The 288,358-nt window shown below is 42.2% G+C and overlaps 3 protein-coding genes across 3 annotated transcripts; 1 reads left to right on the forward strand and 2 right to left on the reverse strand.

Moving 5' to 3' along the window:
* The first annotated feature begins 4,003 nt into the window (after nt 1-4,003).
* Nucleotides 4,004-178,282, forward strand: LOC132393865 (gonadotropin-releasing hormone II receptor-like). Its single transcript, XM_059969259.1, has 3 exons — nt 4,004-4,111; nt 20,013-20,441; nt 177,651-178,282. Exons 1-3 carry the CDS (start codon nt 4,004-4,006, stop codon nt 177,879-177,881), a joined length of 768 nt encoding a protein of 255 aa, XP_059825242.1. The 3' UTR covers nt 177,882-178,282.
* On the reverse strand, nt 99,638-159,650 carry LOC132393634 (gonadotropin-releasing hormone receptor-like). The gene is made up of 3 exons (XM_059969053.1): nt 159,120-159,650; nt 109,139-109,346; nt 99,638-99,879 (listed from the first exon to the last, which is right to left on the reverse strand). Exons 1-3 carry the CDS (start codon nt 159,648-159,650, stop codon nt 99,638-99,640), a joined length of 981 nt encoding a protein of 326 aa, XP_059825036.1.
* Nucleotides 178,283-197,492: 19,210 nt separating the features above from the next.
* Nucleotides 197,493-228,166, reverse strand: LOC132393877 (uncharacterized). The gene is made up of 2 exons (XM_059969281.1): nt 228,061-228,166; nt 197,493-199,296 (listed from the first exon to the last, which is right to left on the reverse strand). The coding sequence occupies exon 2, from the start codon at nt 198,906-198,908 to the stop codon at nt 198,186-198,188; it is 723 nt and encodes a 240-aa protein (XP_059825264.1). The 5' UTR covers nt 198,909-199,296; nt 228,061-228,166; the 3' UTR covers nt 197,493-198,185.
* Between the last annotated feature and the right edge of the window lie 60,192 nt (nt 228,167-288,358).

Genomic DNA, 288,358 nt, shown 5'->3' on the forward strand with positions numbered 1-288,358 from the left:
CTCCCTGATTAACCCTTGCTAAACCCCCACAAACCGGATATCCTATGTCGAGACGGGCAAGATTCAACAAAGGCAAGTGTGGGACCTGGTTAATGAAGGCGTGGGCCAGATGAAAGTGGCAGGGTCACGTGAAACGGAATCTCAAGTGAGGAGATCAAAAATCACAAGAGGGCTTTTTAGCCCACTGCCCGCATAATCTCAACATAACCCTAACCCTAATGCGAAAGGCCAGTAATAAAGCCCAGATACACACAAGGCGAGAGAGAACCAGTAAATTAAACCCCGGATGGGGACGACAGACAAGTCAGTGCTAAATTCATGAACAGCTCTGCTGAATGCCCAGTAAACACTCTCAATTTAACCCATGCAATCCCAGGAATACAGGTGCCAGGTAGTGATATTTAAAAATATCATTACCCTCAGAATCACATGCCTCTCATTATTGGTCCCTGGGATAAATACAGGCAGTGTCTGAGTCGGACACTGTTGGGCCGCTTCTGTAGGCTGTCTAGTGATTAAAGGCCCGAAACAGCTGAGGATCCGAATGTTCACTACTGACGATGTGCCCCAGTGCACACCCGATTCACTGAACCAAATGGTGTCGGACCACGATAATGAAAGGCATGGGCCAGATTAACCTGACTTCCCTGTACAAGCCTAGCCAGCATAGCCGCTCACACTTCAAATTCTGCAGCTTAACCTCTGCCAGCCAAACATGTATATCCACCAGCCCTACACTCAAACCTAATCCTAAAGTCCAAAAGTGGCACACACCCCCACAAACCCTAAGCACACCCCGATTAACCCTGGCTTCAGCCCCACAAACCCTAAGCACACTGTGATTATCCCTTGCTAAACCCCCACAAACCCGATGTCCTATGTCAGGAGGGGCAAGATTCAACAAAGGCAAGTGTTGGACCTGGTTAATGAAGGCGTGGGCCAGATCAAAGTGGCAGGGTCGCGTGAAACTGAATTTCAAGTGACGAGCACGAGATCAAAAAGCACTAGAGGGCTGATTCGCCCACTGCCTGCATAATCTCAGCCTAACCTAATAGTGACATGCTCTTCATTCTCCCGGCCCACAAAGTGCCAATAAGAAAGCCCAGATCCACACAAGGCGAGAGAGAACCAGTAAATTAAACCCTGGATGGGGCGACAGACAGTAAGTCAGTGCTAAACTCTGGTGCATTTTTGCTGAATGCCCAGTAAACACTGTCAAGTTAACCCATGCAATCCCAGGCATACAGATGCCAGGTAATGATGTTTAAAAATATCATTACCCTCAGAATTACATGCTTCTCATTTTTCTGGTCCATGGGAAAAACACAAGCCAAGTCTGATCAACTTTGGCTGGGCCACCTTGGAGAGAGTGTCTAATGATGAAAGGCCCAAAACACCTGACGATGTGTCCCAGTGTACACCCGGTTCGTTGAACCAAGTGGTGTTGGACCACGATAATGAAAGGCATGGGACAGATTAACCTGGCTTCACCATATAAGCATATCCACCATAGCAGTTCATACATCACCACTCAAAACTCTGCAGTGCAGCCTAACCTCTCCCAGCCAAACATATACATCCAACAGCCCAACACTTAAACCTAATCCTTAAGGTCCAAAAAGGGCACACACCCCCACAAACCCTAGGTACATCCCGATTAACCCTGGCTTCAGCCCCACAAACCCTAAGCACACCCTGATTATTCCTTGCTAAACCCCCACAAACCCGATGTCCTATGTCAGGAAGGGCAGGAATCAACAAAGGCATGTGCTGGACCTAGTCAATGAAGGCGTGGGCCAGATCAAAGTGGCAGGGTTGCGTGAAACTGAATCTCAAGTGACGAGATCAAAAAGCACAAGAGGGCTGATTCACCCACTGCCCGCATAATCTCCACCTAAACCTAATGCGTGAAACTGAGACCCAAGTGACGAGATCAAAAAGCACAAGAGGGCTGACTTGCCCACTGCCCGCATAATCTCAACCTAACCCACAAACCCTAGGCACATCCTGATTATTCCTGGACACAGCCCCATTAACCCTAAGCACACCCCGATTAACCCTGGCCAAACCCCCACAAACCCGAAGTCCTGTGTCAGGAGGGGCAAGATCCAATAAAGGCAAATGTTGGACCTGGTTAATGAAGGCGTGGGCCAGATCAAAGTGGCAGGGTTGCGTGAAACTGAATCTCGAGTAATGAGATCAAAAAGCACAAGGGGGCTGATTCGCCCACTGCCTGAATACTCTCAACCTAACCTTACAGTGACACGTTCTTCATTCTCCCGGTCCACGAAATGCCAATAAATAAGCCCAGATACCCAAAAGTCGAGAGAGAACCAGTAAGCTGTGTCCACAGAAAACAACTCACTACTAAACTCAGGTGCAGTTCTGCTGAATGCCCAGTAAACACTGTCAATTTAACCCATGCAATCCCACGCATACAGATGCCAGGTAATGATGGAATTTAATATAGACAAGTGTGAGGTGTTGCATTTTGGAAGGACAAATCAAGGTAGGACATACAGAAGAACTTGTAGGGCATTGAGGAGTGTGGAGGAAAAAAGGAATCTGGGAGTTCAGGTAGATAATCATCTGAAGATGGTGTCACCGGTAGACAGGGTTGTAAAGAAGGCTTTTGGCACCCTGGCATTCATAAATTAAAGCTTTGAGTATAGGAGTTGGGATGTTATGGTGAGGTTGTATAAGACATTAGTGTTGGCGCATGGCCTAGTGATCTGAAAGTCACTGGTTCGAGCCTCAGCTGAGGCAGTGTATTTGTGTCCTTGAGAAAGGTACTTAACAACACATTGCTCTGCAACGACACTGGTGCCAAGCTGCTTGGGTCCTTGTGCCCTTCCCTTGGACAACATTGGTGGCGTGGAGAGGGGAAGGCTTGCAGCTTGGGCAACTGCTGGTCTCCCATACAATCCTGCCCGGGCCTGCGCCCTGGAAAAACCTTCCAAGGCGCAAATCCACGGTCTCACGAGACTAATTGATGCCTATTTATTTATAAGACATTGGTGAAGTGAAATTTGGAGTATTGTGTGCAGTTCTGGTCACCTAACTATAGGAAGGATATCAGTAAGATTGAAAGAATGCAGAGAAGATTTACTAGGATGTTGTTATGTCTTCAGGATCTGAGTTCCAGGGAAAGATTGAATAGGTTAGGACTTTATTACTTGGAGCATAGAAGAATGAGGGGAGATATGATAGAGGTTTACAAAATTATGAGGGGTATAGACAGAGCAAATGTGAATAGGCTCTTTCCACTTAGATTAGAAGAGATAAATATATGGCTTTAGGGTGAAAGGAGAAAGGTTTAGGGGGAATATTAGGGGGAACGTCTTCACTCAGAGAGTGGTGGGAGTGTGAAATGAGCTGCCATCTGACAAGGTAAATGCAAGTTCACCCTTAAGTTTTAAAAATAGATTGAATATATACATGGATGGGAGCGGTCTGGAGGGTTATGGACTGGGTGCAGGTCAATGGGACTAGTGGAATAAAGTTTTGGCACAGAATTGAGGGGCTGAATGGCCTGTTGTTTGTGCTGTAGTGTTCTATGGTTCTATGTTTAAAAATATCATTACCCTCAGAATTACATGCCTCTTATTATTTTGGTCCATGGGATAAACACAAGTCAGGCCTGATTAACCCTGGCTGGGCCACCTCAGGGAGGATGTCTAATGATTAAAGACCCGAAACAGCCTATGATCGGAGGATTCATTACTGATAATGTGTCACAGTGCACACCTGGTTCATTAAACAAACTGGTGTTGGACCACGATATGGAAAAGCACGGGCCAGATTAAACTGGCTCCACCACACTATCCTATCTGCCATAGCACCTCATAGCTCACCACACAGATCTCCACAACCTTACCTCTCCCAGCCCCATACATACATCAGCCATTCCTACCCTCAAACCTAAACCTGTTCCAATGGTGCACACCCCCCCAATAACCTGAAGAAAACCCCGATTAACCCTGGCCACACCCCCATAAACCCAATGACCTGTGTCAGGAGGCATAAGCTCCAAGAAAGGCAACTGTTGGACCTGGTTAATGAAGGTGTGGGCCAGATCAAAGTTGCAGGGTTGCGTGACATTGAATCTCAAGTAACGAAATTAAAAAGCACAAGAGGGCTGATTCGCCTACTGCCCGCATAATCTCAACCTAACCTTACAGTGACACGCTCTTCAATCTCCCGGTCCACGAGATGCCAATAAAAAGGCCCAGATACTCACTACTAAACTCAGGTGCAGTGATACTGAATGCCCAGTAAACACTGTCAATTTAACCCATGCAATCCCAGGCATACAGATGCCAGGTAATGATGTTTAAAAATATCATTAACCTCAGAATTACATGCCTCTCATTATCCTGGTCCATGGGATAAACACAAGGTGGGCCTGATCAACCCTGGCTGGGTTGTCCAATGATTAAAGACCTGAAACAGCCAATGATCCGAGGATGTATTACTGATGATGTGTCCCAGTGCACACCTGGTTTATTAAATGAACTGGTGTCAGACCATGATAATGAAAGGCATGGGCCAGATTAAACTGGTTCAACTAAACTGCTCCATCTGCTAGAGGATTGTTGCGTGGAGTTTGAGGGCTGGAGACTAATGGGTGGCAACTGACAGGTGGCATTTGAGGGTGGCCATTCATTGGTGGAGTTGGAGGCGTGGAGTTTGAGGGGTTGAGTTTGAGGGATGACGGTTGAGGGGTTGAGATTGAGGGGTGGAGATTGATGGGTGCAGAGTCAGGTGTGGTGATTAACAGGTGGCGATTCATTGGTGGAGTTTGAGGGTGGAGATTGACAGGTGGAGATTGAGGGGGGGGCGATTCATTGGTGGAGTTTACGGCATGGTGTTTGAAGGCTGGTGGTTGAGTGATGGAGTTTGAAACGGTGTTTAAATGATGGAGTTTGAGGAGTAGATTTGGGGTGTGGAGTTCAAGGGGTGTACGTTGAGGTGTGGATTTTGAGGGGTGGTGTCCAGTGGTGGAATTAGAGGGCTGGCGACTGAGGGCTGGAGTTTGAGCTGTGGCAATTCATTGGTGGAGATTGAAGGGTGGAATTTGAAATGTGGTGTTTAAATGATGGACATTGGCATTTGCAGGGTGGCATTTGTGGGGTGGCATTTGAGGGGTGGTGATTTATTGTTGGAGTTTGAGGCATGGAGTTTGAAACATGGTATTTAAATGATGGAGTTTGGGGTGTGGTGGTCATTGCCTAACCCTAACCCTTTCCAATTTGCACTCTCCTCTAGTCAATCTGACTACATGTTGGGTCAGAAAAATGGTCCTGGAGACACCTAACAAATTCCTCCCCATCTACAACTTTTGCACTGTCAATCAATATTTCGGAAGTTGTCGTCCCCTATGACAGCATACCTTTTAGTTTTACACCTTTCCAAAATCTGCCCCCTGTTGTGTTACTCAGTGCCTTTATTGCTATTGAAGGGTCTACAGAATACTCCCAATAGAGTGATTGCTCCTTCCTGTTTCTGAGTTCCACCCATTTGAGTCAGAGCTTCAACCCATCCCATTGACTTCAATTTTGTTCTATCAACTGTCTGTCTTTCCTCATAGACTCTCTGAAGGCTGCAACTACTGTCTTGATTGCTAGGATTATACATGTTGGTTGCTGCATGTGCTCCTGCATGACTTTGCTCTCTCAAGTCCCACCCACTGCTAGTAACAGTTCAAACCCTCTGTTGTGGCAAAGCAAATTTTCCCACTAGGATATTGGTTGAAGTGCAACCTGTTTGTCATGTACAGATCGCCTCTATCCCAGAAGAGATTTGAAATCCTTGAGCCCTGCACTAGTTCTTCAGCCAAATGACCATGATACCATCAGACATAGGAGTAGAAATAGGCCATCTGCCCCATTGAGTCTGCGCCACTACTCCATCATGGCTGATTTATTATCCCTCTCAACTGCATTCTCCTGTCTTCTCCCCATAATCTCTCACACCTTTACTAATCAAGAACCCATCAGCAACCTTTGCTTTAAATATATCCAATAATTTAACCTCCACAGCCAACTGTGACAATGTATTCCACTGATTCATCACCCTCTGGCTAAAGAAATCCCTTCAATGTCCCTCTATTCTGAGGCTATACCCTTTCATTCTAGACTCACCCACAACAGAAAACATCCTCTTCACATCACATCCACTATCTAAGCTTTTCAATATTCAATAAAATGCAAAGAGATCCACCCTCATTATTCTAAACTCCAGCGAATACAGTCCCTGAGCCATCAAAAGTTCCTCATACCTTAACTCTTTCATTTCCATAATAATTCTTGTGAACCTCCCTAAACTCTCTCTCATGTCAGCAAGTCCCTTCTTAGATAAGGGACCCAAAACTGCTCATAGTACTCCAAATGTGGTCCAAACAATGCCTTATAAAGTCTCATCCTTGCTTTAGTCTTGAAATGACAGTGATCATACCCTGAACTTCATAAGAGCATAAGACATAAGACAAAGGGGCAAAATTAGGCCATTTGGCCCATTGAGCCTGCTTTGCCATTCCATCATGGGTGATCCTGGATCCCATTCAACCCCATACACCTGCCTTCTTGCCACTTCCTTTGATGCCCTGATTGATCAGGAAACAACGAAATTCTGCCTGAAATGTATGAATGGACTTGGATTCCACCACAGTTTGCAGCAGAGCATTCCACAGATTTTCTACTCTCTGGCTAAACACTCCTCACCACTGTTCTAAAGGGTTGCTCCTCAATTCTGAGACTGTTCCCTTTAGTTCTGGTTACCCCTACATAAGAAACATCCTCTCTACATCCGCCTTATCTAGTCCTTTCAACATTCGATAGGTTTCAATGAGATCCTCCCACATTCTTCTAAATTCCAGTGAGTACAGGCCCAAAGCTGCCAAACACTCCTATGTTAGCCCCTTCATTCCTGAAATCATCCTCACGAACCTACTTTGGACTCTCCAATGACAACACATCCTTTCTGAGATAAGGGGCCCAAAACTGTTGACAATACTCCTAGTGTGGCCTAACCAATGTCTTATAAAGGCTCAGCATTATCTCATTGCTTTTATATTCTATTCCCCTTGAAATAAATCCAGCATTGCATTTGCCCTCTTTACCACAGACTCAACCTGTAAATTCAGCTTCTGGGAGTCTTGCACAAGGTCTCCTAAATCCCTCTCTCTGCACCTCTAATGTTTGAACCTCCTTCCCATTTAAGTCTGCACTATTGTTCCTTTTACCAAAATGCATTATCATGCATTTCCCAACACTATATTCCATTTGCCACTTTTTTGCCCAGTTTTCCAATTTGTCTAAGTCCTGTTGCAATCGAATAGCTTCCTCAGCACTGCCTATTCATCTACCTATCTTTGTATCATCCACAAATTTTGCCAAAAAGCCATCAATTCCATTATCTAAATTATTGACAAACAATGCAGTCCTAACACTGACTCCTGAGGAACACTACTAGCCACCGGCAGCCAACCAGAAAAGGCCCCTTTTATTCCCACTCACTGCACCTGTCTGTCAACCATTCTGCTATCCATGCTAATATCTTTTTTGTAATGCCATAGGATTTCATCCTGTTAAACAGCCTCATGGGTGGCACCTTTTCAACCACCTTCTGAAGATCCAAGTAAATAACATCCATGTCTCTCCTTTGTCCATCTTGCTTGTTACTTCCTCAAAGAACTCTAACAGATTTGTCAGGCAAGATTTCCCTTTACAGAAACCATGCTGACTTTGACTTATTTTATCATTAGTCTCCAAGTACCTTGAAACCTCATCCTTAATACTTCCCTAACCACTGTGGTTAGGCTAATTGGCCTACAATTTCCTTTATTTTGCTCTCTTCCCTTCTCAAAGAGTGAAGTGACATGCCAGAATCAAGTGATTCTTGAAAGATAATGACCAATGCATCTGTTATCTCTTCAGCAACCTCCTTCAGGACACTAAAAGGTAGCCTATCTGGCTCAGGTTACATAACCACCTCAAGACCTTTGAATTTGCCTGGCAGATTTTTCTTTGTAATAGCAATGGCACTCACTCCTGCTCCCTGACACTCACAGACCACTGGTACACTGCTGGTATCTTCCAGTGAAGACTGATACAAAGTACTCATCAAGTTCATTTAACATTTCTTTGTCCCCCATTACTACCTCACCAGCATCATTTTCCAGTGGTCCAATATCAACTCTCACCTCACTTTTACTCTTAGCACATGAGTGATCCAGAGATGACCACTATCCTGGTACTGCATTTTAATTTCTTGCATAGCTCCCTATGCTTATTCTATAGGACTTCATCCTTTGTTCTGCCTATGTTGCTTCTACCAATATTAGCAATGACCTCTAGCTGTTTGCCCTCCCCCTTGAGAATTTTCTGTAGCCACTCAGAGTCACCCTTGACTCTAGACCTAGGAGGCAACACACTGTTCTGGCATCTCTTCTGTAGTCACAGAATCACCTGTCTTAACTCCTAACTTTTGAGTCTTTAATCACTAGTGCCCAGTCTGACTGTACCGGTATCATTCTGCCTGGCTTGACTCTTCCCCACTGAGCCTCAGAGCCAACCACAGTGCCACTGACCTGATTGCTGCTGTTGCACCCCTCAAACTTATCAAAGGGGCAAATTTGTAGTTGAGAGGAACTCTGCATTGACTGCCAATGGGTTTTACCTCTGCTGGTGGACATCTGAAGCCTGTGAACCTTACCCATGCCTTATGAAGATGCACTATCCCTGATCCTATTGCTTTTGAGGAGAGCGTTTTTACAGGAATTGGCTGTGGTTATAAAACAAGCAAGTTCTGTCTTTTTTTTTCTTACTTTGACTAGGTATTTTCCCGTTTGTTAAAATTAAACGGTATCCCACTGTGATTTTCCAGTTAATAAATTTAATTATCCGTAAAGATTTAGTGCTGCATATGGAATGCACCGACCATTCAGTGCTACAGCTAAATAGCTGAATTCTGCTCCTATGTGTCAATTAAGAAAGAACCGAAGAGGGCTGTTTCTTTTAGATTTATATTTGTTTATTTACTTTCTCACCCATTAGAACTTTTTAAACAATTCTATTTATCAATATTTGGTAGCAATTTGTGAATTCCATAAAAACAGATTTGTTACTTTGTTACATGTAACGAGACTGAACTTGTTACTTCATTAAGTCTTTCTGTAATACCATTCTCTTATCAAAACCTAGCTTTACTGTTAATCAAATTTCTGTATAATCTCGTCAGCCAAGAATGTAAAAGCTGTACCAAATTCGCAATCAGATAAATCCGCTTTGACTAGTTTTCTGATGCATACCAATTTTCAAAAAGCACTCACTATATTGAACACATAGCAACATACATAAAATTCAGGAGAGACTCTGGAAGTAAGGCAGCATATTCGGAGGGGAATAAGTAGTTGACATTTTGGGCCAAAACCTTTCATCAGGACTCATAATAAGAAATCTGCATGGCCTTTCCACTTCCTCCTAAACAGGATAGATAGAAGTAACCTGGCAGAGTGCAGAAATAATTTTCAATGATGTTAAGACCATAACCATAAAACTTAGGAGTAGAATTAGGCCATTTGGACCATCGAGTCTGCTCCGGCATTCAATCATGGCCGATCATTTCATCCCTCTTCAACTCCACTTTGTGGCCTTCTCTCCAGAACCTTTGATGCCATGCCCAATCAAAAACCTATCAACCTCTGCCTTAAATACACCCAACGACCTGGCCTTCACATCTGCCTGTGGTAATACATTCCACAAATTTATCACCCTCTGGTTAAAGAAATTTCTCTGCATTTCTGTTTTAAATAGACGCCCCTCTATGCCCTCTTGTTCTAGACGCCCCTCTAGACGCCCCTCTATGCCCTCTTGTTCTAGACTCCCACTATGGGAAGCATCCTTTCCACATCTACTCTGTCTAGGCCTCTCAACATACGAAAGGTTTCAATTAAATCCCTCCTCATCCTTCTGAATTCCAGCGAGAAGAGACCCACAGCAATCAAACATTCCTCATATGATAACCCTTTTACTCCTGGAATCACCTTTGTGAACCTCCTCTGGACCCTCTCCTATGCCAGCACATCTTTTCTAAGATGAGGAGCCCAAAACTATTCAGAATACTCAAGACAATGTCTAACCATTGGTTTATAAAGTCTCAGCATCATATCCTTGCTCTTGTATTCTAGACAATCAATCCAGTACAGCTGATCCCCTAGTAGGCTCAACAACAAACTGCTCTAAAAAGCCATCTCTTGGGCATTCAACAAACTCACTCTCTTGAGGTCCATTACCAACTTGGTTTTCCCAATCAATCTCCCATGAGTACCATAACCTTGCCACTGTATATAACTCCCATCAGGCTCTTTTTACCCTGTGCAGTTTCTTGACTCAACCCACAAAGATTCAACATCACCTGATCCTATGTCATGTCTTTCTACTGATCTGTTGCCCTTCTTTACTCCTAAGCCACTCCTCTGCCTCTCTTCCTATCCCTCCGATACAATGTGTAACCTTCAATGTTCAGCTCCCAACTATAACCATCCTTTAGTTACGATTCAGTGATGGCCACAACATCATATCTGTCAAATTGAAAGTGTATCACCCACCTTATTTCTTATACTCCATGCATCGAGATATAACACTTTCAGTACTGTATTTGCTACCCTTTTTGATTCTGCATCCCTAATTCACTGATTCTCACACTTTCCACTTCTGATCCCTCTATGAGGACTGATGTGTGTTTCCTTGTCTTACCCTTTCTGAAGTAGAGTCAGTTCTTTGTTCTTACTGACATTGAGTGTAAGGTTTTTGCTGCAACGCCACTCATAGAAACATAGAAAACCTACAGCACAATACAGGCCTTTCAGTCCATAATGCTGTACTGAACATGTACTTACTTCAGAAATTACCTAGGATTACCCATAGCCCTCTATTTTTCTAAGCTCCAATCCAAGAGTCTCTTAAAAGACCTTATCGTAACTGCCTCCACCACAGTCGCTGGCAGCTCATTCTATGCACTCACCACTCTCTGCATTAAAAATTTACCCCTGACATCTCCTCTATATCTACTTCCAAGCACCTTAAAACTGTGCCCTCTTGTGTTAGTCATTGCAGCCCTGGGAAAAAAGCGTCTGAATATCCACATGATCAATGTCTCTCATCATCTTATACACCTCTATCAGGTCACCTCTCATCCCCCGTTGTTCCAAAGAGAAAAGGCCAAGTTCATTCAACTATCTGAAGTATCTCACTCCTGTATGCCTTCTTGTCACCAACTGAAATTCTACCAACAATAGCTGTGTTGTCAGCAAATTTATAGATGGCACTTGAGCTCTACACTCACACAGTCATGGGTTTAGACAGAATAGAGCAGTGGGCTAAGCAAACATCCTTGAAGTACAACAGTGTTGATTTTCAGTGAGGTGGAGACATTATTTTCAATCCTCACAGATGTTATTTTACAGTGAGGAAGTTGAGGATATAAAGAAAAGGGTGAGAGATTGCATAGGAAACTTCTACATATTTTGTAGCCTGGGGAAAAGTACAACTCAGGACAACAAATACTTTTTTGGGTTTTAATTCCTTTATCTGTTTTAGATGTTTAAGTGCCAGAAGAGGGTCTTAAAACAAAATGAACGACTTTACAATCAGGTCCTGCCATTACAATTCCCGTTTAACCTTCGATCCACATACTTGAGTGTTGATGAATTGCGTATGCAGTATAAAAATACATAAAGAAAACCGCACAAAACTAATACAGTACTAATATGGTCAAGGCAGTTCTGAAGGAACACAATACACACAGCATTAGAATCTCCCCAACCCGGTATCTTAAACATAGCAGCAAAAAATGTAAATGAATACATCTCATCTAAGACGTCTACTACTTTTTAGTACACAAGTGCAGAACTCCCGAACTGAGACTAACCATTCATGTTACGCTGTTACATGCACAATCAGTCATGATACAATAAAGTTAGACCAAAGGTACACTTTGGCACAACTTTTATAAGATATTGCCTGGTTGTTAAATTACAGGAAGACTGACCTACTTGGCTGGTAAGGAACTTTGCACAAGCCATGCTATCCAGCATTGAGTCCTTTACTCGTGAAAATCTAAAGCATCCACATGTAAAACATTATATTACTGATATTCTCAATTCGCCAACAAGCATAAACGAATTCACATGGATATTGTCAATTAATGTTCACCGTTCCTCACCATGCCCCGTATTTCTGGGAGGAACTCAATTCCAAAGCCTCACCAGCTTCTTCAGCAGAAAACAAAATGTACTCCTCACTATCCCGCGACTGGAAAGGGTTAGAGTCATAGAAAAGTACAGGACAGGAAAAGGTCCTTTGGCCTATCTAGACCAGTGGTCCCCAAACACTGGGCCACAAAGCATGTGCTACCGGGCTGCAAGGAAATTATATGATTTGGTGATATGAAACAATATGAGTTAGCTGCACCTTTTCTCATTCCCTGTCACGCCCACTGTTGAACTTGAACACACGCGAGGTCATCAGTCACCTAAATACAGTGATACCCTCATACCAGGCATCACTGGTTGGCCTCGCGCAGCCAGCAGGAAGTGCCGATGCCACCAGCCTGGAGCGCAGACGGATGGGCGCTGCCTCTAAACCTGTTTAGCAGACCGAATGTTTGTGGGGAACCCGGTGCTAAAATATTCGCAGATGACCTAATTGAGTGAGTGGGTCAGTGAAGGAGTGGAGATGTGAGGCTTTGACTCGAGAGGCTTCGATGAGAAGAGGCTGAGGACGAGCTTCACTCCAAGTGAAGTAAGGCCGGGTAAGTTCCTTTCAAAGGAGAAAGTTTCAAAAGTTGAGGCAAGTATTGGGTAGGTCATGGCAGCTGAGATCGGCCCCGTGGTTTGTTCATCCTGCAACATATGGGAAATCAGGGATGCTTCCAGTGTCCCTGACGACTATGTGTGCAGGAAGTGTGTCCAACTGCAGCTTCTGGCAGACTGCATTGAGTGCCTGGAGCTGCGATTGGATTCATACTGGAGCATCCGCGATGCTGAGAAAGTCGTGAATAGCATGTTCAGTGAGTTGGCCACACCGCAGGTAAAGGCTACACAGGCAGAAAGGGAAGGGGTGGCCACTAGACAGCGTAGCAGTAGGCAGGTAGTGCAGGAGTCCCCTGAGGTCATCTCCCTCCTAAACAGATATATTGTTCTGGATACTGTTGGGGGAGATGTCTCATCAGGGGAAGGCAGCAGCAGCCAAGTTCATTGCACCATGTGTGGCTCTGCGGCACAGGAGGTAAGGAAAAGGAGTGGGAGAGCTATAGTGATAGGGGATTCGATTGTAAGGTGAATAGATAGGAGTTTCTGCGGCCGCAAACGAGACTCCAGGATGGTATGTTGCCTCCCTGGTGCAAGGGTCAAGGATGTCTCTGAGCGACTGCAGGACATTCTGGAATGGGAGGGTGAACAGCCAGTGGTTGTGGTGCACATAGGTACCAACGATATAGGTAAAAAAACGGGATGAGGTCCTAAAAGGTGAATTTAGGGAGTTAGGAGATAAAGTAAAAAGTAGGACCACAAAGGTAATGATCTCTGGATTACTACCAGTACCACGTGCTAGTCAGAGTAGAAACAGGAGGATATTTCAGTTGAATACGTGGCTTGAAAAATGGTACAAGGGGGAGGGATTCAAACTTCTGGGGCATTGGAACCAGTTCTGGGGGAGGTGGGACCAGTATGAACAGGACATTCTGCACCTGGGCTGGACTGGAACCAATGTCCTAGGGGGAGCGTTTGCTACTGCTGTTCAGGAGGCTTTAAACTAATGTGGCAGGGGGATGGGAACAAGTGCAGAGAGACAAAGGGGTGTAAAGTGAGGGTAGAAGCAAAAGTAGTGAGGTGAAAAGTAAAAGTGGCAGGCAGGCAAATCCAGGGCAATAAGCAAAAAGAGCCACTTTTTAACATAATTGTATAAGGGCTAAGAGTGCTGTAAAAACAAGCCTGAAGGCTTTATGTGTCAATGCGAGGAGCATTCGTAACAAAGTGGATGAATTGAATGTGCAGATAGTTATTAATGAATATGATATAGTTGGGATCACAGAGATATGGCTCCAGGGTGACCAAGGATGGGAGCTCAACATTCAGGGATATTCAATATTCAGGAGGGATAGACAGGAAAGAAAAGGAGGTGGGGTAGCATTCCTGGTGAGAGGGGAGATTAACGCAATAGAAAGGAAGGATATTAGCCTGGAGGATGTGGAATCGATATGGGTAGAGCTGCATAACACTAAGGGGCAGAAAACGCTGGTGGGAGTTGTGTACGGGCCACCTAACAGTAGTAGTGAGGTTGGGGATGGTATTAAACAGGAAATTAGAAATGCGTGCAATAAAGGAACAGTAGTTATAATGGGTGACTTCAATCTACATATAGATTGGGTGAACCAAATTGGTAAGGGTGCTGAGGAAGAGGATTTCTTGGAATGTATGTGGGATGGTTTTCTGAACCAACATGTCAAGGAATCAACTAGAGAGCAGGCCATCCTAGATTGGGTATTGAGCAATGAGGAAGGGTTAGTTAGCAATCTTGTCGTGCAAGGCCCCTTGGGTAAGAGTGACCATAATATGGTGGAATTCTTCATTAAGATGCAGCAGCATCTCCAAGTTTCTGGATGACACAAAGCTGGGTGGCAGTGTTAGCTGTGAGGAGGATGCTAAAAGGACGCAGGGTGACTTGGATAGGTTAGGTGAGTGGGCAAATTCATGGCAGATGCAATTTAATGTGGATAAATGTGAGGTTATCCACTTTGGTTGCCAGAACAGGAAAACAGATTATTATCTGAACGGTGGCCGATTAGGAAAAGGGGAGATGCAACAAGACCTGGGTGTCATTGTACACCAGTCATTGAAGGTGGGCATGCAGGTACAGCAGGTGGTGAAAAGGGCAAATGGTATGTTGGCATTCATAGCAAAAGGATTCGAGTACAGGAGCAGGAAGGTTCTACTGCAGTTGTACAAGACCTTGGTGAGACTGCACCTAGAGTATTGTGTGCAGTTTTGGTCCTCTAATCTGAGGAAAGACATTCTTGCCATAGAGGGAGTATAGAGAAGGTTCACCAGATTGATTCCTGGGATGGCAGGGCTTTCATATGAAGAAAGACTGGATCGACTAGGCTTATACTCACTGGAATTTAGAAGATTGAGGGGGGATCTTATTGAAAAGTATAAAATTCTAAAGGGATTGGACAGGCTAGATGCAGGAAGATTGTTTCCGATGTTGGGGAAGTCCAGAATGAGGGGTCACAGTTTAAGGATGAAGGGGAAGCCTTTTAGTACCGAGATGAGGAAAAACTTCTTCACACAGAGAGTGGTGAATCTGTGGAATTCTCTGCCACAGGAAACAGTTGAGGCCGGTTCATTGGCTATATTTAAGAGGAAGTTAGATATGGCCCTTGTGGCTAAAGGGATCAGGGGGTATGGAAAGAAAGCAGGTACAGGGTTCTGAGTTGGATGATCAGCCATGATCATACTGAATGGCAGTGCAGGCTTGAAGGGCCAAATGGCCTACTCCTGCACCTATTTTCTATGTTCCCATGTTTCTATGTTAATTCAGGCTCAGGGTTTTGTAAGTAATAGAGCAGCTACCTTGCTGTGATCTACTGAAAATCATCCCTCGGTAAATAGATCCTACCTACCTACGAGGAGGATGGGCACGTGTCCTGTTGCACTCCTCACTCGGTCGGTCACTCTACCCGGACTACGACCACGGTGGCCCTGGCATGGGGACCTCCGGACCTTTTCTTGTCCTCTCACCCCACCCACGAACAGCTACACCTGGCCAAGGCGTCTGGTGGCTGGTGGGCGGGCGGGTGGCTGGAGTTTGGGCCCAGAGGCTGTCTAATGAGGCAATGAAGCCCTCAAAACTACTTTGGTACCTTGAGTCCAAGCACCCTGCACTTAAAGACAGACCCGTTGAATATCTTCGAGTGAAAAAAACGTGAGCAAGCGGGACAGAATCAAGTGCTGAGAGCCACGAAAACTAAATTTTGGAATAGACTGGACATAAGGAAGTATCGCTGTCTCTCATCGCCCCTCGATGGGACCGTCTTGTTGCAGGGAAACAAGCCTAAGGCTCCAGTGATTCAGCAATATTGGTGTGTTGCAATGATTTTATATGTACATACGAGGAAAATATGTGCTGTGTTTAATATTAAATTCATTAGATAAACCCTTTTAGAAACAAAATTGAGTGTATTAGCCACTTATAAGTGACTTATAGTTGACTTATCATCTATATTCCGGTCGTGATTAACACACCCACCCACGGTCGGCCGGTCCGTAAGAATACTGTCAACATTAAACCGGTCCGCGGTGAAAAAAAGGTTGGTGACCCCCTGACCTATGCAGCAGCTTTGAGTGTCCTATCAACACAGACCGCAAGATCTCTCAGATCCTCTGCACTGCCAAGAATCTTACCATTCATATTATATTCTGTCTTTAAATTGGACCTACCAAAATGAACCACTTCACACTTAACTGAGTTGAAGTCCATCTGCCACTTCTCAGTGCAGTTCTGCATCCTATTGATTGTCTGCTGAAACTTCTGACAACCTTCCAGTCTATCCACTATAAATTCAACCTTTGTGTCATCAGCAAACTTACTAACCCTTCCTTCTACTTCTTCATCCAGGTCATTTATAAAAATCACAAAGAGGAGGGATCCCAGAACAGATCACTGCAACACACCACTGGTCACCGACCTCCATGTAGAATGCAAAACATCGACAACCACTCTTTGTCTTCTGTGGACAAGTCAGCTCTGGATCCACAAAGCAAGGTCTCCTTGTATCCGATGCATCCTTACTTTCTGAAGGAGCCTTGCATGGGGAACCTTATCAAATGTCTTACTGAAAGTCATACACAGTACATCTACTGCTTTACCTTCATCAATGTGTTTTGTTACATCTTCAAAGAATTCAATCAAGCTTGTAAGGCACGGCCTGCCCTTGACAAAGCCATGCTGACTATCCCTTATATCAGATTATGTCTCTCCAAATGCTCATAAATCCTGCCTCTTAGGATCTTCTCCAACAACTTGCCCACCACTGAAGTCAGACTCACTGGAGTATAATTTCCTGGGTTATGTCTACTCCCTTTCTTGAACAAGGGAACATTTGCAACCCTCCAATCCTCTGGCACTTCTCCCGTCCTCATTGATGATGCAAAGATCATCACAAGAGGCTCAGCAATCTCATCCCTCACATTCCACAGTATCCTGGGGTAAATCTCATCCAGTCCCCAGAGACATCCAATTTGATGCTTCTCAAAAGCTCCAGCACACCTCTTTGTTAATGTTGAAATGCTCAAGTGTTTCAGTCTACTGTAAGTTACCCCCACAAATGCCAAGGTCTTTTTCCCTGGTGAATACTTTGCTTCAGTATTCAGTAAGTACCTCTGCTACCCCCTCCGACTCCATGCACATATTTCCACTATAACACCTAATTGGTCCTAATCTCACACGGTTTATCCTCTTGCTCTTCACATACTTGTAGAATGCATGGGGTTTTCCTTAATCCTGCTCACCAAGGCCTTCTCATGACCCCTTCTGGCTCTCCTAATTTTATTCTTAAGCTCCTTCCTGGCAACCTTGTAATTTTCTAGAACTCTAACAGTACCTAGTTTCTTGAACCTTTTGTAAGTTTTTCTTTTTTTCTTAATTGGCTTTTCTACATACTTTGTACACCATGGTTCTTTAACTGTACCATCCTTTCCCTGCTTCAATGAAACATACCTTTGCAGAACTCCATGCAAATGTAACCTGAAAAATGCCACATTTCTGCTGTGCATTTCCCTCAGAACATCTGCTTGGAATTTATGCACCCAAATTCCTGCCTATGCCCTTTAAATGTTTCCCCAGATTGTCTGCTCCTATCCCTCTCCAGCACTATGGTGATGGGATAGAGTTGTGATTATTACCTCCAAAATGCTCTCCCACTGAGAGATCTGACACTTAACCAGGTTCATTTCCCAATACTAGATCAAGCACAGCCTCTCCTAGAGTCGGTTTATCTAGATATTGCATCAGGAAAACTTCCTGAACACACCTAACAAACTCCACCACATTTAAACCCGTTGTGCTAGGGAGATGCCAATCACTATTAGGAAAGTTAAAATCTCCCATCATAACAACCCTATTATTACTGCACCATTCCAGAGTCTGCCTCCCTATCTGCTTCTCGATATCCCTGTTATTATTGGGGGTCTATAAAAAACATTCAGAAGAGTTATTGCTCCTTTCCTGTTTCTGACTTCCAGCCACACTGACTCAGTAGACCATCCCTCCATGACTTCCTCCTATTCTGCGGCTGTGACACTATCCCTAATTAGCAATGCCACACCTCCACCTCTTTTGCCTCCCTCTCTGTTCTTCTTGAAACATAAGGACTTATCAGGACTATCCTGATAATTGATCTTAGTCCTATAGGTTCATTAGGGTTAGGGTTAGGGTTGATGCTTTCTGACCTGCTGAATTCTTCCAGCATTTTCTAGAAATTGTACATAGTATAATAGTACATAGAATTCTTCAACTACTGCACAGAGTTTTGCCATCTTAAGAAGTTCCTTGATGACTCTGCCATAGTTGGATACATCAGCAAGGGAGATGAGGCAGAGTACAAGGCTACGGTGGGAATCTTTGTCACTTGGTGTGAGCAGAATAATCTGCAGCTTAATGTGAAAAAGACTAGGGAGCTGGTGGTGGACCTGAGGAGAGCTAAGGCACCGGTGACCCTTGTTTCCATCTAAGGGGTCAGTGTGGACATGGTAGAGGATTACAGATACCTGGGGATATGAATTGACAATAAACTGGACTGGTCAAAGAACACTGAGGCTGTCTACCAGAAGGGTCAGAGCCGTCTCTACTTCCTGAGGAGACTGAGGTCCTTTAACATCTGCCGGACGATGCTGAGGATGTTCTACAAATATGTGGTGGCCAGTGCTATCATGTTTGCTGTTGTGTTCTGGGGCAGCAGGCTGAGGGTAGCAGACACCAACAGAATCAACAAATTCATTTGTAATGCTAGTGATGTTGTGGGGGTGGAACTGGATTCTCTGATGGTGATGTCTGAAAAGAGGACGCTGTCCAAGTTGTATGCCATCTTGGACAATGTCTCCCATCCACTCCATAATGTACTGGTTAGGCACAGGAGTACTTTCAGCCGGAGACTCATTCCACCGAGATGCAACACTGAGCATCATTCCTGCCTGTGGCCATCAAACTTTACAACTCCTCCCTCAGAGACTCAGACACCATGAGCCAATAGGCTGGTCCTGGACTTATTTCCACTTGGAATAATTTACTTATTATTATTTAATTATTTATGGTTTTATATTGCTATAGTTCTACACTATTTTTGGTTGGTGCGACTGTAATGAAACCCAATTTCCCTCCAGATCAATAAAGTATGTCTGTCCGTCTGTCTGTAGTGGTACAGAATCCTGTGTATATGGTCTGGTACATCACTGTTTATTTTGACATAATTTCAAGTTTCATGTTGCTGCTTTGGAAAATCAAAAAGAAGCACAAAATAGCAGTGATTGCAGATTTAACTGTTCTTTGATTTAATTATCGATCATTGCTTGCAGTGTTGGCACGAGAAGCCAAAAGCATTTGTGGGAATTCTCGTTCATCTGGCTTTTGGAAAATAATTATATTAGTCAATTACACCAGGTTTCGCAGAGGGGGGAGGGGCAGGTATGGGCACGAAATGAGTCGCACAAAACTTTGGATCATCAGCCTAACGTCACCGGAAGTTAATCTTGTGCACCAGAAAAGTTCGCCCCTTGGCCCTTCAATTTGAACCTTCAAGCCGATATAATTCAGCGAGCACTGCATTACTTAGCCGGAGCTAGACTCGGACAGGATGAAACTTATGCCTCGGTCTCTCGGAAACCGCAGCACAGACAACTGCAGCCTTAATATCCTTGGGACCTCCAGCGCCGTGGACAGCAGCAAAGGTGATAGCGACGAGCTACTACTGCTACCTTCTCAACGGCCTCCAAGGTCAGGGTGGTCATCGCCTTGGCCATCATCTTGTTCTCCTCTTACCTCAACCTGAGCGTGCTTTGCGATACCCTAAAGAGAAAGGGTAACGGGAGGTCCCACATCAGAACGCTGATCGTCAATTTGTCCTGCGCTGACCTGCTGGTCACTTTTATCGTGATGCCGCTGGACGCTTCCTGGAACATCACGGTGCAGTGGTTGGCCGGTAGTCCGGCCTGCAAACTCCTCATGTTCCTCAAACTGTTTTCCATGTACTCGTGTGCCGTTGTCATTAGCCTCGATTGCTACTGTGCTATTCTGCGGCCACTGGACATTAGCAGAGCTAACGAGAGGAACCACACCATGCTGATCGGGGCTTGGCTTCTGAGCGGCGCACTAGCAACACCACAGGTAATGCATAATTTCCTCTGCATAAACACAAGAGATTCCGCTAATGCAGGAAATCCAGATTAACATACACAAAATGTTGGAGGAACTCCACAGGTCAGGGATCCTCTATGAAGAGGAATAAAGAGTCGATATTTAGGGCTCAGATGAAGGGTCTCGGCCTCTTATTCTTCTCCACAGATTGCTGCTTGATCTGTTGCTCCAGCACTTTGCGTATGTTAATACCCACTGCACGTTTAACATGCAGATGGGACTAGTTTAGATTGCATGGACCAGAGGGACTGAAGGGCATGTTTCCGAACATGCAGCTAAAAACCATTAAAATGTAATATTGGAGATAGGCAAATGGACTTAAGCAAAGATCTGTATGGTCATCTCTGCATGGAGCCAAAAGAAATGGGAGTGATCTTACATGAATTTTTTTGCTCCTGTACTTAAGAAGGAAATGGACACAGAGATTATAGAACTATAGAGTATAGATTATAGAGTAATTAATAGACTATAGAGAACTATAGATTATAGAGTAATTAAGTCTGGAGTATGGAAAAGGAGGTGTTTGCTCTCTTGCAGTAAATTGGGGTGGGTAAATTCCCAGGGCTTGATAAGGTGTTCCTTTGGACTCTGTGGGAGGCTAGTGCAGAAACTGCAAGAGCTTGGCAGAGGTATTTATACAGTGCTTAGCCACAGGTCAGGTTCCAGAGGACTGGACCATCGCCAATGTTGTTTAAGAAAAGCTGTAAAAGTATGACAATAAATTATAGACTGGTGAGCCTGACACCTGTCTTTGTTAAATTGTTGGAAGGTGGTAAAGGGAACAAGATATGTAAGTATTTGGATCGACAGGGCCTGATTAGGGATAGTTAGCATGGCTTTGTGAGTGGCAGGTAATGAAGGATGATGAAGGAAAGGCAGTGTATATTGTCTACATGGATTTAGCAAGGCTTTTGACAAAGCCCAGCATGTGACACTGGTCCAGAAGCTAATCAATTGGGATTCAGGATGAACCAGTCATATGGATTCACCATTGGCATAGTAGGAAAAGCCAGATGATTGTCCCTCTGCCTAGAGGTATGTGACTGATAGTATGCCACAGGGGTTGGTGTTGGGTCCATTTTTGTTTATCATCTATATTAGTGATTTAGATGATAATGTGGTAAACTGCATCAGTAAATTTGCTGAATAAAGATGTAGTGGACAATGAGAAAAACTATCAAAGCTTGTAGAATGATCTACAGTATTTGAAAAATGGGTTGAAAAATGACAAATGGATTTTATTATTTAGAGATACAGTGTGGAAAAGTCCCTTCAACCAATGAGCAGTGCTAATTAGCAGCCCACCTATTTAACATTAGCTTAATCACAGGACAATTAATGTATTAACCGGTAGTCTTTGGACTGTAGGAGGAAACATGCAGTCACAGGGAGAAGGTTGAAATTCCATACAGACAGCACCGAATTGAACTCCGAAGCCTGGATGCCCCAAGCTGTAATAGCATTGCAGTAACCACCATGCTACTGTGGTGCTGAAATTTAATGCAGACAAGTGTGAGGTATTGCACTTTGGCAGGACGATACAGGGTAGAACTAATGCAGTGAATGGCAAGGCACTGACGTGTGTGATAGAATAAAGGGATCAGGGAATACAAATCCATAATTCCTTTAAAGTGATGTCACAAGGAGATAGGGTTGTAGAGAGAGCTTTTGGTACACTGGCCTTCATAAATGAGACCAGTGAACACAGGAGTTGGGTTGTTATGATGCAATTGTATAAGATGTTTCTGAGATCAAATCTGGAGTATTGTGTTAGGTTCTTGTCACCTCTCTGCAGGAAAGAAATCAACAGTGGAGTGGAAAATTTACAAGAATGTTGCAGGTCTTGAGGATCTGAGTTACAGGGAAAGATTGAGTAGGTTAGGACTTCATTCTCTGAAGGGTAGGAGAATGAGGAAAGATTTGATACATATACAAAATTATGAAGGGTATTGATGGGGTAAATGCGGGCTTTTTACCTTGAGGTTGGGTGAGATTACTGTAGAACTAGATGTTATGGATTAAACATAGAAAACCTACAGCACAATACAGGCCCTTCAGCCCACAAAGCTGTGCCAAACATGTCCTTAGCTTAGAAATTACCTAGGGTTACCTATAGCCCTCTGTTTTTCTGAGCACCATGTACCTGTCCAGGAGTCTCTTAAAAGACCCTATCATATCCGCCTCCACCATCGTCGCCGGTAGCCCATTCCACACACTCACCACTCTGTAAAAAAACTTAACCCCTGATATCTCTTCTGTACCTACTTCTGAGCACCTTAAAACTGTGCCCTCTCGTGCTAGCCATTTCAGCCCTGGGAAAAAGCCTCTGACTATCCACATGATCAATGGGTGTCATCATCTTATACACCTCTATCAGGTCACCTCTCATCCTCCGTTGCTCCAAGGAGAAAAGGACGAGTTCACTCAACCTATTCTCATAAGGCATGCTCCCCAATCCAGACAACATCCTTGTAAATCTCCTCTGCACCCTTTCTATGGTTTCCACATTCTTCCTGTAGTGAGGTGACCAGAACTGAGCACAGTACTCCAAGTGGGGTCTGACCAGGGTCCTATATAGCTGCAACATTACCTCTTGGCTCTTAAACTCAAACTTCAGCTTTATGCTTGGAGTCATTGTCTTGCTGGAAAACAAATCTTCTCCCAAGTCGCAGTTCTCTTGCAGACTGCAACAGGTTTTCTTCCAGCATTTCCCTGTATTTTGCTGCATTCACTTTATGCTCTACCTTCACAAGCCTTCCAAGGCCCGCTGCAGTGAAGTGTCCCCACAGCATGATGCAACCACCACCGTGCTTTACAGTAGGAATGTGTTTTTCATGATGTGAAGTGTTTGGCTTACCTAGAACATAGCGTTTAGTCTGATGGCCAAAAAGCTCAATTTTGGTTTCATCAGACCATAGATCCTTCTTCCAGCTGACTTCAGAGTCTCCCACATGCTTTTTGGCAAACTCTAGCCGAGATTTCATGTGAGTTGCTTTCAACAGTGGCTTTCTCTTTGCCACTCTCCCACAAAGCTTGTGAAGTACCTGGGCAACAGTTGTTATGCATGCAGTCTCTCCCATCTCAGCGACTGAAGCCTCCAGAGTTATCATAGGTCTCTTGATGGCCTCCCTCACTAAAACCCTTCTTGCACGGTCACTCAGTTTTTAAGGACAGTCTATTCTGGGCAGATTTAGAGCTGTGCCATATTCTTTCCATGTCTTGCTGATTGACTTAACTGTACTCCAAACAATATTCAGTAACTTGGAAATTTTCTTGTATCCATCTCCTGACTTGTGCTTTTCAAAAACCTTTTCACAGAGATGCTTGAAGTGTTCTTTTGTCTTTATTATGTAGTCTTTGCCAGGATACGGACTTAACAGCAGTTGTGCCTTCCATATACAGGTGAATTATTGAAACACTTTGACCGCACACAGGTGATCTCCATTTAACTAATTATTTGACTACTAAATCCAATTGGCTGCACCAAGTGATGATTTGGAGTGTCATATTAAAGGGACTGAATAGTTATGCAATCAATTATTTTGAATTTATATTTGTGATTAATTTAGATCAACTTTGCAGAGATCTGTTTTCACATTGACATGAATATGAAACAGTCTTTTTCTGCTGATCTGTGTCAAAAAAGCCAAATTAAGTCCACTGTGATTCAATGTTTTAAAACAATAAAACATGAAAACTTCCCGGGGGCTGAATACTTTTTACAGGCACTGTATGTAGCTAGGGCGCCTCAGATGTTTGCACTGTACTGTATTTGTTAACATGGAGCAGAGAGCCAGTTTGTAAATCTGGCAGGAGCAAAGGATATTGGTAATGTCAAGGGTGGAGCAACACAGAATTGGTGTGGGACAAATGGCAGAGAAGGGGTGGGGTGTGGTGCACTCCCAGCCCTGAGACACCGGGCAAGGTCATTATTGATCCCTACAGAATGGCTCCCTGTTGTTTCCTGCTCCTTCCTCTCTCCCTTCTCCTGTGCAAAAGTCTTAGGCACCCTAGCTCTACATACAGAACGTGCCTCAGACTTCTACATAGTACTATACATTATAGTTATCTCCCAGTACTTTCAGAGTACCTGACCAGAAGGACTGCAGTGGTTCAAAGAAGTGCCTCGTATAACCAGTGCTGGGCTCCGTGGTTGTTAGAGCAGCTCAACTGGTTAATTGTTGTTTAACAAGAGTCTTTAATCTTTTAGAGTCCCTTTTGCTTTTCTCGTGAGACTTGCTCTTCATAATGTGGTTTTCTGGTGCTTTCTGTTTAAACTTCTTAACTTAATTTTGATTGGCTTGGGGATTCCATGTAACTTGCAGTATTTAAGCAGACATCTGATTTGCGCTAGTCACGGGGTCCTCATTTTGAGAATGTTAATTCTCACAGCGCTGCTCGGCCGAACCACTGATGTGTTTTTGGAATTAATATGAACAAACTCTCATCATTGTCTCTACGTCGGAGTCTGTCTTTCCTCTGCACTTGGGTTCCGTTATTGCCAGCGCACATTGTGACGACCATTTCTTGCTATTTAATTTAATTCCATTTACATGACTTCACATTGGGTAGATTTTCTCTTTGCTATCGGTACACTAGAGTTGTTCTCATACTGTTTTGGAGTCAGTAAGGATCAAAGGGATCTGCATAACCTGACAAACTTCTGCTCTGGATGCCATTACATTAACTTTCCCAGTGCTGGAGAGTTTAAAGAATAACATGTTGAATTGAGGAGCAGTGATATTAGAAGGAAGTTTGGGAGAAATATTACTGTAATGTATTATTAATGATAATATTCTTCCAAAATGCCAGTCTATTATAATTAGAATTTTCTGTTGAAATATTGATAGAAAAAAATCTGCACGTATGTATGGCATTTCAGATGTAGACCATCAGAACAAATATGATTTTAACCCCAAGATGTCCTAGTAGAGTTATAGAGTCATATGCCAGCAAATGTGGTAACGTAGGTTTGACTTCAACATTTAAGAGAGACTTAGATAGATTCGTGAATGTGAGTGGTATAGAGAGCTATAGTCAATGGGACTAGACAGATTAATAGCTGAGCATGGACTACATGGACTAAAGGTCATCTTTCTGTGCTGTAGTGTTCTTTGACTCTATAACTCATTTAACATGGGACTATGACCTTCAACCCATGGAGAGTTTGCCAACTAACAACAATGAATTTATGCTTATCAGACACTGAACTATTTTATTCTCCCCATGTTCTCAGCAATTTCTCCCCAATTCTCCCACTCACCTTCACATTAGGAACATATTACAGTGGCTAATTAATCTACAAACACTCAGACCTTTGGGCTGTAGGAGGAAACCCAGGCAGCCACAGAGAAAACATGAGAACTCCACACAGACAGCAGCAAGTACAGGATTGAACCCAAGTCATTGGAGCAGTAAGAAAGCTGCCTCACTGTACCCCCTCCATCCCCTCCTACCATATGCATAGCATTGCATAACACGTTTCAAAGTTCAAAGTAAGTTTGTAATCAAAATACATACGTGTCACCATACACCATCCCAAGATTAATTTTCTCATGGGCATTCACAGGAGAACAAAGAAACACAATAGAATCAAGGAAAACTATACACAAAGACTAACAAACAACCCAAATGCAGAAAACTTCCATGATGGTGCTGGCGATACATGCCGACATTTTGTGAGCAGTTCAGACCAATACTTCTTTTGAGCTACGTTTCTATTAGACACCTGGTAAGCATTGCTTTGTAAAATAGAACCTGTGCACTTAGTTCCTGGAGGGCAAATAGTTCCTCTGATGTCCACACATGTAGCTTAATATAGGCCGAGTACCCCTTATCCAAAATTCCAAAATACTAAACCCTCTGAAATCTGACATTTTTTGAACACTGACATGATATCACAAATGGAAACTTCCACAAGATGTTGGGAAGGTCCAAGGTGACACACAACTCTCTACTCACCACAGACAGTTCTGAGATGTGACCTTACACATGTAATGAACAGAAGTTAATGAAAAATAGAAAAACACTACGTAAAACAAAAATTGAAAATCTCGATGTGTATTGAAAGAGTGGATTCATCAACATCAGAGCAGACATATGCCACTTAACTACATACTGATCATGAAGCAAGCAAAGATTTATCATAACAAACTGGAAATTGAGGGAAATTGTGAATATTCAGCAGACTGGTTGTAGAAATTTAAGAAAAAGTATGGTATTAAATTTTTAAAGGTTTGTGGTGATAACGCATCTGCAAATCATGAAGCAGCAGAGATATTCATTGATGAGTTTGCCAAGATCATCAGTGATGACAATCTAACATGCTGAATGGTTACATCAGTACATACTGTACATGTGATGAACCAGTGCAAGACAAAGACTGTTTACCAGTAGCACATCAATTCTGTATCAGGAATGAGGGCAATCCCAAGCTATCCCATTATATCTTCAAAAAGCTGAAATCCCAAAGCATTTTCTGGCCCAAAGCATTTAAGATAAGGGATACTCAACTCTTCTGGTCATTAATTCCCCATATTGTGTGAATGAAACTATATTAATCAGCTCATCCTACACTATGGTCTAAGATCCTTTGTGTGTAAAATTAGATTAGGTTTGAAAATATCCCTTGCTGGAAGTAATTCAAGGCAAATGGATTCAACATATCCTGAGCTATTTCACTCTAATAGATTCACTTGCGTATTATCTTCACAAAACATTGTTGTTAGAACATAGACGATAGATCGGTACATTGAACAGAGAATGTACATTGTACATTGGCCCCACAATGCTGAGCCAACCTTTTAACCTACTCCATGATCAACCTAACCCTTCTCTACCACATTGCCCTCCATTGTTCTTTTCATCCATGTTCCTATCTAAGAATCTCTTGAGTGTCCCTAATAAGTCTGCTTCCACCACCACCCCCATCAGTCTATTCCCCACACTTACTACTCTTTGTGTAAAAACCTACCTCTAATATCCCCCTATACTTTCCTCCAATCATCTTAAAATTATGCCCTCTCGTATTAGCCATTGCTGCCCTGCTGGCTGTCCACTTATCACTGCTTCTTATCACCTGTATGCAATGATAATAAACTTGAAACCTGAATGTTCTGATCCCAGTGGGCCTGTGCACCTGTATTTGTTCATTGCTGTCTTATCCAGAGTCGTTAAGCCCTTGAGCTTTCTGTTTAATCTTGTCAAGTTTGTTTTGACTGGTACATGTTTTCCCCGTACTGTGATTATTTAAAGTGGACTCCCGATTAATGCTTATTTTGGGATCCTTGTGTTTCAAGAATGATTCGTCTCACAGTGTCGCTCAGTTGAGCCACCGATGTTCTGTTGGAATTCTGTTGGAGTTGTCGTGATGGGAGATTTTAATTTCCCACATATCGAGGTTACAACGGGATATCATTAGGATGCAAAACTGGGTTGAGAAATGGCAGATGGAGTTCAACTCAGATAAGTGTGAAGTGGTTCATTTTGGTAGGTCAAATATGATGGCAGAATGTAGTATTAATGGTAAGACATTTGGCAGTGTGGAGGATCAGAGGGATCTTGGGGTCCGAGTCCACAGGACACTCAAAGCAGCTGCGCAGGTTGACTTTGTGGTTAAGAAGGCGTACAGTGTATTTGCCTTCAACAATCATGGAATTGAATTTAGGAGCTGAGAGGGAACATTGCAGCTATATAGGACCGTGGTCAGACCCCACTTGGAGTACTGTGCTCAGTTCTGGTCGTCTCACTGTAGGAAGGATGTGGAAGCCATAGAAAGGGTGCAGAGGAGATTTACAAGGATGTTGCCTGGATTGGGGAGCATGTCTAATGAGAATAGGTTGAGTGAACTTGGCCTTTCCTCCCTGGAACGACGGAGGATGAGAGGTGACTTGATAGAGGTGTACAAGATGATGAGAGGCATTGATTGTGTGGATAGTCAGAGGCTTTTTCCCAGGGCTGAATTGGTTGCCTCAAGATGACACAGGTTTAAGGTGCTGGGGAGTAAGTACAGAGGAGATGTCAGGGGTAAGTTTTTAACTCAGAGAGTGGTGAGTGCGTGGAATGGGCTGCCGGCAACGGTGGTGGAGGCAGACACTATCTCTGATCAACAATGTCACGCTCCCACCTCTTTTGCCTCCCTCTCTGTCCTTTCTAAAACATCTAAAACCGGCACTTGAAGTAACCATTCCTGTCCCTGAGCCATCCAAGGACTGTGCTGGTCATTGGGGCAAATGACACATTTCACTGTGTGTTTAGATGTTTATGTGACATATAAAGCTGATAGTTAAATCCTTTTATCTTCTCTTTCTTGAGGAGTAGATATTTTACTTACCACTTCCAGCTGGAAAACTGTGCAGCAGACCAACCATAATGTTAACGCTTTCCAGAATGGGTTAATGTACTGTAGAACCCACAGTGACAGAAACCAAGTCCAGAACGGTGCCAGAGTATAGTGACACTCTGCAAGCCGCTTTCCACAGATCTTTAACACCCTGAATAACCTCTCCCTCAGTGTCCAAAAACAAAAGAGCTGATCATGGATTACAGGACGAAAGAGATAGGCTCAGCCTGCTCAACAGCAGCGGCATTGTAGTTGAGAGGGTGAGTAGTTTCAAGTTCCTCGGTACCCACATTACGGAAGATCTCACCTGGGCTGTGTACACTGGCTGCATGGCAAAAAAAAAGCACAACAGCATCTTTTCTACCTCAGGAACTGAACAAGTTCAGCAGGGGCCCCCAAATCCTCAAGACCTCCTACAGGGGCACCACTGAAAACATAATGACTGGCTGTATCACCACCTGGTATGGGAACTGCAGCAGCCTTGATCACTGGGCACTGCAGAGAGTGGTACGGACACTCCAGCACATCTGTGGAAGTGAACTGCCCTCCACTGAGGACGTTTACAGCAGCAAGTGCAGAAAGAAGTCCTGGAAGTTCATCGGGGACACCAATCACCCCAAACATAAACTGTGTCAACTGCTTCTGTCTGGCAAACTCTACCATAGCATTAAAGCCGGGACCAACAGGCTATGGAACAGTTCCTTTCTACAAGCCATTAGACTTTTAAATTCACATGTCCGTACATTGCAACAAAGTCATAACACAAAGATTTTTACTCCCTCATGTTTGGGAAGGATGTGAGATTTTAAATAAATTCAAATTTGAATACATTTATTATACCATTGCTCTCCCCATTTTTCTAACTCAATGTACTTATATTTTAAAATTATCTACATGGACAGCCTGCAAAACAAAGATTTCACTGTACCTCAGTACATGTGACAATAATCAGTTACCAAGTGGGATATCTACCTGTGGGGACAGGATTGGTGGTAAATTGGCAAATTGGTTTATTATTGTCATATGTACCAAGGTATAATGAGGACCTTTGCTTTGCCTGCCATCTATACAGATCAGTTTGTCACAACAGTACATTGAGGTAGTTCAGAGGAAAAACATGTAACATCATGAAGAAGGTACTGCAATATTTACAAAGTAAGTTCAGTACATGCAGGCAAGAAGGTGTAAGGCCTTGAGGTATATTGTGAGGTCTGGAGTCCTTCTTATCATAGAAGAGGTCCATTCAAGAGTCTGATAGTAGCTGTCACTGAGCCTAGTGAAATGTGTTTTCAAACTTTTGTGTCTTCTGCCTAATGGAAGGGAGAAGAATAGAAAATGTTTTAGGGTCAGAGGAGGAGGGCAGGTCATTGCTCATGTTGTCTGCTTTACCGAAGCAACGAGAAATCCCTGGAGAGTGTACTTTGAAAGCTGGCAGAAGTTCAATGGGCTGAATAGCCTCCTTGCCTGATATACAGAAATAATATCTAATTGTATTCAGACATTAACCCAAAACATTTATCACTAATGGTATATTTATGGTGGTTTCATTGTGAGGAAGCGCCAGGAGAGAGCTGATCATGAACTAGGCTCTTTGTCAAGAGGGATATGAATCCTGCTCTCCATGCTGGTATAAAAATGTTTTACCCCCCACTTAATTCACTCATATTAAGCTCCTCTCTCTGTTGTTTTAATGAAGATAGATTTGACATTTCCATTAAATACTGGTGAGAAAGGAATTAGATGCAAGTGTTTTAAGCATTTAGATGATAACCTCATAGCCACTCATTTCTCATTACTACTGCTCATTTCCCCGAGTTTCTCTGAAATTCAGTAACTCCCAGTCAGTCGTGAGGCATAAATTAGTCTCAGGCAGTAAAGGACAGTGGCCAATGGTAAATCTGTAGCTTGATACACTCTTACAATGAAGTCAGTCTATCCCCACCTATATCCTTTGTGGTAATCTGTATCAAGGAGCATCTGGATTGCTGTTCCTTTGCTTTTTGTGGTACCACTGATCTTGTATCTGAAATTCAATGAAATATGAAGGACTGAAGTAAAATGTACAGCTTGAGAGACTTGAGGTGAGATACAATTTGAAATAGAACAACATTATTCAACGGTTGGTAGGTCATGTCAATAAAAGGCTAAGCCTCAAGTCTCAGATTTTTTTTCTTTATTTACTCAATTTTTTTTCATCATCTGCCAGACTTTAACCATTTCTGCACTGCCCTGATTTTCAATTCAAGAAATCTGAGCCCTAATTTCCTCTCACTAATTGTTTTGTTAAACAATACACACAGTGGCCACTTTTTTTTAAGGTACTTCCTGTACCTATTATGGTCATGGTCTTCTGCTGCTGTAGCCCATCCACTTCAAGGTCCAAAGTATTGTGTGTTCAGAGGTGCTCTTCTGCACACTGCTGTTGTAATGCGACTTTATCTGAGTTACTGTCATCTTCCTGTCATCCTGAATCAGTCTAGCCATTCTCCTCTAACCTCGCTCATTAACAAGATATTTTTGCCTAACAAACTGTAGCTCACTGGGTATTTTTTGTTTCCCATACCTTTTTCTGTAAACTCTGGAGACTGTTGTGGACGGAAGTCCCAGGATATCATCAGTTCCTGAGATACTCAAACCACCCCATCTGGCACCAATAATCATTCCACATCAAAGTCGCTTAGGTCACATTCCTTCTCCATTCTGATGTTTGGCCTGAAACACTACTAGTCACTGGCAGCCAACCCGAAAAGGTTTCTTTTATTCCCACTCACTGCCTCCTACCAATCAGCCAATGCTCTAACCATGCCAGTAACTTTCCTGTGATACCATGCACTCTTAACTTGGTAAGCAGCCTTATGTGTGGCATCTGATCAAAGGCCTTCAGAAAGTCCAAATGTACAACATCCATCACATCTGTGCGCAATCATAATCGGATGAAAAATGGACGTGGGAGCACGGAGGAGTATCTGGAAATCTCCAGGAAGACCTTCTTCCTGCTGCTGCTGTTGTGAGGTCTGGGCCTCTGCTGGGAAGAACAGGCCCCCAGTCCTTGGGGTTGCGTTGCCAATGGCTGTTGGCGGGTGCGTCTTAATATGCTCAGCAGAGGATGGTGCTCAGAGAAGCTGTGCTGGAGGGGATGGTCGGAGGCTCAGAGGCTCGACGGACTCGGAGTCCGCTGCGGCCGGAGTGCTTTCACTGTGTGCTGTGACTGTGAGGCTGGGTTTGACGGAGCTTTCACTGTGTGCTGTGACTGCGAGGCTGGGTTTGACGGAGCTTTCATTGTGTGCTGCATCTGTGAGGCTGGGTTTGACGGAGCTTTCACTGTGTGCTGTGACTGCGAGGCTGGGTTTGACAGAGCTTTCACTGTGTGCTGTGACTGCGAGGCTGGGTTTGACGGAGCTTTCATTGTGTGCTGTGTCTGTGAGGCTGAGTTGGGTGGCGCTATGGAAGTCCATAGCAGGGGTATTCTCTTCTGCTGCCTGCGTGGGATGATGAGTCTATCGGGACCCTGAGGACCTGTGGAAACTGTGTGGTGGTTTCTTTTGAACTTATAGTCTTTTAACATCTTTGCACTATTTTTACTGTGCCCATGGTCTGTTTTTTTTATCAATTATGCTATTGTTTGCACTGTTGTAACTATATGTTGTAACTATGTGGTCTTGTGCAGGTCTTGTAGCTTTAGTTTTTAGTCTTGTTTTGTCTGGTGGAATTGGAGCTCCTTTCTGAGGAACGTGCTAAGATGGTAGTGTGATATTAATACGCAGCAGCCTCTCCAGACTCTGGATTGGGGATTGCTAAACGTTATGTGGATTTTCTGGTGTAGTCTGTTTTATTACGTGCTTTTGTGATATCATTCTGGAGGAACATTGTCTCATTTTTTAACTGCATTGCATTTGTGGTTTCTAAATGACAATAAACTGAACCTGAATCTGAATTTAACCTACATGTAATCTCCTCAAAGAATTCCAATAGGATCATCAGGCAAGATTTTCCCTTAACCAAAACAATGCTGACTTTGTCCTGTCTTGTCCATAGTCACCAAGTACTCCATAATCCCATCCTTAACAATTGACTCAACACCTTCCCAACCACTGAGATCAGGCTAACTGGTCTATAATTTTCTTTATGCTGCCTTCCTCCATTCTTAAAGAGTAGAGTGAGATATGCAATGTTCCAGTCCTCTGGCACCATGCCAGAGTCCAATGATTTTTGAAAGATCATTGCTAATGCCTCCACTACTAGTGTCCACAGTGAAGACTGATGCAAAATATTCACTTAGTTCATCTGCCATCTCTTTGTTCCTTGTTTGTATTTCCCTAGCCTCATTCTCTAGTGGTGAATGAGTGGAATTCTCTACCCAGTGAAGCAGTGGAAGCTACCTCAGTAAATATATTTAAGACAAGGTTGGATAGTTTTTTGCATAGTAAGGGAATTAAGGGTTATAGAAACATAGAAAATAGGTGCAGGAGTAGGCCATTCGGGCCTTCGAGCTTGCACCGCCATTCAGTATGATCACGGCTGATCATCCAACTCAGAACCCTGTACCTGCTTTCTCTCCATACCTCCTGATCCCTTTAGCCACAAGGGCCATATCTAACTTTCTCTTAAATATAGCCAATGAACCGGCCTCAACTGTTTCCTGTGGCAGAGAATTCCACAGATTCACCACTCTCTGTGTGAAGAAGTTTTTCCTCATCTCAGTCCTAAAAGGCTTCCCCTTTATCCTTAAACTGTGACCCCTTGTTCTGGACTTCCCCAATATTGGAAACAATCTTCCTGCATCTAGCCTGTCCAATCCCTTTAGAATTTTATGCGTTTCGATAAGATCCCCCCTCAATCTTCTAAATTCCAGTGAGTATAAGCCTAATTGATCCAGTCTTTCTTCATATGAAAGTCCTGACATCCCAGGAATCAATCTGGTGAACCTTCTCTGTACTCCCTCTATGGCAAGAATGTCTTTCCTCAGATTAGGGGACCAAAACTGCACACAATACTCTAGGTGCGGTCTCACCAAGGCCTTGTACAACTGCAGTAGAACCTCCCTGCTCCTGTACTCAAATCTTTTTGCTATGAATGCCAATATACCATTTGCCTTTTTCACCGCCTGCTGTACCTGCATGCCCACCTTCAATGACTGGTGTACAATGACACCCAGGTCTCGTTGCACCTCCCCTTTTCCTAATCGGCCATCATTCAGATAATAATCTGTTTTCCTGTTCTTGCAACCAAAGTGGATAACCTCACATTTATCCACGTTAAATTGCATCTGCCATGAATTTGCCCACTCACCTAACCTATCCAAGTGACCCTGTATCCTCCTCACAGCTAACACCGCCACCCAGCTTTGTGTCATCCGCAAACTTGGAGATGCTGCATTTAATTCCCTCGTCTAAATCATTAATTTATATTGTAAATAACTGGGGTACCAGCACTGAGCCTTGCGGTACCCCACTAGACACTGTCTGCCATTCTGAAAAGGTCCTGTTTACTCCCACTCTTTGCTTCCTGTCTGCCAACCAATTCTCTATCCACATCAATACCATACTCAAAATACTGTGTGCTTTAAGTTTGCACACTAATCTCCTGTGTGGGACCTTGTCAAAAGCCTTTTGAAAATATAAATATACCACATCCACTGGCTCTCCCCTATCCACTCTACTAGTTACATCTTCAAAAAATTCTATAAGATTCGTCAGACATGATTTTCCTTTCACAAATCCATGCTGACTTTGTCCGATGATTTCACCTCTTTCCAAATGTGCTGTTATCACATCTTTGATAACCGACTCTAGCACTTTCACCACCACCGATGTCAGACTAACCGGTCTATAATTCCCCGGTTTTTCTCTCCCTCCTTTTTTAAAAAGTGGGGTTACATTAGCCACCCTCCAATCCTCAAGAACTAATCCAGAATCTAAGGAGTTTTGAAAAATTATCACTAATGCATCCACTGTTTCTTTGGCTACTTCCTTAAGCACTCTGGGATGCAGACCATCAGGCCCTGGGGATTTACCTGCCTTTAATCCCTTCAATTTACCTAACATCACTTCCCTACTAACATGTATTTCCCTCAGTTCCTCCATCTCACTAAACCCTCGGTCTCCTACTATTCCAGAAGATTATTTATGTCTTCCTTAGTGAAGACAGAACCAAAGTAGTTATTCAATTGGTCTGCCATGTCTTTGTTCCTTGTGATCAATTCACCTGTTTCTGTCTGTAAGGGACCTACATTTGTCTTGACCAATCTTTTTCTTTTCACATATCTATAAAAGCTTTTACAGTCAGTTTTTATGTTCCCTGCCAGCTTTCTCTCATAATCTTTTTTCCCTTTCCTAATTAAGCCCTTTGCCCTCCTCTGCTTGTCTCTGAATTTCTCCCAGTCCTCAGGTGTGCCACTTTTTTTTGCTAATTTATATGTTTCTTCTTTGGACTTGATACCATCCCTAATTTCCCTTGTCAGCCGAGGGTGCACTACCTTCCCTGGTTTATTCTTTTGCCAAACTGGGATGAACAGTTGTTGTAGTTCATCCATGTGTTCCTTAAATGCTTGCCATTGCATATCCACCATCAACCCTTTAAGTATCATTTGCCAGTCTATCTTAGCTAATTCACGTCTCATACCTTCAAAGTTACCCTTCTTTAAGTTCAGAACCTTTGTTTCTGAAATAACTATGTCACTCTCCATCTTAATGAAAAATTCCACCATATAATGGAGAAAAGGAAGGTAGGTGGAGACAAGTCCATGGCCAGATCATCCATGATCTTATTGAATGGCGGAGCAGTCTTGACAGGCCAGGTGGCCTACTCTTACTCCTACTTCTTACGCTTATGCTTAATGACAAACTGCTCTTCAAAGCCGTCTCGTAAGTATTCAACAAACTCACTCTCTTAAGAAACATTTCCAACCTGATTTTTCCCAATTAACCTGCAGGTTGAAGCTAATGAAGAAATGCAAGAGAACACTTAAGAAAGAAATCAGGCTAAAAGAAGACTTAAAGTTGCTATAGCAGATAAGGTGAAGGAGAATCCTTAGGGATTCTACAGATATGTAAGAGCAAAAGAATTGCAAGGGACATAATTGATCCCCTGAAGATCAAGCTGGTAATCCATGTGTAGAGCCAAAACAGATAGGGGAGATCTTAAATAAATTATTTGCATCTGTATTTGCTTAAAAGATTGAGAGTGTCTATAGAAGTGAGGCAAACCGGCATCAAGTTAATGCACACTGTATAGAACACAGAGTAGGAGGTGTTTGCTAACCTGAGGCAAACTAAGGTGGATAAATCCCCAGGGCCTGACAAGGTGTTTCCCTCAGACCCTATAGGAGGCAAGTGCAGAAATTGCCTGGGTAGTAGCAGAGCTACATGAATCATTCCTAGAAACAGGAGAAGTACCAGAGGGTTGGAAGATAGTCACTGTTGTTCTGCTGTTTGAATAATGCTCTAAACATAAACCAGGAAATCATAGGCCGGTGAGTCTGACCTCAGTTGTGGGAAAGTTATTGGAAGGTATCCGAAGGGACCAGGTATTTATAAGTGTCAGGAAAGTGAAGTATGTGCTGTGAAAATTATGACTGAGAAGGTGCTCAGGAAGCTTAATGGTCTGAGGGTGGATAGATCTCCTGAACCTGATGGATTGCATCCTCAGTTTCTGAAGGAAGTAGCTGAAGAGATTGCAGAGGCATTAACAATGATCTTTCAAGAAACAATAGATTCTGGCATTGTACTGGATGAATGGAAAATTGCAAATGTTATTCCGCTATTTAAGAAGGGTGGGAGGCAGCAGAAAGGAAACTATAGGCCTGACATTAGTGGTTGGGAAGTTGCTGGAATATATTGTTAGGGATGAGATTACTGAGTACTGGAGGCACATGACAAATTAAGCCAAAGCCAGAATGGTTTCCTGAAAGGAAAACCCTGCCTGACTAACCTACTGCAATTTTTTGAGGAAATTACAAGAAGGGTAGACAAAAGAGATGCAGCAGATGTACTGTATTTGGATTTTCAGAAGGCCTTTGACAAGGTGCTGCACATGAGGCTGCTTAGCAAGATAAGAGGCCATGAGATTGCAGGGGAGTTACTAGAATGGAAGGAGCATTGGCTGGTTGGCAGAAAACAGAGAGTGGGAATAAAGGGATCCTATTCTGGCTGGCTGCTGATTACCAGTGGAGTTCCACAGGGGTCCGTGTTGGGACTGCTGCTTTTTATGATGAATGTCAATGATTTGCACTATGGGATTAATGGATTTGTGGCTAAAATTGCCAATGATTCAAAGATAGGTAGAGGAGTGGGTAGTGGAGAGCTTGAAGAGAGACTTAGATTGTTTAGGAGAATGGGCAAAGAAGTGGCAAATGAATACAATGTTGGAAAATGTATGGTCATGCACTTTGGTGGAAGAAATAAAAAGGCAGATTATTATTTAGATGGGGAGATAATTCAAAATGCAGCGATGCAAAGGGACTTGGGGCTCTTTGTGCAGGTTACCCTAAAGGTTAACCTCCAGGTGGAGTCGCTGGTGAAGAAGGCAAATAAAAAATTGGCATTCATTTCCAGAGTTATAGATTACAAGAGCAGGGATCTGATGTTGAGGCTCTATAAGGCACTCGTAAGACCACACTTGGAGTATTGTTTGCATTTTGGGCAGTTTTTGACATTGGAGAGGGTTCAGAGAAGATTCACGAGAATGAATCCAGGAATGAAAGGGGTCCGTATGAGGAACGTCTGGCAGCTCTTGGGCAGTATTCCCTGGAGTTCAGGAGAATGAGGGAGATCTCATAGTAAAATTTGGAATGTTAAAAGGCCTCAACAAATTAGATATGGCAAAGTTATTTCCCATGGTAGGGGAGTCTAGAACAAGAGGACACAACTTCAGAATTGAATTATATCCATTTAGAACAGAAATAGTGATAGGGTGGTAAATTTGCCGAATTTGTTGCCATGAGTGGCTGTGGAGGCCAAGTCATTGGATGCATTGAAGGTAGAGGTAGATAGGTTTTTGATTAGCTAGGGCATCAAAGAGGATGGGGAGAAGGCAGGGGAGTGGAGATAACTGGTAGAATTGGATCAGCCCATGATTGAATGGTGGAGCAGACTCAATGGGCCAATTGGCCTACTTCTGCTCCTAATGGTCTTATTTAGATAGACATAGACTGATTAAGGAGAGTCAGCATTAGTCATCCTTAGAAACATAGAAAGCCTACAGCATAATAAAGGCCCTTCAGCCCACAAAGCTGTGCCCAATATGTCCTTACTTTAGAAATTACCTAGTGTATACATGGCCCTCTATTTTTCTAAGTTCCATGTATCTATCCAGGATTCTCTTAAAAGACCCTATCGTATCCACCTCCACCACTGTCATTGGCAGTCCATTCCATGCACTCAACACTCTCTGAGTAAAAAACTTGCCCCCTGACGTCTCCTGTGTACTTACTTCCAAGCACCTTAAAGCTGTGCCCTGTCAAGTTTGCCATTTCAGCCCTGGGAAAAAGCCTCTGACTATCCACGCAATCAATGCTTCTTATCATCTTATATACCTCTATCAGGTCACCTCTCATCCTCCGTTACTCCAAGGAGAAAAGGCCAAGTTCACTCAACTTATTTTCATAAGGCATGCTCCCCAATCCAGGCAATATCCTTGTAAATCTCCTCTGCACCCTTTCTATGGTTTCCACATCCTTCCTGTAGTGAGGCGATCAGAACTGAGTACAGTTCTCCAAGTGAGGTCTGCAACATTATCTCTTGTAGAATGCCTTTGGGTTTTTCTTAATCCTGTCCATCAAGTCCTTCTCTTGGCCCCTTCTGGCACTCCTAATTTCATTCTTAAGCTCCTTCCTGCAAGACTTATAATCTTCCTCTCTATCGTTACCTATTTTTTTGAACCTCTCATAAGCTCTTCTTTTCTTTTTGACTAGATTTACAACAGCCTTTGTACATCACTGTTCCTATACCCTACCATCCTTTTATGTCTCATTGGAATATACCTATGGAGAACTCCAAGTTCCTACCTGATAGGCTCATATTTCCCCTTACTCCAATTAAACATTTTCATAACTTGTCTGTTCCTATCCCTTTTTAATGCTATGGTAAAGGAGATAGAATTGTGATCACTATCACCAGAATGCTCTCCCACGGAGAGACCTGACACCTGACCAGGTTCATTTCCCAAAACCAGAACAAGTACAGCCTCCCATTTTGAAGGCTTATATGTATATTGTGTCAGGAACACACCTGCCCATCATTTCCTTCTATAATTGAAAGTGGTTCATAGAGCCCATATGTCTAAAGATAAGCTGTCTCATTTTTATTCAGATATATCTCCCTATTGTGAAAGGTGTAATAATGGAGAAGCTTCACTTATATGTTTTGGACTTGTCTGAGTCTTGAAAAATATTGGAAGCAAGTATTTCAAACTTTTTCAGTGCTTTTTAAGGTAAATTTTAAACTAATCCTTTGACTGCCTTATTTGGTATTGTTGGAGGAAATTATATTATTTTGGAGACACACGATTTGCATATTTTGGCCTTCATTTCTCTTATAGCCAGAGGGCATTGTCACTTAAGTGGAAGGATGCCACTTCGCCTACTCATACTCATTGGTTGCATGATGTTATGTCTTGCTTAAATTTAGAGAAACTTTGCTGTTCAATTTCTGAACCTAGACAAGATTTTTTAACATAGTGGGGACATTTTTGAATTACTTTCGAAATCTTTGATTTGCTATTAAACACAGATGTTGGCTAATAATATGTTTTACTATATGTTAATGATTTTTTCCTTTTTTTAACCAAACAGCTGTTTATTTTCTGGTAGTGGGTCTAGATTTTTTTGTATAATAGAATTTTTTCTTTTCAATTTTATTTTTAAATTTAATCTATATGGATATGGGGTAATTACACTTCATCTGTGATATCAATATGTTGTAATTGATATATATTTATCTTATATATTATATATCTTACTGTACCCTGTATTTTTTTATTTAAGAAATTTAGAAAAATATTGAAAAAGAAAAGGAGCACACCTAACAAACTCCACCTCATCTAAACTCTGCTTGACTTCCTCCTTTTCTGCAGCCATGACATTATCTCTGTTCAGCAGTACCACACACCCTGCTTCTTTTGCCTCTCTCCCTGTCCTTTCTGAAACATCTAAAGCCTGGCACTCTAAGTAAACATGCCTGCCCCGAGCCATCCAAGTCTCTGTAATGGCCACAACGTCATAGCTCCAAGTACTGATCCACACTCTAAGCTCATCTGCTTTGTTCACGATGCTTCTTGCATTAAAATAAACACATCTCAAACCATCAGTCTGAGCACGTCCCTTCTCTATCACCTGCCTGTCCTCCTTCTTGCACTGTCTCCAAGCTTTCTCCATTTGTGAGCCAATAGCTTCTTCCTCCATCTCTTCAGTTCAGTTTCCACCCCCCAACAATCCCACCTTAAACTCTTCCCCAATAGCCTTAGCAAACCTCCCTGCCAGGATTGGTCGGATTCAAGTGCAGCCCATCATTTTTGTATGGGTCACACCTGCCCCAAAAAAGGGTCCCAATGATCCAGAAATCTGAATCTCTGCCCCCTGCTCCAATCCCTCAGCAATGCATTTATCCTCCATGCACTTAGCCACAGGAGAGGTACTGGAGGACTGGAGGATAGCCACTGTTGTTCTGCTGTTTAAAAAAAAAGGCTCTAAACATAAACCAGGAAGTCATAGGCCAGTGAGTCTGACCTCAGTTGTGGGAAAGTTATTGAAAGGTATCCTAAGGGACTGGACATATAAGTATTTGGATATAAATACTCTGATTAAGGACAATCAGCATGACTTTGTGCATGTTAAGTCATATCTAACCAATCTTGTAGAGTTTTTTTGAGGAAGTCACCAGGAAAGTAGATGAAGGTAAGACAGTGGATGTTGTCTACATGGACTTTAGCAAGGCTTTTGAAAAAGTTCTGCATGGGAGACTGGTCAAGATGTTTTAGTTGCTTGGCATTCAAGATGAGGTAGCAAATTGGATTTGGCATTGGCTTTGTGAGAGAAGCCAGAGAGTGGTAATAGAGAATTGCCTCTCTGACTGGAGGTCTGTGACTAGTGATGTACTACAGAGATTGGTGCTGTGCCCTTTGTTGCTTGTCATCTAGACCATTGATCTGTAACAATTGGAAAACTGGGCTGAAAAGTGACAAATAGAATTCAATTCATACAAGTGTGGCGTTTTTCGCTTTGGTAGGAATGGTTGCTTGCACAGTGAATGGTTGGACACTGAGAGGTGTGTTAGAACAAAGGGATCTGGGAATACAGGTCCATAATTAATTGAAAGTGGCGTCACAGGTAGATAGGGTTTTAAAAAAAGCTTTTGGCACATTGGCCTTCATAAATCAATGTATTGAGTATAGGAGATGGGAGTTGTAGTTGTATAAGACATTTGTGAGGCCTAATTTGGAGTATTGTGTGCAGTTTTGGTCACCTACCTACAGGAAAGATGTAGACAAGTTGAAAGAGTACAGAGAAAATTTACAAGAATGTACTGATAAAGGGTCTTGGCCCGAAACATCAACTGTTTACCGTTTTCCATAGATGCTGCCTGGCCTGGTGAGTTCCTCCAGCACTTTGTATGTGCGACAAGGATATTGTCGGGTCTGGAGGATCTGTGTTAAAAGGAAAGATTAAAAGGTTCTGACAGTATTCCTTAGAATGTAGAAGATTGAGACGATATTTGATAGAGGTAAACAAAATGATAATGGGTGTTGATAGGGTAAATGCAAGCAGGCTTTTTCTGCTGAGGCTGGGTGGGATTAAAACCAGAGGTCATGGGTTCAGGGTAAAAGGTGAAAAGTTCTTCACTCAGAGTCTTGTGAGAGTGTGGAATGAGCTGTAGTGCAAGTGGTGCATGCGAGCTCCATTTCAAAATTTAAGAGAAGTTTTGGTAGGCAAATTGATTGTAGGAGTATGGAAGGCTATGGTCCTGGTGCAGGTCGACGGGGATAGCTAGTTTAAATGGTTTCTGCATGGATTAGATGGGCCAAAGAGCCTGTTTCTGTACTGTACTTCTCTATGACTCTAGTTTGCAATTAACCTCACTGTTGCAATGCAGATGGCAGCGGAACCACAGGATCTGCCATCTGAAATGGACTTCAAGAAAGCTTTTGCTGACAGATTGCAGGTGCTTAACAGAATTGTCTCATAAACATGTCATCTTGCTGATGTAAAGGAGACTCATCAAGAGCACGGAATGCAGTGGATAAAATTGTAGAAAAAAATGAGAGCTGAGATTTTCATAAATGAGCCGCAAATGGTTATTATTAGAAATATTCTGCTGAAGGATTAGAAGAATATTGTAATGGACAAAAATAAAGAACAACATATTTGGTGAAATGAAATAGGGTTTTTAAGAAGTTGGAAAAGGTACAATGAACATGAGTGGCCTATTTCTGCACTGTTAGATTTTAGGATTCAATTGCTTTACGGACTAATTTTGTACCAAGTGATTTTAATGTGATATGTAAAAGTATAACAATAATGTTTCTTTATTCTTGTTGCAACTGTTCCTTTTCCATACAGTTTCCATTTCTATACCTGCTCCATTCACTCAGTGTGTGACTCATGGCAGTTTTAAGGAGCCTTGGCAGGAAAAGCTTTACTTTTTCTTCACCTTCCTTTGGCTCTTTCTTCTGCCACGCATAATCATGGTGTTTTGTTATGGAAGTATATTAATTACTATCACAAGGAAAATGACATTAAATGGAGATTGTAAGTACTTTTTCCTATTGCCCTATGAACATCAGTCATATATAGTGATGTAATCTTAAGATTTAATTTTAAGAATGATACAGATGTTCTTGTACGTTCTCATGAAGTAAATTTGGTACCTATTAGTTCCAAATTGTAAGGACTCAAGTATTCCTTTGAACATGGAAGTTTAAAGTATTTTAAGTTGTGAAGAAATTTGAAGGTGCAGAGAAGAATTATTTTATCTTATAGACAATAGGTGCAGAAGTAGACCATTCGGCCCCTCGAGTCTGCACCGCCATTCTGAGATCATGGCTGATCATTCACTATCAATACCCAGTCCCTGCCTTGTCCCCATATCCCTTGATTCCCCTATCCATCAGATATCTATCTAGCTCCTTCTTTTCTTTTTCAATCTTTTTATTGAATTTCATATATAAAAAAACATAATATAATAATAAATAGGGTATAAATGCATAAGACTTGAAATTGAATTAATAGTAGGATAACAATATCCTATTAAAATATCAACAGAAAAACATAGTACATTATCAATCAAGTCTATAATAGTTATATGAAAAAAATAAAAATAATCATCAAAAGAAAAAGAAAAAATTATAAAAATACAGGCAAAAAATATAAAAAAAATACTAAACTAAATTAACATGGGCAATACTAACAGTTTATTTGTATATGATAGTGCCAAAAACTCCGGAACTCCATACCTGAACAAGAATAAGTAAAGAGAAGGTCTGGAAGAGGCCAAAGTAATTCATATGAAAATGTCGAATGAACGGTCCCCAAGTTTCTTCAAATTTAATTGATGTCAAAAATAGTGCTTCTAATTTTTTCCAAGCTCAGAAAAGAAATAGTTTGAGAGAACCACTGGAACGTGGTAGGAGGATTTACATATTTCCAATTTTGTAATATAGACCTTCTGGCCATTAATGTTACAAAAGCAATCATTCGTCTAATTGAAGGGGAAAACTGATTATCATCCTCATTTGGTATACCAAAAATTGCAGTAATAAAATGAGGTTGTAAATCGATATTCCAAATTGAGGAAATGGTAGCAAATATGTCCTTCCAATAGTTATGTAAAGTGGGACATGACCAAAACATGTGGGTCAATGAAGCCACATCTGAATGACATTTGTCACATTGAGGGTTAATATGAGAATAGAATCGAGCAAGCTTATCTTTAGACATATGAGCTCTATGTACAATTTTAAATTGTATTAAAGCATGTTTAGCACATATAGAAGAAGAATTAACCATTTGTAAATTTTTTTCCCATTTTTCTATTGATATATTATATTGAAGTTCTTTTTCCCATTCTTGTTTAATTCTACCTGATATTTCTGGTTGTATCTTCATAATCATATTATAAATAAAAGCCACTAATCCCTTCTGATAGGGATTTAAGGTAAAAATCATACCTAAAAAGTCCATTGAAGTTGAATTGGGGGAGGATGGTAGAATTTTATGTAAAAAATTTCTAATTTGTAAATATCTAAAAAAGTTAGATTTAGGTAACTCAAGTTTGTTGGAAAGTTGGTTGAAAGACATTAAACTACCTTCAAAGAAGAGATCACGAAAACATTTTATACCTTTCCTTTTCCGTATGCTAAAGGCTTGATCTGTCAAAGAAGGTTTGAAAAAAAAATTAAGTAAAATAGGGCTATCAAGAACAAAGTTTTTCAGAGTAAAAAATTTACGAAATTGAAACCAAATTCGTAATGTATGTTTGACAACAGGGTTGGATATCTGTTTATTGAATTTAACTAAATCGGCAGAAAGAGAGGAACCCAGAACGGAGAATAGAGAATATCCCTGTGCCTCATTGCATTCTAAATTTACCCACTGTGGGCACAATGGTGAATCCAAATCTGATTTCCAATAAATTAAGTTACGAATATTATTCGCCCAATAGTAAAATCTAAAGTTAGGTAGAGCTAAACCACCATCTTTTTTAGATATTTGTAATTGCCTTTTACTTAACCTAGGATTTTTATTTTGCCACACAAATGAAGAAATTTTTGATCAATGTTATCAAAAAAAGATTTAGGAATAAAAATTGGTAAAGCTTGAAATAAATATAAAAATTTCGGTAAAATCATCATTTTAATAGCATTAATCCGACCAACTAATGATAAGGATAAGGGAGACCATCTTGTAGTAAGTTGTTGAATTTGATAAAGCATAGGTAGAAAATTCAATGTAAATAAATCTTTATATTTCTTAGTAATTTTTATACCTAAATAAATAAAGTTATCATGAACAACTTTAAATGGTGTCCTTTCATTCAATAAAGTTTGCGCATTTAAAGGGAATAAATCACTCTTATCCAAGTTTAGTTTGTAACCAGAAAAACTACCAAATTGAGCCAACAAGGATAAAATAGCGGGAATAGACCTGTCAGGATCAGAAATATATAACAACAAGTCATCAGCATAAAGCGATAACTTGTATAATTTCTCATTACAGGTAATACCAAAAATATTAGGAGATTCATGAATAGCAATGGCTAAAGGTTCTAATGCAATATTAAACAATAAAGGACTTAAGGGACAACCTTGTCTCGTACCACGAGATAATTGAAAAAAAGAAGATCTGTAATTATTTGTAAGAACAGAAGCAACAGGTTTATGATATATTAATTTGATCCATGATCTAAAATTAGGACTAAAATTAAAATATCTCAAAGTGTTAAATAAGTATACCCATTCAACTCTATCAAAGGCTTTTTCAGCATCTAGTGAAATAACACATTCTGGAATTGTGGGTGATGAAGTATAAATTATATTAATCAATTTTCTAATATTAAAAAAGGAATACCGATTCCTAATAAAACCAGTTTGGTCTTCTGAAATAATCTGTGATAATACCTTTTCTAACCTAATAGCTAAAATTTTTGTAAGAATCTTAGAATCTACATTTAATAGTGATATAGGGCGATAAGATGCATATAAAGTGGGATCCTTATCTTTTTTATGAATTAGAGAGATAGTAGCTTCATAAAAAGACTGAGGTAATCTCTTCTTAACAAATGCATCATTAAAAATTTCACATAGCCAAGGGGAAAGCAAAGAAGAAAAAGTTTTAAAAAATTCTATAATATAACCATCAGGACCAGGAGCTTTCCCCGAGTTCATTGATGAGATGGCCTCTCCTATTTCGGCCAGAGAGATAGGAGCATCAAACAAGCTACGATCTTCATCTGTCAGTTTGGGAATATTCAAATTGTTAAAAAAGTTATCCATCATGGACAGATCGCCATCAAATTCTGATTGATATAAAGATTTATAAAAATCTTGATAAGTGTTATTGATTTCTTTATGATCAGTAGTCAGATTGCTGTATTGTTTATGAATTTTAATAATTTGTCGCTTAGTCGAAGTAGCTTTTAATTGGTTAGCTAATAATTTACCAGTTCGATCACTATGGATATAAAACTGGGCCCTGGTCCTAATTAATTGATTCTCAATTGAAGAAGATAATAATAAGCTATGCTCCATTTGAAGCTCAACTCTTTTCTTATAAAGTTCTTTGGTAGGAGTCACGGAATAAATCTTATCAATTTCTTTAATTTTATCCACTAATAAAGCAATATCTAAATATCTTTGTTTTCCTTTACCGACAGAATATGAGATAATTTGTCCACGGATAAAAGCCTTAAAAGAATCCCAAAGTATTCCTCTGTCAATCTCTTCTGTATAGTTTGTTGAGAAAAACAAGTCAATTTGCTGTTTTATGTAGGTGATGAATTCTGGATCTTGAAGCAAAGTAGTGTTAAGTCTCCAAGATCTAGTATTATTAGAAAAGTCCGAAATCTTGATAGATAACTTCAGAGGTGCATGATCCGAAATAGCAATAGAATCATATTTACAATCAATAACATCTGTTAATAAACGATGATCAATAAGAAAATAATCAATTCTAGAATAACTGTGATATACATGTGAAAAAAATGAAAATTCTTTATCTTTAGGGTTCAAAAACCGCCATATTTCAGTAATTCCCGAATCAACCATAAAAGAATTAATAAGTGAGGCTGATCTATTCGGAAGAATTCGAATAGGTTTAGATCTATCCATTGAAGGATTCAAACAACATTTGAAATCTCCACCCATTATCAACATATATTCATTTAGATTAGGAAGGGAAGTAAATAAACGTTTAAAAAATTCAGGGCAGTCAAAGTTTGGAGCATAACTATTAACTAGAACCACTTTTCGATTAAAAAGTGAACCAGTTATCAACAAAAATCTGCCCTGTGGATCAGAAATAATTTCATGATGTGTAAACGAAATTGAAGGGTCTATAAAAATAGACACACCCCTAATTTTGGCGGTAGAATTCGAGTGGAATTGTTGATCTTTCCAGAACCTAAAAAAGCATTGATTATCCTCCCTCCTAATATGGGTCTCCTTTGCAAAAATAATATTAGCATTTAGTCTATGGAATACTTCAAATTTTTTTTACGTTTAATCGGATGATTTAAACCATTAGTATTCCAAGAGATAAAGTTAACAGACTTATCCATCATGCCAATATTAATTGTGTATATCATAAAAGGTTAAAAAGACACATAACCCATAAATCAGGAAGAAGGAAAAATGATTCAGGAGCAACCAGAGAACATGACACCTCAACAATATTAATAATTTAAAGTCGGCCCATAAACTAAAAGCAAAAAAATAAAAAGCAAAAGCGTGAAAGAAGATCCCTACCCCCTCCCCCAACTCCACGGAAAAAAGCCAAGCGGCAGGCGCACAAACTAACACTAATATTAGCCCCATTTTCAAGATGGTGACTTCATGAAAGGAGAAACTATATAACACCCAGATATAAATACAGGGTTGTAAACAAAAAGAATATATATCAATCAAAATGAAAAAATAATATAAAAAAGCAAAAAATCATTAATTAAAAAAAAGGATAACCATTGAAGTTTAAAATAGTGTAATATGCCTTTTAAAAAAATTCCATATTCAAATATAAGGAAATGACGTTTCAAAAACAAAGACATGGGAAGAAGAAACAACATTTTGAAAGGACCATATTACAAAATATAGATGTAAATTCACCAATCTTTTTTTTAAAAAAGGTTATCAAAATAGAATTTAAAAAGGGTTCAATAATCACTACAATATATATATATAAAAAAAAGGTTCAAAAATTCAAAACATTCGTCCCATTCTCAAATACAGGCAAATAAATGCTTACGGAAAGCAAAGTCTTATGGGAAGAAGAAACGACATCTTAAATAATAAATCATTATTACAAAGTCTTAACATGTATATCTAATCCAGAGGGAAAAAAAATTAATTAAGAAAAAAGACATTATAGTAAAGTTAAAAAAGCATCTGTAAATCATGATAATAATAAAAAAATCAGGTCTATAGACCAAAATAAAAAGCTATACCGCAGCTTCATAAGTTAAAGCCTAAAACGGAATGGCGTCTTCTCTCCAAAAGTTCTTCCACATAGTTCAAGTTGTACTAGACGAGCGATATTCTTCAACGAATTTCTTCGCTTCTTCCAGAGTATTAAAGAAACGCTGACTGTTGTTGCTCAACGTAATTCTGAGATTCGCTGGATGTCTTAAAGCTTGTTTAAGTCCAATCGAATGAACCTCCACCATCACCGGTTTAAAAGCAATTCTCGCCCTCATTACCTCGAATGAATAGTCCTCCACAATACGAAAGTTGTTGCTTCTGTGAGAAATCATACCTTTCTGACGAGCTAATCGAATTAAAAGCTCTTTCTCCCGAGGATAATGGAGACGGACAATCACAGCTCGTGGCTTGTCTTTCGCAGCCAAAAATCTCGAAACTCTGTGGGCACGATCAATAGTAGGTTTAACCCGCAAAGCGTCCTCGCCAAAAATTTCCCACAATAAATTAGAGAAATATTCAGTTAAGTCACCAGACTCGAGATTTTCGGGAAATCCAATAATACGCAAATTCTGTCTGCGAGACCGGTTTTCAAGATCGGTGATTTTAAACTTATACTGTTCCACTATTTTAGCGGTTGATCGTACCTTCTCCTCCAAAGTTTCGATTGTACGTATTTTTTCACAAATTATCTTGTCAAGAGCCGCAAACTTTTCTTCATGGCGTTCAATAACTGCTGCCTGCGATTGAAGCTTGATATCAAATGATTTAACGACTTCTTCAAGCTCCGATATTTTCGCAGTAAGTTTGTTTTCCAGACTTGCAAGTTTAGTATCCAGTTTAGTATCCAGAAGATTGGAGATTGCATCGAGAGTTATAGGGTCTTTAGATGATTTCTTAGGTACAGACATTTTAAGTTTGAAAAAATTAAATCCAGTGTTATTTTTAAAAAGAAAAATAAATCATAAATATCAACCCATATGATTAAGTACAAAAAGGTTTGATTAAAGGGTGATTATAGCTTAAAAAACGAAGAGCGCCTAAAAGGCAGATGTCTACGTTGCCATCTTGAAACTCCACCCCTAGCTCCTTCTTGAAAATCTTATAGGAAACCAGGACCCAACAAGTCTAAACTGTAAGATATAGAAGAAGAATTCGGCCTTTTGAGCCATCAAGTCTGGTCTGCCATTCTATCATGATGATTTTTCTTTTTCAGCCACAATGACTTGTCCCCATAACCATAAATATAATAACCTAATACATCCAATGACTTGGCAGTCACAGCCCCCTGTGGTAATGAATTCCACAAGTTCTTCATCCTTTGGCTAAAGGAATTCCTCCCCATTAATAAACAAGAGAAAATCTCCAGATTCTGGTAATCCAAGCAATACGCACACAATGCTGGAGGAACTCAGCAGACCAGGCAGCATCTATAGAAAAGAGTACAGTCGATGTTTTGGGCCGAGACTCTTCCTGAAGGGAAGATTTTACCAAAGTGGCTGATGACCTAGACAGAGGATGGACTACATTGAGCTTGCTTCTGTGCCCCACATCAGGAGAAGAAACATAATCAGGGCTATAGAATGCCACAGAGTGCAAAGCGAAAAAAAACTATGCAAATGATTGTCCTTTCATCAACTTTTCAATCTGACTGATATATCTCAGTGAAACAAATATTTCTTTCTAAGAAAGAATGTGCTGGCATTGGAGAGGGTCCTGAGGAGGTTCATGAGAATGATACCAGGAATGAAAGGGTTAACCTATGAGGCGTATTGGTGGCTCTGGGTCTGTACTCAATGGAGTCTGGAAGAGTGAGTGGGGATTCTCATTGAATCCTACCAAATATTGAAAGGCTTCAAGTGGATGTAGATGGCATGTTTCCAATAGTGGGCATCTGTGGAATTCATTGAGACAGGCAGCTATGGAGACCGAGTCATTGGGTATATTTAAAGTAGAGCTTGATAAGATTTTGATTAGCAGGAGTACCAAAGGTTACAGGGAGAAGACAGGAGAATGAGGTTGTGAGAGAAAATAAATCAGCCATGACAGAATGGTGGAGCAGACTCGATGGGCCAAATGGCCTAATTCCATTTTTATGTTTTATAGTTTTATAATCCTATGGAAGGCAGTAAATAAAATTAAGCAACAGTGAGATCATATAAGTAGCCTACTGGACAATGAGAAAGAAAATGGCAAGAGAGAGATTAAGTTCCCTTTAAGATCAGCATTGGTGTCTTTACAGGAGATCGGTCAGATTTGAAATGAATGTTTCTCAGTAATATTTACTGTGCAGAATATCATAGATTCTAAGGAAATTAATCAGAATCAGTTTTATGATCATTTGCATACTGTATGTCATGAAATGTGTATTTTGTGACAAGACACAAAATTACTATGTTACAAAAGAAAAGGAAGCAAATGAGTTGTGATGTATTAATGAGTAGATATTGACAGACCTAAAGCACAATAAGGCGGATAAGTATCCAGGAACTGACTGAGTGTATCCTCACACCTTGTGGGAAGCTAGGGAAGAAATTGTAGGCATATAGATATTTGTTTCACCTTTAGCCACAGGTGAAGTTCTGGAGTGTGGCTAATATTGTACAGCTATTTAAGATGAGCAGAGACAAGCCAGATAATCACAGGCTGGTGGGTATGACATTAGTGTAGGTCAACAGCATTTTGCACACTGGTCTTCGTTAGCCTAGGTGCAGAGCATAGGAGTTGGGAAATTATATTGCACAAAATGTTAGTGAGCCCAATTTTGGACTATTGTGTACAATTTTGATTACCCTGTTATTGGAAATAGATAATGTAGCTGTAAAGATGGTAAGGGTTTATGAGATTGCAGCCAGGACTTGAGGATTGCAAGGAGAGAATGGTCAGTCGAGGACAAATTGCATGGAAAGTAGGAGACTGAGGGGTGAACCTTACAGCGGTGTTTAAAATCATGAGAGACACAAGGTGAATAAATACTATCTTTTTCCCAGGAAAAGGCAACCAAGAACTAGAGGGCATAGGTTTAAGGTTAGAGGAGTACAATTTTAAAGAGACTTGATGGACAGCTTCTTCATTGGACTCAAGCTGTAAAGCAGGACCTCCAGGGAAGCAATCTCAGGTTTGCTGCCTGTGCCACATTGCTAAGAGTACAAGAATAGCATGATCAGGCATATTAATGTGCGGCTGAGAAACTGGTATAGGGGCCAGGCCTTTGGGTTCCTGCATCATTGGGGCATCTTCTGGGGGAGGTACAACCTGTACAAAAAGGATGGGTACACCTGAACCCAAAGGAGTCAATATTGTAGCAGGCAGGATTGATAAAGATGTAAGGGAGTGTTTAAACTAATTTGGCAGGGGGATGGGAACTGGAGTGATAGGGCTGAGGAAGGGGAAAACAGAAATAAGTCAAAAATAGCATGCAACAGAGGTGAGAGAAAGGACAGTCAGGAGATGAGGCATAATCACAGCCAGTGGGATGAGATACAGAGCAATAGAGGCATGGTGTAGTTAAAACAGAAAGCAACAAATACTGGACTGAAAGTGTTGCATTTGAATGCACACAGAGTAAGAAATAAAATGGACGATCTTGAAATTCAGCTACAGATTGGCAAGTATGATATTGTGGCCATCTCTGACACTTGGCAAAAAGATGGCTGCCATTGGGAGTTCAATGTCCAAGGATATACGATGTATCAGAAAGATAGGTTAGTAGGCTTCTGATGTTTCATTCTGTTGCTCATAATCAGCTAACATGATTGCTTTCTCCTTGGCATTTGTACGAATCTTCTTAGCAGGCACTTGCTGAAACAAATAACAATGAAATCCAAATGAGAATATTACCTTTTCTATGGCCCTGTTTATAATAAATAATATTAAATCATTAGAAAGGATTGGAAGGTGTAGAGTCTCTATGAGTTGAGTTAAGAAATGGCAAGGGTAAAAGGACTCTAATGGCAGTGAAAATTAAAGAAGGTGCTCAGGAAGCTTAATGGTCTGAGGGTGGATAAATCTCTTGGACCTGATGTATTAGACCCTTGGGTTCTGAAGGAAGTAGCTGGAGAGATTGCGGAGGCATTAACAATGATCTTTCAAGAATCGATAGATTCTGGCATTGTACCGGATGACTGGAAAATTGCAAATGTTACTCCGCTATTTAAGAAGGGTGGGAGGCAGCAGAAAGGAAACTATAGACTTGTTAGCCTGACATCAGTGGTTGGGAAGTTGTTGGAATCAATGGGATGAGATTATGGAATAACTGGAGGCACATGACAAGATAGGCCAAAACCAGCATGATTTCCTGAAAGGAAAATCCTGCCTGACTAACCTACTGCAATTTTTTGAGAAAATTACAAGCAAGGTAGACAAAGGAGGTGCAGTAGATGTGCTGTACTTGGATCTTCAGAAAGCCTTTGACAAGGTGCTGCACATGAGGCTGCTTAGCAAGAAAAGAGGCCATGAGATTACAGGGGAGTTACTAGAATGGGTGGAGCATTGGCTGGTCGGCAGAAAACAGAGAGTGAGAATAAAGGGATCCTATTCTGGCTGGCTGCCTATTACTAGTGCAGTTCCACAGGGGTTGGTGTTGGGATGGCTGCTTTTTACGATGTATGTCAATGATTTGGACTATGGGATTAATGGATTTGTGGTTAAACTTGCCAATGATACAAAGATAGTTAGAGGAGTGGGTAGTGGAGAGCCTGCAGAGAGACTTAGATTGTTTAGGAGAATGGGCAAAGAAGTGGCAAATGAAATATAATGTTGGCAAGTGTATGGTCATGTACTTTGGTGGAAGAAATAAAAGGGCAGACTATTATTTAGATGGGGAGAGAATTCAAAATGCAGAGATGCAAAGGGACTTGGGAGTCCTTGTACAGGATACCCTAAAGATTAACCTCCAAGTTGAGTCACTGGTGAAGAAGGGAAATGCAATCTTGGCATTCATTTCTAGAGGTGTAGAATATAAGAGCAGGGATGTGACGTTGAGGCTCTATAAGGTACTTGTAAGGCCACACTTAGAGTACTGTTTGCAGTTTTAGGCATATATTGACATTGGAGTGTCATGGTCCTGTCTGGCAATTCCCCATTACTTCTTTAATTGGGCCCTAACCCCCTTTGCCTGATTTCCAGTCGTTCCCAATTCAGCAAATTACACACACTTGCTTCCCATCAGTAACTGCAGGATAAAAACCCTGGAAGCACAACAAGGAACTGCCAGTTTGTTGGTCAACTCTTGTATGAGTAACCTTGTTTCATGGTTGTTTAGTACTGTCAGTCCCAAGTTCTGTACCATCTCCTGTATTCTCCATGTGAACCTTGTCTCTGTATAAAGACTCTCCGAGATACCAACTCTCCATTCGCAGAGGTGCTAATGCCTAACGACTCTGCGTCAGTGCCTGTGTCCTGCACCTGGGTTCATCCCCAGCCATGTTCCTGTGACAAGGAGAGGATTCAGAATAGATTCTCAAGAATGATTCCAGGAATGAAAGGGTTACCATGTGAGGAACTCTGGCAGCTCTTGGGCTGTATTCCCTGGAGCTCAGGAGAATGAGGAGAGATGGTGAGGGTTCTCATAGAAACATTCCAAATGTTAACAGGCCTGAACAGATTAGATATGGCAAAGTTATTTCCCATGGTAGGGGAGTCTAGGACAAGAGGGCATGACTTCGGGACTGAAGGATGTCCATTTAAGGATATGGAGAGATATGGAGAAATTATTTTAGTCAGAGGGTGGCAAATCTGTAGAATTTTTTGCCATGAGTGGCTGTGGACGCCAAGTCATTGGGTGCATTTAAGGCAGAGATAGATTAGCCAGGGCATCAAAGGGTATGGGGAGAAGTCAGGAAGTGGTGATGACTGGAAGAATTGGATCAGACCATGATTGAATGGCCTTATGGTCTTATGGACTCAGGATAGGATGGATGATGAAAAAGCAAAGATAGCATTCAGTCAGGCTATCAGGAAAGGCAGGCAGATGATGGGACAAAATTACAGCCAGCAGGGTGAATATTAGTGCATTAGGGATGTAGAATCATGGGTAGCAAATACAGTACTCAAAGTGTTATATCTCACTGCATGGAGTATAAGAAGTAAGATGGATGATCTTGTGGCACTATTACAGATTGTCAGGTATGATGTTGTGAATCATTGAATCACGGCTGAAGGATGGTTGTAGTTGGGAGCTGAATGTTGAGGTTACACATTGTATCAGAAGGATAGGAAAGTAAGCAGAGGAGATGGTGTGGCTCCATTGGTAAAAAGCATCAAATCAGTAGAAATATTGACTCCGGATCAGAAGATGTTGAATCCTTGTGGGTTGAGTGAAGAAACTGCAAGGGTAAAAGGACTCTGCTGGCAGTTATATGTAAGCCTCTCAACAATAGCTGGGATGTGGTAAATATCTTCTGCACCCTTTCTATGGTTTCCACGTCCTTCCTGCAATGAGGTGACAAGAATTGAGCACAGTACTTCAAGTAGGGTCTGACCAGGGTCCTATAGCTGCAGCATTACCTCTCAGCTCTTAAACTCAATCCCACGATTGATGATGGCCAACACACCGTAAGCCTTCTTAACCACAGAGTCAAAGATCCCGCTGATCCTCTACACTGCCAAGTGTCTTACTGTGGTGACCCCTTTACTGGCACATCCGAACTGGCTCACAATTAGATAGCCTACGGGGGTTTGCGTGCACAGAGCTTTGGAGCCTCTGCGCCACGGGGGGCAGGTTGAGGGAGGCTTAAAAGTGAGGCTGAGGATTTCGAATAAAGTTTTTTCCTTCGACTGCAGTTACCGACTCCGTGTCGTAATTTTAGCGCTGCGTGTAGCACACCGCTACAATTGGTGACCCCGACGGTCCAAACGATTTTTGGACCAGAAATGACCGACGCCGCCTCTGTTCATGCGGTTTCATTGAAACTGCCGGGTTTCTGGACACAACGACCGAACCTATGGTTCCAGCAAGCCGAAGCCCAATTCCACGTTCGCCAGATCACCTCAGAAGACACCCGCTACTACTACGTGGTGAGCTCCCTCGACCAGGACACAGCGACCCAGGTTGCAGAGTTCGTACAGTCGCCCCCGGTAGACGGCAAGTACACAGAATTCAAAGCCCTGCTCCTCAGGACTTTCGGACTCTCATGGCGCGAGCGGGCTGCCCGTTTACTGCACCTGGATGGCTTGGGCGACAGACCTCCTTCGGCTTTAATGAATGAGATGTTGTCTCTGGCCGACGGACACACACCCTGCCTCATGTTTGAGCAGGCATTCCTGGAGCAGCTGCCCGAGGACATACGCCTGCTGCTGTCCGACGCGGATTTCAGTGACCCCCGGAAGGTGGCAGCCCGGGCGGACTTGCTGTGGAACGCCAAAAAGGTGAGCAGGGCGTCCATCGCACAGATCTCCCAGCCACGCTCCCGGCAGCAAACCAGTCCAGGCCCGGCCGCAGAGCCCGCCAACCCCCGGCCCAATGAACACTGGTGCTTCTACCACCAGCGGTGGGGCGCAGAAGCCCGCCGTTGTCGCCCGCCCTGCAAGTTCCCGGGAAACGCCAGGGCCAGCCGCCGCTGATGGCTACGGCGGCTGGCCATCGGGATAGCCTCCTGTATGTGTGGGACAGAAGGTCGGGACGCTGGTTTTTGGTCGACACTGGTGCCAAGATCAGCGTTTTACCTCCGACGAGTTACGACACCTGCAGCAGGGCACCAGGGCCCCCCCTGTGGCCCATGAACGGCAGCACAGTAAGGACCTATGGCACCCATCAGGTGCAGCTACAGTTCGGCTCCAGCCAGTTCACGTGGGACTTTACACTGGCCGCCGTAGCCCAACCGCTTTTGGGTGCGGATTTTTTGCGGGCTCACAGCCTACTGGTCGACCTGCCCAGGAAGAGACTGGTCCACGCCGAGACCTTTCAGACGTTCTCCCTGGGTGCAGCCCAGTTGCCAGCCCCTCACCTCAGCTCCATCACGCTGTCTGACAACAACTTCACCAGGGTCCTGGCGGATTTCCCATCGGTTCTGGCACCGCAGTTCACAGCGGCCATGCCCCGACACGGCGTACAGCACCACATCCTGACCCAGGGACCACCCCTCCATGCCCGTGCTCGGCGGCTTCCCCCGGACAAGCTCCGACTGGCAAAGGAGGAGTTCCAGAGGATGGAGGAATTGGGGATCATCCGGCGGTCCGACAGCCTATGGGCCTCCCCCCTGCACATGGTGCCCAAAGCGACGGGGGGCTGGAGACCGTGCGGCGACTACCGCAGGCTGAACGAGGCTACCACACCGGACCGCTACCCTGTGCTGCACATTCAGGACTTTGCAGCAAACCTGCACGGCGCACGGATCTTCTCCAAGGTAGACCTCGTCCGAGGGTACCATCAAATCCCGATGCATCCTGACGACGTCCCCAAAACGGCTCTCATCACCCCGTTTGGCCTTTTCGAGTTCCTCCGCATGCCGTTCGGCCTGAAGAATGCCGCACAGACATTCCAGCGGTTAATGGACGCGGTGGGACGGGACCTGGACTTCACGTTCATCTATTTGGACGACATCCTCATAGCCAGCAGCAGTCGTCAGGAGCAACTGTCCCACCTCCGTCAACTCTGCGCCCGAATGAGTGAGTACGGTCTTACAATCAACCCCGCCAAATGCCAGTTTGGACTCAATACCATTGACTTCCTGGGCCACAGGATTACTAAAGACGGATTACAAAAGACAGGATTACTAAAGATTACAACCCCTCTGCCCGCTAAGGTAGATGCGGTCCGCCACTTCCCCCGACCCACCACGATCAAAGGCCTTCAGGAATTCGTAGGTATGGTCAATTTCTACCATCGCTTCCTCCCCTCAGCTGCCCGGATCATGCGCCCCCTGTTCGCCCTGATGTCGGGTCCGAGCAAGGACATTACCTGGGACGAGGAGTCCGCCGCCGCTTTCGTTCAAACGAAGGAAGCTTTGGCGAGCGCCGCAATGTTAGTACATCCCAGAATGGACGCCCCTACCGCCCTCACAGTGGACGCATCAAACACGGCAGTCGGTGGGGTGCTGGAGCAACTCATCGCAGGTCGCTGGCAACCCCTGGCGTTTTTCAGCAAACACCTGCGGCCACCCAAGCTCAAGTACAGTGCTTTCGACTGGGAACTGTCAATCCGGCTGTCAATCTACCTGGCAATCCGGCATTTCAGGTACTTCCTAGAAGGTCGGCCCTTCACCTCGTTCACGGACCACAAACCGCTTACCTTTGCGTTTACGAAAGCATCCGACCCCTGGTCGTCCCGCCAGCAACGCCACCTGTCCTACATCTCTGAATACACGACGGATGTCCGGCATGTCTCGGGTAAGGACAATGTCGTGGCGGATGCGCTCTCTCGCCCTACCGTTCATGCCCTTTCCCAAGGGGTAGACTTTGAGGCACTGGCAGAGGCACAGCAGGCAGATGAGGAGATTCCGAGTTACAGAACCGCAGTCTCCGGTTTGCAGCTCCAGGAACTCCCCGTAGGCCCGGGTTAGAGGCCTGGCGGCGCCGTGTTTTTGACTCCATTCATAACTTGGCGCATCCCTCCATCCGGACGACTGTCCGGAAGGTTTCCAGCAGGTTTGTTTGGCACGGACTCCACAAACAGGTCAGTGAATGGGCCAAAACGTGCATGCACTGCCAGACGGCCAAGGTGCAGCGGCACACCAAAGCCCCACCGCAGCAGTTCCATCCCACCCACCGGAGTTTCGACCACATTCATGTGGATATCGTGGGCCCCCTGCCAGTGTCGCGCGGGGTGCGGCACCTCCTGACTATCGTGGACCGGTTCACAAGATGGCCAGAGGTGGTCCCGCTCACCGACACCACCTCCGAATCTTGCGTCCAAGCCCTGGTCACCGCCTGGATATCTCGCTTTGGTGTACCGGCCCACATTACCTCTGACAGAGGCGCCCAGTTCACCTCCAGCCTGTGGTCAGCTATGGCCATCCTTGTGGGGACTCAGCTGCACCACACAACTGCCTACCACCCACAGTCGAACGGGCTAGTGGAGCGTTTCCACCGTCACCTGAAGTCGGCCCTCATGGCCCGCCTGCGAGGAGCCAACTGGGCGGATGAGCTTCCCTGGGTCCTACTCGGCATCCGCACAGAGCCCAAGGATGACCTGCACGCCTCGTCGGCCGAGTTGGTATACGGCGCGCCCCTGGTCGTCCCCGGGGAGTTCCGACCAGCCCCACGGGGGCAAGAGGAAGATCCCGCAGCAGTCCTGGGCAGACTACGCGAGAAGCTCGGTAACCTGGCCCCCATTCCCACTTCACAGCACGGGCGGAACCCGACCTGCGTACCCAAAGACCTGCAGAACTCTAAGTTTGTGTTTGTACGAAGGGGCGGGCATTGGCCACCGCTACAGTGGCCATACAAGGGGCCGTTTATGGTGCTCCGGAACAACGGGTCCACGTTCGTGCTGGACGTTGGGGGGAAAGAGGAGGTTTTCACGGTGGACCGCCTCAAACCGGCCCATGTGGACCTGGCGCAACAGGCCGACCTCCCAAGCAGGTTCCGGCCCAGACTGTGGACATTGGGGGGTGTATCGCTGGTTCTGGGGTGGGGGGGTTATGTGGCGACCCATTTCCTGGCACATCCGAACCGGCTCACAATTAGATAGCCTACGGGGGTTTGCGTGCACAGAGCTTTGGAGCCTCTGCGCCACGGGGGGCAGGTTGAGGGAGGCTTAAAAGTGAGGCTGAGGATTTCGAATAAAGTTTTTTCCTTCGACTGCAGTTACCGACTCCGTGTCATAATTTTAGCACTGCATGTAGCACACCGCTACATTACCATCAATACTATATTCTGTCATCATATTTGACCTACCAAAATGAACCACTTCACACTTATCTGGGTTGAACTCCATCTGCCACTTCTCAGCCCAGTTTTGCATCCTCTGTAATCTCTGACAGCCGTCCACACTATCCACAACACCTCCAACCTTTGTATTATCAGCAAACTTATTAACCCATCCCTCCACTTCCTCATCCAGGTCATTTATAAAAATCACCAAGAGTAAGGGTCCCAGAACAGGCACTCCACTGGTGACCCACCTCCATGTAGAATATGACCTGTCTACAACCACACTTTGCGTTCTGTGGGCAAGCCAGTTCTGGATCCACAAAGCAAAGTCCCCTTGGATCCCATGCCTACTTACTTTCTCAATAAGCCTTGCATGGGTACCTTATCAAATGCCTTGCTGAAATCCGTATACATTACACCTACTGCTCTTCCTTCATCAATGTGTTTAGTCACATCCTCAAGAAATTCAATCAGGCTCATAAGGCATGACCTGCCCTTGACAAAGCCATGCTGACTATTCCCAATCATATTATACGTCTCCAAATGTTCATAAATCCTGCATCTTAGGATCTTCTCCATCAACTTAGGTAAGACTCACTGGATCTGTTTCCCTATCTTTCTAGGATCTGTTTCCCTACCTGCTCCTCAATATCCCTGTTACTATTGGGTGGCCTATAAAATACACCCAGAAATGTTATTGACCCTTTCCTGTTACTAACTTCCACCCACAGAGACTCCATAGATAATCCATCCATGGCGTCCACCTTTTCTGCAGCTGTGACACTATCTCTGTTCAACAGTGCCACACCCCCACTCTTTTGCCTGTCTCCCTGTCCTTTCTGAAACATCTAAAACTCTGCACTTGAACTAACCAATCCTGTCCCTAAGCCATCCAAGTTTCTGTTATGGCCACCATATCATATCTCCAAGTACTGATCCATGCTCTAAGCTCATCTGCTTTGTTCACAACACTCCTTGCGTTAAAAATAGATGCATCTCAAATCTTTGGTCTGAGCACGTCCCTTCTCTATCACCTGCCTATCCTCCCTCTTGCACTGTCTACAAGCTTTCTCTATTTGTGAGCCAATCTCCTCTTCCCCAGTCTCTTCAGTTCGGTTCCCACCCCCAACAATTCTAGTTTAAACTCTCCCCAGTAGCCTTAGCAAACCTCCCCGCCAGGATATTGGTCCCCCTGTGATTCAAGTGCAACCCGTCCTTTTTGTACAGGTCATACCCATGCCAAAAGAGTCCCAATGATCCAGAAATCAGAATCCCTGCCCCCTGCTCCAATCCCTCAGCCAGGCATTTATTCTTCACCTCATCCTATTCCTATTCTCAGTGTTGCGTGGCACAGACAGTAATCCCCAAGATTACTACCTTTGCAGTCCTGCTTCTCAATTTCCTTCCTAACCCCCTGTACTCTTTTTTCAGGACCTCTTCCCTTTTCCTACATATGACCTTTGACTGTTCTCCCTTCCACTGCAGGATATCTTGGATGCAATCTGAAACATCCTGGACCCTGGCACCTGGGAGGCAAACTACCATTTGAGTTTCTTTCCTGCATCCACAGAAATGCCTGTCTGACCCCCTAACTATACAGTCCCCTATAACTACTGCCTTCCCCTTCCTTTCCCTACCCTTCTGGGCCACAGGGCCAGACTCTGTGCCAGAGGCATGGCCACTGTTTCTTCCCCCAGGTAGGCTGTTACCCCTCTCCCCAACAGTACTCAAACAGGAGTACTTATTGTCAAGGGGTATAACCACAGGGGTCACTATTCATTGGAGCGTAGAAGGTTGAGGGGGGATTTGATCGAGGTATTTAAAATTTTGAGAGGGATAGATAGAGTTGACGCGAATAGGCTGTTTCCATTGAGAGTAGGGGAGATTCAAACGAGAGGACATGATTTGAGAGTTAGGGGGCAGAAGTTTAAGGGAAACACGAGGGGGTATTTCTTTACTCAGAGAGTGATAGCTGTGTGGAATGAGCTTCCTGTAGAAGTAGTAGAGGCCAGTTCAGTTGTGTCATTTAAGGTAAAATTGGATAGGTATATGGACAGGAAAGGAGTGGAGGGTTATGGGCTGAGTGCGGGTAGGTGGGACTAGGTGAGATTCAGGGTTCGGCACGGACTAGGAGGGCCAAGATGGCCTGTTTCTGTGCTATGATTGTTATATGGTTATATGGTACTCTCTAGTACCTGATGCTTCCCCTTCCTCCTGACTCCTTTCTTAATAGCCTGCTGCATCTGCAAATCTGCCTTTTGTGATTCACGCACAAGCATTCCCAAGTCCCTCTGCATAGCAACATGCTGCATTTTTTACAATTTTAATAATAATCTGCTCTTTCATGTTTCCTTCCAAATTGAATTACCTCACATTTACCAAAATTGTACTCCATCGGCCAGACCCTTGCCCACTCACTTAACCTAGCTATATCTCTCTATAGGCTCTCCGTATGTTCTGTACTATTTGCTCTTCCACTCTATTCAGTATCATCAACAAACTTAGATACACTACACTCAGTCTCCTCTTCTAGAATATTAATGTATATCATGAAAAGTTGCAGGCCCAGCACCAACCCCTGTGGCACACCACTCACCCCTGATTGCCAACCAGAGTAACATCCATGTATCCCAACTCTCTGCTTTCTATTAGTTAACCGATCCTCTATCCTTGCTAATACATCACCCCCAACTCTATGCATCCTTATCGTATGGATAAGTCTTTTATATGGCACCGTATCAAATGCCTTCTGGAAATCCAAGAAAATAATGTCCATCTGTTCCCCTTTATCCACTCTGCTCATTATGTCCTGAAAGAACTCCAGTAATTTTGTCAAACAGGACCTGCCTTTGCTGAATCTGCCTGATGAATCCACTTCTTTCTATATGCCTCACTATTTCTTCTTTAATGATAGCTTCAAGCTTTTTCCCAACTACAGATGTTAAACTCACTGGCCTATAGTTACCTGACTTTTGCCTACATCCTTTTTTGAACAGAGGTGTGTCATTCACCATTTTCCAATCTGATGGGATCTGACGGGACCTGCCCAGAGTCCAGGAAATTTTGGTAACTTAGTAGAAAAATAAAAAGCCTCTACTGTAGCTTCTGCCATTTCTTTCAGAACCCTGAGATTCATTCCATCAGAACCAGGGGACTGAATTTCTTCAGGCCCACAAGTTTGCTCATCACTACTTCATTATCAGAATCAGAATCAGGTTTATTATCACCAACGTGTGTTGTGAAAAATATTAACTCTTTAGTTCTCTTTGGTGATGGCTTTTGTATTGAGGTCCTCACCTCCCACTGCATACGTAACATCTCTCTTTGGCAAGTTAGTTGTGTCGTCCACTGTGAAGACTGACACAATATAGTCATTCAAAGCATCGGCCATTTCCTAGTTACTCAATATCAATTCCCCCTTCTCATCTCCAAGGGACCTATGCTCACTTTAGCCACCCTTTTCTGCTTTATATAATTATAACAACTTTAACTATCCATTTTTATATTTTGTGCTTGTTTATTTTCATAATCTAGCTTCCCTTTCTTTGCTTGCTTAGTGGTTCTTTGATGCTTTTTAAAGTTTTCCCAATTTTCCAGTTCCCTACTGCTCTTGGCAAATTTGTATTCACAAGCTTTTAGTTTGATGCCTTCTTTTGTTTCCTTAGTTATCCAAGACTGGCTCTCCCCACTGTTACTGTCTTTGCTTTTAACTGGAATATACCTTTGTTGAGCACCATGAAAAATGTCTTTGAAAGTCTTTCACTGTTCCTCAACCATCCCACCACACAGCCTGTGTTCCCAGTCTACACTGACCAAATCCTCCCTCATCCCACTGTAGTCTCCATTCTTTAGGCATAATACGAACTATCGAACTATTGCACCCTCCATTTGTATGAGATACTCAGTCATACTATGATCACTCTTACCAAGAGGAACCCTAACTACAAGATCACTAATTTTAAATGTTTCATTGTATAGGACCAGATCTAAGATAACACGTTCCTTGTAGGTTCAGTAACATGCTGTTCAAGAAAGCCATCGCGGATGCATTCTATGAAGTCCTCCTCAAGGGGTTATCATATGAGGAGCATTTTCTGGCTTAGTGTCTGTACTCGCTGGTATTTCAAAGGATGATGAGGGAATCTCATTGAAACTTATTGAGGCTTATTGAGAAAGTAAGGAGGCATGGGATCCAAGGGGACATTGAATACAGAACTGGCTTGCCCTGAGAAGGCAAAGAGTGGTTGTAGACGGGTCATATTCTGCATGGAGAGCAGTGACCAGCAGTGTATCTCAGGGATCTGTTCTGGGAACCCTACACCGTGATTCTTATAAATGACCTGGATGAGGAAGTAGAGGGATGGATTAGTAAATTTGCTGATGACGCAAAGGTTGGGGGCATTGTGGATAGTGTGAAGGGCTGTCAGAGGTTACAACAGGACATGGATAGGATGCAAAACTGGGCTGAGAAGTGGCAGATGGAGTTCAACCCAGATAAGTGTGAGGTGGTTTATTTTGGTAGGTCAAATATGATGGCAGCATATAGCATTAATGGTAAGACTCTTGGCAGAGTGGAGGATCAGAGGGATCTTGGAGTCTGAGTCTGAGTCAATAGGACACTCAAAGCTGCTACGCAGGTTGACTCTGTGGTTAAGAAGGCAACGGTGCATTGGCCTTCATCAATGCTCAATTGATGAGCATTGATCAATGCTCATTGATCATTGCATTGATCATGCGAATTCACTATGTGAACCTGAGATCACATGCTCAATTTGCTCCAAGAAGGATGTGGAAACTATAGAAAGGGTGCAGAGTAATTTACAAGGATGTTTCCTGGATTGGGGAGCATGCTGTGTGAGAATAGGTTGTGTGAACTCGGCCTTTTCTCTTTGGAGTGACAGAGGATAAGCGGTGACCTGATAGAGGTGTACAGGATAATGAGAGGCATTGATCGTGTGGATAGTCAGAGGTTTTCCCCAGACCTGAAATTTCTAGCATGAGAGGGCATAGTAGGTACAGAGGAGATGTCAGAGGTATGGTTCAGTGGGGTTTAAACTAGTTTGCAAGGGGATGGGACCCAGAGTGATAGAGCAGTGAAAGAAGTTCATGGAGTAAAGCCAGATCTAACATTTAGAGAGGCTTTGAGGAAAGAGAAGCAGAATAAAGGGTGTAAAGGTAGTAAGGTAGAAGGGCTAAAGTGTGTGTACTTCAATGCAAGAAGCATCAGGAACAAAAATGATGAACTGAAAGCTTGAATACATACATGGAATTATGATGTAGTGGCCATTACAATTAGGGATAAATTTGTCCCAGTGAGGAAGATAAAGAATAGTAGGGTGAAGGAACCATGGGTGACAAGTGAGGTGGAAAATCTAGTCAGGTGGAAGAAGGCAGCATACATGAGGTTTAGGAAGCAAGGATCAGATGGGTCTATTGAGGAATACAGGAGAAAGGAGCTTAAGAAGGAGCTGAGAAGAGCAAGAAGGGGGCATGAGAAGGCCTTGGCGAGTAGGGTAAAGGAAAACCCCAAAAGCATTCTTCAATTATGTGAAGAACAAAAGGATGACAGGAGTGAAGGTAGGACCGATTAGAGATAAAGGTGGGAAGATGTGCCTGGAGGCTGAAGCTGAAGCCTGGAGGCTGGAGGCTGATGTGCCTGAAGCGAGTGAGGTCCTCAATGAATACTTCTCTTTGGTATTCACCAACGAGAGGGAACTTGATGACGGTGAGGACAATATGTGTGAGGTTGATGTTCTGAAGCATGTTGATATTAAGGGAGAGGAGGTGTTGGAGTTGTTAAAATACATTAGGACGGATAAGTTCCCAGGGCCTGATGGAATATTCCCCAGGCTGCTCCACGAGGCAAGGGAAGAGATTGCTGAGCCTCTGGCTGAGATCTTTATGTCCTCGTTGTCCATGGGAATGGTACCGGAGGATTGAAGGGAGGCGAATGTTGTCCCCTTGTTCAAAAAAGGTAGTAGGGGTAGTCCGGGTAATTATAGACCAGTGAGCCTTGCATCTGTGGTGGGAAAGCTGTTGGAAAAGACTCTTAGAGATAGGATCTATGGGCATTTAGAGAATCATGGTCTGATCAGGGACAGTCAGCATGGCTTTGTGAAGGGCAGATCATGTCTAACAAGCCTGATAGAGTTCTTTGAGGAGGTGACCAGGCATAAAGATGAGGGTAGTGCAGTGGATGTGATCTACATGGAATTTCGTAAGGCATTTGACAAGATTCCACATGGTAGGCTTATTCAGAAAGTCAGAAGGCATGGGATCCAGGGAAGTTTGGCAAGGAGGATTCAGAATTGGCTTGCCTGCAGAAGGCAGAGGGTCATGGTGGAGGGAGTACATTCAGATTGGAGGGTTGTGACTAGTGGTGTCCCACAAGGATCTGTTCTGGGACCTCTACTTTTCGTGATTTTTATTAACAACCTGGATGTGGGGGTAGAAGGGTGGGTTGGCAAGTTTGCAGATGACACAAAGGTTGGTGGTGGTGTAGATAGTGTAGAGGAATGTCAAAGATTGCAGAGAGACATTGATAGGATGCAGACGTGGGCTGAGAAGTGGCAGATGGAGTTCAACCCAGAGAAGTGTGAGGTGGTACACTTTGGAAGGACAAACTCCAAGGCAGAGTACAAAGTAAATGGGAGGATACTTTGTAGTGTGGAGGAGCAGAGGGATCTGGGGATACATGTCCACAGATCCCTGAAAGTTGTCTCTCAGGTAAATAGGGTAGTTAAGAAAGCTTATGGGGTTTTAGCTTTCATAAGTCGAGGGATAGAGTTTAAGAGATGCGATGTAATGATGCAGCTCTATAAAACTCTAGTTAGGCCACACTTGGAGTACTGTGTCCAGTTCTGGTCACCTCACTATAAGAAGGATGTGGAAGCATTGGAAAGGGGACAGAGGAGATTTACCAGGATGCTGCCTGGTTTAGAGAGTATGGATTATGATCAGAGATTAAGGGAGCTCGGGCTTTACTCTTTGGAGAGAAGGAGGATGAGAGGAGACATGATAGAGGTGTACAATATATTAAGAGGAATAGACAGAGTGGACAGCCAGCGCCTCTTCCCCAGGGCACCACTGCTCAGTACAAGAGGTCATGGCTTTAAGGTAAGGGGAGGGAAGTTCAAGGGGGATATTAGAGGAAGGTTTTTCACTCACAGAGTGATTGGTGCTTGGAATGCACTGCCTCAGTCAGTGGTGGAGGCAGATACACTAGTGAAGTTTAAAAGACTACTAGACAGGTATATGGAGGAATTTAAGGTGGGGGGTTATATGGGAGGCAGGGTTTGAGGGTCAGCACAACATTATGGGCTGAAGGGCCTGTAATGTGCTGTGCTATTTTATGTTCTATGTAAGTTTTTTACACAGAGAGTGGTGAGTGCGTGGAATGGGCTGCTGGCGGTGGCAGTGGAGGCGGGAACGATCAGGTCATTTAAGAGACACCTGGATGGCTACATGGAGCTTAGAAAAATAAAGGGCTATGGGTAAAGCAGCATGACTTCTGAGAGCTTGGAAGAAGGCTGAAAAGCAGGACCTCCAGGGTGGTTATCTCCATTTTGCTTTTAGTTCCTCGTGCTGGTGAGGGCAGGAACAAGGAGATATGGGATCTCAATATGTGGCTGAGAAGCTGGTTTGGCAAGCAGGGTTTTAGATTCTTAGACTACTGGGATCTGTTTTGGGGTAAGGATGAATTGTACAAAGGAGATGGATTTCACCTTGACAGGCAGGGGACCAGCATTCTGTCAGGCAGGTTTGCCACTGCTACACAGGTGTGTTTAAACTAATAAATGGGGGGGAGGGAGGAGACGAACTGGAAATATAAGGATGGAGTTAAGGGGAAAGAGAGAATAAGAAAAGTGAAGAAAGATCAGGAAGGGATCGAAGAGTACGGCCAAGTGCAATAGGGATTGATGTGAGAAGCGAGGGGAGTATTGTATTAAGAGTATTATATATGAATGCATAAAGTATAAGAAATAAAGTGGATAAACTTGAGGCTCAGTTGGAAATTGGCAAATATGATGTTATAGGAGTAACAGAGACATGGATGCAGGAGGACCAGGGCTGGGAAATGAATATCCAAGGGTATACGTCCTATCGAAAGGACAGACAGGTGGGCAGAGGGGATGGGGTGGCTCTGCTGATGAGGAATGAGGGGTGACATAAAATCAGGAGACGTAGAGTCAGTGTGGATAGAACTGAGAAATTGTAAGGGCAAAAGGACCCTAATGGGAGTTATCTACAGGCCCCCAAGTGGTAGCCTGGATATAGGGTGCAAGTTGAATCAAGAGCTAAAATTAGCATGTCGCAAAGGTAATGCTACGGTTGTAATGGGGGATTTCAACATGCAGGTAGACTAGGAAAATTGGGCTGGTACTGGACCCCAAGAAAGGGAGTTTGTGGAGTGCCTCTGAGATGGATTCTTAGAGCAGCTTGTGCTGGAGCCTACCAGGGAGAAGGCAATTCTGGATCTAGTGTTGTGTAATGAACCGGATTTGATAAGGGAACTCGAGGTAAAAGAGCCATTAGGAGGTAGTGACCATAATATGATAAGTTTTAATCTATGATTTGAGAGGGAGAAGGGAAAGTCAGAAGTGTAAGTATTACAGTTGAACAAAGTGGACTATGGATCCATGAGGAAGGAGCTGGCCAAAGTTGACTGGAAGGATACCCTCACAGGGATGACAATGGAACAACAATGGCAGGTATTTCTGGGAATAATACAGAAGGTGCAGGATCAGTTTATTCCAAAGAGGAAGAAAGATTCTGAGGGGAGTAGGGGGTGACCATGGTTGACAAGGGAAGTCAAGGACAGTATAAAAATAAAAGAGAAGAAGTATAGCTTAGCAAAAATGAGCAGGAAGCCAGAGGATTGGGAAACCTTTAAAGAGCAACAGAAGATAACTAAAAAGGCAATATGGGGAGAAAAGATGAGGTACAAAGGTAAGCCAGCCAAGAACATAAAGGAGGATAGTAAAAGCTATTTTAGGTATGTGAAGAGGAAAAAATTAGTTAAGACCAAAGTTGGGCCCTTGAAGGCAGAAACGGGTGAATTTATTATGGGGATCAAGGAAATGGCAGACGAGTTGAACAGGTACTTTGGATCTGTCTTCACTAGGGAAGACACAGACAATCTCCCAGATGTAGTTGTGGCCAGAGGACCTAGGGTAATGGAGGAACTGAAGGAAATTCACATTAGGCAGAAAATGATGTTGGTTAGACTGATGGGACTGAAGGCTGATAAATCTCCAGGGCCTGATGGTCTGCATCCCAGGGTACTTAAGGAGGTAGCTCTAGAAATTGTAGATGCATTGGTAATCATTTTCCAATGTTCTGTAGATTCAGGATCAGTTCCTGAGGATTGGAAGGTAGCTATTGTTATCCCACTTTTTAAGAAAGGAGGGAGAGAGAAAACAGGGAACTATAGACCAGTTAGCCTGACATCAGTGGTGGGGAAGATTCTGGAGTCAATTATAAAAGATGAAATAGCGGCACATTTGGTGAGCAGTAATAGGATCGGTCCGAGTCAGCATGAATTTACGAAGGGGAGATCATGCTTGACTAATCTTCTGGTATTTTTTGAGGATGTAACTATGAAAATGGACAAGGCAGAGCCAGTGGATGTAGTGTACCTGGACTTTCAGAAAGCCTTTGATAAGGTCTCACATAGGAGATTAGTGGGCAAAATTAGAGCACATGGTATTGGGGGTAAGGTACTAAAATGGATAGAAAATTGGTTGGCAGACAGGAAACAAAGAGTAGGGATTAATGGGTCATTTTCAAAATGGCAGGTAGTGACTAGTGGGGTACCGCAAGGCTCAGTGCTGGGACCGCAGCTATTTACAATATACATTAATGATTTAGATGAAGGGATTAAAAGTAACATTAGCAAATTTGCAGATGACTCAAAGCTGGGTGGCAGTGTGAAATATGAGGAGGATGTTAGGAGAATGCAGGGTGACTTGGACAGGTTGGGTGAGTGGGTAGATGCATGGCAGATGCAGTTTAATGTGGATAAATGTGAGGTTATCCACTTTGGTGGCAAGAACAGGAAGCAGATTACTATCTGAATTGTGTCAAGTTAGGAAAAGGGGATGTACAATGAAATTAGGTGTTCTTGTTCACCAGTCACTGAAAGTAAGCATGCAGGTACAGCAGGCAGTGAAGAAAGCTAGTGGCATGTTGGCCTTCATAACAAGGGGAGTTAAGTATAGGAGCAAAGAGGTCCTTCTGCAGCTGTACAGGGCCCTGGTGAGACCACAGCTGGAGTATTGTGTGCAGTTTTGGTCTCCAAATTTGAGGAAAGACATTCTTGCTATTGATGGAATGCAGCGTAGGTTCACAAGGTTGATTCCCAGGATGACAGGACTGTCATATGTTGAAAGATTGGAGCGACTGGGCTTGTATACCCTGGAATTTAGAAGGATGAGAGGGGATCTGATTGAAACATATAAGATTATTAAGGGGTTGGACATGCTAGAGGCAGTAAACATGTTCCCAATGTTGGGGGAATCCAGAACCAAAGGCCATAGTTTAAGAATAAGGGGTAGGCCATTTAGAACAAAGTGCAGGAAAAACTTTTTCACCCAGAGAATTGTGGATCTATGGAATGCTCTGCCTCAGAAGGCAGTGGAGGCCAATTCTCTGGATGCTTTCAAGAAAGAGTTAGATAGAATGCTTAAAGATAGTGGAGTCAAGGGATATGGGGAGAAGGTAGGAATGGGGTACTGATTGTGGATGATCAGCCAAGATCACATTGAATGGCGATGCTGGTTCAAGGGGACGAATGGCCTAGTCCTGCACCTATTGTCTATAAGCCTAGAGAGTTCTAAGGTAGGGACATGTTCGGCAGAGCTTTGTGAGCCTAAGGGCCTATATTGTGCTGTCTGTTTTCTATGTTTTTATGTTTTTTTTCTATGAATGTTGAAAGGCTTTGACAGAGCAGATATGGTAAGGATGTTTTCCTGGTGGAGGAGTCTAGGACAAGAGAGCACAACCTCAGGGTAGAGGGGTGTCCATTTAAAACAGCGATGTTGAGAGGTTCTTTAGCAAAAGGGTGGTAAATTTGTGAAATTTGTTACCACAGGCAGCTATAGATGGGTGTACTTAAGGCAGAGATTCATAGGTTCTTGATTGGTCATGGCAATAAAGATTACGGGGGAAAGGCTAAGAAATGGGGTTGAGGAAGGAAAAAGTGCTCAGCCATGATTGAATGGCAGAGCAGACTCGATGGCCTAATGGCCTAATTCTGCTCCTATGTCTTATAGTCTTATTATGGTCATGATTAGAGAACATAAGGTAAAAGAATGCTTAGGAGGCAGTGATCACAATATGATTGAGTTCAACTTGAAATTTGACAGTGAGAAAGTAAAGTCTAACATAGCAGTGTTTCAGTGGAGTAAAAGAAATTACACTGGAATGAGAGAGGAGTTGGACAAAGTAAATTGGAAGGAGATGCTGGCAGGGATGACAGCAGAGCAGCAATGGCGTGAATGTCTGGAAAATTGAGGAAGGTGCAGGATAGATGTATTCCAAAAACAAGGAAATAGTCAAATGGCAAAATATTACAACCATGGCTGACAAGGGAAGTCAAAGTTAATGTAAAAACAAAAGAGAGGACATACAACAAAGCAAAAATTATTGGGAAGATAGAGGATTGGGAAGTTCTCAAAGACCTACAGAAAGTAACTAAAAGAATTATTAAGAGGGAATAGATGAAATATAAAAGCAAGCTAGCAAACAATATCAAAGTGGATAGTTGAAGCTTTTTCAAGATAGCAAAAAATAAAAGAGAGATGAGAGTGAATATAGGACAACTAGAAAATGGAAGCAGGAGAAATAGTAATGGGGGACAAGGAGATGGCAGAAGAACTAAATGAGTATTGTGCATCCGTCTTCACTGTGGAAGACACAAGCAGTGTGACAGATGTTGAAGGGTGTGAGGGAAGAGAAATAGGTGCATTACTATTACAAAGGAGAAGGGGCTCATAAAGCTGAAAGACCTAAGGCATAAGTCACCTAGACCAAATGAACTGCACCCTAGGTTTCTGAAAGAGGTAGCAGTAGAGATTGTGGAGGCTTTAGTAATGAGCTTTCAAAAATCATTGGACTCCGGCATGGTGCCAGAGGACTGGAAAATTGCACATTTGTGTCACTCCACTCTTAAAGGAAGGAGGAATGCAGCAGAAAGGAAATTATAGGCCAGTTAGCCTGAATGTGGTTGGAAAGATTTTGGAGTCAATTGTTAATGATGAGGTGATGTAGTACTTGGTGACACAGGACAAGATAGTACAAAGTCAGTATGGTTTCCTTCATGGAAAATCCAGACTGATGAACCTGTTAGAATTCTTTGAGAAGATTACAAGTTGGATAGATTAAGAGAATGCAGTGGATATTGTATATTTGGACTTTCAGAAGCCTTTTGACAAGGTACCACACATGAGGCTGCTTACCAAGAGTCCATGGTATCACAGGACAGTTACTAACATGGTTAGAGCATTGGCTGATTAGAAGAAGGCATCAAGTGAGAATATAAGGATCCTTTTCTGGTTGGCTGCCAGTAACTAGTGGTGCTCTGTGGGGGTCGTTCTTGGGACCATTTCTTTATATGCTGTATATAAATGGTTTAGATGATGTAATAGATGGCTTTGTTGCCAAGTTTGCAGATGATTTGAAGATTGGTGGAGGGGCAGGTAGTGTTGAGGAAACAGGTAGGATGCAGGAGGACTTAGACAGATTAGAAGAATGGGCAAGAGAATGGAAAATAAATTACAATTTTGGAACATGCATGGTCATGCACTTGGTAGTAGAAATAAATGTGCAGAGCATTTTCTAAATGGGGAGAAATCCAAAAATCTGAGCTGCAAAGGGACTGAGGAGTCCTTGTGCAGAACATGCTGAAGGATTACTTGAAGGTAGAGTAGCTGCTGAGGAAGGCTAATGCCATGTTAGCATTAATTTCAAGAGGTCTAGAATATAAAAGCTGGTATGTGATGCTGAGGCTTTATAAGGCACTGGTGAGGCCTCACCTTGAGTATTGTGAACAGTTTTGGCTCCTCATCTAAGAAAAGGTGTGCATGCATTGGAGAGTGTTCAGAGGAGGTTTACAAGGATGATTCTGGGAATGAAAGGGTTATCGTACCAGGAACATTTGATTCAGAAGGTGGTGAATTTGTGGATTAGTACAGGCAGCTGTGGAGGCCATTTTGATGTGTGTGCTTAAGGCAGAGCTCGATAAGTTCTTAATTAGCCGCGGCATCAGAGGTTATGCAGAGAATGTCATGGAGTGGAGCTAAGGAGGCTCAGCCATGATTGAATGGAGGTGCACATAGGCTCGAAAGGCTAAATGGCCGAACTCTGCTCCTATATCTTATGGTCTGATGGATTTATGTTGAGGGTAATGTTTGCAAGAAACAAGTTGCCAGAGAAAGTTGTTGAGGCAGGTACAATAACAACACTTAAAAGAAACGAGGCAGCTCATGACCTTCATCTGGTCAGGGAATGTGGGGAGTTGATAGAGAGGAGCTACAGGCAAGTAGTCACATCGGGGCCTCAGAAGGCAGATGTGGGCAACAGTCAATAGAGGGAAGGGAAAGGGTCAGATACTAGAGAGTACCCCTGTGGCTGTTCCCCTTAACAATAAGTACTCCTGTTTGAGTACTGTTCGGGGGGAGGGGAATGACCTACCTCAGGGAAGCAACAGTGGCTGTGCCTCTGGCAGAGAGGGTAGAAGGAAGACGATGGCAGCAATGATAGGGGACTCTGTAGTTCAGGGGTCAGACAGGCGATTCTGTGGATGCAAGAAAGAAACACAGATGGTAGTTTGCTTCTCAGTTGCCACGGTCTGGGATGTTTCTGATCACGTCCATGATATCCTGAAGTGGGAAGGTGAACAGCCAGAGGTGATGGTACATATTGATATCAATGACTTAGGCAACAAAAAGGTGGAGGTCCTGAAAACAGACTACAGGGAGTTAGGAATGAAGTTGAGAAGCAGGACCTCAAAGGTAGTAATCTCGGGATTACTGCCTGTGCCACACAACAGTGAGTATAGGAATAGAGTGAGGTGGAGGATAAATGTGTGGCTGAGGGATTGGAGCAGGAGTTCAGATTTCTGGATCTTTGGGACCTCTTTTGGGCAGACATGACTTGTACAATAAGGAAGGGTTGCACTTAAATCCGAGGGGGACCAATATCCTGGCAGGGAGTTTTGCCAAGGCTATTGGGGAGAGTTTAAACTAGAATTGATGGGGGTTGGGAAGTGAACAGAAGAGACGGAAGAAGGGGTGGTTGGCTCACAAATAGAGAAAGCTTGGAGACAGTGTGAGCGGGAGGATAGGCAGGTGATAGAGAAGGGATATGCTCTGACTGATGGTTCGAGATGTGTCTATTTTAATGCAAGAAGCATCGTGAACAAAGTGGATGAGCTTTGAGCTTGGAACAGTACTTGGAGCTATTACAGAGACTTGGATGGCTCAGGACAGGAATGATTACTTAGAGTGCCAGACTTTAAATCTTTCAGAAAGGATAGGGAGGGAGGCACTGCAATTAGAGATAGTGTCATGGCTGCAGAAAAGGAGGAAGTCATGGAGGTATTGTCTACTGAGTCTCTGTGGGTGGAAGTTGGAAACAGAAGGAGTCAATAGCTCTACTGGATGTTTTTTTATAGACCATCCAATAGTAACAGGGAAATCAAGAAGCAGATAGGGAGACAGATTCTGGAATGGTGCGAGAATAACAAGGTTGTTGTGATGGGAGATCTTAATTAATATTGATTGGCATCTCCCTAGAGCATGATGATTTAGATGGGGAGGAGTTTGTTAGGTGTGTTCAGGAAGGTTTTCTGACACAATATGTAGATAAAGCCTGCAAAAGGAGAGGCTGTACTTGATCTGGTATTGGGAAATGAACCTGGTCAGGTGTCAGATCTCCCAGTGGGAGAGCATTCTGGAGATAGTGATCACAATTCTATCTCCTTTACCATAGCGTTGGAGAGGGATAGGAGCAGACAAAATCAGGAAAACGTTTAATTGGAGTAAGGGGAAATATGAAGCTATAAGGCAGGAAGTGTGTTTGGAACTGGAGGAGGTAGGATACTTTTCTTCAGAATTCACTGCAGAAAAGGACCTTGGGGATTGTAGGGATGACTTACAGTGGACTGAAAAGATTGAGCATACAGACATTAAGAAAGAGGATGTGCTGGAGCTTTTGGAAAGCATCAGGCTGGATAAGTCACCGGAGATTGCTGAGCCTCTAGCAATGATCTTTGCATCATCAATGGGGATGGGAGCGGTTCTGGAGGGTTGGAGGTTTGCAGATATTGTTCTCTTACTCAAGAAAGGGTGTAGAGATTGCCCTGGAAGTTATAGACCAGTGAGTCTTACTTCAGTGGTTGATAAGTTGATGGAGAAGAGGCAGGATTAATGAACATGTGGAGAGGCATAATATGAATAGGAATAGTCAGCATGGCTTTATCAAAAGCAGGTCATGCCTTACCAGCCCGATTGAATTTTTTTGAGGATGTGATTAAACACATTGGTGAAGGTAGAGCAGCAGATGTAACATATATGGATTTCAGCAAGGCATTTGATAAGGTACCCCATGCCAGGCTTATTGAGAAAGTAAGGAGGCATGGGATCCATGGGGAGCTTGCTTTGCAGATCTAGAATTGGCTTGCTCACAGAAGGCAAAGCGTGGTCAAAGATGGGTCATATTCTGCATGGAGGTTGATGACCAGTTGTGTGCCTTGGGGATTTGTTCTGGGACCCCTTCTCTTTGTGATTTTTTATAAATGATCTGGATGAGGAAGTGGAGGGATGGGTTAGTAAATTTGCTGATGATATAGAGTTTGGGGGGTGGTGTGGATAATGTGGAGGGCTGTCAGAGTTTACAGCGGGACATCGATAGGATGCAAAACAGGGCTGTGAAGCGGCAGATGGAGTTCAACCCAGATAAGTGTGAGGTAGGTCAAATGTGATGGCAGAATATAGCATTCTAAGACTCTTGGCAGTGTGGAGGATCAGAGGGACCTTGCGGTCTGAGTCCATAGGACACTCAAAGCTGCTGCGCAGGTTGATTCTGTGGTTAAGAAGGCGTATGGTGCACTGGCTTTCATAAATCATGGGACTGAATTCAAGAGCTGAGAGGTAATGTTACAGCTATATAGGACCCTGGTGAGACCCCACTTGGAGTACTGTGCTCAGTTCTGGTCACCTCACTTCAGGAAGGATGTGCAAACTATAGAAAGGGTGCAGAGGAGATTTACAAGGATGTTTCCTGGTTTGGGCAGTATGCCTTATAAGAATAGTCTGAGTGAACTTGGCCTTTTCTCCTTGGAGCGATGGAGGATGAGAGGTGACCTGATAGAGGTGTATAAGATGATAAGAGGCATTGATCATCAGAGGTTTTCTCCCAGGGCTGAAGTGGCTAACACGAGAGTGCACAGTTTTAAGGTGCTTGGAAGCAGCTACAGAGGGGATATCAGGGTTAAGTTTTTTACGCAGAGTGGTGAGTGCGTGGAATGGCTGCCAGTGACTGTGGTGGCAGCAGTCATGATAGGGTCTTTTCAGAGGGTCGGTACATGGTGCTTAGAAAAGCAGAGGGCTGTGGGTAACTTTAGGTAATTTCTAAAGTACATGTTCGACACAACAATGTGGGCTGAAGGGGCTATATTGTGCTGTAGGTTTTCTGTGTTTCTAAATTTGGATATGTACATGGCTAGGAAGGGAGGGATATGGGTCAAACACCAGAAAATGGGTCTTTGTTGGGCAATTTGTCAACATAAATGAGATTTTCCAACTTTTACATAATTACTGTACTCTATTCTAATTAATTGTTGTTCTGTCTAATGCTTGAACATTTATAATGGACATAATGGTTATATTTTATTTTCTAGTATTCTTGAAAGATGCAGATTCAAGATGTAGTAAGAACTACATTCCCAAAGTGCGAATGAAAACCTTAAAGCTGTCTGTTGTTCTTGTGTGCACCTTTATCATTTGCTGGACCTCATATTACATCCTCGGATTTTGGTACAACTTTTTCCCTGCCATGATAAACAAGAAGGAACTTCCAGAATCAATCAACCATGCTCTTTTTATGATTGAGTTGCTGAACATTTTATGGACCCATTGATTAGCCGCATCGGTTATTTCAGGTTCAGCAATAATTGATACAGTCCTGCAAGTGTAAACAAATGAATTTGTCCAGCAATGCCCTGAAATCTTGTTAACAAATATATTGTAAACTTAAACATCTAACTTTATTCTCCACTACTGTTGAGATGCAAAGCTAAAAAATGGGTCAGTAATTGGGCTTGAGACTAATGTGTAGTTTTTGACAGCATTTAGAAAAAAGTAACTTGACAATTTTCAGCAAATTTGCTTAATCATCTGGGGCAATGCATGACATTTTAAAGTTTTTAACTAACTGGTCTTCAGTGATGCTGATGGGAGAACCACACTACTACTAGAAGGTTAACTTATTACTTATTGCTATGCATACAGTGAGAAGAAGCATCCTCCATTTTTGGTACCTCTAAGCCAACATCCAAACCAACCCAATGTGCTACTTGTATGTTTACATTGGTGTCAAAAAAGAGCTATGTAAACAAATCATTAGACTGAATCCTCAAGCAGATAAAAAATTAAATAAATTTTGGTGGAAATCCAAGATGGATGCACGACGCAGCTTGCAGTGGCCATTCCGGAGCTGATTATCTGTTATTTGTGAAGTGGGGTGCCGTGCGCAAACATAATCAATTGAAAGCAGATGTGGGAGCACGGAGGAACATCGGGAAATCTCCAGGAAGACCCTCTTCATTGCTGCTGCTGCTGTGAGGTCCGGGACTCTGCTGGGAAGAACAGATCCCCAGTCCTCAGGGTCGCGTTGCCGATGGCCGTTGGCAGGGCCATCTTTTCTTTTCTTTTTAAATCTTTTTATTAATTTTAAACAAACATAAATGAAACATGAATACAAAGTGTCTGAGAGTACATAATTAATAGTTTAAATAGACATTCATATAGTAATAAAAATATATAACCTCCCAAACTCATAACATTGATGAACAAAGAAATAAAAGGAAAAAAAAAGACCCCAGAAAAAAAAGAGAAGAAAAAAAAAACACTAACCAACATGGGCCATTGAGTAATGTTAAGTACATATATAGTAGTGCCAAAAACTCTGCACCTCCATCCAAATAATTGATAAGTAAGGTTTAGGAAAAGACAATTCAACTCATATGAAAATGTTGAATAAATGGTCTCCAAGTTTCTTCAAATTTAACTGAAGAGTCAAAAACAACACTTCTAATTTTTTCTAAGCTCAAACAAGAAATGGTTTGAGAAAACCACTGAAATATAGTTGGAGGATTAATTTCTTTCCAATTCAATAGAATAGATCTTCCAGCCATTAGTGTAACAAATGCCATCATTCGTCGAGATGAAGCGGATAGACAACTATTATTCACCATTGGTAAGGGGCTGTCTTAATACGCTTGGCAGAAGATGGTGCTCGGAGAAGCTGTGCTGGAGGGGATGGTTGTCGGCTCGGAGGTTCGACGGACTCGGAGTCCGCTGCGGTCAGGTCGCTTTCGGTGTGTGCTGCGTCTGTGAGGCTGGGTTTGACAGAGCTTTCATTGTGTGCTGTGTTTGCGAGGCTGAGTTGGGCGGTGCTGTGAAAGTCCATAACAGTAGTATTCCCTTCTGCCACCAGCGTGGGGTGGCGAATCTGTTGGGACCCTGGGGATGTGGAAACTGTGTGGTGATTTCTTTTGAACTTATAGTCTTTTAACATCTTTGGACTATTTTTGCTGTGCCCATGGTCTGTTTTTTTTTTTATCAATTATGCTGTTGTTTGCACTGTTGTAACTATATGTTGTAACTATGTGGTTTTGTGCAGGTCTTGTAGCTTTAGTTTTTGGTCTTGTTTTGTCTGGAGCTCCTTTATAGGGAATGCGATATTAATATGCAGCTGCCTCTCCGGACTCTGGATTGGGGATTGCCAAATGTTATGTGAATTTTCTGGTGTCGTCTGTTTTGTCATATGCTTTTGTGCTATCATTCTGGAGGAACGTTGTCTCATTTTTTAACTGTATTGCATTTGTGGTTTCTAAATGACAAACTGAATCTGAATCTGAAAAGAAGATTAGTTGCTGAACTGAAGATATTTCTCATGTGGTGACCCATGAAAGGTAATTTTTAATGTAACACATTCAGGTTTTGCTTGCTTTAAATAAATTCTTGAAGTTTTTAGTAATTGTTACATCTAGATATGTAAATTGACTTGTAACAACTTGGAACGGAAATTTGGCAAGTCAATTTACATATCTAGGTGTAACAATTACTAAAAACTTCAAGAATTTATTTAAAGAAAACTTAAACCCCTTATTGAATTATGTGAAAAAGACGCTTTCTAAATGGTCTCCTCTTTCTTTATCCCTAACTGGCTGAATTAATTAAATTAAAATGAAGATTCTTCCTAAATTTTTATATCTTTTTCAGGCCTTACCTATTTTTAATCCTAAGACCTACTTTGATTCTTTAGATTCAATTTTAACATCTTATATTTGGAATAATAAGCAAGCTCATTTAAATAAAGTTTACCTACAAAGAAATAGAGATGGGTGGATTAGCCCTACCCAATTTTAGGTTTTACTATTGGGCTGCTAATATAAGGAATATTACTTTCTGGTCTTACTATATTTATCATAAAGATTGCCCATCATGTGTCTCCTTAGAAGTTAATTCTGTAAAAAATTCCTCTATTGTCTCTCTTCTTGGATCATACTCTTCTTTTTCAGCAAATAAAATAACAGATAACATAATTGTTAAGTAAACTTTAAGGATCTGCTCTCAATTTAGGAAAATTTTGGTTTAGTGAATTTTTCATTATCATCTCCCATTCTCCTTAATTATTTTTTTATCCCTTCCATGACTGACAAAGTCTTTAAGGATTGGGATGAACTAGGTATTAAGTGTTTTTGGGACCTATTTATCTCACTATCTCTTGCTTCATTTGACCAATTGTCAACTAAATTTGCACTTCCAAAAAACACATTTTTACAAATAACTTCAAATTAGAGATTTCTTACGTTTCCAATTAACTACTTTACCTATAGGTCCTAATAAAAATTTACTGGACGATCTTTTAAATTTAAAACCTTTTGTTAATGGTTCTATTACCAGTATCTATAACTTGTTGATTGAATCTAGACAAGACTTTTTAGATAAAATAAAAAAAGCTTGGGAGGATGACCTAAATTGTCAGATTTCTGATGATAGATGGAATAAAATTCTTAAACGGGTTAATAAATCATCTTTCTGTGCTCGTCATTCTCTTCTACAATTTAAAGTGGTTCATAGAGCTTACATTTCTAAACAGAAGCTGTCCAGTTTTGATTCGAATGTTTCTCCACTTTGTAATAAATGCAACTCTGCTGATGCCTCTTTAATTCATATGTTTTGGTTTTGCCCTAAAATTGAAAAGTTTTGGTGGGAAGTATTCCATACTTTCTCACAACTTCTTAGGGTCCAATTTGACCCAAATCCCCTTACTGCCTTGTTTGGTATTATTGCAGATGAAGATATAACTTTAAATAGTTCTAACCTACAGGTTTTAGTTTTTACCTCTCTTTTAGCAAGGAGAGCAATCTTGCTTAAATGGAAGGAGTCTACCCCTCCTACACATCTTCAATGGCTACGTGATATTATGTCTTATTTAAATTTAGAAAAGATCCGCTGCTCAGTTTTAAATTCAAAACAATCTTTTTATGATATCTGGGGACCTTTCCTAAATTACTTTTCCAATTTATAAAGATTAACAGTGCACAGACTTTATGTATATTTTTATCTTCTCTTCTTAAGCAAATATGTTTTCTTTTCTAATTTATCCATTATCATCCATCAGCTTTTTTCTTTGGTAGTTGGTAGGGGGTTGACTTTTTTTTATATAAAAATTTTCTTTTATGATGTATGACCTACCTTTAAATTTTTGATTACAGAGTGGTATACCTTTATGTGTCAAGCTATAACATTTTGATCAATTTTATCACACCATATGAATGTACACAAGTTATGTTGAGATGTATCTATGTGTTGCACTCTGTAAATCTTGTTTTTTTTTCTGAATAAAAATATTGTAAAAAGAAAGGTTTTGCTTGCGATTAATTTCAATCTATCAATAACAAGCGACTATTTTAAGGTTTGTATTTTGATGCAAAAAGCAAAATATGGAAAAATATGTGTGGTAATTATAGTGAATTTTGTTCCTAAATAAAACATGAAATTAATATAAAGCTGGTGCCACCAGTAAATAACAGAGAAAGAAGTGTAAAAATGACAACTTAGACCATAAAATAGAGGAGCAGAATTAGTCCATTTGGCTCATTAAGTCTGTTACACAATTCTATCATTACTGATTCATTTTCCCTCCCAGCCCCAATCTTCTGCCTTCTCCCCTAACTCTTCATGCCCTGATGAATCAAGAATCTATCAACCTCTGCCTTAAATATACATAAAGACTTGGCCTCCACAACAACCTGTAGCAACAAATTCCAAAGATTCTCCACTCTGGCTAAAGAAATTCCTCTACATCTCCATTCTAAATGGAAGAACCTCTAATCTGAGGCTATGTGCTCTGGTCTTAGACTCTCTCACCAAAATAAACATTGTCTCCATAGAGAGGATAGACTCAGAATGATGATCTTGAGGATTTAGCTCTTCGAGGCTTCAGTAAAATAAAGAAAACTCTAAGGGTAATTTTTTTTTTCCTTTCCTTTCTTTATTTCTGCTCAGCTAGGACATTAGAGACATTAGACTCCAGAACAAGGGGTCACAGTTTAAGGATATCCAGAACGAGGGGTCACAGTTTAAGGATATCCAGAACGAAGGGTCACAGTTTAAGGATAAAGGGGAAACCTTTTAGGACCGAGATGAGGAAAAACTTCTTCGCACAGAGAGTGGTGAATCTGTGGAATTCTCTGCCACAGGAAACAGTTGAGGCCGGTTCATTGGCTATATTTAAGAGGAAGTTAGATATGGCCCTTGTGGCTAAAGGGATCAAGGTGTATGGAGAGAAAGCAGGTACGGGGTTCTGAGTTGGATGATCAGCCATGATCATACTGAATGGCGGTGCAGGCTTGAAGGGCTGAATGGCCTAATCCTGCACCTATTTTCTTTGTTTCTATGTTTCTAGGGATGCCTGGCAGGATAGTTGAAGGCTCGCCTTGCAGAATGTGGGAAGGCAGGGAGACATCCAGTAATCCTGACAACTACAAATGCATGAAATGCATACAGCTCCAGCTTCTTACAATTCACACTAAGGAGTTGGAGCTGTGTGATGGCCTACCTGGGGAAGCAGCAGTGGCCGTGCCTCTAGCAAAGGGTCTGGCCCTGTGGCTCAGAAGGGTAGGGAGAGGAAGAAGGCAGCAGTAATAGGGGACTCTATAGTTAGGGGGTCAGACAGGTGATTCTGTACATACAGGAAAGAAACACGGATGGTAGATTGCCTCCCAGGTGCCAGGGTCCACGATATCCTGAAGTGGGAAGGTGAATAGCAGGACCCCAAAGGTAGTAATCTCGGGATTACAGCCTGTGCCATGCGACAGTGAGTATAGGAACAGAGTGTGGTGGAGGACAAATGCATGGTTGACGGATTAGAGCAAGGGGCAGGGATTCAGATTTCTGGATTATTGGGACCTATTTTGGGACATGCATAACCTGTACAAATAGGATTGGTTGCACTTGAATCCAAGGGGGACCAATATCCTGACAGGGAGGTTTGCTAAGGCTATTGGGGAGAGTTTAAACTAGAATTGCCCTCCACTCTCTCCGCACTAATCCTAACCTCACCATCAAACCTGCAGACAAAGGTGATGCCGTAGTAGTCTGGCGGACGGACCTCTCTCTCACTGAGACCAAATGGTAGCTCTCTGACACCTCCTCGTACTTACCCCTGAAATAGGACCTCACCAAAAAACATCAATGTCTTCTGTACCATCGCCACCCTTATCAACTCCGGTGACCTTACATCCTCAGCCAAAAAGCTCATAATTCCCACACCCCACACTGCTCAGTTTTACCTCCACCCCAAGATCCACAAGCCTGACTGTCCCGGAAGACCCACAGTTTCAGCCTGCTCCTGCCCCACTGAACTTGTATCTGCCTACCTGGACTCCCATTTTGTCACCCATAGTTCAGTCCCTCCCCACCTACATCTGGGATACATCCCATGCCCTCCACCTCTTTAATAACTTCCAGTTCCCTGGTCCTGACTGCTTCATTTTCACTATGGAGGTCCAATCCTTATACATTTCCATTTCCCATCAAGAAGGCCTCAAAGCTCTCCACTACTTTCTTGGCAATAGACCTCACCAGTTCCCCACCACCACCACGTTCTTCTGGTTGGCAGAACTGGTACTCATACTTAATGGCTTCTCTTTTGGCTCTTCCCACTTTCTTCAGACCAAGGATGTAGCTATGGACACTCGCATGGGCCCCAGCTATGCCTGCTGGGGTTGGTTATGTGGAACAGTCTATCCTCAAACTTATTTGTGGTAAGTACAGGGTTGTGATTGTGGGAGATTTTAATTTTCCACACATAAACTGGGAAGCCCATACTGTAAAAGGGATGGATGGTTTGGAGTTTGTAAAATGTGTGCAGGATAGTTTTTTGCAGCAATACATAGAGGAACCAACTAGAAAAGGGACATTGTTGGATCTTTTGTTAGGGAATGAAATAGGTCATGTTGGGGAGCACTTCAGGTCCAGTGATCACAATGCCATTAGTTTCAATATAATTATGGAGAGGGATAGGAGTGGACCCAGGGTAGAGATTTTTGATTGAGGAAAGGCTAAATTTGAGGAGATGCGAAAGGATTTAGAAGGAGCGGATTGGGACAATTTGTTTTATGGTAAGGATGTAATAGAGAAATGGCAGTCATTTAAAGGTGAAATTTTGAGGGTACGGAATCTTTATGTTCTTGTTAGGTTGAAAGGAAAGGTTACAAGTTTGAGAGAGCCATGGTTTTCAAGGGATATTGGAAACTTGGTTAGGAAAAAGAGAGATAGCTACAATAAATATAGGCAGCATGTAGTAAATGAGGTGCTCGAGGAATATAAAGAATGTAAGAAGAATCTTAAAGAAATGAGAAAAGCTAAAAGCAAATATGAAGTTGTTTTGGCAAGTAAGGTGAAATAAATCCGAAGGGCTTCTACAGTTATATTAATACCAAAAGGAAAGTGAGGGATAAAATTGGTCCCTTAGAGAATCAGAGTGGACAGCTATGTGTGGAATCGAAAGAGATGGGGGAGATTTTGAACAATTTCTTTTCTTCGGTATTCACTAAGGAGAAGGATATTGAATTGTGTAAGGTAAGGGAAACGAGTAGGGAAGTTATGGAAACTATGATGATTAAAGAGGAGGAAGTACTGGTGCTTTTAAGAGATATAAAAGTGGATCAATCTCCGGATCCTGACAGGATATTCCATAGGACCTTGAGGGAGGTTAGTGTAGAAATAGCAGGGGCTCTGACAGAAATATTTCAAATGTCATTAGAAATGGGGATGGTGTTGGAGGACTGGCGTATTGCTCATGTGGTTTCATTGTTTAAAAAGGGTTCTAAGAGTAAACCCTGGCAATTATAGGCCTGTCAGTTTGATGTCAGTGATGGGTAAATTAATGGAAAGTATTCTTAGAGATGGTATATATAATTATCTGGATAGATGGGGTCTGATTAGGAACAGTCAACATGGATTTGTGTGTGGAAGGTCAAGTTTGACAAATCTTATTGAGTTTTTTGAAGAGGTTACGAAGAAAATTGATGAGGTTAAAGCAGTGGATGTTGTCTATATGGACTTTGGTAAGGCCTTTGACAAGGTTCCGCACAGAAGGTTAGTTAGGAAGGTTCAGTTGTTAGGTATTAATATTGAAGTAGTAAAATGGATTCAACAGTTTCTGGATGGGAGATGCCAGAGAGTAGTGGTGGATAAGTAGTTTGTCAAGTTGGAGGCCAGTGACTAGTGGTGTGCCTCAGGGATTTGTACTGGTTCCAATGTTGTTTGTCATATACATTAATGATCTGGATGATGGGGTGGTAAATTGAATTAGTAAGTATGCAGATGATACTAAGGTAGATGGCATTGTGGATAATGAAGTAGGTTTTCAAAGTTTGCAGAGAGATTTAGGCCAGTTAGAAGAGTGGGCTGAACGATGGCATTTGGAGTTTAATGCTGATAATTGTGAGGTGCTACATTTTGGTAGGAATAATCCAAACAGGATATACTTGGTAAATGGTAGGGCATTGAAGAATGCAGTAGAACAGAGTGGTCTAGGAATAATGGTGCATAGTTCCCTGAAGGTGGAATCTCATGTGGATAGGGTGGTGAAGAAAGCTTGTTGGCCTTTAGGATTAGGGCTTTTATGTTGTTGGCCTTTATAAATCAGAGCATTGAGTATAGGAGTTGGGATGTAATGTTAAAATTGTACAAGGCATCGGTAAAGCTGAATTTGGAGCATTGTGTACAGTTCTGGTCACCGAATTATAGGAAAGATGTCAACAAAATAGAGAGAGTACAGAGGAGATTTACCAGAATGTTACATGGGTTTCAGCACCTAAGTTACAGAGAAAGGTCAAACAAGTTAGGTCTTTATTCTTTGGAGTGTAGAAGGTTGAGGGGGGACTTGATAGAGGTATTTAAAATTATGAGGAGGATAGATAGAGTTGACGTGGATAGGCTTTTTCCATTGAGAGTAGGGGAGATTCAAACAAGAGGACATGAGTTGAGAGTGGGCAAAAGTTTAAGGGTAACACAAGGGGGTATTTCTTTACTCAGAGATTGGTAGCTTTATGGAATGAGCTTCAGGTATAAGTGGTAGAGGCAGGTTCAGTATTGTCATTTAAAGTAAAGTTAAATAGGTACATGGACAAGAAGGGAATGGAGAGTTATGGGCTGAGTGCGAGTCAGTGGGATTAGGTGAGAATAAGCATTCAGCATGGACTAGAAGGGCCAAGATGGCCTTTTTCCATGTTGTAATTGTTATATGGTTATACAGGCAGACGGACAGACATACTTTATTGATCCCGATGGAAATTGGGTTTCGTCTCAGTCGCACCAACCAAGAATAGGTAGAAATATAGCAATATAAAACCATAAATAATTAACTAATAATAAGTAAATTATGCCAAGTGGAAATTAGTCCAGGACCAGCCTGTTAGCTCAGGGTGTCTGACACTCAGAGGGAGGAGTTGTAAAGTTTGATGACCTCAGGCAGGAATGACTTTCTATGACTTTCAGTGCTGCATCTCAGTGGAATGAGTCTCTGGCTGAATATACCTCTGTGCCTAACCAGGACATTATGGAGTGGGTGGGAGACATTGTCCAAGATGGCATGCAACTTGGACAGCATCCTCTTTTCAGACACCACCGTCAGAGAGTCCATTTCCACCCCTACAACGTCACTGGCCTTATGAATGAGTTTATTGATTCTGTTGGTGTCTGCTACCCTCAACCTGCTGCCCCAGCCCACAACAGCAAAGATGATAGCACTGGCCACCACAGACTTGTAGAACATCTTCAGCATTGTCAGGCAGATGTTAAAGGACCTCAGTCTCCTCAAGAAATAGAGATGGCTCTGACCCTTTTTGTAGACAGCCTCAGTGTTCTTTGACCAGTCCAGTTTATTGTCGATTCGTATCCCTAGGTATCTGTAATCCTCTACCATGTCCACACTGACCCCTTGGATGGAAACAGGGGTCACCGTTGCCTTAGCCCTCCTCAGGTTCACCACCAGCTCCTTAGTCTTTTCCACATTAAGCTGCAGATGATTCTGCTCACACCATGTGACAAAGTTTCCCTCTGTAGCCCTGTATTCTGCCTCATCTCCCTTGCTGATGCATCCAACTATGGCAGAGTCATCAGAAAACTTCTGAAGATGGCAAGACTCCATGCAGTAGTTGAAGTCTGAGGTGTAGATGGTGAAGAGAAAGGGAGATAGGACAGTTCCCTGTGGAGCCCCAGTGTTGCTGACCATTCTGTCTGACACACAGTGTTGCAAGTGCACATACTGTGGTCTGCCAGTCAGGTAATCAATAATCCATGACACCAGGGAAGCATCCACCTGCATCACTGTCAGCTTCTCACCCAGCAGAGCAGGGTGGGCGGTGTTGAACGCACTGGAGAAGTCAAAAAACATGACCCTCACAGTGCTTCCCGGCTTGTCCAGGTGGGTGTTGATACGGTTCCAGCAGATAGACAATGGCATCCTCAACTCCTAGTGGGGGCTGGTAGGCGAACTGGAAGGGGTCTAAGTGTGGCCTAACCATAGGCCGGAGCTGCTCTGGAACAAGTCTCTCCAGGGTCTTCATGATGTGGGAGGTCAATGCCACTGGTCTGTAGTCATTGGAGCCACGGGGGCACGGTGTCTTTGGTACAGGGACGAGGCAGGACATCTTCCACAGCACAGGAACCCTCTGGAGACTCAGGCTCAGGTTAAAGACATGGTGAAGTACTCCACATAGCTGGGGGGCACAGGGTTTGAGCACCCTGGGGCTGACCCCATCCGGTCCTGCAGCCTTGCTTGGGTGGAGACATTTCAGCTGTCTTCTCACCTGTTCAGCTGTGAAGTCCACCATGGTGGTTTCAGATGGGGGAGGGGTGTAGTCATGAGAACAGGGTGGGGGGCTGTGAGGAGGGGTAGGAAGGGAGAGTGGAGTATGTGTTGGTTGGGGGCCGACAACAGATGAATCATGTGGGGGATGGGGAGGGGCCACAGTGTCAAATCTGTTGAAGAACAGGTTAAGTTCGTTGGCCCTGTCCACACTGCCTTCAGCTCCTCTGTTGCTAGTTTGCTGGAACCTAGTGATGGTTCTCATCCCACTCCAGACCTCTCTCATGTTGTTCTGCTGGAGTTTCCACTCAAGCTTCCTCCTATACCTGTCTTTAGCCTCCCTGATCTTGGCTTTCAGGTCCCTCTGTATTGTACTCAGCTCCTCCCTATTTCCATCTCTAAACACCCTCTTTTTAGCGTTCAGGATGTCCTTAATGTCCTTTGTTACCCATGGCTTGTTATTTGAATAACACAGATCTTGCCGGAACATTGCAGTCCACACAGATGTTGATGTAACCAGTGATGCACTCTGTGAGTCCATCAATGTCCTCTCCATGTGGCTCACAGAGTGCCTGCCAGTCTGTCACCTCAAAACAACCCTGGAGTGCCTCATAAGCCTCACCCGACCATTTCCTCGCTTGTCCTTGAGGTTGCAGGTTTACTCTTCACCAGATGCACGTAGCAGGGTTTGAGATGCACCAGGTTGTGATCTGACTTTCTCAGTGGGGGGGAGGGGAGAGGAGCTGTATGCATCCTTAATGTTAGCATACATCAAGTCCAGGGTCCTCTCCCCTCTGGTTGTACAGCTCACATACTGCGTGAAGTTGGGCATATGGTTATATGGTTTCCTGACACAATATGTAGATAATTCTTCAAGAGGAGAAGATCTGGTATTGAGAAATGAACCTGGTCAGATGTCAGGTCTCTCAGTGGGAGAGCATTTTGGAGACAATGATCACAATTCTATCTCTTTTACCATAGCAATGGAGAGGGATAGGAACAGATGAGTTAGAAAAGCCTTTATTTGGAGTAAGGGATAATATGAAGCTATCAGGCAGGAACATGGAAGCATAAATTGGAAACAGAAGTTACCATAGAAACATAGGAAACCGACAGCACAATACAGGCCCTTTGGCTCACATAGATGTGCAGAACATGTCCTTACCTTTGAACTACCAAGGCTTACCCATAGCCCTCTATTTTTCTAAGGTCCAGAATTCTTTTAAAATACCCTATCGATTCTGCCCCACCACTGCCGCTGGCAGCCCATTCCACACACTCACCACTCTCTGTGTAAAAAACTTACCCCTGATATCTTTTGGAAGAAGACAGCGAGGCTTTGAGAAGAAGTGCGGCGGCGGCCATTTTCAAATTGCTTCTCAGATCGGAGTTCTGAGAGGCGGGACTGCGCAGGCACGCGAAGGAGGCCTGGGAAGGAGGGAAGACATAAGAAGAACGCAGCCTTAAGCAGCGGGCAGCGGAGTGAGCCGAGAGCAGAGTGTAGGGCTTGGACTCAGAGGGCTTAGGCGGAAGAGGGCACAGTCGGCTTATCTTTTAGTTCTCCTTGTTATTTTCAGTTATTCGGGAAGTATGAGTGTGAGGGCAGCTTGTTGTTCTCGGTGTCGGATGTGGGAGATCCTGGAGTCTCCGAGCCTCCCGGACGTCCACATCTGCGCCAGGTGTGCTGAACTGCAGCTCCTGAGGGACTGAGTTAGCGAACTGGAGCTGCAGCTCGATGACCTTCGCCTGGTCAAGGAGAGTGAGGAGGTGAGAGAGAGGAGTTCCAGGCGGGTGGTGACTCTGGGGCCAAGGGAGGCAGTTAGGTGGGTCACAGTCAGGAATGGGAAGAGGCAGGTACTAGAGAGTACCCCAGTGGCTGTACCCCTTGACAATAAGTACTCATGTTTGAGTACTGTTGGGGGGGACAGCCTACCTGGTGGAAGTGACAGTGGCCGGGCCTCCGGCACAGAGGACGGCCCTGTAGCTCAGAAGGGTAGGGATAGAAGAAAGAGGACCATAGTAATAGGGGATTCGATAGTCAGGGGTTCAGACAGGCAGTTCTGTGGAGGTGATCGGGAGTCCCGGATGGTAGTTTGCCTTCCTGGTGCCAGGGTTCGGGACGTTTCTGATCGCGTCCAAGATATCCTGAAGTGGGAGGGTGAGGAGCCAGAGGTCATGGTACATGTAGGTACCAATGACATAGGTCGGAAAGGGGAAGAGGTCCTGAAACGAGAGTACAGGGTGTTAGGAAGGCAGTTAAGAAGAAGGACTGCAAAGGTAGTAATCTCGGGATTACTGCCTGTGCCACGTGACAGTGAGAGTAGGAATGGAATTAGGTGGAGGATGAATGCGTGACTGAGGGATTGGAGCAGGGGGCAGGGATTCAAGTTTCTGGGTCATTGGGACCTCTTCTGGGGCAGGCGTGACCTGTTCAAGAAGGACGGGTTACACTTGAATCCTGGGGGGACCAATATCCTAGTGGGGAGGTTTGCTAGGGCTACAGGGCAGACTTTAAACTAGTAAGATGGGGGGGCAGGAATCAATTTGAGGAAACTATGGGAGAGGAGGTTAGTTCACCAGTAGAGCAAGTAAGTAGACTGTGTGTGAGGGAGGAAAGGCAGGTGATGGAGAAGGGATGCGCTCAGGCCGAAGATGTAGGGGAGAAGAAAGAAAAGGATAATAAATTTGAATGCATTGTTAGGAATGAAAAGAGAGGAGGAGGTGGAGAGTATCTTAAATGTATCTATTTTAGTGCTAGGAGTATTGTAAGAAAGGTGGATGAGCTTAAAGTGTGGATTGCTACCTGGAATTATGATGTTGTAGCTATTAGTGAAACATGGTTGCAGGAAGGGTGTGATTGGCAACTAAATATTCCTGGATTTAGTTGCTTCAGGTGTGATAGAGTAGGAGGGGCCAGAGGAGGAGGTGTTGCATTGCTTGTCTGAGAAAAACTTATGGCGGTGCTTTGGAAGGATAGATTAGAGAGCTCCTCTAGGGAGACTATTCGGGTGGAATTGAGGAATGGGAAAGGTGTAGTAACACTGATAGGAGTGTACTATAGGCCACCTAATGGGGAGCGTGAGTTGGAAGAGCAAATGTGTAAGGAGATAGCAGATATTTGTAGTAAACACAAGGTGGTGATTGTGGGAGATTTTAATTTTCCACACGTAGACTGGGAAGCTCATTCTGTAAAAGGGCTGGATAGTTTAGAGTTTGTGAAATGTGTGCAGGAAAGTTATTTGCAACAATACATAGAAGTACCGACTAGAGATGGGACAGTGTTGGATCTCCTGTTAGGGAATGCGATAGGTCAGCTGACAGATGTATGTGTTGGGGAGCACTTCGGGTCCAGTGATCACAATAGCATTAGCTTCAATATAATTATGGAGAAGGACTGGACCTAGAGTTGAGATTTTTGATTGGAGAAAGGCTAACTTTGAGGAAATGCGAAGGGATTTAGAGAGAGTGGATTGGGTCAAGTTGTTTTATGGGAAGGATGTAATAGAGAAATGGAGGTGATTTAAGGGTGAAATTATGAGGGTACAGAATCTTTATATTCCTGTTAGGTTGAAAGGAAAGGTTAAAGGTTTGAAAGCACCATGGTTTTCAAGGGGTATTAGAAACTTGGTTTGGAAAAAGAGGGATGTCTGCAATAGATGTAGGCAGCATGGAGTAAATGAATTGCTCGAGGAGTATAAAGAATGTAAAAGGAATCTTAAGAAAGAGATTAGAAAAGCTAAAAGAAGATACGAGGTTGGTTTGGCAAATAAGGTGAAAGTAAATCCGAAAGGTTTCTACAATTATATTAAAAGCAAGAGGATAGTGAGGGATAAAATTGGTCCCTTAGAGAATCAAGGTGGTCAGCTATGTGTGGAGCCGAGGGAGATGGGAGAGATTTTGAATGATTTCTTCTCTTCGGTATTCACTAAGGAGAAGGATATTGAATTGTCTAAGGTGTGGGAAACAAGTAAGGAAGTTATGGAACCTATGACAATTAAAGAGGTGGAAGTACTGGCGCTTTTAAGAAATTTAAAAGTGGATAAATTTCCGGGTCCTGACAGGATATTCCCCAGGACCTTGAGGGAAGTTTGAGTAGAGATAGCTGGAGCTCTGACGGAGATCTTTCAGATGTCATTAGAAACGGAGATTGTGCCAGAGGATTGGCGTATTGCTCATGTGGTTCCATTGTTTAAAAAGGGTTCTAGAAGTAAGCCTAGCAATTATAGACCTGTCAGTTTGACATCAGTGGTGGGTAAATTAATGGAAAGTATTCTTGAGATAGTATTTATAATTATCTGGATAGACAGGATCTGATTAGGAGTAGCCAGCATGGATTTGTGCATGGAAGGTCATGTTTGACAAACCTTATTGAATTTTTTGAAGAAGTTACGAGGAATGTTGACGAGGGTAAGGCAGTGGATGTAGTCTATATGGACTTCAGCAAGTTCTTTGGCAAAGTTCCACATGGAAGGTTAGTTAAGAAGGTTCAGTCGTTAGGTATTAATGCTGGAGTAATAAAATGGATTCAACAGTGGCTAGATGGGAGATGCCAGAGAGTAGTGGTGGATAATTGTTTATCGGGATGGAGGCCAGTGACTAGCGGGGTGCCTCAGGGATCTGTTTTGGGCCCAATGTTGTTTGTAATATACATAAATGATCTGGATGATGCAGTGGTAAATTGGATTAGTAAGTATGCCGATGATACTAAGGTAGGAGGTGTTGTGGATAATGAGGTGGGTTTTCAAAGCTTGCAGGGAGATTTATGCCGGTTAGAAGAATGGGCTGAACGTTGGCAGATGGAGTTTAATGCTGAGAAGTGTGAGGTTCTACATTTTGGCAGGAATAATCCAAATAGAACATACAGAGTAAATGGTAGGGCATTGAGGAATGCAGTGGAACAGAGAGATCTAGGAATAACAGTGCATAGTTCCCTGAAGGTGGAGTCTCATGTAGATAGGGTGGTGAAGAAGGCTTTTGGAACGCTGGCCTTTATAAATTAGAGCATTGAGTACAGAAGTTGGGATGTAATGTTAAAATTGTACAAGGCATTGGTAAGGCCAAATTTGGAATATTGTGTACAGTTCTGGTCACCGAATTATAGGAAAGATATAAATAAATTAGAGAGAGTGCAGAGACGATTTGCTAGGATGTTACCTGGGTTTCAGCACTTAAGTTACAGAGAAAGGTTGAACAAGTTAGGTCTCTATTCATTGGAGCGTAGAAGGTTGAGGGGGGATTTGATCGAGGTATTTAAAATTTTGAGAGGGATAGGTAGAGTTGACGTGAATAGGCTGTTTCCGTTGAAAGTAGGGGAGATTCAAACGAGAGGACATGATTTGAGAGTTAGGGGGCAGAAGTTTAAGGGAAACACGAGGGGGTATTTCTTTACTCAGAGAGTGATAGCTGTGTGGAATGAGCTTCCTGTAGAAGTAGTAGAGGCCAGTTCAGTTGTGTCACTTAAGGTAAAATTGGATAGGTATATGGACAGGAAAGGAGTGGAGGGTTATGGGCTGAGTGCGGGTAGGTGGGACTAGGTGAGATTAAGAGTTCGGCACGGACTAGGAGGGCTGAGTTGGCCTGTTTCCGTGCTGTGATTGTTATATGGTTATATGGTTATATCTCCTCTGTACCTGCTTCCAAGCACCTTAAAACTAACCCCTTTCATGCTAGCCATTTCAGCCCTGGGAAAAAGCCTCTGACTATCCACATGATCAATGCCTCTCATTATCTTGTACACCTCTATTAGGTCACCCCTCATCCTCTGCTGCTCCAAGGAGAAAAGGTCGAGTTCATAAGACATGCTCCCCAATCCAGGCAACATCCTTGTAAGTCTCCTCTGTACCCTTTCTATGGTTTCCACATCCTTCCTGTAGTGAGGCGACCAGAACTGAGCGCAGTACTCCAAGTGGGGTCTGACCATGGGCCTATATAGCTGCAACATTACCTCTCAGCTCTTAAACTCAATCCCACAATTGATGAAGGCCAATGCATCATATGCCTTCTTAACCACAGTCAACCTGTGCAGCAGCTTTGAGTGTCCTATGGATTCAAACCCCAAGATCCCTATGATCCTCCATACTGCCAAGGGTCTAGCCATCAATGCTACATCTGCCATCATATTTGACCTACCAAAATGAAGCACCTCACACTTACCTGGGTTGAACTGCATCTGCCACTTCTTATGGCAAACACGAGGAAATCTGCAGATGCTGTAAATTCAAGCAACACACACAAAATGCTGGTGGAACGCAGCAGGCCAGGCAGCATCTATAGGGAGAAGTGCTGTCAATGTTTTGGGCCAAGACCCTTTGTCAGAATGCATTAGGGTTAGGGTTAGGGTCAGGATGAAGGGTCTCGGCCCAAAATGTCGACAGCGCTTCTCCCTATAGATGCTGCCTGGCCTGCTGCATTCCACCAGCATTTTGTGTCTGCCACTTCTTAGCCCAGTTTTGCATCCTATCAATGTCCCGCTTTAACCTCTGACAGCCCTCCACACTATCCACAACACCCCCAAACTTTGTGTCATCAGCAAATTTACTAACCCATGACACCAATTCCTCAACCAGGAAACTGCCTTCCTTCAGAATTTAGCTCTCACGTCGCCCTTCTTGTCCCAATCCAAAAAAACAACTGTTGGAAGTCACCTTCCTTTTTAAACTCTCCACACTGTCCTGTCTACGTCACGCGCCTGTGCAGTCTCGCCCTTCTTGTATTCGAAGAAGTTTTTTAAAAAACTGCCTTCCTTCAGAATTTAGCTCTCACGCTGCCCTTCTTGTCCTGATCCAAAAGTCATTCCTACAATCACCGATCCGTAGTGAATTCTGCAGCAAAGTATTCATTAAGTATCTCTGCTATCTCCTGCGGTTCCATACACACTTTTCCACTGTTACACTTGATCGGTCCTATTCTCTCACATCTTATCCTCTTGCTCTTCACATACTTGTAGAATGCCTTGGGGTTTTCCTTAATCCTGTCCACCAAGGCCTTCTCATGGCCCCTTCTGGCTCTGCTAATTTCATTCTTACATTCCTTCCATCTCATTGGTAGGCATCTACGCAGAACCTCATGCAAATATCTGCTGAACATTTGCCACATTTCTCTCATACGTTTCCCTGAGAACACCTTTTCCATTTTATGCTTCCAAGTTCCTGCCTGATAGTCTTATATTTCCCCTTACTCCAATTAAACGTTTCCCTAACTTGTCTGTTCTTTTCCCTCAGCAATGCTATGGTAGAGGAGATAGAATTGTGATCACTATCTCCAAAATACTCTCCCACTGAGAGACCTGACACCTGACCAGGTTTATTTCCCAATACCAAATCAAGTACAGCCTCTCCTCTTGCAGGCTTATCTACAGATTGTGTCAAGAAACCTTCCTGAACACACCAAACAAGCTCCACCCCATTGAAGCCTCTCACTCTAGGGACATGCCAATCAATATTTGGGAAATTAAAATCTCCCACCACAACAACCCTGTTATTAGAACCATTACAGCACAGAAACAGTCCTTTTGGCCATTCTTGGCTGTGCTGAACCATTTTTCTGCCTAGTCCCACTGACCTGCACCTGGCCCATATCCCTCCATACACCTCTCATCCATGTACCTGTCCAAGTTTTTCTTAAATGTTAAAAGTGAGCCCACATTTACCATTTCATCTGGCAGCTCATTCCACACTCCCACCACTCTCTGTGTGAAAAAGTCCCCCCTAAAGCTCCCTTTAAACTTTTCCCCCTTCACCCTTAACCCATGTCCTCAGGCTTTTTTCTCCCGTAGCCTCAGTGGAAAAAGCCTGCTTGCATTCACTCGATCTATACCCATCATAATTTTATGTACCTCTATCAAATCTCCCCTCATTCTTCTACGCTTCAAGGAATAAAGCCCTAACCTAGTCAACCTTTCTCTGTAACTCAGTTTCTCAAGTCCTGGCAACATCCTTGTAAACCTTCTCTGCACTCTTTCAACCTTATTAATATCCTTCCTGTAATTTGGTGACCAAAACTGCACACAATACTCCAAATTCAGCCTCACCAATGCTTTATACAACCTCACCATTACATTCCAACTCTTATACTCAATACTTTGATTTATAAAGGCCAATGTACCAAAAGCTCTCTTTACAACCCTATCTACCTGTGACGCCACTTTTAGGGAATTTTGTATCCATATTCCTAGATTCCTCTGTTCTACTGCACTCCTCAGTGTCCTACCATTTACCTTGTATGTTCTACCTTGGTTTGTCCTTCCAAAGTGCAATACCTCACACTTGTCTGTATTAAACTCCATCTGCCAATTTTCAGCCCATTTTTCCAGCTGGTCCAGATCCCTCTGCAAGCTTTGAAAACCTTCCTCACTGTCCTCTACACATCCAATCTTTGTATCGTAAGCAAACTTGCTGATCCAATTTTACCACATTATCATCCAGATCATTGATACAGATGACAAATAACAATGGACCCAGCACTGATCCCTGTGGCACACCACTAATCACAGGCCTCCACTCAAAGAAGCAATTCTCCACTACCACTCTCTGACTTCTCCCATTGAGCCAATGTCTAATCCAATTTACTACCTGTCCTAATTCATTTCCTAATAGAAGATCTAATATTGCATCCTCTGTAGTTGGTACCTCTATATATTATAATCATATAACCATAAAACAATTACAGCACAGAAACAGGCCATCTCGGCCCTTCTAGTCCGTGCCGAACACTTACTCTCACCTAGTCCCACTGACCTGCACTCAGCCCACAACCCTCCATTCCTTTCCTGTCCATATACCTATCCAGTTTTACTTTAAATGACAATACCAAACCTGCCTCTATCACTTCTACTGGAAGCTCATTCCACACAGCTACCACTCTCTGAGTAAAGAAATTCCCCTTCGTGTTACCCTTAAACTTCTGCCCCCTAACTCTCAACTCATGTCCTCTTGTTTGAATCTCCCCTACTCTCAATGGAAAAAGCTTATCCACGTCAACTCGATATATCCCCCTCATAATTTTAAATACCTCTATCAAGTCCCCCCTCAACCTTCTATGCTCCAAAGAATAAAGACCTAACTTGTTCAATCTTTCCCTGTAACTTAGGTGCTGAAACCCAGGTAACATTCTAGTAAATCTTCTCTGTACTCTCTGTTTTGTTGACATCTTTCCTATAATTCGGTGACCAAAACTGTACACAATACTCCAAGCAACACACACAAAATGCTGGTGGAACACAGCAGGCCAGGCAGCATCTATAGGGAGAAGCGCTGTCGACTTTTCGGGCCGAGACCCTTCGTCAGGACTAACTGAAAGGAAAGATAGTAAGAGATTTGAAAGTAGGAGTGGGAGGGGAAAACGTGAAATGATAGGAGAAGACCAGAGGGGGTGGGGTGAAGCTGAGAGCCAGAAAGGTGATTGGCACAAGGGATACAGAGCTAGAGAAGGGAAAATATCATGGGACGGGAGGCCTAGGGAGAAAGAAAGGGGGAGAGGAGCACCAGAGGGAGATGGAATGAGTACTTTGCTTCAGTATTTACCAAGGAAAAAGATATGGAAGACCAGAAGATCAGTGCTGAATGTATAAATAGGTTAGGGTGTTTAGAGAACAAGTGGGAGAAAGTGGCCTTCTAATGAGTATTGAGGTGGCTAGGTTCCTAGGGCCTAATGGGATTTACCCCAGGTTATTGAAGGAGACAATAGATGAGATTGCTGGGGCCTTGACTGGTTTCATCATGTCCTCTCTAGGGACAGGTGAGGTCCAGGAGGACTGGTGATTGGCTAATGTTGTACTTCTATTTAAGAAGGGAACAAGGGAAAATTCTGGGAACTATAGACTGGTGGGTCTCACATCAGTTGAAGGCAAATTGCTATCAAAAGCTCTTAGGGAGAAGATATATGAGCATTTGGAGACCCATGGTCTAATTAGGGAGAGCCAGCATGGCTTGTTGTGCCTTACAAACTTGACTGAGTTTTTTGATAAGATGATGAGAGACATTGATGAGTGCATGTTATCCACATGGATTTGAGTAAGGCATCTGTCAAAGTCAAAGGGTAATGGTTGAAGGGACTAATTCGAACTGGAAGTCGGTAATTAGTGATGCTCCACAGAGATCTGTGCTGAGACTTCTGCTGTTTGTGATGTATATAAATGACCTGGATGAGAATGTAGAATGGGTGGGTTTGTAACTTTGTGGATGATGCCAAGATTGGTGGAGTTGTGGATAGTGCAGAAGACTGGCAAAAAAATAGCACAATGAAGATCAGTTGCAGATATGGGCTGAAAAATGACAGACTGCGTTTAACCCAGATAAATGTGAGGTGTTGCACCTTGGTAGGGCAAACGCAAGGAGACAGTGTACTGTTAGGGGCAAGGTCCTTACCAGTGTTGCTGAGCAGAGAGATCTTGGGATCCAAGTTCATAGTTCCTTGAAAGTGGCTACACAGGCCAATAAGGTGGTTAAGAAGGCTTATGGAATGTTTGCTTTTGTTAGTTGTAGCATTGAGTTTAAATGTCAAGAAGTTTTTTTTGCAACTTTATATAACTCTGGTTAGACCACATCTGGATAGTCACCCCATGATAGGAAGGCTTTAGAGAGGGTGCAGAAGAGGTTTAGGCTGCTGCCTGGTTTAGAGGACATGTGCTATTATGAGAGGCTGGATAAAGTGGCTTGTTTTCTCTGGAGGGGCGAAGGCTGGGGGAAGATCTGATAGAGGTTTATAAGATTATGAGATTAGATAGGGAGTATTTGTTTCCCAGTGTTGAAATATCTAATACCAGAGCACAGCTTTGAAAGTGAGAGGGGGTAGGTTCAAAGGTTATGTGAGGGGTAGGTTTTTTACCCAGAGAGTGGTGAATGCTTGGAATCTGCTGCCTGATATGGTGGTAGAGGCAAATATGTTCGAGGCTTTTAAGAGATGTTTGGATTGGTACATGGATGTAAGAAAGATGAAGGGAATCAACATGATGTATGAGGGAGGAATTAGTGTTTAAGCGTTTTTAATTTGCTTTTTAGCTGGTTCAGCACAACATTGTGGGCCAAAGATCTTCTGGTAAGATGGTGGCACTTTCAGTCATTGTGGCTTCTACAGGGTCATCAAAAGGTACTACTGTTCTATTTAAATGTACTTCTAATGATCACAAGATCCTGCTATACATTAGGAAGTTGAAGTTCTGCATATCTACACCATTAGTGAGTTGCTCGCTGGTGGAGAAAATGAAGGCTGCTGCCTGAGTCGAAGGAGGCTTTAGTCTAATAGAAAATGACCATTTTTGTTGTTTTTCTTGTGATTGAAAGGTCCTTTTGGACAATTGTTTATCTGGTATGCTGCAAGTTTGATTCACTGACTTATTGACTGAGAGCAGGGGCAGATGGTGGGAGAGTTGTGTGACCTCGTTGTAGCAAGGACTAGGCCTCAAGCCACAACTGTAGCTGCCAGGAGAGGGCTGTTGAAGTTGGTATGCTTCATCAGGGACGGTGTGGTGTGACATCCAGGACACAGTCAGTGCTGCCCTTCCAGTGCTTCGCTCAACAGGAGACAAGCTCTGTCATGGTCAACTGCAGATTTTGGTAGCACTCAATGGACTCAGGGCCTCAAGCCACAAGATCATCTGTTTTACAGCCACCAGGAGAGAGGCATTGAGCTAGTGCGAGGGCTCAATTTGGTGCTGCCCCCTGTTTTACACTTGGCTCAATTATGGTTGGCTGAAGATTTCAATGGACTGAAGGGTCTGCACTGTATACATATATTGTCAGGGCCAGCACATTCGACCAGAAGTGGGATGTGGCGCGGCATCCAGGCTGGAGTCGGTGCTGCCATCTCCCCACCCCCCCCCACCCACTGGTGTTCGCTTGGCGGGAGACGGACTCTATTTCATTACTGTGGTCAACTGTGGATTGATGGTGCAAGTTTTGTATCTTGACTCCGGAGTTACGCTGTCACATTTGGCTGCATTCTTGAGTGTTCATACTTGATGGAATTACAATTAATCAAATTGAAGGGCTTATTCCTGTGCTGTTCAGTTCTATGTTCTATAAACTCTATGAGTTGAGTTGTGTTGTGGAGGCCTCAGATTCTTTCTCCCAAGGAACAGCGCTGATCATGCACTGGGACATTCCAGATTTATTTAGTGAGACTGCATCAGAGGATTAAGTACAGCATAACTTCACACAGAGCATATTGAAAAACACAGAATGTATAGTGAATGTATCATGATTGTGCTGCTCCAATTTCTCAAAACAGCCCCCCATGACAAATGTGAAAATATTGAAAATCTTCTGGTTTTGGATGGGCTTGCTGTTCAAAATAGCATCTGTTGTACTTTTGTACTGATGGAGTAACCAAGCTCTGAGATGTTTTAACACATCCTTTATGCCTTTAACCGATGTTGCATTAAGAACATTGTAATTTGCCCACAGAAACGTTGCACATAAACTGATTAACTGCATTAATTATAAAGGCATGTGCTGCATTTAAGGGCAAAGGTTTCCATAAAATGGTCTGCACTATTGTTGAAAATGGCACACCATGAAAATGGCAAAACCTGGTCTGTTGGACTGTGAGAAGACATGTGTTTTTTGCACAACACATACTCCAGTCCTAAGAGGGGATCAACAGTGGAAAGGTTGAGCAGCTTCAGGTTCCTGGGCATTAGCATCTCAGTGGATTTGTCTTGGGTCCAACACATTGATGTAATTATAAACAAGACACACCAGCAGCTCAATTTCATTCAGAGTGTGAGGGGATTGGATATGACATGATGAAAGACTCTTATTAATTTCTACTGATGTATGGTGAAGAACATTCTGGCTAGTTACATCACAGCCCAGAATGGAGCCTGCAATGCACAGGATTGCAAGAAACTGGGAGGGCTGTAGTCAGTTCCATCCAGGCACAGGCTTTTACATCATTGAGAACATCTTCAAGAGGTGGGATCTCAAGCCAGTATCCATTATTTAGGACGACACTTCCAGGACATTCTCTCTTCATCTGACAATGATCTTATTCCTCTTTTGCACTATTTCTTCATTTTTGAAACTCATTGTAGTTTGTACAGTATGTCTTCCACTGTACTGCTGCCACAAAACAACACATTTCACAAATATATCAGTAAGAATAAACCTGATTCTGAGCATTTGTTTGATCTGTCTGTAAATTAACTTGGTCCAAGCATTGTCTTTCAAAACATAGTCCTGGGTGTGCCAATGATACTGTAGCATTCTTAAGGTGACAGTAACAGCAGCAAGATATCTGAGCACTGGACAATAAACAACGAAAAGATAAGCATCACAATTGAGATAAACTAAGAAAAATACCAGTAAATAAGTGGATCAAGGCAAGGATTCAGTAATCCAAACACAAATAGAAAGTGGTTGATTGCTTCAGGCAATTTATATTCCAGATCAGGATCAAACCAATACCAGATTCCCATCAGGTAGTATGGGGTCCAGCAGATGATGAAAGATGTGACAAAAGCAATGGTCATTTTCATTGTTTTCATACGAGCTTTTGGTATGCCGTTCCTTGACTGGTTCAGATCCATCTCTGCAAAATAAATAAGTCCAACAATTCCTAGAGTTATACTGATATCAGTAGAGAATACCAAAAAGAACAATACTTTCAGTAAAGCACAGAATTTCTTTGTTCTCAGAAAGAGCATCAAGCGGACGTGTGCACTGGACACCAAGAAAATTAGAAACATAGAAACATAGAAAACCCACAGCACAATACAGGTCTTTTGGCCCACAACGGTGAGTCATACATGTACTTACTTTAGAAATTACCTAGGGTTACACATAGCTCTCTATTTTTCTAATGTACCTATCCAGGAATCTCTTAAAAGACCCTATCGTATCTGCCTCCATCATCATCACCGGCAGCCCGTTCCATGCACTCACTACTCTCTGCATAAAAAACTTATAGAACATAGAACATAGAATAGTACAGCACATTACAGGCCCTTCAGCCCACAATGTTGTGCCGACCCTCAAACCCTGCCTCCCATATAACCCCCTTCTTTAAATTCCTCTGTATACCTGTCTAGTAGTCTCTTAAACTTCACTAAGTGTATCTGCCTCCACCACTGACTCAGGCAGAGCATTCCACGCACCAACCACTCTATGAGTGAAGAACCTTCCTCTAATATCCCCCTTGAACTTCCCTCCCCTTACCTTAAAGCCATGTCCTCTTGTACTGAGCAGTGGTGCCCCGGGGAAGAGGCGCTAGCTGTCCACTCTGTCTATTCCTCTTAATATCTTGTACACCTCTATCATGTCTCCTCTCATCCTCCTTCTCTCCAAAGAGTAAAGCCCTAGCTCCCTTAATCTCTGATCATAATCCATACTCTCTAAACCAGGCAGCATCCTGGTAAATCTCCTCTGTACCCTTTCCAATGTTTCCACATCCTTCCTATAGTGAAGCAACTGGAACTGGATACAGTACTCCAAGTGTGGCCTAACCAGAGTTTTATAGAGCTGCATCATTACATCGCGTCTCTTAAACTACCCCTCGACTTATGAAAGCTAACACCCCATAAGCTTTCTTAACTACCCTATCTACCTGTGAGACAACTTTCAGGGATCTGTGGACATGTACCCCCAGATCCCTCTGCTCCTCCACACTCCCAAGTATCCTGCCATTTACTTTGTACTCTGCCTTGGAGTTTGTCCTTCCAAAGTGTACCACCTCACACTTCTCCTGGTTGAACTCCATCTGCCACTTCTCAGCCCACTTCTGCATCCTATCAACATCTCTCTGCAATCTTCAACAATCCTCAACACTATCCACAGCACCACCAACCTTTGTGTTGTCTGCAAAATTGCCAACCCACCCTTCTACCCCCACATCAAGGTCATTAATACAAATCACAAAAAGTAGAGGTTCCAGAACCAATCCTTCTGGGACACTACTGGTCACAACCCTCCAATCTGAATGTACTCCCTCCACCACAACCCTCTGCTTTCTGCAGGCAAGCTAATTCTGAATCTACTTGGCCAAATTTCCCTGGATCCCATGCCTTCTGACTTTCTGAATAAGCGTATCATGTTGTACCTAGTCAAAAGCCTTACTAAAATCCATGTAGATCACATCCACTGCACTACCCTCATCTATATGCCTGGTCACCTCCTCAAAGAACTCTATCAGGCTTGTTAGGCATGATCTGCCCTTCACAAAGCCATGCTGATTGCCCCTGATCAGACCATGATTCTCTAAATGCCTGTAGATCCTATCTCTAAGAATCTTTTCCAACAGCTTTCCCACCATAGACGTAAGGCTCACTGGTCTATAATTACCTGGACTATCTCCACTACCTTTTTTGAACAAGGGGACAACATTCGCTTCCCTCCAATCCTCCGGTACCATTCCAGTGGACAACGAGGACATAAAGATCCTAGCCAGAGGTTCAGCAATCTCTTCCCTTGCCTCGTGGAGCAGCCTGGGGAATATTCTGTCAGGTTCCGGGGACTTTTCCATCCTAATGTATTTTAACAACTCCAATACCTCCTCTCCCTTAATATCAACATGGTCCAGAACATCAATCTCACTCATATTGTCCTCACCGTCATCAAGTTCCCTCTCAATGGTGAATACCAAAGAGGAGTATTCATTGAGGACCTCGCTCACTTCCACAGCCTCCAGGCACATCTTCCCACTTTTATCTCTAATCGGTCCTACCTTCACTCCTGTCATCCTTTTGTTCTTCACATAATTGAAGAATGCCTTGTGTTTTCCTTTACCCTACTCACCAAGGCCTTCTCATGCCCCCTTCTTGCTCTTCTCAGCCCCTTCTTAAGCTCTTTCTTGCTACCCTGTATTCCTCAATAGACCCATCTGATCCTTGCTTCCTAAACCTCATGTATGCTGCCTTCTTGCACCTGACTAGATTTTCCACTTCACTTGTCACCCATGGTTCCTTCACCCTACCATTCTTTATCTTCCTCACTGGGACAAATTTATCCCTAACATCCTGCAAGAGATCCTTAAACATCAACCTCATGTCCATAGTACATTTTCCTCCAAAAACATCATCCCAATTCACACCCGCAAGTTCTATCCTTTTAGCCTCATAATTTGCCCTTCCCCAATTAAAAATTTTCCTGTCCTCTCTGATTCTATCCTTTTCCATGATAATGCTAAAAGTCAGGGAGTGGTGATCACTGTCCCCCAGATGCTCACCCACTGACAGATCTGTGACCTGACCCGGTTTGTTTCCTAATACTAGATCTAGTATGGCGTTTCCCCTAGTCGGCCTGTCACATACTATGACAGGAATCCATCCTGGACACACTTAACAAACTCTGCCCCATCTAAACCCTTGGAACTAATCAAGTGCCAATCAATATTAGGGAAGTTAAAGTCACCCATGATAACAACCCTGTTATTTTTGCACCTTTCCAAAATCTGCCTCCCAATCTGATCCTCGGTATCTCTGCTGCTACCAGGGGGCCTATAGAATACCCCCAGTAGAGTAACTGCTCCCTTCCTGTTCCTGATTTCCACCCTAACTGACTCAAAAGAGGATCCTGCTACATTGCCCATCCTTTCTGCAGCTGTAATTGTATCCCTGACCAGTAATGCCACCCCTCCTCCCCTTTCCCCCCTCTTTTTCCCTTTTAAAGCACTGAAATCCAGGAATATTGAGAATCCACTCCTGTCCTGGTGCCAGCCAAGTCTCCGTAATGGCCACTACATCATAATTCCATGTTTGAAATTCCATGCTTGACATCTCCTCTGTACCTACTTCCAATCACCTTAAAACAGTGCTCTCTCATGATAACCATTTTAGCTCTGCAAAAAGGCCTCTGATTATCCACCTGATCAATACCTTCCACCATCTTATACACCTCTATCAGATCACTTCTCATCCTCTGACACTCCAAGAAAAAAGTCCAAGTTCACTCAACCTATTCTCATAAGGCATGCTCCCCAATCCAGGCAATATCCTTGTAGATCTCCTCTGCATCCTTTCTATAGTTTCCACATCCTTCCTGTAGTGAGGTGACCAGAACTGAGCACAGTACTCCAAGTGGGGTCTGACCAGGGTCCTATATAGCTGTAATATTGCCTCTCGGCTCTTAAACTCGCCTACTCCCCAGCACCTTAAACCTGTGTCCTATTGTGACAACCATTTCATCCCTTGGAAAAAGCCTCTGACTAACCACATGATAAATGCCTCTCATCATCTTATAAACCTCTATCAGGTCACCTCTCATCCTCTGACACTCCAAGAAAAAAGTCCAAGTTCACTCAACCTATTCTCATAAGGCATGCTCCCCAATCCAGGCAACATCCTTGTAAATCTCCTCTGCACCCTTTTTATGGTTTCCACATCCTTCCTGTAGTGAGGCAACCAGAACTGAGCAAAGTACTCCAAGTGGGGTCTGACCAGGGTCCTATATAGCTGTAACATTACATCTCGGCTATTAAACTCAATAGCAAGGTTGATGAAGGCGAATGCACTGTGTGCCTTCTCAACCACAGAGTAAACTTGCGCAGCAGCTATGAGTGTCCTATGGACTCGGACCCCAAAATCCCTCTGATCCTCCACAATGCCAAGCGTCTTACTACTAATACTATATTTTGCTATCATGTTTGACATGCCAAATGTACCATCTCACACTCATCTGGGTTGAACTCCATTTGCTACTCCTCAGCCCAGTTTTACATTCTATCAATGTCTCGCTGTAACCTCTGACAGCCCTTCACACTATCCACAGCACATCCATCCTTTGTGTCAGTCAGAAATTTACTAACCCATCCCTCCACTTCCTCATCCAGGTCATTTATAAAAATCACAAAGAGAAGGGTTCCAGAACTGATCCCTGAGGCACACCACCTTCATGTAGAATATGGCCTGTCTACAACCATTCTTTGCCTTCTGTGGGCAAGCTAATTCTGGATCGACAAAGCAAGGTCCCCTTAGAACCCATGCCTCTTTACTTTCTCAAAAAGCCTTGCATGGGGTACCTTATCAAATGCATTGCTGAAGTCCATATACACAATATCTTTTTTTTGGTAATTTTTTTTTATTGAAGTTCATCATCAAACAAACATTTCCATAAGATGTATTTCAGACATTGTACATATCCTTTATCAATATGCTTAGTCACATCCACAAAAATTTCAATCAGGCTCATAAGGCATTACCTGCCTTTGACAAAACCATGCTGACTATCCCTAAACATACCTCTCCAAATGTTCATCAATGCTGCCTCTCAGGATCTTTTCCAACAATTTACCAACCACTGAAGTAAGACTCCCTGGTCTATAATTTCCTAGACTATCTCTACTCCCTTTCTTGAATAAGGGAACAACATCTGCAACCCTCCAATCCTCTGGAATCTTTCCCACCCCTATTGATGATGCAAAGCTCATTGCCAGAAGCTCAGGAATCTCCTCCCTCACCTCCCTTAGTGACCTGGGGTGAATCTTGTCCAGTCCTGGAGACTTATCCAACTTGATGCTTTCCAAAACCTCCAGCACATCCTCATTCTTAATGTCTGTATGCTCAAGGTTTTCAATCCACTGTAAGTCATCTCTACAATTGCCAAGATCCTTTTCCATAGTGAATACTGAAGCAAAGTATTCATTAAGTATATCTGCTATCTCCTCCGGTTCCATACACACGTTTCTACTGTCACTCTTGATTGGTCCTATTCTCTCACATCCTAACCTATTGCTCTTAACATACTTGTAGAATATCTAGGGGTTTTCTTTAATCCTGCTCGCCAAGGCCTTCTCATGGCCCTTCTGGCTCTCCTAAAACTCCTTCCTGCTAACCTCATAATCTTCTAGATTCATATCATTACCTGGTTTTTTGAACCTTTTGTAAGCTTTTCTTTTCTTCCTGACTAGATTTTCAACAGCCCCTTTGTACCGGATGATGATGAGGATGTTCTATGAGTCTGTGGTGGCCAGTGCTATCAATTTTGCTGTTGTGTGCTGGGGCAGCAGGCTGAGCGTCGCAGACACCAACAAAATCAACAAACTCATTTGTAAGGCCAGTGATGTTGTGGGGGTGGAACTGGACTCTTTGACAGTGGTGTCTGAAAATAGGATGCTGTCCAAGTTGCATGCCATCTTGGACAATGTTTCCCATCCATTTCATAATGTACTGGTTAGGCACAGGAGTACGTTCAGCCAGAGACTCATTCCACCGAGATGCAACACTGAGCATCATAGGAAGTAATTCCTACCTGTGGCCACCAAACTTTACAACTCCTCCCTCAGAGTGTCAGACACCCTGAGCCAATAGGCTGGTCCTGGACTTATTTCCACTTGGAATAATTTACATTATTTACTTATTATTATTTAATTATTTATGGTTTTATATTGCTATATTTCTACATATTCTTGCTATTCTTGGTTGGTGTGACTGTAACGAAACACAATTTCCCTTGGGATCAATAAAGTATGTCTGTCTGTCTGTACACCATGGTTTCTGTTCCCTACCAACCTTTTCTTGTCTCATTGGAAAATACCTATGTAGAACGCCACACAAATATTCCCTGAACATTTGCCACATTTCTGCTGTACATTTCCCTGAGAATAACTGTTCCCAATTTATGCTTCCATGTTTCTACCTGATAGCTTCATATTTTTCCTTACTCCAGTTAAACACTTTCCTAACTTGTCTGTTCCTATCCCTCTCCAATGCTTTGGTGAAGGAAATAGAATTGTGATCATTATCTCCAAAATGTTCTTCCACTGAAAGACCTGACACCTGACCAGGTTCATTTCCCAATACCAGATCAAATACGGCCTCTCCTCTTGTAGGCTTACCTACATAGTGTGTCCAGAAACCTTCCTGAACACATCTAACAAACTCCACCCCATCTAAACCCCTTGGTCTACCAAGATGCCAATCAATATTTGGGAAATTAAAATCTCCCACCAGGAGAATCCTGTTATTATTACATTTTTCTAGAATCTGTTTCCCTATCTTCTTCTCAATGTCCATGTTACTATTGGGTGTAAAAACACCCAGTAGAGTTATTGACCCCCTTCCTGGTTCTAACTTCCACCCACAGAGACTCAATGGACAATCCCTCCGTGACTTGCTCCTTTTTCCACAGCCGTGACACTATCTCTGATAAGCAGTGCCATTTCCTTTCTGAAACATCTAAAGCTTGGCACTCTAAGTAACCATTCCTGCCCCTGAGTCATCTAAGTCTCTGTAATGGCCACAGCATCATAGCTCCAAGTACTGATCCACTCTCTAATCTCATCCACTTTGTTCATGATGCTTCTTGCGTTAAAATAGACACATCTCAAATCATCGGTCTGAGCATATCCCTTCTCTATCACCTGCCTATCTACCCTTTCACACTGTCTCCAAGGTCTCTCTATTTGTGAGCCAACAGCTCCTTCCTCCGTCTCTTCAGTTCCAACTCCTCAGCAATTCTAGTCTAAACTCTCCCCAATAGTCTTAGCAAGCCTCCCTGTCAGGATATTGGTCCCCCTCAGATTCAAATGCAACCTATCCTTTTTGTACAGATCAGGACTGCCCCAAAAGAGGACCCAATGATCCAGAAATCTGAATCCCCGGCCCCTGCTCCAATCCTTCAGACATGCATTTATCCTCCACCTCACTCTATTCCTATACTCACTGTCATGTGGCACATGCAGTAATCACGAGATTACTACCTTTGAAGTCCTACTTCTCAACTTCCTTTCTAACTCCCTGTAGTCTGTTTTCAGGACCTCCTCACTTTTCCTGCCTATGTCATTGGTACCAATATGGACCATGATCTTTGGCTGTTCACCTTCCCACTTCAGGATATCGTGGAATTGATCAGAAACCTCCTGAACCCTGGTACCTGGGAGACAAACTATCATTTGTGTTTCTTTCCAGCACCACAGAATCAACTGTCTGACCCCTAAATTATAGAGTCCCCTATTATTGCTGCCTTCTTTCTTTCCCTACCCTTCTGAGCCACAGGGCCAGACTCTGTGCCAGAGGTGCAGCCGCTGTTGCTTCCCCCTAGAAGGCCCTCCCCCCAACAGTACTCATACAGGAGTACTTATTGTTAAGGAGGACAGCCACAGGAGTACTCTCCAGTATCTGACTCTAGTATTCCCTCTCCTGACTGTTACCCACTTATCTGTCTCCCCAGGTCCCAGGTCCTATAGCTCCTCTCTATCACCTCCTCACTTTCCCTAACCAGACAAAGGTCATTGAGCTGCAGCCCGTTATTGCCGAAGCCCAAATGAGCCAAAGCCCTGCCACTCCGCCTCAGATCACTCCATCGATGACCACTCCACTAGACAGTATGTCCCTTTTATGCCTGAACCTTCCCTGCTATTTAGCTCACGATTGGTGCTCCATTTATAGCTGCTGATAGGCCACGTACAATGGAGAAATGCTCTCAAAGCTCCCTTTTTAAATAACTGTTGCCGACCTGTGAGAAATCCCTTTTTGTTAAATTCTGTTGACACTGCTGATAGGCCATATACAATGGTCTTTCAGAAACTATTGGACTCTGGCATGTTGCCAGAGGACTGGAAAATTGCAAATGTCACTCCACTGTTTAAGAAACGAGGATTGCAGCAGAAAGGAAAATATAGACCAGTTAGTCTGACTATCAATGGGAATTCAATTGTTAAGGATGAGGTTATGGAAAACTTGGTGACACAGGACAAGATAGGACAAAGTCTGTATCATTTCAGTCAGGGAAAATCTTGCCTGACAAACCTGCTGGAATTATTTAAGGAGATTAGATGTAGGATAGAAAAAGGGATGCTTTGGATGTTGTATATTTAGACTTTCAGAAGACCTTCAACAAGGTGCCACACATGAGGCTGCTTACCAAGTTAAGAGCCCATGGTATTGCAGGAAAGTTTTTGGCATGATTAGAGCATTGGCTAATTGGTATGAGGCAGCAAGTGAGAATAGAAGGATCCTTTTCTGGTTAGCTGGCAATGATTAGTGGTGTTCTGCAGGGGTCAATGTTGGAACAGCTTCTTTTTATGCTGTATACCAATGATTTAGATGATGGAATGGATGGATTTGTTGCCAAGTTAGCAGATGATGTGAAGACTGGTGGAAGGGCTGTTAGTCTTGAGGGAACAGGTGGACTGCAGGTTAGATTAGGAGAATGGGCAAGAGTGGCAAATTAAATACAATGTTGCAAAATGCATTGGCATGCACTTTGGTAGTGGAAATAAATGTGCAGACTCTTCAAAGGAGGTTCACAAAAATTATTCCAATATTGAATGGCTTGTCATATGAAGAGCATTAGATGTCTCTGAGCCTGTTTTGACTAGAATTCAGAAGACTGAGAGTTGACAGCATTGAAACCTTTTGAATGGTGAAAAGCCTTGATAGAGTGGATGTGGAGAGGATGTTTCCTATGGAGAGTTTAAGACCAGATGATGCAGCCTAAGAATAGAAGGGTGTTCTTTTGGTATGGAGATGAGGAGAAATTTCCTTAGACAGAGAGTGGTGAATCTGTGGATTTCTTTGCCACAGGCAGCTGTGGATGTCAAGTCCTTATGCATATTTAAGGCAGAGGAAATGAATCAGTCATGATGAAATTGTGGAGAAACCCAATCGGCCAAATGGCTTAAAAGGGCCAAAATGGCTTAGAAACTTCTCTAATCAGAACAGTTTATCAGATTACTTTTTACCCAAGTCTCATTAAAGAACTCTTATCTCTAGTTACCTGTAGTATTTAAATTTTCTCTTAATTTTGATGAATTAAGATTTTAAACCGAAAGACTAATTTGTCAATAATTAAATTATACCTTTTTAAAAATGAAACCCTACCCTATAAGTAGACAATGAGAAAGTTTGAGGACATACGATTGAAGTTTGGACGCAGATTATTTGTCATCTTGATGATTATTTTGAAGTTGCAGATCAGCATGATAATTAGCGGGATAACAAAGAGGAATCCAAAGGTGAAGAAGTTGTAGAAGGCCTTGTCCCATTGACCCTGAAAGCCTCCTAGAGTTGCACACTGTGAGAAGAAGCATGGTTCTGTGTAGTGGGTCATTCTGAAGAGCCATAGCTGCAAAAGTGAAAGAGAAAGAGAATCAAAATATGTTTACATCAAAGGTGGGCAAACAAATAGAGAAGATTCTTATGGGCAAGATTTATAAACAGTTGGGGAAACATATTCTTATTAGGGACAGTCAGCAAGCCTTTATGAAGGGCAATCCACGATTTATGAGTTTGATCAAATGCTTTGACAAAGTGACAAAACTGATTGATGTGGATAGAGCAGTGGATGTGGCATATATAGATTTTATTAGGTACTTGACAAAATTTCCCCATGGAAAACTCATTCATAAAGTCACAGGGCATAAGAGTCATGGAAACTTGGCAACATAGATCAGAATTAGCTTGCCCACAGAAGACAGAAGACAGAGGATGGTAGTATTTGGAGTGTTTTATGCTTGGAGGTGCTAACCAGTGGTGTTTTGCAGGGATATGTTCTGAGAACTATGCTCTATGTGATGTTTATAAATAACAGATGAGGAAGTGGAAGAATGGATGAGTAAGTTTGCAGATGACACAAAGGTTTTTGGCATTATGGATAATTTAGAAGGTAACAATACGATATAGAGAGGATGCAGAGGTGCTGAGAATTGGCAGATTGGCAGAAAAGCATGAAGTGATATACTTTGATAGGTTTAACTGGAAGGCATAATAGGGTTATGCCTTATGCCCTACAAAGTTAATGTTAAGATTCTTAGCAGTGTGCAGAAACAGAGGGATTTTGGGGAAGTCTATAAATCCCTTAAAGCTGTTGCACAAGTTGAGAAGGAGGTTAAGTTCAATGGTGTGTTGGCCTTCATTAGGTGGGGGGATTAGACCACACTTAGAGTATTGTGTTTAGGTCTATTTGCCTCATTATAGGAAGGATGTGGACACTTTAGTGAGCGTGCAGAGATTTACCAGGATGCTGCCAGTATTAGAGAGCATACCTTATGAGGATAGGTTGAGAAAGCTATGCAGATGAAAGATGACTTGATAGAGCTCATAGTCTTGGACCATGTTACAGCTCACTATCAGGTGTGGGTAAGTGTGCCTGTTGAGTGTCTTCAGTTGAAAAATACAGATGGTAAGCCACAGCAGCACATTAATGCAAGGGCTAAACACAAAATCTGCCCAAAAATTGTGAAAAAATAGTATTTACAAGTAGACAAATGAAATAGACAAATAAAATAGACAAATAGGAGATTTTAACTTTCCTAATATTGATTGACATCTCCTTAATGCAAGGGGTTTGGATGGGGAGGAGTTTGTTAGATGTGTTCAGGAAGGTTTCCTGACACAACTTGTAGATAAGTCAACTAGAGGAGAGGCTGTACTTGATCTGGCATTAGGAAATGAACTTGGTCAGGTGTCAGATCTCTCGGTGGGAGAGCATTTTGGAGGTAGTAACCACAATTCTATCTCTTTCACCATAACACTGGAGAAGGATAGGAGCAGACAATTTGAGAAAACTGTTAATTGTGGTAGGGGGAAATATGATACTATTAGGCAGGAACATGGGAGCATAAATTGGGAACAGATGCTCTCAGGGAAATGCATGGCAGAAATGTGGCAAATGTTCAGGGGATATTTACATGGAGTTCGGCATAGGTATGCTCCATTGAGGCAAGGAAAGTATGGTAGAGTTAAAGAACCATGGTGTACAAAGTATGTAAAAAATCAAGTTAAGAAGAAAAGAAACCTTTACGAAAGGTTCAAGAAACTAGATACTGTTAGAGCTCTATAAAATTACAAGGCTGCTAGGTAGGAGCTTAAGAATGGAATTAGGAGAGCCGGAAGGGGACTTCAGAAGGCCTTGGTGAGCAGAATTAACATAGAAACATAGAAAACCTGCAGCACAATACTGTGCCAACAAAGGTCCACAAAGCTGTGCCGAACAGGTCCTTACCTTAGAACTACCTAGGCTTACACATAGCTCTCTATTTTTCTAAGCTCCATGTACCTATCCAGGAGTCTCTTAAAAGACCCTATTGTTTCCGCTTCCACTGCCGCCACTGGCAGCCCATTCCACACACTCACCACTCTCTGTGTAAAAAAAATTACCCTTGACATCTCCTCTGTACCTACTTCCAAGCACCTTAAAACTATGCCCTCTCATGCTAGCCATTTCAGCCCTGGGAAAAAGCCTCTGACTGTCAAACAATCAATACCTCTCATTATCTTGTACACCTCTGTCAGGTCACCTCTCATCCTCTGTCAAGGAAAAAAGGCTGAGTTCACGCAACCTATTCTCATTAGGCACGTTGCCCAATTCAGGCAACATTCTTATAAATCTCCTCTGCATCCTTTCTATGATTTTCATGTTCTTCCTCTAGTGAGGCAACCAGTATTGAGCACAGTACTCCAAGTGGGGTCTGACCAGGGTCCTATATAGCTGCAACATTACCTCTCAGCTCCTAAATTCAATTCCATGATGGGGTATGCATGGGGTACCTTATCAAATGCTTTGCTAAAATCTATATGCACAACATCTATGGCTCTACCTTCATCAATGTGTTTAGTTGCAGCCTCAAAAAATTCAATCAGACTTGTAAGGCAACACCTGCCTTTGTCAAAGCCATGCTAACGATGACGAATCATATTATACCTCTCCAAATGTTCATAAATCCTGCTTCTCAGGATCTTTTTCCATCAACTTAACAACCACTAAAGTAAGACTCACTGGCCTATAAATTCCTGGGCTAACTCTACTCCCTTTCTTGAATAAAGGAACAACATCTGCAACCCTCCAACCCTCTGGAACCTCTCCCGTCCTCATTGATGATGCAAAGATCATCGCCAGAGGCTCAGCAATCTCCTCCCTCGCCTCCCATGTACTCCCCTGGAGTACATCCCATCCAATTAAGGAAAAGCCCAAGGAACTCTACAAGTATGTCAAGAGCAAGAGGATGAGCCGTGTGAGAATGGGACCAATCAGGTGTGGTCATGAAGATGTATGCCCGGAGTCCTAGGAGGTACTTAATGAATACTTTTCTCCAGGAGAAAAGACCTTGGCAATTGTGGGGATAGAAACATAGAAAACCTACAGCACAATACAGGCCCTTTGGCCCACAAGGTTGTGCCAAACATGTCCCCACCCTAGAAATTACTAAGCTTACCTACAGTCCTCTATTTTTCTAAGCTCCATGCACCTATCCAAAAGTCTCTTAAAATACCCTATTGTATCCGCTTCCATCACCTTTGCCGGCAGCCCATTCCATGCACTCACCACTCTCTGAGTAAAAAACTTACCCCTGACATCTCCTCTGTACCTACTCCCCAGCACCTTAAACCTGTGTCCTATTGTGGCAACCATTTAAGCCCTGGGAAAAAGCCTCTGACTATCCACATGATAAATGCCTCTCATAATCTTAAAAGCCTCTATCAGGTCACCTCTCATCCTCTGTCACTCCGAGGAGAAAAGGCCAAGTTCACTCAACCTATTCTCATAAGGCATACTCCCCGTTCCAGGCAACATCCTTGTAAATCTCCTTTGCGCCCTTTTTATGGTTTCCACATCCTTCCTGTAGTGAGGCGACCAGAACTGAGCACAATACTCCAAGTGGGGTCTCACCAGGGTCCTATATAGCTGCAACATTACCTCTCGGCTCCTAAATTCAATTCCACAACTGATGAAGGCCAATACACCGTATTCTTAACTGCAGAGTCAACCTCCGCAGCTGCTTTGAGCATCCTATTGACTCGTACCCAAAGATTACTCTGATCTTCCACACTGCCAAGAGTCTTACCATTAATACTATGTCCTGCCATCATATTTGACCTACCAAAATGAACCACCTCATACTTATCTGGGTTGAACTCCATTTGCCATTTCTCAGCCCAGTTTTGCATCCTATCAATGTCCTGCTGTAACCTCTGACAGTTCGCCACACTATCCACAACACCCCCAACCTTAGTGTCTTCAGCAAACTTACTAACCCATCCCTCCACTTCCTCATCCAGGTCATTTATAAAAATCAGTAAGAGTAAGGGTCTCAGAACAGATCCCTGAGGCACTCCACTGGTGACCGACCTCCATGCAGAATATGACCCGCCTACAACCACTCTTTGCGTTCTGTGGACAAGCCTGTTCTGGATCCACAAAGCCATGTCCCCTTGGATCCCATGCCTCCTTACTTTCTCAATAAGCCTTGCATGGGGTACCTTATCAAATACCTTGCTTAAATCCATATACACTACATCTACTGCTCTTTCTTCATCAATATGTTTAGTCACATACTCAAACAATTCAATCAGGCTCATAAGGCATGACTTGCCCTTGACAAAGCCATGCTCAGCAATCTCCTCCCTCACCTCTCACAATAGCCTGGGGTGCATCTCATCCAGTCCCGGTGACTTATCCAACTTGATGCTTTCCAAAAGCTCCAGCACATCCTCTTTCTTAATATCTATATGCTCAAGGTTTTCAATCTGTTGCAAGTCATCACTATTATCACCACAAGCCTTTTCTATAGTGAATTCTGAAGTAAAGTATTGATTAAGTACCTCTGCTATTTCCTTCGGTTTCATACACACTTTCCAATGTCACATTTGATAGGTCCTATTCTTTCACGTCTTATCCTCCTGCTCTTCACATACTTGTAGTATGCCTTGGGGTTTTCCTTAATCCTGCCCACCAAGGCCTCCTTATGGCCCCTTCTGGCTCTCCTAATTTCCTTCTTAAGCTCCTTCCTGTTAGCCTTATAATCTTCTGGATCTCCAACATTACCTAGCTCTCTGTAAGCCATTCTTTTCTTCTTGACCAGATTTATTACAGCCTTTGTACACCAAATGGAAATGTATTTATGTATGGAGATGCCAATCTATGTTTGGGAAATTAAAATCTCCCATCACGACAACTCTGTTATTATTACACCTTTCCAGGATCTGTTTCCCTATCTGGCCAACTAGGGGGAATGCCATACTAGATGTAGTAATTAGGTAATGAACCGGGTCAGATCACAGATCTCTCAGTGGGTGAGCATCTGGGGAACAGTGACCACCACTCCCTGGCCTTTAACATTATCATGGAAAAGGATAGAATCAGAGAGGCCAGGAAAATTTTTAATTGGGGAAGGGCAAATTATGAGACTGTAAGGCTAGAACTTGTGGGTGTGAATTGGGATGATGTTTTTGCAGAGAAATGTACTATGGACATGTGGTTGATATTTAGGGATCTCTTGCAGGATATTAGGGATAAATTTGTCCTGGTGAGGAAGATAAAGAATGGTAGGGTGAAGGAACCATGGATGACAAGTGAGGTGGAGAATCTAGTCAGATGGAAGAAGACAGCATATGTGAGGTTTAGGAAGCAAGGATCAGATGAGTCTATTGAGGAATATAGGGTAGCAAGAAAGGAGCTCAAGAAGGGGCTGAGGAGAGCAAGAAGGGGGCATGAGAAGGCCTTGGTGAGTAGGGCAAAGGAAAACCCCAAGGCATTCTTCAATTATGTGAAGAACGAAAGGATGACAGGAGTGAAGATAGGACCGATTAGAGATAAAGGTGGGAAGATGTGCCTGGAGGCTGTGGAAGTGAGCGAGGACCTCAATGAATACTTCTCTCTGGTATTCACCAATGAGAGGGATCTTGAAGATGGTGAGGACAATATGAGTGAGGTTCTGGAGCATGCTGATATTAAGGGAGAAGAGGTGTAAGAGTTGTTAAAATATATAGGATGGATAAGTCCCCGGGGCCTGACGGAATATTCCCCAGGCTGCTCCATGAGCCGAGGGAAGAGATTGCTGAGCCTCTGGCTGAGATCTTTATGTCCTCGTTGTCCACGGGAATAGTACTGGAGGATTGGAGGGAGGTGAATGTTGTCCCCTTATTCAAAAAAGGTAGTAAGGATAGTCCAGGTAATTATAGACCAGTGGGCTTTACTTCTGTGGTGGGAAAGCTGTTGGAAAAGATTCTTAGAGATAGGATCTATGGGCATTTAGAGAATCATGGTCTGATCAGGGACAGTCAGTATGACTTTGTGAAGGGCAGATCATGTCTAACAAACCTGACAGAGTTCTTTGAGGAGGTCATCAGGCATATAGATGAGGGTAGTGCAGTGGATGTGATCCACATGGATTTTAGTAAGGTTTTTGACTAGGTACAACATGATATGCTTATTCAGAAAGTCAGAAGGCATGGGATCCAGGGAAGTCTGGCCAGGTAGATTCAGAATTGGCTTGCCTGCAGAAAGCAGAGGGTCATGGTGGAGGAAGTACATTCAGATTGGAGGGTTGTGACTAGTGGTGTCCCAGAAGGATTGGTTCTGGGACCTCTAATTTTTGTGATTTGTATTGTTACGCCTGTACCCAACTCTGAGGGTGCAGAGTGGCCCCCTCCATTTTGAGAATCACAAGATAATTACTAGTTCAGGTCAGGAGACCCAGGAAATGAGAGAGAGATGTTTGGAATGTCCTGGCTCTCAGCGATACAAAGCCACGGAAAAGGCCAATGTCTCTCTGAGACGGAATTGTGTATTGAGTACTGTGCTTTGTGGAAGCCCTCAGGCAACGTGGGCTGGTTGGGGGATGGCATCATTCCACCCTGATTGACATCTGAGAACCTGTGAGTCAGGATAAATGAGGGTCTGGGGAACAGCCCCTTGACACGCATCAGGAGAAATGCTGGAAGTCCTGTGACAGTGTTTAATAGCGACAGCCAGTGGAGGGCCCACATGTGTCCTTTCCCGTTGCCCTGGGATTGAGGCCCTACCACGGAAGGCGGCTTAGCTAAGGAAGAGATCACCACCGATGCCATTTCAAAGGATCAACATCATAAAATGGAAAACGGGCAAGTTCTAAACCTCTGTCTCTCTCTCCAACCAAAAGCTGCAGCCTGAATGAGCTAATGACTTTTATATTTCCATCAGACAATACATTATCCCCAGACAACGATAGAACTTATTTCTTATTATTATCATACCTGCACTGTTAGAGTTAGTATTGATGACGTATATTATCTGTATGTTTGCATTGATATTATCTTAGTGTATTTTTACCAATAAATACTGTTAAAAGTAATACCACCAGACTTCAACGGACCTCTCTATCTTTGCTGGTAAGTGATCCAGTTATGGGGTATGTAACAATTGGGGTTCTTGTCTCGGGATTTGACACCAAATTGGGAGGCCAGTGAATTGGGCTTGTAAGTCCAAACTTGGGTTTGGTACGCGGGTAGCCAGACGGGAAACCAGCAAAGATGGATGTGGATTAATTTATAGAAAATCTGACTCTGGAGGCGCTAGAGGCGGCCACCAAATCGGACTTGATAAGTATGGTGAAAGGGCTAAACCTTGCAGAGGTGAGGTCGTCAATGAAAACGCGGGAGGTGCGAAGGGCCATAACTCAGTATTATATTGAGAAGAATGTGTTCGCAGCTGAGGTATTAGAAAATATCCCTGAAGAGGTACCAGCTAGTGGGAGGGCTCAGTTAGAGTTGGAGAAATTAAGGTTGGAACATGCAATTCAGTTAAAACAGCTGGAAGCAGCTGAAAAGGAGAGAGAGAGGGCCGAGAAAGAAAAGGAAAGAGCCGAGAAGGAGAGGGAGGCAGAGAAACAGAGGAAACATGACTTGGAGATGGAGGAGTTAAGGCAAGAGTGAAGAGATCAAGGGTCAGACTGAGAGGAGTGGTTTAATGTTAGTCGGGAGTTGAGGTTAGTACCTCCGTTTGAGGAGACGGATGTTGATAGTTATTTCTTGCTTTTTGAAAAGGTGGCAGTGAATCAGAAGTGGCCCAAAGAGCAGTGGGTGGCATTGTTACAAAGTGTGTTAAAAGGGAAGGCACAATGAGCATATACGGCGTTGTCCATGGAGGAGGAAGAGGCGGAGATTTATGACAAAGTAAAAGCGGCCATTCTCTGGACTTATGAATTGGTACCTGAAGTGTATAGACAAAAGTTCAGAAATCTAAAGAAAGGGTGGAATCAGACGTATACCGAGTTTGCCTATGAGAAGGGTGTGCTCTTGGACCATTGGTGTATAGCAGAAATAGTAGAAGAGGATTTTTGGTGTCTCAAGGAGTTAATTCTGATTGAGGAATTTAAAGGTTGTGTTTCGGAGGATATCCGGATGTATTTGAATGAGAAGCCGAATAAGTCCATCTCCGAATTTGCTAGGTTCGCAGATGAATATGCCCTAACCCACAAAGCAAAGTTTTCTTCGAATAAAGGTTCCCAGAGAGACCATGGGAATGATAGAGAATGCCCGCCGGCTAAGGCAGAGGTCCCACCGGGAGCTAGTGGTAAGATTGAGGAGGAGAGGCAAGATGGCCAGAGATTTCTAGGCTTGACCTGTTTTAATTGTGGAAAGGGGCGACATATTGCATCTAGGTGCTTTGCTCTGAGGAAGGAGACAGGAAAAGGGAAAGCAGCAGTCCCTATCGGATGTGCCGTGGTAATCAGTAAATCGACAAGAGATCCCCGGGTAGACAGAGTACGAGAAGGGTCTGAGACTTGTATGTCAAACGGAACCGTGTCTGTGAGGGAGGGAGACCCACCAGTTCCCGTGTGGATCTGGAGAGACACGGGCGCTGAACTGTCATTGATTAGCAGTAAGGTACTGGAGTTTGGTCACAAGACGGGAATGGTAGCTGTGAAAGGAATAGGAAAAGGGACAGAAATGGTGTTCTTGCATAGGATCATTATGAATTGTGAGCTGGTATCTGGACCAGTTGAAATGGGGGTGCTATCAGAATCCCCGAGAACTGACGCGGACATCCTTCTAGGTAATGATTTAGCCGGTGGTAAGGTTTGGTCAGCAATGACACTGACGAGACAGCCGGTGGAGGTCCCACCCCTAGATTCCAAGATCTATCCCGCATGCGTGATCACTCGCAACATGTCGAGAAAGGCAGCTGAGAACGAGAGCAGTTTAAATCTGGCCAGTATCGATTTGGCCGAGATGGGAACCCTAACCCTAACCCTAACCCTGTACCACGAGGGTTTAGAGGGTGGTAAAACGAAGAGTAGTAAAGTGAAAGAGAGTAAGGGAGAAGAGGTAGACCCACCCTTAGCGAGGGGAAAAGTTCTAGAGGCATGAAATAAAGATGAGAAACAGATAGAGCTGTTTAAAAGGTCCAGAGATGGACTTGGATAATCTGTCAGGTTTGGCAGAACTGTTAGAAGAAGTTGAAAATTCTAAAAGTGTTCCCGATAATGAAATGAGGGCAGTCCAAATGAAAAGGATGCCATTACCTTGAAGAAATCTGCTGGGTTGGCAGATGAGGTTGTTTCAGCCCGCGAGGTTGAGTTTACTTCGGAAGGGAGTTGCCCAGAGAGTAGCTGGGAGGATCAGGGGAGTTTTGAATTTGAAAAGGGTACAGGTATTGAAAGCCTGGAAAAGGCAAATGTCCCGTTTGAGTGTGTCCAAGATGTGGATGCATGTGGATGAACCTAGTAATGGAGCTCAGAAAAAATCTGAGGTATTTGATTCAGTTGAAAAGGAATGCAGTCCTTGTGGGTCAGATGGACTTGGTTCAGTGAAGAAAGGGTTAACCTTGGTAATAATGGGAAGTGAGAGTTCCCAGGTGTTTGTGCTCGAAGGTGTGTTAAAAGGTGGTGAGCTGAATATTATTATTGAAGGAAAAGGGAAATGTGTAGTTCCCAAATTGAATGAAGAAAATTTAAAGGCTGGGCTGATATCAGAAGCAGCAACCAGGCTACAGCGACAATGGCTTGGTACCACAAAGCCTGTGACTCAATTACTGTGTTGCCTTTATGGCAGTTATTTAGTTTATAATATTTTTGCTTAGTAATTCATTTGTTAGTATTTTCTAGTTAGAATTAGAATTGTTTAAAGTATATTCATTGCCTGTAAAATATATCAGCATGCAATGACGTCACATCCGGTTTCGCTGCGTCTTGTGGGAAAATACCGGTTTGGGATCAACACAAGGGCGGGGGCTCGCACGAGGCAGACCCGCGCAAGAAGTTGTTTGTAAGCATTAGAAATCACAGTGAGAGAAACGCTGTAAGTTAATAGATAAGCAATATGTTGAATTAAAATGTTAATGCCGATCCTGTTAAAAGTAACGATGGTTGATAATGTTTATGTTTTCGTTAGTTAAAGAGTTGCGGATAGTTTGCATTGAAGTGTATTTAAAGCAGTCAATGGCGTAGGTAAATTCTATATGCTGCACTTTAATGCAATGTAGTTGTAGTTTACTTTTACAAGTATTTACAATTAAAATGTGATATCAAGAAGGGAACAAATACTGTATCAATCTTGTATTGTTTTATCAACATTTTTCACCATACATTAATGTGAAGAGTGAACAGTAAATGGTTAATCTTACTGCGACCTTGTTTCATTGACTGTGGTTTATCTCGGCGTTTAATTTGGCGTTTCATTACACCCGAGCGAGAACGCTACAATTACAGATTGAGTTGGAAGGTAAAGGGGCCCCACACGCTATTGTTATTCCAGAATGTGGTGTGAAAAGGCAGAATTTGATATGCTGTTTGAACAAAGAGTTTAAACTGAAAACTAATGGCCTGAAGGGTCCTGAAGAGAAAACTAGCAACTTGCGTAAAATTAAAGAATTGGGTGGAAATTCAGAAGAGGGTCTAGGTTTGGAACACATTGTTGAAAAAATAACTCCTATGGAAGGAGCGGACGAAAGCCTATTTTGCCAGGGTGCACAAGCTCCCCACGTGGGAATTAACCGGAAAAGAGGTGAGGGTTAATGGGGACGCCATTTTTAAATAGCAGAAGTCGGTTTTAAGGGATTTTGACAAAGCATGTGGATAATAAAAGACAACCCCCATGGAAGCCTGCCTGTTAAGTTTGAAAGCAACATAAAGATTAGTATTTGCATGAACTTTTGTAGTATACCCGTAAGCTAAGATCACAACTCTTTAGTTTTTGTTTGCTAAAGAAAAATAAGACCTAAAAATAGGTGGTTATTAAATTGGAGTCTGATGCTACAAGACTTTAGTAAGGTACAAGATGTTAAGATATTAAAGGAAGTGACAATGTAATCGGTAACCATCTAGATGCTGAATTGAATGTATAACTGTATTACTCTGTAGTGAAAAAAAACTTTTGTATTGTGTTAGATTCTAAAATCCTGTAAGACTCTGTATTACTTTGTTTTTACCGATGGTAAAAACGCGTTGAAGAAAGGTGGTGTTACGCCTGTATCCAACTCTGAGGGGTGCAGAGTGGCCCCCTCCTTTTTGAGAATTGCAAGATTATTACTAATTCAGGTCAGGAGACCCAGGAAATGAGAGAGAGATGTTTGGAATGTCCTGGCTCTCAGCGATACAAAGCCACGGAAAAGATTATTATCATACCCGCACTGTTAGACTTAGTATTGATGACGTATATTATCTGTATGTTTGCATTGATATTATCTTTGTGTATTTTTACCAATAAATACTGTTAAAAATAGTACCATCAGACTTCAACGGACCTCTCTATCTTTGCTGGTAAGTGACCCAGTTACGGGGTACATAGCAGTATTAATGACCTTGATGTGGGGGTAGAAGGGTGGGTTGGCAATTTTGCAGACAACACAAAGGTTGGTGGTGTTGTGGATAGTGTTGAGGATTGTTGAAGATTGCAGAGAAATGTTGATAGGATGCAGAAGTGGGCTGTGAAGTGGCAGATGGAGTTCAACCGGGAGAAGTGTGAGGTGGTACACTTTGGAAGGACAAACTCCAAGGCAGAGTACAAAGTAAATGGCAGGATACTTGGGAGTGTGGAGGAGCAGAGGGATCTGGCGGTACATGTCCACAGATCCCTGGAAGTTGCCTCACAGGTAAATAGGGCAGTTAAGAAAGCTTATGGTGTGTTAGCTTTCATAAGTTGAGGGATAGAATTTATGAGTCACTGGGTAATGATGCAGTTCTATAAAACTCTGGTTAGGCCACGCTTGGAGTATTGTGTCCAGTTCTGGTGGCCTCACTATAGGAAGGATGTGGAAACATTGGAAAGGGTTCAGAGGAGATTTACCAAGATTTTGCCTAGTTTAGAGAGTATGCATTATGATCAGAGATTAAGGGAGTGATGCACCATCAATAACTCACTCTGAGACGTAAGGCGAGATATCGGCTTTTATTGACTGAAGAAGGAACCAGCAGTGAGTGACCATCATATTACATCCTGGAGAATGAGGCAGAGGATCAGACCTCGATCGCCTTTATACAGGGGCCTGTGGGAGGAGCCACAGGAGCAGTCAGAAGGGGGAGTGTCCAGACAGGCACATAGTTCACCACAGGGAGCTTGGGCTTTACTCTCTGGAGAGAAGGAGGATGAGAGGAGACATGATAGAGGTATACAAGATATTAAGAGGAATAGATAGAGTGGACAGCCAGCGCCTCTTCCCCAGGGCACTACTGCTCAATACAAGAGGACATGGCTTTAAGGTAAGGGGAGGAAAGTTCAAGGGGGATATTAGAGGAAGGTTTTTTACTCAGAGAGTGGTTGGTGCAAGGAATGCACTGCCTGAGTCAGTGGTGGAGACAGATACACAAGTGAAATTTAAGGGACTACTAGACAGGTATATGGAGGAATTTAAGGTGGAGGGTTATATGGGAGGCAGTGTTTAAGGGTCGGCACAACACTGTGTGCTGAATGGCCTGTACTGTGCTGTATTGTTCTATATTCTATGTTCTACCTGCTCCTCGGTATCCCTGTCACTATTGGGCAACCTATTAAAAACACCCAGTAAAGTTATTGACCCCTTTCTGTTCCTAATCTCCACCCACAGAGACTCGTAGACAATCCCTCCATGGCGTACTCCTTTTCTGCAGCCGCGACAATATCTCTGATCATCAGTGACACCCCCCCACCTGTTTTGCCTCCCTCCCTGTCCTTTCTGAAACACTTAAAACCTGGCACTTGAAGTAACCATTATTGTCCCTGAGCCATCCAAGTCTCTGTAATGCCCATCACATCATATCCACGCTCTAAGCTCATCTGCTTTGTTCACAATACTCCTTGTGTTAAAATAGACATATCTCAAACCTTCGGTCTGAGCGCGTCCCTTCTCTAACACCTCCCTCACATGCTGTCTCCTACCTTTCTCTATTTGAGAGCCAGACGCCTCTTCACCAGTCTCTTCAGTTTGGCACCTGAGAACATTCCTATCACATACAAACCTTTGATTTCTGTCCACACAAGCAGTCCTTGCATGACCTTTATCCTCCTCCACCTCACCATCTGCTCTAACACTCTGGTTCCCCTCCCCCTGCAAATTTAATTTAAATCCCCTGGAGCAGCACTAGCTAACCTACCCACAAGGATGTTAATCCCCTTCCAGTTCAGGTGCAATCCGTCCCGTCGGAACAGGTCCCACCTTCCCTGGAACAAAGCCCAATTATCCAGAAACATAAAACCCTCCCTCCTGCACCATCTCCTTAGCTATGTATTTAGCTGCATTATCTTCCTATTTCTAGTCTAACTGGCACATGGCACGGGGAGCAGCCCTGAGATTGTAACCCTGCAGGTCCTGTCCTTCAACTTTGAACCTAACTCCCTAAACTCTCTTTGCAGGACCTCCTCCTTCTTCCTGTCCATGTCACTGGTCCCTACATGGACCACGACAGCTGGCTGCTCACCTTCTGTCCTGAGAATACCAAGAACTTGATCCGAGATATCGCGGACCTTGGCACCAGGGAGGCAACAGACCATTCGAGATTCTCAATCTCTTCCTTAGAACCTCTTGTCTGTCCCCCAACTATCAAATCCCCTATCACTACTACTCTCTTCTTTTCCATTTTCAGTCTCGGTGCCAGAGACGCAACCACTGCGATTTGCCCCTGGTAGGTCGTCCCCACCAACAGTATCCAAAATGGTATACTTATTGTTGATTAGAACGGCCACAGGTGTGCTCTGCTCTTCCTGTCTATTCCCCTTTCCTCTCCTGACAGTCCCCCAGGTACCTACAGCAGACTGAAACAACATTACGAAAGAGGATGTGTTGGACCTTTTGAAAAGAATTAAATTAGACAAGACACCAGGGCCGAAGGAGCTATATCCCAGGATACTATGGGAAGAGAGGGAGGAGGTGATGATCTTTGTGTCATCAATAAGGATGGAAGAAGTACTGGAGGACTGAGGGTTGCAAATGTTGTTGCCTTGTTAAAGAAAGAGAGTAGAGATAACCCATGAAATTATAAACCAGTGAGTCTGACTTCAGTGGTGGGCAAGATGTTGGAGAAGATCCTGAGATGCAGGATTTTTGTGGATTTGGAGAGACATAATCTGATTAAGGATATTCAGTATAGCTTTGTCAAGGGCAGGCCATGCCTTATGAGCCTCATTGAATTCTTTGAGGAAGTAACAAAATACATTGATGAAGTTAGATCAGTAGATGTACTTATATGGATTTCAGTAAGGCATTTGATAAAGCTCCCCATGCAAGGTTCCTTCAGAAAGTAAGGAGGCATTCGATCTAAGAAGACCTTGCTTCATGGATCCAGAATTCGCTTGCCTACAGAAGGCAAAGAGTGGTTGTAGCTGGTTCATATTCTGTATGGAGTTCATATTCTGTATGGAGTTTGATGACCAGTGGTGTTCCACAAGGATCTTTTCTGGGGCCTTTCCTCTTTGTGATTTTTATAAATTATCTGGATGAAGCAGTAGAAGGGTGAGTTAGTAAGTTTGCTGATGACACAAAGGCTGGGGCTGTTGTGGATAGTCTGGAGGGTTGTCAGAGGTTAGGGACATTGATAGGATGCAGCACTAGGCTGAAAAGTGGCACATAGAGTTCAACCCAAATAAGTGTGAAGTGGTTCATTTTGGTAAGTCCAGTTTGAAGACAGAATATGATATAAATGGTAAGACTTTTGGCAGTGTGAAGGATCTTACAGATCTCAGGGTCTATGTCGATAGGACTCTCAAAGCTGCTGTGCAGGTTGACAGTGTTGTTAAGAAGGTGTATGGTGTGTTGGCATTCATCAACTGTGGGACTGAATTCAAGAGCCATGAGGTAATATTACAACTGTATAAGACCTTGGTCAGACCACTTGAAGTACTGTGTTCAGTTTACTACAGGAAGTATGTGGATACCATAGAGAGAATGCAGAGGAGATTTACATGGATGTTGCCTAGATTGGAGGGTGTACTTTATGAGTATAGGTTGAGTGAACTTAGCCTTTTCTCCTTGGAGCAATGGAATATGAGAGGTGAACTAATAGAGGTGTATAAGATGATGAGGGGTATTGATCATATGGATAGCCAGAGGTCATTCCCCAGGGCTGAAATAGCTAACATGAGGGGGCATAGTTTTAATGTGCTTGGAAGTAGGTACCGAGAAGATGTCAGGGGTAAGTTTTTCACACAGAGATTGGTGGGTGCGTGGAATGCTCTGTTGGCAGCAGTGGTGGAAGCGAATACAATAGGGTCTTTTAAGAGTCTCTTCGATAGACACATAGAAAACCTACAGCACAATACAGGCCCTTTGGCCCACAAAGCCATGCTGAACATGTCCTTACCTTAGAAAATACCATAGAACCATAGAACACTACAGCACAGAAAACAGTCCATTCGGCCCTTCTAGTCTGTGCCGAAGCTTTGTTCCGCTAGTCCCATTGACCTGCACCCAGTCCATAACCCTCCAGACCTCTCCCATCCATGCAGCTATCCAATTTATTCTTAAAACTTAAGAGTGAGCCCGCATTTACCACATCAGATGACAGCTCGTTCCACACTCCCATCACTCTCTGAGTGAAGAAGTTCCCCCTAATATTCCCCCTAAACCTTTCCCCTTTCACCCTAAAGCTGGCGAGCACTGTGAGGGTCATGTTTTTTGACTTCTCCAGTGCGTTCAACACCATCCGCCCTGCTCTGCTGGGTGAGAAGCTGACAGTGATGCAGGTGGATGCTTCCCTGGTGTCATGGATTATTGATTACCTGACTGGCAGACCACAGTACGAACACTTGCAACACTGTGTGTCAGACAGAGTGGTCAGCCAGCACTGGGGCTCCACAGGGAACTGTCCTATCTCCCTTTCTCTTCACCATCTACACCTCAGACTTCAACAACTACACAGAGGCTTGCCATCTTCAGAAGTTTTCTGATGACTCTGCCATAGTTGGATGCATTAGCAAGGGAGATGAGGCTGAGTACAGGGCTATGGTGGGAAACTTTGTCACATGGTGTGAGCAGAATCATCTGCAGCTTAATGTGGAAAAGACTAAGGAACTGGTGGTGGACCTGAGGAGGGCTAAGGCACCGGTGACCCTTGTTTCCGTCCAAGGGGTCAGTGTGGACATGGTAGAGGATTACAGATACCTGGGGATATGAATTGACAATAAACTGGACTGGTCAAAGAACACTGAGGCTGTCTACCAGAAGGGTCAGAGCCATCTCTATTTCCTGAGGAGACTGAGGTCCTTTAACATCTGCCGGACAATGCTGAGGATATTCTACGAGTCTGTGGTGGCCAGTGCTATCATCTTTGCTGTTGTGTGCTGAGACAGCAGGCTGAGGGTAGCAGACAACAACAGAGTCAGCAAACTCATTCGTAAGGCCAGTGATGTTGTTGGGGTGGAACTGGACTCTGACGGTGGTGTCTGAAAAGGGGATGCTGTCCAAGTTGCATGTCATTTTGGACAATGACTCCCACCCACTCCATAATGTACTGGTTAGGCACAGGAATACATTCAGCCAGAGACTCATTCCACTGAGATGTAACACTGAGCGACATAGGAAGTCATTCCTGCCTGTGACCATCAAACTTTACAACTCCTCCTTCAGAGTGTGAGACACCCTAAGCCAATAGGCTGGTCCTGGACTTATTTCCACTTGGTATGATTAACTTATTATTATTTAATTATTTATGGTTTTATATTGCTATATTTCTACACTATTCCTGGTTGGTGCGGCTGTAACGAAACCCGATTTCCCTCGGGATCAATAAAGTATGTCTGTCTGTCTGTCCTCTTGTATTTATCTCCCCAATCTAAGTTGAAAGAGCCTACTCGCATTTACTCTGTCTATACCCCTCATAATTTTGTATCAAATCTCCCCTCATTCTTCTACACTCCAAGGAATAAAGTCCTAACCTGTTCCATCTTTCCCCGTAACTCAACTCCTGAAGACCTGGCACCATCCTTGTAAATCTTCTCTGCACTCTTTCAATCTTACTGATATCCTTCCTATACTTAGGTGACCAGAACTGCACGCAATATTCCAAATTTGGCCTCAACAATGTCTTATATAATCTCACCATAACATCCTAACTCCTATACTCAATACTTTGATTTATGAATGCCAGGATGCCAAAAGCCTTCTTTACAACCCTGTATACCTGTGGCGCCACTTTCAGACAATTATGTATCTGAACTCCCAGATCCCTTTATTCCTCCGCACTCCTCAGTGCCCTACCATTTATGTGTATGCCCTACCTTGATTTGTCCTTCCAAAATGCAACACCTCACACTTGTCTGCATTAAATTCCATCTGCCATTTCCTGGCCCATTTTTCCAGTTGATCCAGATCCCTCTGCAAGCTTTGAAAACGTTCCTCACTGCCCCTAACACCTCCAATCTTAGTGCCATCAGCAAACTTGCTGATCCAATTTACCACATTATCATCTAGATCATTGATATAGGCAACAAACAACAATGGACCCAGCACAGATCCCTGAGGCACACCACTAGTCACAGGCCTCCAGTCTGAGAAGCAATCATCCAATACCACTCTCTGTCTTCTCCCACACACCAATTTTGAATCCAGCTTACAACCTCTCCATGGATACCTAGTGTCTGAACCTTCTGAACTAACCTCCCATGTGGGACCTTGCCTTACTAAAGTCCATGTAGACTACATCCACAGCCTTTCCTTCATCTACTTTCTTGGTAACCACTTCGAAAAACTCTACAAGATTCTATGATGCACAAGGCCATGCAGACTATCCTTAAACAGCCCTTGGCTGTTCAAATATTTGTATATCTGATCTCTCAGAACATTTTCCAATAATTTACCTACTACTGATGTCAGGCTCACTGGCCTGCAATTACCTGGTTTACTTTTGGAGCCTTTTTTAAACAATGGAGTAACATGAGTTATCCTTCAATCTTACGGCACCACACTCGTGGCTAAGGACATTTTAAATATTTTTGCCAGGGCCTCTGCAATTTTTACACTAGTCTCTCTCGAAGTCTGAAGAAATATCATGCCAGGCCTGGGGGGTTACTTTTATTCGCTGTAATCCACGGCCACTTCCAGGACAGCGGCGAAATACGGCATATGTGGAAGGGCATCCAGGACATCACCAATTACAGGACAACATCATTTGACTGTGTGGGTGATGCCTCCCTCCCAGATGTGCTGAATAACTTCTACACCCGTTTTGAGGTGGAAAATGATGTGGTGGCAAGGAAATCCACCCCCCACTACAAGTGACCAGGTGCTTTGTCTCACCGTGGCCGATGTGAAAAGAATCCTATGCAGGGTCAACCCACGGAAGGCTGCTGGACCAGACAACATCCCTGGTAGAGTGCTCAGAGGATGTGCAGACCAGCTAGCAGATGTTCTCACTGACATCTTCAACATCTCCCTGAGCAGCGCCACCGTTCCGACATGCTTCAAGGCCGTCACCGTCGTCCCCATGCCAAAGAAGTCTTCAGTGTCCTGCCTAAATGACTACCATTCCGTTGCACTCACATCCATCATCGTGAAGTGTTTTGAGAGGCTCGTCATGACGCTTATCAAGACCCTGCTGACCCCCCTTACTGGACCCCCTGCAGTTTGTGTACTGTCCCAACCGCTCAACAGACGACACCATTGCCATCACCCTCCACCTGGCCCTAACCCACCTGGACAAAAAAGACACGTACGTTCGAATGCTGTTAACAGACTTCAGTTCAGCTTCAACACATCATTCCTCAGAAACTGATTGGAAAGCTGAGCCTACTGAGCCTGAACACCTCCCTCTGCAACTGGATCCTAGACTTCCTGACTGGGAGATCTCAGTCAGTCTGGATCGGGAGCAGCATCTCCAACACCATCCCACTGAGCATGGGGGCTCCCCAGGGTTGCGTGCTCAGTCCACTGCTGTTCACTCTGCTGACCCACAACTGTGCTGCAACACACAGTTTGAACCACATCATCAAGTTCACCGCTGACATGACTGTGGTGGGTCTCATCAGCAAGAAAGACAAGTCAGCTTACAGAGAGGAGGTGCAGCGGCTAATGGACTGGTGCAGAGCCAACAACCTGTCTCTGAATGTGAACAAAACAAAAGAGATGGTTGCCAACTTCAGGAGGGCACGGAACGACCACTCCCCACTGAGCATTGACGGCTCCTTGGTAGAGATCGTTAAGAGCACCAGATTTCTTGGTGTTCACCTGGCAGAGAATCTCACCTGGTCCCTCAACACCAGTTCCATAGCAAAGAAAGCCTAACAGCGTCTCTACTTTCTGCAAAGGCTGAGGAAAGCCCATCTCTCACACCCCATCTTCATTGCATTCTAATGGGGTTGTATTGAGAGCATCCTGAGCAGCAGCATCACTGCCTGGTTTGGAAATTGCACCATCTCAGATTGCCAGACCCTGCAGTGGATAGTGAGGTCAGCTGAGAAGATCATCGAGGACTCTCTTCCTGCTATTACAGACATTTACACCACACGCTACATCCGCAAAACTAACAGCATTGTGAAGGACCCTTCATACAAACTCTTTACCCTCCTGACATCTGGGAAAAGGCACCAAAGCATTTGGGCTCTCACGACCAGACTATGTAACAGTTTCTTCCCCCAAGCTACCCAGAGCCTGGACTGACACCTTACTGCCTTGTTGTCCTATTTATTATTTATTGTAATGCCTGCACTGTTTTGTGCACTTTATGCAGTCCTGGGTAGGTCTGTAGTCCAGTGTAGTTGTTTTTTTCTCTCTGTGTTGTTTTTTACGTAGTTCAGTCTCGTTTTTGTATTCTGTCATGTAACACCATGGTCCTGAAAAACGTTGTCTCATTTTTACTATGTACTGTACATAGCAGTTATGGTTGAAATGACAATAAAAGTAACTTGACTTGACTTGACTTGTAAGGCAGCAAGCATCTCTTCCTCTTTAATCTCTATGTGTTCCATGACACTACTGCTTGTTTCCCTTCCTTCCAGTTTCCTGAGTAAATACTAATGCAAAATAACTGTTTAAGATCTCCCCATCTCATGATGCTCCACACATAGATGACCACTCTGATCTTCTAGAGGACCAATTTTGTCCCTTACTATCTTTCACTCTTAATATACTTGTAGAAGCCCTTCGGGTTTACCTTCACATTATCTGCCAAAGCAATCGTATGTCTTCATTACTTAGGCTTACCCATAGTCCTCTATTTTTCTAAGCTCCATGTACCTATCCAAAAGTGTCTTAAAAGACCCTATTGTATCTGCCTCCACCACCGTCGCTGGCCACCCATTCCATGCACTCAGCACACACTGCGTAAAAAACTTACCCTTGACATCTCCTCTGTACCTACTTCCAAGCACCTTAAAACTGTGCCCTCTTGTACTAGCCATTTCAGCCCTGGGAAAAAGCCTCTGACTATCCATGTGATCAATGCCTGTCATCATTTTATACACCTCTATCAGGTCACATCTCATCCTCCATCGCTCCAAGGAAAAAAGGCCGAGTTTACTCAACCTATCCTCATAAGGCATGTTCCCCAATCCAGGCAACTTCCTTGTAAATCTCCTCTGCACCCTTTCTATGGTTTCCACATCCTTCTTGTAGTGAGGCGACCAGAATTGAGCACAGTAGCTTTGGTACATGTAGCTTAGGGAAATAGGGGGCTATGCGCTAGAGAAATTCTAGGCAATTTCTAGAGTAGGTTACGTGGTCTGCACAGCATTGTGGGCCGAAGGGCCTGTAATGTGCTGTAAATTTCTATGTTCTGTGTTCTATGAAATCAAACATGTATGTACAAAAAATTACAAATATACAGAGGCTTTCTCTACGACACACTTTGACATTAACTTTCCAATGTAACTATTCACCAACCATCAAATCCAACTTCCACATCTCTCTAGCAAAGCCAGACTGAGCAGTTAAATTTTCCTCCCCCTGGTCTAGAAGGAACAGGAAATTGTACTGTTGATTTGGGGGAGATGGGGTGGGGATCAAGTGACCAACAGAGCTGCCTCACCACTGCCTACCTTCCTGTTCTTTCGATGGGAAGATGATTGGAAAACATACTTAGAGACGGGATTTATGAGTACTTGGTGAAGCATAGTCTGATGAGCTATGTTCCCTTTAAACTGTGCGTGTGTGCGTGCGCACACGTTTTTCAACCAGCGCACAAAGGAAAGTAATGTGTGCACAAAAAGTTATTTACCTAAAATAATGTAGTAATTAATAATTGTACTTATTGAAAATAATCTTTTAGCTAACTGTTTCTGTTAACTAGTTAGTCGGTTTTTCAAATATCACAATGCATGCCACTAATTTACGTCACCTTACCTTTCCTGTTCCGGTTTGTACAGCTGCATCACGGTGGCAGCCACCTTTGGCGGACAGTGTTCATATCATAAAGTTTACAAAGATCTGTTTCAAATCTTGTAGAAAGCTTACTAAGTTTTTATTGAAAAAAATATTGATTCACTATGTTGAAGCAAAGGGCGTGAAGCGCAAAAGAACTGCAAATTTGGCAAGTAAATTGCATTTGGAAGGTGTACAAAAGCTCAGGCAGCAGAACCTGTCATTACCCATTACAGGAGTGCTACACATGTTATGGTTGAGTGCAGATGAGCGAGATTGAAAATGATCAAACCCAGAGGAGATCAAAGTTTTTATCAACAGTGTGTTGTTAGCTGTTAAAATGAATAACTCTTTTACATTCAGTTCAACACATTAATGAACATATGGAAAAGTATGTTCAACTCCCAGACAGCTGGCAAAGCAAAAATTATGTATTCCAATTTTTGGAGACTATCAAACTATATTGTTTAGAAAGACATGTTTGAAAAAATAGCATCAGCAGATTCTCACACGTTAGCAGTTGATGAAACCACAGACATATCTGTCAACAAATGTCTCATTCTGTACTTCAAATTCAATTCTAAAGATTGTACTGTTTATAAAATATTTTTTGGTGGAATAGTTCAGCAGCAGGCGTGTGATATTGTTTCTGCGATCAAGCAGTTTTATGAAGAGAGGAAACATGACCTCCATAAAATGATGTTTACGTCTAATGGAGCGTCAGTAATGTTGGGCAGAGTCAATGGTGTTGAGGCAAGACTTAAACAGGACATTCCGCACTTAGTTTAGCAACACTGTGTAGCACGCCTTGAAGATCTGGGGATATGTGATGCATGGAAAGAAGTCAAGTTAATCAGAGACATTGAAACTTTGTTGAGAATAATTTATACAATGTTTTCTCAATCTGCAGCTTAAAGATGCAAACTTAAAGAAATTGCAGAGGCTTCTGAAAATGAAGCTGTTGCTTTCAGACCACTTAATGAAGTCAGATGGTTATCTAGACACTTTGCATTGCAGGCGATAATAAAAAATTATGAGGCACTGATCACACATTTTGAAGAAGATCAGTCAAATGACCATGTGGCTAAATACTGTCACAAGAAATTGATAAACATCACATACAAAGTAGCGTTACAGGTTTTAAGTGATGTCTTTGGTAAACTGGCTGCACTATGCAAGATTCTGCAAAAGAGTGGCTTGACACCGACTGATTCACTTAATTTTGCATGAGGCAAAATTAACAAGATAAGAAAGCAGTATCTGGGAGACAATGTTTCGTGGAGTGACAAAGTTAGTTTTGCTAAGCCAACAATGTGAAGAAAAAGTCACAGTAGATACAAGTTTGTTGTTGACTTTTATAAATAGACTTTGTGTTCATTTAGAAGAAAGGTTTCCTGAAAATGAGGTACAAGAATGGTCAGCTTTTGATTTCTCCACAATCGCAGATTATGACTTCACATTTGGCGATGAACTAGTTAATGCCTTATGTCTAAAGTATCATGATTTTCTAGCTGAAAATACTGTAATAGTTAGTTTAATGATTTCAAATTTTCCATGCAAGAAAAAATTAAATCCAAACAGATTTCAAACTTTGCTCAAATGCTGGCATTTGAACTTCAAGATGAACAGTTTTGTGACCTTGCACAGTTGATGGACATTGGAGGAACCTTTCTTGCATCTAGTGCGGACTGTGAGTGAGGTTTTAGCCTAAAGAATCAACTCAAAAACAAGCTGAGAAACCGTTCAGGTGAATGTCATTTGGATATGTTAATGAGAATCAAAAGCTATCAATTGGATGGAAGTTCTATTAGTCTAGATAGAGCTTATAAAGAATGGGTAAATGCCAAAGACAGGAGAGAGAAAAAATAACTGAGTGACTTAAAATATGTACACAACAACACACACAAAATGCTGGTGGAGCACAGCAGGCCAGGCAGCATCTATAGGGAGAAGCACTGTCGACGTTTTGGGCCAAGACCCTTCGTCCTGACCTGCTGTGTTCCACCAGCATTTTGTGTGTGTTGTTATTTGAATTTCCAGCATCTGCAGATTTCCTCGTGTTTGCGACTTAAATACGTATTTGCGCGTGAAGGAGGTGCGTGAAGGAGGCCCGGGAAGGAGGGAAGATATATAAAGGAGATACTGAGTGAGGTAGTTCTCTTTTGGAAGAGGACAGCGAGGCTTGAGAGGAAGTGCGGCGGCGGCCATTTTCAAATTGTCCAATTGCTTCTCAGATCGGAGTTCTGAGAGGCGGGACTGCGCAGGCGCGTGAAGGAGGCCCGGGAAGGAGGGAAGATATATAAAGGAGATACTGAGTGAGGTAGTTCTCTTTTGGAAGAGGACAGCGAGGCTTGAGAGGAAGTGCGGCGGCGGCCATTTTCAAATTGTCCACTTGCTTCTCAGATCGGAGTTCTGAGAGGCGGGACTGCGCAGGCGCGTGAAGGAGGCCCAGGAAGGAGGGAAGATATATAAAGAACACCGCCTTAAGAAGCGGGCAGCTTCGTTTGCGGGCAGCGGAGTGAGCCGGGCGCAGAGTGTAGGGCTTGGGCCCAGAGAGCTTAGGCGGAAGAGGGCACAGTAGGCTTATCTTTTAGTTCTTGTATTTTCAGTTATTTGGGAGGTATGAGTGTAAGGGCAGCTTGTTGTTCTCGGTGTCGGATGTGGGAGATCCTGGAGTCTCCAAGCCTCCCGGACGTCCACATCTGCACCAGCTGCGCCGAACTGCAGCTCCTGAGGGATCGAGTTAGGGAACTGGAGCTGCAGCTCGATGACCTTCGCCTGGTCAGGGAGAGTGAGGAGGTGATAGAGAGGAGTTACAGGCAGGTGGTCACTCCAGGACCACGGGAGGCAGATAGGTGGGTTACAGTCAGGAATGGGAAGAGGCAGGTACTAGAGAGTACCCCAGTGGCTGTACCCCTTGACAATAAGTACTCATGTTTGAGTACTGTTGGGGGGGACAGCCTACCTGGTGGGAGTGACAGTGGCCGAGCCTCCGGCACAGAGGACGGCCCTGTAGCTCAGAAGGGTAGGGTTAGAAGAAAGAGGTCGATAGTTATAGGGGACTCAATAGTCAGGGGCTCAGACAGGCGTTTCTGTGGAGGTGACCGGGAGTCCCGGATGGTAATTTGCCTCCCTGGTGCCAGGGTTTGGGACGTTTCTGATCGCGTCCAAGATATCCTGAAGTGGAAGGGTGAGGAGCCAGAGGTCGTGGTACATGTAGGTACCAAGGACATAGGTAGGAAAGGGGAAGAGGTCCTGAAACGAGAGTATAGGGAGTTAGGAAGGCAGTTAAGAAGAAGGACCGCAAAGGTAGTAATCTCGGGATTACTGCCTGTGCCACGCGACAGTGAGAGTAGGAATAGAATTAGGTGGAGGATGAATGCGTGGATGTGGGATTGGAGCAGGGGGCAGGGATTCAAGTTTCTGGATCATTGGGACCTCTTCTGGGGCAGGAGTGACCTGTTCAAGAAGGACGGGTTACACTTGAATCGTGGGGGGACCAATATCCTAGCGGGGAGGTTTGCTCGGGCTACAGGGCGAACTTTAAACTAGTAAGATGGGGGGGGGGGGTGGCGGGAGACTATTTGAGGAGACTATGGGAGAGGAGGTTAGTTCACCAGTGGAGCAAGTAAATAGACAGTGTGTGAGGGAGGAAAGGCAGGTGATGGAGAAGGGATGCGCTCAGCCCGAAGATGTAGGGGAGAAGAAAGAAAAGGATAATAAATTTGAATGCATTGTTAGGGATGGAAAGAGAGGAGGAGATGGAGAGTATCTTAAATGTATCTATTTTAATGCTAGGAGCATTGTAAGAAAGGTGGATGAGCTTAAAGCGTGGATTGCTACCTGGAATTATGATGTTGTAGCTATTAGTGAAACATGGTTGCAGGAAGGGTGTGATTGGCAACTAAATATTCCTGGATTTAGTTGCTTCAGGTGTGATAGAGTAGGAGGGGCCAGAGGAGGAGGTGTTGCATTGCTTGTCCGAGAAAATCTTATGGCGGTGCTTTGGAAGGATAGATTAGAGAGCTCCTCTAGGGAGACCATTTGGGTGGAATTGAAGAATGGGAAAGGTGCAGTAACACTGATAGGAGTGTATTATAGGCCACCTAATGGGGCGCGTGAGTTGGAAGAGCAAATGTGTAAGGAGATAGCAGATATTTGTAGTAAACACAAGGTGGTGATTGTGGGAGAATTTAATTTTCCACACGTAGACTGGGAAGCTCATTCTGTAAAAGGGCTGGATGGTTTAGAGTTTGTGAAATGTGTGCAGGTTAGTTTTTTGCAACAATACATAGAAGTACCGACTAGAGATGGGGCAGTATTGGATCTCCTGTTAGGGAATGCGATAGGTCAGCTGACAGATGTATGTGTTGGGGAGCACTTCGGGTCCAGTGATCACAATAGCATTAGCTTCAATATAATTATGGAGAAGGACAGGACAGGACCTAGAGTTGAGATTTTTGATTGGAGAAAGGCTAACTTTGAGGAGATGTGAAGGGATTTAGAGAGAGTGGATTGGGTCAAGTTGTTTTATGGGAAGGATGTAATAGAGAAATGGAGGTGATTTAAGGGTGAAATTATGAGGGTACAGAATCTTTATGTTCCTGTTAGGTTGAAAGGAAAGGTTAAAGGTTTGAAAGCACCATGGCTTTCAAGGGATATTAGAAACTTGGTTCGGAAAAAGAGGGATGTCTACAATAGATATAGGCAGCATGGAGTAAAGGAATTGCTCGAGGAATATAAAGAATGTAAAAGGAATCTTAAGAAAGGGATTAGAAAAGCTAAAAGAAGATACGAGGTTGGTTTGGCAAATAAGGTGAAAGTAAATCCGAAAGGTTTCTACAGTTATATTAAAAGCAAGAGGATAGTGAGGGATAAAATTGGCCCCTTAGAGAATCAGAGTGGTCAGCTATGTGTGGAACCGAAGGAGATGGGAGAGATTTTGAATGATTTCTTCTCTTCGGTATTCACTAAGGAGAAGGATATTGAATTGTCTAAGGTGTGAGAAACAAGTAAGGAAGTTATGGAACCTATGACAATTAAAGAGGTGGAGGTACTAGCGCTTTTAAGAAATTTAAAAATGGATAAATCTCCAGGTCCTGACAGGATATTCCCCAGGACCTTGAGGGAAGTTTGTGTAGAAATAGCAGGAGCTCTGACGGAGATCTTTAAGATGTCATTAGAAACGGGGATTGTGCCGGAGGATTGGCGTATTGCTCATGTGGTTCCATTGTTTAAAAAAGGGTTCTAGAAGTAAGCCTAGCAATTATAGACCTGTCAGTTTGACATCAGTGGTGGGTAAATTATTGGAAAGTATTCTTAGAGATAGTATTAATAATTATCTGGATAGACAGGATCTGATTAGGAGTAGCCAGCATGGATTTGTGCGTGGAAGGTCATGTTTGACAAACCTTATTGAATTTTTTGAAGAAGTTACGAGGAATGTTGACGAGGGTAAGGCAGTGGATGTAGTCTATATGGACTTCAGCAAAGCCTTTGTCAAAGTTCCACATGGAAGGTTAGTTAAGAAGGTTCAGTCGTTAGGTATTAATGCTGGAGTAATAAAATGGATTCAACAGTGGCTAGATGGGAGATGCCAGAGAGTAGTGGTGGATAATTGTTTATTGGGATGGAGGCCAGTGACTAGCGGGGTGCCTCAGGGATCTGTTTTGGGCCCAATGTTGTTTGTAATATACATAAATGATCTGGATGATGCGGTGGTAAATTGGATTAGTAAGTATGCCGATGATACTAAGGTAGGAGGTGTTGTGGATAATGAGGTGGATTTTCAAAGCTTGCAGGGAGATTTATGCCGGTTAGAAGAATGGGATGAACGTTGGCAGATGGAGTTTAATGCTGAGAAGTGTGAGGTTCTACATTTTGGCAGGAATAATCCAAATAGAACATACAGGGTAAATGATAGGGCTTTGAGGAATGCAGAGGAGCAGAGAGATCTAGGAATAACAGTGCATAGTTCCCTGAAGGTGGAGTCTCATGTAGATAGGGTGGTGAAGAAGGCTTTTGGAACGCTGGCCTTTATAAATCAAAGCATTGAGTACAGAAGTTGGGATGTAATGTTAAAATTGTACAAGGCATTGGTAAGGCCAAATTTGGAATATTGTGTGCAGTTCTGGTCACCGAATTATAGGAAAGATATCAATAAATTAGAGAGAGTGCAGAGACGATTTACTAGGATGTTACCTGGGTTTCAGCACTTAAGTTACAGAGAAAGGTTGAACAAGTTAGGTCTCTATTCATTGGAGCGTAGAAGGTTGAGGGGGGGATTTGATCGAGGTATTTAAAATTTTGAGAGGGATAGATAGAGTTGACATGAATAGGCTGTTTCCATTGAGAGCAGGGGAGATTCAAATGAGAGGACATGATTTGAGAGTTAGGGGGCAGAAGTTTAAGGGAAACACGAGGGGGTATTTCCTTACTCAGAGAGTGATAGCTGTGTGGAATGAGCTTCCTGTAGAAATAGTAGAGGCCAGTTCAGTTGTGTCATTTAAGGTAAAATTGGATAGGTATATGGACAGGAAAGGAGTGGAGGTTTATGGGCTGAGTGCGGGTAGGTGGGACTAGGTGAGATTAAGAGTTTGGCACGGACTAGGAGGGCCGAGATGGCCTGTTTCCATGCTGTGATTGTTATATGGTTATATGTTATATGGTTATTGCAGCAGGTGCAGAAAGAAGGTCTGGAAGATCATCGAGACACCAGTCACCCGAACTATAAACTGCTTCAACTGCTTCTGTCTGGTAAATGCTACCACAGCATTAAAGCCAGGACCAACAGGCTACCAAACAGCTTCTTTCTACAAGCCATAGACTTATAAATTCACATGTCTGTACATTGTGACTGAGTCATAACACAAAGATTTTCACTCCCTCATGTTGTGGCATGGATGTAAGATTTAAATAAGTTCGTTGATTCATTGTAAAGAACGCCCAATGGTTTCTTTATTGCATTAGGGTTGGAAAAAAAAACAATTCTGCCTAAATTCTATCAACATGTTGATTTTACTACCAGAAGTCAAAAACACATTAAACCCGATTTATATAAATAATCCCTGCTGTGTACTAAACTGCTCCATGCCCCCACTTTGGTACTCCATCCATTTATTTTTTATGCTAATTCATGCATGCAGACCACTGATCAAACAGAATAAACCAGTTGGAAGGGAGATAAGGCCCTGTCCTGAAGAAGAGTCTTTGCCTAAAATATAGAAATGTAGAAAAACTACAGCACATTACAGCCCATTCAGCCCACAATGTTGTGCCAACCATGTAACCTACTCTAGAAACAGCCTAGAATTTCCCTCCCATATAGCCCTCTGTTTTTGTAATGTTGACTATTATTCATTTCCATGGATGCTCTTGACCTACTGAATTTTGAGTGTGATGCAAGGAAGATAAAGACCTGATCAGAAGTTGTAGAAGGCATTGGTAAGGCCAAATTTGGAATATTGTGTCCAGTTCTGGTCACCGAATTATAGGAAAGATATCAATAAATTAGAGAGTGTGCAGAGACGATTTACTAGGATGTTACCTGGGTTTCAGCACTTAAGTTACAGAGAAAGGTTGAACAAGTTAGGTCTCTATTCATTGGAGCGTAGAAGGTTGAGGGGGGATTTGATCGAGGTATTTAAAATTTTGAGAGGGATAGACAGAGTTGACGTGAATAGGCTGTTTCCATTGAGAGCGGGGAGATTCAAATGAGAGGACGTGATTTGAGAGTTAGGGGGCAAAAGTTTAAGGGAAACACGAGGGGGTATTTATTTACTCAGAGGGTGATAGCTGTGTGGAATGAGCTTCCTGTAGAAGTAGTAGAGGCCAGTTCAGTTGTGTCATTTAAGGTAAAATTGGATAGGTATGTGGACAGGAAAGGAGTGGAGGGTTATGGGCTGAGTGTGGGTAGGTGGGACTAGGTGAGATTAAGAGTTTGGCACGGACTAGGAGGGCCGAGATGGCCTGTTTCCATGCTGTGATTGTTATCTGGTTATATGGTTATATAAGTAGCAACCTGAACATTGCAGAACTGTTTTGAAAACATCAACTGGAACATGTTCAGAAAGGTGGCTCATGCGAGATCTGTGACTAGCTATATAGAGAAGTGTATTGAGGACATCAGCATTATAAAACTCATCTATGAGAGAGCAAAGCAGAAGCCATGGCTGACAGCAGAGGTCCAAGCAGTACTGGGAGATCAGAATGCTGCCTTAGATTGGGGTATAAGACAGCTCTCAGGGCAGCAAGAGCTGTGTGTTCCCACAGCAGCAGGAGGGCAAAATGAAATTATTCACAGAGAATATCCCCGCTGACAGTCAACACTGGCACACCTCAGGGGTGTGTACTTACACCACTGCTCTACTCTCTCAATAGCCATGACCATGGAACTAGGTATAGCTCAAACACCATCTATAAATTTACTGATGATACAACCATTGTTGGCATAATCTCAGATGGATGTGAGAGGCTGTACTGGAGTGAGATATACCAGGTATTTGAGTGGTGTAGCAGCAACAACCTTGCATTTGATTCAATGATATCCCCATCCATTCTTCCAAATTCCAGTGAGTACAGTCCCAAAGCTGCCAAATGCTCCTCACATGTTAACCCCATTCATTCCTGGAATCAGCCTTGTGAACCTCCTCTGGACTCCATCCAATGACAACACATCCTTTCTGAGATAGGGAGCCCAAAACTGTTGACAATACACCAAGTGTGGCCTGACAAGTGTCTTTTAAAGCTTCAGCATTTTCCCCTTGTTTTTATATTCTTTTCCTCTTGAAATAAATGCCAATATCGCATTTGCCTTCGCCTTCTTTACCATAGACTCAATCTGTGAATTAACATTCTGGGAGTCTTACACGAGGACTACTAAGACCTTTTGCACCTCTGATGTTTGAACTTTCTCCCCATTTAGATAATAGCTTGCACTATTATTCCTTTTACCAAAATTCATTATCATACATTTCTAAACACTGTATTCCATTTGCCACTTTTTTGGCCAGTCTGCCAATTTGTCTAAGTCCTGCTGCAATTGCATTGGACTACCTCAGCACTGCCTACCCCTCAACCTACCTTCCTATCATCCGCAAACTTTGCCACAAAGCCATCAATTTCACTATTTAAATCATTGACAATGTAAAAGGTAGTGGTTCTATAACTGAACCCTAAGGAACACCACTAGTCACTGGCAGCCAACCAGAAAAGGTTCTCTTTATTCTTACTCAATGCTTTTTGCTCGTCAGCCATTCCTCTAGCCATGCTAATATATTTCCTGTAACACCAGAGGGTTTTATCTTGTTAAGCACCCTCATGCGAGGCACCTTATCAAATGCCTTCTGAAGATCTAAATAAATGACATCCACTGACTCTCCATCTCCACCTTGCTTGTTACTTCTTTGAAGAATTCCTCAGCTATGTCAGGCAAGATTTCCCATTACAGAAACCATGCTGATGCTATAACCAAGTGATTCTTGAAAGATCATGACCAATGCATCCGTTATCTTGAATTTTGAATCGGGAGCAAGTTACAGCTTGTGATTCAGCTGGGAGCTCAGAGAATTCGACTATGTAGGTAGGATTTAAGCCTACCTGGTCAATACCTGTGGAGGAGGGGGAACTGCGCAGGTGCGAGTGATGTCAGCGTCGAGCGCGCACTTTAAAAGGCAGGACTTCTTTTCAGAGCGGGCAGCGGAGTCCGTGGAAGCAGAGTCCTGGGGTTTGGCTAAGTGGGCTTCGGCGTAAGGGGACTTCAGTAAGCTTGTGTGATTGCTCGCTGAAGGGAAGAAGGTAAGGTCACTAGGTGCTTTTTAGACTTATTCTATTAATCCAGTTCAGGTATGGGGGAGACAGTCAGAGCAGTGGTGTGCTCCATATGCAGTATGTGGGAGGTCAGGGTCAACACAGTTGTCCCTGATGACCACACCTGCAAAAGGTGCGTCCAGCTGCAGCTCCTATCAGACCGAGTTAGGGAGTTGGAGCAGGAGCTGGATGAACTACGGATCATTCGGGAGGTGGAGGCAGAGATAGATAGGAGTTATCAGGAGGTAGTCACACCAAAAAACCAAGAAGTAGGCAGATGGGTGATGGTCCAGAGAGGCAGGGGGAGCAGGCAGAGAGAGCAGAGCACCCCTGCGGCTATTCCCATTAACAATAAGTATACCGTACTGGATACTGTAGATGGGGATGACCTACCAGGAATGAGTTGTAGTGGTCCTGCCTCTGGCACAGAGGTTGAACCCTCAACTGGAAAGGGGAGGAGGGAAGAGAAGAGAGTGATAGTTTTAGGGGACTCTATAGTTAGGGGGGCAGATAGGAGATTTTGTGGGGCAGATCGGGAGTCTCGGATGGTATGTTGCCTCCCTGGTGCCAGGGTCCGGGACATCTCAGATCGGGTGCAGGCTATTCTTGAGAGTGAGGGCATGAACCCAGATGTAGTGTCCATGTAGGGACCAATGATGTAGGTAAGGTGAGTGAGGGGGTCCTGCTTAGAGAGTTCAGGGAGTTAGGAGTGAAGCTGAAAGGCAGGACCTCCAGGGTGACAATCTCGGGATTGCTACCTGTGCCACGTGCGAGTGAGGCGAAGAATAGAATGATTATGCACATTAATACGAGGCTGAGAGCATGGTGCAGGAAGGAAGGGTTCAGGTTTTTGGATAATTGGTCTTTGTTCCAGGGACATTGGGATCTGTTTCGAAGGGATGGTCTACATCTGAACCGGAGGGGTGCTAACATTCTTGCAGGAGTATTTGCCAGTGCTGCTCGGGGGGGTTTAAACTAGATGTGCAGGGGGCAGGGATCCAGATCCAGAGGGTTGGTCAGAAGGTGCATGGGGTTAAATGTGTACAAGGTTTGGGTGATCTTGAGAAGGTCATCAAAATTCAGGGTGCAATTTGCCCGATGGAAGTTCAAGGAGCTGGGTTAGGCACAGTAGACAGTGTTTTAAGCAAAGAGAAGAGGAATGGGCTAAGAATTCTATACTTGAATGCGCGTAGTGTCAGAAATAAGACAGATGAGCTTGAAGCTCAGATGAAAATGGGGAACTACGATATTGTTGGGATAATGGAGACATGGCTGCAAGGGGATCAGGCCTGGGAATTGAGTGTACCAGGGTATACGTGCTATCGTAGAGACAGAAATATGGGAAGAGTGGGTGGGGTGGCCCTGTTGGTGAGGAATGAGATTCAGTCCTTAGCAAGAGGTGACTTGGGAACAGGGGAAGTAGAGTCTGTGTGGATTGAGCTGAGGAACAGTAAGGGTAAAAAGACCCTAATGGGTGTTGTGTACAGGCCCCCAAACAGTAGCGTGGATATTGGGTACAAGTTGATTAGGGAGTTAACATTGGCATGTGCTAAAGGTAATGCAGTCGTTATGGGAGATTTCAACATGCAGTTGGACTGGGAGAATCAGGTAGGTGCTGGACCCCAGGATAGGGAGTTTGTGGAGTGTCTAAGGGATGTATTTTTGGAACAGCTTGTGCTTGAGCCAACCAGGAACGAGGCTATTTTGGACTTGGTGATGTGTAATGAACAGGAATTGATAAGTGATCTTGAAGTAAAGGAGCCATTAGGAAGTAGTGATCATAACATGATAAGTTTTTATCTACAATTTGAGAGGGATAGGGGCAGATCAGAGGTGTCAGTGTTGCAATTAAATAAAGGAGACTACGGAGCCATGAGGGATGAGCTGGCCAAAGTTAAATGGGCGGATGCCCTGGCAGGAAAGACAGTGGATCAGCAGTGGCAGATATTCTTGGGCATAATACAAAAGATGCAAATGCAGTTCATTCCAATGAGAAGGAAGGATTCAAAGAGGGGGAAGGGGCCACAGTGGATGACAAAGGAAGTCAGAGATTGTATAGCATTAAAGAAAAAGAAGTATGACAGGGCTAAGATAACTGGGAATACAGATGATTGGGAAAGTTTTAAGGAACAGCAGATCTTAACTAAAAAAGCAATACGGAGAGAAAAAATCAGGTATGAGCTCAGTCTAGCCAGGAATATAAAAGGGGATAGCAAAAGCTTTTTTAGCTATGTGAAGAGAAAGAAGATAGTTAAGAACAATGTTGGCCCCTTGAAGAATGAATTGGGAGAAATTGTTATGGGAAACAGGGAAATGGCAACAGAATTTAATGCATATTTTAGATCTGTCTTCACCAGGGAGGACACAAGCAATCTCCCAGATATATGGATGGGCCAGGGTCATAAGATATCAGAGGAATTGAGACAGATTGACATTAGGAAAGAAACTGTGAAGAGTAGACTGGTAGGACTGAAGGCTAATAAATCCCTGGGTCCAGATGGTCTGCATCCGAGGGTTCTAAAAGAGGTGGCTCAGGAAATTGCGGAAGCATTGGTAATCATTTTCCAAAGTTCCTTAGATTCAGGATCAGTTCCTGAAGATTGGAGAGTGGCTAATGTTGTCCCACTTTTCAAGAAGGGAGGGAAGGAGAAAACGGAGAACTATCGCCCTGTTAGCCTAACGTCAGTCGTGGGGAAGATGCTTGAGTCCATTATTAAGGACGAAATAGTGGCACATCTAGATGGCAGAAATAGGATTAGGCCGAGCCAGCATGAAATTACCAAGGGCAAATCATGCTTGACTAATCTGTTGGAGTCTTTTGAGGGTGTAACAAGGATGTTAGACGAGGGTAAGCCAGTAGATGTTGTGTACCTAGATTTTCAGAAGGCATTCGATAAGGTGCCACATAGGAGATTGGTGAGTAAAATCAGAGCTCATGGCATTGGGGGCAGGGTTTCAACATGGATAGAAAACTGGTTGGCAGATAGAAAGCAAAGGGTAGCAGTGAATGGGTGTTTCTCAGACTGGCTGGAGGTGACTAGTGGGGTACCACAGGGCTCTGTATTGGGACCACAGCTCTTTACGATTTATGTCAATGATTTAGATGAGGGCATTGAAAACTATATCAGCAAGTTTGCTGACGATACTAAACTGGGTGGCAGTGTGACATGCGAAGAGGACGTTAGGGGAATACAGGGAGACTTGGATAGGCTGAGTGAGTGGGCAGATACTTGGCAGATGTCATTCAATGTGAATAAATGTGAAGTTATCCACTTTGGAAGCTGGAACAAGAGGGCAGAGTATTGTCTGAACGGTGTCGAGTTAGGTAAGGGAGAAATGCAAAGAGACCTAGGAGTCCTAGTTCACCAGTCAATGAAGGTGAACGAGCAAGTGCAACAGGCAGTGAAGAGGGCAAATGGAATGTTGGCCTTTGTTACAAGGGGAATTGAATACAAGAGCAAGGATGTTCTTTTGCATTTGTACAGGGCCCTGGTGAGACCACACCTGGAATATTGTGTACAGTTTTGGTCTCCAGGTTTAATGAAGGACATTCTGGCAATTGAGGAAGTGCAGCGTAGATTCACTAGGTTGATTCCTGGGATGGCAGGGCTGTCTTACGCAGAGAGATTGGAGAGATTGGGCTTGTACACGCTGGAATTGAGGAGATTGAGAGGGGATCTGATTGAAACGTTTCAGATAATTAAAGAATTTGATAGGATTGAGGCAGGAAATATGTTCCAGATGTTGGGAGAGTCCAATACCAGAGGGCATGGATTGAGAATAAGAGGTCAGTTATTTAAAACAGAGTTGAGGAAGAGCTTCTTCTCCCAGAGAGTTGTGGAGGTGTGGAATGCACTGCCTCGGAAGACGGTGGAGGCCAATTCTCTGGATGCTTTCAAGAAGGAGCTGGATAGATATCTGATGGATAGGGGAATCAAGGGATATGGGGACAAGGCAGGGACTGGGTATTGATAGTGAATGATCAGCCATGATCTCAGAATGGCAGTGCAGACTCGAGGGGCCGAATGGTCTACTTCTGCACCTATTGTCTATTGTCTATTGTCTATTTTCTATTCAGCAACCTCTTTCAGGACTTTGGGTTGTAGTCCATCTGGTCTTAGTGACTTATCCTCCTGAAGACCTTTCAGTTTTCCTGCCGCTATTTCCTTTGTAATAGCAATGACACTCAATCCCGCTTCCTGACACTCATGGACCTCTGGCATATAGCTTGTGAAGACTGATGCAAAGTACTTATTGTTCATCTGCCATTTCTTTGTCCCCCATTACTAACATAAATAGGTTTTAGTGTTCTGTTTTATATTATTGGCTAGTTTGCCCTCATATTTTATTTTTTCCCTTCTTACATTTTTTTCAGTTACCTTATTTTAATTTTAAAAGCCCCACAATTATCCAACTTCCTTCTCACTTTTGCTACCTAACGTGCCTTTTCCTTGGCTTTGATGCAGTCCTTAACTACCCTTATCAGCCACAGTTGCCTTGACCTGCTATTTGAGAACTTCTTCTGTGGGACATATCTATCCAGTGTCTTGTGAACTATTCCCAGAAATTTCAGCCACCTCTTTCCTGCCGTCATCCCTGCCGATACTCCCTCCTATCCACCTGGGCAAGCTCCCCTCTCAGGCCTATGTAATTCCCTTTATTCCATTGCGATACTGATGCATGTAACTTAAAGTGGTGCTAGAAAGTTTGTAAACCCAGTAGATTTTTTTCTATTTCTGCACAAGCATGACCTAAAATGTGATCAGATCTTCACATATGTCTTAAAACTAGATAAAGAGAACCCAATGAAATAAATAACATAAAAATCATTATACTTGTTCATTCATTTATTGAGAAAAATGATACAATGTTACATGTATATGTTGGAAAAGGTATGTGGATCTTTGCTCTTAGTAACTGGTGTGACCCTTTTGTACATCAATAACCTCAGTCAATAATTTCCAGCAACTGTTGATGAGTTTTGCGCATCAGCTTGGAGGAATTTTAGGCCATTCCTCCTCATAAAACTGCTTCAGCTCTTGGATGTTGGTGGATGTCATTGCATGAACTGCTTCCTTCAAGTCCTTCCACAACATTTCAATAGAATTAAGGTCAAGACTTCAACTTGTGGATTTGGGTGAGTCCAGAACTAGAGGCCACAGTTTAAGAATAAGGAGTAGGCCATTTAGAAGAGAGATGCGTAAAATCTTTTTCACCCAGAGAGTGGTGGATATATGGAATGCTCTGCCCCAGAAGACAGTGGAGGCCAAGTCTCTGGATGCACTCAAGAGAGAGTTAGATAGAGCTTTTATAGATAGCGGGGTCAAGGGACATGGGGAGAGGGCAGGAATGGGGTACTGATTGTGTATGATCAGCCATGATCACAGGTTTGTCCTTCCAAAATGCATCACCTCACACTTGTCTGGATTGAACTCCATCTACCATTTTTCTGCCCAACTCTGCAGCCTGTCTATATCCCTCTTGTAACCTTTGACAACCTGCAGCTCCATCCACAACTCCTCCAATCTTCGTGTCATCCGCAAACTTACTCACCCATCCTTCTGCCTCTACATCCAGGTTATTTATAAAATTCAGGAGTCCCAGGACAGATCCCAGTGGCACTCCACTGGTCATCGACCTCCAGGCAGATACTTTCCTTCTACAACTACCCTCTGCTTTCTTCCTTGAAGCCAATTTTTTATCCAAACAACCAAAGTTCCACTTATCCCATACCTCATGACTTTCTGGATGAGTCTCTCATGAGGGACCTTGTCAAATGCTTTGCTAATGTCCATGGAGACCACATCCATGGCTCTACCCTCATCAATTTCTTTTGCTACCTCTTCAAAAAACTCAATCAGGCTTGTGTGGCACAATCTTCCCTTCACAAAGTCATATTGACTATCCATGAGTAGACTGTACTTCTCCAAATGCTCGTAGATCCTATCCTTAAGAATCCTTTTCAGTAGTTTGCATACCACCGATGTAAGACTCACCGGTCTATAGTTCCCAGGTTTCTCTCTATTACCTTTTTTAAACAAGGGAACTACATTTGCCATTCTCCAGTCCTCCGGCACTTCCCCTACAGCCAAAGAGGATTCAAAGATCATAGCTAATGCTCCTGCAATCTCTTCTCTCAATTCCCACAACAACCTGGGGTGTATCATATCTGGCCCTGGGGATTTATCAGTCTTAATGTTTTTAAGAAGATCCAGCACTTCTTCTTCCTTAATCTCCACGTTGTCCAGCACACAGGCCCACTCTATTTCGACCTCATCCTGATCAAGATCCTTTACACTTGCGGATACTGAAGCAAAGTATTCATTTAAGACTTCCCCAACCTCCTCCGCCTCCAGGCACATGGTGCCCTCTTTATCCTTTAGCAGTTGCACCTTCATTCTCGTCATCCTCCTATTCTTCACATATGCATAGAACGCCTTGGGGTTCTCCACTAGTCACTGCCTGCCATTCTGAAAAGGACCCGTTAATCCCGACTCTTTGTTTCCTGTCTGCCAACCAATTTTCAATCCATGTCAGTACTCTGCCCCCAGTACCATGTGCCCTAATTTTGCCCACTAATCTCCTATGTGGGACTTTATCAAAAGCTTTCTGGAAGTCCAGGTACACTACATCCACTGGCTCTCCCTTGTCCATTTTCATAGTTACATCCTCAAAAAACTCCAGAAGATTAGTCAAGCATGATTTTCCCTTCATAAATCCATGCTGACTTGGACTGATCCTTCTACTACTATCCAAATATGTCATAATTTCCGCTTTTGTAATTGACTCCAGCATCTGTTTTCTCTCCCTCCTTCCTTGAAAAAGTGGGACAATATTAGCCACCCTCCAATCAGCAGGAACTGTTCTTGAATCTATAGAACATTGGAAAATGATTACCAATGCATCCACAATTTCTAGAGCCACCTCTTTAAGTACCCTGAGATGCAGACCATCAGGTCCCGGGGACTTATCAGCCTTCAGACTCTGGGAGATTGTTTGTGTCTTCCCTAGTGAAGACAGATCCAAAGTACCTGTTCAACTCATAGGCCATTTCCTTGTTCCCCATAATAAATTCACCCGTTTCTGTCCTCAATGGCCCAATTTTGGTCTTAACTATTTTTTTGCTATTCACATACCTAAAGAAGCTTTTACTATCCTCCTTTATATTCTTGGCTAGTTTACCTTTGTACCTCATTTTTTCTTGGTGTATTGCCTTTTTTGTTATCTTCTGTTGCTCTTTAAAAGCTTCCCAGTCCTCCGGTTTCCCCCTCTGCCAGTCCTTTTTGTAAAGGTCACACCTGCCCCAAAAGAGGTCCCAATGATACAGAAATCTGAATCCCTGCCCCCTGCTCCAATCCCTCAGCCACACATTTATCCTCCACCTCATTCTATTCCTATTCTCACTGTCGCGTGGCACAGGCAATAATCCTGAGATTACTACCTTTAAGGTCCTGCTTTTCAACTTCCTTCCTAACTCCCTTGGTCTTCTTTCAGGACCTCTTCCCTTTTCCTACCTATATCATTGGTACCAATATGTACCACAACCTCTGGCTGTTCTCCCTCCCACTGCAGGATATCTTGGACGCGATCAGAAACATCCTGGACCCTGGCACCTGGGAGGCAAACTACCATCCGAGTTTCTTTCCTGCGTTCACAGAATCGCCTGTCTGAACCCTTATCTATAGAGTCCCCTATCACTACTGCCTTCCTCTTCCTTTCCCTACTCTTCTGAGAGGCCAGACTCTGTGCCAGAGGCACGGCCACTGTCGCTTCCCCCAGGTAGGCTGTCCCCTCCAACAGTACTCAAACAGGAGCACTTATTGTCAAGGGGCACAGCCACAGGGGTACTCTCTAGTAGCTGACTCTTCCCCTTCCCTATCCTGACTGTGACCCATTTCTCTGTCCCCCATGGCCCTGGAGTGACCATCCATCTGTAACTCCTCTCTATCACCTCCTCACTCTCCCTGACCAGACAAAGGTCATGAAGCTGCAGCTCCAGTTCTCTAACAGGGTTCCTTAGGAGTTACATCTCGATGCACTGGGTGCATATGTTGCTGTCCGGGATGCTGGTTGACTCCAGGACCTCCCACATCTGACACCGACCACAGAAAACCGGCCTCACACACATACTACCTCCTTTTGCAATCAACAACTGCTTCACCTCGTCCCATTACTGCCGAAGCCCGTGGAGCCAAAGCCCTTTCACTCTGCTGCCCGCTGGATATGGCTGCCTTCTTTTTAAACTGTTCACGCTCAACTGGCTGATGTCACGCGCCTGCGCAGTCTGGCCTCCCTCTTCCCCCGAGAACTCAAAATGTCTTCCTGTTGGAAATCCTTAGGTGCTCTCCCGCTGCCTTCTTGTTCCAAATAATTTTTTTAATATTACTGTAAAGTATTATTATATATTATTATATTACTATGACTACCAAAGCAGCTTTGGAAGCTATTATGGGCTCAATTAAAAAGCTTACTGAAGAGTTTCAACAGTTCAGAAAAGAACCGTTGGCTGATTCGCAACAAATCAGTGCTGAAGTTAAACAAATAGGTACGAAATTAGAAGACATTCAAGCAACTCTAACCGAGCATGTTAAGAAGATAAAGGAACATGAAGAAGTTATTACTATACTGGACGAGAGAATGGATGATTTGCAAAAGCTGTATGAAGAACAATCTAAGTCCAACGAAATACTGAGATAGAAGATTATTGATTTGGAAAACAGAAATAGGGTAAACAACTTATGAATCTTAGGACTTAAAGAGCAAATGGAAGGAGATAATCCTAAAGAATTCTTTGATGGAAATATTTCCTGATATTATAAAGTCTCTGCCTTTGATTGACTGTGCTCAACGATCGCCTATCTACGGATGGACTTCAAAATCAAAACCAAGATCAGTCATTGTATGTTTCCTTGAATTTCAAATAAAGGACCATCCAATTCGTGGTGCCTGTGGAAAAGATATGATTAACTACCAAGGTCAGAAGATTAGTATTGTTGAAGATTTTTCATCAGAAATTATGGCAGAACGTGTTAAGTTTAAATAAGTTATGGCAGAGTTATACAGCCAAAATTTTAAGCCTTCTCTTCATTTTCCGGCTCAACTGAAAATCACAATGGAAGATGGATCATTTAAATGGTTTTGTATGAAGGAGCAGGTGCAAGAATTTTTAGACTCAAAAAATGACTGTATACATATATTGAATATATTGAATATATATTGAAATACTATATATTTAAAAAAATGACTGTTTAATATTTTTCATTATGAATAATTGCTCTTTCTGTTTGATAAACCTGTCAAAGCTTGTTTTAACCATATAACCATATAACAATTACAGCATGGAAACAGGCCATCTTGGCCCTTCTAGTCTGTGCCAAACGCTTACTTTCACCTAGTCCCACCTACCTGCACTTAGCCCATAACCCTCCATTCCTTTCCTGTCCATATACCTATCCAATTTTTTTTTAAATGACAAAATCAAACCTGCCTCTACTACTTCTACTGGAAGCTTGTTCCACACAACTACCACTCTCTGAGTAAAGAAGTTCCCCCTTGTGTTACCCCTAAACTTTTACCCCTTAACTCTCAACTCATTTCCTCTTGTTTGAATCTCCCCCTACTGTCAATGGAAAAAGCCTATCCACGTCAACTCTATCTATCCCCTCATAATTTTAAATACCTCTATCAAGTCCCCACTCAACCTTCTATGCTCCAAAGAATAAAGACCTAACTTGTTCAACCTTTCTCTGTAACTTAGGTGCTGAAACCCAGGTAACATTCTAGTAAATCTCCTCTATACTCCCTCTATTTTGTTAACCCTTACTGTGTTTTACTGTATATTATTTAGTCTTGGTTGCAACAGTAAATAACCTTGAATTCTTTGGAGCAGTTCCAACAGGCTTGCTGAGGGGATGTTTTCAGTGGGGGTAGATAGTGGTTGTTCTTTGACCAATGTTCTCTCTTTGGGGGGTGGGGTGGGGATTTCTATTTTCTTGAAGCTGATTTGGGAATCTAGTCAATTCTGTTGCTTAGCTAATATATCTCAAGGTTTATTATTTTGGTTTAATATACATTTCTCTAATTGCTACTTTAACCTTTCTTATAAATAGTTTTAAAATGGGTCAAAGTGTTAATTTACTTAGTTTTAACATGAAAGGGCTAAATCAACCCATGAAAAGAAATAAGATTTTTGCCTATATTAAAAAAAACTTAAGGTACCAATTGTTTTTCTTCAAGAAACCTATGTATGTAAGAGTGACAATTCACACCTTTTTAATTGATGGAGAGAGTCTCATTTCCATTCCTTGTTTTAGGCCAAAGCCAGAGGAGTTTCGATCCTTATAGATAATAAAGTTCCCTTTGTTCAACACAAAGTAAATACTGATACTAATGGGCATTTTGTTATAGTATCAGAGAAACTAAATAACAAACTAATGGTATTTGCCAATGTGTATGCTCCGAAAATAGATGACCCAGGTTTCTTTGAGCATTTTTTTTTTCATTTTCGCCAGATCTAAGTTTGTACTTATTGGTGATGGGTGAAGACTTTAATTGTTGCTTAGATCCAGCTTTAGATCATTCATCTTCTAAACTAATGATACCAAATAAATCAGCTGTGTTCATTAAATCTTTTTTAATGAAATGTGGTATTGTTGATGCATGGCATTTTGTTTCATCCAGTAGACAAGGAATATTCGTTTTTCTCTCATGTCCATCATACGTATTATGGATTGATTATTTTTTATTGATAGCCAAATAATTCCATCAGTTTGATCCTATGAATATAAAGAGATTGTTGTCTCATATCATGCTCCTTTACTCCTATCTTTAAATCTCCCTGGTCTTCTTCAAACAAATAGGTTTCGGTGATATAATCTAACTTTGTTATCTGATAAAGATTTTTTTAAAGTTTATGGAGAGACAAATTACTTTTTTGAAGAGAATACATTAGAGGAGACTTCTAGACTTATCAGGTGGGATGCCTTTAAAGTGTATATTAGAGGACAAATTATTTCTTATGTTACAAGTATTAAGAAAAAAGCTAATAAAGAGAGAAGTGATTTAACTAATCAGCTGGAACAGTTAGACCAAGAGTATGCCTTGTCTCCAGAACCTGCCTTATATAAAAGAGGTGTTGAAACTAAAACTAAATATGATCTCCTTTTAACCTATCCAATTGAAACCTAACTCCTAAAAGATAAAAGTCAATTTTATATTCATGGAGATAAAACAGGTAAATTATTGACTGATCAAATTGAAACCTTTATAGCTAAACAGCAGATTAAAGAAATATACAAAGCTAATGGTGATAGGACAACTGATTATTTAGAAATAAATGATACTTTTAGAGAATTTTATTCTAAACTCTACAGTTCTGAATCTTCTAAGGATAACCCTGTAATGAACAATTTTTTTGACCAACTAAACATTCCTACAATTTCTGCCGACAACAGGAAGTTGTTGGAACAACCGATTTCTTTTGAGGAAATTGTTGAGGCTGTGCGCTCATCACATTTGAGAAAAGCTCTGGGTCCAGATGATTTTCTGGAGAGTTTTACAAGATCTTTCTCTCACTGTTTATACCTCATTTATGTTCAGTTTTTCTGGATTCAGTCAAGTCGGGCAGACTCCCTCAATCTTTTTATGAGGTTTCCATTTCACTTATCCTTAAAAAGAATAAGGATCCAACTAAATGCTTTTCTTATAAACTAATTTCTTTACTTAATGTTGATACTAAGATCCTATCTAAAGTTTTGGCCTACAGGATTGAAAATATTTTACCATCTGTCATTTCCAATAACCAAACTGGATTTATCAAAAATTGATATTCTCACTTTAATATTTGTCAGTTATTAAATGTTACTTATTCTCCTTCTAACATGATATCAGAATGTGTGGTATCCCTAGATGCTGAGAAAGCTTTCAATAGAGTTGAATGGAATTGTTTATTTAAAACTTCAGAAAAATTCAATTTTGGACCTGTTTTCACTCCTTCCGCTAGGGTTATCACTAATTCTCATAATTCCAAACCATTTAAGCTTCAACATGGCACTAGACAAGGTTGTCCATTGATCCATTTGCTTTTCAATCTGGCCTTAGAACCTTTAGCCGTTGCCTTTCGAAAATCTAATGATATCACCGGTATTTTAAGGATAGACACTATTCACAAAGTCTCGCTGTATGCTGATGATCTGCTGCTATTTATTTCTAATGTTGAGACTTTATTACCCCAAGCACTTTCTTTACTCTCTTGTTTTAGCCAGTTCTCAGGTTATAAATTAAACCTACATAAAAGTGAACTTTTCCCTTTGAATAATTTGATACCAACAAATTCTAACCTTTCTTTTAAAATTGTAAGAAACCAATTTACCTACTTAGGTGTAACAATCTCTAAAATCTATAAGAGTCTATTTAAAGAAAATTTTCTTACCCTATTGAATCATGTAAAAAAGATACTATCAAATTGGTTGTCTCTTTTACTATTGCTGATTGGCTGAATTAACTCTATCAAAATGAATATATTACCTAAATTTATATATCTTTTTCAGGCATTGCCTGTTTGTATTCCTAAATCTTTTTTTGATTCTCTTGACTCTATTTTATCTTCCTATATATTCTAGCATTCTAAATTAAATAAAATTAATCTTCAGAAAGTTAAAAAGAATGGAGGATTAGCCTTACTAAATTTTAGATTTTATTATTGGGCAATTAAAATAAGAAATCTTATATTTTGGTTATATTACATTAATCAAGAGGATTGCCAGATGTGGGGTTTTTTTAGAAGCTAACTCTGTTAATAAATTTTCTATTATTTCTCTTCTTGGATCCTCACTTCCTTTGTCTCTGAGTAAGTAAAATGATAATCTGGTAGTTAAACACACTATGAGAATTTGGATACAGTTCTGAAAAATACTTTGGCTTATTGAGATTTTCTCTTTCCAGTCCTATTATTTCTAATTATTTTTTAAACCCTCTATGATTGATGTGGCTTTTAAAGAATGGGATAGATTAGGTATTAAATGCCTTGAGAATGTGTTTGTAGAGGAATTCTCTTTTGTTTGAACAATTGTCAACTAAATATAGTTTACCCAAAATTCATTTTTTCAATACATAAAAATAAGAGATTTTTTATGGTCTCAAATAAGTACATTTCCTAAAAGTCCTGATAAGAATCTACTAGATGTAATTTTAAATTTGAAACCTTTTTTATAACAGATCTATATCTAATATTTATAATATGCTGCTGGGAATGAGAAGTGTTCCTTTAGATAAAATTAAAGATCTTTGGGAACAAGATTTACAGACCTCAATTTCTGAGGAAACTTGGAATCAAATTTTTAAATTGGTTAACACTTCATCGTTATGTGCCCGCCACTCTCTCCTACAATTTAAAGTGGTCCATAGGGTCCATATGACCAAGGAAAAGTTGTCCCATTTTTATTTAGATATATCTCTGTATTGTGATAAATGTAATAATGGAGAAGCTTCACTCATTCATATGTTTTGGACATGTCCGAGTCTTGGAAAATATTGGAAAGAAGTATTTCAAACTTTCTCGATACTTTTCAAAGTAAACTTTAAGTCTAAACCTTTTTATCACTTTATTTGGTATTGTTGGAGGAAAGAATATTATTTTGGAGTCATCTGACTTGCATATTTTGTCTTTTATTTCTCTTATGGCCAGAAGGAATTGCTTAAATGGAAAGATGCTATTTATGCTCCATGGTTTTGTGATGTCATGTCATGTTTAAATTTAGAAAAGATTTGATGTTCAATCTCTGAAACAAGCCAAGACTTTTGAACATTGTGGGGGCCTTTTTTGAATTATTTTCAAAACCTTTGATTTGCTGTTAAAGCACAGATGATGACTAATAATAGTTTTCCTTTTTTTCTTCACTAATCAGCTTTGGTCTTGGTAGTGGGTTAGATTTTTTAATATAATAAAATTACTATGTTTCAATGTTGTGAATTAATTAATCTGTGCGAATATTGGGTAAGGAGTCTTTATAAGCGATTTAGTATAATGTATTGATATATATTTTTTTCTTGTACTCCATACTCTTATATGTAAATTAATAAAAATATTGGAAAGAGGAACAATTCAATGAAAACTCTCCTGTGGTGTCATTTGCTGTCTATGAATAAAATTGTTGTTAAAAATCTGAAAAAAAGGACTTCAACTTGGCCATTCCAAAACACAAATATTCTCCTTTTTAACATAAGAACATAAGAAACAGAAGAAGGAGTAAGCTATATGGCCATTTGAGCCTGCTCCACCATTCAATAAGATCATGACTGATCTGGCCGTAGACTCATTTCCACCTACCTGTCTTTTCCCCATAACCCTTAATTAGCAAGTTTAGAGCTTTCTGGAGGTCTTTTGCTAATACCTTTGTTTTTTGTCACCTCCTTCAGCATTGGACATTGTGCTTAGTATGATTTTTGCAGGATCCCCACTCCTTGGGGGAGTAGCAACAGTACTGTTTCCTCCATTTGCAGATAATTTCTCCTACTGCGGACTGATAAATTGGCTGGTCTTGAGAAATGCTGTTGTAGCCCTTACCAGCTTGATGCATTTCTGCAATTCTTCTTCTAAGGGCCTCTGAAAGTTGTTTTGATCAAGGTATGGTGCACATAAATAGATCTTTCTTGTGTGTCTTTTTTAAAGGGCAGCCCTCAGCCCTCTACAGCCCTCACCCCCAATCTCATCTCAATGACCGGAACACCTGACTCCAAGTAGCTTTTGTAGAAGGCATTACCTCAGAGGTTCACATACCTTTTCCAATAAAAACCAGGAATACTGGATATTTTTTTCTCAATAAATAAATGAACAAGCAGAATGTTTTTGTGTTATTTATTTAATTGGGTTCTCTTTATCTAGTTTTAGGATGCATGAAGATCTGATCACATTTTAGGTCATATTTATGAAGTAATAGGGAAAATTTTACAGGGTTCACAAACTTTCTAGTATTGTTGTATGCTTCTCTCTCTCAAATTGCAGTATGAATTCAATCATATTATGATCTCTGCCTCTCAAGGGTTCCTTTACATTAAGCTGACTAATAAAATCGGGGTTATTACACAACACCCAATGTTAGATAGCCTTGTCACCTACCACCTCACCAGCCTCCACATCCAGTGTATAATTCTTTGGAACTTCTGTCATCTCCAATGGGATCCCAGCACCAAGCACACCTTTCTCTCCCACACCCCACTTTTTGCTTTCGGCAGGGATTGATCCCTAAGTGACTCCCTGGTCCATTCACTGATTTCCCTCCTGGCACTTAACCTTGCAAGCAGATCAAGTGCTGCACCTTCCCCTACACCTCCTCCCTCACTACCATTTAGTACAAACAGTCCTTCGAGGTGAGGCAACACTTCATCTGTGAGTCTGTTGGGTTCGTATACTGTGTCTGGTGCTCTCAGTGAGGCCTCCTCTATATCAGTGAGACCCGACCTAGATTGGAAGACTGCTTCATGGAGCACTTGTGCTCCATCTGCCAGAAAAGGCAGGATCTCTCAGTGGCCACCCATTCTAATTCCATTTCTATTCCCATTCCAATACGTCATTCCATGGCCTCCTCTACTGTTGTAATGAGGCCACACTCAGGTTGGAGGAATAACACCCTATATTCCATCTGGAAGGTCTCCAACCTGATGGCATGAACATTGATTTCTTGAACTTCGGGTAATACCCCCCCCCAACCTTCGCCATTTCCCATCCCGTTTTCCCTCTCTCATCTTGTCTCCTTGTCTGCCCATCGCCTCCCTCTGGTGCTCTTCCCCCTTTTTCTTTCTTCTGTGGCCTTCTGTTCTCTCCGATTGGACTCTCCCTTCTCCAGACCTGTATTCCTTTCACCAATCAACTTTTCAGCTCTTTACTTCATTCCTCCCCTTTCCAATTTCACCTGTCACCTGGTGTTTTTCCCAATAGGCTGAATATCTTTTATGCATGGAATGATGCGCTAGCGAGGACGGCTTCCACCTCCCCCTGAGAAGCAGGCACTCTGACTGGCTGCACTGATGTGAGGCAGACCTGAGTCAGTGTCAACCCATTTAAAGTTGCAAGACCTGATAACATACTGGGTCAGGTCCTGAGAGACTGTGCAGCCAGTTAACAGAGGTTTTAACAGACATCTTCAACAGCTCCCTGGAGCAGCCCACTGTCCTCACAAGCTTCAAGGCCCTTCAAGCAACACACACAAAATGCTGGTGGAATGCAGCAGGCCAGGCAGCATCTATAGGGAGAAGTACTGTCGATGTTTTGGGCCAGGACTTACTGAAAGGAAAGATAGTAAGAGATTTGAAGGTAGGAGGGGGAGGGGAAAATGCAAGATAGAAGAAGACCAGAGGGGGTGGGGTGAAGCTGAGAGCCGGAAAGGTGATTGGCAAAAGGGATACAGAGCTGGAGAAGGGAAAGGATCATGGGACGGGAGGCCTAGGAAGAAAGAAAGAGGGAGGGGAGCACCAGAGGGAGATGGAGAACTGGCAGAGTGATGGGCAGAAAGAGAGAAAAAAAGGAGGGGGAAAAAAAAAACTAAATATATCAGGGATGGGGTAAGAAGGGGAGGAGGGGCATTAACGGAAGTTAGAGAAGTCAATGTTCATGCCATCAGGTTGGAGGCTACCCAGCCGGTATATAAGGTGTTGTTCCTCCAACCTGAGTGTGGCTTCATTTTGATTGTAGAGGAGACCATGGATAGACATATCAGAATGGGAATGGGATGTGGAATTAAAATGTGTGGCCACTGGGGGATCCTGATTTCTCTGGCGGACCGAATGTAGGTGTTCAGCAAAACGGTCTCTCGGTCTCCCCAATATATAAAGGGCTGCACTGGGAGCACTGGACGCAGTATACCACATCAGCCAACTCACAGGTGAAGTGTCACCTCACCTGGAAGGACTGTCTGGGGCCCTGAATGGTGGTGATGGAGGAAGTGTAAGGGCAGGTGCAGCACTTGTTCCGCTTACAAGGATAAGTGCCAGGAGGGAGATTGATGGGAAGGGATTGGGGGGGGGGAACGAATGGACAAGGGAGTTGCGTAAGAAGCAATCCCTGCAGAAAGCAGAAAGAGGGGGGAGGCACTCTGCTTGGTAGTGGGATCCCATTGGAGGTGGTGGAAGTTACGGAGAATTATATGCTGGACCCGGAGGTTGGTGGGGTGGTAGGTGAGGACCTGATGCACCATCAATAACTCACTCTGAGATGTAAAGGCAAGATATCGGCTTTTATTGACTGGAAGAAGGAACAAGCAGTGAGTGACCACCATGCTACATCCTGGAGACTGAGAGGCCGGGCTCAGGCCTCAATCGCCTTTATACAGGGGTCTGTGGGAGGAGCCACAGGAGCAATCAGCAGGGGGCATGTCCAGACAGGTATATGTAGTTCACCACAGGACCCTTGCTTGGCAAGTTTCCTAACATCATTGTTCCATCTAACTGCACTCTTTTCCATTGAACCTTAAGCTGATCACAGTGTCACAGACCTAATAGCTGCTGGTTCCCCCTGAAGGTCATCCTGGCAATGGTATCCAAAGATATTTACCTGTAGTGAAGGGAATAGGCACAGAGGAATCCTATAGGGGAACTCTTCGGCTAACCCCCCTGCTTTTCTTGGTGATCATGCAGCTACCTGCACCTCAGGAGTGGCCACCTCACTGGCATTCACTGTGTGTCTTCTCCCTTCCTTTCCAGTCCTGAAAAAGGGTCTTGGCCCAAAATGTCGACTGTTTATTTATTTCCATAGATGTTGCCTGACTTGCTGAGTTGAACCCACATTTTGTGTGTTGCTTTGGAAAATGAAGAACGTTAAAAGATGTTCCACCATTCTGGCTATCGGCTGTGGAAGAGAACACACATTCCACGTTGGAAAGTGTGGCTTTTTAGCCTCATGTCAAACTTATGTAATATTCCATCATGTGCCTTGACACTAAGTACAGACCAAGCATTTGGGTCTACTATCTGACAGTTCTTAACTGTTCCTTCAGCAAGCAGACAAATTTGAGCCCTTACAATCTAGCATGATACAGTTTTCCATGCAGTTGAATAATTAGCCCCCTATCCACACCCTAAACATTCACTCAGCCACTAATAGACCATTGCTGCTATAGTTGCCCCCCCCAAGCTACTCAGACAGCACCTCCCAGGCCCACACACCCCAAAAAAAAAAGAAGTGCAATAGGCACATGGATACGTCACCATTAGAAGGTTCCTCCCTAGGTCATACAACACCCAGAGCTGAAAATACACCAGTCCTTAATTGATATTGAATCTACTTCTTAAAAGTCCTCACCTATAGCTAAACAGGAGTATCTTCTTCTAGAAGAGCTGCACTGGATCAAGAATATGGCTCATCAGCATCTTCTAGAGGGTAAAATGATTAGGTGATAATGCTGGTCTAGCCCACATCCTCCTTCAGAAAATGAAACACAGATGTTGATTGCCTCTTGATACCAAATATAAATGAATGCTTCTATATAAAAAATCTTTTTCTCTATCAGCTGAGTTTGAAATGATTATCACCCCAAACAATAATGATATTGAAAGTCATGCACATTAACATAGAGTGATTACCTGAGGCAAAGCCAAGATCAGACTAAAGAGCCAAACTGCAGCAATCATGTATCTTCCAGTGTGGACTCCAGAAGTTATGCTTTTCAAGGGTTTTGTAATCACCAAGTAGCGATCCAAGCTGATCACTACCACCATAAAAGCAGGACAATACATGGAGAAGAGCTTGAGGAAGTTTTGGACTTTGCAGAGGAACTCTCCACCGTGCCACTGCACTGTGATTATCCAGGTGCCATCCATTGGCATGATAATCACAGTCTCCACTAGGTTGGCTGCTGTCAGGCTGTTGAGCAGTGTTTTGAGTCGTGATGCTTTCTTTTTGTTCTGTTTCACCAGAAATGTTATATTCATACCAACAGAAAAGATGAAAAGGATGAAGGTGATGACCACTCTGATGATACCGAAGGTGTTGAGAGTTGGCAGAGACATGGAACAATTGGATGCAGAGGCAAACAGACTCTCGTTGAGGTTGAAGGATTTCTTTCTCAAATCAATGTACTCCAATGTATCATTCAGTTGCAATCTTAAAGCCATGCTGTTGGATGCTTGTTAACCTGACAGTGCATTCAGCAGTATGGAAAACAGTGCTTTAGTGTTTCTGCAGCTATCTGGCAAGGTCAAATGCAAACACAGGTATACATGAGGAGATGTGAAATAGGATCCCTCACCCAGATTTATGAAACCCTGGTAATGAAAAGTACCTGTAATCCCTCTGCAATACACACGGTTTTATTTGCTAGCACTTTAAACTTGGTCCTTGAAAGTACTGTTTTCATTTCATCCCATTATCTTAAATTTACCGTACTTAGCAATAGCCTTTTTGAAAAATGTCATACTTCTTTTAATCTAATTTCCTATCATTTAAATCATAAACTGTGCCTTTCCAAATTACAAAAGCTGGAGACCTGAGCTGATGTAGTGCAGTGAAAAATAGACAGAATATTGCATACTTTATGTTTAAAAGACTCTGGCTATGAAACATAAATTCACAAAGTGATCAGTTCTCCATTCATTAGGCTCCAGAATTTTCAGGATGTGACAGTGATTTCAAATCAATTCTAACTTTTTTATGATGTGCTTTTACAGAGAAAATAACTCTCTTCACTATTGATTAAATTAAGTTTTGAATATATCTCACAGCTGGTGAATTACTTGCAAAATCATTGGTTGTTTATGCAACAACCTGTAATTACTCAGAAAATCATTTGAGAAAGGATAGAATATCTTAGACTCTTATAGCAAAGACTATACCTTTGGGACACTGGAACAGCAGTGGGCATTCAGCACATCAACCTGTTCCATGATAAAATGAGCTTTAACATCAATTCTATCAATCTCAGATTTAAAATTTATCATCAATGACCATTTGTTGAAGAGTTCCAAAATTCTAACATCCACTGAGCATTCAGGTGTTCTAAACTTCATGACTAAAAGGCTTAGCTGTAGTTTTTCAAACTAAACCTGCATGATTCTAGACCTCAGTAATGACAATTATTTTGCTCTATCAACCCCATTAGCTCCTCTTGATAATTTCTATCAAATCATCTATTAATTTCCAAAATTTTAGAAAATTCATCCTTCTTTAATGCAAGCTCTCAGCCTCATTCTTGTTCAGATGTCTTCCTGGCAATTCTCCCTTGGACACCCTCGAGGGTAATATTTTCTTCCAAAGGTGTGATGCACGGGACTAACTTAGGATAAATATAGCTGAAGTTTTATACCACATAATCTAATGCACTTGATGTAAACGCCAGCACTTTTGGTAAATTTCCTTTCTAATCTCTTATTTTATTCAAGTTGCTCCATTGGGCAGGTTTCATCATTCAGGCACACCCCCTCCCCCTGACACAGATGCACTATTCCAAGCTGCACCATTGAAAGAATAGTGGGAAAGATTTAAAGAAGACATCAAAACCTAATAAAGAAGAATTTCTTCTTAGGTACCTCTTCACCCTTCAATGTGGGGAAGTATCATTCTTAAGCACATTGAAAAGCACAAGGCCATAGGCTGGAAGCATACAGAAGGATTACACCACCCCACAAACTATCCACTCAGTTGTCTCATGAGGCACATTGTGCCTCAATTTATTTTGCTCTAGGGAAGAGAGACCCAGCCTACACAATCTCTCCTTACCTGTATATCTTAAGTAGGATAATATTAAGAGGGATAATAAATCAGCATTAATGAAATTGTGGAGCAGACTTGATGGGCCTCATTCTGCTCCTATGTCTCATGGATTAAGTCTTCCAGTCTGAAGCTTTACCACACTCTTTCCAGCTTAATGATATTCTTCCTATATGACATCCTTAATGACATTCTATCCATCTGTTCCTTACAACTCAAACCTTCTACTCCTGGTAATAATCTTGTGAATCTTTTCTGTACCCTTTCTTTCACTGGGTGACCAAAACAGCACACAATACTCCATGAAAAGGCTCATCAATGAGTTGTAGAGTTATCTGAGTCTAAGGGAGGGAGGGGGAAGTGTACATTTGACCGTTTGCATTCATACCAGCCAAAAGTGAAAAATATAGGTTAATCTCACTTACCTGTCCTTGGTTCATAGCTTAGCAGGCCATTAAAATCTTTAAATTGTCCACAGCTGATGCCATCTCATTGACTCTTCACTCAATCTTGGAACATCTGCCCAGCGAAGATGCATACATCACGGTATACTTTATTAACTACAGCTTAGCATTCAATACCATCATTCCCTAAAAGATAATCAATGAGCTTAATAACTCCTTTGTGCAAGATCTTCACCAACACAGGTGCACACAGGCCTGTGTGCTTAGTCCCCATACCACTTACTTTATACCAGTGACGGCGTGGCTAAATAGAGCTCCAATGTGATATTCAAGTTTTCTGATGATGTTACTGTTGTGGACCAAATCAAAAGTGGTGATGAACGAACATTCAGGAGGTAGATTGGAAATTTGTCTGAGTGGTGGCATAGAGCAACCTTTCACTAATTGTGAGCAAGAACAGGGAACTGATTATAGACTTCAGGAGAGGGAAACCAGAGGTCCATGAGCCAGTCCTCATTGGAGGATCAGAATCAGAGAGACCATAAGAACATAAACTATAGGAGCAGAAGTGGGCTATTCGGACCATTGAGTCTGCTCCGCCATTTAATCATAGGCTGATGCAATTCTTCCAGTCATTCCCACTACTACAAACATACTACATATGTTTGACAAACCTTATTGAATTTTTTGAAGAAGTTACGAGGAATGTTGACGAGGGTAAGGCAGTGGATGTAGTCTATATGGACTTCAGCAAAGCCTTTGACAAAGTTCCACATGGAAGGTTAGTTAAGAAGGTTCAGTCGTTAGGCTGGAGTAATAAAATGGATTCAACAGTGGCTAGATGGGAGATGCCAGAGAGTAGTGGTGGATAATTGTTTATCGGGATGGAGGCCGGTGACTAGCGGGGTGCCTCAGGGATCTGTTTTGGGCCCAATGTTGTTTGTAATATACATAAATGATCTGGATGATGGGGTGGTAAATTGGATTAGTAAGTATGCCGATGATACTAAGGTAGGAGGTGTTGTGGATAATGAGGTGGATTTTCAAAGCTTGCAGGGAGATTTATGCCGGTTAGAAGAATGGGCTGAACGTTGGCAGATGGAGTTTAATGCTGAGAAGTTTGAGGTTCTACATTTTGGCAGGAATAATCCAAATAGAACATACAGAGTAAATGGTAGGGCACTGAGGAATGCAGAGGAACAGAGAGATCTCGGAATAACTGTGCATAGTTGCCTGAAAGTGGAATCTCATGTAGATAGGGTGGTGAAGAAGGCTTTTGGAACGCTGGCCTTTATAAATCAAAGCATTGAGTACAGAAGTTGGGATGTAATGCTAAAGTTGTACAGGGCATTGGTAAGGCCAAATTTGGAATATTGTGTGCAGTTCTGGTCACCGAATTATAGGAAAGATATCAATAGAGAGAGTGCAGGGACGATTTACTAGGATGTTACCTGGGTTTCAGCAATTAAGTTACAGAGAAAGGTTGAACAAGTTAGATCTCTATTCATTGGAGCGTAGAAGGTTGAGGGGGGATTTGATCGAGGTATTTAAAATTTTGAGAGGGATAGATAGAGTTGACGTGAACAGGCTGTTTCCATTGAGAGTAGGGGAGATTCAAACTAGAGGACATGATTTGAGAGTTAGGGGGCAGAAGTTTAAGGGAAACACGAGGGGGTATTTCTTTACTCAAAGAGTGATAGCTGTGTGGAATGAGCTTCCTGTAGAAGTAGTAGAGGCCGGTTCAGTTGTGTCATTTAAGGTAAAATTGGATAGGTATCTGGACAGGAAAGGAGTGGAGGTTTATGGGCTGAGTGCGGGTAGGTGGGACTAGGTGAGATTCAGGGTTCGGCACGGACTAGGAGGGCCAAGATGGCCTGTTTCCGTGCTGTGATTGTTATATGGTTATATGGTTACCCTGCCTTCTCCCTATACCCCTTGATGCCCTGGCCAGTCAAGAACCTATCTATCTCTGTCTTACATGCACCCAATGACTTGGCCTCCACAGCCGCTCATGGCAACAAATTTCACAGATTTACCACCCTATCAGTAAAGTAATTTCTCCGCATCTCTGTTCTAAATGGTCATCCTTCAATCCTTAATTTGTGCTCCCTTGCCTAGACTCCCCTACCATGGGAAATAATTTTGCCATATCTAATCTGTTCAGCAACTTTGAATTCCTGAGAGGCAGTACATATATATCATTTACTTAGATTCTTAGATGGCATTTGCTAAAGTGCCACACTTAAGGCTGTTAGAAACATAGAAAACCTACAGCACAATACAGGCCCTTCGGCCCACAAAGTTGTGCTGAACATGTCCCTACCTTAGAAATTGCTAGGCTTACCTATAACCCTCCATTTTCCTAAGCTCCATGTACCTATCCAAAAGTCTCTTAAAATGCCTAATGTATCTGCCTCCTCCCCTGTTGCCGGCGGCCCATTCCAAGCACTTACCACTCTCTGAGTAAAAAATTTACCCCTGACATCTCCTCTGTACCTACTCCCCAGCACCTTAAACCTGCGTCCTCTTGTAGCAACCATCTCAGCCCTGGAAAAAAGCCTCTGACTATCCACATGATCAATGCCTCTCATCATCTTATACACCTCTATCAGGTCACCTCTCATACTCTGTTGCTCCAAGGAGAAAAGGCCGAGTTCACTCAACCTATTCTCGTAAGGCATGCTCCCCAATCCAGGCAACATTCTTGTAAATCTCCTCTGCACCCTTTCTATGGCTTCCACATCCTTCCTGTAGTGAGGTGACCAGAACTGAGCACAGTACTCCAAGTGGGGTCTGACCAGGGTCCTATATAGCTGCAACATTACCTCTCAGCTCCTAAATTCAATTCAATGATTGATGAAGGCCAGTACATCATACGCCTTCTTAACCACAGAGTTAACCTGTGCAGATGCTTTGAGTATCAGATGGACTTGGACCCCAAGATCCCTCTGATCCTCCACACTGCCAAGAGTCTTATCATTAATACTATACTCTGCCATCGTATTTGATTTATAAAAATGAACCACTTCACACTTATGTGGGTTGAACTCCATCTGCCATTCTCAGCCCAGTTTTGCATCCTATCAATGTCCCACTATAACCTCTAACAGCCCTCCACACTATCCACAACACCTTCAACCTTTATGTCTTCAGCAAACTTACTAACCCATCCCTCCACTTCCTCATCCAGGCCATTTATAAAAATAACAAAGAGTAAGGGTCCCAGAACAGATCCCTGAGGAACTCCACTGATATGGTAAAATCTATCCTGGTTTACCAAGATAATATCCCATGATGTTATAGAAAAGATACTGGCATAGATAGAAGAATGATTGACAGGCAGGAGGCAGCAAGTAGGAATAAATGGGGCCATTTCTGGTTGGCTGCCAGTGACTAGTGGTGTTCCTCAGGGTTTGGTATTGGGACCGCTATTTTTCACATTGTTTGTCAGTGATTTAGATCATGGAATTGTGGTAAAATTTGCAGATGATATGAAGATAGGCAGAGGGGTTAGTAGTGCTAAGAATGCAATGCAATTGCAGAAGAACTTAGACAAATTGGAAGAATGGGTAAAAAAGTGGCAGATGGAATACAGTGTTGGGAAATGTTTGATAACACATTTTTGTAAAAAGAACAAAAGCGCCCACTGTTATCTAAATAGGAGAAAATTCAAACATCAGAGACGTATAGGGACTTAGGAGTCTTCGTGCAAGACTCCCATAAGGTTAATTTACAGGTTAAGTCTGTGGCAAAGAAGGCAAATGCAATGTTGGCATTCATTTCAAGGGGAATAGAATATAAGAACAAGGAGGTAATGCTATGACTTTATAAAGACACAGGTCAGGCCACTCTTGAAGTGTTGTCAACAGTTTTGGGCAACATAGCTCAGAAAGGATGTGTTGTTGTTAGGGCGAGTCCAGAGAAGGTTCACAAGGATGATTCCAGGAATGAAGGGGTTAACACATGGGGAGCATTTGGCAGCTTTAGGCATGTAATCACTGGAATTTAGAAGAATGTGGAAGGGGGGGCGGGGATCTCATTGAAACCTACCAAATGTTGAAAGGACTAAATAGGGTGGATGTGGAGGGATGTTTTCTATGGTGGGGGTATCCAAAACTAGACAGCACAGCCTCAAAATTGAGAGCAACTCTTCAGAACAGAGGTAAGAAGGATTTTTTTTTAGCCAGAGAGTAGTGAATCTATAGAATGTTCTGCCACAGACATCTGTAGAAGCCAAAACCTTTAGTATATTTAAAGATAAATTGATAGTTTCCTGATTGGGCAGAGCATCAAAGGTTATAGTGAGAAGGCAGGTATAGGGTTCAGTGGGATCTGGGATCAGCCATGATGGAATGGCGGAGCAGACTTGTTTTGGTGGACCCAGCATTTAAGTGCAATTCCAAAGGAAGCATGACAGCACCACTACTTCCTTAGGAGTCTAAGGAATACTTGGCATGACATCTAAAATTTTGACAAAGTTCTATAGAACTGTAGTGGAGAATATATTGATTGGCTACATCACAACTTGGTATCGAACCAGCAGTGCCTTGGAATGGAATGTCCTACAAAAAATAATGGATTTGGCCCAGTGCATCATTCCCAAGCAGCGAGCACACCTACATGAAATGATGTTCATAGGAAAGCAGCATTTATCATCAGAGATACCCGCCACCCTGGTCATGTTCTCTTCTCACCACTGCCTTCAGGTAAAGGATATAAGAGCCTCATGACTCTTGTAACTTCCACCTGATAAAAGGTAAAATGTAAAGTGTAAGGAACCTTGGTTTTCAAAAGATATTGAGGCCCTGATTAAGAGGAAAAAATGGAGGTGCATAGCAGCTATAGGCAAGTAGGAACAAATGAGGTACTTGTGGAGTGTTGGTTGTTCATAATTTCTGATGATGACGTAAACTGTGTGGGAGGAGTTTTATGGTGAAAAAGCCGCTGCACTGTGGCAGTTCCATTCTATCAGCCTCAAAAATCTTAGTCCAATGGTATGAGAAATCGCCATGACTGGAGGCTTCCTCAGCAGTAGAGGATTGCCTTGATACCTTCTGTGCCTTGTCATGACATAAGACTGTAAGACCATAAGATATAAGAGCAGAATTAGGCCATTTGGCTTATCGAGTCTGCTCTGCCATTCCATCATGGCTGATCCATTTTCCTCTCAGCCCCAATCTCCTGCCTTCTCCCTGTATCTCTTCATGCTCTGACCAATCAAGTAGATTCAACTTCTACCTTCAATATACATAAAGACTTGGCCTCCACAGCTGCCTGAGGCAAAGAATTCCATAGATGCACCCCTCTTTAGCTAAAGAAATTTCTCCTTATCTCCATTCTAAAAGTATACTCCTCTATTCTGAGGCTGTTTCTCTAATCTTAGACTCTCCCACAATTGGAACCATCCTCTCCACATCAAGTCTATCAAGGCCTTTCACCATTAGATAGGTTTCAAAGAGGTCACCCCTCATTCTTCTGAATCCTAGTGCATCCAGGCCCAGAGCCATCAAGTACTCTTCATATAATGAGCCATACAATCAATAAACATTTTTATGAACCTCCTTTGAACCCTGTCCAGTTCCAGCACATCCTTTCTAAGACAAATGGCCCAAATCTGCTCACAATACTCCAAGTGAGGCCTCACTAGTGCTTTATAAAGTTTGAACATTACATCCTTGCTTGCTAGTTAAAAAGAAAAGAAAGGCTTATGAAAGGTTCAAGAACCTAGATACTGTTAGAGCTCTAGAAAATTACAAGGGTGCCAGGAAGGAGCTCAAGAATGAAATTAGGAGAGCTAGAAGGGGCCATGAGAAGGCCTTGGTGAGCAGGATTAAGGAAAATCTGAGGGCATTCTACAAGTGTGTGAAAGGCAAGAGGAAGAGCTGTGTGAGAATAGGACCAATCAGGTGTGAGAGTGGAAACGTGTGCATGGAGCTGGAGGAGGTAGCGGAGATACTTCATGAATACCTTGCTTCTGTATTCACCAGTGAAAAGGACCTTGGCAATTGTGGGGATGATTTACAGTGGAAGGAAATGCTTGAGTGTATAGACATTAAGAAAGAGAATGTGCTGGAGCTGTTGAAAGGTATTAAATAGGTATGTCACTAGGAAGAGATGAGATATACCACAGACTACTGTGGGAAGCGAAGGAGGAGATCGCTGAGCCTCTGGCGATGATCTTTGCATCATTAATAGGGACGGGAGAGGTACCAGAGGATTGGAAGGTTGCAATTGTTGTTCCCTTGTTCAAGAAAGGGAGCAGAGATAACCCAGGAAATTATAGACCAGTGAGTCTTACTTCAGTGGTTGGTAAGTTGATGCCTTTTTGAAGGATAATGAGCATTTGGAGAGACATAATCTGATCAGGGATCATCAGCATGACCTTGTCAAGAGCAGCTTGTGCCTCACGAACCCGAATGAATTCTTTGAGAATGTAACAAAACACATTGATGAAGGCAGAGCAATGAACGCAGTGTGTATATGGATTTCAGTAAGGCATTTGATAAGGTTCCCCATGCAAGGTTCATTCAGAAAGTAATGAGGCACGGGATCCATGAGATCTTGCTTTGTGGATCCACAGAAGGCAAAGGGTGGTTTTAGATGGTTCATATTCTGCATGGAGGACAGTGACCAGTGGTGTTCCACAGTGATCTATGCTGTGACCCCCCCCTCCTCTTTGTGATTTTTATAAATGTCCTGGATGAGGAAGTAGAAGAGTAGGTTGGTAAGTTTGCTGATGACAAAAAATTGGAGGTGTTGTGGATAGTCTGGAGGGTTGTCAGAGGTTACAGCAGGACTTCAATAGGATGCAAAACTGGGCTGAGAAGTGGCAGATGGAGTTCAACACAGATAAGTATGAAGTGGTCCAATTTGGTAGGTCATATTTGAAGATAGAATGCAATATTACGGGTAACACTCTTGGCAGTGTGGAGGATCAGCAAGATCTTAGGATCTGTGTCCATAGGACACTAAAAGCTGCTGCGCAGATTGTCAGTGTTGTTAAGAAGGTGTATGGTGTGCTGGCCTTCATCAACCATAGAATTGAGTTCAAGAGCCAGGAGGTAATGTTACAGTCATATAAGACCTTAGTTAGACCCCACTTGGAGTACCATGTTCAGTTCTAGTCAATTCATTACAGGAAGGATGTGGAGAGAGTGCAGAGGAGATTCAGTCTAGTCATGACCACTCCCTCAAAGCATTTCTTCATTGTCGATGTGAGTGCTACTGAGCGATAGTCATTAAGACAGCTCACTTTATTCTTAGACAATTCTATAATTGTTGCCTTTTTGAAGCAAGTGGGAACTTCTGACTGTAGCAGTGAGAGGTTGAAAGTATCCTTGAGTACTCCCACCAGTTAGTTGGCACAGGTTTTCAGAACCTTACCAGGTACTCCATCAGGACCTTCCACCTTGCGAGAGTTCACTCTCTTTAAAGACTACCTAACATCGGCCTCTGAGACAGAGATCACAGGATCATCAGGTGCGGCAGAGATCTTCACAGCTGTTGTTGTGTTCTCCCTTTCAAAGGGGGCATAGAAGGTGTTGAGTTCATCTGGCAGTGAAGCATCTCTGCCATTCATACTATTGGGTTTCGCTTTGTAGGAAGTAATGTCTTGCAGATCCTGACAGACTTGTTGTACATCTGATGTTGCCTCCAACCTCATTCAAAATTGTTTGTCTCTTCACCCTTGAAATAGCCCTCCACAAATCATACCTGGTTTTCTGGCAGAAGTAGGCCATTTGGCCCATCGAGTCTTCTCCACCACTCCACCATGAGCTAAACTATTCTCCTGTCTAGTTCCAGTTCCGGCTTTTTTCCCGTATCCCTTGATACCCTGACTAATTAGATACCTGTCAATCTCCTCCTTAAATACCCTCAATGATTGGGCCTCCACAGCTATATGTGGCAACGAATTCCATAAATCCACGACCCTCTGGCTAAAAAAAATTCTCCACATCTTTGTTTTAAATAGGTACCCTCTAATTCTAAGACTGTGACCTCTTGTCCTGGTCTCACCCATCAAGGGAAACAGCCTTTCCACATCTACTCTGTCCAATCCTTTCAACATTCGAAATGTTTCTTTGAGATCCCCTCTCATTCTTCTATACTCTAATGAATACAATCCAAGAGCCAACAATCACTCCTCAATTGTTAGTCCCTGCATTCCAGGAATCATCCTCATGAATCTTCTCTGAACTCTCTCCAACATCAGCACAGCCTTTCTAAGATAGGGGGCCCAAAACTGCACACAGTATTCCAAATAGGGTCTCACCAGTGCCCCATAGAGCCTCATCAACACCTCCTTACTCTTATACACTATTCCTCTTGAAATGAATGCCAACATAGCATTCGCTTTCCTTTCTGCCGATCCAACCTGGTGATTAACCTTTAGGGTATCCTGCACTATGACCCCCAAGTCCCTTTGCATTTCTGATTTTTGAATTTTCTCCCCATCTAAATAATAATCTGCCGGATTGTTTCTTCTTCCAAAATGTACAACTGTACATTTCTCAACATTGTATCTCATCTGCCATTTCTTTGCTCACTCTCCTAAACTGACCAAGTCTCTCTGCAACCTTTCCATTTCTTCAACACTTCCTGCTCCTCTACCGATCTTGGTGTCATCTGCAAACTTAGCCACAAAACCATTTAATCCATAATCTAAATCATTGATATACAGTGTAAAAAGAAGAGACACCAACACCGACCCCTGCGGAACACCACTAGTAATTGGCAACAAACCAGAATAGGATCCCTGTATTCCCACTGTTTGTTTTCTGCCTGTCAGCCAATGCTCCACCCATTCCAATATCCTTCCTGTAATTCCATGGGCCACTTTTTAAAAAAGGATGTCGGCGAAAGACAGGCAACTATAGGACAGTTAGCTTAACATCTGTAGTCAGGAAAATGCTTGAAGCTGTCATAAGGAAGAAACAGTGAAACATTTAGAAAGGAGTGGTTCCATTAGACAGACACAGCATGGATTCAGAAAGGGCAGGTCCTATTTGACAAACTTACTGGAGTTCTTTGAGGACATAATGAGTGCAGTGGATAGACGGAAACAGGTGGATGTTGTATACTTGGATTTCCAGAAGGCGTTCGATAAGGTGCTGCACAAGAGACTTATAAATAAGATATGGATGCATGGAGTTGGAGGAAGTGTATTGGCATGGATAGTGGATTGGTTAACCGAAAGAAGGCAGAGAGTTGGTATAAATGAGTGTTTCTCCAGTTGGCAATCAGTGGTGAGTGGGGTGTCACAGGTGTCGGTACTGGGCCTGTAGCTGTTTACCACTTACATTGATGATTTGGAAGAGGGGACTGAGTGTAGTGTAGCAAAATTTGCTGAAGACACTAAACTGAATGGAAAACCAAATTGTACAGAGGATGTGGAGAGTCTGCAGATGGATATAGATAGTTTAAGTGAGTGGGCCAAGGTCTGGCAGATGGAATACAATGTTGGTAAATGCAAGATCATCCACTTTGAAAGGAATAATAGAAGAGCAGATTATTATTTAAATGGTGAAAGATTGCAGCGTGCTGTTGTGCAGAGGGACTTGGGAATACTTGTTCATGAATCGCAAAAAGTTGGCTTGCAGGTACAACAGGTTATTAAGAAGGCAAATGGAATGTTGGCCTTCATTGCTAGAGGGATTGAATTCAAGAGCAGGGAGATCATGCTGCAACTATCTAGGGTACTGGTGAGGCTGCACCTGGAGTATTGTGTGCAGCTTTGGTCTCCATACTTGTGGAAGGATATACTGGCTTTGGAGGCAGTGCAGAGGAGGTTCAGCAGGTTGATTCCAGGGATGAAGGGGTTAACTAATGAAGAGAGATTGAGTCGCCTGGGACTATACTCTCTGGAGTTCAAAAGAATGAGAGGGGATCTTAAAGAAACATACAAAATTTTGAAAGAGATAGATAAGATAAAAGTAGGAAGGCTGTTTCCATTGGTAGGTGAGACTAGAACTAAGGGACATTGTCTCAAGATTCAGGGGAGAAGATTTAGGACGGAGATGAGGAGAAACTGTTTTTACCAGGGAGTGGTGAATCTGTGGAATCCTCTGCCCAGGGAGGCAGTTGAGGCTCCCTCACTAAATATATTTAAGAAACAGTTAGATAGGTTTCTACATAGTAGGGAAATTAAGGGTTATGGGGAAAAGGCAGGTAGATAGAGCTGAGTTTACGGACAGATCAGCCATGATCTTATTTAATGGCAGGGCAGGCTCAATGGGCCAGATGGCAAAAATCATTGCCAGAGGCTCAGCAATCTTCTCTCTCACCTCCCACAGTAGCCTGGGGTACATTTCGTCTGGTCCCAGTGACTTATCATACTTGATGCTTTCCAAAAGCTCCAGCACATCTTTTTCTTAATATCTGCATGTTCAAGCTTTTCAGTCCACTCATCCCTACGATTGCCAAGATCCTTCTCTGTAGTGAATACTGATGCAAAGTACTTATTAAGCACCTCAGCTATCTCCTCCACTTCCATACACACTTTTCCACTGTCACACTTGATTGGTCGTATTCTCTCACCTCTTATCCTCTTGCTCTTAACGTACTTGTTGAATGTCTTGGAGTTTTCCTTAATCCTGTTCATCAAGGTCTTCTCCTGGCCCCTCCTGGCTCTCCTAATTTCTTTCTTGAGCTCCTTCCTGCTAGCCTTATAATCTTCTAGCTCTCTATCGCTCTAGGGACCCCTCACTCTAGGGACATGTCAATCGATATTTGGGAAATTAAAATCTCCCACCATAACCTTGTTATTATTACACCTTTCTAGAATCTGTCTCCTATCTGCTCCTCTATGTCCTTTTTACTATTGGGTGGTCTATAAAAAACACCCAATAGAGTTATTGACCCCTTCCTGTTCCTAACTTCCACCCACAGAGACTCAGTAGACAATCCCTCCATGTCTTCCTCCTTTTCTGCAGCTGTGACACTATCTCTGATCAGCAGTGCCACACCCTCACTTCTTTTGCCTCCCTCCCTGTCCTTTCTGAAACATCTAAAGACTGGCACTCGAAGTAACCATTCCTGCCCCTGAGCCATCCAAGTCTCTGTAATGCCCACAACATCATAGCTCCAAGTAGTGATCAACACTCTCAGCTCATCCACTTTGTTCATAAAGCTCCTTGCATTAAAATAGACCCATCTGAAACCGTCGGTCTGAGCGTGTCCCTTCTCTATCACCTGCCTATCCTCCCTCCCGCACTGTCTCCAAGCTTACTGTATTTGTGAGCCAACTGCCTCTTCCTCCGTCTCTTCGGTTTGGTTCCCATCCCCCAGCAATCCTAGTTTAAACTCTCCCCACTAGCCTTAGCAAACCTCCCTGCCAGGATATTGGTCTCCCTGGGATTCAAGAGCAACCCATCCTTTTTGTACAGGTCACACCTGCCCCAGAAGAAGCCCAATGATCCAGAAATCTGAATCCCTGCCCCTGCTCCAATCCCTCAGCCACGCTTTTATCTGCCACCTCACTCTATTCCTATTCTCACTGTTGCGTGGCACAGGCAGTAATCTCGAGATGACTACCTTTGCAGTCCTGCTTCTCAGCTTCCTTCCTAACTCCCTGTAGTCTGCTTTCAAGGCCTCCTCCCTTTTCCTGCCTATGTTGTTGGTACCAATATATACCATGACCTCTGGCTGTTCTCCTTCCCAATTCAGAATATCTTGGATGTGATCAGAAACATCCCGGACCCTGGCACCTGGGAGGCAAACTACCATCCGAGTTTCTTTCCTGCTCTGAACCCCTATCTATAGAGTCCCCTATCACTACTGCCTTCCTCTTCCTTTCCCTACCCTTCTGAGCCACAAGGTCAGACTCTGTGCCAGAGGCATGGCCACTGTCACTTCCCCCAGGTAGGCTGTCCTCTCCAACATTACTCAAGCAGGAGTGCTTATTTTCAAGGGGTACAGCCACAGGGGTGCTCTCTAGCTTCTGACTCCTGACCTTCCCTCTCCTGACTGTTACCCAAGCCCCAGTCTGACTACCTGCCTATAGCTCCTTTCTATCACCTCCTCACTCTCCCTGACCAGCTGAAGGTCATCGAGCTGCATCTCCAGTTCCCTAACATGGTCCCTAAGGAACTGCAACTCAACACATCTGGCGCAGATGTGGCCATCCACGAGGCTGGGAGTCTCCCAGACCTCCCACAGCTGACAGCGAGCACAGAAAACCAGCCTTACACACATACTTCCTGTCTGTTAACACCAAAGCCCTGTTGAGCCAAAGCCTTCCTACTCAGCTAGCTCTACTCCAACACCCGCTCCTTTGATGCCTGCTCTATAAAGTGTCTTTTAAACTCTTCTCGTTGTTCTCACTGGCTGATGTCGACACGCTTGCACAGTCGTGCCCCGATCAAACCTCTGAATAAATGTCTCCCATTAAACTTTTCTCACTTTTAAATTCTTCCTCACTGTTCTTACTGGCTGATGTCCACGAGCTTACGCAGCTTTCCCCGATCAAACCGCTGAAGAAATAACCAAAGGAATTGATTGCTTTTTTCTGCGAGGTAGCAGGTGGAGGGTTTTGGGGTTTGCAAGATTTGTTTCTTTTTCTTTTTCATGTCGGGTGGAGGAGAGATAGCTTTTCTTTTCAAAAACTCCCACAGTTTTTCTGTATTTCATGGCTATCTGGAGAAGAAGAATATCACTGTAGATCCATACATTGACAATAAAATGAGCTTATGAACCTTGGAAACTTTTTTGAATCTTTGCCTATCCTTTAGACCTCTGGTACCTCTCCTGTTGCTGAGGTTGATTCAAATATCTCTGCTACGGTCACAATTTCTGCAATATCCAAGGGAATACCTTGTCAGGCCCTGAGGATTTATCCACCCTGATTTGAGGAAAAACTTCTTCACACAGGGAGTGGTGAATCTGTGGAATTCTCTGCCACAGGAAACTGTTGAGGCTGGTTCATTGGCTATGTTTAAGAGGAAGTTAGATATGGCCCTTGTGGCTAAAGGGATCAGGGGGTATGGAGAGAAAGCAGGTACAGGATTCTGAGTTGGATGATCAGCCATGATCATACTGAATGGCGGTGCAGGCTCGAAGGGCTGAATGGCCTACTCCTGCACCTATTTTCTATGTTTCTATGTTTCTATGATTTCCCTCAGAGCAGCAGACACCTCCTGCAGTGTAATCTGTACAGGATTCATGAAGTTTGTGCCATTTTACCTCAATTCTATGGACCCATCTCTAGGGTCAGTACAGATGCAAAGAATGCATTTAAGGCTCTGCACATAGATTAACATTCTGGGGCACCTAGGTGCAGCAGGCGCAGCACGAGTAGCAGCAGTACTCTCAATGGATACGATTAAATATTCCCATTTCAGCCTGTTACAGCCAAAAAGCACAATTGCTTCCAAGGTCAGTACAGTCAACAAAGATGTCTCAGTGCGTTTAAATGAACTATCACTGCTAAAAACCAACGGAAACAACACAGTCTGTGATCAGAAGAGCCCATGGAGGATACCTTGGAGGAAGCACGGGCGTAGATCAGGATTACAAGTGCATTTAAGGAAACGAGGTTTTAAACTCCCTAAACTGACTATGCGAACATGCAGTCTCTGGTGAATAAAATCGATGATCTTGGAGCTTATAGTTTCTATTGAATTTTAATGCATGCATTGTGAATGGCAATTTATCTTGCAAGTAAGGAATTCAAACATACACAGTTTACAGAATGGTTCATGTCTGTAAATGCTGTATAAAAATAATATTTCTCTGTTCAGAATTCAGAACATTGTAGTGTCATTTCTTGTACACAAGTATAATAAAGTATGTTTGAGAAATGATGTGAGATTTCAGAGTCAGCTGATCAGCAACAACTTTGGAAGCTGGAGAAATGATCTATCTGGTTGACTAACTCAATGGGAAGAGCAGCATGTGATGACGTGATGATAAGAATTATCAACACGTTTGGTGAAAACTTTGTATTAAGACTAAGAGCGGAAACGGAAGGTAGCCAGTAAGAAGAGGTAAGGGAGTGGTAAAAGAGGAGCCAGTGTGTGATTGGTAGAGCAAGAAAGGGTGAAGGGTGATGGACAGATTGATCCAGGTAGGGTTGGGTGGAAATGAAAGATGAGGTACTGAGCCAAGTGGGTGAGAAGCTAAAGATAAAGACCAGTATAAGAGGGTAATGTGCAGGAACACAAAAGTCACCAGCAATGGAATCTGAAAAGTAAGGAAGTTGATAATGGGAGTCATAAGATCATATGACATAGGAGCAGAATTAAGCCATTTGGTCCATTGAGTCTGCTTCACCATTTCATCATGGCTAATTTTTTGTCCCTCTCAACCCCATTCTCCTTCCTTCTGTCTGTCACCTTTGACACTGACTAATCAAGGAAAATCAGATTCATAATCAGCTTTGATATCACTAGCATATATTGTGGTTTATTGTTTTGTAGCAGCCGTACATTGCAATACATAGTAACAAAAACCATAAATGACATTAAGAAATATATATATATATATATATATATATATATATATATAAATATAAATAAATAAAATATGTAGTGTTAAAAGAGAGAGAAAAATAGTGAGATTGTGTCTGTAGGCTTTTTGTCCATTCAGAAATCAGATGGCAGAGGGGAAGAAGCTGTTCCTGAAATGTGGAGTGTGTCTCTTTAGGTTTCTGTACCTCCTTCTTGTTGGTAGCAATGAGAACAGGGTATGTCCTGGGTGATAGGGGTCCTTAATGATGTGGATACCACCTTTCTGAGGTGTTGCCTTTAGGAAGTGTTCTTGCTGCTGGGAAGGCTAGTGCCCATGATGGAGCTTGCTGAGTATAAAACTTTCTGCAGCTTTTTCTGATCCTCCATATCAGACAATGATGCAATCAGTTAGAACAATCTCTATGGTATATTTATGGAAATTTGACAGTGTCTTTTGTGACATACCAGTTCTCCTCAGATTCCCAATGAAATATACTACTGCCATGCCTTCTTTGTAATTGCATCAATTTGTTGGACCCAGGGTAGATCCTCAGAGATGTTAACACCCAGGAACCTGAAATAGCTGACCTATTCCACTTACAATCCCTCAGTGAGGACTGGTGTAATATCCTTCAACCTACCCTTCCTCCAGCATTGTGTATGTGTTGCTATTGTCCAGGAGATTCAAGGCTGAGTAGATGGTCAGTGAGATTGCACCTGCTGTAGACCTATAGTGGTGATAGGAAGATTGCAGTGGGCAATGGTCATTGAGGCAGCTCACCCTGCTTTTCTTGGGCATGATTGTTGCCCTTTTGAAGTAGGTGGGAACATCTGACTGCAGCAGTGAGAGACTGAAAATATCCTTAAACTCCTGCCAGTTGGTTCGCACAGATTTTCAGAGCCCTGCCAGGTACACCATCAGGACCTAATATCTTGTGAGGCTTCACCACCTTGAAAGATGTTCTGACTTCAGCCTCTAAGGCAGGTATCAGATGGTTACTGGATGTTGCAGGGACTCGCAGAGAGGTAGTTTCTTCTCCCTTTCATAGCATGCATAAAAAAAAGTATTGATCTCATCTGGGAGTGAAACATCACTGCCATTCATGAATATTAGGTTTTGTTCTGTAAGACATAATGGCCTGAAAACCTGATTTGACCACATTGCAGACTATTGCAAGAAACGTAAGGTTGTTATGGTAGGGGATTTTAACTTTCCATGTACTGTCAAAGAGCTAAAAAGGATAGACTTTGCCAGATGTGCTCAGTACAGTTTCCTTAATCAGTATGTAGAAGTCCCAACAATTGTGCAATACAGGATCTGTTAATAGGGAATGAGACAAGGCAGGTGACAGAAATTTATGTTGGAGTACATTTTGCATCTGTTGATCACAGTGCCATTAGCTTTAAAGTAAATATGCAATAAGATAGGTCTGGTCTGCAGGTTGAGATTCTAAATGGAGAATTAAGAAATTAGAATTTGGAGATTCTAAATTAATGTTTTTTTCTTTGTTAAATGTGTTTCTATACATAGTAAGACTATTCTTGATACCAATAACTACAGGTCCCCACATCAGTGAGCTGCTCATGGTTTGAAGTAACCAGCTGGGATATCATAAAAGCTGGCCAACAGTTCAGAGAAGGCGAGTTGGCCAGCTGGGCTGAGAAAGTCAAGTCGGTCCATCAGGCTGAGGAAGGCAAGATGGACTGTCTGATCAAGGATTCGAGCTGGGCCCATGGACCGCAGGAGGAGACGGATTGGTTTGGAATAGCTAACCGGGTGGCATGCTGCTAACTGAGACTCGGATGCACTGGGTTTGGTGCCATCATGTTGGTGCAAAGGCGACGTGTAGTGAAACGATAAGTGACTGTCTTGGATCTTTCATTTGTGATCGCAAGGGCCTGTTGGACATTGCTTCCCCTGTCTGGCAGTGAGACAGGTCAAAAGGTTGCAGTGTTGCTTCAGCTCTAGCAAGGACTGGGCTTCATCCTCGGGCTTGCATTGTAGCATGGCATCTGGGCTCAGTTGGGGGTGGACTCTCCCTTCAGTGCTGTCCCCCATTGTTGGATCGGTGGAATTACAGGCTGGACTGCTGGGATCCATCAATTTGCAGGAACTATTGCTCAGGATCTTGAACAAAAAATGTGTTTTCTTTCAAAACTCTGTTCCTTTTTTTCTTTCTTGTTATTTTGAACATGTGTGTGTGTTTTTGCACCTTGGCCCTAGAGAAACGTTGTCTCATTTGACTGTATCCATGTATGGTTTGAATGACAATTAAACTTGATTTGATTTGATTGATTGGAAAGGCCAAACTTGATGTGGCAAGTGTGGATTAGACCATAAGACCAAAAGACAAAGGAACAGAAGTCAGTCATTCAGCCCATTGAGTCTGCTCTGCCATTTTATCATGAGCTGATCCACTCTCCCATTTAGTCCCATTCCCCCGCCTCATCATAACCTTTGATGCCCTGGCTACTCAGATACCTATCAATCTCTGCCTTAAATACACCCAATGACTTGGCCTCCACTGCCACCTGTGGCAACAAATTCCACAGATTTCCCACCCACTGGCTAAAAAATTTCTCTCTTCTGAATGGGCGCCCTTCAATCCTCAAGTCATGCCCTCTCATACTAGACTCCCCCACCATGGGAAACAACTTTGCCACATCCACTCTGTCTATGCCTTTTAACATTGAAATGTTTCTAAGAGGTCCACCTTCATTCTTCTAAACTCCACGGAGTACAGTCCAAGAGTGGTCAAGCATTCCTCATATGTTAACCCTCTCATTCCTGGAATCATTCTAGTGAATTTTCTCTGAACCCTCTCCAATGTCAGCACCTCCTTTCTTAAATAAGGATCCCAAAATTGCACACAGTACTCCAAGTGAGGTCTTACCAGTGCCTTAAAGAGCCTCAACATCATATCCCTGCTCTTATATTCAATTCCTCTAGAAATGAATGCCAACATTGCATTTGCCTTCTTCACCACCAACTCAACCTGGATGTTAACCTTAAGGGTATCCTGCACGAGGACTCCCAAGTGCTGTTGCATCTCAGAACTTTGAATTCTCTACCCATTTAAATAATAGTCTGCCCATTTATTTCTTCTGCCAAAGTGCATGACAATACACTATCCAACATTGTATTTCATTTGTCACTTCTTTGCCCATTCTCCCAATCTATCCAAGTCTCTCTGCAAACTCTGTTTCCTCAGCACAACCAGCCCCTCCACCTATCTTTGTATCATCAGCAAATTTAGCCACAAAGCCATCTATTCCATAATCCAAATCGTTGATATACAACGTAAACAGAAGCGGCCCTAACACAGACCCCTGTGGAAAATTACTGGTGACTGGCAGCCAACCAGAATGGGATCCCTTTATTCCCACTCTCTGTTTCCTGCCAATCAGCCAATGCTCTATCCATATGTAACTTTCCCGTAATTCCATGGGCTTTTATCTTGTTTAGCAGCCTCATGTGCGGCACTTTGTCAAAGGCCTTCTGAAAATCCAAATACACAACATCCACTGCATCTCCCTTGTCTAGCCTACTTGTAATTTCCTCAAAAAATTGCAATAGGTTTGTAAGGCAGGATTTTCCTTAAAGGAAACCATGCTGAGCTCTGCCTATCTTGTCATATGCCTCCAGGTACTCTGTAACCTCATCCTTGACAGTAGACTCCAACAACTTCCCAACCACCGATGTCAAGCTAACAGGTCTATAATTTCATTTTTGCTTCCTTGCCCCCTTCTTAAGTAGTAGAGTAACATTTGCAATCTTCCAGTCCTTTGGAACCATGCCAGAATCTATTGACTTTTGAAAGATCATTGCTAAAGCCTCTGCGATCTCCACACCTACTTCCTTCAGAAGACGAGGGTGCATTCCATCTGGTCCAGAAGATTTATCTACCCTTAGACTATTCAGCTTCCACAGTACTTTTTTCTGTCATAATTGTGACTGCGCACACTACTCTTTCCTGACACCCTTGAGTGTCCGGTATACTGCTGATATCTTCCTCAGTGAAGACTGATGCAAAATACTTGTTCATTTCCTCTGCCATCTCCTTATCTCCCATTACAATTTCTCCAGCATCATTTTCAATTGGTCCTATATCTACTCTCACCTGTCTTTTACTCTTTATATACTTGAAAAAGCTTTTGGTATGGTAGGTCGTATTAATGTTGTTAAAATATATGTTCTCCCTAAATTTTTATACTTATTTCAATCAATCCCAATTTTTATTCCTAAATCTTTTTTTGATTCCTTAGACTCTATTATTTTGTCATATCTGTGGAAGAATAAGCGCTCTAGAATTAATAAAATCCATCTCCAAAAACCTAAAAAAGAGGGTGGCATGGCTTTACCTAACTTTCGTTTATATTATTGGGCAGCCAATATACGTTGTGCTACCTTTGGTCTTTCTTTCATGGCCAACCCGAGTGCCCTAATTGGGTGGCAATGGAGTTGAGCTCCACTAAAGAATTATCTATCTCTGCACTTCTTGGGTCTGCACTACCTAGTAGTTTGTCCAGATTAATAGCTAATCCTCTTGTTAGACACACTTTGCGTATATGGGCTCAGTTTAGGAAATTCTATGGTTTCCATGGTTTTTCCATTTCCAGCCCTGTCGTACATAATCACCTTTTTATACCTACTATGTATGATTCAGCATTCCATGTTTGGAAGGGCATTAGACATTTTGAAGATCTTTTCATTGATAAACGCTTCGCTTCTTTTCAACAGCTCTCTGTTAAGTTCAATCTGCCCAATGCTCACTTCTTTAGATATCTCCAAATTATTTATTAGCACTTTATTGCTCCTTTAATTCCTAACTTTCCTGAAATGCCTGCGAAAAATGCTATGGACTTATTTCTTTCCACTAATCCACTAGGTAAAGGTTTAATATCAATTATTCGAGATAAATTAGCAGCCTTATGACGGGCCCCTGTGGATAAAATTAAAATAAAATTAAAATGGCATGGGAGCAGAATTTAAATACCTCCTTATCTGATGAGATTTGGGACTCGATTCTCAAGTTGGTTAATTCAACCTCTCTTTGTGCTCACCATTGCCTTTTACAGTTTAAGATTGTTCATAGAGCCCATATGTCTAAATCTAAACTATCTCGATTCTACCCTAACATTAGTCCGCTTTGTGATAAATGCAAGAGGGGCGAGGCCTCTCTCATTCATATGTACTGGTTATGTCCTAGCTTGGAGAAATTTTGGAAAGATGTCTTCACTACGTTATCTGAATATATCTGTTTTGCACCTTCCTCTCTTCTTGCATAAACTCCAGCCACTGCTGCTCTGCCATCCTTCCTGCTAATGTCCCTCTCCAGTCAACTTTGACCAGTTCCTCTCTCATGCCACTGTAATTTCCTTTACTCCACTGAAATACTGACACATTGGATTTGAGCTTCTGTTTCTCAAATTTCACAGTGAATGCAATCATGTTATGATCACTGCCTCCTAAGGGTTCCTTCACCTCAATCTCTCTAATCACCTCTGGTTCATTACACAATACATAATCCAGTACAGCCAAGCCTCTAGTGAGCTCAGCAACAAGCTGTTCAAAAAAACCATCTCGTAGACATTTTACAAATTCTCTCTCATGAAATCCAGTGCTGACCTGATTTTCCCAATCCATTTGCATGTTAAAATCCCCCACAATTATCATAACATTGCCCTTCTGGCAAGCCTTTTCAATTTCTTGTTGTAATTTGTAATCCACATCACTGCAGCTTTTGGGAGGTCTGTATATAACTGCCATCAGGGTCCTTTTACCCCTGCGATTTCTTAGCTCAACCCATAAAGATTCTGCACCTTCTGATCCTATGTCACCATTTCTTACCAATAAAGCCACGCCACCCCCTCTGCCTGCTTGCCTATCCTTCCGATACACCATGTATCCTTGGACATTCAGCTCCCAGAGACGTGCATCCTTTAGCCACATCTCAGTGATGGCCACAACATCATATCTGCCAATCTGTAGCTGTACAAGATCATTCACCTTATTCCTTATGCTGCGTGCATTTAAGTATAACACCTTAAGACCAGTATTTGGTACTTTTTGCTTTGATTGCACTGTAACTTTATTGCACTGCAACTCATCCCAATGGCTACAAATTTGCCCCATCACCTGCCTGTCCTTCCTGACATCTTTACTGCTCACTATCTTAGGTTTATTTCTGGTTTCCCCCTCCTCCGCTCTATCATTCCGATTCCCATCCCCTTGCCAAATTAGTTTAAACCCTTCCTAAAAGCTGTATTAAACCTTCCTGCCAGGACATTGGTCCCCTTCGGGTTCAGGTGTAACCCGTCCATTTTGAACAGGTCATACTTCCCCCAGAAGAGATCCCAATGATCCAAGAATCTGAAGCTCTGCCCCCTGCACCAGTCTCTCAGCCACGCATTCATCTGCCTGATCCTACTATTCTTGTCCTCGCTAGCACGTGGCATAGGTAGCAATCCTGAGATTACTACCCTGGAGGTCTTGCTTCTCAGCTTCCTTCCTAACTCCCGGAATTCTCTCTTCAGGACCTCCTCCCTTTTCCTATCTATGTCATTGATGTCAACATGTACCAAGACAACTGGCTGCTCACTCTCTCCCTTCAGAATATTCTGGACCGATCTGAGACATCCCGTACCCTAGCACCTGGGAGGCAACACACCATGCAGGTATCTTTATCATGCTCAAAGAATCTCCTGTCTGTTCCCCTGACTATGGAATCCCCTATGACTACTGCATTCCTCTTCTCTCTCCTTCCCTCCTGCACAACAACACCAGGCTGTGCCAGAGACCTGGTCACCGTGGCCATCCCCTGTCAGGTCATTCCCCCTCAACAGCATCCAAAACGATATACTTGTTGCTGAGGGGGCAGCCACAGGGGTGCTCTCCACTATCCAGGCATTTCCCTTCCCTCTCCTAACAGTCACCCCAGTTTTCTGACCCCTATAGCCTAGAATGACTACCTCCCTGTAGCTCCTGTCTACCACCTCTTCACTTTCCCTAATAAGCAATAGGTCATCAAGCTGCAGCTCCAGATCCCTAACATGGTCTCTGAGGAGCTGAATCTCCTTGATTGGGACAGGCTATTTTCTGGAAAAGACGTACTTGGATGCGGGAGGCATTCAAAAGCCAAATTTTAAGATACTAAGCTTGAATGTGCCTGCCAGAATAAAGGTAAAGACAGCACGTGTAGGGAACCCTGGTTTTTAAGAGTTAAGGCTGTGATTAAGACAAAAAAGGAAGTGTATGGCAAGTACAGGCAGGAAGGAGCAAATGAGGTGCTTTTGGAGTATAAGAAATGCAAGAGAACACTTAAGATGGAAATCAGGAAGGCTAAAAGAAGGCACGAAGTTGCTCCAGCAAACAAGGTGAAGGAGAATACTAAAGGATTCTACAGATATATTAAGAACAAAAGGATTGCAAGGGACAAAATTGGTTATCTGGAAAACCAGAATGGTAATTCAGGTGTGGAGCCAAAACAGATGGGAAAGATCTTAATTTTTTTTTGTACTTATGCAGCAGGTGGACACAGAGTCTATAGAAATGAGGCAAAGTGGCATCAACTTCATGGACCCTGTACTGATTACAAAGGAGAAGGTAATTGCTACCCTGAGGCAAATCAGGATGGATAAAGCCCCAGGGCCTGACAATGTGTTCCCTTGAACTCTACGGGAGGCAAGTACAGAATTTGCCAGGGCCCTAGCAAAGATATTTAAAACATCCTTGGCGACAGGAAGGGTACCAGAGGATTGGAGGATACCCAATATTATTCAGTTGTTTAAGGAAGACTCTAAACAAAATCCAGATAAACCAGGTAAGTTTTTGGATAGACATGGACCTATTAAGAATAGTTAGCATGGCTTCATATGTGGTAGGTCATGTCTAAATAATTTTATAGAGACTTTCAAGGAAGGTACCAGGAAAATGGATAAAGGCAAGGCATTGAATGCTGTCTACATGGACTTTAGCAAGGCATTTTACAAGGTCCCACGTGGGAGGTTGGAGTAGAAAGTTCAGTTGCTCAGCATTCAAGATGAGGTAGCAAATTGGATTTGACATTGGCTTTGTGGGAGAAGCCAGAGAGTGTTGATTACCTCTCTGACTGGAGGCCTGAGGCTAGTGGTGTTTGTCTTCTATATCAATTATCTAGATGATCATGTGGTTAACTGTATCAGCAAATTTGCTGCTGCCATGAAGATTGAGGGTATAGTGGACAGTGAAGAAGACTTATCATGGCTTGCAGAGGGATCTGCATCAGCTGGAAAATGGGCTGCAAAATGGCAGATGGAATTTAATACAGATATGTGAGAAGTTTTGCACTTTGGTAGGACCAGTCAGGGAAGGACTTGCACTGTGAATGGTAGAGCACTGAGGAATGCGGTAGAACAAAGGGACCAGGGAATACAGGTACACAATTTATTGAAAATGGTGTCACAGGTAGATAGGGTTGTAAGAAAGCTTTTGGTACTTTGGCCTTCATCGATTACTGTATTGAGTACAGGAGATGGGATTTATGTTGAAGTTGTATAAGACATTGGTGAGGCCTAATTCGGAGTATTGTGTGCAGGTTTGGTCAGCTAACTACAGGAAAGATGTAAATAAGTTTGAAAGAGTACAGAGAAAATTTACAAGGATATTGCTGAGTCTGGAGGACCTGAGTTACATGAAAAGATTGTATAGGTTAGGACTGTATTCCTTACAATGTAGAAAATTGAGAGGAGGCTTGATAGAAATGTACAAAATTAAAGGGGGTATAGATAGGATAAATGCAAGCAGGCTTTTTCCACCGAGGTTGAGTGGGACTGCATCCAGAGGTCATGGGTTAAGGGTGTAAAACACACTGGTTTCCTCGGCTGTGTAAGACAATCTCCAGCCCTGCCAAACATGTGAGATTGAGGCAGGAGCCCACCCCAAACCCTCTGTTTGTGTGGATGCTGTGTAATTCGTTACCCTGTTACAAATGAATGGCACGAAAGAACAGAGAGTGCGCCACGTACAATGAAAAGATTTAGCTTTATCATTCTTAATTTGCCTCACGGGTTAGTAATGAAAAGAACAATAAAAGAAAAGGGACCATTTTAATGAAATAGACTAATGTGCACAAATTGATGCTCACAGTTTCCTCAGGTCACTGATCCTCATTCGATCTTACCCTGAGCTTTGTTGAATTGCAGTCCCACTCCGGATCGAATCCTACAGTGTCTTCTCTCTGGCGTCTTCTCTCTTCATCTCTCTCAAACTGAAAAAAAATCCCAAGCCCAGCCTTAGTGTCCCTCACCAGAGAAACCTCCCATTCAATTCGACCATCCTAATTGGATGGCAGGCATTTCTCCTCATCTCTTATCTTCAACAGTAGCCCAAACATAAGCTGAAAACAAGCAGCTCACACAGAGCAGCATGAATTAAAATACAGTGTTACGTGACCATGGTTTCGTTTACTGTGGGTGTCACTTTAAAACGCCCGGATGAGGCAGGGCTACCGCAAGCTTGCTGCGACAATGGGTAAAGTCTGATACTTTCCCATGCCCAAAGGATTGGGTTGATTAATAGCACACAGTGTATACTGGATGTGTGACAGTCATCTTGTGATATTTCTATGTGGATTTTGGGATGGCTCAACGGATAAGATCTTCGACGATTGTTACTTTGTTTTCCTAGCGAGGAACCAGTGGAATTCTTCGTAATTGCCTCCTCTCTACATTTTAACGGGGATTTACCAGTCCCTCCCCTCACTTATTCTGTGGATTACTGGAACTTTCTAGTTTGCCATCTTTTTTGTAATTTATTTTTTTACTGAAGTTCATCATCAAACAAACATTTCCATAAAATGTATTTCAGATGTTGTACATATATATCATATAATTGTATATATCACAAATCTCCACGTAGTATTTATCTGAGGTATACACATAGAAAGGAGCAGAAAGAAAAAACAAGCAGAAGGAAAAAACTATGTACAAGTAGGGAGTGATCTTTTTTTTTACAACATATTCATTGATTTGTGGGAATAAAATCAGGCCTATGAGGCATTATGCAGTTAAACTATTTTTCCCAGTATGAATCAAATTGTTCCAGCTTATGATTAACAGATGCTGTTATCTTCTCCATTTTGTAAATGTCCATTGTAATTTCCATCCATACATTTAAAGTTGGACTCCCCTGTGATAACCATTTCCTAGTAAGAGTCTTTTTACCAGCCACCAACAGTATATTCATTAAATATTTATCTCTTTTCAACCATTCTTGAGGTATATGTCCAAAATATATGGTCTTACTCTCTAAGGGTATTTCACATTTAAAGATGTCTTGTAGGGCATTGTGTAACCCCCTCCAATAGTTTTTGATAACAGGGCAGTCCCAAAAAATATGATAACGGTTTGTGTTTTGATTTCCACAATTTCTCCAGCAAACAGGGAGGTTACTATCATAATGGGATTTCTGAGAGGGTGTAATAAAATATCTTATCAAGTTTTTCCATCCAAACTCCCTCCATTTCTGTGAACTGGTACACTTCCATTGATACCTTCATATAATTGTCCATTCTTTCTCAGATATAATTATCCCTCTTTCCTTCTCCCATTTTGTTTTAATGTATGAAGTCGAATGTGTTTTAAGATTTGACAACCCCTTATACATGCTTGACATGATTCTACTACCATTATCTGAATTATATGCTTTTCTAAGTAGCTCTATCAAGCATGTACTTGCCTTGGTTACATTTTTAAGCATCTTATTAGCATATTGTCGCATCTGTAAATACCGATAAAAATCTTGTTTTTCTAATAAGTGTTTCTCTTTAAGCATTTCAAAACTGAACAGTGTTCCTTCTTTCATTATGTTGCAAAGAACTGTTATTCCTTTAGCTGTCCAGTCAAATCTAGCATCCAATTTATTTGGTGTAAAATCCGAGTCATATGCATGCCATTTAAGAATTGCAATATTTCCCTCTAGATTATATTCTTTTAAAGTAGTTTTCCATATTTTAAGAGTCAATTTCACCCATGGATTATCAATAGTATTTATGTACCTTTGCAGGTTGTTATCAGCCAAAATTGCTTGTATGGGGATGGGAAGTACCCGCTCCTCAATGTTTTTCCATTGACCGTCATATTATGGGTTGCACCAACATATCACAGCTCTCAACTGTGCTGCAAAATAATAATCTCTAAGAGAAGGTAGGCACCATTCCCCCTTTTCCTTTGCTAATTGCAAAGTTTTGAGATGAACTCTAGGCCTTTTACCCTGCCAAATATACCTTGATAACATCTTGTTCCATTCATTGAATTGATTTTGATTAATCTCTATTGGTAGGGTCTGAAAGAGATGTAAAGGGGGTTTCTTCTTTTTTTCTTTGTTACTGTGTATGTAATCAAAAGGGCTTCTTTGTTTGGTTAACTAGCAGGAATGCTTCTTTGTTGCGAGAGAGGGCTGGAAGCTTGTTTGGGTTAAAATTTACTGATAACGAGAATGGTATTCCTTTGTAAACCAAATGGGGATTAATGTTCTTTCTTCTGAGACTGTAAGCTTCTGTTGACGGGCTTTTGGGCAGATCGGCGCGAGGGGGTCAAGAGAGAGGACGCAATGCTGTAAGCTGGGCGAGGAACTGACCTAAAGTGGGGATCCGAGGCCAAGAGGTACTCCGAGGAGGGAGGATGAAGCTAGATGTGCTTGGTTGACTACTTCGTAGGGTCCTGAGCTGCAAGTTGAGGAGTTCGGAGGGGATCGAATGGTGGCCAGAAGACTTCAGTAATTGAGCTCCAACAGTTGTGCACGAAGTGGTTTGGACTTTGATAAGTTTGGCGCCTTTTCTTTATTTTTTTTCTTCATATATACTGTATCATTATTAATCACTTAGTTATAGTAACCTTTATAAATTGTACTCATTTAATTGCATATGGTGTACTGTCTGGTTTTGGGCGAGGCAGGGACATCACACAGCATCCACACATGCTGATTACCCAGTTTGGTGGGGCCGAAGGCTGCTCCCCCTAGACGAGAATGAGCTGAGCAAGCCTGAGGTGACCCAGGGGGTTACAGAGATATAACAGTCTGGGCAGTACATTAATTTTAATAGACTCAATCCTTGAACTGAGACTGAAAAAGGAATCAAGTTTCATCTTGCCATATCTTCCTTAATTTTTTCATATAAAGGCTGATAATTACATTCTGATAATTTTGCCAACTCTTTTGGCATATTGATGCCCAAATATTTGAAAGACTCTGTGTGCCATGCCCAGGGACATCTACTTTCAATTTCTCTTGGCGGTCTATAGTTATATGAAAGTAATTGTGTTTTATCTATGTTGATCTTGTATCCTGATAATTGACCATATTGTTCAAAGGATTGCATCAATTTAGGTAAAGAGTATGTTGGTTGCCCTAAATAGATCAAAATGTCATCTGTGTAACTAGCCAATTTATGCTCTGTCCCTTTAATAGTAATTCCCCTGATATCTTCATTTTGTCTGATGTATTGAGCTAATGGTTCCAGGTATAATACGAAGAGTAGCAGTGACCATGCATACCCGTCTCGTGCCCCATTCTAGGGTAAGTCTATTTGATAAATATCCACTGATTTTAATCCTAGCAGCAGGGTTGTCATATAGTGTCTGTATAGTTTTAATAATTGTGTCTTGGAAACCAAATCTAAGTAAAACTTTGTAAAGAAAATTCCAATTAACTGAATCAAATGCACTTTCAGCATCCACGCTTATCACTATTTCTTCAACTTTAATTTTTTGTATATGATCCATAATGTGAAGTGTCCGTCGTATATTGTCTTGAGTTGTCATATAAAACCTGTCTGATCATTACATATCAGTATGGGTAGAAACTCCTCTAATCGTTTGGCCATGATGGAGGTAAATAATCGATAACCTACATTAAGAACGGATATTAGTCTAAATGACCCACATTCCATTTTATCCTTGCCTTCTTTCGGCATAGCTGAGAATATCACTTCCTTCCACCTGGGTGGCATTTGTGTCTTTTTTAGAGCCCAGTTCAGTGTGGGGAGTAAAACAGGAATTAGCTCATTTTTAAATTCTGCTTAATTTAAGCCTACTAATTGCAGCTTTTAATTCAACTTCAGTTATGTCAGTAGTCATCGTTCTATTTTGTTCTTCTCTTAAAGTGGGTAACTCTAGAGAATTCAAGAAGGTGTCAATTTGGGTTATGCTTCCTCCTGGAACTTTGGAATGTAGGGTTTTGTAAAACACTTCAAAAGCTTCTAGAATTTCACTTAGGTTATTTTTTATCATTTTCGTTCTTGGGTCCCTAAATCTATGAATTGTATTTTCTGCTAACTTTTTTTTCAGTTTCCACTCCAATATTTTCATAGATTTTGATCCACTTTCATAAAGTCTCTGTTTCAGAAACATTAAAATCTTCCTGATTTCTTGCATAGCCGAATTATTCATTTCATTCTTAACCCTTTTAATTTCCCCTAATGTATCCTGTGCCAAATTCAATTTGTGTTTTTTCTCTAGTTCCTTCAGCCTATTTTGTAATTCCTCTAATGATTTATTCCTTATTTTTTTTCTTATATGAAGATATTGTTGTAATTTTCCCTCATAAGACAGCCTTCAGAGTATCCCATAAAATGGGAGGTGAAACCTCGCCGTTATCATTAAATTCTAAGTAGAGACCAATTTCTTTTTTAATTTGTTGCTTAAAGTATGGATCGTTGAGTAGACTTGAATTTAGCTTCAAATAGTACTCTTTGGTTGTAGGTCAAGATCCACAGATAAATATTTTGGTGCATGGTCACTTACATCTATTGTCCCAATTCCACAGGTGTTTATTTTGTCTTTGTCTTTTCCAAATGTTATGAAATAGTCTATTCTTGGATATACAAAATGGGGAGCAGAAAGATGAGTGTAATCCCTTCTGTTGGGGAAAAGGTCCCTCCATATATCAACTAAACCAACATCTTCAAAAAGAGTATTAATTTTCTCATGTAAAGATTTTGATTCATAGGTTTTTCTATTGTAAGAGTCTAAGTTTGGTTGTAATTGTAAATTTAAGTCTCCCCCATATATCAGGAGACCTTCTGTTTCCACTACCATAATATCAGTAATTTTCTGAAAGAAACCAATATCACTTCTTCGGGGTGCATATATATTCAATAGAGTAACTGAATTTCCATCTATATTCCACCTTACCAGAATATATCTGCCCTCTTTATCTCCCATTTTGAATACTTTTTCAAAATTTAGCTTACTTGAGATAAGAATAGCAACTCCTCTCCTATGTCCTGATTTATATGAGGAGAAACGAGGCACAGGAGTACATTCAGCCAGAGATTCATTCCACCGAGATGTAACACTGAGCATCATAGGAAGTCATTCCTACCTGTGGCCATCAAACTTTACAACTCCTCCCTAGGAGTGTCAGATACCCTGAGCCAATAGGCTGGTCCTGGACTTATTTCCACTGGGCATGATTAACTTATTGCTATTTAATTATTTATGGTTTTACATTGCTATATTTCTTCACTATTCTTGGTTGGTGTGGCAGTAATGAAACCCAATTTCCCTCGGGATCAATAAAGTATGTCTGTCTGTCAAAAACAAATTAGTGAAGCCCATTCTCTTTAGTTTTCTATGCTCATTATCACTTAAATGAGTTTCCTGTAAATATACTACATGGGCTTGTTCTTTTTTCATTTTGGATATAATTCTATTACATTTGATTGGATTTAATAGCCCTTTGACATTAAAAGAAATGAATTTTACTTTGTCCTTAGCCATCTGTATTTATCTGTCAATGTATCATTGAAATTAGCAGAATAAAACTTAATCAATCTACTCCCTGAACAAATAAGAACCACAAATAATAACAAAAATGTCAACAAACATATGATTCCAAGGCTGAGGTCTCTGGTAGATGACCCTGCATTGAGCTAGATTAAATGTCTAGCTGTGGGGGATAACCCCTCCTACTTGTGAGTTGAGGGCCGTCATTGCAGTATTCATAAAAGTCAGTGAACAAATCCATTACACAGAAAAGATTTCCCTGTGTACTCCTCCTATGCACACCCACACACCCACACACCCACACACCCACACACCCACACACCCACACACCCACACACCCACACACCCACACACCCACACACCCACACACCCACATATATATATTACATACATACACGTATATGCACACATGCATATATTCTCATTTTGGTGGGGAAAAAGGAGTAAGTGAGAGAATGAAGAATAACAACTAAGTAATATAAAATCCACATTCTGATAACTATTTCTCGAGATAGGTATATCACCGTCTACTTTTGCTGCCGTTTAGCTTCTCAACATTTTTAAAGTTAGCCAAACCTTGTGACTCTTCTGGAGGGGGTGAGGACTGTCTTTGGAAAACTCCTGGTCTCTTCCTGATATATTTTTCTCAGCCTCCTCCTGTCTCCTGCCTTCTCGATTCTCGCACTATTTCCCAAGCGGAGCGGGATAATTCCTCTGCCAGGCTTTCCCTCGGTTTGATCATGCAGATGGGCAACCCTCTGGCCTTCATGTCTGTAGTCACCTCTTCGACTGTCTTGTACAACTGCGTCCCGTCTTCATAAAACACTTGAAGTTTAGCAGGGTATGGAGTTTGAAATTTAATCTTTTTTTGCTTTAGTACTCGCTTTACTTCAGAGTATTCTTTGAGTTTCTGCAGGACTGCGAGGGGTAATCTTGGTCGAAATATATTAATTTGTCATTGAAAAACGCTCTCTTCTTACCCTAGGACCTCCGTAGAATCTCCGCCTTAGTACTGTACTGAAGGAATTTTATTATTATTGAGCGTGGCTTTTCTTGGGTAGGCTTCGAGAGGAGTGCTCGATGCACTCTCTCGATTTCCAGCTCCATAGTCGAGGGAAGCTCCAGTGCGTCCTGCAGCAACTTTCCGACAAACTCTGTCATAGACAAGCCATCTGCTCCTTCGGGAACGTTGTATATTCTGATATTTTTCCGCCGTGATCTTCTCTCCAGGTCAAGCAGTTTACCTTCTTGGTGATTTAATATTTTTATCATCTTACTCAATATTCATTCCACGTTTTGAATGCGATCTTCCACCTTCTCAATTTGAGTCTCTGCCACTGCTATTTTTTGATTGACATTGGCGAGCTCTGACTTAATATCATGTAGCTGCTGCTTTATATCTTTCTGGAACTCCTTTATTTCTTTCAGAATTTCAATCATATTCACCGCTTTGCCTGAACGATGCCCAGTGTCCGCCTGGCTAGCACACGGTTGGGTAGGAGAGCCGCTCGCTGCACTCCTCTCAGCCGCAGGCTCTGCAGTGTCGCTTTTTTAATTTCCATTCTTTTTCCCCCATTCTTGCCCCTCTTTTCAGTTCAAATATTTTTTGAAAAATACTATATTTGATGGGTTAACAGGGTTTAATATGCATTTTTCCGGAGGAGCTAGTGACTTAAGCTGCCATTCTCGACTGCGCAGCACAAAATGAAATACTGTACCTACAACATAACAGTAAAACATATGAACCAGGGCATTACAGGAGAAAGCTTAAAAGTTTAAGGGGAACGTGAGTGGAAACTTCTTAACTTAGAGGATCATGACAGTGTGGATTGAGCTGTCGGCTCAAGTTGTCTGTGTGAGTTCAATTTCAACATTTAAGTGACATTTGAATAGGTAAATGGATAGGAGAGATATGGAGGGCTATGGTCCTGGTGCAGGTTGATGGTAGCAGGCAGTTTAAATGGTTTGGCACAGACTAGATGAGCTGAATGGCCTGCTTCTGTGCTGTACTTCTCTATGACTCTATGTGCATCTGATTCCAACTCTTACCTCAATCGGAATTTCACTCTTAAGAAAGCTTTCTGTAGTCTTTACCTGGACTTTTTGTATAGTTCTGGATCACTGGTCTTGAATGCCACAGATCTAGCCCTTAGCAGACTATGAATCTCCTGGTTGAACCATGGCTTTTGGATTGGATATGTCCAGTATGTCTGGTATGTTCTCAAAGGCACATAGATTTTGATGAAGTTGATGACATTGGGCAGAGGCAAATACAAATGGAAATGACACCAGATGAAAGAGGTGGGAGAGTTGGTGGGTGGAATTTTTGGGTCTAATGTGGATGCAACTAGGAGGGGTAAAGTCACTTCTCCACTGCTAGTGTGAGGCACAACATAACCTAGAAGAACACATTATAATCTGCCTAGTTAGTCTACAACCTAAAGGAACAACACTGAATATTCCAGTTTCAGGAAATTCTCACCCACAGATTTGTTTCCCCTCCTATCCACTTCTTTCAATTTCTTCAAATTTTTTCTATTCCCATACCACCTCTCCAGCAATCCCATCACATATTTTCATCCACCTCTTCCTGATTCTTCAGCGTTTCATAAAGATTTAAGAAAACTGTCATGAGCCCTGCTGGTCTTGCTAATTGTTGTCTTATCTAGAGTTGTCAAGCCCTTGTACTTGCTGTTTAATTTTGTTTATTTTGACTGGCACATTTTTCAACCTACTCTGATTATTTAAAATGGACTCCCAATTAGCACTTATCGCGGGGTCTTGTGTGTGTGTTTTGAGAATGATTCATCTTGTGGAGTCGCTCAATTAAGACACTGATGTTCATTTAGAGTTCTGATGAGTAATAATTAGGAGAAAGTCTGCAGATGCTGGAGATCCAAAATTACACATACAAAATGCTAGAGGAACTCAGCAGATTAGGCAGCATCTATAGATAATTTAGGTTTTGGTTCAAGACCCTTCTTCAGTACAAGAGTCTTGGCCCAAAATCTTGATTGAATGAATAATGAATCCATAAACACTACCTCACTTTTTTTCTTTTTTTTCTCTATTTCTACACTTAATTTTATATATATATAGACACAAGGATGATTGATAAATTCGTGGCCTAAGGTAGAAGGAGTCAATTTTAGAAAACCTAGCACATTTATTTTTCAACATAACCCCTCCTACATTTACACACTTAGTCCAGTGGTCGTGGAACATACGGATCTTGGACCTCCAGAAACTGCTCACAGCATGGGTGGTTGATTATTTTGAGGCCTAAGGTAGAAGGAGATGAGTTATACAGCTCTTGTTACATGCACGTGCAGTTCAACTCGTTGAGTTATTATGCAGAAATTTTGAAGTTAATAACCCATCTCCTTCTACCTTAGGCCACAAACATCAATCACCCTTTGTATATTTCTTATTGTAGTTTATTATTGTAAATTTCTTATTGTAATTTATTGTACTGCTGCTGTAAAACAGCATTTTTCATGACATATGGCAGTGATATTAAACATGATTCTGATTTTGTTTAGAACTTGTTAACAAAAGAACTCAAGATGGGAATTAGGAAAGCGAGAAGGGGCAAGTAGGATTAAAGAGAATCCCAGGGCATTCTATACATACATCAAGAGGATAACTAGGGAGAGGATAGGGCCACTTAGGATAAAGGGGAGAACTCTTGCTTCGATGCTCAGGATGTGGATGGTCCTTAATTAGTACTTCACATCAATATTTACCAAGCAGGACATGGGCGATAAGCAGATCAGTGCTGAGTGTATTAATATGCTTTTCAAAGTAAGAATTTGTGTTTGGTCTATTAAAGAGCATTAGAGTGGATAAATCCCCAGGACCCCAGTCCCCAGGGATATATCTCAGTTTATTGAGAGTCAAAAGATTGCTGGGGCCATGACCAATGTCTTCATGTCCTCTTTAGCCACAGGCAAGATCCTGGAGGGCTGGAGAGTAACTGATGTTGTTCCATTCTTTAAGGGAACCAAGGATAATTCTGAAAATGATAAACAGAATAATCACACAAACCAGTGATGCTCACATCAGTGGTAGGGAAATTACTGATTGAGATTTTTGATGAAGGCAGAGCTCATCAATCACTGTGAGTGTTCTCTCCATGGATTTTCGTAAGGCATTTGACAAGGTCCCTCATGGGAAGCTTAGCCACAAGATTAAGATGCATGGGATTTATAATGAATTGGTTGTTTGAATTTAGAACTGAATTGCCCATAGAATGGTAGTGATCACTGGGACTTATTTTAGCTGGAGGTCTGCAATTTGTGGTGTTCTTCTGGGACCCTTGTTGTTTGTAATGTGTATAAATAACCTGGATGAAAATATAGATGGATGGATTGCTAAATTTGCATTGAGTACAAGGCTGTTGTTTTGACATCAGTCAACCAGCTGATCTATCTCACTCCTGTACACCTCTTCAAAATTCTGCCAACAATAATGCCATTGGCAAATTTATAGATGGTGTTTGAGCTGTGCCTAGCCATTGAGTCATGGGTGTAGAGGGAATAGAGCAGTGTATTAAGCACACATCTTTGAGGTGCACCAATAGACAATAGGTGCAGAAGTAGACCATTTGGCCCTTCGAGCCTGGACTGCCATTTTGAGATCACAGTTGATCACGTACTATCAATACCCGGTTCCTGCCTTGTCCCCATATCCCTTGATTCCTCTATCCATAAGATACCTATCTAGCTCCTTCTTGAAAGCATCCAGAGAATTGGCCTGCACTGGCTTCCGAGGCAGTGCATTCCAAACACCTACAACTCTCTGGGAGAAGAAGTTTTTCCTTAACTCTGTCCTAAATGACCTACCCCTTATTCTCAAACCATGCCCTCTGGTACCGGACTCTCCCAGCATCTGGAACATATTTCCTGCCTCTATCTTGTCCAATCCCTTAATAATCTTGTATGTTGCAATCAGATCCCCTCTCAATCTCCTTAATTCCAGCGTGTACAAGCCCAGTCTCTCTAACCTCTCTGCATAAGACAGTCCGGACATCCCAGGAATTAACCTTGTGAATCTATGCTGCACTTCCTCTACAGCCGGGATGTCCTTCCTTAACCCTGGAGATCAAAACTGTACACAATACTCCAGGTGTGGTCTCACCAGGGCCCTGTACAAATGCAAGAGGATTTCCTTGCTCTTGTACTCAATTCCCGTTGTAATAAAGGCCAACATTCCATTAGCCTTCTTCACTGCCTGCTGCACTTGCTCATTCACCTTCAGTGACTGATGAACAAGGACTCCTAGATCTCTTTGTATTTCTCCCTTACCTAACCTTACACCATTCATATAATAATCTGCCTTCCTGTTCTTACTCCCAAAGTGGATAACCTCACACTTATTCACATTAAATGCCATCTGCCAAGTATCTGCCCACTCACCCAGCCTATCCAAGTCTCCCTGAATTCTCCTAACATCCTCATCACATGTCACACTGCCACCCAGCTTAGTATCATCAGCAAACTTGCTAATGTTATTCTCAATGCCTTCATCTAAATCGTTGACATAAATCGTAAACAGCTGTGGTCCCAATACTGAGCCCTGTGGCACCCCACTAGTCACCACCTGCCATTCTGAGAAACACCCATTCACCGTTACCCTTTGCTTTCTATCTGCCAACCAGTTTTCTATCCATGTCAATGTCTTCTCCCCAATGCCATGAGCTTTGATTTTACCTGCCAATCTCCTATGTGGGACCTTATCAAATGCCTTCTGAAAATGTGGAATGTCACAAGAGATTTTTTGTTTGTGATCTGCATAGACTGTGCTTTTCTGCTGAGGAATTCAAGGATCCAGTTGCAGAGGCAAATAGAGCTTGCAGATTACTGCTGAGTTTATTACTGTGTTGAATGCTGAGCTGCAATCAGAATTAGGATTAATATCACCAGCGCATGTTGTGACACTTGCTGTCTTTGTAGCACAGTACAGTGCAATACATAACAATAAAGCAAAAAACACTGAATTATAGTGTGTATATAGCTGACTAAATTTACAACTCTCTTCAGCTTATTTCAATCCTGGGCAGTAGCACCCCCTTCCCCTCCCCACCAGATGGTGATGCAGCCAGTTAAAAGCTATCCACAGTACATTTGCAGAAATTTGCAAGTGTCTTTGTTGACATACTGTCATGTACTGTTCAGCTGGGTATTCCTTTTTTTATAATTTATTTTTTTATTGAAGTTCATCATCAAACATTTCCATGAGATGTATTTCAGACATTGTACCTATATATCATATATCACAAATCTCCACAAAGTATTTATCTGAGGTACACACTTATAGAAAAGAGTGGAAAGAAAAAACAAGCAAAAGGAAAGAACTATGTACAAGTAGGGAGTGATCTTTTTTTTTACAACTGATTCATTGATTTGTGAGAATACAATCAGGACGATGAGGCATTATGTAGTTAAACCATTTTTCCCAGCATGAATCAAATTGTTCCAAATTGGATAAAATTCTCTTACATTTGATTGGATTTAATAACCCATTGACATTAAAAGAAATGAATTTTACCTTGTCCTTAGCCATCTGTATTTATCTGTCAATGTATCATTGAAATCAGAATAAAACTTAATCGATCTACTCCCTGAACAAATAAGAACCAAGAAACGCAAATAATAACAAAAATGGCAACGAACGTGTGATTCCAAGGCTGAGGTCTCTAGTAGTTGACCCTTCGTTGAGCTAGAGGAAATGTCTAGCTGTGGGGGAATAACCCCTCCTACTTGTGAGTTGAGGGCCCCCATTGCAGTATTCATAAAAGTCAGTGAACAAATCCATTACACAGAAAAGATTTCCCTGTGTACTCCTCTCTCACACAAATATATATATACACACATATATTACATTATTCTCATTTTGGTGGGGAAAAAGAAGTAAGTGAGCAAATAAAGAATAACAACTAAGTAATATAAAATCCACATTATAGTAAGTATTTCTTGAGATAGTTATATCACCGTGTACTTTTGCTTCTGTTTAGCTTCTCAACATTTTTAAAGTTAGCCAAACCTTATGGCTCTTCTGAAGGGGGTGAGGACTGTCTTTAGGAAACTCCCGGTCTCTTCCTGATATATTTATCTCGTCCTCCTCCTGTCTCCTGCCTTCTCGTTTCTCGCACTATTTCCCAAGCCGTGTGGGACAATTCATCAGCCAGGCTTTCTTTTGTTTTGGTCATGCTGATGGGCAACCCTCTGGCCTTCTTGTCTGTAGTTGCCTCTTCCATTGTCTGGTACAACTGTGTCCCGTTGTCATAAAACACTTGAAGTTTAGCAGGGTACGGAGTTTGAGATTTAATCTATTTTTGCTTTAGTACTCCCTTTACTTCAGAGTATGCTTTGCTTTTCTGCAGGACCGCGGGGGGGGGGGGGTGGTAATCTTGGTCGAAGTATATTAATTTATCGTTGAAAAACACTCTCTTCTTACCCCAGGCCCTTCGTAGAATCTCCGCCTTGGTGCTGTACCAAAGGAATTTAATTATTGAGCATGGCTTTCTATCCTGGGTAGGTTTTGGAACTAATGTGCGGTGGGCTCTCTTGACTTCCAGCTTCATAGCCGAAGGAATATCCAACGCGTCCTGCAGTAACTTTCTGACAAACTCCGTCTTAGACGAGCCCTCAGCTCTTTTGGGGATGTTGTAGGTTCTGATATTTTTCCGCCGTGATCTTCCCTCCAGGTCAACCAGTTTACCTTCTTGGTGATGTATTATTTTTATTGTCTTACTCAGTTTCTGTTCCATGTTTTGAATGCGATCTTCCACCTTCTCAATTTGAGTCTCTGCCACCGCTATTTTTTGATTGACGCTGGTGAGCTCCAACTTAATATCACGGAGCTGCTGCTTTATTTCTTTCTGGACCTCCATTATTTCTTTCAGGATTTCAAAGATATTCACTGCTTTGCCTGAACGAGGCCCAGCGGCTGCCTCATTAGCACACGGTCGGGTAGGAGAGCCGCTCGCTGCACTCCCCTCGGCCGCAAGCTCTGTAGTGTCGCTTTTTTTATTTCCGTTCTTTTTCCCCATTCTTGCCCCTCTTTTCAGTTCAAATATTTTTCCAAAAATATTATATTTGATGGGATAACGGGGCTTAATATGCGTTTTTCCGGAGGAGCTAGTGACTTAAGCTGCCATTCTCGATGATGACATCACTGGAACCATCTCAGCTGGGTATTCCAATATTTAGAAACAAATTCAGAGTGGATCACATTATTAACACATTTATTATTTTACTTCCAAGGGGAGATATACTTCCAGCCAAGTTTTGTCTGGAAATATAGATCTAATCTTCTGTTCCAACCAAAGTACTTTCATTCCTTTTTTTACAAACAGTGATTCCATAACACTTCATTCCTATGTTATCTTCATCAATCTCATTCATCCTGTTCCCGCTGTTTTCAAACATCCCATTTGGCTGTAAAATAATTGCCTGTCATCAAAGAAAATAATTTATTCCCATATAATACAAACACACTTGTAAACTTTCTCACCCAAACCAGCAAAGCGTTTTAGGATTTCATAGACCCAATTTCATTACATTACATTTTACAAAAGTTACAAATTCATAAAGACTTCAGGGTTACAGATATGTTTCCATATACCCTCCTTTGTAATTTCTTGACAACACCATAATCGTCAAAAACACAAAAAAAATGGTATGAGTACAGTAATCAAAATGATTTGGAATATTCAAAGTAGTAGTCTCAGCACTTTTAAGTATAGAAACATAGAAAACATACAGCACAATACAGGCCCTTCAGCCCACTAAGCTGTGCTGAACACATCCCTACCTTAGAACTACCTAGGCTTTACCCATAGCCCTCTATTTTCCTAAGCTCCATGTAGCCATCCAGGAGTCTCTTAAAAGACCCTATTGTTTCTGCCTCCACCACTGCCCCTGGCAGCCCATTCCACGCACTCACCACTCTCTGCGTAAAAAAAACTTATTCTTAACATCTCCTCTGCATCTACTTTCAAGCACCTTAAAACTATGCCTTCTCATGCTAGCCATTTCAGCCCTGGGGAAAAGCCTCTGACTATCCACATGATCAATACCTCTTATTATCTTGTACACCTCTATCAGGTCACCCCTCATCCTCTGTCACTCCAAGGAGAAAAGGCTGAGTTCGCTCAACCTATTCTCATAAGGCAATGCTCCCCAATCCAGGCAACATCCTTGTAAATCTCCTCTGCACCCTCTCTATGGTTTACATGTCCTTCCTACACTGAGGCGACCAGAACTGAGCACAGTACTCCAAGTAGGGTCTGACCAAAGTCCGAATTACCTGCAACATTACCTCTCGGTTCTTAAACTCAATCTCACGATTGATGAAGGCCAATGCACCATATGCCTTCTTAACCATAGAGTCAACCTGTGTAGTTTTTGGGTGTACTATGGACTCAGACACCAAGATCCCTCTGATCTTTCACACTGCCAAAAGTCTTACCATTAATATTATATTGTGCCATCAAATTTGACCTACCAAAAAGAACCACCTCACACTTATCTGGGTTGAACTCCATCTGCCACTTCTCAGCCCAGTTTTGCATCCTATCAATGTCCCGTTATAACCTCTGACAGCTCTCCACACTATCCATAACACCCCCAATCTTTGTGTCATCAGCAAATTTACTAATCCATCCCTCCACTTCCTCATCTAGGTCATTTATAAAAATCACAAAGAGTAGGGGTCCCAGAACAGATCACTGAGGCACACCACTGGTCACCGGCCTAAATATGACCCGTCTACAGCCACTCTTTGCCTTCTCTGGGCAAGCCAGTTCTGGATCCACAAACATGTCCCATGTCTCATGTCTCCTTACTTTCTCAATAAGCATTGAATGGGGTACCTTATCAGTGCACAGACTTTTATGTATATTTCTATCTTCTCTTCTTAAGCGAATATGGTTTTTTTTCCTAATTATCCATTATGATCCAACAGCTTTTTCCTTTGGTACTTGGTAGGGGTTGGCATTTTTTATATAAAAAAATTCTTTTATGATGTATGACCTATCTTTAAATTTTTGATTACGGAGTGGTATACCTTTATGTGATATGTTATAACATTTTGATCAATTTTATTACAATATATGAATGTACACACTTTATGTTGAGATGTATCTATGTGTTTCATTCTGAATAAAAATACTGAAAAGGGAGAGAATTTTTACTGCGACACCTCGCCACGACAGGCCAAGGTTAGTTTTGGTCTCCTTTCTTCATTTTAAAGATTGAATCATGAAATATGCAAGGAAACAAAAAGTTTTTAAATTTAAAGGTTCCGAGCTTCACTTTTATGAAGATTATCCACGGAAGTTTATGGTTTTGCGGTCTAAATTCGTTCCAACCATGAAGATAACCTATAATAAGGGATTATTCCCATCACTTCAATATCCAGTCCGATTAAAATTATTTCCCAAAGATTCAACTCCACTTGTTTTTCTGGACCCCAAAGAGGCATTGGACTATGTTAACTCTATTCTGGTTGTAGCTGAGGTTTGAATGGTTTTAGGTCTGCTGAATAATCATTCTTTTGGAAAGAAGATAAACTTTGAATATTTTTAATTTGCTTAAGATATCCTTTGATTGATCAACCATTTAAAGAAGATGCGAACCTTTGGATGTGAATGATGAATAACTTTTTGAAATCTGTTTGGTCTACTGACTGAATTAAGACAACGGATAGACTGTTTGATTAACTGTTTTATTATTTGTTTGATTCTCCTTTTTTATTAATTAAGTGATAGTTCCCATAGCTGGGAGGGCTTAATCCATAAGACCATAAGACAAAGGAGCAGAAGTCAGCCATTCAGCCCATCGAGTCTGCTCCACTATTTCTTCATGAGCTGATCCAATCTCCCCTTTAGTCCCATTCCCCTGCTTTCTCACCATAACCTTTGATGCCCTGACTACTCAGATCCCTATCAATCTCTGCCTTAAATACATCTCCACTGCCTCCACTTGGCCTCCACTGTCGTCCATGGCAACAAATTCCATAGATTCACCACCCTCTGGCTAAAAGAAATTTTTACATCTCTGTTCTGAATGGGCGCCCTGCAATCCTCAAGTCATGTCCTCTCATACTAGACTGCCCCACCAAGGGAAACAACTTCACCACATCCACTCTGTCCATGTCTTTCAACATTCGAAATGTTTCTATGAGGTCCCCCCTCATTTTTCTAAACTCCAAGGAGTACAGTCCAAGAGCAGTCAAACGTTCCTCATATGTTACTGGGGTACCTTATCAAATGCCTTGCTAATGTTATGAATGATGAACAACTCTGATGGGCAGAAGGATTCATAATCGCCAATGCCCCCCCCTTTGGAGAATCGCAAATCGCTACTATTCTGATGCTGTTATCAAGGGAGATGAGAGAGACACAGGAAAGCTGCCAAGACAGTTGTTATTGATAACAGCTCATACAAATTAATGAGAGAGAGGCACAGCTAAGGTGGAATGTCTCCAGCTAACAAAAGAGAACTGAACCATTGATTACTGCTATTGTCTTTTGGAGAAGGTTTGTGTAGTTGGTACTGTTCTATTCATTGAAACCCCTCAGAGGGCAACCAGAGTGGGCTGGTTTGATGGGTTGCATCATCTCAACCTGATTGACACCTGAGACCCCGTGAGTAGGGATAAAAGTGAGGTTTGGGGAACACCCCTCAGATGCACCAGGAGAGACACTATGAGACCAGTGAGAGCTTGTGTGTGTGTCCACCCTTGCCTGGGTGACGAGTCAACCATGGAAGAATGGTCTAGCTAAAGGACGGAGGGGTCATAAGTGAATGGCCACAACAACAATGCATCGACGGATCAAGATTATAAAGGAAAGTTGGCAAGTCAATAGCTGTTACCATTCTCTCTCTCTCTCTCTCTCTCTCTCTCTCTCCCCAACAATTGAAACACCGCGACCAACGACTACCGCAGCCTGCATGAACTGAACTGAACTTTATATTTCCATCTGACAATTCATTATCCCCTAGACAACAATGGAGCTTAGTTCTTATTGATTATTATTATACCTGTACTTTTAGGTTTAGTATTGATGAAGTACATTATCTGTATATTTGCATTGATATTATTTTAGTGTATTTTTACTAATAATTACTGTTGAAAATAGTAACACTGGACTCCAACGGAGTTCTATCTTTGCTGGTAAGACACCCAGTTACGGGGTTCGTAACACTAAAATCCATATACACTACAAAATCCCCTTAGTTAAACAAAATTCCCTTTTCCTAGTTCAGATCAACAGGTACACATTTTCAATATACTCTCCTTCTTAGTGTTGTACTACACTAAAATCATAAAAGATTAACAGCTATTATTATTATTATACCAATGGTTGAATTGAATTGAATTGACTTTATTGATTACATCCTTCTTATACACGAGTAAAAATCTTTATGTTACATCTCTGTCTAAATGTGTAAAGCATAATTATAGTAATTTATAACAAATATTATGTACAACAGGATAGCCAATATAACATAGAAATACAGTTGTGTCAGCATGAGTTAAACAGTCAAATGGCCTGGTGGAAGAAGCTGTACCAGAGCCTGTTGGTCCTGGCTTTTATGCTACGGTACCATTTCCCAAATGGTAGCAGCTGGAACATTTGTGGTTGGGGTGACTCAGGTCTTCAATGATCCTTTGGACCCTTTTTACACACCTGTCCATGTAAATGTCCTGAATAGTGGGAAGTTCACATCTACAGATGTGCTGGGCTGTCCACACCACTCTGCAGAGTCCTGCGATTGAGGGAAATACAGTTCCCATGCCAGGCAGTGATGCAGCCAGTCAGGATTCTCTCAATTGTGCCCCGTAAAAAGTTCTTGGGATTTGGGGGCCCAAACCAAACTTCTTCAACCGTCTGAGGTGAAAGAGGCACTGTTGTGCCTTTTTCACCACACAGTCGGTATGTAAAGACCACATGAGATCCTCTGTGATATTTATGCCAAGGAACTTAAAGCTGAGCACCCTCTCAACCCCAGATCCATTGATGTCAGTAGGGTTTAGCCTGTCTCCGTTCCTCCTGTAATCCACAACCAGCTCCTTTGTTTTTGCAACATTGAGGGAGATGTTGTTTACTTAACACCACTGTTACAGGGTGATGACATAATGTAGGATAATCATCCACCATTCTCTTCCTGGAGTGTTATAATTGTGAAACTCTTCTTCCACTTTCTTAATCTTTTCAATGGCCCCTCAGATATGATCAGCAAAGTGAGTTATGTCTTCAGGTTCATCTGGCACGTAAATGCAACATACTTGTCCAATCAGGGCATTTATACCTCCTTTCTTGGATAAAACAAAGTCCAAAGCCATTCAGGTTTTGCAAAGCCATTGTATAAACCACCTATTCTGCCAACAATTTAGATATTTCTTGCTGGGTTTGATCAAGAGCATATACAGCTTCATTTGCTACATTTTCCAGTGCTGATGTCGTATTAATCGGCTCCTATGCCTTACCATTTCCACAGGCAAGGGTTATCTTCCCCAGGGAAAACTTTTACTCTGGGGTTAGCATAATCTTGCAGAGATGTATAAAATCTTCTAAAGCACCTATTGTTTCCAAATTTATATCCCCCTCTGCCCCCGATGACATTCTGGCTATACTGATAAGGGGAAGAAGGGGTTCATGTTTCTGATCCTAGCATTATTGTACCAACGTATCCAGAGAGCTTGGACCATTTAAAGTAATAGTTCATTTCTGTTCCATTAAAGGGCAGGGGTGAAAAAAAAAGCACAGCCACTTTCACGTTCCTCTCCTCTCCTCTCCTCTCCTGTCCTGCCCTGGTTGCTGGCCTGCTCTGTATCCTGTTCTGCCTGGGCTCTGACAGGCTCTGTATCTCGCTTACCCTGCCCGGGTTCTGACCTGCTCTGTGTTGGTTCTGTCCAGGTTCGTCTTGTTTTTCTGCTTCTCTTGTGTGTGCTGATCCTGCTGTTCTGCTGTATTTGCCTTGCCTGTGCAGTCGTGCTGTCTGCTTGCTTCTCCCTACTTACCGGTGTATCCTGGTTGTCCTGCTGCTCACCCTGGACCCAGCTCCCTTCTGTTCCCTTGCTTCAGTTGGGTAAGCCAGGCCATTGCTGTTACCCCTCGGGTGGTCCTGTCCCTTCCTGTCCCTTTCCTCCGTTGGGAAAGCCAGGCTGTCTGCCGTTGCCTGGCAGGGGGACTCTGTCCCCTTCCTACCCCTCACTTCAGATGGGTTGTGCCCCGCAACTGCCCAGGTGTCCGTGCCTTGCCCAGGCCTCCGTGTCTCCACCTGGGAGGTGGTCCTGCCCAGGATGCGGCCTGCCCTGAGGACTCCTACCCTTTCCTCCCCTCATTTTCTATGGGTTGTGCCCGCACCTGTCCAGGGTTCTGTGTCTTGCCCGGGCCTCCGTGTTCCTGCCTGGGAGGCAGCCCTGCCCAGGAGTTATGCACCCACCCGAGGGGATCCGCCTGCCTCGCCAGAGCTCTGGGATCTTGCCTGGCCTGCCTGATCTCTGGGATCCAGCCCCGCCTGCATTACCCCTTGCATGCCATGGTGTCCCCATCCTGTCCTACCCCTAGTACTTCAGTGCCTGCGTCCTGCATTTGAGTCCACTCTATGTCTGCTCCTGATACAGTATCACAATGGAATAAAAGGAGTTACAGAGGCATGAGAGAGGAGCTTGCCCAGAGGATTGGAGGAGGATGCTTGTGGGGATGATGGCAAAGCAGAGATGGCTGAAGTTTCTGGGAATAGTTCACAATGTGCAGGACAGGTATGTCCCACATAAGGAGTTATCAGATGGTAGGAGTAGTCAACCGTGGCTGACAAAGGCAGTTAAGGACTGTATAAAAGCCAATGAAAGGGCATATAAAGTAGCAAAAGTGAGTGGGAAATTGGATGATCGCGAAGCTTTTAAAATCCAACAAAAGACAACCAAAAAGCTACAAGAAGGGAAAAGATGAAATAAGAGGACAAACTAGTCAATAATATAATGTAGGGTATTCAAATTTTTTTTCAGTTAATAAAGAGTAAAAGGGAGGTGAGAGTTGATATTGGACCACTGGAAAATGATGCTGGTGAGGTTGTAATGGGGGACAAAGAAATGGCAGAGGAACTTAATGGGTACTTTGCATCAGCCTTCAGTGTGGAAGACACTAGCAGTGTGCCAGAAGTCCATGAGTTACAGGGATCAGGAGTGAGTGCCATTGCTATTACAAAGGAAAAAGTGTGAGGCAAACTCAAAAGTCTTAAGATAAATAAGTCACTTGGACCAGACAGACTACATCCCAGAATCCTGATAGAGGTTACTGAAAAGATAGCGAATATACTGGTCATGATCTTTCAAGAATCACTTGATTCTGGCATGGCCCCAGAGAACTGGAAGGTTGCAAACGTTGTTCAGGGCCTTCTTTGATTGAAACACTGTGTAGGCACAGTAGAAGCATTCCTGTGAAGAGCTTTAAAAAGCCAGTCTCCAAAAAAGTGGGGTACTGTCTAGCAGAGTGGTTGGAGTCAGAGTGGTAAAGCTTTGGCTCAATAGGGCATTGGTGAGAACGGGTGGAGGCAATGCAAATAGTAAGTTCATTCCTTATTCCTTTTTAAAAAATTAACTCTTGAGAGAATAGGTGGTATGTCTACAGGGCCGCTGTTTAGTCTGGGTGTCAGATGTGGGATTTTCAGGAGACAACTGGGCTCCCGGATGGCTGCATCTGCACCAAATGCATTGAGGTGCAGATCCTTACTGGAGCTGCATCTCGATGACCCAGCTTATTAGGGAAAATGAGGAAGTGAAAGACAGGAGCAACAGGGAGCTCGTCACCTCAGGATACAGGAGACAGATATATGGGTGACTGTCAGGTGAGGGAAAGGAGAACATCATATAATGGGGAGCACCCCAGTGGCTGTCCCTTCAATAATAAGTACTCTATTATAAATACTCTATTATATTACTCTATTATTATAAGTACTCTATAAGTACTGTTGGCAGGGGGGTGGGGAAACAACCTACCCAGGGGAAGCAACAACAGCCAAGCCTCTGGCACTGAGTCTGGCCCTGTGGCTGAGAAGGGTAAGGACCTGAAGAGGATGCAGCAGTAATAGGGGACTCTATAGTTAGGGGGACAGATAGGCAATTCTGTGGATGTGAAAAAGAAAAAAACGGATGATAGTTTGCCTTCCAGGTGTCAGGGTCCGCAATATTTCCGAAGACATCCACAATTTCCAGAAGTCGTGGTACATATTGGTACCAACAACATAGGTGGAAAAAGGGAGGAGGTCCTGAAAACAGAATATAGGGAGTTAGGAAGGAAGCTGAGAAGCTGGACCTCACGGGTAGTAATCTTGGGATAGAGGATAGGAATAGAATGAGGTGGCTGATAAAGGTGTGGCTGAAGCATTGGAGCAGCGGGCAGGGATTCAGATTTCTGGATAAATGGGACCTTTTCTGAGGCAGGTGTGACCTGTACAAAAGGGACAGGTTGCATTTGAATTCGAAGGGGGAACAGTATTCTTGTGGGCAGGTTTACTAGAGCTGTTGGGAATGGTTTAAGCTAATATGGCAGGGGAATAGGAACCAGTTTGATAGAGCTGAGGATGAGCCAGCAGGTTTACAAGTAGTTGATGGGTGTAACATGAATGTAAGGAAGGACTAGCCATAAGTTGGGCATAACTGCAGGCAGAGCAAAGAGTTAAATTGTACCACAGGGGCAACATTCAAAAGAGTAAAGAATGCAGGATTGAATGTGCTGTATTTAAATGCGCGTAGCATTTGGAATAAGGTGGACAAACTTGTGGTGCAATTAGAGATTGGCTGGTATGATGTTGTGAACATCACTGAGTCGTGGCTGAAAGAAGGTTATAGTTGAGAGCTTAATGTGAAAGGATATAATTTGTATTGAAAGGACAGGCAGGAAGGCATAGACAGTGGTGTGACTCCATTGGTAAGAGATAGAATTACATCTTTAGAAAGAGGTGAGATAGGGTCAGAGTATGTTGAATCTTTGTGGGTGTTAAGAAACTACAAGGGTGAAAAAATGGTAATGGAAGTTGTATATAGGTCTCCAAATAGTAGCCAAGATTGCAAAGGGAACTAGAAAAGGTGTGTAATAAGGGTAATGTCACAATTGTAACAGGGAACTTCAATATGAAAAGTGATTGGGGAAAATCAGGGTGGCGTCAGATCGCAAGAGAGGGAGTTTGTGGAATGCCTATGAGATGGCTATTCAGAGTAGCTTGTGCTTGAGCCTACTCGGGGAAAGGCGATCTTAGATTGGGTGTTGTGTAATCACCCAGATCTTGTTAGGGAACCTTAGGTTCCTTTATGATCGTAATATAATTGAATCCATATTGCAGTTTGAAAGGGAGAAGCATAACTTACATGTATCAGTATCGCAGTGGAACAATGGAAATTAGAGGCATGAGAGAGAAGCTCGCCCAGGTGGATTGGAGGAGGATACTTGCAGGAATGACAACAGAGCAGATACAGCTGAAATTTCTGGGAATAGTTCAAACATGCACAACAGATATATCTCATAGAAGAAGTAGTTCTCAAATAGCAGGTCAAGGACTGCATAAGTGCTAAGGAAAAGGCACATAAGGTAGCAAAATTGAGAAGGAAGTTCAAAAATTGGGGAGCTTTTAAAATCCAACAAAAGGCAATTAAAAGAACTGTAAGAAGGGAAAAAATGAAATGAGGGCAAACTAGCCAATAATATAAAGCAGGACACTAAAACATTTTTTTCAGTTATATAAAGAGTAAAAGGGAGGTGAGAGTTAATATTGGACCACTGGAAAATGATGCTGGTGAGGTAGTAATGGGGGACAAAGAAATGGCAGATGAACAATAAGTACTTTGCATTAGCCTTCACTGTGAAAGACACCAGCTGTGTACCAGGGGTCCGTGAGTGTCGGGAGCAGAAGTGAGTGCCATTGCTATTACAAGGGAAAATGTGCTGGGCAAACTCAAAGGTCTTAAGGTGGGTAAGTTATCTGGACCAGATGGACTACATCCCAGAGTCCTGAGAGAGGTTGCTGAATAGGTAGCGGTTGCATTGATCATGATCTTTCATGATTCTGACATGGTCCCGGATAAAATAAGCCAAAGTCAGCATGGTTTTGGCGAAGGGAAATCTTGTCTGACAAATCTGTTAGAGTTCTTCGAGGAAGTAAAAAGCAGGATGGACAAAGGAGAAACAGTGGATGTCATTTACTTTGATTTACAGAAGGCATTTGAAGCTGCTTAACAAGGTAAAATCCTATGGCATTACAGGGAAGATACTGGCATGAACAGAGGAAAGGCAGGCAAGCAGGAGGCAGTGAGTGGGAATAAAGGGGGCCTTTCCTGGTTGGCTGTCAGTGAATAGTAATGTTCCTCAGGTGTCAGTATTGGGGCCTCTGCTTTTCATAGAAACATAGAAAACCTACAGCACAATACAGGCCCTTCAGCCCACAAAGTTGTGCCGAACATGTCCCTACCTTAGAAATTACTGGGCTTGCAGAGACTCTGCCTGCTATCTATGGAGTGACACACAGATTTGTGTGGCTGCAATTAATTATTCCTTTTCCCCAGTTTAAACTTTGAATTTTTAACTTTTATTTGTTGGATCCTAGAGGGGAATAGTTGTTACTATGTCTGAATCTTTAAGAAGTGGAAAGCAGCTTCCTGAATCCAGCAATGGAAAGAGGAAAAAGTCGGACAAAATGCCAGCTTGGGCCAAGTGATTAGAAAATCCACTGAGTCTTGATAAGAAGATAGACAACAACATGGTAAAACTTGAAGCTACCTCTTCTGAGATGAAGTTGTTAAGAGAGAGTTTTCAACTTGTACAGGAAAACATTATCTCCCTGAATTCTGAGCTTAAAGAGGCGAAGCAGCAAATTGCAGAAATGTCAGTGTGTTTGGAGAAGTCACAAAAGAAGATCATTGATTTGGAAGCAAGATCTCATTGGAATAATATTTGAATTGTTGGATTGAAGGAAGGGTCTGAGACTGGAGATTTATTAGACTATTTTGCTAACCTGTTTTAATCTGTTTCCGGATATTTTATCTTCACCTCCCGACATCGCAAGAGTGCATAGAATTTTATTGAATGTGATATATTCACCATCCAAAAAAATATCAGTGTATGTTATCCTTAAATGCTGAAAAAGCCTTCAATAGGATTGAGTGGAATTATCTTTTTAAGACCTTAGAAAAGTTTAATTTTGGGCCTAATTTTATTCGTTGGGTTAAATTAATTTACTTGTCTCCTACCACTCAGGTTATTACTAACTCTCAAATTTCTAAGCCCTTTAAATTACAGTGGGGAACTAGACAAGGTTGCCCTCTTAGTCCTTTACTTTTTGCTTTAGCTATGGAACGCTTAGCAATAGCATTTCGAGAATCTAAGGACATTTCTGGTATACTAAGGGAAGGTATGACTCATAAAATTTCATTATATGCTGATGATATTTTGCTTTTTATCTCTAACACTGAAACTTCTTTACCTTCGGTTCTTTCTTTAATTTCCCAGTTCAGTTATTTTTCAGAATATAAGCTGAATTTAAATGTGAGCTATTTCCTTTAAATGACCTAATGCCATCAAATGCCAAATTTCCGTTCCAAGTTGTTACAAGTCAATTTACATATCTAGGTGTAACAATTACTAAAAACTTCAAGAATTTATTTAAAGAAAACTTAAAACCTTTATTGAATTATGTGAAAAAGACGCTTTCTAAATGGTCTCCTCTTTCTTTATCCCTAATTGGCCGAATTAATTCGATTAAAATGAAGATTCTTCCTAAATTTTTATCTTTTTCAGGCTTTACCTATTTTTATTCCTAAGACCTACTTTGATTCTTTAGATTCAGTTTTAACATCTTATATTTGGAATAATAAACAAGCTCATTTAAGTAAAGTTTACCTACAAAGAAATAAAGAGATGGGTGGATTAGCCCTACCCAATTTTAGGTTTTACTATTGGCCAATATAAGGAATATTACTTTTTGGTCCTGTTATATTTATTGTAAAGGTTGCCCATCATGGGTCTCCTTAGAAGTTAATTCTTTTTATAAAAAAAATAATTAAAAATTCCTCTATTGTCTCTCTTCTTGGATCATACTCTTTTTCAGCAAATAAAACAACAGATAATATAATTGTTAAGCAAAGTTTTAAGGATCTGGTTTCAATTTAGAAAATGTTTTGGTTTAGCGAATTTTTCATTATCATCTCCCATTCTCCTTAATTTTTTTTTATCCCTTCCATGACTGACAAAGTCTTTAAGGATTGGGATGAACTGGGTATTAAGTGTTTTTGGGACCTGTTTATCTCAGGGTCTCTTGCTTCATTTGACCAATTGTCAACCAAACTTGCACTGCCAAAAACACATTTTTACAGATACCTTCAAATTAGAGATTTCTTACATTTCCAATTAACTACTTTTCCTATAGGTCCTGATAAAAATTTACTGGATGATCTTACATTTAAAATTTAAATTAGCCTTTTGCTAATGGCTCTATTACTGGTATCTATAACTTGTTGATTGATTCTAGACAAGACTTTTTAGATAAAATTAAAAAAAGCTTGGGAGGATGACCTAAATTGTCAGATTTCTGATGAAAGATGGAATAAAATTCTTAAACGGGTTAATAAATCATTTTTCTGTGCTCGTCACTCTCTTCTACAATTTAAAGTGGTTCATAGAGCTTACATTTCTAAACAGAAGCTGTCCAGTTTTTATCTGAAAGTTTCTCCACTTTGTAATAAATGCAACTCTGCAGATGCCTCTTTAATTCATATGTTTTGGTTTTGTCCTAAAATTGAAAAATTTTGGTGGGAAGTATTCCATACCTTCTCACAACTTTTTAGGGTCCAATTTGACCCAAATCCCCTTACCACCCTGTTTGGTATTATTGCAAATGAAGATATAATTTTAAATACTCCTAAACTACAGGTTTTAGTTTTTACCTCTCTTTTAGCAAGGAGAGCACTCTTGCTTAAATGGAAGGAGTCTACCCCTTCTACACACCTTCAATGGCTATGTGATATTATGTCTTATTTAAATTTAGAGAAGATCCGCTGCTCAGTCTTAAATTCTAAACAATCTTTTTATGATATCTGGGGACTTTTCCTAAATTACTTTTCCAATTTATAAAGCTTATCAGTGCACAGACTTTTATGTATATTTCTATCTTATCCTCTTAAGTGAATATGGTTTTTTTCTAATTATCCATTATCATCCATCAGCTCTTTCCTTTGGTACTTGGTAGGGGGTTGGCTTTTTTTATATAAAAATTTTCTTTTATGATGTATGACCTATCTTTAAATTTTTAATTACAGAGTGGTATACCTTTATGTGATATGCTATAACATTTTGATCAATTTTATTGCAATATATGAATGTACACACTTTATGTTGAGATGTATCTATGTGGTGCACTCTGTACATCTTGTTTTTTCTTCTGAATAAAAATACTGAAAAGGGAGAGAATTTTTACTGCGACACCTCGCCAAGACAGGCCAAGGTTAGTTTTGGTCTCCTTTCTTCATTTTAAGGTTAAAGATCGAATCATAAAATATGCAAGGAAACAAAAAGTTTTTAAAATTAAAGGTTCCGAGCTTCGCTTTTATGAAAATTATCCATGGGAGGTTATGGTTTTGCGGTCTAAATTCATTCCAGCCATGAAGGTAGCCTATAATAAAGGATTATTCCCATCACCTCACTATCCAGCCCAATTAAAATTGTTTCCCAAAGATTCGACTCCACTTGTTTTTCTGGACCCCAAAGAGGCATTGGACTATGTTAACTCTATTCTGGTTGTAGCTGAGGTTTGAATGGTTTTAGGTCTGCTGAATAATCATTCTTTTGGAAAGAAGATAAGCTTTGAATATTTTTGATTTGCTTAAGATGTCCTTTGATTGATCAACCATTTAAAGAAGTTGTGAACCTTTGGATGTGAATGATGAATAACTTTTTGAAATCTGTTTAGTCTACTGACTGAATTAAAACAATGGATAGACTGTTTGATTAACTTTTTTATTATTTGTTTTATTCTCCTTTTTTATTAATTAAGTGATAGTTTCCATAGTTCATAAGGTTTTTTTTTTCTTTTTATATAGCTGGGAGGGCTTAATCCATAAGACCATAAGACAAAGGAGCAGAAGTCAGCCATTCGGCCCATCGAGTCTGCTCTGCCATTTCATCATGAGCTGATCCAATCTCCCTTTTAGTCCCATTCCCCCGCTTTCTCACCATAACCTTTGATGTCCTGACTACTCAGATACCTATCAATCTCTGCTTTAAATACATCCAGTGACTTGGCCTCCACTGTCACCCGTGGCAACAAATTCTGAGACAGCCACATTGACACATATGTTTTGGTTGTGTTCTGTATTGAAACATTTTTGGAAGTCTATTTTCTCTCCAAAATAGAGAAAATAGCCTCTACAGGGCTATTTTGTTGAAATGGAAAGATGCTTCTGCTCCTACTTTGATACAATGGTTTTCTCAGGTGATGCTATGTCTTAGTTTGGAGAAAATCAGAAGTCGATCTTTTGATCCTCGATTCGATTTCGAGAAAAGGTGGGGTTCATTCGTCAGCTACTATCATCTGATTTGAATTAATTAATATAGTTTCCTTCTGATTTTTCTTTAAGTGGATTTGAGTTGATGGATAGATGTTTTTTTTTTGAAGCTTAACCATAGAACCATAGAACACTACAGCACAGTACAGGCCCTTCAGCCCTCCATGTTGTGCCAACCCATATAATCCTTAAAAAAAGGACTAAACCCATCCCATCACCCTCCATTTTTCTTTCATCCATGTGCCTATCCAAGAGGCTCTTAAATAACCCAAATGTTTTAGCCCCCACCACCATCCCTGGCAAGTCATTCCAGGCACTCATAACCCTCTGTGTAAAAAAAAAAACACCCCTGATGTCTCCCCTGAACTTCCTTCCCTTAATTTTGTACATACGCCCTCTGGTGTTTGCTACTGGTGCCCTGGGAAACAGGTACTGACTTTGCACCCTATCTATGCCTCTCATAATCTTGTAGACCTCTATCAAGTCCCCTCTCACTCTTCTACACTCCAAAAAAACCTTGAACCTCAAGGTCCCTTTGTTCATCAACACTCTTAAGTAACTGACCATTAATCCTGTACTCATTCTTCTGGTTTGTCCTTCCAAAATGCATCTCCTCACACTTTGTCTGGATTGAACTCCATCTGCCATTTTTCTGCCCAACTCTGCAGCCTGTCTATATCCTCTTGTAACCTTCGTCGACCTACAGCTCCATCCACAACTCCTCCAATCTTCATGTCATCCACAAACGTACTCACCCATCCTTCTGCCTTTACATCCAGGTCATTTATAAAAATCAGAAACAGCAGGAGTCCCAGGACAGATCCCTGGGGCACTCCACTAGTCACCGACCTCCAGGCAGAATACTTCCCTTCCACAACTCCCCTCTGCTTTCTTCCTTTAAGCTAATTTTTTAATCCAAACAGCCAAGGTTCCACTTATCCCATGCCTCATGACTTTCTGGATGAGTCTCTCATGAGGGACCTTGTCAAATAGTTTGCTAAAGTCCATGTAGACCACATCCACTGCCCTACCCTCATCAATTTCTTTTGTTACCTCTTCAAAAAACTCAATCAGGCTTGTGAGGCATGATCTTCTCTCCACAAAGCCATGTTGACTATCCATGAATAGACTGTACTTCTCCAAATGCTCATAGATCCTATCCTTAAGAATCCTTTCCAGTAGTTTGCATACCACCGACGTAAGATTCACTGGTCTGGAGTTCCCAGGTTTCTCCCTATTACCTTTTTTAAACAAAGGAACTACATTTGCTATTCTCCAGTCCTCCTTCAAACTATAAAGGGCATATGTACAAAATTAAGGGAGGGAAATTTAGGGGAGACATCAGGGGTAAGTTTTTTACACAGAGGGTTGTGAATGCCTGGAATGACTTGCCAGGGATGGTGGTGGAGGCTAAAACATTGAGGATATTTAAGAGCCTCTTGGACAGGCACATGGATGAAAGAAAAATTGAGGGTTATGGGATAGTGTGGGATTAGTACTTTTTTTTAAGGATTATATAGGTCAGCACAACATGGAGGGCTGAAGGGCCTGTACTGTGCCGTAGTGTTCTATGGTTCTATGGCAGTACCCCTGCAGCCATAGAGGATTCAAAGATCATAGCTAATGCTCCTGCGATCTCTTTTCTCAATTCCCACAACAACCTGGGGTGTATCATATCCAGCCCTGGGAATTTATCAATCTTAATGTTTTGAAGAAGATCCAGCACATCTTCTTCCTTAATCTCCACATTGTCCAGCATACAGGCCCGCTCTACTTCGACCTCATCCTGATCAAGATCCTTTTTACTTGTGAACACTGAAGCAAAGTATTCGTTTAGGACCTCCCCAACCTCCTGCACTTCCAGGCACATGTTGCCCTCTTTTACCTTTAGCGGTCGCACCTTCGTTCTTGTCATCCTCCTATTCTTCACATATGCGTAGAACCCTTTGGGGTTCTCCTTAATCCTACACACCAAGACCTTCTCATGCCCCCTTCGAGCTCTCCTAAGTCCTATCTTTAGCTCCTTCCTGCCTACCCTATATTTCTCATAAGCCCCTCCTACTTCCTGCTTCTTATGTCTAACATATGCTTCCTTTTTCTTCTTGACGAGTTGCCTCACATGTTTCATCAGCCACGGTTCCCTTTTCTTACCATTTTTTCCTTGCCTCAGTGGGACAAACCTATCCTGAACCCAGCTCAAGTGCTCCCTAAACTTCTCCCACATTACTTCTGTGCTTTCCCATTTGAACATCTGTTTCCAATTTACTTGTATGATGTATAGCTCTGGGGTTGTGCTTCCAATGGTTTTTTTTGTTTCTTTTTTTTTTCAGTTAGTAGGGGTTCTTTTTTTCCCTTTTTTTTCTTTCAAAAAATATTCTTAACACTTTATTTTTTCTTCTTATTATTGATATATTGCTTAGCTTTGTTAATCAGTTATTTGCTAATTTAATTCTTTAATGTACATAATGACATTTTGACAATGTATAAAAAAGATTTAAAATGAAAAAAAAATACTAGGCTTACCTATAGCCCCCTATTTTTCTAAGCTCCATGTACCTATCCAAAATTCTCTTAAAAGACCCTATCGTATGCACCTCCACCATCGTTGCCGGCAGCCCATTCCATGCACTCACCACTCTCTGAGTAAAAAACTTACCCCTGACATCTCCTCTGTACCTACTCCCCAGCACCTTAAACCTGTGTCCTCTTGTGGCAACCATTTCAACCCTGGGAAAAGCCTTTGACTATCCACATGATTCAATGCCTCTTATCACCTTATACACATTGTCTGTCAGTGATTTAGATAATGGAATTGATGGCTTTGATGATACAAAGATATGTGGAGGGGGAGGTAGTGCTGTGGAAGCAATGTGATTGCAACAGGACTTAGACAAATTGAAAGAATGGGTAAAAAGTAGCAAATGGAATACCGTATTAGGAAATGTATGATAATGCATTTTGGTAAAAGGAACAATAGTGCAGATTATCATCTAAGTGGGGACAAATTCAAACATCAGAGGTTCAGAGGTACTTGGGAGTACTCATGCAAGACTCACAGAAAGTTACCTTACAGGTAGTAAAGAAGGTAAATGCAATGTTGGCATTATTTCAAGGGGAATAAGTTAGGGTGTTGAGGGATATGGCGAGAAGGCAGATGTATGGGGTTGAGTGGGATCTGGGATCAGCCATGACTGAATGGCGGAGAAGACTCGATCAGCTGAATGACCTATTCTGCTCCTTTGTTTTATGGACACAGTGAAAAGCACAAATCTTCGACTGCTTTTCTCTTACCTTAATTGCTGTCTTTGATACCAACAATATCCGAAATGGTCCTTCAAATCGAGGTTCCAAACAATTCTTTTTCTTTTTAAATGTCGGCACCAGCACATAGTCTCCAGAATCAATGTCATGACACTTGGGTCTGCTATTGGTTGCTTTAGTCCACTTCACTTTCCTCACACAGTTTGCCAATTTTATTCTTAAAATTGTTCCATTTGTCCTTTTGATCAGACCCTCTGCCTGAGAATCAAAATATGGATTCACCTGAAAGGCCAATTACTTTACCAGTAAAATGGGTACCATTGTTTCCAGGGGATCCCAAATCCCGGGATTATTTCCTTTAACAAACATTTCGCTACTGTAACTGCATCATTCTTGCTACAAGGAATTGCTTCACACCATTGTGAGAACACACTGTTAATGACTAATACATACTCATACCCTTTACATTGAATTGAATTGACTATTACTTATATCCTTCATATAAATGAGGAGTAAAAATCTTTACGTTACATCTCCGTCTAAATGTGCAATTTAAAGTTATTTATAATATATAGTATGTATGACAGGACAGTCAGTATAGCAAAGAAATACAATTGTATCAGTGTGAATTAATCAGTCTGATGGCCTGGTGAGAGAAGCTGTCCAGAGCTGGTTGGTCCTGGCTTTTATGCTGCGGTACCGTTTCCCAGATGGCAGTAGCTGGAGCCACAAGATCATAAGACATAGGAGCAGAATTAAGCCATTTGGCCCAACAAGTCTGCATGCTCATTCAATCATGGCTGATCCTTTTTTTCCTTGTCATCAAGCCCAGTTCCCAGCCTTCTCCCTGTAACCTTTGATGCCATGTCCAATCAAGAACCCATCAATTTCTGCTTTAAATTCACCCAGCAACCTGGCCACAGCTGCATGTGGAAACAAATTCCACAAATCCACCGCCCTTTGGCTAAAGAAATTTCTCCACATCTCTGTTTTGAATAGACACCCCTCTATCCTGAAGGTGTGCCCTCTTGTCCTAGACATTACTGAAAACATCCTTTCCACATCCACTGTGTCTAGGCCTTTCAACATTCCACAGGTTTCAATGAGATCCCCCTTCATTTCTCTAAATTCCAGCAAGTACAGACCCAGAGCCATCAAATGTTCTTCGTATGATAACTGGAATCATCCTTGTGAACCTCCTCAGGATCCCCTCCAATGCCTGCACACATTTTTTAAGATGAGGAGCCCAAAACTGTACACAATACTCAAGGTGAGGCCTCACCAGTACCTTGTAAAGCCTCAGCATTGTATCCCTGCTTTTGTATTCTAGACCTTTTGAAATGAACGCTAATATTGCATTTGCCTACCTCACCATCGACTCTACCTGCAAGTTAACCTTTAGGGTGATCTGCACAAGGATTCCCAAGAGAGATCTGCACCTCAGATTTTTGGACTTCCTCCCTGTTTAGAAAATAGTCTGCACATTTATTTCTACTACCATGGTAAATGGTAGGGCATATACATGGTAAATGGTAGGGCATTGAAGAACGCAGTAGAACAGAGTGATCTAGGAATAATGGTGCATAATTCCCTGAAGGTGGAATCTCATGTGGATAAGGTGGTGAAAAAAGCTTTTGGTATGTTGGCCTTTATAAATCAGAGCATAGAGTATAGGAGTTGGGATGTAATGTTAAAATTGTACAAGGCATTGGTAAGGCTGAATTTGGAGTATTGTGTACAGTTCTGGTCACCGAATTATAGGAAAGATAATTGCCTTCTTGGCTGTGCCGAACCATTTTTCTGCCTAGTATCACTGACCTGCACCTGGGCCATATCCCTCTATACCCCTCTCATCCATGTACCTGTCCAAGTTTTTCTTAAATGTTAAAAGTGAGCCCACATTTACCACTTCATCTGGAAGCTCATTCCACACTCCCACCACTCTCTGTGTGAAGAAGCCCCCACTAATGTTCCCTTTAAACTTCTCCCTTCACCCATAACCCACGTCCTCTGGTTTTTTTCTCCCCTAGCCTTAGTGGAAAAAACCTGATAGCACTTACTCTATCTATACCCACCAAAATCTTATATACCTCTATCAAATCTTCCCTCATTTTTCTATGCTCCAGGGAATGAAGTCCTAACCTATTCAACCTTTCTCTGTAACTCAGTTTTTCAAGTCTCGGCAACATCCTTGTAAACCTTCTCTGCACTCTTTCAACCTTATTAATATCCCTCCTGTAATTTGGTGACCAAAACTGCACACAATACTCCAAATTCGGCCTCACCAATGCCTTATACAACCTCACCATAACATTCCAACTCTTATGCTCAATACTTTGATTTATAAAGACCAATGTATGAAAAGCTCTCTTTATGACCCTATCTACCTGTGATGCCACTTTTAGGGAATTTTGTATCTGTATTTCCAAATCCATCTGTTCGACTGCACTCCTCAATGTCCTATCACTTACCTTGTATGTTCTACCTTGGTTTGTCCTTCCAAAGTGCAATACCTCACACTTGTCTGTACTAAACTCCATCTGCCATTTTTCAGTCCATTTTTCCATAACATATAATCATATAACAATCACAGCACGGAAACAGGCCATCTCGGCCCTCCTAGTCCGTGCCGAACTCTTAATCTCACCTAGTCCCACCTACCCGCACTCAGCCCATAACCCTCCACTCCTTTCCCGTCCATATACCTATCCAATTTTACCTTAAATGACACAACTGAACTGGCCTCTACTACTTCTACAGGAAGCTCATTCCACACAGCTATCACTCTCTGAGTAAAGAAATACCCCCTCGTGTTTCCCTTAAACTTCTGCCCCCTAACTCTCAAATCATGTCCTCTCGTTTGAATCTCCCCTACTCTCATTGGAAACAGCCTATTCACGTCAACTCTATCCCTCTCAAAATTTTAAATACCTCGATCAAATCCCCCCTCAACCTTCTATGCTCCAATGAATAGAGACCTAACTTGTTCAACCTTTCTCTGTAACTTAAGTGCTGAAACCCAGGTAACATCCTAGTATATCGTCTCTGCACTCTCTCTAATTTATTGATATCTTTCCTATAATTCGGTGACCAGAATTGTACACAATAGGTTGAGTGAACTCAGCCTTTTCTCCTTGGAGCGAAGGAGGATGAGAGTTGACCTGATAGAAGTGTACAAGGTGTACAAGATGATAAGAGGCATTGATCATGTGGATAGTCAGAAGCTTTTTCCCAGAGCTGAAATGGTAGCTACAAGAGGACACAGGTTTAAGGTGCTGGGGAGTAGGTACAGAGGAGATGTCAGGGGTAAGTTTTTTACTCAGAGAGTGGTGAGTATGTGGAATGGGCTGCCAAAAACAGTGGTGGAGGCTGATATGATAGGGTCTTTTAAGAGACTTTTAGATAGGTACATGCAGCTTAGTAAAACAGAGGGCTATAGTTAAGCCTAGTAATTTGTGAGGTAAGGACATGTTCAGCAGAACTTTGTGTGCTGAAGGGTCCAACGATTTTTGAAAGATCATTTCTAATGCTGCCACAATCTCTACCACTACCTCTTTCACCTAGGGTGTAGTTCATCTGGTCCAGGTGTCTTATGTATCTTTAAGTCTTTCAGCTTTTTGAGCATTCTCTGCCTTGTAATAGTAACTGCAACCACTTCTCCTCCTTCACACACTACAATATCTGGTGCACTGTGAGTGTCTTCCACAGTGAAGACTGATGTGAAATGCTCATTTAGTTCATCTGCTATCTCCTTGTCCCCCGTTATTATTTTTCCTGCTTCATTTTCTGGAGGTCCTATATCCACTCATCTCCCTATTTTTTTCATGCTTGAAAAAGCATTTACTATCCACTTTGATATTATTTGCTAACTTGCTTTCATATTTCATCTTTTCCCTTCTAATGTTTCTTTTAATTGCTCTCTGTAGGCTTTTAAAAACATCCTAATCCTCTATCTTCCCACTAACTTTTGCTTTGTTGCTATGCCCTCTCTTTTGTTTTTACATTAGCCTTTAATTCCCTTGTCAGCCATGGTTGTACTAGTTTGCCATTTTTCTTCTGTTACGAATGTGCTGCAACTCTGAGGGGCCGAAGGGTACAAAGTCACCCCCTCCTTTTCGAGAATCGCAAGATCGCTATTAATTCGGGTCTGGGACCCAGGAAATGAGAGAGAGACACGCAGAATCCACAAGGTTTGGAATGTGTCCTGGCCTCAGCGAAACAAAGCCGCTGATAACAGCCATTGTCTCTTGGAGATGGAATTGCGTATTGAGTACTGTACTATTCATTGAAGAGTCTCAGGGGACGACCAGAGTGGGCTGGTTGAGGGATTGCACCATCCCAACTTGATTGACAACTGAGACCCCATGAGTAAGGATAAAAGAGGGTCTGGGGAACAACCCCTTTAGACGCACCAGGAGAAATGCTAGAAATCCCGTGACAGCGTTTAATAGCGACAGCCGGTGAGGGCTTGTGTGTGTCCTTCCCTTGCCTGGGATTGGCAGGCTCACCACAGAAGAACAGCTTAGCTAAAGAAGAGGCCATAAGTGAACGGCCACACCAACGAGACTCCGATGGATCGAAATCATAAAAGGAAAGCCAGCAAGTTTTTCTCCCAAAATTCTCTCTCTCGCCAACAATTGCAACCCTAGCGGTCCCCAAAGGCTGCAGCCTGCATGAACTGAGTGAACTTTATATTTCCGTCGGACAATACATTATCCCCTAGACAACGATAGAGCGTATTTCTTATTGATTATTATTATACCCGCACTTTTAAATTTAGTAATGACGATGTATATTATCTATATATTGGCATTGATATGATTTTTGTGTATTTTTACTAATAAATACTGTTATAAATAGTACCATCAGACTTCAACGGACCTCTCTGTCTTTGTTGGTAAGTGACCCAGTTACGGGGTTCGTAACACTTCATTTTTGGAATACACATGTCCTGTACCTTCCTGATTCTTCCCAGAAACGCACGTCATTGCTGCTCTGCTAACATTTTGTGGAACAGTTTGTCGTTAGGGTGAATCAGCTTCCCAATGATCCTTCGGGCCCTATTTGCACACCTGTCCATGTAAATGTCCTGAATCATCTACATCTATAGATGCAGTGGGCTGTCTGCACCACTCTCTGCAGAGTCCTGCGATTGAGGGAGATACAGTTCCCATACCAGGCAGTTATGCTCTCCAGTCAGGATGCTCTCAATTGTGCCCCTGCAGAAAGTTCTTAGGATTTGGGGACCCATACCAAATTCCTTCAACCCTCTGAAGTGAAATAGGGCTGTTATGCCTTTTTCACCACACAGCTGGTATGTACAGACCACGGGAGATCCTCTATGGTGTTTATGCCAAGGAACTTAAAGCTGATTATCCTCTCAACCCCAGATCCGTTGATGTCAATAGAGGTTAGCCTGTCTCCATTCCACCTGCAGTCCACAACCAGCTCCTTTGTTTTTGTGACATTGAGGGAGAGGTTGTTTTCTTGACACCACTGCTGCAGGCTGCCTTGTTATTATTTGAGATTAGGCCAATCAGTGTAGTGTCATCAGCAAATTTCATTAACAGATTGGAGCTGTGGGTGGCAACACAATTGTGGGTATACAGCAAGTAAAGGAGGGAGCTTAGGACGCAGCCCTGAGGGGCACCTGTGTTGAGTGTTAGAGAGGCAAAGGTGAGGGACCCCTCTCTTACCACTTGCTGGCGATCTGATAGGAAGACCACGATCCAGCTACACAAAGTTGGGTGAAGGTCGAGGTCTCTGAGCTTCTTGTCAAGCCTGGAGGGAATTATGATGTTGAATGCTGAATTGTAGTCCAAGAACAGCATTCTGACATAAACATCCTACTTCTCCAGATGTGTAAGGTCGATGTGGCTATTGCATCATCTATCAATTGGTTGTATCAGTAGGTGAATTGTAGGAGGTCCAGTTTGGGTGGTAGCAAGCTGCAGACATAATCCTTGCCCAGCCTCTCAAAGCATTTGCTTATTATTGAGGTGAGTGCGATGGGCCGCCAGTTGTTCAGACAAGCCACCTTGGTCTTTTTAAGTACAGGACAATGGTGGATGTTTTTAAGCAAAGGTCACTCTACACTGGGAAAGGGTAATATATACCCTTTACATTAAGACAATTCAATAAAATCTATCCACAAGCGTAAAAAAAAAGGCCAGCTGACAACAGGGTATGAATCCCTGTTACTTCTTCCGGTTTTCCCAGATTTTGCAAGGTTCATCTCACATTTCATACATTGTCTTCAGATTTGTTCTGTAACTTCAGATACTCCAGGGTCATAACAAGTTTAGTTTATTTAATTAATCATTTCCCACTTGCCCATATGTGTGTACTTGTGAACACATTGGGCAATCCACATTTCCAATTTACCTGGAACCACAATGCGTTTATCAGGGTGAAGCCACATACTATTGTGCTCCTTGTAACTCAGCTTTTTCCTTATTGTAACATAAAGCCAAACCATCAACAGAGAAAATGAAACCAGCATTAACAATACGAGTAGCAGTTAGGTCCACACAAGATCTTATCACTTCTTGTGTAGCAGTTTCACAGCAGTGTAGATTGCCTTCTTCCACCATGAGGAGAGAAGTGGCCACAAGAGTTATACAGTGAGTAATTCTAACATTCTGGTTTATTAATAACTCTATTTTGTACTAAGTTTGCCTAGCAGGGGTACGGTGTTACAAGGCACAACAAGTCAGTATGTAATGAACAGTAAAGCAAGAGGTTGACACTGCCGGAAGACCATCTGATAAACCTCCAGCTATTGAGTCTGAGTACTGAAATAAACAATCTGCTTTCCCTGTAATTCAGAGTCAAAACGATCTGAACAAACCATTCATGGTGAACAAAAGGTGAAATTCCTTCTTATAGTCTGTGAGGCCCAAAGCTGAGGTAGATACTATTGCTTCTTTTACATGTTCAAATGCTTCCTCAGCTTCTGGGGTATAGCATATCTGATTGACAGAAATATTTTCTGTGGAGGCCTAACGATAGCAACATAATCAAAAATGTACTATCTACAATAGACAATAGGTGCAGAAGTAGACCATTCGGCCCTTCAAGCCTGCACCGCCATTCTGAGATCATGGCTGATCATCTACTATCAATACCCGGTTCCTGCCTTGTCCCCATATCCCTTGATTCCCCTATCCATAAGATACCTATCTAGCTCCTTCTTGAAAGCATCCAGAGAACTGGCCTCCACTGCCTTCTGAGGCAGTGCATTTCAGACCCCACAACTCTCTAGGAGAAGTTTTTCCTTAACTCTATCTTAAATGACCTACCTCTTATTCTCAAACCATGCCCTCTGGTACCGGACTCTCCCAGCATCTGGAACATATTTCCTGCCTCTATCTTGTCCAATCCCTTAGTAATCTTATATGTTGCAATCAGATACCCTCTCAATCTCCTTAATTCCAGCATGTACAAGCCCAGTTTCTCTAACCTCTCTGCGTAAGACAGTCCGGACGTCCCAGGAATTAACCTCGTGAATCTACGCTGCACTTCCACTACAGCCAGGATGTCCTTCCATAACCCTGGAGACCAAAACTGTACACAATACTCCAGGTGTGGTCTCACCAGGGCCCTGTACAAATGCAAAAGGATTTCCTTGCTCTTGGACTCAATTCCCTTTGTAATAAAGGCCAACATTCCATTAGCCTTCTTCACTGCCTGCTGCACTTGCTCATTCACCTTTAGTGACTGATGAACAAGGACTCCTAGATCTCTTTGTATTTTTCCCTTTCCTAACTCTACACCGTTCAGATAATAATCTGCTTTCCTGTTCTTACTCCCAAAGTGGATAACCTCACACTTATTTACATTAAACGTCATCTGCCAAGTATCTCCCACTCACTCAGCCTATCCAAGTCACCCTGAATTCTCCTAACATCCTCATCACATCACACTGCCACCCAGTTTAGTATCATCAGCAAACTTGCTGATGTTATTCTCAATGCCTTCATCTAAATCGTTGATGTAAATCGTAAACAGCTGTGGTCCCAATACCGAGCCCTGTGGCACCCCACTAGTCACCACTTGCCATTCCGAGAAACACCCATTCACCGTTACCCTTTGCTTTCTATCTGCCAACCAGTTTTCTATCCATGTCAATATCTTCCCCCCAATGCCATGAGCTCTGATTTTACCCACCAATCTCCTATGTGGGACCTTATCAAATGCCTTCTGAAAATCGAGGTACACTACATCCACTGGATCTCCCTTGTCTAACTTCCTGGTTACATCCTCGAAAAACCAATAGATTAGTCAAGCATGATTTGCCCTTGGTAAATCCATGCTGGCTCACCCCAATCCTATCACTGCTATCTAGATATGCCACTATTTAATTTTTAATAATGGACTCTAGCATCTACCCCACTACTGATGTTAGGCTGACAGGACAATAGTTCTCTGTTTTCTCCCTCCCTCCTTTCTTAAAAAGTGGGATAACATTAGCCATTCTCCAATCCTCAGGAACGGATCCTGAATCTAAGGAACATTGGAAAATGATTATCAATGCATCCACAATTTCCAGAGCCACCTCCTTTAGTACCCTAGGATGCAGACCATCTGGACCTGGGGATTTGTCAGCTTTCAGTCCCATCAGTCTACTCATCACCGTTTCCTTCCTAATATCAATCTGTTTAATTTCCTCTGTTACCCTATGCCCTTGGCCCATCCATACATCTGGGAGATTGCTTGTGTCTTCCCTAGTGAAGACAGATCTAAAGTACTTATTAAATTCTTCTGCCATTTCTCTGTTTCCCATAACAATTTCACCCAATTCATTCTTCAAGGGCCCAACATTGTTCTTATCTATCTTCTTTCTCTTCACATACCTAAAAAAGCTTTTGCTATCCTCCTTTATATTCCTGGCTAGCTTGCGTTCGTACCTCATTTTTTCTCCCCATATTGCCTTTTTAGTTGTTCTGTTGTTCTTTAAAAATTTCCCAATCATCTGTCCTCCCACTCACCTTAGCTCTGTCATACTTCCTTTCTTTTAAATGCTATGCAATCTCTGACTTCCTTTGTCAACCACTGTGGCCCTTTTCCCGCCTTTGAATCCTTCCTTCTCTGGGAGATGAACTGATTTTGCACCATGTGCATTATTCCCAAGAATACCTGCCATTGCTGTTCCACTGTCTTTTCTGCTAGGATATCCGTCCAGTTAACTTTGGCCAGCTCCTCCCTCATGACTCCATAGTCTCCTTTGTTCAACTGCAACACTGACACCTCCGATCTGCCCTTATCCTTCTCAAATTGCAGATAAAAACTTATCATATTAAAACTACCTCCTAATGGCTCCTTTACTTCAAGATCGCTTATCAAATCCTTTTCATTACACAACACTAAACCCAGAATAGCCTTGTCCCTGGTCGGCTCTCGTACAAGCTGTTCCAAGAATGCATCCCGTAGGCACTCTACAAGCTCCCTATCCTGGGGTCCAGCACCAACCTGATTCTCCCAGTTCACCTGCATGTTGAAATCCCCCATAACTACTGCAACATTTCCTTTGCCACATGCTAATGTTAACTCCCTATTCAACTTGCACCCAATATCCATGCTACTGTTTGGTGGCCTGTAGACAACACCCATTAGGGTCTTTTTGCCCTTACTGTTCCTCAGTTCTATCCACACAGACTCTACTTCTCCTGATCCTATGTCCCCCCTTGCAAAGGACTGAATCTCATTCCTCACCAGCAGGGCCACCCCACCCCCTCTGCCCACATTTCTGTCCCTACGATAGCACGTATACCCTTATACATTCATTTCCCAGGTCTGATCTCCCTGCAGCTATGTCTCCGTTATCCCAACAACATCATAGTTACCCATTCGCACCTGAGCTTCAAGCTCATCCGCCTTATTTCTGACACTTCTTGCATTCAGATATAGAATTTTTAGTGGTCCATTTCTCCTCTCTGTTTAAATCGCTGCCTTTTGTGCTTAACCCAGCTCCCTGAACACCCTTTGGGCTATACGCCCCTTGAATTTTGTTGCCCTTCCTAAATTTACTTATTCTTTCTGCACACTTAGCTCCTGTTCCGTCAGACCATCCCTCTGTACATGTGTCCTCCTTATCACTTGTTCCGCCTCACCTTTCTCTACTACACACTTAATATTCCGGAACTGTGTAGTCCCCACCTGTTCTTTATTCTTCATCTCACTATCCTCTCTCACATTCTGGATCCCTACCCCCTGCAAATTTAGTTTAAACCCCCCCCCCCGAGAAGCACTAGCAAACTTTCCTGCAAGAATGTTAGTACTGCTCCAGTTCAGGTGTAAACTGTCCCGTCGGAACAGATCCCACCTTCCCTGGAACAAAGCCCAATTATCTAAAAACCTGAAGCCCTCTCTCCTGCACCATCCTCTCAGCCACGTATTAATCTCTATAATCTTTCTGTTCCTTGCCTCACTCGCACATGGCACAGGTAGTAATCCTGAGATTGTTACCCTGGCAGTCCTGCCCTTCAGCTTTGCACCTAACTCCCTGAACTCACTACACAGGACCCCCTCACTCATCCTTCCCACATCATTGGTCCCTACATGGACCACAACATCTGGGTTCTTGCCCTCCCTCTCAAGAATAACCTGCACCCGATCTGAGATGTCCCGGACCCCGGCACCAGGGAGGCAACATACCATCCGAGACTCCCTATCTTCCCCACAAAATCTCCTATCTGCCCCCCTGACTATAGAATCCCCTATCACTACCGCTCTCTTCTCTTCCCTCCTCCCCTTCCTAGTTGAGGGTCCAACCTCCGTGCCAGAGACAGGACCACTGCAACTTATTCCTGGTAGGTCATCCCCACCAACAGTATCCAAAACAGTATACTTATTGTTGATGGGAACGGCCACAGGGGTGCTTTGCTCTCTCTGTCTGCTCCCCCTGCCTCTCTTGACTGTCACCCATTTGCCTACCTCCTTTCTTTCCAGTGTGATTACCTCCCAATAACTCTTACCTATCTCTGCCTCTGCCTCCCGAATGATCCGTAGTTCATCCAGCTCCTGCTCCAATTCCCTAACTCGGTCTGAGAGGAGCTGCAGCTGGATGCACCTATTGCAGGTGTGGTCATCAGGGACAACTGTGTTGACGCTGACCTCCCACATACTGCATACGGAGCACTCCACTGCTCTAACTGTCTCCCCCATTACCTGATCCCAGATTAGTCAGAATAAATGAAAAAAGTACCTACTGACCTCACCATTTTTACCTCAGCAAGCACATACTCAGGCTCACTGATTTCCTCTCACCAAAGTCCCCTTGCGCCAAAGCCCAGCACTCCGCTGCCCGCTCCTAAAAGTGGGCCTCTTTTTAAACCCCGCGCTTGCTGCTGATGTCACCCACGCCTGCGCAGTTTTACCTTCCTCCTCAGGTACTGTCCAGGTAGGTCCAACATCCTCAGCCTACCTATAACGGCTGATCCTCTGATCCTCCGATCTACAGTCATCTGTCGACCTCGAGCACTCCTTGCTCCCGCTCCGCTGCCCGCACCGACACAATACCCAGTCAACCTCCGGAAATGTTTTATTTCCTTATGAGTCATTGGTTACATGGTTTTAACTATTACTTTGATCTGAATCTTAACACACTGATGCAACCTCTTAAAGGCCCAGTCTCTTAAAAAACAGCATTAGCACCCTTTCCCCCCTCTCACACAGATACACACACAGATACATTTTCCCTCACTGAAATTAACTCAGTTGTGACCACACTTTACATGCAAAACCATTCACACTTTATACCATTCCAGAAAATCTCTTGCTCCTAAGGGTTAAATCGTTACCACAATATTCAATTACCGTTTGACAACACTGAGGAAATATGTTACTCTAAGAATCCAAAACAAAGAAATGTTGGAAGTTAGCCATCATGCACAAAGAAAACATCATTCAACAAGTTTAATGCATGAAATACCCCAACTAACCAAAATTCCAACATCTTCTGACCCTTCTGTAACTCCAATCTCTGATTTATGTTATAATTTAAATTACATTAACTGTTTGCTCTACAGCTTCGACCATAATGACCCAAATTACCACAGCTGAAACCGTAGATTTGAGCCTGACTGCAGTTTCCCTGATTAGGTGAAGGTATGTTCCTGTGATATTTTACTTCCCTTCTATAATCTCTCTGCTGGCTTGTTCCCTCACCTGCATTTCCCACATGATATCCCATGTATTTTCTCAAAGTGAAAACACTTTAGCTGCCTCCAGAGTATTAGCTCCTGTAGCTCTTTCTCCCATAGAAACACAGAAAACCTACAGCACAATACAGGCCCTTTGGCCCACAAAGCTGTGCCGAACATGTCCTTACCTTAGAAATTACTTAGGGTTACCTATAGCCCTCTATTTTTCTAAGCTCCATGTACCTATTCAGGAGTCTCTTAAAAGACGCTATCGTATCCATTCTCTAATCATTTTCCTAAGTATTCATGCTTCAGTATGTGTAGTGTCATTAGGATCAAACTTTTCCAACGTCTTTCTGAATTAGTTGGTTTATGAGACACCGATGTCCTTAACCATCTATTTTGTGGGTTCTGTCTCTAAATCATAGGTGTCAAGGCCCGCGGGCCATATCCGGCCCGGCGTACAATTATATCCGGCCCACGAGATCATTTTAGATAGATCTATTATTTTAATTATTAATGGCCCGGTGATATGAAGCCTATGATTGTAAGTTAATACCAATCATAAAAACAATGCTTGCTCAGCAGTCTTCTTCATAAGAAACGGAATTTGTGAAGTGAAACACTTTGTAGTTATAGCAGAGACTGAGACACATGAGAACAGGCTGAAAAAACGGAGGCAATGAAAGCTGCGTTCGCACGCACCCGATTGATCCGGCCCGCATGAAGCTGCATTTTGCCCAATCCAGCCCGTGACCTAAAATGAGTTTGACACCCCTGCTCTAAATGATCTTGGTCTAATGTTGATCGATACAACTTTGGAACATCATCCACAAATGGGACTCAAATGCGGCAAAGTATTCTCCTTTCCATATAACCATATAACAATTACAGCACAGAAACAGGCCATCTCGGCCCTTCTAGTCCATGCCGAACGCTTACTCTCACCTAGTCCCACTGACCCGCACTCAGCCCAAAACCCTCCATTCCTTTCCTGTCCATATACCTATCCAGTTTTACTTTAAATGACAATACCAAACCTGCCTCTATCACTTCTACTGGAAGCTCATTCCACACAGCTACCACTCTCTGAGTAAAGAAATTCCCCTTCATGTTACCCTTAAAATTTTGCCCCCTAACTCTCAAATCATGTCCACTTGTTTGAATCTTCCCTACTCTCAATGGAAAAAGCCTATCCACGTCAACTCTATCTATCCCCCTCATAATTTTAAATACCTCTATCAAGTCCCCCCTCAACCTTCTACGCTCCAAAGAATAAAAACCTAACTTGTTCAATCTTTCCCTGTAACTTAGGTGCTGAAACCCAGGTAATATTCTAGTAAATCTTCTCTGTACTCTCTCTATTTTGTTGACATCCTTCTTATAATTTGGTGACCAGAACTGTACACAATACTCTAAATTTGACCTTACCAATGCCTTGTACAATTTTAACATTACATCCCAACTCCTATACTCAATGCTCTGATTTATAAAGGCCAGCATACCAAAAGCTTTCTTCACCACCCTAACCACATGAAATTCCACCTTCAGGGAACTATGCACCATTATTCCTAGATCACTCTGTTCTACTGCATTCTTCAATGCCCTGCCATTTACGATGTAAGTCCTATCTGGATTATTCCTACCAAAATGTAGCACCTCACACTTATCAGCATTAAACTCCATCTGCCTTCGCTCTGCCCACTCTTCTAATTGGCCTAAATCTCCCTGCAAACTTTGAAAACCTACTTCATCATCCACAATGCCACCTACCTTAGTATCACTTGCATACTTACTAATCCAATTTACCACTCCATCATCCAGATCATTAATGTATATGACAAACAACATTGGACCTAGTACAGATTCCTGAGGCACACCACTAGTCACTAGCCTCCAACCTGACAAACAGTTATCCACCACTACTCTCTGGCATCTCCCATCCAGCCACTGTTGAATCCATTTTAGTACTTCAATACTAATACCTAACAATTGAACCTTCCTAACTAACTTTCCATGCGGAACCTTGTCAAAGGTCTTACAGAAGTCCATATAGACAACATCCACTGCTTTAACCTCGTCAACTTTCCTAGTAACCTCTTCAAAAAATTCAATATTTGTCAAACATGACCTTCTACACACAAATCCATGTTGACTGTTCCTAATCAGACCCACTCTATCCAGATAATTATATATACCATCTCTAAGAATACTTTCCATTAATTTACCCACCACTGACGTCAAACTGACAGGCCTATAATTGCTAGGTTTACCTCTTAGAACTCTTTTTAAACAATGGAACCACATGAGCAATACGCTAATCCTCCGGCACCATCCCCATTTCTAATGATATTTGAAATATTTCTGTCAGAGCCCCTGCTATTTCTACACTAACCTCCCTCAAGGTCCTAGGGAATATCCTGTCAGGATCCAGAGATTTATCCACTTTTATATTCTTTAAAAGTGGCAGTGCTTCCTCCTCTTTAATCATCATAGTTTCCGTTACTTCCCTACTCATTTCCCTTACCTTACCTTTCCCTTCAATATCCTTCTCCTTAGTGAATACCGAAGAAAAGAAATTGTTCAAAATCTTCCCCATCTCTTTTGGCTCCACACATAGCAGTCCACTCTGATTCTTTAAGGGACCAATTTTATCCTTCACCATCCTTTTGCTATTAATATAACTGTAGAAACCCTTTGGATTTATTTTCACCTTACTTGCCAAAGCAACCTCGTATCTTCTTTTAGCTTTTCTAATTTCTTTCTTAAGATTCTTCTTACATTCTTTGTATTCCTCGAGCACCTCATTTACTCCATTCTGCCTATATTTATTGTATATATCTCTCTTTTTCCTAACCAAGTTTCCAATATCCCTTGAAAGTCATGGCTTTCTCAAACTTTTAACCTTTCCTTTCAACCTAACAGGAACATAAAGATTCTGTACCCTCAAAATTTCACTTTTAAATGACCGTTATTTCTCTATTACATCGTTCCCATAAAACAAATTGTCCTAATCCACTCCTTCTAAATCCTTTCGCATCGCCTCAAAGTTAGCCTTTCTCTAATCAAAAATCTCAACCCTGGGTCCAGTCTTATCCTTCTGAAGCTAATGGCTTTGTGATCACTGGACCTGAAGTGCTCCCCAACACATACCTCTGTCACCTGACCTATTTCATTCCCTAACAGAAGATCCAACACTGCCCCTTCTCTAGTTGGTACCTCTATGTATTGCTGCAAAAAACTGCACACAGTTTACAAACTTCTAACCATCCATCCCTTTTACAGTATGGGCTTCCCAGTCTATGTGTGGAAAATTAAAATCTCCCACAATCACAGCCCTGTGCTTACTACAAATATCAGCCACTTCCTTTCAAATTTGCTCCTCCAATTCTCGCTCCCCATTAGGTGGTCTATAATACACCTCTATAAGTGTTACTACACCTTTTCCATTCCTCAATTCTACCCAAATAGTCTCCCTAGACGAGCCCTCTAATCTATCTTGTCAGAGCACCGTTGTAATATTTTCTCTGACAAGCAATGCAACACCTCCCCTTCTTGTCCCTCTGATTTTATCACACCTGAAGCAATGAAATCCAGGAATATTTAGTTGCCAATCACACCCCTCCTGCAACCATGTTTCACTAATAGCTACAACATCATATTTCCAGGTATCAATCCATGTTCTAAGCTCATCCACTTTCTTACAATGCTCCAAGCATTAAAATAAATGCATTTAAGAAATTCTCCACCTCTTCCTCTCTGTTTATCTCTAACAGTACAAAGAACTTTACTGTCTTCTTTTTCTTCCTTCTCCCATACATCTGTTCCTACACTCTGGCTCCCCTTCCCCCTCATATCTAGTTTAAATCCACTGAAGCCTCTCTAGCAAACCTACCTGCAAGAATATTTGTCCCCCTCCAGTTCAGATGTAAACCATCCTTCCAGAACATCCTTCCTGAACAGGTCCCTTCCCTGGAAAACTGCCCAATTATCTATAAATCTGAAGCCCTCCATCCTGCACCATGTCTTCAGCCACATGTTAATCTGCACTATCTTACTATTTCTAAACCCACCTGCACGTGGCACTAGTAGCAATCCTGAGATTGCTATCCTGGAAGTTCTGTCCTTTAACTTGGCACCTAGCTCCCTAAACTCACCTTTCAGGTCCTCCTCACTCTTCCTATCCACGTCATTGGTCCCTACATGGACCACGACATCTGGCTGCTTACCCTCCCTCTTGAGAATACTGAGAACTTGGTCCAAGATATCGCAGACCCTGGCACCAGGGAGGCAATGGACCATTTGGGATTCTTGATCTCTTCCACAGAATCTCCTATCTGTTCCCTTAACTATCGAATCCCCTATCACTACTGCTCTCCTCTTTTCCCTCCTTCCCTTCTGAGCTGAGGGTCCAGTCTCGGTGCCAGAGATGCAACCACTGCAATTTGTCCCTGGCAGATCGTCCCCACCAACAGTATCCAAAATGGTATACTTATTGTTATTGGGAATGGCCACAGGGATGCTTTGTTCTTCCTGTCTGTTCCCCTTCCCTCTCCTGACTGTCACCCAACTACCTGTCTCCTGACTCCTAGGGGTGACTATCTCCCTGAAACTCCTGTCTATTTCTGCCTCTGCCTCCCAAATGATCCGAAGTTCATCCAGCTCCAACTCCAGTGTTCCCTAACATGGATTGTCAGGAGCTGCAGCTGGATGCACCTTTTGCAGGTGTAGTCATCAGGGACAGTTGTGCTTGCCCTGACTTCCCACGTACTGCAAATGGAGCACTCAACTGCCCTAACTGCTGCCTCCATTACCTACTCCTAATCTAATTAGATTAATTAAGGGAGCTTACCCAGCCTTACCTCACCTGGAGTGAAGCTCATACTCAGCCTCCGCTCGCTATTTAAATTCTCTCGCTGCCTCATGGGCTGACTTTCATGCGCTTGCGTAGTCATGCCCTGTTCAAACCTCGCCTCTGCCTATTCTCGCCGAAGCCTGATTGAGCCAAAGCCGCCCCACTCTGCCTCAGTCCACTCTTACAATGGCCACTACGATGATGGCCGCTGTATAAGGTGGTCTTTCTTTTGAAACCTTTGGTGTGCTATGTCACACACCTGCACAGTCCAGCCTCTTTGCCGCGATCAGTTAAAAAAAAAACAGCTTCTTTCCGAGCTTCTTTTACCTCTTCCCTCTCCGCCTCTTGCTGCGATTTCCTCTGGTAACATTGATGTAACTCATCTATTTGGGTCCCCGTTGTTATTACCCAGAACAGTCAATATTGCATTCTTTGATTTGTCATTTATTCCCCTAGCATGTCGCTGTGCTTCTGGCAAAGTGGAGTGTATGTTCAGATGCAAACACATTACAATTAATCTTCTTTCTTCATTTATCAACTAGAATGGGTATTGCTTTCTGGTAACTAATTACTTGGAACACTCTAGAATTATTTCTGGGCACATATGCCCCCAAATTCTTAACCATATCCCTTTAGCTGCTGTACACAGAATAAGTAGTGTACATTATATTTTGGTTTTGATTTTTTGCCCCAGCTCCTCCCTCTCTGATAGTAACTAGGGGTGGGGGCAATCCTCATCATAACCATATCTGGCTACTTTATCTGCTGCATAATTCTATATTCATCTTCTTCCCCTCTTTCAGATCCAAAAGCACATTTTATTCCTTTCTGTGCAATGTTGGCTCTGCAGCTTTTATATCTGCTTCAAACACTTTGCATTATTTCTACTGTTACTTTTTCTTTCCATGCACTGATTGCTTGTTCAGGCTCTGAGAAAGACACACCCTGCCACATCTTTCACTTTATCATTATTTTGTACTACTTATGTTTACCAATATCCTAACAACTTACCAGTTTTCACTTCATTTCAATATTTAGTTCTGGTACCTGGTGTCCCTGACACCCTTTCGTTATTAGTTAGTTTACTAATTTCCTTTCTCATACTACCTCAGAAAATTTTCATTTGTCCCCAATGCTAGGTCAACCTGTATAAGTGTCCTGACACTAAAAACTATCCAATATGCTTGTGCACAGGTATTTCATGCGTCCCAGTAACTAGGTCAACCTCTTTCCCTACTTAAAGTTTCTGTCATCACTCCAAATGCATTGGAATCATGATGAGAGAAACTGATCCACTCAAGACCATAACATTGATCGTAGTGTACAGGGTGAAAGCAAGAAAAAAGTGAGGTCGAATTGCAAAGAGTAAAAAACTTACTTTTCCTTTGGTGGCTGCTACTCCTGAAGAGTTTCTCGCAAACAGTTCTGACCTTGGAATTTCCCGTGACACTGTTGCACGTTGCACCTAGACAAGTCTCGGTGGAACCTCCAAATTCTGTCGAGAACTGTTTAGCTAGGTATTCCAATGTAAAGTAACAAGCCTCAACAAAGAGAGGATTACATTATCAACACATTTATTATTTTACTTCCAAGGAAAGATATACTTCCAGCCAAGTTTCATCTGGAAATATAGCTCAGATGTTGTGTTTCAACCAAAGTGACGTAGCCAGTTAAAATGCTCTCCATGGTACATCCGCAGAAATTTGTGAGATTTTTTCTTGACATGCCAAATCTTCTCAAACTCCTAATGAAATATAGCAATGGCTGTACCTTCTTTGTAGCTACATCAGTATGTTGGGTCTAAGATCAATCCTCAGAGATATTAAGATGAATAGACAGAGTGGACAGCCAGTGCCTCTTCCCCAGGGCACCACTGCTCAGTACAAGAGGACTTGGCTTTAAGGTAAGGGGAGGGAAGTTCAAGGGGGATATTAGAGGAAGGTTTTTCACTCAGAGAGTGGTTGATGCGTGGAATGCACTGCCTGAGTCAGTGGTGGAGGCAAATACACTAGTGAAGTTTAAGAGACTACTAGACAGGTATATGGAGGAATTTAAGGTGGGGGGGTTATATGGGAGGCAGGGTTTGAGGGTCAGCACAACATTGTGGGCCGAAGGGCCTGTAATAGACAATAGGTGCAGAAGTAGACCATTCGTCTATGTTCTATGTTCTATATTGACACCTCTGATCCCTCTATGAGGATTGGTTTGTGTTCCCCCATCTTACCCTTTCTGAAGTCCACAGTCAGCTCTTTGGTCTTACTGATATTGAGTACAAGGTTGTTGCTGCGACACCACTCAACTAACTGATACCTTGCTCCTGTACACCCTCTCATCACCATCTGAAATTCTGCCAAAAATAGCATTATTGTCTGCAAATTTACAGACGGCATTTGAGCTGCAAATGGTCACAGTCATGGGTGTGGAGGGAGTAGAGCAATGAACAAAGCACAATCCCTCTGGTGTGCCAGTGTTGTCAAAGAGGTGGAGATCTCATTTCTGATCTGCACAGATTATGGTATTTTGGTTAGGAAAATAAGGATCCAGATTCACTGGGGGGGGGGGGGGTACAGAGGCCCAGTTTTTGGAGTTTTTCCAATCAGAACTGTAGGAATGATTGTGTTAAATGCTGAGATATAGTCAATAGACAATAGACAATAGGTGCAGAAGTAGACCATTCGGCCCCTCGAGTCTGCACCGCCATTCTGAGATCATGGCTGATCATTCACTATCAATACCCAGTCCCTGCCTTGTCCCCATATCCCTTGATTCCCCTATCCATCAGATATCTATCCAGCGCCTTCTTGAAAGCATCCAGAGAATTGGCCTCCACCGTCTTCCGAGGCAGTGCATTCCACACCTCCACAACTCTCTGGGAGAAGAAGCTCTTCCTCAACTCTGTTTTAAATAACCGACCTCTTATTCTCAATCCATGCCCTCTGGTACTGGACTCTCCCAACATCTGGAACATATTTCCTGCCTCAATCCTATCAAATCCTTTAATTATCTTAAATGTTTCAATCAGATCCCCTCTCAATCTCCTCAATTCCAGCGTGTACAAGCCCAATCTCTCCAATCTCTCTGCGTAAGACAGCCCTGCCATCCCAGGAATCACCCTAGTGAATCTACGCTGCACTTCCTCAATTGCCAGAATGTCCTTCCTTAAACCTGGAGACCAAAACTGTACACAATATTCCAGGTGTGGTCTCACCAGGGCCCTGTACAAATGCAAAAGGACATCCTTGTTCTTGTATTCAATTCCCCTTGTAACAAAGGCCAACATTCCATTTGCCCTCTTTACTGCCTGTTGCACTTGCTCAATAAACAGCATCCTGACACAGGTACTTATATTGTCCAAGTGATCAAAAGCCACATGAAGAGCCAATGAGATCGCATCTACCTTAGTTCTATTGCAGTAATGAGCAAATTGCAGTGGGTTCAGGTCCTTCCTGAGACAGGAGTTAATTCTAGTCAATCTCTCAAAGCACTTCATCACCATAGAAGTGAGTGCTACTAGACGATAGTCGTTAAGGCAGTTCACCCAGTTCTTATCGGGTACTGGTATAATTTTTGCTCTTTTGAAATAGCAGTAACTGTCACCTTGCAAGAGAACCTGACGTCAATTTCTGAGATATAGATCACAGAATCACCGGATGCTGACATCAGCTTCTGAGATAAAGATCACAGGGTCACCAGGTGCGACAAAGCATGCATAAAAGACATTGAGCTCGTCTGGGAGAGAAGCAACGCTGCCATTCATGATGTTAGGTTTTTGCTTCATAGGAAGTAATTTCCTAAAAACTCTGCCAGAGTTGATGTACATCCAATTCCACCTCCCATCTCATTCGGATTACTTCCTCTTCTTTTCTGATAGCTCTCCATAAGTCATACCTGGTTTTCTTGTACAGTCCTGGGTTGCCGGACTGAATGCCACAGATCTAGCTCTGAGCAGACTATGAATCTCCTGGTTCATCCACAACTTCTGATTTGGGTATGTACAGTATGTTTTTGTAGACACACTCATCTACACAGGTTTTAATGGTATGTGATAGCTGTGGCATTCTCATTCCAAATCAAAGATGAATCCCTGAATACAGTCTAGTCCACTAATTCAAAAGAGTCTTGTAAGCACTCTTGCACCTCCCTAGTCCATACCTTCTTGGTCCTCACTACTGGTGGTGCTGTCTTCAGTCTCTGGCAGGCCCAAAGAAGAATGAAGAGAATCTGGTGTGTGCTTGGTTATCAAGAACTGCCTTGCAGCAAAGCTACCAACCCTACCTTGCCTGTTGTTTTTAATTTTTATCTATTTATTTATTAAATTTTAGAAAATTACAAGAATAAAAGAGATGATGAAATAGTGAGAAAAATAATATTAACCCTCCCCTCTCCCCTTAACCCTCCCCACCTTAACCCTTATCTAAAGAAAGAAAAAAAAGAAGAGGAAGATTGCCTGGTTATCAGAGGATCCCCACATGCTCCATGGAGTTCAAAATAATTTTAATATTTATTTTTACTTTCCCCAATTACTTTATAATTTTATCTTCAAAGGACCTATGTATTTAATCCTATCTTTTGTAAGTATGGGAGCCAAATTTTCAAAAATATATCATATTCATTTCTGAGATTGTATATAATTTTTTCAAGTGGAATACAACTATGTATTTCATTATTCCAACAATCCATAGTTAAATATAAATCAGATTTCCAAGTAACTGCAATAACTTTTTTGGCTACTGCCAATGCAATTTTTATAAATTGAACTTTAATTCAAAATAGACTTATTCCTTTTACAATAGATAATAAACTTTTACATAATTGGTTCCAAAAGGAGATTAAATATATAGGTGATTGTTTTGAAGGGGGGTATATTGATGTTGTTTGATCAATTAAAAAATAAATATAAAATATCAAATAACACTCTTTTCTGTTATTTTCAATTAAAGGCTTATTTACGAGAAAAGCTGGGACAAACAATGTTGATGCCAAAACCTAGTGAAATAGAAATATTAATTAAAAATGGAAAAAATAAAAAATTTACATCTTGTATGTATAATTTGATTCAAAAACAGACAATTAAATCAGGAATTCATAAATCAAGACAAAAATGGGAATCTGATTTGAATGTTAAAATTGATGGAAAAAACTGGTCAAGATTATGTTCTGATAGTATGAGAAATACAATAAATGTTTGACAGATTAATACAATATAATTTTTTACATCAATTATATATAACACCACAGAAAATAAATAGATTAAATTCAAATATGTCTGACCAATGTTTTCGATGTAATCAAAAAATTGGTACTTTTTTACATTCTACTTGGTCTTGTTTTAAAATTCAACCATTTTGGATAAATCTAAGACTTTTATTGGAACAAATTACCGGAGTACAACTCCCACATAGTCCAGTATTATTTTTATTAGGGGACATTGGAGGGACAATACCGAAACTTAAATTGAATAAGTATCAGAAAAAAAATTATAAAAATTGCCTGTGGTTGTAAATGACTGAATCCAGACCTTGTGTACACTTCTGCAAGGAAAGCACCATCTCACCATAGTCAACGTTTATGCCCCAACTCTGACTAATTCCAGTGAAATCAAGGAGGCATTCTACAGTGAGGTGAAAACCACCATCAGTAGCATGGCAACTTCCGATAAGCTGCTGTTGCTGGGAGACTTCAATGCTCGGGTTGGCAAGGAGTCCACTGCGTGGCCTGCTGTGATTGGATGCCAAGGGGTTGGCAATAGTAATGGTATTGGTCTACTTCTCCTCTCAACATGCACAGAGTTCAATCTGTGCATTACTAACACACTGTTGAGATTGCCAGACAAGCTCAAATGCACATGGATATGTCCACAATCTAAAAGCTGGCATATCATTGACTATGTCATCACCCGACAACGAGACATCTCTGACGTTCGCATCACCAGAGTTAAATGTGGAGAGAGAGACACACACACACACTCAGGGAGTAGAAGTATAGCCAGGTGATCAGACTTTCCAATCTGTGGGTGTGGGATAGCACTTTTGATGGTGGCGTAACAGTGGTCAAGTGATTCCTCTGGTACAACAAGTGATTTGTTGGCAATAATTATTTAGAGACTTTTTCCAGCTGGCTTGGTTAAAATACCCCAAAATGATAAAGGGAGGCATCAGGATGTGCTGTTTCATGCCTGTTGATTATATTGCTCAATTCATCCAGAGCCTTTTTGACACTGGCCTGAGGTGGTTTGTACACTGACACCAAGATAATCACTGAAATCTCCTGTGACAGATAAAATGAACAACATGATGCAAGATATTCCAGGCTGGGTGAGCAGGACTGGGTGAACATCACAACGCTTGTACACCACAAGGAGTTTATCATAAAGCATACGCCACCTCCTCTCTCTTTGAAAGACTCAGCAGTCCTATCTTGATGGTGAATTGTGAAGCCATTGTTGTATCACTGCATCCAGAATGATGGGGGATAACCAAGATTCTGAGAAACAATAAAAAATATAATGGCTTTTAATGTCCCTCTGGAAGAGAAATCTAGTTCTGAAATCTTCAATTTAATTATTTACCAGAGACAGTACGTTTACCACACTTTGAAAGACACACATCCTTAAACAAACTTTTAAACTTAAGCAGCATTTTCTCTTCCATTGTCTTAAAGGGGATCTGTGCTAGTGACCAGAATCTGTTCAACTTCCATCGACTTTGAGTAGCAACAGATTTTTTAATCACCTTAAAATGATATTACTAACTGTACAGACCTTGTATGTGGTTGTGGTTTTCAGCTGTAGCAGACTGAAATGGGAATATTTGATAGCTTCCATCGAAGCAACTCATTCAAGTCACCTTCTTGATGGTGCCCTGGAAACTGTAATCAATAAACAGCAGCTTGACATTGATAATGATGTTATCCAGGTGATCCAAGGCCGAGTAGAAAGCCAGTGAAATTGCATCTGCTGTAAACCTATTGTGGCAAAAGGCAAATTCAAATTGTGTTATTATGTGTGCATAATAACAAACTTCAGTTCCCAGCGGGCAACGCAAGCAGTTCGATGGTGAACTGGTTGTGTGTGCTCAGGTTGAGCAGTAATTTACTAAAAATGTTCTAACATAAACCCACGTCAAGTTTGCCTTTATTGAGAACAAACATAACATGGTGTCAGGTCTAAAGATAGAAAGTAAATGAATAGCATGCATGACTGAAAAGAGACTGCATGAGCATGAACTGTGCGAGCAGTAAGTGAGGTCAGATGCTGGAGAAAAGCTGGCCAATGAGGCAAGAGAGCACATTGTTCCCAAAATTCAGCAATCGCTGGATTCACCAAGAAATTGAGGTGACAGGCTGAGAGTTCCCTTCATGGATAAGCTAAATCCTACCACACCTATGCAGTTTACTGGCAACCTGACTGATAACTGGAAATGCTCCAATGATTTATTAGACACTTAGCTGCCAGTGAGAGGGTAGGACTGATGAAAAATGGAAAGTGTCTATTTTTCTGCTTGTAATTGCCAAAGAAGCTTTGGACAGCTTTTACATTGGATACTTTGATGACAAAATTTGAGGAGTATTTCGTCTCAAGTAAAAACATCACACTTAAGAAAAGGAGGAAGGAGGAAATATGTGTGTGAGGCCAGTATTCTGTGCTCGGTGTCATATGTGGGAGGTCCTGGAGTCCCCCCAGCCTCCCAGATAACCATATCTGCACCCGGAGTGTCAAACTGCAGCTCCTAAGGGACCAAGTTAGGGAACTAGGGAATCTTTGCCTGCTCAGGGAGAGCAAGGAGGTGATAAAAAGGAGTTACAGGTGGGTGGTCACTCCGGGGCCATGGGAGACAGACAAGTGGGTCACAGTCAGGAGGTGGAAGGGGAAGAGTCAGGTGCTACAGAATATCCCTGTGGCTGTACCCCTTGACAATAAGTACTCTTGTTTGAGTGCTGTTGGAGTCGACAGCCTACCTGGGGGAGGCAACAGTGGCCGTGCCTCCTGTGGCTCAGAAGGGTAGGGAAAGGAAGAGGAAGGCAGTAGTGATTGGGAACTCCATAGTTATGGGGTCAGACAGGTGATTCTGTGGACGCAGGAAAGAAACTCGGATGCTAGTTTGCCTCCCAGGTGCCAGGGTCCGGGATGTTTCAGATCGTGTCCAAGATATCCTGCAGTGGGAGGGAGAACAGCCAGTCGTGGTACATATTGTTACCAATGACTTAGGTAGGAAAAGGGAAGAGGTCTTGAAAAAAGAGTACAGGGAGTTAGGAAGGAAGTTGAGAAGCAGGACCGCAAAGGTAGTAATCTCGGGATTACTGCCTGTGCCACGTGACAGTGAGAATAGGAATAGAATGAGGTGGAGGATAAATGCATGGCTGAGGGATTGGAACAGGGGATGGGTTTCAGAAATTCTGGATTATTGGGGCCTCTTTTGGGGCAGGTGTGACCTGTACAAAAAGGACGGGTTGCACTTGAATCCCAGGAGGACCACAAAAAGAATGGGTTGCACTTCAATCACAGGGGGACCAATATCCTGGTGGGAAGGTTTGCTAAGGCTACCGGGGAGAGTTTAAACTACAGTTGTTGGGGGGTGGGAACTGAACTGAAGAGACTGGGGAAGAGGAGGTTGGCTCACAAATAGAGAAAGCTTGCAGACAGTGCAAGAGGGAGGATAGGCAGGTGATAGAGAAGGGATGTGCTGAGACCAAAGGTTTGAGATGCGTCTATTTTAACACAAGGAGTGTTGTGAACAAAGCGGATGAGCTTAGAGCGTGGATCAGTACTTGAAGATATGATGTGGTAGCCATTACAGAGACTTGGATGGCTCAGGGACAGGAATGGTTACTTCAAGTTCCGGGTTTTAAATGTTTCAGAAAGGACAGGGAGCGAGGCAAAAGAAGTGGGGGCGTGGCACTATTGATCAGAGATAGTGTCATGGCTGCAGAAAAGGGGGACGCCATGGAGGGATTGTCTACGGAGTCTCTGTGGATGAAGGTTAGGAACAGGAAGGGGTCAATAACTTTACTGGGTGTTTTTTTATAGGCTGCCCAATAGTAACAGGGATATTGAGGAGCAGATAGGGAAACAGATCCTGAAAAGGTGTAATAATAACAGAGTTGTTGTGATGGAAGATTGTAATTTCCCAAATATTGATTGGCATTTCCCTAGAGCAGGGGTTTAGATGGGGTGGAGTTTGTTAGGTGTGTTCAGGAAGGCTTCTTGACACAATATGTAGATAAGCCTACAAGAAGAGAGGTTGTACTTGATTTGGTATTGGGAAATGAACCTGGTCAGGTATCAGATCTCTCAGTGGGAGAGCATTTTGGAGATAGTGATCATAATTCTATCTCCGTTACAATAGCATTGGAGAGAGATAGGAACATACAAGTTAGAAAAGCATTTAATTGGAGTAAGGGGAATTATGAAGCTATCAGGCAGGAAATTGGAAGCTTAAATTGGAAATAGATATTCTCAGGGAAAAGTACTGACGAAATGTGGCAAATGGTCAGGGGATATTTGTGTGGAGTTCTGCATGGGTACATTCAAATGAGACAGGGAAGTTATGGTTGTTACATAAGCGAGGTACTGGATGAACCCAAGTTCAGAACATGGGCGCGGAGGTAGAGTCAGGAGGCATTCTTGACATAGCGAGTGTAGAATCAGTATCCAGGAGTGATGCTAGACTTAGAACTGGCAGTCCTAAGAACCATGAAACAAGGTTACTCACACCAGAGTCAACCAACGAACTGGCAGCTCCTTGTTGTGATTCCATGGTTTTTATCCTGCATTTAATGATGGAAAGCAGGTGTGTGCAGTTAGTGGAACTGGGAATAATTGGGAGTTAGAAGAGGGGATTGAGGCTCAATTACTGAGGTAATAGCCATTTGGGAAATTGCCAGATGGGACCATGATGGGTAACATCAAATATATGTAAGATAATGGAAAGGATGATAACAGAAAGGTTATTGTATGAGCTTGAGATGAGGGGAATGCTGTCAAGTTATCAAAGTGTTTTTAGGAAGGGAAGGAATTCCATGGACTCAGTGATAAGGTTAGAGACTGAAATAAGAAAGGCCCACGCAAATAAAGAATCAGTAGTTGCAGTGTTTTTTGACATTGAAAAAGCCTATGACATGATGTGGAAGGAAGGATTATTAATTAAACTGCACAAGATGGGGGTTGGTGGGAGAGTTTTTAATCGGATTAAAGATTTTTTGTTTGGTAGAAAAATTCAAGTTCGGATTGGATCAGAATTATCAAAACAGTACATAATGGGAAATGGCACACCTCAGGGTAATGTAATTAGCCCATTACTTTTCATCATTATGATCAATGATGTCTTCACAAAGGTACCAGTGGATATAGGTAGGTCACTGCTTGTGGATGATGGGGCCTTGTGGAAAAGAGGCAGGAACATGGAGCATATAATCAGTAAACTACAAGGAACAACTGATGGAGTGGTGGAGTGGGGTTATGATTGGGGATGTCGATTTACTGTAGAAAAATCTCAAATTGATTTTTTCACCAGGAAAAGAATTGAGGTAGGGAAGAAGTTAAGGATGTATGGGATTGAATTAGAAAGGTTTGGATCATTTAAATTTCTGGGAGTTATATTTGATTCACGATGAACATGGGCAGACCATATCAGGAAAGTTGAGAAGAAATGTAAAAAAGTAATAAATATGATGAGATGTGTGTTGCCTTTATGGCATTTATTTAGTTTATAATATTTTCACTTTAGTAATTCGTTTGTTCGCATTTTAGTTAAAGTCAGGATTGTTTAAAGTAAATTCGTTGTCTGTGATATATCGCGGCATGCGATGACATCACATCTGGTTTCGCCACGTCCTGTGGGAAAATACTGGTTTGGAGAAATGGGAAGGAGGGGGCTCACACATGCAGGATCAGCACAAGAAAAGTTGTCTTTCTATGCACTAGAAACATAGTGAAGCAACGCCGTAAGTTCATGAGATAATTGATATGTTGAATTAAAATATTAACGCTGATTCTGTTAAAAGTAATGATGGTTGATAAGGTTTATGTTTTCGTTAGTTAAAGAGTTGCGGATAGTTTGCGTTGAAGTGTATTTAAAGCAGTCAATGGCGTAGGTAGATTCTGACTGTATGCTGCACTTTATTGTAATGTAGTTGTAGTTTTACTTTTGCAAGTATTTACGATGTAAATGTGATATCAAGAAGGAAACAAATGCTGTACAAATCTTGTATTGTTTTATCAACAGTTTTCACCATATGTTAATGAGGAAGAGTGAACAGTAAACGGTTAATCTTACTGCGATCCTGCTTTCATTGACTACGGTTTACCTCGGTGTTTAGTTCGGTGTTCTCTTACACCCGAGTGAGAACACTAAAGTGAAAAGGCGTCATTATCAGGTGTTTCAAGTGCTGCAATGACAACTTGATCCAGCATCAAGATGTTGCCATCCAGCGACAAGGGCAGTAGGGCATCATCAAGTAAGGCTGCCCATGCAAGAGCTAAGGCAGAAGCCACCAAGGTGCGAGCGTTCTACGCCAAACAAGAAGCAAAATTGAAAATGGAAGCAGCTACCAGAGAAACCAAAAACCAGAAGGAAGCGGCTGCCAGAGCAATGAAAACGGCTGCCAGAGAAGCCAAAAACCAGTTGGAAAGGGCAAGGATAGCGTCAGAGTTAGAAGTGCTGATGCTACACTGAGAAGCAGAAGCTGCCATGTGGAAGCAGAGTTAATAGAACATGCTGAAGAAATGCATGATCTGGTTGATGTAAAATCTACTTCAGAAAAGATCAGATTGGAACGCACAAGCGACTATGTCCAATCTCAAATAGACCTGAAGATTCGTTCTTCCTCTCCATACTTATACGATAACGCCCCACCTCATGAGGAGTCTCAGAGAGGCCCAATTGCATCACATCCATCCGAGGAAGACAATTTACCCTTGCAACTCTGCGATGAATTCAAGAACGAAAGGGCTGATGACAAATACTTCTCGACACCAAACTTACCAGACTTGGCGAGAAGAGAGGCAAAGGCCGAATTCAGAACAGTGAATCCCATAACAGATGTACGCCCTCAGTCATATACCTGCCGACATATTCCCACAGCCCGCATGCCACTTGCAGTTGAACCCATGGCACAGTATTTAGCACGACGAGATCTCGTCACTTCAGGACTAAACCAGTTTGACGATAAACCTGAAAATTACCGTGCATGGTACTCCACATTCACCAATGCTATCGACGGAGTCCAGCTCAGAGCAACCCAAGAGTTGGATCTTATGATGTAATGGCTGGGAAAAGAATCATGCGAACAGGTGAGACGCATACGTTCAGTGTACATCAACAACCCCAAGCTAGCCTTAAGCAAAGCATAGGAGAGACTTCGGGAGGGCTATGTGGACCCCAAAATTATTGAAACGGCGCTATATTGATGTCTCGGAAATTTTCCAAAGGTGTCAGCCAAGGACCACACTAAGTTAAGAGAGCTCGGATATTTACTCATGAAGATTTAAGGCACCAAAGAAGATGGCTACTCAACTGGTCCAGTATACCTAGATACTCCATTCGGGATTAGACAAATCGTGGACAAACTTCCATTTGGGCTGCTGGAAAGGTGGATGTCTGTTGCCTCAGAGTACAAGGAAGAGAACAATGGTTGATTTCCTCCCTTCGAGTATTTCACTAGGTTTGTGTGCAAGGAGGCGAAGAAGTGAAATGACCCTGGCATCATGGGTCCAGGAAGCAGTACAATTTACACCAAGCCAGATAAATCCACTTCGAATAATTTCAACATTAATAAACCTGTCTCAGTGCTTAAGACTGAAGCCTTTACAACTAACAATGGCCCTAGCAAGAATAGTCCATTGCATAACAAACCCCACCCCCTCAGAAAATGCAGAACATTTAGGGAAAAACCCCTTGAAGAGAGGTTGGCTCTTCTCAAGGAGAAAAGAATATGTTTTAAATGCTGTTCCTCTACCTCACACCTTGCTAGAGAGTGTACGATCGCCGTGAAGTGCCCGGAATGTGATAGCACTAATCACGATAGGGCCATGCATCCTGGCCCGTTACCGCAAACCGACGAAGCTCCTTCACCCCGACAACAGGACGGCGGGGAGGGAGAGGCTCACTCCAGGACAACTGTTGTCACCTGGAGCTGTACAGAAGTTTGCAGTCAAGCTCAGTCAAGCCGTTCTTGTTCAAAGATCTGCCTCACTAAGGTGTATCCTAAGGGAGCCAAAGACAAGGCCATCAAAGCCTATGTAATTCTGGACGATCAGAGCCATCGCTCACTAGTCAGTCCAGAGTTCTTTGACTTGTTCAACATTGAGAGTAATCAGTTCCCATACTACCTTAGAACTTGCTCAGGCAACGTGGAAACTTATGGAAGGAAGGCAGAAGGCTTCTAGCTCGAGTCCCTGGATGGTAAAATCGTCATCTGTCTCACTCCACTCTTAGAGTGCAATGAAATTTTGAAGAACCGCACTGAGATCCCGACGCCAAGTACGGTGCTACACCAGCCACATCTCCACCACATTGCCAACCACATCCCAGAACTGGATCCAAAAGCAGAAATACTCCTGCTATTAGGAAGAGATGTTCTCCGGGTGCACAAGGTTAGGCAGCAGGTCAATGGACCACACAGCGCCCCCTTTGTGCAACGCCTGGATCTGGGCTGGTTGGAGGTAGGAGAGGTGTGCCCTGGCAATGTACACAAACCGACGGTTAACACATTCAATGTGCTAGAGAGTGGCCGCCATTCAATTTTTCAACCCCGCACAAGTGTCATGTGTATTAAGGAAGCATGACAAGGCTTTAACAAATGTAAAGTAACTGACGAGATGCTGGGTCAGTCAGTCTTGACTCAAACTGAGCATGATAATAAACTTGCTCCATCAGCTCAAGACGCCATTTTCTTAAAAACAAAGGACACCAAGGTTTTCAGAGACGAAACAAATAATTGAGTCACCCCACTACCTTTCAGAGAACCATGCCAGTGCTTGCCAAACAACAAAGAGCAGGCAGTCAAGCGGTTCACGTCCTTGCAAAAAACCCTGAAAGGGAAACCTGAGATACAGCAACGCACCCGAGTGACCCACGAGGTACTGTGCACACTAATGGCAGAGGTCACAGCCATTATAAATGCACGACCACTCCTACCCGTGTCTTCTGACCCGGAAAACCCCTTCATACTCTCGCCATCAATGCTCCTTACACAGAAGGCAGGAGCTCCCCCTCCACCAGGGGACTTCTCTGATAAGGATTTGTACACAAAGCAATGGAGACAGGTCCAGGCTCTGGCAAATCTGTTCTGGTCTCGTTGGAGACAGGAATATCTACCTTTGTTGCAACACAGACAAAAGTGGACAGAACCCTGCAGGAATCTTCAAGTTGGAGATTTAGTCCTGCTCAGGGACAAGTAAATCGCCCGCAACAGCTGGCCAATGGCCAAAATCACTGCCACATTCCCTAGTAGGGATGGACATGTCAGGAAGGTTGAGTTGAAAACTACCGACCAAGTGATGTGAAAATTTACCAAAGGCCAGTTACAGAAGTCATTCTACTTCTACCTAATGACTGATCTAGAGACTGAAGTTTTGTATTCTGTTCATTGTGACCTTACAAAGGTCAAGCAGGGAGTGTGTTGCCTTTACGGCATTTATTTAGTTTATAATATTTTCGCTTTAGTAATTCATTTGTTAGCATTTTAGTTAAAGTCAGGATTGTTTAAAGTAAATTCGTTGTCTGTGATATATCGCAGCATGCGATGACGTCACATCCGGTTTCGCCGCGTCCTGTGGGAAAATACCGGTTTGAAGAAACAGGAAGGAGGGGGCTCACACGTGCAGGATCAGCGCAAGAAAAGTTGTCTTTCTACACACTAGAAACATAGTGAAGCAACGCCGTAAGTTCATGAGATAATTGATATGTTGAATTAAAATGTTATCGCTGATTCCGTTAAAAGTAGTGACGGTTGATAAGGTTTATATTTTCGTTAGTTAAAGAGTTGTGGATGGTTTGTGTTGAAGTGTATTTAAAGCAGTCAATGGCGTAGGTAGATTCTGACTGTATGCTGCACTTTAATGCAATGTAGTTCTTGTAGTTTTCCTTTTGCAAGTATTTATGATGTAAATGTGATATCAAGAAGGAAACAAATGCTGTACAAATCTTGTATTGTTTTATCAACAGTTTTCACCATACGTTAATGAGGAAGAGTGAACAGTAAACGATTAATCTTACTGTGATCTTGTTTTCATTGACTACGGTTTACCTCAGTGTTTAGTTCGGCATTCTCTTACACCCGAGCGAGAACACTACAAGATGTTTGACTGGTAGGGAATGGGGAGCAAGTTTTTCAGCGTTGAAGAAAATGTATGTGGCTTCAGTAAGATCTGTGTTGGTCTATGGAAGTGTAGCATATGGATTAGTAGCTAGGTCTCTTATAAGGAAACTGGATGAGATTCAGGCTCAGGTTTTGACAGTGTGCAGTGGGGCTTTTAAAACATCACCAGTACCAGCCCTGCAGGTAGAAATGGGAATAATGCCTTTGGAATTAAGAAGGATGCAATTGATGGCAAACTGCTGGGCTAATTTGCAGGGGCACAAGGATTCTCACCCTGCTAAAGGAGTGTTGCAAGAGTCCTGGGAACATGGGAGGTTTCAGAGGGATAACTTTAGTCGGGTAGGGAATGATATTGCTAAAGAATGTGGAGTGTTTGATCTAAGGATAAGTCCTTCAGTAGTTTATCCAGTTGTAGCTCCATGGAAGCTTGTATGACTTGACATAGACTGGCATTTGTTAGAGGTAAAAAGGAAAGGAAAATATAAAACTGATTTAGTAAGTGCATTTAGCTGTCATGTGATGGAAAAGTATAGTGATTATATTCAGATTTATATGGATGGTGCTAAGGAACCTGAAACAGGAGTGACAGGGTTTGGTGTGGCTATACCAGCAAAAGAAATTGCAATCAGCAGAAGAACATCTGATAAGTTAGCAGTGTATACAGTGGAGATGCTGGCAGTGTTGGTTGCGTTGCGCTGGGTGGAGAAAACGAAACCAGTCAAAGTGTTGATATGCTCAGATTCATTCTCAGTTCTAGCAAGTTTAAGGTCTTTTCACTCAAACAGTCGGCAAGATGTACTTTATGAAGTCCTTCAATCAGTCACAAGAATTGCAAATCAGGGAGGTCAGGTTAAATTTCTATGGGTTCCAGCACATGTAGGGGTGAAGGGGAACGAGAGAGTGGATGAGTTGGCAAAGAGGGCATTAAAGAAAGAAAATACAGAAATGCAAATTAGTATCAGTAAAGCAGAGGTTAAGTGTGTAATCTGGGAAAAAATCAACCAAATGTGGCAAGAAAGATGGGACAGGGAGGGGAAAGGGAGGCATTTATATCAAATACAGAAAAGTGTTGCAGGTACTAGGGTAGGTAGTGGATACAGCAGAGAGGAAACTGTGTGGACTAGGTTAAGGCTGGGGCACTGTGCACTAAACAAAACACTGAAAATGATAGATAAACACCAAACGGGATTGTGTGAGGAATGTCAGGAAGAGGAGTCAGTAGAGCATGTAATTCTGAGTTGCAGGAAGTATGGGATACAGAGAGAGAGAGATGATGAGAATTAATCTAAGGGAATTGGGGGTGCAGGAATTCACATTAAAAGGGTTGCTGGGCATAGGTGAGAGAGCACAGGTTAAGGTAATTTTAGCTTTCTTAAGGGGTACAGGGGTTTTTTCATAGGATATGATGGATAAATAGGAATAGGGTACTAGGATGGCCAAATATGGGAGGATAAAGTGTAGGTTAGGGTATGTGTGTGTATGCCAATGAGTGAAGGGATTTAGAATGTGAGTCTATCACAAACTCCGGAGCAGAAGGTGGCAGTAATGCACCGTTAAGCTGGGTGCTAACCGCTGTAAAACAAGACGGAGAGAAAGAGAGAGAGACAATAGTGGGGTACAGGAACTGAGGTGTACAAAGGCTGTAACAAATCTAGTTAAAAAGAAAAGAAAAGCTTACAAAAGGTTCAGAGAACTAGGTAATGTTAGAAATCTAGAAGATTAAAAGGCTAATAGGAAGGAGCTTAAGAAGGAAATTAGAGCCAGAAGGGGCCATGATTAAGGAAAACCCCAAGGCAGTCTACAAGTATGTGAAGAGCAAGGGGATAAGACTTGAAAGAATAGGACCTATCGAGTGTGACAGTGGGAAAGCATGAATGGAACCGGAAGAAATAGCAGAGGTACTTAATGAATACTTTACTTCAGTATTCACTATGGAAAAGGATCTTGGTGATTATAGTGATGACTTGCAGCAGACTGATAAGCTTGAGCATGTAGATATTAAGAAAGAGGATGTGCTGGAGCTTTTGGAAAGCATCACTTTGGATAAGTCGCCGGGACCGGATGAGATGAGTAGTCCCCAGGCTACTGTGGGAGACGAGGGAGGAGATTTCTGAGCCTCTGGTGATGATCTTTGCATTGTCAATGGGTACGGGAGAGGTTCTGGAGGATTGGAGTTGTTGGGGATGTTGTTCCTTTATTCAAGACAGTGAGTAGAGATAGCCCAGGAAATTATAGACCAGTGAGTCTTACCTCAGTGGTTGGTAATTGATGGAGAAAATCCTGAGAGGTAGGATTTATGAACACTTGGAGAGGTATAATATGATTAGGAATAGTCAGCCTGGCTTTGTCAGGGCAGGTCATGCCTTATGAGCCTGAGTGAATTTTTTGAGGATATGACTAAACACATTGATGAAAGAAGAACAGTAGATGTAGTGTATGTGGATTTCAGCAAGGCATTTGATATGGCACCCCATGCAAGGCTTATTGAGAAAGTAAGGAGGCATGGGATCCAAGGGGACATTGCTTTGTGGATCGAGAACTGGCTTGCCCACAGAAGGCAAAGAGTGGTTGTAGATGGGTCATATTCTGCATGAAGGTCAGTCACTAGTGGAGTGCCTCAGGCATCTGTTCTGTAACCCTTACTCTTTGAGATTTTTATAAATGACCTGGATGAGGAAATATAGGGATGGGTTAGTAAGTTTGCTGATGACACAAAGGTTGGGGGTGTTGTGGGTAGTGTGGAGGGCTGTCAGAGGTTATAGTGGGACATTGATAGGATGCAAAACTGGGCTGAGAAGTGGCAGATGGAGTTCAACCCAGATAAGTGTGAAATGGTTCATTTTGGTAGGTCAAATATGATGGCAGAATATAGTATTAATGGTGAGACTCTTGGCAGAGTGGACGATCAGAGGGATCTTGGGGTTGGAGTCCATAGGATGGTCAAAGCAGCTGCGCAGGTTGACTCTGTGGTTAAGAAGGTGTATGGTGCATTGGCGTTCATCAATTGTGGAATTGAACTTAGGGGCTGAGAGGTAATGTTGCAGCTATAGAGGACCCTGATCAGACCCCACTTGGACTACTGTGCTCAGTTCTGCGCGCCTTACAGGAAGGATGTGGAAGCCATAGAAAGGGTACAGAGGAGATGAAGAAGGATGTTGTCTGGATTGGGGAGCATGTCTTATGAGAATAGGTTTAGTGAACTTGTCCTTTTCTCCTTGGAGTGACCGAGGATGAGAGGTGACCTGATAGGTGTGTATAAGTTGATGAGAGGCATTGATCATGTGGATAGTCAGAGGCTTTTTCGAGGACTAAAATGATTGTCAGAAGAGGACACAGGTTTGAGGTGCTGTGGAGTAGGTACAGAGGGGATGTCAGGGGTATGTTTTTTACTCAGAGAGTGGTAGTACATGGAATGGGCTGCCAGCAACGCTGGTGGAGGCGGATACCATAGGGTCTTTGAAGAGACTTTCGGATAGGTACATGGAGCTTAGAATAATAGAGGGCTATAGGTAAGCCTAGTAATTTCTAAGGTAGGGACATGTTTGGCAAAACTTTGTGGGCCGAAGGGCCTGTATTGTGCTGTGGGTTTTCTATGTTTGCATTCCACGTTTTGATTTTAAGAGAATAAAGTTTTTTTTTCTGTGATGAGAAACTAGGTGTTAGTTTAGACTAATAGTTAGTTGAGCTTCATACACTCAGCAAGTACTGTGAATTTGGAGATTTGAGAAACTCATCGGTTAGAGACAGAATATGTTGCCAAACTCCCAATAGTGCACTCAGAGAAAAACTGCTGCATGAGAAGGATTTGATGCAGGAATAGGCTGTGAATATGTGTAGAGCAGCAGAGACCACACCAGCTAAAGCTAAGGAGCTGCACCAGGGCAGACATAATAGTGTATGTTGTTAAGACAGAGAAGTAGCACACAAGGTGCTTCCCAAAGCGTCGAGGAAAGCTCAAACAGCAAATATAGTGGTAGTCAGATTCCAAAGACGTGTCCGTAAGACTATAATACCATAAAACATAGGACCAGAATTAGGCCTTTCAGCTCATCGAGTCTGCTCTGCCATTCCATCTTGGCTGATCCCGGATCCCACTCAACCCCATACACCTGCCTTCTCACTATATCCTTTAATGCCATGACCAATCAAAAAATGATCAACTTCCACCGTAAGTATACACACAGATTTGGCTTCCACCACAGTCCGTGGCAGAGCATTCGACAAATTTACTACTCTCTGGCTAAAAATGTTCTTCCTTACCTCTGTTCTAAAAGGTTGCCCCTCAATTTTGAGGCTGTGCCCTCTTTTTCTGGATATCCCCACCATAGGAAACATCCTCTCCACATCCACCCTGTTTAGTCCTTTCAACATTTGGTAGATCTCAATGAGATCTCTTTGCATTCTTCTAAATTCCAGTAAGTACAGTCCCAAAACTGCAAACGTTCTTCACACATTAACCCCTTCATTCCTGTAATAATCATCATGAACCTCCTCCTCTGGACTCTTTCCAATGACAACACATCTCTTCTGAGATATGGGGCCCCAAACCATATAACAATATAACAATTAGAGCATGGAAACAGGCCAACTTGGCCCTTCCTGTCCGTGCCGAATGCTTACTCTCACCTAGTCCCATCGACCTGCACTCAGCCCATAACCCTCCATTCCTTTCCTGTCCATATACCTATCCAATTTTACTTTAAATGACAATATAGAACCTGCCTCTACCACTTCTGCTGGAAGCTCATTCTACACAGCTACCACTCTCTGAGTAAAGAAGTTCCCCCTTGTGTTACCCCTAAACTTTTGCTCCTTAACTCTCAACTCATGTCCTCTTGTTTGAATCTCAAAGGAAAAAGCCTATCCACGTCAACTCTATCGCCCTCATAATTTTAAATACCTTTTATCAAGTCCCCATTCAACCTTCTACGCTCCAAAGAATAAAAACCTAACTTGTTCAACCTTTCTCTGTAACTTAGGTGCTGAAACCCAGGTAACATTCTAGTAAATTTTCTCTGTGCTCTCAACTATTTTGTTGACATCTTTCCTATAATTCGGTGACCAGAACTGTACACAATACTCCAAATTTGGCCTTACCAATGGCTTGTACAATTTTAACATTACATCCCAACTCCTGTACTCAATGCTCTGATTTATAAAGGCCAGCATACCAAAAGCTTTCTTCACCACCCTATCCACATGAGATTCCACCTTCAAGGAATGATGCACCATTATTCCTAGACCACTCTGTTCTACTGCATTCTTCAATGCTCTACCATTTACCATGTATGTCCTATATTGATTAGTCCTACCAAAATGTAGCACCTCACGCTTATCAGCATTATACTCCATATCGCTCAGCCCACTCTTCTAACTGGGCTAAATCTCTCTGCACGCTTTGAAAGCCTACTTCATTATCCACAATGCCACCAATTTTAGTATCATCTGCATGCTTACTAATCCAATTTACCACCTCATCATCCAGAACATTAATGTATATGACAAACAACATGGGACCCAGTATAGATCCCTGAGGTGCGCCACTAGTCACCGGCCTCCAACCTGATAGTTATCCACCACTACTCTCTGGCATCTCCCATCCAGCCACTCTTGAATCCATTTTACTACTTCAATATTACTACCTAACGATTGAACCTTCCTAAATAACCTTCCATGCAGAACCTTGTCAAAGGCCTTACTGAAGTCCATATAGACACCATCCACTGCTTTACCCTTGTCAACTTTCCTAGTAACCTCTTCAAAAAATTCAATAAGATTTGTCAAACATGACCTTCCATGCACAAATCCATGTTGACTGTTCCTAATCAGACCCTATCTATCCAGATAATTATATATACCATCTCTAAGAATACTTTACAATAATTTACCCACCACTGACATCAAACTTACAATATCCTTCTCCTTAGTGAATACCGAAGAAAAGAAATTGTTCAAGATCTCCCCCATCTCTCTTGGCTCCACACATAGCTGTCCGCTCTGATTCTTTAAGGGACCAATTTTATCCCTCACAGACAGACAGACAGACATACTTTATAGATCCTGAGGGGAAATTGGGTTTCATTACAGCCGCACCACCAAGAATAGTGAAGAAATATAGCAATATAAAACCATAAATAATTAAATAATAATAAATTAATCATGCCAAGTGGAAAAAATAAGTCCAGGACCAGCCTATTGGCTCAGGATGTCTGACACTTCGAGGGAGGAGTTGTAAAGTTTGATGGCCACAGATAGGGATGACTTCCTATGACAATCAGTGTTACATCTCGGTGGAATGAGTCTCTGGCTGAATGTACTCCTGTGCCTAACCAGTACATTATGGAGTGGATGGGAGTCATTGTCTAAGATGGCATGCAACTTGGACAGCATCCTCTTTTCAGACACCACCATCAGAGAGTCCAGTACCATCCCCACAACATCACTGGCCTTACGAATGAGTTTGTTGATTCTGTTGGTGTCTTCTACCCTCAGCCTGCTGCCCCAGCACACAACAGCAAAGATGATAGCACTGGCCACCACAGACTCATAGAACATCCTCAGCATCGTCCGGCAGATGTTAAAAACCTCAGTCTCCTTAGGAAATAGAGACGGCTCTGACCCTTCTTGTAGACAGCCTCAGTGTTCTTTGACCAGTCCAGTTTATTGTCCATTTGTATCCCCAGGTATTTGTAATTCTCCACCATGTCCACACTGACCCGTTGGATGGAAACAGGGGTCCTTTTGCTATTAGCTATCACTATCTTTTTGCTGTTAATATAACCATAGAAACTGTTGACAATACTCTAAATGCAGACTGACTAGTGTCATAGAAAGGCTCAGCATTTTCTCCTTTCTATTACATTCTATTCCCTCTGAAATAAATGCCAACATTGCATTTGCCTGCTTTACAATAGACAATAGGTGCAGAAGTAGACTATTTGGCCCTTTGAGCCTGCACCGCCATTCTGAGATCATGGCTGATCATGGACTATTGATCATGGATCATGGACTCAACCTGTAAATTAACTTTCTGGGAGTCTTGCACGAGGACTCCCAAGTCCCTCTACACCTCTGATGATTGAACCTTCTCCCCATTTAGATAATATTCTGCACTATTGTTCGTTTTACCTAAATGCATTATCATACATTTCCCAATAATGCATTTCATCTGCCACTTATTTACTCATTCTTCTAATTTGTCTAAGTCCTGCTGCAATTGCAATGCTTCCTCAGCACTACCTACCCTTCCAGCTATCTTCGTATTATCCACAAACTTTGCCAGAAATCCATGAATTCCATTATTTAAGTCATTGACACACAAAGCAGTGGTCCCAATACTGACCCAAGGAAAACAACTAGTCACCAGCAGCCAACCAGAAAAGGCCCCTTTTATTCCCACAGTCTGCCTTCTGCCTGTGAACCATTCTGCTATTCATGCCAGAATCTTTCCTGTAATGCCATAGGATTTTATCTTGTTAAGCAGCCTCATGTGTGGCACTTTATCAAATGCCTTCTGAAAATCCAAGTAAATGACATACACTGCCTCTCTTTTGTCCACCCTACTTGTTTTTTCCTTGAAGAATTCTAACAGATTTGTCAGGCAAGCTTTCCCTTTACAGAAACTATGCTAACTTTGACTTATTTTATCATTAGACCCCATGTACCCCCAAAACCTCTTCCTTAACAACAGACTCCAACACTTTTCCAACCACTGAGGTTAGACTAACTGGTCTATAATTCCCTTTTTTTTTGCCTTCCTCCTTTCTTAAAGAGTGGAGTGATATTTTCAATCTTCAGTCCTCTGGGACCATGCCAGAATTAAGTGAAAGATGAAGACCAATGCATCTGTTAGCTCTTCAGCAATATGTCTTAGGACTCTGGGATGTAGTCCATCTGGCCCAGATGACTTATCCACTTTAAGACCTTTGAGGTTGCTTAGCATTTTTTCCTTTGTAATAGCAATGGCACTCACTCCTGCTCCCTGACATTCACGGACCTCTGTTACATTGCTAGTGTCTTCCATAGTGAAGACAGATGCAAAGTGCCCATTAAGTTCATCTGCCATTTCTTTGTGCCCCATTACTACCTCACCAGAATTATTTTCCAGTGGTCCAATGTCAACTCTTTACTCTTTATATAACAGAAAAAATCTACCGTAGTGGATGACCATATACTTCATGACACTGTATTCCATTTGCCACTTGTCCATCCATCCTGCAAATATGTCTAAGTCCTTTTGTAGTCTCTGTGCTTCCGCCACCTATTTTGATTTGTCAACAAATTTTCAACAAAACCATCAATTTCATCATCCAAGTCATTGACATATACCATAAAAAGAGTTAGTCCCAACACAGACCCCTGAGGAGTACCACCAGTCACCAGCACCCAGCTAAAGACTCCCTTTATTCCCACTCATTGCCTCCTGCTAAACATCTAATGCTTTACTTATGCTAGTATATCTCCCAAAATACCATGAGCTCCTAACTTGTCAAAGACCATCTGAAAATCCAAGAGCACAACATCAACATCGAGATCATTCTTTCTTGGTCTATCTTACTTGTTATTTCTTCTAAGAATTCCAACAGATTTGTGAGGCAAGATTTACCCTTGAGGAAACCATGCTGACTACAGCCTATTTTGTCACGTGTCTCCAAGTACCCCAAAACCAAATCTTAATCAATTCTAACATTTTCCCATCCACTGAGCTCAGACTAACTGCCCCATAATTTCCTTTCTTCTGCGGTCTCCCTGCTTGAAGAGTGGATTGACATTTGAAATTTTCCTGTCTTCTAGGATCTAGTGATTCTTGAAAGATCATTACTAATGCCTTCACAATCTCTTCAGACACCTCTTTCACAACCCTGGGCAGTAAACCATCTGGTCCTGGTTACTTATCCACTTCAGACCTCAGTTTCCCAAGCACCTTCTCCCTTGTAGTGGTAACTTCACACACTTCATGCCCCCTGAAACCTGGAACTTCCACTATATTGCTAGTGCCTTCCACAGTGAAAACAAATGCAAAATATTTATTCAATTCACCTGCTATTTCCTTGTTCCCCATTACTACCTCTCCAGCATTGTTTTCCAGTAGTCCGATATCCACTCTCACCTCTCTTTTATACTTAATGTATCTGTAAAAACTTTTGGTATCCTCATTAATATTTCCGGCAGGCTTACTTTTATATTTAATATTTTCCTTCTTACTTTTTTAGGTGTCTTCTGTTGGCTTTTAAAAGCTTCCTAATCCTATAATTTACCACCAGTTTTTGCCCTCTTTTTGGCTTTTATGTTGACTCTGACTTCTCTGGTTATCCATGGTTGTGTCATCTTTCCTTTAGAATACTTCTTCCTCTTTGCAATATATATATATATATATATCCTGTGCTTTCCAACTTCCTTCCAGAAATTCCAGCCATTGCTGCTCTGCTGTAGTTCCTGCCACTCCACTCTAATACTCATACATCTGACTTTAGTTTCTCCTTCTCAAATTTGAGGGTGAATTCTATCATGTTATGATCACTTGTCCGTGAGGGTTCTTTTACCCTAAGTTCTCTAATCCATGTTAGTTCATAACACAATACTCAATCCAGAATAGCTGATTCCCTAGTGGGCTCCTCTAAAAAGTCATCTCGTAGGCATTCTGGAAGGTTCCTCTCTTGGGGTCCAGCATCAACCTGGCTTTTCCCAATCTATCTGCATATCGAGATCCCCCATGATTATTGTAGCATTACAGTTTTGGCATGGATTTTCTACCTCCCATTGTAAATTGTAATCTCAAGTCAAGTCAATTTGCTTTTTATTGTCATTTCAACCATAAACTGCCGGTACAGTACACAGTAAAAACTAAACAATGTTCCTCCAGGACCATGGTGCTACCTGAAACAACACAAAACTACACTAGACTATGTGAAACAACTCAATGCTACATTATTTTTTAAAAATTTTTTTAAATTAGTTTTTTTATACATTTTCTACATCGCTACAGATAAAAAAAAACCCAGATCGAAATGAAGAACATTAATACAGTGCAAAAATAAACATACAATAATAATATAATACAAAAGAAGATAATTGAGAAAGCACCCAAATTGAAGATATGTAAAATTAGTATCTTCCCCAAACCCCGCAACAAAAAAGAACTCCAGACCAACCACAACACAATATAGAGAGTATAAATCAGGACATTCAAACCCCCAAAACTGTAAATACACTTAGCAACAGAAGATATTAATGCCTACTACCAAAAAAAAGGAGCTGAAAACAAGGGACCGAAAAAAAAACCTTAGTTAAGAGGAAGGTTATGAAAGTACTCAATAAAAGGTCCCCAGACCTTATGGAACTTTGTATCCGAATTAAGAACTGAAGAATGAATTTTTTCAAGGTCTAAGCAGGACATAATATCATTAAGCCATTGAGCATGCGTGGGCGGGCCAACATCTTTCCATCTAAGGAGGGTTTAACGTCTAGCCAGGAGAGAAGCAAAAGATAATATTCGACACTTAGTCGAACCCAGGCGTAAATCTGTCTCACCCGAAAAGCCGAACAAAGCAATTAAAGGGTTAGGTTCTAGGTGGTGATTCAGAATATAAGATAAAGTTATGAAGACATCTTTTCAAAATTTCTCCAAGCTAGGACAAAACCAGTACATATGAATGAGAGAGGCCTCGCCCCTTTTGCATTTATCACAGAGAGGACTAATGTTAGGGTAAAATTGAGATAGTTTAGATTTAGACATTTGGGCTCTATGAACAATCTTAAATCGTAAAAGGCAATGGCGAGCACAAAGAGAGGTTGAATTAACCGATTTGTGAATCGAATCCCAAGTCTCATCAGATAAGGAGATATTTAAATCACGCTCCCAAGCCATTCTAATTTTACCTACAGGGGCATGCCGTAAGGATGCTAATTTATCACGAATAAGTGATATTAAACCTTTACCTAGTGGATTAATAGAAAGAAATAAATCCATAACATTTTTCTCAGGCATTTCAGGGAAGTTAGGAATTAAAGGATTAATAAAGTGTCTAATTTGGAGATAGCTAAAAAAAATGAGCATTTGGCAGATTGAACTTAGCAGAGAGCTGTGGAAAAGATGCGAAGCAAATATCAATAAAAAGATCTTCAAAATGTCTAATGCCCTTCCTATACCAATCATGGAATGCTGAATCATACGTAATAGGTAAAAAAAGGTGATTATGTAAGATAGGGCTAGAAAAGGAAAAACCATGGAAACCGTAAAATTTTCTAAACTGAACCCATATACACAAAGTGTGTCTAACAAGAGGATTAACAATTAATCTGGACAAACTACTAGGGAGTACAGAGCCAAGAAGTGCAGAGATAGATAAATCTTTAGTGGAACTCAACTCCATTGCCACCCAATTAGGGCACTCGGGTTGGCCATGGAAAAAAGACCAAAAGGTAGCACAACGTATATTGGCTGCCCAATAATATAAACGAAAGTTAGGTAAAGCTATGCCACCCTCTTTTTTAGGTTTTTGGAGATAAACTTTATTAATTCTAGAGCGCTTATTCTTCCACAGATATGACAAAATAATAGTCTAAGAAATCAAAAAAAGATTTAGGAATAAAAACTGGGATTGATTGAAATAAATATAAAAGTTTAGGGAGAACATACATTTTAACAACATTAATACGACCTACCAAAGACATAGATAGAGGTGACCATTGTAACAGACTCTGTTTTATAGTGTATGAAAGATTGGCAAAATTTTCACGAAAGAGATCTTTAAACTTCCTTGTGACTGTAATCCTAAGATAAGTAAATTGATTATGAACTACTTTAAAAGAGAGATCACGAAATGTTAATTCTTGTGCTTCTTTATTAATTGGGAAAAGTTTGTTCTTATGTAAATTAAGTTTATAGCCAGAGAACTGGCTAAACTGATAAAGAAATGAAAACATTGGAGTTAAGGATGTAGATGGATTTGAAAGAAAAAGTAATAAGTCATCAGCATAAAGAGAAACTTTATGCTCAACACCCCCTCTCCAAATCCCGGTCAATTCAGGACAATTTCGAAATGCTATCGCCAAAGGTTCTATAGCCAAATCAAAGAGAAAGGGACTTAAAGGGCATCCCTGATGGGTGCCACGTTTGAGGTTAAATAACTGGGATTTCTGAAAATTAGTCAAAACAGAGGCAGTAGGACACAAATACAGCAATTTGATCCAAGAGATAAAACTTTGACCAAAGTCAAATTTTTCTAAAACTGCAAAAAGGTAGTTCCACTCTATACAATCAAATGCTTTCTCCGCATCGAGGGAAATAGCACATTCAGGAATCCCAGTTGGAGGTGAATATAAAATGATAAATACATGCCGAATGTTAAAAAAGGAAGATGGTTTTTAATAAAACCAGTTTGATCATCAGAAATAATAGAGGGAATAACAATTTCTAATCTATAAGCCAAAACTTTGGCCAAGATTTTAGCATCAACATTAAGCAAAGAAATCGGCCTATTCGAGGAACACTCTGTTGGGTCTTTACCCTTTTTTAATAAAAGAATAATAGATGCCTCATTAAAAGAGGGTGGCAATTTACCGTAATTAAACAAGTCAGAAATACTGAGAATAACTGAGGAGAAAGAAGTGAAGAGAATGATTTATAAAATTCTATGGGGAACCCATCAGGTCCAGGAGATTTCCCTGAAGACAATGCAGAAATTGCAAAAGATATTTCTTCTGATGATATAGGCACATTAAGTTTGGCTTTAAAATCAGATGAAAGCGAAGGAATATTCAGATTATTTAAAAATGATCAACAGAGATATTATCATTCAAAGACTCAGAGGAATAAAGTCGAGAATAGAAATTTTTAAATGCTTCATTGATCTCTAAGTGATCTGATGTAAAGTCTCCATTCTCCTTCCAGATCTTTGTAATATGTTGTTTGGCTTTGGAACGTCTCAGCTGATTGGCTAGAAATTTACCAGATTTGTCACCATGAATATAGAAGCAACTCTTACTTTCAAGAAGTTGGCGTTCGACAGGTTGAGTAGACAGAAGATTAAATTTAGTTTGAAGTTCTACACGCTTCTTGTATAATTCAGGATTCTTAGTTTGAGCATACAGTTGATCCAATTCTTTAATCTGATTAATGAGGTCTAATCGATCTGTACAGGACTTTCTATTAAGATTTGCTGTATAGGAGATTATTTGACCCCTCAAATATGCTTTCATGGAATCCCAGACAATCTGGGATGACAGTTCAGATGATGTATTGGTGTTAAAATAAAAGGTTATCAGATCCTTAATAAATTTTAGAAAATCATCATCCGATAATAAAGTCAAGTCAAAACGCCAGTGTTTATTCCTCTGAGGGAGACCAGGAAAATTTAAGGACAAAGTAATTGGAGCATGGTCAGAAATCAGTATACTCTGATAGTCACAAGAATAGACAAATGGAATAAGTTGATTATCGAGTAAAAAGTAGTCAATTCTAATAAAGGTATGGTGAACATGTGAAAAAAAAGAATAGTCTCTCTCAGTAGGATGAAGGAAACGCCATATATCAGAGATACCATAATTAGAGAGAAAAGAGTGAATAGCTAAGGCAGATTTAGTAGGTAGTCTAGTAACAGAGGACGATCGATCCAAATTAGGATCTAACCAACAATTGAAATCTCCACCCAATATAAGAGAGTATGAGTTTAAATCTGGTAGTGAGGAGAAAAAATGTTCAAAAAATTTAACATCATCAAAATTGGGAGCATACAGGTTTGCTAGTACAACTTTAGTATTGTATAATTTACCAGAAACAATAATAAAACGGCCATTTGTATCAGATATCTTATTATGGAGTTCAAAAGGAATATTTGAATTAATAAGGATGGAGACCCCCTAGCTTTGACAGCAAAGGAGGAATGAAAATGCTGACCCGCCCACTTTGACTGAAGCCGAGAACTATCAAAACTATGAATATGAGTTTCTTGAAGGAAAACAATGTCAGCTTTGAGTTGTTTAATATGCGAGAAGACCTTCCTTCTTTTAACAGGATGATTCAGTCCCTTTACATTCCAGCTCACAAATTTAAGTGAATTAACCATTATCAATTGTTAGTGCATAGAAGGTAGCAGGCATATAAAAAATCAAGCAGTACAATAACAGTCTGGGAGCAAAAATGTAAACATAGATCCGTAGAATCAAAACAGAGACATGTCCTGAATAACAAAGGAAATCAAAAGAAACAGTGAGTAGTGTTGGAACTGGAGAACCCACCCCCCTCTCGCAACCCAAAATTAGATGGCTACCTAAAAAAGCAGCTAGCTCTACCAAAATAATTAACCCAAGTATGACTTCCAGTTCTGTGTCGTTAACAAAAGTTCCATATAAATAATATAGCAAATAATAACTAATTTATGCACTAGAAAACAGAATTACAAATAGGAACAACTTCAACAGAAGTACAAAACTTAATACAAAGAAAATCAGAAGAAAACTAAAACTATCCTACCCGTGAAAAATTATAAAAGATTAAAAGAAAAAAAAGGGAGGAAGAAAAGGGGGAAATTATAAAATTCAAAGAGAGTCCTTATCAACCATTTACAGAAAAAAAAGCAAAACTTAAACTATGAATCAACCAACAGGGGGGCCTTCAATAAAAACTCCAAACCTCCAAAACAAGTTAAAGACAATTGTAGTTCTCTATAGATAAGGTTATAAGGTTATACAAAAATAAAATAGATTACACAGGTAAAATCTAAAAGTTCGCAGGGAAACATTAAACTTAAATTATCCATTTAGAAAAAACGCACCAAGTCCAGGGAGAGATTGACTACAGCCCTTAGTATTTCAATAGATAATGACTAAATTATTCAAGTAAAGTCTGAGTTCGGAAACAATAGTTTTACTTCGAGAAGTACTTATCAACCATTTTAGAAGGTCAGGCCTGTTCCGAAGAAAACGAGGTGGCTGGAAGACTTCCAACAAACGCCTCAGCCTCCTTCACTGATTTAAACCACTTATAATCTCCAGTAGTAAGCGTAATTCGAAGATCGGCTGGATTTTGGAGAGAGGGTCTGAATCTGCGATCAAAAAGCACTTTCATTACACCGTTAAACTCAGCACACATCTTCAGAACCTGGGGGGCAAAATCCTCCACAAAATGAATGACTGTATTTTGAAAAGCAAAAGTACCTCTGCAGCGTGCCTTCGTCATCAAACGGTTTTTCACCTGGTATTGATGAAAGCATAAAATAATTGGCCATGGGTGGGAACCCAGAATTGCTCGAGGAACATAGATCCTGCATGCCCTTTCAAACTCAGGTGGAGTCAGAAGAAATTCTTTCCCAAAAATCTCACAGAGAAACTTGGAAAAAAATTCAACGGGAGAGACCTTTTCGGTGGTCTCTGGCAAACCAAGAATTCGTAGATTGCAACGTCTGCTCCGATTTTCAAGATCCACCATTTTGGAAAAAAGTTTACTATTCTTCTCCTCTAGGTTAGAGCAGAGAGTTTCAAGATATTGAACACGGTGTTTTAAATCTTCAGAAGTTACGTCAATGCGAGATAAATGTTCAGCATGTTCATCTACTCTAGCATTAATCTGATCCAATTTGACATTCAGCTGGTTGAAAGAAGTTCTAAATTCAGTTCTAAAATCCATTAAAATATCTTGTCGATGTTGTTCCAGAACAGTGAGAATGTCAGCCGGCAAAGCCATAGAAGTTTCCTTTTTCCCGGTTTTAGTACTTTTGGTAGCCATTATAAGATAGATGTGTTCGCAGGCAGGTAAAAGGGAACTAATAAAATACCTAACTAAGGTTTAAGAAGGGAGACATATAGTGCAAAGGTAAGAAGAATAATGGAGCAAAAGTTAGGAGCAACTAAACAATCGCCATCTTACCGGAAGTCCGACTCAAGGCTACATTAGACTATGTAAAACAACACAAAAACTATACCAGACTACAGACCAACACAGGACTACATAAAGTGCTCAAAACAGTGCAGGGCAGCACAATAATTAATTAATAATTGAATAATTAATAAACAAAACAATAGGTACAGTAGAGGACAAATTTCAATATAATTAATAAATGATGTAGATGTCAATCTAGACTCTAGTTTTTGAGGAGTCTGATGGCTCGGGGGAAGAAACTGTTGCACAGTCTGGTTGTGTGAGCCCGAATGCTGCAGTATCTTTTGCCAGATGGCAGGAGGGAGAAGAGTTTATATGAGGGGTGCGTGAGCCCTTCACAATGCTGCTAGCTTTGTGGGTGTAGTGTGTAGTGCAAATGTCTGTAATAGCGGGAAGAGAGACCCTAATGATCTTCTCAGCTGACCTCACTACCTGCTGCAGAGACTTGCGATCTGGATGGTGCAATTCCTGAACCAGGCAGTGATGCAGCTGCTCAGGATGCTCTCGATACATCCTCTGTAGAATGTGTTGAGGATGGCGGGCTGGGAGATGGACTTTTCTCAGCCTTCGCAGAAAGTAGACACGCTGTTGGGCTTTCTTGGCTATGGAGCAGATGTTGAGGGACCAGGTGAGATTCTCTGTCAGGTGAACACCAAGGAATTTGGTGCTCTTAATGATCTCAACAGAGGAGCTGTCAATGTTCAGCGGAGAGTGGTCACTCTGTGCTCTCCTGAAGTCAACAACCATCTCTTTTGTTTTGTTCACATTCAGAGAAAGCTTGTTGGTTCTGCACTAGTCTGTTAGCCGCTGCACCTCCTAACTGTATGCTGACTCATTGTTCTTGATGATGAGACCCACCATGGTTGTGTGATCGGCGAACTTGATGATCTGACTTACATCCTTACTACATTTTGGGTGTCTGTATATAACTCCCATCAGTTTTTTTTTATCCTTGCAGTTCCTTAACTCTATCCACAATGATTCAACAACTTCTGACCCTGTGTCACCTCATTCTTTTTTTTTGAAATTTATTTTTATTGGTTCATCAAACAAACATTTCCTTAAGATTTATTTCAGACATTGTACATATATATCATATAATCATATATATGTCACAAAATCTCCACAAAGTATTTATCTGGGGTATACACTTATAGAAAAGAGTGGAAAGAAAAAAACAAGCAAAAGGAAAAAACTATGTACAAGTAGTCAGTGATTTTTTTTACAACTTATTCATTGATTTGTGAGAATAAAATCTGGCCTATGAGGTATTATGTAGTTAAACCATTTTTTCCAGTATGAATCAAATTGTTCCAGCTTATGATTAACAGATGCTGTTATCTTCTCCACTTTGTAAATGTCCATTGTAATTTCCATCCATGTATTTAAAGTTGGGATCTCCTGTGATAACCATTTCCTAGTAAGAGTCTTTTTACCAGTCACCAACAGTATATTCATTAAATATTTATCTCTTTTCAACCATTCTTGAGGTATATATCCTAAATATATGGTCTTACTTTCTAAGGGTATTTGACATTTAAAGAGGGTTTGTGTATCCCTCTCCAATAGTTTTTGATAACAGGGCAGTCCCAAAAAATATGACAATGATTTGCATTTTGATTTCCACAGTTTCTCCAGCAAACAGGGAGGTTACTATCATAATGGGATTTCTGAGAGGGTGTAATAAAATTTCTTTTCAAGTTTTTCCATCCAAACTCCCTCCATTTCTGTGAACTGGTACACTTCCATTGATAACTCCATATTGTTGTCCATTCTTCCTCAGGTATAATTATCCCTCCTTCTTTCTCCCATTTTGTTTTAATGTATGAAGTCAAATGTGTTTTAAGATTTGACAACCACTTATACATGCTTGAAATGATTCTACTACCATTATCTGAATTATATGCTTTTCTAAAGAGCTCTAACAAGCACGTATTTGCCTTGGTTACATTTTTAAGCATCTCATTAACATACTATCGCATCTGTAAATACCGATAAAAATCTTGTTTTTCTAATAAGTGTTTCTCTTCAAGCATTTCAAAACTGAACAGTGTTCCTTCTTTCATTATGTTGCAAAGAACTGTTATTCCTTTAGCTGTCCAGTCCTTAAATCTAGCATCCAAGTTATTTGGTGTAAAATCAGAGTCATATGCACACCATTTAAGAATTGCAATATCTCCCTCTAGATTATACTCTTTTATAGTAGTTTTCCATATTTTAAGAGTACCTTTGCAGGTTGTTATCAGCCAAAATTGCTTGTATGGGGATGGGAAGTACCCGCTCCTCAATGTTTTTCCATTGAGCGTCATGTGATGGGTTGCAAAATAATAATCTCTAAGAGAAGGCAAGCCCCATCCCCCCTTTTCCTTTGCTAATTGCAAAGTTTTGAGACAAACTCTAGCAGTCTGGGCAGTATATTCATTTTAATAGACTCAATCCTTGAACTGAGACTGAAAAAAGGAATCAGGCTCCAGCTTGCCACATCTTCCTTAATTTTTATATAAAGGCTGATAATTACATTCTGATAATTTTGCCAAATCTTTTGGCGTAATGATGCCCAAATATTTGAAAGACTCTGTGTGCCATGCCCAGGGGTATCGACTTTCAATTTCTCTTGGTGGACTATAGTAATATGAAAATAATTAGGTTTTATCTATATTGATCTTGTATCCTGATAATTGACCACATTGTTCAAAGGATTGCATCAATTTAGGTAAAGAGTATGTTGGTTGCCCTAGGTAGATCAAAATGTCATCCGCATAACAAGCCAATTTATGCTCTGTCCCTTTAATAGTAATTCCCCTGATATCTTTATTTTGTCTGATGTATTGAGCTAATGGTTCCAGATATAACGCAAAGAGTAGTGGTGACCATGCACAACCCTGTCTTGTGCCCCTTTCTAGGGTAAGACTATTTGATAAATATCCATTGATTTTAATCCTAGCAGTAGGATTGTCATATAGTGTCTGTATAGTTTTAATAATTGTGTCTTGGAAACCAAATCTATGTAAAACTCTGTAAAGAAAATTCCAATTAACCGAATCAAATGTTTTTTCAGTGTCCACACTTATCACTATTGCTTCAATTTTATTTTTTGTACATGATCCATAATGTGAATTGTCCTTCGTATATTGTCTTGAATCTGGCGTTGTCGTATAAAACCTGTCTGATCATTACATGTGAGTATGGGTAGGAACTCCTCTAATTGTTTGGCCATGATGGAGGTAAATAACCTATAACCTACATTAAGAACGGATATTGGTCTAAATGACCCGCATTCATTTTTTATCCTTGCCTTCTTTCGGTATAGCTGAGATTATTGCTTCGTTTCAACTGGGTGGCATTTGTGCCTTTTTTAGAGCCCAGTTCAGTGTGAGGAGTAAAAAAGGAATTAACTCATTTTTAAATTCTTTGTACCACTCTGCCGTATACCCATCTGATCCTAGTGACTTGCTTAATTTAAGCCTACTAATTGCAGCTTTTAATTCAGCTTCAGTTATGTTAGCAGTCATCCTTCTATTTTGTTCTTCGCTTAAAGTGGGTAACTCCAGAGAATTCAAGAAGGTGTCAATTTGGGTTGTGCTTCCCTCTGGAATTTTGGAATATAGCATTTTGTAAAGCACTTCAAAAGCTTCTTGAATTTCACTTAGCTTATTTTTTATCTTTTTCGTTCTTGGGTCCCTAATTCTATGAATTGTATTTTCTGCTATCTTTTTTTTTCCATTTCCACGCCAGTATTTTCATAGATTTTGATCCACTTTCATAATGTCTCTGTTTCAGAAACATTGTTTTTTTGTCTGATTTCTTGCGTAGCCAAATTATTTATTTCATTCCTAATTCTTTTACTTTCCCCCAATCCTGTGCCAAATTCAATTTGTGTTTTTTCTCTAGTTCCTTCAGCCTATTTTGTAATTCCTCTGATGTTTTATTCCTTATTTTTTTCTTATATGAAGATATCACTGTAATTTTTCCTCTTAAGACTGCCTTCAGAGTATCCCATAAAATGGGAGGTGAAGCCTCTCCATTATCATTAAATTCTAAGTAGAGACCAATTTCTTTTTAATTTGTTCCTTAAAGTACAGATCATTGTGTAGACTTGAATTTAGTTTCCAAATAGTATTCTTTGGTTGCAGGTCAAAATCAACAGATAAAATATATAGGTGCATGGTCACTTACATCTATTGTCCCAATTCCACAGGTATTAATTTTGTCTTTGTCTTTTCCAAATGTTATGAAATAGTCTATTCTTGTATATACAGAATTGTGGAGCAGAATAATGAGTGTAATCCTTTCTGTCAGAGAAAAGGTTCCTCCATATATCAATTAAACCAACATCCTCAAAAAATGTATTAACTTTCTTATGTAAAGATTTTGTTTCATAGGTTTTTCTATTGGAAGAGTCTAAGTTTGATTGTAATTGTAAGTTTAAGTCTCCCTCACATACCAGGAGACCTTCTGTTTCCATTACCATAATATCAGTAATTTTCTGAAAGAAACTAATAACACTTCCCGGGGGTACGTATATATTCAATAGAGTATCTGAATTGCCATCTATATTCCCCCTTACCAGAATATATCTGCCTTCTTTATCTCCCATTTCAATTTTTTTTTCAAAATTTAGCTTACTTGAGATAAGAATAGCAACTCCTCTCCTGTGTCCTGATTTATATGAGGAGAAAAACAGATTAGTGAAGCCCATTCTCTTTAGTTTTTTATGCTCATTATCACTTCAATGAGTTTCCTGTAAATATACTACATTGGCTTGTTCTTTTTTCATTTTGGATAAAATTCTCTTACATTTGATTGGATTTAATAGCCTGTTCACATTAAAAGAAATGAATTTTACCTTGTCCTTAGCCACCTGTATTTATCTGTCAATGTATCATTGACATTAGAATAAAACTTAATCGATCTACTCCCTGGACAAATAAGAAACAAGAAACTCAAATAATAACAAAAATGGCAATGAACATGTGATTCCAAGGCTGAGGTCTCTAGTAAATGACCCTGCGTTGAGCTAGAGGAAATGTCTAGCTGTGGGGGATAACCCCTCCTATTTGTAAGTTGAGGGGCCCCCATTGCAGTACTCATAAAAGTCAGCGAACAAATCCATTACACAGAAAAGATTTCCCTGTGTACTCCTACATATATATATATATATGTATGTATGTATATGCACACAGACAAATATATATATGCATACATATACACACACACACACACACACACACACACACACACATATATATTCTCAATTCTCATTTTGGTGCGGAAAAAGGAGTAAGTGAGCGAATAAAGAATAACAGCTAAGTAATATAAGATCCATTTTATAATAAGTATTTCTTGAGATAGGTATATCACCGTGTACTTTTGCTTCTGTTTAGCTTCTCAACATTTTTAAAGTTAGCCAAACCTTATGGCTCTTCTGAAGGGGGTGAGAACTGTCTTTGGGAAACTCCCGGCCTCTTCCTGATATGTTTCTCTTGGCTTCCTCCCGTCTCCTGCCTTCTCGTTTCTCGCACTATTTCCCAAGCAGAGTGGGACAATTCCTCAGCTAGGCCTTCTTTTGTTTTGGTCATGCTGACGGGCAACCCTCTGGCCTTCATGTCTGTAGTCGCCTCTTCCACTGTCTGGTACAAATGCATCCCGTTGTCATAAAACACTCAAAATTTAGCAGGATACGGAGTTTGAAGTCTAATCTTATTTTGCTTTAATACTCGCTTTACTTCGGAGTATTCTTTGCATTTCTGGAGGACCGCAGGGGGGTAACCTTGGTCAAAATATATTAATTTATCATTGAAAAACACTCTCTTCTTACCCCAGGCCCCTCGTAGAATCTCCGTCTTGGTGCTGTACCAAAGGAATTTATTTATAATTGAGCGTGGCTTTCCATCCTGTGTAGATTTTGGGACTAACGCACGGTGCGCTCTTTTGACTTCTAGCTTCATAGACGGGGGAAGCTCCAGCGCGTCTCGCAATAACTTTCCAACAAACTCCGTCATAGACGAGCCCTCCGCTCCTTTGGGAACGTTGTAGATTCTGATATTTTTCCGCCGTGATCTCTCCAGATCAAGCAGTTTACCTTCTTGGTGATGTATGATTTTTATTGTCTTGCTCAGTATCCGTTCCATGTTTTTAATGTGATCTTCCACCTTCTCAATGTGAACCTTAATATCCCGGAGCTGCTGCTTTATATCTTTCTGGACCTCCATTATTTCTTTCAGGATTTTGAAGACATTCGCTGCTTCGACTGAGCGAGGCCCAGCAGCCACCTCGCTAGCACAAGGTCGGGTCGGAGAACCGCTCACTGCACTCCTCTCGGCCGCAGGTTCCACAGTGTCACTTTTTTTATTTCCATTCTTTTTCCCCATTCTTGCCCCTCTTTTCAGTTCAAATATTTTTCGAAAAATATTATATTTGACGGGTTAATGGGGCTTAATACGTGTTTTTTTGGAGGAGCTAGTGACTTAAGCTGCCATTCTCGATGATGACATCACCGGAAACTGTCCATGTCACCTCTTTCTAATGATTTGATTTGACTTCTACCAAAAAAGCCATGCCACCCCTCTGCCTACCTGCCTGTCCTTTTGATACAACACATATCCTTGGATGTTAAGTTCTCAGCTGCAATCTACTTTCACCCACCAGTCAGTGATTCCCACAATGTCATACATGTCGATCTCTGCCTGTGTTTCAAATTCATTTACTTTATTCCATATTCTGCGTTCATTCAAGTATAACACCTTCAGTCCTGTATTCATATTTTTTTGATTTTGTCCACCTTTTACATTGCAACCTATCCTGTTGACTGCAATTTTGCCTTATCATCAACCTCTCCTTGCTCAGAGTCTCACTACACACTCTGTTTGTAAGCTAACTACCCCATCATCAGCACTATCACTCCTGTTCCCATTCCCCTCCAAACTACTTAAAAGTCACCCAAACAAGCAAACCTGACCACAATGATATTAGTCCCCCTCAGGTTGAGGTATAATCCATCCCTTTATGTACAGGTTGTACCTTCCCCAGAAGAGATCCCAATGATCCATAAATCTGAATCACTGCCCTCTGAACCACTTCCTCAGTCACACCTTCAGCTGACAAATCATGCTATTCTTACCCTCACTGGCATGTCTCATGTAGCATATATAACCATATAACCATATAACAATTAGAGCATGGAAACAGGCCATCTCAGCCCTTCCTGTCTGTGCCGAACGCTTACTCTCACCTAGTCCCACTGACCCGCACTCAGCCCATAACACTCCATTCCTTTCCTGTCCATATACCTTTCCAATTTTACTTTAAATGACAATACCGAACCTGCCTCTGCCACTTCTACTGCAAGCTCGTTCCACACAGCTACCACTCTCTGAGTAAAGAAATTCCCCCTCGTGTTACCCCTAAACTTTTGCTCACTAACTCTCAACTCATGTCTTCTTGTTTAAATCTCCCCTACTCTCAATGGAAAAAGCCTATCCATGTCAACTCTATCCCCCTCTTAATTTTAAATACCTCTATCAAGTCCCCCCTCAACCTTCTATGCTCCAAAGAATAAAAACCTAACTTGTTCAACCTTTCTCTGTAACTTAGGTGCTGAAACCCAGGTAACATTCCAGTAAATCTTCTTTGTACTCTCTCTATTTTGTTGACATCTTTTCTATAATTCGGTGACCAGAACTGTACACAATACTTCAAATTCAGCTTTACCAATACCTTGTACAATTTTAACATTACATCCTAACTCCTATACTCAATGCTCTGATTTATAAAGGCCAGCATACCAAAAGCTTTCTTCACCACCCTATCCACATGAGATTCCACCTTCAGGGAACTATCCACCATTATTCCTAGATCACTCTGTTCTACTGCATTCCTCAATGCCCTACCATTTACCATGTATGTCTTATTTGGATTATTCCTACCAAAATGTAGCACCTCACACTTATCAGCATTCAACTCCATCTGCCATCGCTCAGCCCACTCTTCTAACTGGCCTAAATCTCTCTGCAAACTTTGAAAACCTACTTCATCATCCACAGCGCCACCTACCTTATTATCATCTGTATACTTACTAATCCAATTTACCACCCCATCATCCAGATCATTAAGGAACATGACAAACACCACTGGACCCAGTACAAATCCCTGAGGCATACCACTAGTCACCGGCCTCCAACCTGACAAACAGTTATCCACCACTACTCTCTGGCATCTCCTATCCAGCCACTGTTGAATCCATTTTACTACTTCAATATTAATACCTAACAATTGAACCTTCCTAACTAACCTTCCATGCAGAACCTTGTCAAAGGCCTTACTGAAGTCCATATAGATAACATCCACTGCTTTACCTTTGTCAACTTTCCTCATAACCTCTTCAAAAAATTCAATAAGATTTGTCAAACAGGACCTTCCACACACAAATGCATGTTGACTGTTCCTAATCAGACCCTGTCTATCCAGATAATTATATATACCATCTCTAAGAATACTTTCCATTAATTTACCCCCCCACTGATGTCAAACTGACAGGCCTATAGTTGCTAGGTTTACTCTTAGAACCCTTTTTAAACAATGGAACAAAGCGGTTCTAATGCATTCCAGATGTGACTACCCTGGAGGTCCTATCTTTTAGCTTTCTACATAGCTCCCTAAAATCTCTCTTCAGGACCTCTTCACCTTCTGGACCTATGTTATTGGTGCCAATACGTACCAACAGTTCTGGCTGCTCACCCTTGCCTTTGAGAATGCTATCGACCCGATCGGAGACATCCTGATCCTGGCACCTGGGAGGCAACATACCATCCAGGTGTCTCTATCACACCCACAGAATCTCATCTCTGTTCATCTGATATGGAAACTCCATCAACACCACAGTCCTGTTCATCTCCCTGCTCTTCTGAGGCACAGCATAGACAATGCCAGAGATCCAGTCACTGTAGCTCCCTCCGGTAGGCCTTCCACCCCCCCACCAAAAGTTTCTAAAATTGTATCATTATTATTGAGAACAACAGCTACAGGTGTACTTCCCTTCCTTCTCCTGACAGTTACCCAGTTACCTGTCTAGTGCAGTTTAGGAATAACATGCCTCCCTGTCGCTCCTAGTTATCACTTCTTTGTTGTCCTGTGTGAGCTGAAGATTATCAAGCTGTAGCGCCAGTTTCTTAAAATGCTCTCCCAGGAGCTGCAGCTCTGATGCAGATGTGTTTATCTAATGAATCTCACTCAGTGGTACTATGCAGCGCAACTCCAAGACTCTGCTGCGAAGTTCTGCCTTTTAAATCTTAACTGAGGACCTGATCATGCAAACAATAAAAGCAAGCAAATGGCATTCAGAATGAAAGTGAGTCCACAGATACTAGGCCTGGATGGAGCAGGCTCACAGACCCGGGCTCTGTTCATCACACATTGGAGCAAACTGTTGCAGACTCCGCAGACACATAGCCCTGAGCTACAGGACCAAGCCCATAGCTTCGGCCTCGTGCAGCAAAGAGTGGAACGAGTGTCACGGAACAGCAAGCAGAACAGCCCAACCCCTCTTCTGGTCCCGATTCACTGCCTTTTCAATCCATTCAGACTAGTGTTTAAATCATCCAAACATAAGGTCGTTCTTTGCTCTAAGACCCAGGCCTTGTCGCATTGATACACTCTGAGTCAGCACATATTTGACCTTTCCAAATTGGCTCTGTGCTTATATCAAATCCTGTTTGGGAAGCCAGGATCAGAAACTCCTACACTGACATTTTTTCCCACTTCTCATGCCACAACTCCGTCTCAAACGTGTCTTGACCTTGCTCTGACCACTTCACCTTGAATATGCCCCATCCTCACCCCAACTCTGCATTGTACAGACAATGTTTCATGTTGAGAGTCTCAGCTTGTAATGTCAACTGTTTATTCAGTTCCATAGATACTGCCTGGCCTGCTAAGTTCCTCCAGCATTTTGTGTGTGTTCCATGCTGTTGGAAATTGAGACTAGACAAATCTCTGATGCATATGATCAATCAGACAAACTGATTGCCATGTGATGTAGAACCATGGTTACTCCCTTTGTTCATGCTCCCAGGGGTGCAAGTACATACACAACCCGTCTAAAGTACACAATTAAATGTAGGGACACAACAGCTTTGCAACATCCTTCCTCGCATTGATTAAAGGAATTTGATCATTTTAGTCATTATATCACTTTGTCACAAACTCTCTCTGATCTGATAGGAGAATGAGGAGTTAGGTAAGATTTACAATGGAGTATCATCCCTCATCAATTTATTCAGAGCTCAGTCTGCAGGATGCTGGAGAAATTATGTATTTCAGGATTCCTTTCATTGTTCTTTTGCCTTTCCCAGAGTATTACATGGCCCAGGATGAACAATTATGGCATAAATAATCCATGGCTTTTTAAACGTTATTTTAGTTACTCTTTTAGTGACAGTTTGAACCACTAAAGTCCTCCCAGAGATGACATTCAATCTGAGATGTTCAACAGAGCATAGCAATGTTTAGAGTTCTTTTTTCTTTGGTTGTCCATTGGAATCCGATGACAACATCCACTCCTTTAACGGTGAGATCTTTTTTGACTATACAGTCCTATCCTGTACTCTCTCTATTTTGTTGACATCTTTCCTATAATTTGGTTTTTTACTCATGGAGTAGTTGGTGCATGGAATGCTCTGTCTGAGTCAGTGGCGGAGGAAGATATACTAGTGAAACTTAAGAGACTACTAGACAGGTATATGGAGGAATTTAAGGTGGAGTGTTATATGGGAGGCAGGGTTTAAGTGTTGGCACAACATTATGGGCCGAAGGGCCTGTACTGTGCTGTACTATTCTATGTTCTTTGTTCATTTTCCTACCTGTGTATGATCATACACTTCTCAACACTGTATTCCATTTATTTCTTTGTCCATTCTCCTAACCTAACTCAGTCCTTCTGTATCCTCTCCAATTCCTCAAAACTACCTGCCCCTCGGTCTATCTTCTTATCATCTGTAAAGCTTTCAACAAAGCCATCAATTCCTTCATCCAAATCATTAAAATACAACGTAAAAAGAATTGGTCCCAACACAGCCCCTGCGGAACACCACTAGTCACCAGCAGACGGCCAGAAAAGACTCCCTTTATTCCTACTCTTTACCTCCTAACAATCAGCCACTGCTTGTTCCATGTGTAGGGCTCTCAGTACCAGTAACTGTGGTGTTAACTGTTCAGGCTAACAAAATGGCTTCTCTGTCTTGTTATTTAATGCTGTAATGGGTTTCTGTGTCTGGAATGTTTGGGTTATGACTGCAGATGGGGGGGGGGGGGTATCTAACCAATGGAGAATTGTTATGCTATCTTGTATGTGTAAGCTGAGCGGGAGTTCGCAGTCTTTTTTGGGATGCAAGCGAGGAGGACGGAAGTGTGAGGAGCGGACAGCGGATACTGGACTTCGGCAATTCGGATGGTGGTCGAAGGCTCGGAAGGTCGTTGTGGATGGAACTGGAAGCGTGAGCTCCAACGTGTTAAAATGTTATGTGCACAAACTGATAAACTTACTGATTTGGCACCTTTAGGTTATCTGTTTCTACTAACCCTTCACTAAGAAATAACTATAAAGTTGCAATTATTTACTCGCCTTTGTTGTATTGTCTGATGTTTGTGTTGCGGGTGTGTACTGGGGGGGCATTACACCGTATTTACACCGAAGTATTACACTATTGGTGGGGCAACGGCGGTTCACCCTAGGTGAACGGGGGGTAATTTGGGGGCACAGATGCTACACATGCTAGAATCTTTCCTGTAATACCATGGGATTGTTGTAATGTGTTAAGCATATGTGGCACCTTGTCAAAGGCCTTCTGATCCAAGTACACAACATCAATCGATTTTCCTTTGTCTATTCTGCTTGTTATTTCTTCAAATAATTCCAACAAAGTTGTCAGGCAAGACTTTCCCTTGAGAAAACCATGCTGAAAATGACTTATTTTAGCATGTGCCTCCAAGTACCTTGAGCACATCATTCTTATCTATCGACTCCAACATCTTCCCAACCACCATCAGACTAAATGGCCTATAGTTTTCTTTCTAACTCTCTCCCTTCTTGAAGATTGACTGATATTTGCAATTTTCCAGTCTTCCAGAACCATTCCAGAATCTAGTGATTCTTGAAAGATTATCAGCCACCTCCTTCAGAACTTTGGGGTGTACACCATCTGGTCCAAGTGACTTTTACCTTCAGTTCTTTCAGTTACCCAAGAAACTTCTGCCTAATTATGGTAACTTCACACACTACATGCCCCCGACACCTGAAATTTCCACAATACTGCTAGTGTCTTCCACTGTGAAGACTGATGCAAAATACTTGCTCAGTTCATCTGCCATTTTGTTGTCACCCATTATTACCTCTCCAGCATCATTTTCTAGCCGTCCACTCTCGCCTCTTTTTTACACATTATTTATTTGAAGAATCTTTTGAAATCCTCTTCAATATTATTGGCCAGGTTACTTTCATATTCCACCTTTAGAGAGATTGCCCTTGACATCAAAGCAACATCTGATATTGTGACATTGACAAAATTGTCCATTGTCCATGGAGAAACCACTTTATTGGATGGAGCTGGAGCAAGCACAAAGTCCAGTAATTGTGATTATTGCAGGTCAGTTATATTAACTCATGATATCACTCAAGTAATTACTTTGTTTGAATCACTTTCATAGCTTGAATGCTTTATTGATGTCCTACCATCCATAATGAGGTCACAAATTGAAACATCAGCAGTTGATTGCACAATATTCAATTTGGTTTTCAGTCCTTAAACAAAGAAAAGAAAATCTGGCAGCAAGATCTGAATATTTAGGCAAAGAATGTTAAGTAGCAAATCAAATTTATATTAAGGCATGCCAAGAAATAACCATTAATTGTTATGGCAGAGGGATGGAAACCAGCATGATCGAGCTGAGCATGAACCAGCAGGTTTTCAAGTAAATGATGGGGTAACATGAATGTAAGGAAGGACAAGCCAATGATTGGGTACAAATGAAGACAGAGCTCAGAGTTAAATTGTGCCACAGAGGTAAGATTCAAAAGTGCGAAGAAAGCAGGACTGAAGGTGCTGTCTTTAAATACATGTAGCATTCAGAATAAAGCGGACAAACTCGTGGTGCAATTAGAGATTGGTTGGTATGATATTGTGGGCATCACTGAGTCGTAGCTGAAAGAAGGCCATAGTTAGGAGCTTAACATCAAAGGATATACTTTGTATCAAAAGGACAGGCAGAAAGGCATAAGCAGTAGTGTGGCTCTGTTAGTGAGAGATGGAATTACAACTTCAGAAAGAGGTGAGATAGGGTCAGAGAATGTTGAAACTTTGTGGATGGAGTTATGAAATTGCAAGGGTAAAAAGCAATTATGGAAATCATAGACAGACCTTCAAATAGTAGCCAAGATGTGGGGTTGAGATTGCAAACGGAGTTGGAAAAGGCATGTAATAAAGTAATGACACAGTTGAAATGGGGGACTTCAATATGCAAGGTGATTGGGAAAATAAGGTTGGTGCCAGACCGCGAGAGGAAATTTGTTGAATTCGCAGGAGGATATTGGTGGGGATGATGGCAGAGCAGAGTTAGCTGGACTTTCTGGGAATAGTACACAAGGCGCAGGATAGATAGGTCCCACAGAAGAAGTAGTTTGCAAATGGCAAGGGATAGTTAACCGTGACTGCCAAAGGAAGTTAAGGACTGCATAAAAGCCAAGGAAAGGGCACATAAGGTAGCAAAAGTGAGTGGGAAGTTGGATGATTGGGAAGCTTTTAAAATCCAACAAAAGGCAATTAAAGCTATAAGAAGTGAAAAGATGAAATATGAGGGAGAATAGCCAATAATATAAAGCAGGATACCGTAAGTTTTTTTTTCATTTATATAAAGAGTAAAACCGAGGTGAGGGTTGATGTTAGACCACTGGAAAATGATGCTGGTGAGGGACAACAAAATTACAGACAAACTTAATGGGTACTTTGCTTCAGTCTTCACTGTGGAGCACACCAGCAATGTGTCAGAGGTCTGTGAGTGTCAGGGAGTAGGAGTGAGTGCCATTGCTATTACAAAGGAAAAAGTGCTAGGCAGAATCAAAAGGTCCTAAGGTGGATAAGTCACCTGAGCCAGGTGGACTACATCCCAGAGTCCTAAGACATGTTGCTGAAGAGCTAACAGGTGCATTGGTCTTGAGCTTTCAAGAATCACTTGATTCTAACATAGTCCTGGAGGAGTGGAAAATTGTAAATGTCAGGAGGCAGCAAGTGGGAATAAAAGGTGCCTTTTCTGGTTAGCTACCAGTGACTAGTAGTGTTCCTCAGAGGTCAGTATTGGAACTGCTGCGTTTCACATTGCTTGTCAATGAATTTGACAATGGAATTGATGGCTTTGTGGCACAGTTTGTGGATGATAAAAAGATAGGTGGAGGGGTAGATATTGCTGAGGAAGCAATGCAATTACAGTTAGACAAATGGGAAGAATGGGCAAAAAAGTGGTAGATGGAATACAGTGTTGGGAAATGTATGATAATGCATTTTGGTAAAAGGAACAATAGTGCAGAATATTATCTAAGTGGGAGAAGATTTAAAATTCAGAGGTACAGAGGGACTTAGGAGTCCTCATGCAAGACTCCCAGAAGGTTAACTTATAGGTTGAGTCTGTGGTAAAGAAGGCAAATGCAATGTTGGCATTTTGTTCGGGGGGAATAAATATAAAAGCGAAGAAATAATTCTGAACATTTATAAGACACTAGTTAGGCTGCACTTGGAGTATTGTCAACAGTTTTGGGCCCAGCTCTCAGAAAGGATGTGTTGTCATTGGAGTCCAGAGTAGGTTTATGAGGTTGATTCCAGGAATGAAGGGGTTAACATAAGGGGAGCATTTGCAACTTTGGGACTATACACACTGGAATTTAGAATAATATGGAAGGATCTCATTGAAACTTACTGAATGTTGAAAGTACAAGATAGAGTGGATGTGGAGAGAATGTTTCCTATAGTGGGGGTACCCAGAACTTGAGAGCACAGCCTCAAAATTGAGGGTTGACTCTTTAGACAGAGGTAAGGAGAATTTTTTTAGCCAGAGAGTAATAAATCTGTGGAATGCTCTGTCACAGACTGCTGTGGAAGCCAAGTCTGTGCATATACTTAAGGCAGAAGTTGATTGTTTCCTGATCAGTCAGGGCATCAAAATGTATGATGAGAAGTTAGGTTATGGGATTAAATGGGGCCTAAGATCAGACTTGATGGAATAGCGGATCAGACTCGATGGGCTGAATGGCCTAATTCTGTTCCTATGTCTTATGATTTTATCAAGAAGAATAAAGAAATTGCACATACTTAATATTCAATAGCATCACCATCATAGACACTCCAAAGAAATTCCTAGAGATCATCATGACTCCAAACTCTATCAGCAAGAACAAGGACTATAAGCTCAAGGTAAAACCACCATTTATAATCTTTTCTCTAAATCACCAAGCTTTCTGATAGTAAATATAACATCACTGTAATTGCCTCTAGATCAAAATTCTGGGGCTGCTTTTCTAACAATTCTGTGGGAGAAAGGTTACTAAAAGGACTGCATTAATGTATTAACCATCACCATCTAAAAGCCAGCTGTCAGGTGCAATGAATGTGTGTATCTCTCAGGCGTCACATGTTAACTTGCATCATGATAAAAAAAAATGAGAAGCTTGCTTGCATGGTGTACAACTTTTTTAATGTGTTTCCCATCAAAGGTGTTTCCAGACAGGAGCTTATTCGGCTTATCTTTGAAGATTGGGCGAAGATGAGCTGCTGTTTTGATCTAGAATTTCTACCTACAACAGAATAGAAATGTAGTTAAAAGTCATTCATTTAGTCAAAAAAAGTACAAATTTAACGATAGCCTCGCAAGATACACAAAGTCTTGATATGGGCCAATGAAAAACATTAACATAATTTCAAAAGAAATTTAGCAGGGCCCTTTGACCCTCATCTATTGATACACCATAGAAAATATCCTATCTGACTGCATCACAACTTGGTATGATAACTGCTCTGCCCTTGACTGCAAGCAATTCAGAATCAGAATCAGGCTTAATATCACCGGCATATATCATGAAATACATTAACAGTACAGCAGTACAGTGAAACAGATGATAAATAAATATAGAGAAAAAAGATTGAAGTACAATAAGGAGCAAGTACAAATGCATGTGACAATAATAAAGTGATTTACTAATTTACCAATGGTCTGGATCATCCAGGCCCATTTAATTGAAGCTGTTTTGGATATATAGTCGGCACAACATTGTAGGCTGAAGGGCCTGTAATGTGTTGTAGATTTCTGTGTTCTGTGAAACAGGAAACTGGGTGACAGAAAGGAAAGGATAAAGGATTAAACAGCCAGTGTAGAGCACGACATTGGACAACTCCCTCAACAACAGGTATATCATACTTTTGGATACTGTTTGAGGGGGGCAGTGGTGGTGGAGGATGTCTTGCAGAGGAAAGTCACAGCGGTCATTCAGGTCTCAAGCACTGAGTCTGGTTCTGTCACTTAGAAAGGAAGAGAGGAGGAAAGGTGAGCTATGGTGATAGGTGATTTGTTAGCTAGGGGAACAGAAAGAAGGTTCTGTGGAGGAAAACAAGATCCTTAAAGGTATGTTGCTTCCAGGATGACAGGGTCCATGACATCTCAGATCACATTCCTAAGTGGGAAGTTGAACAGCCAGAGGTAGTGATCCATGAAGGTAGCAATGACAAAAAGAAAGAGTGACAAGTTTCTGCAAAGTGAGTTCAGGGAGTTAGGTGCTAAGATAAAGGGTAGGACCTCCAAGGAATGCAACTAAAAAGGCATTAAAGGGAAAAGATGGAATACAAAAGTAAGCTCGCAAATATAATTAAAGAGAGTACCAGAAGTTTTTTCAGATACATAAAGTGCAAAAAAGAGGTTAGAGTGATATTAGAGCATTGGAAAATAATGTTGAGACTTTATAAAGCACTGCTGAGGCTTCACTTGAAGTATTGGAGCGGCAGAGGATGAGAGGTGACCTGATAGAGGTGTATAAGATGATGAGAGGCATTGATTGTGTGGATAGTCAGAGGCATTTTCCCAGGGCTGAAATGGATAACATGAGAGGGCACAGTTTTAAGGTGCTTGGAAGTAGGTGCAGAGGAGATGTTAGGGGTAAGTTTTTTTACACAGAGAGTGGTGAGTGCGTGGAATGGGCTGCTGGCAATGGAGGTGGAAGCGGAAACAAAAGGGTCTTCTAAGAGACTCTTGGATAGATATATGGAGCTTAGAAAAATAGAAGGCTATGGGTAACCCTAGGTAATTTCTAAAGTGAGTACATGTTTGGCACAACATTGTGGGCTGAAGGGCCTGTATTGTGCTGTAGGATTTCTATGTTTCTGTGTTTCTGTTGTGAGCAGTTTTGAGCCTCTTTTCTTAGAAAGGATATGCTGACGCAGGAGAGGGTTCAAAGGAAGTTCAGGAAAATGATTCCAGGATTGAATGGCTTATCATATGAAGAGCGTTTGATGGATCTGAGCCTGTATTCACTGGAATTTAGAAGAATGAGGGACAACCCAATTGAAACCCATCAAATGGTGAAAGGCCTTGATAGACAGTATGTGTCGAGGATGTTTCCTATGGTGGGAGAGTCTAAGACCAGAGGACACAGCTTCAGAATAGAGGAGTGTCCTTTTAGAATGGAACTGAGGAGGAATTTCTTAGCCAGAGAGTGGTGCACCAGTAGAATTTGTTGCCACAGGCAGCTGCGGAGGCCAAATCTTTACATATCTAAGGTAGAGGCTGATAGTTTCTTGGTTGGTCAGGACATGAACTGATACGAGGAGAAGGCAAGAGATTGGGGCTGAGAAGAAAAATGGATCAGCCATAATGGAATGGTGGTGCAGACGTGATGGGCCAAATTGCCTAAATCTGCACCAATACCTCATGGTAATAATCTCAGGACCACTACCCGTGGCACATGCTAGTGAGGCAGGATATGGGAATAACATACACTGCTATATGTGGCTAAGGTGTTGGTGTAGGAGGGAGGGTATAAGATTTTTGCATCATTGGCTGTCTTCCAAGGAAGTTAATACCTGTACAGCAGAGATGGTTTGCACCTGAACTTCAGGGGGGCTAGAATCCTAGCAGGAAGGTTTGTTAGTGCTGCATGGGGGGAGGGGGTTAATCTAGAGGGATGGGAACCAGAGTGCTGGAACAGCTAGTGGAGAGGTTGTGGACACAGATGTTGTTAGACCTAAAAGTTTTGTGTCAAAAAGCTGAGCATGGTGGGACTAATATCCTGAGCTGTGTATATTACAATGCGAGAAATTTTGTATGACAGGTGGATGAGTTCAGGGCATGGATCAACACTTAGAATTATAACATTGTAACCATTAGTGATAGTTGGTTGAAGAAGGGGAAGGACTAGAAGCTTAATATCCCAGGGTTCCATTGTTTTAGACACGAAAGGACAGGAGAAACTTAAGGAGGAGGGATGGTGTTACTAGTCAGGGAGAATGTCATGGTAGTGCTCAGTCAGGACAGACTGGAGAACTTATCTACTGAGGCATTATGAATGGATTGAGGAATAAGAAAGGTATGACCACATTAATGAGGCTACATTACAAACCATCCCCATCCAACAGTCCGCAGGAATTTATAGTGAGATTGCTGACTGCTGCAAGAAGCTGTAATTGTAGGTGATTTTAACTTAGACCATAAGACCATAAGACAAAGGAGCAGAAGTTGGCCATTCAGCCCATTGAGTGTACTCTGCCATTTCATCATGAGCTGATCCAATCTCCCCTTTAATCCCATTCCCCCGCCTTCTCACCGTAACCTTTGATGCCCTGACTACTCAGATGCCTGTCAACCTCTGCCTTAAATACACCCAATGACTTGGTCTCCACAGCAGCCCATGGCAACAAATTCCATAGATTCACCACCCTCTGGCTAAAAGAAATTTTTCGCATCTCTGTTCTGAATGGGCGCCCTGCAATCCTCAAGTCATGTCCTCTCGTACTAGACTCCCCCATCACAGGAAACAACTTTGCCACATCCACTCTGTCCATGCCGTTCAACATTCGAAACGTTTCTATGAGGTCTCCCTTCATTCTTCTAAACTCCAAGGAGTACAGTCCAAGAGCGGTCAAACATTCCTCATATATTAACCCTCTCATTCCCGGAATTATTCTAGTGAATCTTCTCTGAACCCTCTCCAATGTCAGCGCATCCTTTCTTAAATAAGGAGCCCAAAACTGCACAGTATTCCAAGTGAGGTCTTACCAGTGCTTTATAGAGCCTCAACATCACATCCCTGCTCCTATACTCTATTCCTCTAGAAATGAATGCCAACATTGCATTCGCCTTCTTCACTACCAACTCAACCTGGAGGTTAACCAAAAGGGTATCTTGCACGAGGCCTTTATTCCCACTCTCTGTTTCCTGCCAATCAATCAGTGCTCTATCCATGTATGTAACTTTCCCGTAATTCCAGGGGCTGTTATCTTGTTTAGCCGCCTCATGTGCGGCACCTTGTCAAAGGCCTTCTGAAAATCCAAATACACAACATCCACTGCATCTCCCTTGTCTAGCCTACTTGTAATTTCCTCAAAAAATTGCACTAGGCTTGTCAGGCAGGATTTTCCTTTAAGGAAACCATGCTGAGTTCGGTCTATCTTGTCATATGTCTCCAGGTACTCTGTAACCTCATCCTTGACAATTGACTCCAACAATTTCCCAACCACCAATGTCAAGCTAACATGTCTATAATTTCCTTTTTGCTTCCTTGCCCCCTTCTTAAATAGCGGAGTGACATTTGCAATCTTCCAGTCCTCTGGAACCAGGCCAGAATCTATCGACTTTTGAAAGATCATTGCTAATGCTGCCGCAATCTCCACTGCTACTTCCTTCAGAAGACGGGGGTGCATTCCATCTGGTCCAGGAGATTTACCTACCCTTAGACTATTCAGCTTCCTGAGTACTTTCTCTGTTGTAATTGTGACTGCGCATATTTCTCTTCCCTGACACCCTTGAATGTGTATTGCTGATGTCTTCCTCAGTGAAGACTGATGCAAAATACTCATTCAGTTCCTCCACCATCTCCTTATCTCCCATTACAATATCTCCAGCATCATTTTCTGTCATTCCTATATCTACTCTCATCTGTCTTTTACTCTTTATATACTTGAAAAAGCTTTTAGTATCCTCTTTGATATTATTTGCTAGCTTCCTTTCATAGTTCAACTTTTCCCTCTTAATGACCTTCTTAGCTTCCTTTTGTAAGCTTTTAAAAACTTCCCAATCCTCTGTCTTCCCACTAATTTTTGCTTCCTTGTATGCCCTCTGCTTTGCTTTTACTTTGGCTTTGACTTCTCTTGCCAGCCACGGTTGCATCCTTTTTCCATTTGAAAATTTCTTCTTCTTTCGAATATATCTCTCTTGCACCTTCCTCACTTCTCGCATAAACTCCAGCCACTGCTGCTCTGCCATCCTTCCTGCTAGTGTCCCTTTCCAGTCAACTTTGGCCAGTTCCTCTCTCATGCCACTGTAATTTCCTTTACTCCACTGAAATACCGACACATTGGATTTTAGCTTCTCTTTCTCAAATTTCACAGTGAACTCAGTCATGGTATGATCACTGCCTCCTAAGGGTTCCTTCACTTCCATCTCTCTAATCACCTCTGGTTCATTACACAATACCCAATCCAGTACAGCCGATCCCCTAGTGGGCTCAACAAACAAGTTGTTCTAAAAAGCCATCTTGTAGACATTCTACAAGTCCTCTCTCTTGAGATCCAGTGCCGACCTGATTTTCCCAATCCATTTGCATGTTAAAATCCCCCACAATTATCATAACATTGCCCTTCTGGCAAGCCTTTTCTATTTCCTGTTGTAATTTGTAGTCTACATCACTGCAGCTGTTTGGAGGCCTGTAGATAACTGCCATCAGTGTCCTTTTACCCCTGAAATTTCTTAGCTCAACCCGTAAAGATTCTGTACCTTCTGATCCTATGTCAACTCTTTCTAATGATTTAATATAATTTATTACCATTAAAGCCATGCCACCCCCTCTACCTATCTGCCTATCCTTCCGATACACCATGTATCCTTGGACATTCAGCTCCCAGAGACATGCATCCTTTAGCCATGTCTCAGTGATGGCCACAATATCATACCTGCCAATCTGTAATTGTACAACAAGATCATCCACTTTATTCCTTATGCTGCGTGCGTTTAAGTATAACACCTTAAGTCCAGTTTTTGGTACTTTTTGCATTGATTGCACTGCTATTTTATTGCACTGCAACTCACCCCAATGGCTGCAAATTTGCTCCATCATCTGCCTGTCCTTCCTGACATCCTTACTGTTCACTACCTCAGATCTATTTCTGTTTTCCCTCTCCTCCACTCCATCATTCCGGTTCCCATCCCCCTGCCAAATTAGTTTAAACCCTCCATAACAGCTCTATTAAACCTTCCTGCCAGGATATTGGTCCCCCTAGGATTCAAGTGTAACCCGTCCTTTTTGTACAGGTCCCACCTGCCCCAAAAGAGGTCCTAATGATCCCTGCCCCCTGCTCCAATCCCTCAGCCACGCATTTATCCTCCACCTCATTCCATTCCTACTCTCACTGTCATGTGGCACAGGCAGTAATCCCAAGATTACTTCCTATGCGGTCCTTCTTCTCAACTGCCTTCCTAACTCCTTATATTCTCCTTTCAGGATCTTTTCCCTTTTCCTACCTATGTCATTGGTACCTACATGTACCACGACCTCTGGCTCCTCTCCCTCACACTTCAGGATATCGTGGACGCGATCAGAAACATCCCCGACCCTGGCACCAGGGAGGCAAACTACCATCCAGGTCTCCTGATCATGTGCACAGAATCGCCTATCTGACGCCCTAACTATCGAGTCCGCTATTACTACTGCCTTCCTCTTCCTTTCCCTACCCTTCTGAGCTACAGGGCCGGACTCTGTGCTGGAGGCACAGCCACCGTTGTTTCCCCCAGGTAGGCTGTTTCCCCCCCCCCAACAGTAATCAAAGAGGAGTACTTATTGTCAAGGGGTACAGCCATTGGGGTTCTCTCTAGTACCTGACTCTTCCCCTTCTCCTCCTAACTGTGACCCACCTGTCTGCCTTCCGTGGCCCTGGTGTAATTACCTGCCTGTAACTCCTCTCTATCAACTCCTCACTCTCCCTGACCAGATGAAGGTCATTGAGCTGCAGCTCCAGTTCCCTAACGGTCCCTTAGGAGCTGCAGCTCGGTGCACCTGGGGCAAATATGGTTGTCCGGGAGGCTAGGAGACTCCAGGACCTCCCACATCCGACACCAAGAACAACAAGCTGCCCTCACATTCATACTTCCCCCTTTCCTGAATTAACAGGAAAAACTGACACCTAAACCTACCTTGCCTTGCCTGTTTCCGCTTAAGCCCATTGAGCCAAAGCCCTTAAGCCTACACTCTGCACCTGGCTCACTCCTCTGCCTGAAAAAGACGCTGCCCGCTGTATAAGATTGTGTCCTTTTTAAATCTTCCCCACTTCACTGCCCGACGTCACACGCCTGCGGAGTCCTGACTCTCTTAACGCCGATGAGAAGAAAAAGAAGAAAAAAATCAAAATGGCTCCTGCCACACTCCCGTTCTGATCCTCTGACTTCCTTCTCCAAATTTTCCAAATATTTGCTGGGAATTCCATACTGTAAAAGGACTAGAAGGGATAATGTTTGCCAATTGTGTTCAATAAAATTTCCTCAATCAGTACATCAGGAAGGAGGTACAGAAGTGTGAAGGGACACACTCAATGATTCAGGAACAGCTTCCTCCCTTCTACCATATGATATTAGAGTGGACATTGAACCCATGAAATACTTTTTTAGAAACATAGAAAACCTACAGCACAATACAGGCCCTTTGGCCCACAAAGCTGTGCCGAACATGTCCTTACCTTAGAATGACCTAGGCTTACCCATAACCCTCTATTTTTCTAAGCTCCATGTATCCATTCAGGAGTCTCTTAACAGACCCTATCATTTCCACCTCCACTTGGAAAGAAAGTTCGTACAATATTTGGTAATGAAAATAAACATTTCAGTATTCTTGGCAAATGGAGCCTCACCCATGGCCTCTTTTCCCAATTTATATTTCAGTAGATTTACTGACTGAGTCAGCATGGAAACAGAACCCTTGACCGAATTCGTGCACGCTGACTAAAATGTTCATTGAAGCTAGTTGTATTTGCCTGTGTTTGGCTCATATCCCTCTAAATTTTTTCTATTGATGTATCTATCCAAATGTCTTTTACAGTGATGCTGGAAAGTTTGTGAACCCTGTAGAACTGTCTCTATTTTGGCATAATGTGATCTGAAATGTGATCAGATCTTCATGCAAGTCCCAGATAAAGAGCACCCAGTTAAACAAATACCACAAAAAATATTATACTTGTTCATTTATTTATTGAGAA

Source organism: Hypanus sabinus, chromosome 5 (assembly GCF_030144855.1).
Source record: "Hypanus sabinus isolate sHypSab1 chromosome 5, sHypSab1.hap1, whole genome shotgun sequence".
In the NCBI taxonomy this organism is placed as follows: Eukaryota; Metazoa; Chordata; class Chondrichthyes; order Myliobatiformes; family Dasyatidae; genus Hypanus; species Hypanus sabinus.

Coding starts and splice junctions, on each gene's coding strand:
- LOC132393865 (XM_059969259.1), top strand. CDS start 4,004: ATGACCTGTGTCAGGAGGCATAAGCTCCAAGAAAGGCAACTGTTGGAC. Junction 4,112..20,012: donor TGCGTGACATTGAATCTCAA/GTAACGAAATTA, acceptor CAAAGGTGATAG/CGACGAGCTACTACTGCTAC. Junction 20,442..177,650: donor GCGCACTAGCAACACCACAG/GTAATGCATAAT, acceptor CAATAACTACAG/GTCCCCACATCAGTGAGCTG.
- LOC132393634 (XM_059969053.1), bottom strand. CDS start 159,650: ATGGCTTTAAGATTGCAACTGAATGATACATTGGAGTACATTGATTTG. Junction 109,347..159,119: donor TGATCTTGGCTTTGCCTCAG/GTAATCACTCTA, acceptor TCACTTTTGCAG/CTATGGCTCTTCAGAATGAC. Junction 99,880..109,138: donor TCTGCGTCCAAACTTCAATC/GTATGTCCTCAA, acceptor TTTATTTTGCAG/AGATGGATCTGAACCAGTCA.
- LOC132393877 (XM_059969281.1), bottom strand. CDS start 198,908: ATGGGGAAAAAGAACGGAAATAAAAAAAGCGACACTACAGAGCTTGCG.